This window comes from Haematobia irritans, chromosome 4, assembly GCF_050003625.1.
Source record: "Haematobia irritans isolate KBUSLIRL chromosome 4, ASM5000362v1, whole genome shotgun sequence".
Taxonomy (NCBI): domain Eukaryota; kingdom Metazoa; phylum Arthropoda; class Insecta; order Diptera; family Muscidae; genus Haematobia; species Haematobia irritans.
Genome location: NC_134400.1, coordinates 224,903,894 through 225,126,635, shown reverse-complemented (window position 1 = coordinate 225,126,635; position 222,742 = coordinate 224,903,894). Strand labels below are relative to the sequence as shown.

Below are 222,742 nucleotides of genomic sequence, written 5' to 3'. Positions count from 1 at the left end.
AAATGACTATAATTTTCCTAAACTTCTAATACATATATATCGAGCGATAAATCAAAAATAAACTTTTTCGAAGTTTCCTTAAAATTGCTTCAGATTTAAACGTTTCCCATATTTTTTTACTAACATTGTGTTCCACCCTAGTGCATTAGCCGACTTAAATTTTGAGTCTATAGATTTTGTAGAAGTCTATCAAATTCTTCCAGATCGAGTGATATGTAAATGTATGTATTTGGGACAAACCTTTATATATAGCCCCCAACACATTTGACGGATGTGATATGGTATCGAAAATTTAGATCTACAAAGTGGTGCAGGGTATAATATAGTCGGCCCCGCCCGACTTTAGACTTTCCTTACTGGTTTTAAATGAAAAACTTTTTTTTAAATTAACAATGATAAATTTTGTGCAATAAATGAAATTAAGAGTTGGAAATATCTTGGATTAAGTGAGAAAATGTAATTTACATTTTCTCACTTAATCCAAGATATTTCCAACTCTTAATTTCTTTTTATTTGCATTTTAATGTGTCGAACCATACGCGTAAACGACAAGTAGGCCGTCAATGGTTTGATGTTCTCAGCAGCCAATTTCCCGTCTTCCACTTAGGAAGGAATATTGTCTTTGGTCCATAAGCAATCATGAACGTTTACTTAGCAACCAACACTTCTACTTGTTGTAGTTAAACTTGCTGTTTTATGTTACATATCTTTACATGCTTTCCGTTACTTATCTTCGCCGCCATTTTTATCTTTATTTATCTTTTCCTCTATTCTCTCTCGCTCTCTCTCTTTTTCTCTCTTTCTCTGACGTTTCTAAATGTATATATGTTTATATGCAATTTCTAAATGAATACATGCTTGCATCCAAAAACATTATATTTGAGAAAATGTAATGTACCAAACATGATATGTTCTAACATATTAACATATATGTCCCAAATATTTTATAATAGTTTATGAACATTATATACTTGCTCTTGTCATTGAGCTTAACATGGAATCGGGCAGCACTCAGTGATAAGAGAGAAGTTCACCAATGTGGTATCACAATGGACTGAATAGTCTAAGTGAGCCTGATACATCAGGCTGCCACCTAACCTAACCTAACCTATATACTTGCTCTTAAAAGTAATGTGCTAAAAATTCGTGCTCCGGACATATAATTTTTACACTCAAACACCGTCGTTTTCATCCGTGAAAACCCTCAAAAAATACATTTTGCTTCAAGCTTATATATTTTCAGGATTGGTCCAAACAAAATATTGTTTGTATTGTTCAAACATATTATGTTTCACCGTAGAGCATACACTGGTAGAAAAAAAATTTAATGAATCTTCTTTGTTTGGATATATTTTTAAGGCGTCAATTGGTTACTTCCATTATTTTACTTGCAGCATACTCTCTAGGTCTCTCTTTCTATTTCCAAATTAATATATGTTTGCATCCAAGCATATAATATTTACAAACATTTTATGTCCCAATCATATTAACATATATGTCTCAAACATGTTATGCTAGTTTATGAACATTGTATGCTTGCACTTAAAAATATTGTGTTACAAAATTTGAGTTTCAAACATATAATTTTTACACCCAAACATATGAAAAACTGTCTTTTTCGTCCGTGTAGAGCAAGATGTTATATTTGAACGGCGAACATGTCGCAATCATGTTATTTTTTTCGAATATTATGTATCTGATTTCGAAAACTATTTTATATTTATGTTGCTCTTGAAACATGTTTGGGATTGTCATATTCCTTCTCTAGGTGTATCAGAGGAATTGTGTTCCATTTCGGTATTCTAAGAGGATACCTCAATAAACCCATTTGGTGCGCATTAGAATCTTTCTGGTTTGTGTCTTTGTTAATTACAATTGAAAATTTATCTTGAGTTTTATTACATTGCTTTTGAAATACACTTTAGATATATACCTCACTCCCAATTACTCTCGCCAAGAAAGTTCATTGACTTTGGGATACCAATAAAATAAAACCAAAAAACAAACAAAATTAATCAATTAATTTGTATTGGATGTTCTATGAAGCGAAGTAATTTTTTAATTGAATTCATTACTGTTTTTCCCATAGTTTTAATTTAGCGTAACCGAAAACTTCAATAGCCCTCATAATTCTGGGTATTGTATTGTGCCATGCGATCGACCAAACGGCTGTTCAATAAATGACAAAAAAGAAGTTAATGCCCCATTATGAAATTACACAACAAATGAATTTTCTTTTCCTAGAGAATCCCATTAATCAACATTGGCCAAGAGCATAGAGAAAAAGATAGAGGACATTATCGCATCAGTGTGACAAAAACAGGGAAAACAATGAGGGTTAAGGCATTAGCTGACTGCTATGGGTACAGTTTTTTCAATACATAGGGGATGTGTCATTTATTTCAAACTGATAACACTGAAATTAACTTGAATTAGTCTTTTTAATGTTTTTATGTGATTTTTTTTTCAAATTTCAAATTTGAGAGGATATGACCAAAATATTATGCCCCTGGAAAAATATCAACGAAAATTTCTACAGCCGATTGAACAAGTTGATTTTATTTAAATTCTTCCCAATGAGAGAAAATTTTATTGTTGTTGTTTTTTTATTTCAGCTTAAAACCATACATTGACTAAACTACAAGAGTAGCTTAACCAACAGAGGAAAAGAATGTTTGTCAAATTTATTTGGGCAAAGCCCTATAGACTGCAAGATGGTTGGATGGACGCACGTTTCGGAATTACCACATTCCTCATCAGCATCCTCTACTTGCAGCAAAACTATCAACCAATTATCAGAATAAATTCAGGCAGTTTATTAAACCCAACAAAAACCACACTTGAACCCTCCGAAAAAAGTTTTTACATTGATAGCCGGCTTATGCCGAAATAAACTCGAAACAAACATATCTCTTTTCCTATGCCACTGTCAAATCATCGATTTGAATTCACATGGCTGGGTTTATTTTGAGCGTGCCTCCTCTTCTTTTTCCATTTGTTTTGTTTTGTTATTGTTGGTTTTGTTCTTTAAGCATTGTTGTTGTTTTTTTATTTCAGCTTAAAACCATACATTGACTAAACTACAAGAGTAGCTTAACCAACAGAGGAAAAGAATGTTTGTCAAATTTATTTGGGCAAAGCCCTATAGACTGCAAGATGGTTGGATGGACGCACGTTTCGGAATTACCACATTCCTCATCAGCATCCTCTACTTGCAGCAAAACTATCAACCAATTATCAGAATAAATTCAGGCAGTTTATTAAACCCAACAAAAACCACACTTGAACCCTCCGAAACAAAACAAATGGAAAAAGAAGAGGAGGCACGCTCAAAATAAACCCAGCCATGTGAATTCAAATCGATGATTTGACAGTGGCATAGGAAAAGAGATATGTTTGTTTCGAGTTTATTTCGGCATAAGCCGGCTATCAATGTAAAAACTTTTTTCGGAGGGTTCAAGTGTGGTTTTTGTTGGGTTTAATAAACTGCCTGAATTTATTCTGATAATTGGTTGATAGTTTTGCTGCAAGTAGAGGATGCTGATGAGGAATGTGGTAATTCCGAAACGTGCGTCCATCCAACCATCTTGCAGTCTATAGGGCTTTGCCCAAATAAATTTGACAAACATTCTTTTCCTCTGTTGGTTAAGCTACTCTTGTAGTTTAGTCAATGTATGGTTTTAAGCTGAAATAAAAAAACAACAACAATGCTTGAAGAACAAAACCAACAATAACAAAACAAAACAAATAGAAAATTTTATTTTAAATATTTTTTTTCTTATTTTGATTACTAAATACGAGAAAAAGACTTACACAAATAAAGTAAATATAAAAATAAATAAACCCAAAAATTATTTTATCACAATTTCAAACTATTCGGTCCATTGCGATACCACATTATTTTTGCAACAAGTATATACGGCCGTAAGTTCGGCCAGGCAGAAGCTTATGCACTCTCCACCATGGATTGTGTAGAAACTTCTTCTGAACACTGCCATCCACAATCGAATTAAATACTTGGGTTGCGGTAACGTTGCCGATGGCAAGGTATCTTAAAAACTCCTCGTATTCTAAATTGTAAGTAAGTCCATACGTACACTGAAAAAACAGTGAACCCACGAGGAAGAAAAATTTTGGTTAATTTTAGAAAATTTCGATTATTTTTAGAAAATTTTAACTAAACAGTATTACAAACGTTGACATCACGCCGACTTCACAAAAATAAGTAAATATTTTTCGACATAATCAAGAAAATTTATTAGACGTAATTAATTTTTTCAAAGAAAATGTTGTTTGAAGGAAAAAATTGTAGTTCAAAATTGTAAGAATGTCTTTAGTGACATTCGAAGTTCAAGATAGGCGAATTTTTGGTAAAATTTACAAATTTTAAGAAATTCTGAACTATTTTGTGGGAGACACTAATTTAGTTAATCTTTATGCTTTATTTGTGTATAATTTATTCCTCTATTTTAGTTAATTTAACTAATGTACACAAAAAAATATTAAAGACATGGAATCTTTCTTAAAAAGTAATAATTCCATGAACTAAACGAGAGTTAAATCTGCTTTAGTGAAATATAGGGTTCACTTTTTTTGAGTGTAGTATATATTAAATTAACAAAATTTTCTATTGAAATAACATTTTAACAAAATTTTCTATAGAACTAAAATGTTGACAAAATTTTCTATAGAAATAAAATGTTGACAAAATTTTCTATAGAAATAAAATTTTGCCAAAATTTTCTATAGAAATAAAGTTTTGACAAAATTTTCTATTGAAATAAAATTTTAACAAAATTTTCTATAGAAATGAAATTTTAACTAAATTTTCTATAGAAATAAAATTTTGACAAAATTTTGTGTAGTAATAAAATTTTAACAAAATTTTCTATAGAAATAAAATTTTGGTAGATTATTTTTGGCTCGAGTGGCAACCATGATTATGAACCGAATAAAATTTTAACAAAATTTTCTATAGAAATAAAATTTTGACAAAATTTTCTATAGAAATAAAATTTTGAAAAAATATTCTATAGAAATAAAATTTTGGTAGATTATTTTTGGCTCGAGTGGCAACATGGTTATGAACTGATATGGACCAATTTTTGTGTGATTGGGGATCGCCTATATATAACTATAGACCGATATGGAGCAATTTTGGTATGGTTGTTAGCGGCCATATACTAACACCACGTTCCAAATTTGAACCGGATCGGATGAATTTTGCTCCTCCAAGAGGCTCCGGAGGTCAAATCTGGAGAACGGTTTATATGGGGGCTATATATAATTATGGACCGATATGGACCAATTTTTGCATGGTTGTTAGAGACCATATTCTAACACCATGTTCCAAATTTCAACCGAATCGGATGAAATTTGCTTCTATTAGAGGCTCCGCAAGCCAAATCTGGGGATCGGTTTATATGGGGGCTATATATAATTATGAACCGATGTGGACCAATTTTTGCACGGATGTCAGAGATCATATACCACCACGTTCCACATTTGAACCGGATCGGATAAATTTTGCTTCTCCAAGAGGCTCCGGAGGTCAAATCTGGAGAACGGTTTATATGGGGGCTATATATAATTATGGACCGATATGGACCAATTCTGGCACGATTGTTAGAAACCATATACTAACACCATGTTCTAAATTTCAAGCGGATCGGATGAAATTTGCTTCTCTTAGAGGCTCCGCAAGCCAAATATGGGGATCGGTCTATATGGGGGCTATATATAATTATAAACCGATGTGGACCAATTTTTGCATGGTTGTTAGATACCATATACCAACACCATGTACCGGATCGGATGAAATTTGCTTCTCTTAGAGGCTCCGCAAGCCAAATCTGGGGATCGGTTTATATGGGGGCTATATATAATAATGAACCGATGTGGACCAGATCATATACTAACACCACGTTCCACATTTGAATCGGATCGGATAAATTTTGCTCCTCCAAGAGGCTCCGCAAGCCAAATCTGAGGGTCCGTTCATATGGGGGCTATACGTAAAAGTGGACCGATATGGCCCATTTGCAATACCATCCGACCTACATCAATAACAACAACTTGTTTCAAGTCGATAGCTTGTTTCGTTCGGAAGTTAGCGTGATTTCAACAGACGGACGGACGGACATGCTTAGATCGACTCAGAATTTCACCACGACCCAGAATATATATAATTTATGGGGTCATAGAGCAATATTTCGATGTGTTACAAACGGAATGACAAAGTTAATATGGTGGAGGGTATAATAAAAAATACCCAAAGACAAAATTCTTTCACCCGTAACGAAATTTTAGAAAAACGAAATTTCTTTTTCTTATAAAGTATTTTCTTTAAGTGCAAATAAATTCAAAATTAAGGAAAGGGATTCAACGATTATCTCTAATCTTGTTTTTTTGCTTTTAAAGAAAATTTGTTAGCGTCAAAAGAAAAATTTGTCTAAAATTTCGTTCCACAGAATAGAAAACTCTTTTTTCCAAAACGTAATAAACTTGTTTTAACCATTTATTGTTGGGCTGGATTCCTCTTTAATTTTATATCCATTTTCATGGACATTCAGTCACATGAATGTTGGACTTGTTTCCCATTATCCTTGCAAGCAGGATGCGATTCCTTCATTGTTTACGAATAAATACAATTCGGCGAATCCTTCATTATGTCGCTGTAATCACCGTAATAACATCGATAATATTGCAATAATGATGATAAATATTGCAATGAGAATTTGTAAAGTCCAGCTACGAGTGTTTCCAAGAAAGAACATGGTACCACGCAAAAGGGAGCTTAATCCACCAACCAGACTCCAGGCGGAGAAACAAGCGCTAAATTAAATGAACAAACATAAAGGAAATAAGGATAATAAAAAACAACAACTACATTATGCCCATTGATTGCAGCATAAAGGAACTTGCAATTGGAAGTGAATGAATGAAAATGGAGATCACAAATGAAAAGGGGTGCTGCTTGGCGAGGGGTGGCGGGTTAACTACGTAAGATCTTGTAAATTGCCTTTCCAACAAATAACCAGTAACTAACAAAGAAACATTGCTGCCAAAGGGTCAGGACGAGATAAAGGCGTTACAAAAGGATACAATAATCCAGACAAGTATTCACTACACTGGATATCTCTCTCTCTCACACACACAGAGACTCGAGGATACGAGTGTATCAACGGAAGAAAGTTCCTCCCCATTATAATGAAGATTGGTTAAATTTTTGTATTCTGTTGGTTGTATTTTATGGTTAATATTATCAACAAAGGATGAAGCGTTTTCCCCCTATGCCAAATTAAATGAATTCCGCTGGAAACTTTATTATGAAAGTGGAAGGGAAATGAAGTGGTTATGGATCTTTGTTAGAGTTTATTAAAGACTTCTTTTGCTCAAGTAGAAAAAAATGACTTTCGTATCGTAAAGAAATGTCATCTGTGGATTTATGACAAAAATATTGTCATTAGTGCAATTTACAATACGGTTCTTAACAGGTTGGCTGATAAGTCCCCGGTCTGACACATAGATGGCATCGCTAGTATTAAATGCATATTATTTTTATATAGTACCAACCTTCAAATGATTCGTGTCAAAATTTGACGTCTGTAAGTCATTTAGTTTGTGAGATAGAGCGTCTTTTGTGAAGCAGCTTTTGTTATTGTGAAAAAAATGGAAAAAAGGAATTTCGTGTTTTGATAAAATACTGTTTTCTGAAGGGGAAAAATATGGTGGAAGCAAAAACTTGGCTTGATAATGAGTTTCCGGACTCTGCCCCAGGGAAATCAACAATAATTTATTGGTATGCAAAATTGTGGTTACCGACGAAAACATCAAAAAATCCACAAAATGAATTTGAATGACCGTAAAATAAAGTTGATCGAGATAGCAGAGGCCTTAAAGATATCAAAGGAACGTGTTGGTCATATTATTCATCAATATTTGGATATGCGGAAGCTCTGGGTGCCGCGCGAGCTCACACTTGACCAAAAACAACAACGTGTTCATGATTCTGAGCGATGTTTGCGGCTGTTCACTCGTTTTTCCGTCGATATGTGACAATGGATGGCTCCATCACTACACTCCTGAGTCCAATCGACAGTCGGCTGAGTGGACAGCGACCGGTGAACCGTCTCCGAAGCGCGGAAAGACTCAAAAGTCCGCTGGCAAAGTAATGGCCTCTGTTTTTTGGGATGCGCATGGGATAATTTTTATCGATTATCTTGAGAAGCGAAAAACCATCAACAGTGACTACTATATGGCGTTATTGGAGCGTTTGAAGTTCGAAATCGAGGCAAAACGGCCCCATATGAAGAAGAAAAAAGTGTTGTTCCACCAAGACAACGCATCGTGCCACAAGTCATTGAGAACGATGGCAAAAATTCATGAATTGGGCTTCGAATTGCTTCCCCACCCACCGTATTCTCCAGATCTGGCCCCCAGCGACTTTTTCTTGTTCTCCGACCTCAAAAGAATGCTCGCAGGGAAAAAGTTGGCTGCAATGAAGGGGCGAAACTGAGAACTACTTTGAGGCAAAACCGAAGGAGTACTACCAAAATGGTATAAAAAAATTGGAAGGTCGTTATAATCGTTGTATCGCTCTTTAAGGGAACTATGTTGAATAATAAAAACGAATTTTGACAAAAAAATGTGTTTTTCTGTGTTAGACAGGGGACTTATCAGCCAACCTGTTATATTAATTTTTTATTAAAAACGTTAGTACTTAACTGATTTACGGCCATTTTCATGTAGCTCCGTTAGGCTTTAACTGCCAGTTAACAGAAATTAAATTCCAAATATCTTCTCTCCAGTTAATTTTAACTGGAAAATTTTCGTCAGTTAAGTTCCTAACTGGCATATGGAATATATATGCAAGATGACAGCTTCTTCCATAATACAGTTTAAAAGTTGGTTAGTTAACGGAACACTAACGGAGCTTTATGAAAATAGGGGTTAGTATTTTAGTTTGATTGAAAAAATTATTGTATCAAATAATTTTTTAATTACAAATTAAAAAAATCCATAGTTTTTTAACTGACCGAGGTTAATTAAAAAGTTAATTGTATCAATTGATTTTTTTATTTTAAAAAGCTTAGAGCTGTTTAATTGGAAACATTTTGAAGATATTTTTTTGTGTGTATATGAAATAGTTCATATAACTAAACTAAATTTTCCTTCTGCAGAATGTCAAGGTTTTGTTTTGGTGAATGATGATATATTATGAAAAATTCTCTTTGTGTTATGTTCTATTGGGGAACGACACATCTTAGGCAGTTCAGGATAGCTTTGTCCCATCTGGGATACATTAACCACTCCATTTTGGACTCTTATATTTACACGTATCACTCCATTCCCATCTTACTTGTTGGTTGTCCTGTTTGCATTTAACCTGTGAAATATTTTTAATAGAGATTTTTTTTTCGCCAAAATACGTTGCCCCGCAAAATGGTTGTATAAAAGGATAGGTCAGGTAAATGAATGATGATGAAGGCTTACCTATTTCAAGTTTGAGTGTCCTTTTGTCTGTCATTTACAAGTTAATTAATGGAATGTGTAAATACTTCGGTGGATGAAAGCACATTGGGCGATTTAGTTGTGCAAATATAATGGATGGATTTTTAAAGTCGTACTAGTACAGAAAAAATTATTTGTATACGATCATTGGCAAAGGTACCTAATATGGTGCTTAAATTTTAGGACACCAAATTTGCGCAACATAAAGGACAATTTTCTTTAAAAAAATAAAATTTTATTAAAAGAGGGCACTTTAGGGCAATTTAGGGCACGAATTCTTGAAATGTATGTCCCTCAAGTCGTATGTCTTTGAAGTAAAAAAATAATTGTTGATTTAAAGAAGGAATCTTTAAAGTAAGGAAATGAAGTTGATAGATTCCGGACGGCAATTAATGACTAGTGATTTAATGATTATTTTGAAGACATAGTAGAAGAAGTGAAATAAATTATTGAGATGAATTTGGGTGATACAATATATGATCTACGTACACTTCGTTCTGTCAATAAGCGTTTTAGATTTGGGAATGTTGGAATTCAAGATGTAATTGAGGCGGTACGAAATATTTCTGTTACAAAAAGTCCTGGTTATGACAATATATCTCCAAAATTCGTAAAGGAGAATTGGGAAATTCTCCGATCCCGAAAGAAACTAACGCTATATCAGTGGATAAATATAGACCTATATCAGTTTTATCAAACGTCGACAAGATATTTGAAAGAATTATATATGATAAGCTACTTAAATATTTTGAGGAAAATGACTTTCTATACAAATTTCAATTTGGGTTTAGAAGAGGGTTTGGGGCTCAAGATGCAGTTGTCAATGTTGTTAAATTTATCTGTAGTTCTTTGGACAAACTCCATTATAACCGAGTTTGCGGAATATTTTTCGATTTTACAAAAGCGTTTGATCTTGTGGATCACAATATTCTTTTAGAAAAATTAAATATTATGGGATAATGGATGATGAGTTATTACAATTTAAGAGTTACATGACCAATAGAAGGCAATACGTTCGCATCAATGGCTCTAAGAGTAGTTTGAGAGATTTTAAATTTGGGGTTCCTCAGGGCAGTGGCCTCCGGCCACTTCTGTTTATGATTTACCTAAATGATTTAGGAAATTTGCAATTAGATGGGAAACTTGTAATGTTTGCCGATGATGTTGTCTTATTCTATCAAAGAAGCTATTGTTCTATTGTATTGGAGAGGGAAGCGGCGCTCGTTTTTGAGTTTGCTAGGCTGAACAGGTTGAAAATTAACCCCCAGAAAACAAGGTTTAGCCACCGTGGTGCAATGGTTAGCATGCCCGCCTTGCATACACAAGGTCGTGGGTTCGATTCCTGCCTCGACCGAACACCAAAAAGTTGTTCAGCGGTGGATTATCCCACCTCAGTAATGCTGGTGACATTTCTGAGGGTTTCAAAGCTTCTCTAAGTGGTTTCACTGCAATGTGGAACGCCGTTCGGACTCGGCTATAAAAAGGAGGTCCCTTGTCATTGAGCTTAACATGGAATCGGGCAGCACTCAGTGATAAGAGATAAGTTCACCAATGTGATATCACAATGGACTGAATAGTCTAAGTGAGCCTGATACATCGGGCTGCCACCTAACCTAACCTAACCTAAGGCTTATTAGGTTTAAGCTTAAGCGGTCGGAATTTTGTTCAAGTGTGGGAAGAGACTGAGCTGTAAAACTAAATTATTGATATATCAATCACTTATTCAATCACACTTGAATTATATGGCAATTTGCTATGAATGCAACGGAAATGGTGCAGTATTAAAATCTTTGCAACGAATGCAAAATAAGGCATTAAAACTAGTGTATAATCTTCCTCCGACGTATCCTTCGATCGCTTCGATAGTGAAGTATGTAAAACTATTTTGCCAATACGCGGTACATATGACAATCAAGTTTTAACGTTTGTTTTTAAAAATTTGTATAGAATTGGACATCATAATATAAATTATGTTCAAAACCAATCTCACTTTGACACAAGAAACCAAGGAAATCTGAGGATTCCTAGATGTAGATTTGAAAAGTGCAAGCAACGTATTGATTACATTGGAGGAATAAAGTTTAATAGCTTGTCCCCCCGAAGTCAAAGATATTCGAAGAATTTCAATTTTAAAAAAAAAGATGCAAGTCGTATTTATGTGAAAATATTGAAACGCTTCTTTTATAGTTTGTTTTTCTCTTTTACTTTTGGATTTATATTTGAAATCTCATTATATGGTAAATATTCAACTAGAAATGTATTTTTTAAGACATAAGTATAATTTTGCCAGCTCTACCTCTACAATGCCTATAGTTGGCGCTGAGGCCATTACTTCTTGTGAATTTATTAAAATTATGAATAAAATATTCATTATAAATATAAAAAAATTTAATTGAGATATTATATATTTGGAAAAAAATATATATTTGTATAGGCAAAGACTTATTATAAGGTTTTGGCATCTTTGTTTTATTGTTTTGTTTTGGAATAAAGATAACATAACTGTTATAATTTGGATTTATAATCAGACTGACTGACTTTAAGTCGGAATTGGGATGGAATCAATACCAAAATCCTTAAGGAAAGATCAAAATCTTTGGTAAATCTCCCTGGTATTGCCAATGTGATGATTCCTTCATTCGATAGGTATTAGTTGTGATTAATTATTTCTTTTTGGGTATGCCCAATGATAAAAGACAACGAGCCTACTGTGACATTTATTTTGCGATTTCTAATTCCGCCAGTGTACCGTTTGTTTTCTTATTTTAACTCTCATTGAGAAGACAGGTAGACATTCTATCATTAAGAAGAAACCCCAGAAAAGGCTCAATGTTCCAACACAACACGAAAGGTCAAACATGGCCATCGCCTTGTTTATGACTTCAATTAAAAGGGACATATATTTTGGTTGGGGATTTAGGGAATTTTGCAACGCTAGGTGAATGGGTATTCGTTACGTGAGGATTAAATAATGATTTCATTTGCGTTACTTTAACGTGTGGTTGTCAACGTGCGATTAGGGTGCACACTCTTTGTCATAGCAGTTAATTGTCCATGGTCATGAACGACCTTAAGGATAAGGAACAATAAAGCAGACAAAAATGATTCCGTATTGTATTATTGGTTGTGCCCACGGAGACGATTATTTAATGAGTTCTTAACTATATAGGGTGTTTTTTTTTTCATTTTGTTTTGTATGTAAAAAAGATTTGACTTCCTAAGGATCTACGAGACATACTATTTATCAGATTTGTCCACGAAATAAATACACCTAGAGAAGGAATATGATCACCTCAAACATGTTTTAAGAGCAAAATGTTATTTTTGGGTGGTGACCATGTAACATGGTTTTCGCAACCATGTTATTTTCTCGGAAATCGTGTATCTGATTTCAGCAAGCAGGTTATATTTGACGAGAAAATAACATTTTAGTGGCAATCATGTTACATGGTTACCATACAAAAATAACAGTTTGCTCTTGAAACATGTTTTAGGTGATCATATTCCTTCTCTATGTGTAGCTTCAATTGGATCTTAGTTCCTCAATGCGATGGATTATAAATAGTTACGAAGGTTTTGTGTTTGATATAGCCCTCGTATAACCTAACCCTTGGACTTCTTGAAGTGTCACATCTTTTTGCAGTTTTAAGTCTGAGTTTATTTTAGACATATTTATTGAGGTTATTTCAGATGAGCTAATTGTATAATAGTATAAATTGTTTCATTATTGTTATGATATTTCTATTAAATAATGAAACAATTCATACTATTAGTGAATAATTTCATTGCCACAATGAATATTGTCCAATGTCACGATTATACTTTATTAAGCATCCAGAAATAAAATTTTCTATCTGATTCCCCTAAAATGAGGAATTTTGATCTATTTTAAACCCATAACACAAATGGAAGATATAGTTTGTATGGGTAATTTTTTTTTGGTACAGTAAAGGGTTAGGTTAGGTGGCAGCCCAATGTATCAGGCCCACTTAGACTATTCAGTCCATTGTGATACCACATTGGTGAACTTCTCTCTTATCACTGAGTGCTGCCCGATTCCATGTTAAGCTCAATGACAAGGGACCTCCTTTTTATAGCCGAGTCCGAACGGCGTTCCACATTGCAGTGAAACCACTTAGAGAAGCTTTGAAACCCTCAGAAATGTCACCAACATTACTGAGGTGGGATAATCCACCGCTGAAAAACTTTTTGGTGTTTGGTCGAAGCAGGAATCGAACCCACCACCTTGTGTATGCAAGGCGGGCATGCTAACCATTGCACCACGGTGGATGTTGATTTTTTTTTTTGTAGTTTTTTGTACTTTTTGATTAAACAAAGTACCACAATATTGAGACACTTTAGCGCATTTACATTTAGTACATTTACAACCATCTTTAAGTTCACTTTGTCTCAAAATCAGGGACTTGACAAACATAATTAAAGGGTGATATGGTCAAAATTTGGTCAAGGGAAAACACGGGTAAATCGGTGAAGTCGTTTATTTAAAAAATCAAATTAAATTTCTTTTTCAAGTTCAATTAGTATAAAATTCAGGAAAAATATTCAGTTAGGCCTTCGCTTTTCCAAATCCGAATTGCCGGGCCTCACGCTTGACACCTGCCATCAGATTTTGTACAGCCACCTTGTCCACCTTCTTCGCCGCAGAAAGCCAGTTTGCCCTGAACTGCTGCTCGTCCTTAGCAGTTTTTTTGGTCTTCTTTAGGTTCCGGTTGACAATAGCCCAGTATTTCTAAATTGGGCGGAGCTCTGGCGTGTTGGGAGGGTTCTTGTCCTTGGGAACCACTTGCACGTTGTTGGCGGCGTACCACTCCATGGCCTTTTTACCGTAATGGCAAGATGCCAAATCCGGCCAAAACAGTACGGAACAACCGTGTTTCTTCAGGAAAGACAGCAGACGTAAATTTCTTGGTTGACAGTCCCGGAAGCTATGAAAATGCTGATTTTCAAGCCACAGGTACAGATGGCTTGCCAAACCAGATATTTCTTTGCGAACTTTGACAGTTTTATGTGCTTGAAAATATCTGCTACCTTTCCCCTTCCTTTTGCCGTATAAAACTCCTGTCCCGGAAGCTGCTTGTAGTCGGCTTTGACGTAGGTTTCGTCGTCCATTACCACGCAGTCAAACTTCGTCAGCATCGTCGTGTACAGCCTCCGGGATGGACGCTTTGGCCGTCGTATTTTGTTTATCATCGCGATTTGGAGTCACTACCTTCTTGTAAGTCGATAGTCCGGCTCGTTTTTTGGCTCGATGCACGGTTGTAGACGATACACCCAGCTTATTTGCGGCATCTCGGAGAGAGAGGTTAGGGTTTCGCTAGAAACTACCGGCAACTCTCTTTGTCGTCTCAGCGGTTTCCGGTTTTTGATTTCCCCCCGATCAAGACTTCCTGGCTGTCGACAAACGTTCCCCAAACACTTTAATTACATTTGTAACGGTTGATTTGGCAACTTTTAGCGATTTTGCCAGCTTTGCGTGCGAGTAGCTCGGATTTTCGCGATGTGCGAGCAAAATTTTGATACGCTGCTCTTCTTGCTTGGACGGCATTTTGACAACTGAAGAGTGAATTCCAGAATCAAAATAGGAGCAACATTCTACACACACACCTTCAAAATGAGGGGTTCAGGTTTTTTAAATGCAAAATGGAAAGAAATACGTCAAGTTTATATTTACCATATTTTGACCGTATCACCCTTTAAGTTAACTTCAAGTCAAACGAGCTAAAGTTACTGGTCCCCGATGATCGGTTGCCACAATTGGTAGGATTCAACCAAAAATGGTAGATTTTTTACAGTTTGGTAGATTGGTAGAATCCTTGATGTTTTGGTAGATTTTACAAAAAGTAGAGAAACTTCACAAATTTTCTATAGAAATACAATTTTTCCAAAAATTTTCCTAGGAATAAAATTTTGATAAAATTTTCTATAGAAATAGTATTTTGACCAAATGTTCTATAAAAATAAAATTTTGATAAAATTTCCTGTATGAAAGAAAATTTCCTATAGAAATGAAATATTCACAAATTTTTATATTAAAATAAAATGTTGACAAAGTTTTCTATAAAGTCAATATTAACCCTCTATCACTCATGAACTCCGATTTGTATGATTTTTTGTATTGGAGATGATAACAAAAAAAAAATAAAATACACGTATTTTTTAATTTTCATTTATTTTTATTATTTGAAGAGAAACTCCCACAAATTGGGTGTGTTGCCAAACATTAGTTGCCACCAAACACAAAAAAAACGTAAAAATTGTTCAAAAACAATATATAGAATAATTATGTTTTTTTTTTATAACCTGGCTAATTAAAAAAGTAAGTACTTAATTATATTTTAACTTTTTTCACATTTTACGAAATAATTGTATATAAAGTATGCAAAAAATTTCTTAAAAACTATGAAATAGTTCCATAAAAAGTACGAAACAATTTCGTAAAAAGAACGAAAGGGTTTCTTAACAAGTACAACTTTGTTTCATTAAAGGTACGTAACAATTTCATAAAAAGTACGAGACATTCCATAAAAAGAACGAAATTGTTTCATAAAAAGTACGAAACAATTTCATAAAAAGTACGAAACAATATCATAAAAAGAACGAAATTTCTTCATAAAAAGTACGAAACTATTTCATAAATAGTACGAAACTTTTTCATAAAAAGTACGAAACTTTTTCATAAAATGTACTAAACTTTTTCATAAAAAGTACGAAACTTTTTCATAAAAAGTACGAAACAATTTCATAAAAAGAACGAAATTGTTTCATAAAAAGTACGAAACTTTTCGCTATTAGAAGTGATTATAAAACAATAAATAAAATTCTAAAATAAAATAATAAATCATTTCTTTTGAAGAAACATTTTTTTCATAATAAACATAAACAATTTTCCTAAAATTTTATAGATTTTTTTTGCCTTGGGTGGCAACAGTGCTTGGCTCTTTTTCATAAAAAAGTGAGAAAAAAATCATGCTCTGTTAAATTAAGAGCATGATTTTTTTCTCACTTTAAGGACTTTGTTTCCCCAAAGGTAATAAAATATCATCTTTTAACTAGAAAAAATAATTTTTCAAAGTGTATGTAGTATCATTTGAACAACGCTACTCATCATCCCTGGTACAGTAGAATACTCCGCATAGTTTGAATTATAAGGATGGATGACAATTTTGCGTTTTCGTAAATTTTAACAGAGTGGTAATCTATAGATGATTCATGTGTGATAAATATTCTTATTGATGGTGTAAAAAACATGGGTACGCCTTTTCCCGAAATATACACCAAAAAACATCCATCACCCAATCATTGAATGCAGTAATGCAAGGGGAACATTTTGAAGATCTCAGTTTTCCTTTGCCATTAAGAAATTCGTAGAATTTTAACAATGGGTGACTGATTCTTTAAAACCCACTCCCCTCACACACAATATAGAGGAATACCATGATTCTAGTACGTCATTATCGAAGAAATCACCACCATTATATCTTAGAATTTGTTTTTATGGCTGATGTATTGCTCAAAGATTTTACTCAATAAATCGAAATTATTTCTTTTGTTTTCACTTCGAATCACTCCTGGATGAAAACTCAAGGCTAGTGTTCATTATCCCCTTCCAACCGTCTTAAATCAAGGATCTTTTAAATCGAATCAGTCACCTAAATGTAAGCATTTGTATGGGTTAAAATGTTGTCATCCATCGAAAAGGGGAAATTTGTTCCCTGCAAGAAACTATTTCTTCTTTTGTTCGAACACAGAAAATCGAATAAAATTCAATACCATAATCAAATTTAAGTAAATAAAATGAAATTCCAATCCATAGTCTCTGGATTCGGATTTATTGTTTAAAAACAATAAAAAACCATGTAGTTTTATATATTCCACAACTACTCCATGGCCAATGGCCAAACATCTCGCCCCTTTTGTCCCAAATGTCGTGAGGCTGCTGGGAAGAAAAACTAATAAATTTTCCAAAATTAGATGAACAAAAATGAAAACAATCGATTTTCCCTTGCCGCTGAGCCTGATGCTTTCACAGAGAAGGTTCTTTCGCCCGATAAGAAATTTTTAGTGGATGTTGTAAAAACAAATGTTGAGATTGGGCGATTGCACGATGCGAAAGAGAAAGGCTATGTCCATTCAGCACCGTGGCCTTTAATTTGGTAAACATGCGTATAATCACGAAAACTACCCGCATTTATAGCCCTGGGAGCAATGATGATAGTGTCTGCTAAAGTAGCTAAAGCTGTAAAATTAATTGAGATTTAATAGTGGTCGGCATTTATTGAGCTGTAAAGTATTCGAGGAATTAAGGAGAAATGAATTTTATCATGGGTAGGAACAAATTTAGAATTCGAAATCCGTTTCGTTTAACCTTCACACAGTAAGTCCAATAAAAGTGAATCACCTAGAGTCCGTGATACCAAAAAGAAACCCGATTCAAACATGCAGCCACCGTGGTGCAATGGTTATCGTTTTATTATATTTTATATACTCTAAGTAGTCAGAGTTTGATATTGGACTCGAATCACCACCAGGCCAGATTTGAATGAAATCCACTCCACAATGGTTGACAAATTTTTCGTAAGCTGAAGATATCCGTAGAACGGATGCAACCAATGTTGAAGAATGAGCTTGCTCCAAATCCATTTAAGTTCAAGACCAACGGTCAACGATAGACCAAAAACTTTAGACTGGAAAAGGCTACAGAGTTGGTTCGATTGCACGACCCACCCAGAGAAGGAAAATGATCACCTCAACCATGTTTCGAGAGCAACATTTTATTTTTGGATGGAGAACATGTAACATGTTTGCGGCAACCATGTTATTTTCTCAAAAAGCATATGTCCAACCATGTATATGTTTGCCGAGAAAACAACATTTTGCGACAAAAATGTTCAATGGTCACCGTCCAAAAATAACATTTTGCTCTTAAAACATGTCTGAGGTGATCATATTCCTTCTCTGCGTGCAGTTGCTAGTTACACACAAAGACAATTTCATTAAAATTGAGCCAAATACAATTGATATAACGAGATATTTTCATTGATACAATGAAAATATTAGTTAATAGCACGAAACGTTACGCTGATTAACAGAAAATTCGTCATAATAACGTTGTATTAACGAATTTGTTTCATTGACTCACATTTAATGACACATATAACTAAACTTTTCCGAATTTGGTTTCCTTCGATGAGGAGCCATCCCAAAGTAAGACGTTTGTGAACAAATATTCCGACAAGACTCACCAGGGGTCAACCAAGAATGACTAGAAAAGGAGGTTCCTCGCTTCATTTCTACGGCACAAGGGTCACAAAAATCTCCCGATCTTAATGCGGGCATAGTGGGAAGTAAAAGGTACGAAAATGTCCACCAAGAGTGGACCAAAATACCGCAAAGCCACTTTGGAGCTTTTTCGGTCGTTTGAAGGTCATAGTTCGTATCTAAGAAAGCCAAAGAGAAACAATAAAAATATATAGGGCTTACATTTTTGCATTACATATCAGGCACCCTATAGAAATTTATGTGGATTTGATGAAGCAAATACTTCCCCAAGAAGATCGGTACAAATGGTACGGCTCCCGAAGATAAATTTACAATTTGCACATATCTAGATTAGATCAGTTTCTGAATCCATAAGAACCATTTTTGTATAGGTTCTGGAGGAATTTTAAATTTCTCATCCGAGTGTTCAATAAAGTCGTGTAGTTTAGTTTAGGTTAGATAAAGGGTATCCCGTTAGTAATGCCACAAGTGGTGAACTTCTTCAATGAGTACTGCCCGATTCAAGGTTAAGCTCAAAGCCAAGGTTAGGTTAGGTTAGGTGGCAGCCCGATGTATCAGGCACACTTAGACTATTCAGTCCATTGTGATACCACATTGGTGAACTTCTCTCTTATCACTGAGTGCTGCCCGATTCCATGTTAAGCTCAATGACAATGGACCTACCTTTTATAGCCGAGTCCGAACGGCGTTCCACATTGCAGTGAAACCACTTAGAGAAGCTTTGAAACCCTCAGAAATGTCACCAGCATAACTGAGGTGGGATAATCCACCGCTGAAAAACTTTTTGGTGTTCGGTCGTAGCAGGGATCGAACCCACGACCTTGTGTATGATAGGCGGGCATGCTAACCATTGCACCACGGTGGCTCCCTCAAAGCCAAGGCACCTCCTTTTTATAGCCGAGCCCGACGGGCGTTTTACATTGCGGTGAAACCACTTGAAGAAGCGTTGAATCACTCATTACTGAGATGAAATAATCCACCGCTGAAAATTCTTTTGGCGAAGCTGGGATTGATCATATCATTGGCATATTGAATTTTCGGATTAAAAATAAAATTTCTCCAACTTTAGGATAAGTATTCTTTTACGATTTTGCACCTTTAATGTTTGATTTTTTTAAGTTGACATAACATAACCTTGAAGTATTTGTTATAATTTGGACATATAATTTCGGTTGGGAGAAACATTTTTTTGTTGCGTGTACGTATTTTATCTTTAAATCTTATAACTCACTTATATAAGACACTTATAAGTATCTAATATACAATGCTACAATATTAAGATTTCATTTCCAAAAAGTTTCACAACCTTATTCCTTCGGCTCCATGTGATTTGTCATTAGGACAAAATTGGGAAATCCTTTGGAGCATCAGTATGCAGTAATAACTCTTAGTTTGCCATCTTCGAATCGAATGTAATTTCATCCAAATTACTTGCCAAGTTTTCAGACTGATATTTTCTCCACATATATGGGCTCCATGAAATGTGCAATAAAGCAATGATTTATGGAACTTTTCTTTACTGCCACAGCACGCATGGAGTAAAGGAAACCAAAGATATGCTTAATGAAATGAAAAGGAAATGTGTTCCAAATAAAAGCGATGTTGAAAAACAAAATCATCCTACAACGATGATTCAAACAAAAAAAAAACGAAACACAACCAAGCCAACACAAATGTGGAAGAAATGTCTGAGCGGCAAAAGCGGAAAGCCAAAGGAATGCCACCATCATTCCTTTTTGAAAATTAACAACACGGAACTGCATATTTCCACTGCTAAGTAAAGTACTCGTATTTGAATTTCCTCAAAGCTTTTACTCACAGAATAGGCTCCATGTGAAAATCAATTACGTGGAAACGCTGTAATATTTGATTATGCCACCATACTTTAGCAAGGTAAACTCTCAAAACCAACAACTCCACTCTCATTAAGCACAGAAAGCAATATCCTACTACACTCGCACACACACACACACACCAGCTAACCGCTTACGAAGCCATGGAAATAAGGGCTAGTCATAATGTATAAAACCATAGATTGGAATGTGCGGTTTTCGCAAAGGACTTCATGGAATAATCAAAGGATATGAGGGATTAAATTTATAATCGGTCAAATACCAAGAGGAAGAGGAAGGGGTGAAGGAGGAGGATTTTAAGATGAACCTAAACTACAATCAAAGTTGACGTGGTCTTCATATGGCATCAATAGCCACTAAGTACTGTTTGCAATGCTCTGGCTTTGTGTTTGCCATTAGGATGTCACTTTATAACTATGGTCCTTTTTCTCTTGATGTCTGGCATTCGACTTCATTAGCTCCGATGGGCTGTTTACCTATCCCACAGGATATATTGAACAGGACCACTATTGACCATTGTTTGGATTCCTTGTGGTCGTTTATCCTTTCGATGACTCCTTTACTTGATCGGTGTCCAGTGAACGATTAACGCCTGAAATGAATATCTTTGACATTTACTATTTCCGCTTGCCAAGTTCATGTTGACTGACTAGCCCATCAATGACAGTAAAGTGCCACAACATGTATCCGTCGCCAATAGACCAACATGTATCCGTCGCCCATTAGCCATCATCAAACTGGCACTAGATCGAATGACGCCTGTAGATGCCGGGCGGCCTACTTTCTCGTGTGCCACCGTCTATTTGGCAAATGGTGGAAATGGCTAGGCGGAAAGGGTGGGGGAGGGCAAGAGGATAAATATAATTTTGTTCGTTATCATGTAAATGCTGAAATTGCAAAGACCTTGCGCTGTTTATTGAACTTTGGATGTAATACGAATTAGGGTGACCAGATTTTATAAGGAATGATATAGAATATTTGGCGAGTGCCACAGCACGCAGAGAAGCAATATAATCACCACCGAGAGCAAAATGCTATTTTTGGATTAAGAACCCTTATCATTGAGAAGAAATTAGAATCTGATGGATGATGGACGGATAGTTTTGTCATTCCATTGTTTCTTATATTTATGATGGGCTTGGTATCAAGATAAAGGTTTGCAATCACAAACTAAAAGTCGTCTTTCAGATTTTTTGACTTTTACAAAATGTTGAAAAGTTCGGTCTTTCAATTTTTGAAAAATTTGGAAAAATCGATTTTTAACTTTTCGACATATTTTACACATCCAAATATATCCAATTTAAAATATTTTTTTTAAATTAAATAATATCCTGTATACACTGAAAAAAAAGCATGCCCGGTTCCAAAGACTTAGTCTTTACACTAACGATTTTGGTATTGATTCCGAGCCAAAGAAGCGGAGAATTGAAGTAAGGATACTCTTAAGACAGAATTGTCTTTTAAATTTAAGTTTTGCGTACTTGATTCTAGGCAGCAAATTTTAATTTATTGTTTTTTTCTGTTTTTTTTTCTTCATGTGCAATTAGTCCTTTAAAAACATGTTAAAAACGACAACTTAAATTTTCAAATTCAGATTCGACTTCAAGTAGAAATCATGCTATGTCACAAGTAAAAATCTTCTATAAAATAAAGTGTTGAAAATTCTCGTTAAAACTTCACTAGTCAATTTTGTTCAACACCAAAATGTTCAGATCGATTTTTCACTGAGATATTGAAAATCTATTTCGGCGCTTATTTAAAATCGATTTTGAAGATCCCAAAAAGTCTCAAAGTGAAACTTAAAGAAAAGTTGCCAACATTTCTACACTAAAAGAAGAGATTTCTTTTCCGAGAAACGAAGTTCTAGACAAGCGAATATTTCTTTTGACTCTAAAAAATCTCCTTTAATGCACCGTTCAGACTATAAGATTATCCGGACGAAATTTCTGTGTTTGTAAAGAATCTTACAGTGTGGCCAAACGCTACGAATTGTCGGCGATAACAAAAATATCGACAAATGTGTTATCGATTACATAAACAAGCTGCAGTACCGATTATGTTTTCGAACATAACTTATAGTGTGGCCAATATCTGGGATATGTCTCGAAAATTTGGACACCCCCATGTTCTGATATCCGGAAATGCAAAACGAAAGAATTTATTTTTTTAACGAAAAAAAATAGAGATACTCTCGGACACCAATACAATTTTAATTTGAACTTCTCATTAAAAAGAACTTATTTAAGGAAATAGGATTCATACACGGATGAAAAAGACTGTTTTTCATATGTTTGGCTATAAACATTATATGTTTGGAACACAAATTTTGAAACACAATATTTTTGAGTGCAAGCATATAATGTTCATAAACTAGCATAACATGTTTGGGACATATATGTTAATATGTTAGAACATATTATGTTTGGGACATAAAATGTTTGTAAATATAATATGCTTGGATGCAAACATATATTAATTTAGAAATAGCCTATAAACATATATGTGTTTAGTAGCTTGGAGCGCTATTTAACAGGGAGCGATATTGAATTAAGTTGGTGGTTGTTGCTTGTTATTACAAAATTAACATTTTATTTTTCCTTGGGCAATTGATCAGCTACTTCTTTGATCCTTACAAACTGTGTGGTCCGCTGTTCGAATCCCCGTCCGGCAAAAGGTAAAATTAAAATAAAAAAAAATCATAAAATTGAATAATTTCTTCTACAATGTTTGTATTACAGAAAAAGGTGCTAAGAACTAAAAAATCTCGTGGAAGTGAGAAAGATGTCGGGGAATATACAATTGGGCAGAAACAAAATTTTGAGCATTCAGGTCGAAAACCTATGTTGTTAGCACCTATATTACCTGTTTATTTTCATAATTCATTATGATTGTAAATATATAAATAAATAAATAAAATTTTGAGCACAATATTGTTTGGGAGAATTTTTTTTAAGCATATAATATTTTTGGGTGCAAAATGCTTCCAAACATATTATATGTTCACATAATAACATATTGTTTTTTGGAAGACAACATTATTGAATTTGGATGCAAAAATACAAAATGTTTGGAACTTAGACTACCCAAACATATATTGTTTAGACCAATATGCTTTCAAACATATTATATATTGGAAGAGATCAAACATATAAATGTTTGGGCAATACCCAAAAATGTATATGCTTGAAGCAAAATATATTTGGGAGTATATGTTACAGAAGCGATTTTTTGTGAGCGTGTAGGGAAAGGGGAATTTCGTTTCGGCGGATAGTGGTCTTTCTTTGAGTGTAATTGGAGGGGAGCATTCAAAGCGTGAGGGAAAACAGTTAAAAGTCTCAAGGTGAAATTTAAATATGTTGAAAAGCCGTCTCTTGCATATCATATTGAAGTCGATTAATCGATCGATCGGTTTGGTATGCTGAGAACCATTGTTCAACTTGAAATAAGACTTTCCTTTCCGAGGAACGAAATTCTAGACAAGCGAACATTTCTTTTGACTTTAAAAAGAAATAAAAAAATTTAACAACAACAGTCGTTAAATCGTTCATCATAAAGGGGAAGGGAAATTTCATTGCGACGGATAGTGGTTTTTCTTGGAGTGTAATTGAATGGGAGCATCCTAATTGTACTTTCCGTCTTGCCTTCACCGCCAATATGGTCACCTCTATTCTAGTAGCTCAATAAAACGATAACAAACATCAATTGATGGAGAATGGTGGATGCTAGTTACAATGTCTGTGGCTATGGGAGGATTGGATATGGTGGGGTGATGGTAAGTTTACTATTCTGCCGATTTTTGGTAATCCTCAATGGCTGCATTTACAATGCCACATACGACTCTGGGCCCATTGTTCCTTATGTATACTCATGTGGTTGTAGTTCATAAAAGAATGTAAATTCCTTGAAGTGTAATCCTTATGACGACGCTACTACTCTTCACATATCCTTCGTAGCCCAATAAATGTTAGCATTTTTCGTTGAACAAACAGTCTTAAAGGATCTGTAAACATTGATTTTGAATAGCTGAACATCGGTGGCAGTGGTATTCCAGCGGAGGGGGGGGGTTGAAGCGATTGCCTTCAGAGTTCGAAGAGGGTAAAACCAATTAAATGGCCTTTGTTGTGGTTATTCCATAACGTTATCATGTGAAAATCGTTCCCCTACTCTGGCCAAGCGAATGTAAGGTTTCCGAAGGGTAGTTGCGAGTTTCAGCAATTGTTGCGAATTTTAAGGGTTCCACAAATATTGCTAACTCTTGCAGTAGCAATGGTGGTTGATCCTCCTACTCCCGAATTTATGGTCCAAATTACTGGCAATAACTTGGATTATTGGGGCGATGCATGTGTGTGTGTGGGGGGGGGGGTGTTATTTCGAGTGGGTGGCATACATTTGATTAATGGTCCACCAAGTGGGGTTTGTTATTCTGGCACGCGTTCGAAAACAATGCATACTCCTTCAAGGGATGGCCATTCATAATTGCTCCTTTTTTGTATTTTGGGAATTTTGCCAATAGAGCAAAAAGGAAAGGGGAATGACTAACGAAATCAGGTCACAGACCATTTATGGATGAGTGGAGGGCGCAGTATCTTTTGGAATTTAAACAAATTGAGACACAAAGGACTTTCCCGGGCACCAAATGGAGTTTATTTCCTCCTCGCATTGGTGAATGAAATAATTTCCATACCCAAAATTACAAAATTGCACACCCAATTTGAGATGATAGGTCTCGGTATACATGCGGATTTTTTGTCTCACGTCCATAAGGCGATCTGCTATTCGTGTATAGGTGAATAACTCTATAACAATGCTAGCTCATCAAATAATGCTGCTTAGACAGCCGGACGAGACGCATTCTTTGAGCAATTCCAAGCAATTGAATTGAATAGCACAGCACACATTTGTCCAGCGGATGCCTTATGAATGATTTGCTATATTCCACCGAGTATTCCATGTGTGGATGGTGATATGAATTGTAGATCTTGGATACAAGACGAGAAGATCGACACCGTCCCCCAACCACCCCAATGGAATGCAAAACAACGCATTAGGCACGAAAGCCTCCATAGGCTTTGAATTTTCCAACCCCAAGAAAATGCAAACGTCTTCTTTAACTCAATAGGTTAACGAGACAGCCGGCGACTTATGTCCATGATGATGAAGATGGGCCTGATCATTTTATGCTGACGTTGGACAATCAAACTCAACTGCAGCCAAGCCAAGCCAAGATCTTGCAATGAAGATTAACAACTCGAGAAAGCCTTCGTTCCTTTTTAGATTCGCATGAGTTTAGATAAACAAACTAACAACGACAACGCCAACAACAGCAACAACATTAATAAATAAATAAAAATAAGTGAATGAATATAAATAACACAATTGCCTTTAAAAAGTTAAATGCATCATCAGATCTCTATCGACTTAGAAAATTGCACACTGAACAAAATTGAACTCAATTAAACATTATAAAGTCATTAGGTTGATATCACACAGTAAAAAAATCCATTGTTTAACTGATGCTGAATTTATTATATTTTTATTGCAAAAAAAAATATATATTTGGTTTTAGTTTAATGTTTTTTTTTTACCCAAGTACGTGAACTATGCAATCGTCGATTTAGAGAAGAAAACACTCGTAGAGGACAAGTCTCTTTGGGTTTTAAAGGGGAATATGAAGGTTAGGTTAGGTTAGGTTATGTGGCAGCCCGATGTATCAGGCTCACATAGACTATTCAGTCCATTGTGATACCACAGTGGTGAACTTCTCTCTTATCACTGAGTGCTGCCCGATTCTATGTTAAGCTCAATGACAAGCGACCTCCTTTTTATAGCCTTTTAGACAATACATTTTTTTCCACCAAACATTACGAACATATTTCATAAAAAGTACGAAACTATTTCAAAAGTATGAAACGTTTTCATAGAAATTATGAAACTGTTTCATTAAAAGTATAAACGTTTTTTATAAAAAGTACGAACATTTTTCATGAAAAGTACGAATATTTTTCATAAAATGTACGAAGGATTCACATACAACTATAAAGAACAAATTTCGTTAAAATAACGTACCATTTCGTTCTTTCAATGAAAAGAATCTTTGGTTGTAAAACAATCACAAATTTCGTACTTTTAACGAAATTTTTCGTTCTTTTTACGAAGAATATTCTTTCCATGTAGGTACACCGGATATTTGAATTAAAAAAATCTTGGCAATAAAATTATATTTTCGTTTCAAAATTACGTGTTTTTATGGAAGCCGGTTGAATCGATTATGCCGGTTATTTGTTTCAAAAAACGACTTTCAAAAGCCCGACTTTCTAGTGAATGAATGAATGTGTAAAATTAAATCGTTTAGTTAAAACATTAAAATAGGAAAGTCGAAAAGTCGATTTTCTAAATTTTGAAAAAGGACACTGCTATAAAAAGGAGGTTACTTGCCTCGGAGGTAAACGTGGAATCGGGCAACACTCAATGATAAAAGAGAAGTTCAGCACTTGTGGTATTACAATGGAGTGAATAGTCTAACCTGACCTAATCATCTTTGTAAATATATTTAATTCCATGAAGGAAATTTCTCTTTCTTATAGTTGAGTATAATTTTGCGCATATGGCCATCATGACTATTCTGGAAGTCCAATTTTCGACCGCCTTTAAGGGCGTAAAGGGTGATACGGTCAAAATTTGGTCAGGGGAAAACGCGTGTAAATCAAATTAAATTTCTTTTTCAAGTTCAATTAGTATAAAATTCAGGAAAAATATTCAGTTAGGCTTTCGCTTTTCCAAATCCGAATTGCCGGGCCTCACGCTTGACACCTGCCATCAGATTTTGTACAGCCACCTTGTCCACCTTCTTCACCGCAGAAAGCCAGTTTGCCTTGAACTGCTGCTCGTCCTTAGCAGTTTTTTGGTCTTCTTTAGGTTCCGCTTGACAATAGCCCAGTATATCTCAATTGGGCGGAGCTCTGGCGTGTTGGGAGGGTTCTTGGGAACCACCTGCACGTTGTTGGCGGCGTACCACTCCATGGCCTTTTTACCGTAATGGCAAGATGCCAAATCCGGCCAAAACAGTACGGAACTACCGTGTTTCTTCAGGAAAGGCAGCAGACGTTTATTCAAACACTCTTTCACGTAAATTTCTTGGTTGACAGTCCCGGAAGCTATGAAAATGCTGCTTTTCAAGCCACAGGTACAGATGGCTTGCCAAACCAGCCCAATAAACACAGGATGAGCGTTTTTCAAATGCAACAACTTTTCAGTTTGAGGGTAAATATAATTTTCAACATAAATTCAACTTGACTTGAAATAGCTCATCTTCAATACATCTTCAAATTGTTTGCGAATTACTTCCAATTTGCCAAAATGTTGACGAAATCTTTGAAAAGGTGTTGAAGATAATATGAGAAAACTTTGACTAAACACTACCCTAAAATGCAACGAAAAAACCATGTGGTTTTCAATACTTATTTGTGCAACGAAGTTCGTGGTCAATTGCAAGAAATTAAAAAAATGGAAAATTTTAGACAAATAACCAAATAGTTAAAAATAGGTAAGTGAAAATAGACCAGTAAGGAAAGTCTAAAGTCGGGCGGGGCCGACTATATTATACCCTGCACCACTTTGTAGATCTAAATTTTCGATACCATACCACAGCCGTCAAATGTGTTGGGTGCTATATATAAAGGTTTGTCCCAAATACATACATTTAAATATCACTCGATCTGGAAGAATTTGATAGGCTTCTACAAAATCTATAGACTCAAAATTTAAGGCTAATGCACTAGGGTGGAACACAATGTTAGTAAAAAAATATGGGAAACGTTTAAATCTGAAGCAATTTTAAGGAAATTTCGAAAAAGTTTATTTATGATTTATCGCTCGATATATATGTATTAGAAGTTTAGGAAAATTAGAGTAATTTTTACAACTTTTCGACTAAGCAGTGGCGATTTTACAAGGAAAATGTTGGTATTTTGACCATTTTTGTCGAAATCAGAAAAACATATATATGGGAGCTATATCTAAATCTGAACCGATTTCAACCAAATTTGGCACGCATAGTAACAACGCTAATTCTACTCCCTGTGCAAAATTTCAACTAAATCGGAGTTAAAAATTGGCCTCTGTGGTCATATTAGTGTAAATCGGGCGAAAGCTTTATATGGGAGATATATCCAAATCTGAACCGATTTCAAGCAAATTTGGCACGCATAGTTACAACGCTAATTCTACTCCCTATGCAAAATTTCAACTAAATCGGAGCAATAAATTGGCCTCTGTGGGCAAATGAGTGTAAATCGGGCGAAAGTTATATATGGGAGCTATATCTAAATCTGAACCGATTTTGCTGATATTTGGCAAGTTTTTCGAGACTCATAAAATATTCGGATGTACGGAATTTGAGGAAGATCGGTTGATATACACGCCAATTATGACCAGATCGGTGAAAAATATATATGGCAGCTATATCTAAATCTGAACCGATTTTTTCCAAAATCAATAGGGATCGTCTTTGAGCCGAAACAGGACCCTATACCAAATTTTAGGACAATCGGACTAAAACTGCGAGCTGTACTTTGCACACAAAAATACATCAACAGACAGACAGACAGACGGACATCGCTAAATCGACGAATTTAATTCTAAGCCGATCCGTATACTAAAAGGTTGGTCTATGATTACTCCTTCTTAGCGTTACATACAAATGCACAAACTTATTATACCCTGTACCACAGTAGTGGTGAAGGGTATAAAAATGAAATAAAACTTTAAAGAGGTCACCAAATGTATATCTCTTTGCAGAAAACTAAAATTATGGATTCTACGTTCTTGAAAACATTAAAAAGCTGACCGATGAAAAAATGGTGGACAATTAACTGGAACTGCTTCAAATAGTTTATAATAATTGGTACGTCAATATGAAAAATTAAATCAATACTTTAGAGAAGTCACTAAATTTAAATCTCTTTGCAGAAAACTAAAATCTTTGGATGCTACATTCTTGCAAACATTAAAGAGCTGACCAATGAAAAATGAGTGGCTTATCGACAAGAAAAAGTTTGCAGAAACATTACAAGTGCAACCAATTAAAATTGTTAAAAACACCAAATTGGTGCAATCAACAACTTCTGGATGAAAATGTGCATCACATCGTCAGTTTAATTCATATGCTATTATCAGTTTAAAATGGATATTTTGTGAATTCCTTCTGCTGGAAATCAATTGTAAGACGCGGTCCAGTACGTTCCTAATTTCAAATAGCCCGCATGTTAATAAATTTTAATGCTGTTTTATGACACCAAAAGGAAGGAGACCGAATTATCAATGCAAAAGTGTTTACTAATAATGTTTAAGATATTTAAAGTTTTTTTTATTCTTATTTGTTGATATGTTTTATGATTATTATTTATCAATTGGTATTGTAGTGTATTATGTAGTGTAGTGTATTATTATATATTTTATTTTGATGAAAATGAATAAATTATACAAAATTCATAGAATTTTGGCTTTGACTTTCAATTTGAAGTGGGGATATCATTCATACAAATTTAGGTTGAAAAGTATTTGCAACGATGTTAATTTTGAATTTGACTCGCATCGAAAATTGTTTGACAAATTATTAAGTAGCGATGCATTCCAATTTGGGGATAACACTTGAGATATTATTGCTAATGTGTTGAATTTCAATGTTGAGGGTAATGTCTGTTTTTTGTTGAGAACGCGATTTTCTCAACAATTTTTCAACTTGAATATTACCCTAATCCTTTGAAAAAATGTTTGAAAAATTGTTGAAATTTAGCATTTTTCAAATGTTTGTGTTTATTGGGAGATATTTCTTTGCCAACTTTGACAGTTTTATGTGCTTGAAAATATCTGCTACCTTTCCCCTTCCTTTAGCCGTATAAAACTCCTGTCCCGGAAGCTGCTTGTAGTCGTCTATGACCACGCAGTCAAACTTCGTCAGCATCGTCGTGTACAGCCTCCGGGATCGCGCTTTGGCCGTCGTATTTTGTTTATCATCGCGATTTGGAGTCACTACCTTCTTGTAAGTCGATAGTCCGGCTCGTTTTTTGGCTCGATGCACGGTTGTAGACGATACACCCAGCTTATTTGCGGCATCTCGGAGAGAGGTTAGGGTTTCGCTTGAAACTACCGGCAACTCTCTTTGTCGTCTCTGCGGCTTCCGGTTTTCGATTTCCCCCCGATCCAGACTTCCTGGCTGTCGACAAACGTTCCCTACACTGAAAAAACAGTGAACCCACCAGGAAAGATAACTTTCGATTAATTTTAGAAAATTTGGAACTTTTTTAGAAAATTTTAACTAAACGGTATTACAAGCGCTGGCATCACTCCGATATGGCAAAAATAAGTAAGTATTTTTCGACCAATTCAAGAAAATTTATTAGACATAACTAAATTTTTTCAGTAGTTAAAGAAAATTTTGTAGTTTTAAGAGAAATCTTGGAGTTCAAAATTGCAAGAATGTCTTTAGTGACATACGAAGTTCATGATGGACACATTTTTGGTAAAATTTACAAATTTAAAGAAATAATGAACTATTTTGTAAGAAATACGAAATTAGGAAATCTTTATGCTTTATTAATGTATAACTTTTTCCCATTTTTTAGTTCATTTAACTAACATACGCAAAAAATTATTTGACTAAAATAAACTTTTTCCAAACATAATGATTCTATGAACTAATATAAAGTTAATATGGCTTTAGTGAAATAGAGAGTTCACTTTTTTTTGAGTGTAAACACTTTAATTACATTTGTAACGGTTGATTTGGCAACTTTTAGCGATTTTGCCAGCTTTGTGTGCGAGTAGCTCTGATTTTCTCGATGCGCGAGCAAAATTTTGATACGCTGCTCTTCTTGCTTGGACGGTATTTTGACAACTGAAGAGTGAATTCCAAAATCAAAATAGGAGCAACATTCTACACACACACACATTCAAAATGAGGGGTGTTCAGGTTTTTTAAATGCAAAATTGAAAGAAATACGCCAAGTTTATATTGACCAAATTTTGACCGTATCACCCTTTATGACACGTTAAATATTGTTTTCCAAAGAGTCAATCATTGCTGTTTTATCCACGTAATCCAATGACTTCAGGTATCACATGAACGCGGAGACCAATTAACTGGTCCATTTCTCGAAATAATGTTGTCATTGAAATGTTCTTTCAATAAGTCCATGTTTCGCCTGCAGTATAACAAGTTGAAACCACATTTCGTTTTTATCCATATCATGAAGTTTTGGAAACAAAAATGCATGGCTCATGATTCTGTATCGATTTCACGGTAACAGGTCATCCTTCCTCATTTTTAAAGAAAAAAAGGATGTTACTTGTCATTGAAATTAAGATGATGTGATTTGGAAGCGTTGTTCTAGAGTTAAACTATTCACGATGATTTGCCAAACAATACTGAGTAGATACGTCACTTTAAACTGCCAAAACAGCTGTCAGGCAACAAATTGATTCGTATTAAAAAAAAACACCCTTTATTAAAGCTAGAGATAAAATATCTCTTGCATCTATTTCTTACAGTGTTTGGATGGGCCTCGTTCTATCCAGCGATCTTACGACGCATTCGAAAATATGCGAGTAAATGATCTCAGTCCAATGGACAACGTTCATTGACCTCTCAGTGTTATGCATTCATTCAATTGATGTAAAAATTGGATGCTTTGTAAAAACTGCCCACAACAATTTTCAGAAGCAGCAACATCACTTTAAGATCTACAACAATTATCGTCTTGGTCTGTGGCCAAGTATGTTTACGCTTATTGTATGGTCTATCTTGAACCGCTTAAGTGATTTACACTGCCAGTAGATTCATGGCACAATAGGAATACGGAGTGCTAACTTGTGTGCTTCATCTCAAGGGGCATACCAAGTCAAATATATTCGGAGAAAGGGGGGTATACATTTTTAAAATTTTTATCCCTCCTCCTTCGAGCTGTAATACCAATCATATCGAAATATTTCGTGGTCTAAAACTACATCATTGAACTGCATAGTGAATCCTGGTTGTACAACTTTCCTTTTTCCTTGATCCTGCAATCGCCATGGCACATAAAGGAATGCGTGACAAATGAAAGTTATGTCAATTTAACTGTACAGTGTAAGAAATGTCTATGGATTGAATGATACATGTGAGTGCCTTTCATCCATAGATTGTCACCGCCTTATTTTGGGTGACCCATTCAAACTCCCACATTATCTCAATACAAAAGATGATGTTTATGGGTGATTGTAACATAAATTATGCGACCGACAAATCAACTAAGAAATGGATCATCCCATCCGTATCACATCCTCCGTCGAGAATTTTTTCACTGAACAATAGCAGCATCCAAGAGTCGCCTACTTAGGAATTTCAATTGCTTTAGAATATTCATATGTGTGGTTTCTAGACAATGGAATGATGGTATGAATGCATAGAATGAATGATGGTTAATTGTTAGTTTCCCGTATAGAATTTTTCAAGGGAGATTTCTTTAGATCTTCCCCAGTCGTAAGCTGATCCATAGAATTGATCCATGTTTTACCGATATGTGAAGCTGATGCAAATTCAATTTGAATTCATTGTACTCTAATTAGGAATTCCGTTAGAATAGGGGCCCAATCCAAGGGACCAAGTGATTGTTTATTTTTGCCGTTGCTGGGAGGTGACAGAGAGATGTACTCTGAGCTCTTTACACCTCCACTAAAATGTTCAGAATTGCAAGATCTTTTAAAGCTTATAACTTTTATTCAGTGTGAGGACTTAAAATCTAGTAAAATGTCGATTTTAAGTGTAATATATATTAAATGTTGTGATGTAAATAGTGTACTAATACAAGTAATTAATGGGCTTATGTATTAGTACTTACTACTGTTTGTTTACGATGTGGTCCAAAACGTAAGGAATTCTCATATCCTCATCAGTTCCCTCATGCGACAAACTACTCGCTTATTACTAGACAATAATGCTAAAATCGATCTGTAAATATTGAGCTACATAAACCACCGTGGTGCAATGGTTAGCATGCCCGCTTTGCACACACAAGGTCGTGGGTTCGATTCCTGCTTCGACCGAACACCAAAAAGTTTTTCAGCGGTGGATTATCCCACCTCAGAAATGCTGGTGACATTTCTGAGGGTTTCAAAACTTCTCTAAGTGGTTTCACTGCAATGTGGAACGCCGTTCGGACTCGGCATTAAAAAGGAGTTCCCTTCACCCAGAAAAAAGGGGCTCTAATGCCAACTGAACTTTATTTTAGTTCATGAAGATTAGTTGATTTTAGTTAAATTTGTCACAATACGAGTAAATGTTCCTTAGTTGAATAATTTTTTGCTAACTTTAATGACATGAACTAAAAACAAGAAAAAAAGTTGTATACAAATATAGTGCACAATTTTACTAAAAAATAAAATAGTTCATATTTTCCTAAAATGGCAGAAGTTTGCTTAAATTGAGTTCATAAGTCTCTCAAATGAGTAAATTTTACTAAAATTGTACCTGTCATGAACTTCGTATAGCGCTAAAGACATTTTAACAATTTTTAAATCCAATTTTTTCTTTCAACATATGAAATTTTCTTAAACAAGAGAAAAATAATAATTATTTTTAATAAAATTTCTTCAATTTGACAAAAAGTATTAACTTATTTGTAACATGTTGCAATTAGAAAACAATTTTAGTTAAAATTTTCTAAAATAAACCTACATTTTCTTCCACGCTGGGTTCACTTTTTTTTGGGTGTTGTCATTGGACTTAACATTGAATCGGGCAGCACTCAGTGATAAGAGAGAAGTTCACCAATGTGGTATCACAATGGACTGAATAGTCTAAGTGAGCCTGATACATCGGGCTGCCACCTAACTTATCCTACACTGGTAGAAAAAGTTTCGTTATATTAACGAAATGTGCCATTAAAAGTGAGCCAATGAAACAAATTCGTTAATACAACGAAATTTTTCGTTATTATAACGAATTTTCTGTTAATTAACGTAACGTTTCGTACTATTAACGAATATTTTCGTTGTATTAATGAAAATGTTTCATTATATCAATGAAAGATTTTCGTTGGCTCAATTTTAATGAAATTTTCTTTGTGTGTACATAAACCAAATTATCAGTAAATTACAGATATAGGAAAATCATATTGTTTATAATAAAAAATTTTCTTATAAGCGTAAAAAAAATTCTTATTAGAATATATTTCACAAAAAATGCGATTATAGAAAGAAAATTAAAGAGACCCGCTTTGCACTTCTAAAAAGTGTTGCCTTTGAAAAGGTTTACATACTCCTGAATTTTTTAGCTTTTAACTAAACATGATTCTTGTTGTTGTTTATAAACCACACAAAAAAATCCTGAAAATTAATTACTAAAACTAAAGCATATAAAGGGTTTTTTTATGAGACTAGTTTTTTGAATTATGAATCACTCTGATGTCTGACAACTGTTTTGACAGTTTAAAGTGACGTCTCTACTCAGTATTGTTTGGCAAATCTCCGTGAATGGGTTAATTCCAGAACAAGGCTATGAAATCATATCATCATAAGCGCTGTGAATTTAGTAATTGTTCGCTTAATCCATTAGACGAAGATCCGGTTTTTTACCGCAAAATCTTTTTGTTGCGTTGGATGGATGTGTCAAGAAGTAAAATTGCCAAATTTGGAGCAAAGATTATTGAAGTACTACCAATTCATCGCGATAAATGTACTGTTTGGTGCGGTCATTGGGCTAATGAAATAGTCCGTCCTTATTTCTTTAAAAATGAGGAAGGACGACACGTTACCGTGAATGGAAATCGATGCAGATTCATGATCAATGAACTTTTGTTGCGAAAACTGGAAGATGTAAACGAAGTGTGGGATGGAGTCACTTGTCATACTTCGGGCGAAGCAATGGACTTATTGAAAGAAAATTTCAACAACATTATTTCGAGAAATGTACCGATGGATTGGCTTCCGCGTTCGTGAGATTTGACGCCACCCGCTTATTTTTTATGGGGATACCTGAAGTCATTGGTTTACGTGGATAATCCAACAAAGATTGACGTTTGGGAAACCAATATTTAACGTGTTATTGTTGAAATCCGCCCTCAAATGCTTGAAAAGGTGGTCGAAAATTGGACCTCCAGAATTACCTTTGTGTTTTTTGCCATTTCATAATTTTGAATGTATTTTATTTAAATTTAATATATATTTTATTATGTATTATTTAACCGTATGTAAACTTGTGTAAGTCTGCGAATATTTCAGTGCTTGTCGAATTATTCCTTTATCAGTTTTTCGTTAAAAAAAGTTTTTCTTTTAAGAGCCGTTTTTCCGTATTTGTTTACTTCTAAATTTACACATGTTGAGAACACTGTACATACTTTAATTTCGATGTCATTCAGTTGTTAGGATGGGAAAACGCAACTATGCAGCATTGTTTGTCAGCGTTTTTCAACACTGACAATTTTTAAAGCGAATCTCGCATAAAAACAAAGAATGGTAATAACAAAAGGGAAACGAGCAAAAACACATTCAGTGTTATCGATAATAGTTCGTAATACTGAGCATCGTACACGCACACACCCTGCCGCTCTCATTCAATTCACATGCACACCCATTGAGATACACACAACGAAGATTGAACGATGGCAATCCCAAACAATTGAAGCACTGTGTTCAGTGTTGCCAGTATTGGGGATTTTTCCCCAAATCGGGGATATTTTTTCGTCGATGGGGACAACATTTTTGAGTTGGGGACTTGGGGATTTGGTGGGGAATTTCCACAAATTTGGGGATTTTTGTGGGGAATTTTCGATATTTGTTCAGTAGAGTAATTATCACAGTAAGAACTATGGTTTATATGAAATTCTTTACATGCTTAAAGGCTTAAAGAAGTACAGAGATTCTCAAAAAATAAAAAAAACTTTCCTCCTCTTTATTCCACGGAATTTATTTGGGTGGCCCAAGAGCTTCTTTACAATTTACTCTTTTTCCTAAGAAATTTTTTACTATTGTGAAATTATTTCGTAAGGACTCATATGCGTACATCACTGATTTTGAACATGTATCCCATATCCCGCACATACAGAGTAGAGTTCATATCGGGACAGCAACGCATTTTGATCGATAAGTCAATTTTATTTCTTGACTATATGTTGACCGAACTCCCATTTTTATTTCTCGAGCGAGGATTTGCATAAGATGACTCGATGACTCTTTATACCAATGAGCACCCGTTTCCTGGTTTTGTGTTTTGAAATCTTCATTCAATTGCACATTTTTATTTTATTTATTTTAATTAAAAAACTTGTCAAAAATTTCTTGGGGATTTTTATGGGGAATTTTAAATTAAATTGGGGATTTTTGGGGATAAAAGCGATCCATTTTGGGGACAAGAGCTCGGAAAATACTGGCAACACTGACTGTGTTGCTTTTTACCTTAATTTCGGAGAAGACAAAAACTTAACGAACGAACGACTTGGCTGAGTTTATGTTCCACACAATGCTCTGGCGCTCTCACCAATGCTCGCCTCTGAAATACGACTTACAACACTTATCAATCTTCTCCCAGCGCGAGTGGACGTGGAGATTTTAGTACCGGATCGTTGTGGCTGTTGTAGCCGTTGTGTGTGTGTTTTTTTATTGTAGCAAAAAATTCCATAATAATACATACAACCATAAAACAAATCAATTTGCAAACTTGGAAAAAAGTGTAGTGATTTGCATGGAAGTTGGATATATGCAAAGTGAAATGTGTGAATGTATCGCAGCGTTGTTTTATGAAAAGTAATAAAAAACGAATAAATCTAAGGAAATTCGAAGTACAAAGTTTAGAGAGAGTTGACAAGATAGAAAAAAAAGGCGCAGTCTATTGTCGTTTTCGTATCCCTTGTCGTCGAACTGGGTGTAAACGCAAAGAATCAAAAATCCGAAAAAACAAGAAATATCGGTTCGCTATCCTGTGTAGCAGCCCAAGTGTGTTCTTCGTGTTTGTTTTGTGAATTTTTCTAATCCAGACAGTGGGAATACTGGAATACTGTTGATAATCAAATAAATATTTTTTTTATTAAAACAAATATTTAAGAAGAAAAAATACTAATACCTAAAAAAAATAGAAAAAAACAAGAGCCGATTGTTAGTGTATGTGTTCGCCTAGCATGTGTGTAAATAACCGAAACGAATAAATCAGCGACAAAAGAAAACGACAGAAAACCTCCGTGAACCAACAACGATGGGCAAATTGTGTTAGTGAGGAAACCATACAAAATATTTGCAAAAATACAAAAGAAAAATATCAAATGCCCTTAAAACAAAAAAGAAAGCAATACAAAAGCCCATGAAAACAAATGAAAAATACTGATTTATAACAAACCAAAATTAACACGGAAAAAGAAACAAGTGAAAGTTTTTGTTCTTTTTAAGGAAATTCTTCAATCAACTAACCAACTAAGTGAAAAATTAACCATCATCGCCTTCATATATCTCCGTTCATTAGATCTATGTGCCAAAAGGATTAACGAAAAATTCCCGAATTCCACAGCAAAAATTTTTAACAAAGGTAGGTTTCCATTGTCGTTCATTTTAGGCTCCAGATTTTTTATTTGGGTCCTATACCTCTGTTTTTTTCCTATGCTATCGTTTTCGATGGTGTTATCGACTATGTTGACCTTTGTCTCGTTTGTTGCAATTTTTGTTGCTGTTGTTTTCGGCCTTATTCGGGTTTTGTTAGTTGTTGCCTTTCGTTTGTTCATAATTTCTGATTTATAGTTTGGTGTGTATGTGTGTGTCTGTGTTTTGTTTCAATTGCTAGAGCAAAGGGCGCTCCTTTTTTCCTTTGGTCCTTTTTAATATTGTCTTTCGTTTTTTTCCCTTTTTTGTTTTCACACTAGTTTATCTGCGTCCCCGTTTTTTGCTCTTCATTCTAAATGAATTTATCTGGAATTGTAGATTTATCTACACCCATGTAACTGGCCAACAACACGGACTGTTGTGGTTTGTTGTTGTTTTTTGTGCTATTCTCTTTTTGCGGTTTATGTCATAACGTTCGTGTTGTTGGAATTCGTGGGCCAACACGAATGTGTGACTTTACCAGTGTTGCTGATGTTTGTACAAAAAGTAGGCGAAACAAGCGTTTCTTTGTTAGCTAAACGGCACACAGCAAAAAAAGCGTCGCTAAAAAAGTAGTAAAAAAATAGGACGGATGTCCACCATTTCAACATCCATTGCACTGAATTTGCATCACTTTTTAAGATTTGATCTGAATTAAGTATTTTGGATGAAAACTAATAATATTTTGCATTTAAAAATAATTTAATTATGTTTTATGATTTGTTATGCATTCTAACGCTGGTCTGAAAAGTTTACCATCAAATATTTTCAAAAATTCGCAATATTTCTAGAATGGATTTAGCATTCTTTACAAAAAAAATGGTTTAATTTGTAAATTTTTTTTAATTTCTTACCCTGTTTTTAACCTATTTGAATCGAAAAAAGTTGAAATTGCCCATTAAAAATATGAAAAAACAAAACTTCCTGTATAGTTAAAATAAATACCATCTTTGGGAGGAAGTTCTTTTAAAGTTGTGCCTTTACAAGAACCAGTGTTGGGCAAAATTTATTCTAAATAACGAATAAATTCCATATAGTTTTTATTTGGAATAACAAATAATTTTTTTATTCGTTTATTTGTGAAAACAAATAACTTCAATTTATTTGTTATCTTTTTATTTGTTATTCGAAACTTTCAAATAAAATTTCAAATAATAATCATAATAATAAGGTATGTGAAAAAAAAAAATTTTCTCATTACCTCCTTCGCTTGAGAACGCAAACGCATCTTTACCATGTCGCTTCTTAAGGTGAGATATGAAGTTTGATGTTGAATTTTTCTCTCCTTTTATCTTAACAAAATCAGGCTCACATTTCACGCATACAACACTGATATTCTTTACTCCGTCTTCTAAAATTCTGTAGAATTTTCCATCAAATATGAAAAAAACCAGATTCACTTGAATCACTATTTTTGGATGTTGTACCTTCCGGTTCCATTTCCAGTTATAAAGACAATTATCGCTCCTCAAAAAAAAAAAAAAGATTTTTTTATCAGAAGAATTCAATAAATTCAATTTATTTTTTTCGATTCAAAAAAATTATTATTTGTATGACAAATAACAACCAACGAATGACGAATAATTATTTGTGACACAAATAAACAGATAACAGTTGAAATTTGATTTCAAAAAATTTCAAATGAAAAATAACGAATAAAAAATTATTTGTTATTTGTTATTTGAATAAAAATTTATGAATAACGCCCAACACTGACAAGAACTTCCAAATTTTTTGATGGACAGTTAATAGAAATAATCCCAGAGCAAAGCCATTTTCGTATCTCACACTAAAACGAAAGGAATTTCTTTGATATCAAGCGAAATTTCATACGATTTTTTTATGGTTGGATTTAAATAATTATTTTTAAGTTAATACCTTTTTTTTATAATTTTCTGTTCTGTTTTTTACAATGTTTTTAAAAAGGTTATTTCTAGACAATAGAATTCAAATTTTTAAAATCGTAGTAATCGTATTCAAAGATTATTTCTTGAGACCAGGAGGACGATTTGATTCATTTCAAATACATTTGATTCTACGCTAGTCTTAAATACGCTACGATAGTTTTAATATATTTATTTATTGTTTCCTACTTAAATAATTTTTACCAGCAATATTATTATTATTTTTAGTCTTAAGTCATAATGTTTATATAACTTTGTATTCTATATTTTGGAGTAGTTTTTATTGTAATTTAACCTATATCGGCCAATGGCTTCAAATTACAAAATAAAAAAATACTAATATCCTAGGATAATAAATAACCTCCAACGCATATCCTCTGAAGCAATGGAAAGAACTTCCCTCCTTTGATAACCCCATATATATAAAAACCATTGAAGATAATCCTAACTTGCATTACATATTGATAAAAAATTCGGAATTCAAATCAGTTTTCATTGAAGCTCTTCTTTTGGTATCACAAAAATATGTGATAAGCCTTCTGTATCCCTCCAACCCCTAATTGAAATTGTTGAGTTCCAAAACAAAAAACCATCAATGCATTTTTATTCAGTTTTTCGTTTTTAAATGGAATATAAAATGGGAGGTTTCTTTGAAGCTTTTCTTTTTCAAAACCTTTGTCCATTTATACATGTCCATGTATATAGCGTATGTTAGCCAAGACAAAAATCTGTTATGTCGGACAATGACTTTGATGAAGGTAATCTCTCCATCCATCTTCTGTGAAATTGATTTTAAACGAAAAAAGTTTGTCGGCCTACAAGCCGCATACCATATATCAAAGGGCATTTGCCTTTGATTGAAAGAAAAAAAACGTAGGGAATATTTTTCCAAAAATCAAACAAAAGATTGAAAAACCCAAAAAAATCTTAACCAAAGAAAAGAATTTCAAAAATTCCAGATTACATTTTAATAATGGGGTCGTGGACGAAACGAATGTTTCCCGAAGAAAGTCTTGCTCTATGATTGCCTTGTCGACAATATCGCAAATGGAAAATCTCCTATGATGAGTGACATGAGTGACCCTTTTCCATTTTCCTACTTTTGAAATTTATGATTATTTTTCCAACAAATGAACTGAATGCATCACAAATTAAATAAACAAAACCTCTACAAAAAAACAAACGGTAACAATTTCTCTAAATTGTAAATAAAATTAAATTTACAACACATGCCAGAAACCTCCAGGGAATGACAGACGGGCAGGCAGGCAGGCAGGCACACAGATATAGACAGATTTGTAACGATAACGACATTGTATTCTGGTTATTTTCATTTTATTTTACACCAACCAACAGAATCACAGATAAGAGTGATAATTTCCAAATATTTACACAAAATTTCAATAATTACAAGTGCAGGGTCACTATCAATGGGGACTGCCTGGGTAGAAAGCATCATCACATTATGTGGGGATTTGGTATAGACTTGGATGGTCTTGATGGTTTTCCGAAAGGGCATACAAACAATAAAAACTAAACAATTAAAACGTAAAAAAAAGAAAACAAAATAATATAACCACATCCCAAAAACAAAGAGACAAAACACAACCATAGGCCTTCTAATAGACCCCTATGGCAACAGGAGGGAGTAGGAGATATCATTCAAAATTTTGTTGTTTATTTATTTGAGGGAACCTTAATTTCATGGTTGTCGGTTGGTTGTCTTTTACTCCAGAAATTTAGTGGGCCTTTTTTTAATCGCAAACCATTTTTTTTGAGAAATTCAATATTTATGAAAACAACAACAAAATGAGATTGAAATCCTCAAAAAAGTCGGTGCAATGAAAAATTTTATTTGTAAACATTTCCCAATTATTTGTTGTGTTGACTGTGTTATTTCTTCACAAATGTTGATTAGCTGTGTTCGGTTTTTTTTTTGTTTGATTACTGAAAGAAGGACGTCCCCTGCCTACAGGCCATGAATCACACATTGGCAAATATTTGTTTATAATTTTGTCGCTAATTGAATATTTCATTATGATAAGAATGCATGAGAGGTTTAAGGTCTGAGGGGTTATCAGAAGTCTTCTTTTTTTTTCTATTTTAAAAATTTTGAAAATATTTGGTAGAATGTTTTCACGTTGTTGGGCAAAAGATGAACACTAAACTGAATCCAATATGAATTAAAACTTTTGAGCGAATTTAAGTACAGTATCAATCCCTGCTGTCGGCTTGAAACTTGGCACAAGTATTTTTTATTAATGTAGGTTTGATGGGTCATATCCACACGCTCACAAAAAATCGCTTCTGTAACATATACTCCCAAACATATTTTGCTTCAAGCATATACATTTTTGGGTATTGCCCAAACATTTATATGTTTGATCTCTTCCAATATATAATATGTTTGAAAGCATATTAGTCTAAACAATATATGTTTGGGTAGTCTAAGTTTCAAACATTTTGTATTTGTGCATCCAAATTCAATAATGTTGTCTTCCAAAAAACAATATGTTATTATGTGAACATATAATATGTTTGGAAGCATTTTGCACACAAAAATATTATATGCTTAAAAAATTCTCCCAAACAATATTGTGCTCAAAATTTTATTTATTTATTTATATATTTACAATCATAACGAATTATGAAAATAAACAGGTAATATAGGTGCTAACAACATAGGTTTTCGACCTGAATGCTCAAAATTTTGTTTCTGCCCAATTGTATATTCCCCAACATCTTTCTCACTTCCACGAGATTTTTTAGTTCTTAGCACCTTTTTCTGTAATACAAACATTGTAGAAAAAATTATTCAATTGTATGATTTTTTTTATTTTAATTTTACCTTTTGCCGGACGGGGATTCGGGATAATTCAATATCGCTCCCTGTTAAATAGCGCTCCAAGCTACTGAACACATATATGTTTATAGGCTATTTCTAAATTAATATATGTTTGCATCCAAACATTTTATATTTACAAACATTTTATGTCCCAAACATAATATGTTCTAACATATTAACATATATGTCCCAAACATGTTATGCTAGTTTATGAACATTATATGCTTGCACTCAAAAATATTGTGTTTAAAAATTTGTGTTCCAAACATATAATGTTTATAGCCAAACATATGAAAAACAGCCTTTTTCATCCGTGCATATAGCCCATCAAACCTATATATATAGATTTGACTTTCGGAGCCTCTTGGAGGAGAAATTAAATCCGACCTAATTGAAAATTGGTATATGAAATTTGGTGTGCGATGTCAGTTTATGTCCCCATAATTATATATAGGCTCTATATTAATACTGATGTAATCTGTTTGTTTTATCAAGACTCCACATGGACTAACTTACAATTTAGAACGTGATTTTAAGAAGTTTTAAGATATCTTGCCATCGGCAACTGTTAGCACCACCCAAGTAATTCGATTGTGGATGACATTCCGCAATCCATGGCGGAGGGTAAACAAGATTCGGCTTTTTATTCTTGTTACTAAATATTTTCATTTGTGGATGGAAAAATGATGGCTCGTTTTTATTTATTCCTTGGCCCTATTCAAACGACAGGTTGCCTAACTGCCCGTCCGTCTGTCCATTCGCGCTTTGTCTGTCTGTCTACACTTGTTCGTTTGCCTAACACTCATTTAATTATGTTGAAATGCATTTTTCCGTTGATTTCGTTTACATTACAACTTGTCATTGTCTATTGTTATTTCTTGAGGATTTCGTAAAGCTCCTACAATTCAAGAAAAACCGAAAATAAAAAATAAACCTAACCAAAATACAAACTCAATGAACAGCCAGCCACCAAAAAATAGAAGAAACAAAAACTGAAAATAACAAAACAAATAAAACGAAAACTTAACAAACTACCAACCAAAATAAGTACCAAACGACCGCCAGAGTGATTGGAGCCATCCATTTAGCTGCCGTTTTTCCTCAACTACCAATTTTTGTTTTTAGCGGTTTGTTATTGTGGCTGTTTATTGTTTTTGTGTGATTTGAGTCTTGTTTTCTCGAACTCTTGTAATACCAAAAAACAAAAAAAAAAAAAACAAAAAAAGATACGAACCAGCAATTCAACGAATGCGGAGCACCGGGGTAGTACCTTCTCTGTCAGTAGTAGTAACTCAAGTCATTGAACTTTTTCAAGAACGTCATACATTTTGACGTTATTATGTATGTTGGCCCCAATTATGGTTGATGGCAATGGCTTAAGGTGTTGCTTCTGTTCTTCTTTGCGTTTCTTATTGAAATCCTACTTGAAACTACAGTTGATGGTGTCACCATGTCCATCGTTGTGGGCGCCATCCTAATTTGGAATAAAAATCACAATATCAATGGGAACGGTGAAATTCGGTGAAGGGCCTAAGATAACGAGGATCATTAATAACATTGTTGGAAAGTCTCATTAAGCCTACACACAAGAAAAACATTTCTGATTCAATCACGAAATTAATTGATCCAATTAATTTTTAATTGAAATGTCTTCAATCACAGAAATGATAGTATCAATTAAAAAAATTAATTGATCCAATTAAAAAATTAATTGATACTATTAGTTTTTGTGATTGAGTTTTGTTTCAATTAAAAAATTTGTTGAATCAATTAAATTTTAATTGGAAAAATTTTCGTGAAATTTTTTTCTGTGTAATGAGAAAAAAGTGGGAAAACATCCTGAAATTAGAATAAATGGTGTGTATTTTTGTACAAATTAATCAGGGAATTGACATTCGTATCGACGCCACCTATTGGCGAATAGAAGAGAGACATACCCTCAGAAAAAAGTCAATGAATATTTCTATAGCCGATTTAATTTGATTATAGTTCGTGGAAATTTTGCCTATTTTAATGACACGAACTTGAAATGAGAAAACATATTTTATACAAAGAAAGTACACAGAAAAAATTCACGAAAATTTTTCCAATTAAAGTCTTAATTGAGTTACAAAAAATATTCAATTAAAAATGTAATTAACAAAAATCAATCACAAATATCAATAGTATCAATTATTTTTCTAATTGGATCAATTAATTGCGTGATTGTGAGTACACTAGTTTAATTTTTTCTAAATTCGAAATTATCACAAACTAATTTATATTTTTCTAAAGTGAATGAACATACTTACTTTGTATTCATAAGTTTTATAAAATGTCAAAATATTCCTTATATTATGTCTGTCTTTAAATTCGTATACCGCTTAAGGCAATTTAAGAGTTTATAACGCAAATTTTTGTCCTTCGAAACGACAGCTCAAAATGTATTCATTTAAAAAGGTCTTCAATTTGACAAAATTGATTGTAGCATATATATATAATATATAAATATATAAAATAAATATATAAATTATGAATCGTTACAATGCGCCTTATACGTGAGTAATGTGTTCACTATCCAACATAATGGCCTCTAGCCAAGGGTATACTCAATCAACTCAAACAAAATCAATATTAAAATTGAGCTGCTAGCCCCAACAGAGCTCTGTTAAGACTTATCACATCGAAACACGGTAAATTTCGAATAAAGTTACAAAGTAGAAATAATTCAAAAATTAACTTTATGTTTACCGACATTTCAATGATTTTCGTTCTATGTTTTTTATGTTATTTCGAAATTAGCCAAGTAAATAATAATATTTTTAACCACTGGTCATATTTTGATTGTTGTGCCAGTTTTTTTTTTGTAGAAATTCTCTTTGCTTTGACACCATTCGTTTTATTTTCGTATGGTGTTTTCGTCAAGTCAGCTATAAAATCACAAGAACGCTATGACAAGCTTTTATACTTGCCACATGATGCCTTACCATAATAAAACTGTAAAAAAGTTAATCCGGAAATATTTTTGCACATGGGGGTGATTTATACCCATATAACAACTATACCCTCCCATATGGGTCGATAATAAAAGCAATGAGAGAATTGATAGCAACACCTTGCTCTGAGCAAAACAAACGGCATTGCCAAAAACTCAATGTGTCCATTGCAAGACCAATGTCTGTCTGTCTATTTTCTTGCATGAGGATGAATTGACATGTGATTGTATTACCTCTAATATGAATGTATGCTTGCCATGTGTATGGGGTCTTGTGTGTCTGTGTTTTTGTTTGTTTTTTATTTACTTTAAAAGTGAAAGTCTTACTCGCCAATAACTCATACTCAACCTCAACATGGATGTAGTGAAGTGAGTGTAAATTGTACGTGTTGTTTACTTTAAAACGAGTACCAAAAACTCACTCAGCCGTGAATGGTAATAGAAATAAAAAAATGCCAGTAGGCAGGGGAAAACATTCGCGTAGAGCCATTTCCCTGCAATGCACTACGCATTTCTTTTAATTTTTCGCCACTATATTAAGATTGAAAGTCGATTGTAGCTTAAAAAAGACGAGGAAAAATGAGGAAAATAGCAAACATTTAACCGCTCACCACACACACACACACAACATCAACCAACTTTAAAATGCCATGCATCCGTCCCTACATTGAACGCATATGTTGATAAATTAATCTTTCGCAAAAGCTAGTAAGAGGTGAAATGGGGGGTTTGTGGGCTACGATACTAACACATGTAAATACCTCTGGCATGAATTCTCTACGTAGACGATGATAACAGACAGACAGCATCGAGTCAAATGTTAATGTCCTCTCAATCAAAACAAAAGAAATTCCCTGGCTGTTTCCAATGGGCGGCAATTTTTTTCTTCTATTTAATAGAAAATTCTATAGTTGCCAATATAATTTTCCAAGATGCATAATCATTATAATAAAGGGTGATTTGTTAAGAGCTTGATAACTTTTTTTTAAAAAAAAACGCATAAAATTTGCAAAATCTCATCGGTTCTTTATTTGAAACGTTAGATTGGTCCATGACATTTACTTTTTGAAGATAATTTCATTTAAATGTTGACCGCGGCTGCGTCTTAGGTGGTCCATTCGGAAAGTCCAATTTTGGGCAACTTTTTCGAGCATTTCGGCCGGAATAGCCCGAATTTCTTCGGAAATGTTGTCTTCCAAAGCTGGAATAGTTGCTGGCTTATTTCTGTAGACTTTAGACTTGACGTAGCCCCACAAAAAATAGTCTAAAGGCGTCAAATCGCATGATCTTGGTGGCCAATTTACCGGTCCATTTCTTGAGATGAATTGTTCTCCGAAGTTTTCCCTCAAAATGGCCATAGAATCGCGAGCTGTGTGGCATGTAGCGCCATCTTGTTGAAACCACATGTCAACCAAGTTCAGTTCTTCCATTTTTGGCAACAAAAAGTTTGTTAGCATCGAACGATAGCGATCGCCATTCACCGTAACGTTGCGTCCAACAGCATCTTTGAAAAAATACGGTCCAATGATTCCACCAGCGTACAAACCACACCAAACAGTGCATTTTTCGGGATGCATGGGCAGTTCTTGAACGGCTTCTGGTTGCTCTTCACTCCAAATGCGGCACTTTTGCTTATTTACGTAGCCATTCAACCAGAAATGAGCCTCATCGCTGAACAAAATTTGTCGATGAACACATTTCGAACCGAACACTGATTTTGGTATTAAAATTCAATGATTTGCAAGCGTTGCTCGTTAGTAAGTCTATTCATGATGAAATGTCAAAGCATACTGAGCATCTTTCTCTTTGACACCATGTCTGAAATCCCACGTGATCTGTCAAATACTAATGCATGAAAATCCTAACCTCAAAAGAATCACCCTTTACAATATAGTTTTTCATTGCATTAATGAAACGATTTCAGTTGTTCAACAAAATGAAAAAAGATTGTGAAAAAGGAAGTTAAGGGAATTTTACTACACATCTTTCCAAGAGCATCATATTGTGATAATCGCGATTTTTAAAAGATTAAGGCGTTGTTGTCAATTCGAATTGTTCCCCTGATGCCAATCCGTCTAAAATTGATGCCTTTTATGAGAATTAACTTACCTCTTGATTAAACCTAAAAGCAAAGACAAAACATGATAATTTACTACTCGATATTAAACTCTTCTGGCGCATCCAGAGCTGATCACCCTCGTATAGCTTCCAAATAAAATAAGTTACAATTTTATACAAAAACTTCTTATGGCAATATGTTTTTCCAATCGATGTTATATGTATATATTTTACAAACATGTATGAATGAGTTTATCTGAATCAATTTTTCATTTAAGCACCCCTTCATTGTTATCGAAGGCCATGGTGAGGCATGCCAATCTTTGCATCCCTAACTACTTGGTGATGTAGGTTATAATTATTGAAGATGTAATTATTTTTTTTTTTCAAATCTTTTTTAACTTTATTTAATATTATACTCCCAAAATAATGTAAAAATAAAACTCCCACAAATGGCATTTAGTCAGGTAATTTTGTTGTTGCCCTAATACCCGCATAGAATCTATTCTGGCCTCTGAAAAAATTACGATTTTAGCGGCTAAAATCGAACCTAATACCCACCTTTACATGAATATATATTTGCAGAACTTCCATTTCATTTGATAGCATTATGTTCTTCTTCCTCCTCTTAACATTGAATATATAATTTATGAAAAATTAATTTCAGTTCCTGCTTCCCTCTACTAAATTGTCTACACCAAAAACCAGCCTCAAACACTTTGGCTTGTCGAATAGCAGAGCAACCACAAAGGCCAATAAAAAATGAAAGTTTTTCTTATCTTTGAGAATTTCGTTATTATAGAGGCAGACAAAAACCTCTATATCAAAAAGCACCAAAAACCATCGTCTAAAACAAAAAAAATACAGAACAATTCTTAATGTAAAAATTATGTTAATTTGAAAGAACGAAAACAAAAAAGCGAAATGAATACTAAAAGTAACTTTTGGAATTTTAATAAGCTTTGGGAATAAACATACTAATTAAGAATTAATTAAAAGTAAAAAAATATATAGAAGGTTTTGCAACTGGTTGTGAGTAATGTGGATTTGAAAAAAAAAAAAAAAAACAAATAATATTGAAATATGGATTTGGGAATTTATTGAGTGGAAAGACCGTTTACATGCATTAAAGAAACTGCATTTTCCAAAAAAAAAAACGAATTAGTTTTAATTTTAATCCAATATTAATATTTTTTATTAATATTTCATATATTTTGTCAAAGTGTGGGATTGAAATGATGTGAGGGAATTATAGGAAAAATGAAGCTTTATGATTCCCCATAGCATGCAATTAAATAAGAATTAACCTTACCGAAGACTAATTTAGAAATACTAACAATTTCAATATTTTAAGGAACTTTTGTTTGTTTCATCTCTTGCGGAACATAATTCGTGGCCATTTCATTGGCTTGTATTACTCTGTATCAATGTTAATTGTTTTCCTCCGATGGTTTCAAGTGCAAGTGTACTTGAATTCCATCAAGTATTCCGATAAAATTTTCGATGTTCCGTTCTGTTGTTTATTTTGATCTATGATGTATTTAGCTCTGTTTGTTTTTCTTTTTTTTTTGTTTCCCTAGTCTTGGTGTGGCATTTTTCTAAAATATTTCATTTTTTTATTGAGTTATGCATCATTGTTCTTCAATACTACTTGAAGATGTTATTTTCCCATTCTATTTCTTTTCCTTATTTTTGTTGCTGTTCTTGTTTTGCTTTTGTTAATATTAGATTAGTGTTTAGCAATGAATTTGAGTACATATCCATATGATGGAATATTGACTACCACTTGGAAACAATCAGGAAAGCGTATCACTTCAAGTGTTTCTCTTGGGTGTTGACGAATTTCACAAATTCTATAGAAATATAAACAATTTGCAAAATTTGAAATACAAATACTCGATATGTTTTCTTCATTCGACTGAGGGGAACATTATTATTGTTAAAACTGTCCTTGATTTTTATAGATCATATTAATATTCGATTGACAAATTATATTGATACGGCCAATGTTGAAAGTCATGAAGAATTTAATTTTTCCAAAAATTTATAACATTGATTTGCAAAGTTTTACAAAAATGTCGAAATCTCCACTGCATGAGATGGAAATGAAATATTCTATTTCACTGGTTCAAACAATATAGGTTTAAATTATTCATTCAATGTCGATATGTCAATAAAAGTTAGTACATAGAACATTTAAAGAATTTTAAAATAGAATTTATTTTCTAAATATTGAAAAGGTGGACTCTCCAAATTTATATGAAAAAATTTTCATTTTTATTTTTTGGGGAGAAAATTTAAATTTGTCCTAAAAAACATGTTAATAAGGGCTAAGCAGAAATTTGGGTTTTAATATAAAACCAATTCCCTTTTTCGCCACAAATAATACTGACGTAATTGAAATTAAAACAAAAAAATTATATATTATTTTCTATCTATACTAAAGGCTGTGGAAAGGTTCATTCGCCCGAACCGAAACATGTACAGTCCAGGCGTGTATAGATTTGTATCTGGCGTTTTCTTTTCAATGGCTCTATTAACCATGTTCCTTAATCTATATCTGTCCATAAAGCTCGAAGAATAATTGTATAATTAGATATTATTTTTTTATATGTATTTATTATTGTATCGAACAAATATAATAAGGTGATATCTTATATATGTCTAAGTTTTGTTTTCTCTCTGCTATACACTTCCCAGGCTTATTGACCATCCAAGTTTGCTGTTTGTGGCTTGATTTTCTCTTCAATACACATATTTTTCTATTGTTAAAAATATTAGACAACGGAAATAAATAACTGAAAAAAGAATTCTTAAGTAAAGAAAAATTCGAGAAAACAAAAACATAACAACGACAAATGATAAAGACAAAAATACTGTGTAAACATGTCGATAATGTTGCTTGGCTTCGATAATAATAATGATGGTGACGATGATGAGGTTGAAAATAACAATAATAACATATTTAACTTTCAGCAAACAAAATTTAACGACAATAATACGAGAAAAAAAATCCGTATAGAAAAATAGACATGTACGTAACAACGAAGTAGAGATGTGCAAGTGAGTACAATCATACGCAAAGTGCAAGATTGTTTACCCCCCAAATTTAGGGGGATTTTTAGGGGTAAAATTTATTTGGGGGGATTTTTGGGGGTAAAAAATTATTTCAGACCTTATAAAGTGGAGCAATTCTCAAGCAAATTCGGAACAATTCTAGCATGAGTTATAAGAAAAAAGATGCGGAAAGTCAACAAGAAGATCCTAAATACAAACAAGTATCCGTTATCTTTTTTAAACTCTTCTGTTGAAAGGGCATTTTTAATATTTGACAAAATTAAAAACAATCGTATTTTAACTTAGCAGCTGAAAGCTTTTTAAGAGTAAGCCCGCTTTTTAAATTGATATACATATTGTATTATTACATCCATAGAAAAAATAATTTCCTCAGGGATGAAATTTTAAACAAACGAAAAACTCTTTTGTTTTAAAGTATTTTCTTAAGGCCGGTACTATGTTCATTCTTGCGAAAAATTTTTATGGAAACCATTATTTCGCACATAGAAAGCGGCGTTTTTTTAGGTAGCTTGGAGCGCTATTTTACAGGGAGCGATATTGGATTAAGTTGGTGGTTGTTGCTTGTTTTTACAAAATAACATTCTATTTTCCCTTGGGCAATTGATCTGCTATTCCTTTGATCCTTTGTATAGTTTCGGAACAAAAATATGGTCCGTGTTTGATTTATAAACCCGCACAAATAGTTTTTAATAAATAAATTATTTCTTAATTCACATTGCAAATGGCGCCGTGCTATAAACGTCAGTTTTTCAACACGAAAAAACAAAGTATCACAAATGGAAAAAATTTCGCAAATTTTTCGCATTTTTTGGTTTTGTATGGAGTTTCAACGCGAAAACCGAACAGAGTACCGGCCTTTAAATAGCAAATTTTATTTTTTATTTACTGCAAACGAAAAAAAATTTTAGCATTAAAAGAGAACTTAGTTTTTCTAAAATTTCGTTTCTCAGGAAAGAAGTCTTCTTTCAGGATATATATTTGTGTTAAATTTAATTTTTAAAGTGTATAACTACAGGATTTTTTTTCACGTAATTTTGGGACCACTTTTTGTACTTTTATATTCTGAAATTTTTTGGGGGTTTTTGAAAAAAGCTTAGACCAATTTAGGGGTTTTTTTTCTTAAGATTTGGGGGGAAGAATCAAAAATCACCTGGCAACACTGCCCACAACATTAATGATAAATTCACTCTCTCTCTGTCTTTTTCCCTTAGAACAGTCTCAAGAACCCACAAAGCAAAGTCAAACTCATGATACAAATCGGAACTAAGAAACCAAAATCTCACGGAGTGGAGTAGCAATCCGAAACTTTGCAGTATTCTAATCCCTTTGGACTTGTACACTACCATTGAGAGATGGTTCATTAACCAAGCAAAATGTTTTCTTTATTACTATAAAATGAACGTATATATATATATATATATATATATATATATATTATATGCATATATTTCTATTTCTTAGTTCTCTTTGTGACGCGATAATAGGAAGATTTAAAAAAAATAAATTGTTACAATTAAATTTTAATTGAAATTTCTTCTGTGATTAACCCCCATTTCCATGAAGCTCCGGTAGTGCTCCGTTAACTAACGAGCTTTTAAACCGTATTATGGACATAGCTGTCATCTTGTCTATATATTCCATATGCCAGTTAGGAACTTAACTACTGAAAATTTTTCAGTTAAAGTTAACCGGAGAGAAGATATTTGCAATTTACTTTCTGTTGACTGGCAGTTAAAGCTTAACGGAGCTACATGAAAATGGCCGTAAAAGACTTATTTTGTTGTTGTTAATCTTTGAATTGAACATTTTTGTCAATTTATTCAGGATGTTTATTGTAACATATTTTCTGTATACGAGTCCTATGTGATCCACGACTTATGGATGAATCACGAACATTTGGAGTGTCACCTGCACACTCCTATCACTAAAGAAAACATCAAGCAAGCAAACAGGCCAACCGTATTTGTTGTAATAACAATAAATGAAACGGAAATCAAATTAACTAAAGAAACTGTAAAGAAATCTGAAGTCAGTAATGTAAACGGAATCAGCATCCGTCGCCGTTACTGCTAATGTTGCCTCACTTCATTGGTAAACAATGGAAACAATTGTTTAAGCGGCTTATTGGAGAAGAATAACAAGTACACAGGTACACAACCAGAGAGAGAGAGGGAGAGATCATTTCGAGGAAGGCTAACTTAATACCTTACCGTGATTACGTGGTAGACTTAGTTTAGGTTGTTATGCTTGGCTGCTAATTGTTGATTTATGAATGGTGAGGAGAAGGTCTTTACACTAAATGGAAGATAAATAACCAATTTCATTAAACATTTATGGCATATCTGAAAATAATTTCCAAACAAAACGAACAACATAGTATATGACACGCATTTCTATTAGGTGTTTAAATAATTTAAATATATTTTGCAGATATTTTATAAACATAAATTCCATGAAAAACTCACGTACTTACAAACTCCACACCTGAACTATTTTTTTTAGATATTTTGGTTAAATAGACATTATGGCACGCATTTTGATTAGGTAGGTGATTGTGTGTATCATTTAAATCACCTATAGGTGAGTAAACTCTTTCTTGGCTTTGTCTTAATATTATGCAATTTCTAAAAATGTTTGCAATCACTTGATATTCATAAAAAAAACAAAATCTTCGAAAACATTCCTTTTGCCTTTGGAACATTTCTTGATGGCAATGTCAAATCCATTCACTTTTTTTCAACACTCCAAAATCGTCTCTAAACCAGATGGCTTAAAAGAATCTTAAGAAAACCGGAAATTAAGTTGGAATTTAAATTTGTTTTGGTTTTATTTTGGCTTTAATCCACCAAAATGACCAAACAATCACAGGGGAGAGGGGATCCATACGAGTTTTTCAACAACCGTAACAATGATCGAAGATAATCAAAGACAAATGTGTGTGTGTGTGTTTGTGAGACAGGTTTGTATTGATATCACATACCATCAATGAGCGAAAAGAGAAGAGAACGAAAAAGAGCGAGAGGCAGAGAAATATCTAAACTCCAATGAAGCATTTCCTCTATATTAAATTTAATTATATATCTTTTTCGAGGAGATTGTTGAATGGTCAAGATTTCGTCTCATTGTAAGTTTCATTGAAATTTTTATGAAAAGCCAAGGAAACGAAACTAAAGACGAAACAGGTTGTTTTTTGTGTGTTTCTTATGATTTGCAGTGAGAATACCGCGCAGCACCTTGATCTCTTCCATACATTGCATTCTACATACCAGCTAATTGGTTGTCATCATCCAAGCACAGTGGATCAAGGCTTAAAAAATGCATAGAATATGCTATGCATGTCCAATGCTAGAAAACGATGATTTAAAAATAGAATATTCGCGGCAAGCATTTAATAATTTCGTTGGGTTCATGTCATGACCAAGGCATAGTAAACCAAGTCATGGCAAAAGTACAGTGGACCAAAGCGAAGAACAATTAGAAGAAAGCAACCAATCTCAACTTATTGATATGAGCCTTAAATTGTCTTTTTTAAATTATTTTTCATTCAAACTAACTCCTGCTTCCCATTCGTACCGTACAACCAAGCCATGATGGATTAAAAGAAAACACAAAACAGATTTACCCAGAATAAATGATAATCTATAATCAATATATCATCGGTCTGATTCACAGAATTCAAATTAAATTTGTAATTTCTTTAATTATAAAAGTCTGAAATTCTTGCGATTAGTTGCTAATTTATGACAAAATAAATAAATTGATTTATTTTACAGCAATGCATTCACAATAATGTGTGTCTATTGTGACAAGAAAATATTTTTAGTTCTGGATTGAAAAATGGAATCAAATTAAAACAAAAGACTCAGTCATGGGATAGTTAGAGCTGATGTGTTTACTTTTTATAATAAAAAAAATGCCTGAAACAAATCCAATGACAGTTTTCCGGTTAACGACCACTGTGCATGGTCATTATATTCATTTTTTTCTTAGCCAAACATGACGTTTTTGTTTGTTTCATTATGATCTTGTGTTTGTGTTTCTATACATATTCTATATTTTTGTATATCGATGCTATTTTTATAAAACAGCATCATGATCAAGGTGGACAAAAAAATATTCTACATAATATTGATTTGAACTCAGGGACAAAGGCATGAAGGGGATAATCCCTCAATTAAGCGATGAAACGATGTTTCAATTATATGCAAACAAATAAATTAAAGACAAATTTCTTCGACATACAGAATTTTTTACTTCAAGTACGGATATGGTCCCACTAGGCAAATATTTTTCCAGGATCATTCCCATTTTTTGGAAAATAATCCTATCACTAAAAATATGTGCTGGTTTGATAGGAATGACAAATTCTTTTTTGATATCTGTCAAATATTTGCCTAGTGTGACCATACCTACACCTTGTTCTTAAAATGCTTAGCATAGAAGGATCATTTTTCTGATACAATGTGTTTTCCTTGACCAAAAGTCCATAAACTTTTCAATTATGATGTATTGTCCTTTTATGGTAGTTAGGCGAAAGTGAGGGAGCCGATGAATAATAAGCAAAAGGCATTGCAGCATTTGAAAAATGTTTTAAAATGTTTTTAAAGAACTTGCTTCTAAAATGAATTCTTAGGGAAATTCTATGCAGCTTTGGCACGAAACCAATATCAAATCTTTAGTATAAAGAAAAAATCTTTGGGAGAAGGCAAGCTTTTTGTCAATGTAGGTCTGCAAATTACAAATGCCGACCACATTAAAAAAAAAAAATGAAAAGTGAGAAATCATTGAAGTACATACTAACGTGGTATAGATGTTCAACCCACTTCATTTTTTGATTTTTTTTTAAATTTTAAAATTGTACTATGGTTATTATTTGTACCATATTTGATATTCCACCAACATTTCAAAAGTGTAGCATGCTTAATCTTTTGAATTTCATTGTCCCTCCTCTCAGTTTTCGCATTTTTTTTTTGTTTTGCCAAAACGTGATTTTCATTTCATTTGAAAATATCTCGCAAGCAAATTAGAAAAACAACTTAACTAGATAATCATCATCGAACGAAAGAAAACAAAAACACACGCATATTTTCATTATAGGATGTCATGAGATATTAATAATTTTATATTCATTTAAGAAAAATTATTTGAAAAAGTGACTTTTGTTGTCTGTAAATTTTCTAATGATAAATTTCCTAACAAATTTGAATATACAAAAAGTATCTTTAGTCCAAAATGCCAAAAGACTATGACGGGTCCAGTCTCATTCAAAATTTCGGAAAGATTTTCAAGAAAAATCCCCGTGAAGTGACACGAAATCCTTATTTGAATTTCTTACGCGATTTCAAATGGAATCATCAGCATTATAACTTGCAAGAAATTTGCCATTATGGCTCCATGGCTTGGAGAAAACTGAAACGGTCAGAGAAGAAGAAGTTTTTACAAAAGGTACGTGGCCCATATTTATGATTCCAATCAATCACTTATTTTTCTCCCCCCCCCCCCCCCCCTTCCCCCCCTTTTCCCCAGAATGTTTTAAAAGGATACATTTTCAATGGGCTACCATCCCGTATATCTCCTGTTAGACTGCCGACTAGAAATCTTCCTGTTCATATGCCACCAAAAAGAAGCATTTCCACATTGAGAAGACAAAGAAATCATGATGATGAAAATGAAAACGATATCTGAATGGGGTTTTTTATGTGGGAAATTTAAAACAAATTCTTGGATTTTATTGAATTTAATAAAAGAAAATGTCTTGATATCTTCTGAGAATTTGTGCATTTTCCCTTCCTTGGAAATGTGTTGATGGGCTTTTTTTTAGGCTTAGTCCACATAATGAAATGCAAAGGGAAGGAAGCCGATGGTTAATTAACATGGCATGGCATTAAAGTAACAATGCGGCGGGCGATTAGGTGCTTGGATTGTATTGTCTTAACTTGCATGAATGTGCAAATGTCGAAATGTGAAATAATTCCAAGCACCAAATTTAGCTTTTGCTGATGTGACGTTGATGTTCCGGTTGGTTTCTTGAGGCAACATAGTCGTCGTCATGGCGGTTTTTGCCAGTATAAGCAGGAAAGTCTAGCGGCATGTAAATTTACAATTTTGTTTAAGTTGGCATTTTTTGCCTGGCTTTTTGTTTCTCCCTGGCCACAAAATTCAAACTCAAGGAAAACGCAAATTCAAAATAATTTTCCTCAAATTGAACCATATCCGTTTCATCTTTGTAATGTGGCTAATATAGCATTACTGTGGACTATTATGCTGTTTTGTGTTTTGTGCAGAAGGTTTGAACAAGATGGAGAATAATAAAACAGGTATACAAATTACTTTATTATGCACAACAAAAAATCTCCAAAAGTTTTGAGATAAATCCCAATTCTTTTCCCCTGGTCCAGGCATATAATGCAATAGGGTCGTTTCGATAAATGAGGGTAGTATGCGAATTATACGAACTCAATCATTCTATCATTTACCAATTCACTCATATTAAAGTGAGTGTCTCTTTGCATCAGTGGATGAGGCTAAGTACTTATCGAATCACCTTCGTATCATAACAATGAAACAATTTGTGATGTCATACATAATCATGTTTATTGCGAGCACTTTTTTTTGGGAAGATAGATTAAATCCTCCAAAAATTAAATGATTGCAAACATACGATATGGTTATAATTTATAACTATTTGAAATTTTAGTTGCTATTCCAATGGACAGTATTTCAAGACTCTCGTACGGAATGAAATCCATTCTTCTAGCTATCTGCCGAATGTTTTACGGCAATTCATGGAAAATCATTGTGAATCATGTAATGCCCTGATGAATTGCCACGATTTTTCCTCTTAATCTCCAACTCAACATGATGCAAATTGTAAATGCAATTAAAAAATATATTTATTTTGTTCAGTAATAAAAAATGTAAAACTGCATAATATCAACACAGATTTTTTTTATTCCCATTCATGTGAAAAATAACAAAAAACAGAAAAACGGACGGAAATTGTAATATATCATTTAATAGTAAGCAAAATATGGGTGGGGGTGCATTCTCCATTTTTTTATATTAAAAAAAAGCAAAAAACAGAAAACGGTCATTGTTCTGGGGGTAGAAATTATGGTTCTCCTCATATCAACAGTAGTTCATGTAAATGTAAAATAATAGGGGACTGAAGTGTGAGATGTGGGACAATCACACTTCATTTTATAGCATGAAAATGAATAAATATGTAAAAATAACCTGATGAGTATTCCGGGTGGATGGAGAGAACTACGAAAAAAAAAAAACGCACACAAACTCTGAACTTTGTTCTACAAAAGCTCTACAGATGAATGAATCCACAGCAAGCACAAAAAAAAACAGAATTGATGCAGATTACAAGTAAATACAATAACAACAACAAAGAAATAGAATAAACAGAAAAAAACATAAACTCTTGGAAGAATTATTTTCATATTTAAATACGAAATTATCATAATTATGTGTTTTTCATTTCTATATATAGCCCGACTATGGGGAAGGGGTGGGTGGGTGAGATTGTAGTTTTATTTGTGAATAGTTTTGCAATTCATTCCTTTGTTTACAGTGGATAACCTCTTATCTGTCAGTGACTAAGAAAGTCTCTCTCCCTCTCTCTCATTACACATGCAAATATTTATAATAATCTCAACATTATAGGAGAACAATTTAATGGAGTAACGACCGAAGTCTCTCATATTTTGATCAGTACTCAATCTTCTGTTTTATCGACTCCGTAACTCATAACAAAACATTGAAAAAACGACACTAAAAATTCATACGGTCAAGAAATGTGTTAACCCTCTAATGCCCAAGCCCGCCTTTAGGCGGTCTTCATTTAATAAGGAAGCTTTTGGTAAAACACACATTAAGACAGCAAAAATGGGTAAAATAAAAAGAAAATTTAGTTAAAACTGTGCAAGAGGCTATGCAGCATATACTGAATTTTACCGTATAAATGTGTCTTGTTTAGTTTTCTTGCTTTCGTGTCGTTAACATTGAAAATTTAATCAGCTGGCAAAAAAATTGGGGCATTAGAGGGTTAAGACCTAGGAACTCACATAATTTTTTTACTAATGATTTTCGTATTGATTCAGAGTCAACCAAGCGGTCAATGAAGTAAGGATACATTTATGACCTAATTCTCTTTTTAAATTTGAGTTTTGCGTAATTCATTCTAGGAAAAACAAATTTAATACATTCTTCTTTTCTGCTTGTTTCCTCATGTGCTATCAAAATTCTTTTTTAAAACTATATCAGAGAAATGCGACTTCTATGATACACAAAGTCCGCATTCGTATTTCAAATCTCTGGACTCAACACAATACATTTTTCAGTGTACACAGAAAGAAGAATTTTCTTTTCTGCGGAACGAAATTTTAGACAAGCAAAGTTTTCTTTTGACGCTAAAAATTTTTCTTTTAAAACAAATAAAAAATATCGGAGGCAATCGTTGAATCGCTTATCACAAATTCGGGCTTATTTTCTCTAGAAGAATATACATTATAAGAAAGGGGAATTTCGTTTGTCTAAAATTTCGTTCCAGAGGAAAGTATTTTTTCTTTGGGTGTATGTTCTGGACTCTCTCTGTTCATGTCCATGAAAATAATGTTAATATTACTTCCCTACAGAATTTAGCTCTGTTAATAAAAGCTGATCTTTAAAAGAGCATTCTTAAGTACATAACAGAAGAGAAAGTCAAGTTAAGTAAATGGGAAATTAAAATACAATAATGCAAAACCTATAGAGGGGGCCCAAATACTAGGGGTCGATAAGCTGAACTTAATTTTATATGTGATTCTAGTAGATTCATTGCCAGAATTCGTGATACTGTAAAGTTTGGTATATTGGGTATATTGCCCGATACTGCTATGTTTGGTGGGAAAGCGATGTTAACATACTGAACATACCTTTGTTAACATTAATAGAGCTCCTTTAACGGAGGAAAACTCAAGTTAAATAAAGTGCAATTTAAAATACAAAAAGCACATATCCCAAAAGTTTGTTCAACAAAACCTCTCAAACTGGGACACTCTGAAAATTGGACACCTCTCAAAATCTGGACAATTTTCGCAATACGTTATCACATTAAAAATAACCTCTCATAAGTGGATATCTCTCAAATATGGACAGCATTTAGCGACCATGAGTGTCCACTTCTGAGAAGTTTATATGGAATATATCGTCCCTCTCTGTTAAAGCATTGTTAATGTAAACATAGTTATGTCCAGTAGGAAGGCGATGTTAACGTTTCTCAGACATTAGTCAAATGGGTTCAATGTCTGCAATGTTTCACAGCCACCGCAGTTCTGTTTGTTCGACTTTATGCATGCTTGGATTTCGTTTTTTTTTGTGTTCTACAAAACGGAACTGACGAAGAAGTCTTCTGAATATATCGGTTACAATTTTATTTTTCTTATTTCACATAAAAATTTACATAAATTCCTCAATTAAGCTCATTCCCCATATTTTTTTTTTTAAGGTAAATCCAATTTGTGCCTTTTTCTTTATTGCCTTGACAAAATTTTTGTTTTATTTGAAAATATCCATAGATATTACTCTTCAAAATGCTTTCGTTGCGTTTTACGGTTATTTCTTTAGGTTATTGCTGTTGTTTGGTACATTGTTTCCTTTTTCTGGAGGTTGTGGGGGGGAGGGGGGTCATTTTACGTGCCAAAGCATAAAATTTTAGTGTCAAACATTTTAGCAAGAAGGTGTGAACATCTGTTATGCTATGGCATCGCTGATTTAAGTATATGTGTGTCCAGATTTTCATCTTTTTTTACATCTTGAATGTTTTTGTTTGTTTTTTTTTTTTAAGAAATCAAGCATAACGTTACAATTCTTTTTTTTTAAATTGTTGTTACGCGTCTAGACTTTTTGCTTATTTTCAGTAACTCATTCCATTTCTCAGTGGGTTACAAGAACGCATTGTAAAAGACATTTCCGCTGCTTTCTTTTGTTTTGTTTTTTTTTTAATACTGTTTTTGATTCATTGCTTGATGAAAGGCTTAAACTACAAATATTTATGATGTATTTAAAAAAAAAATACATGTATGTCACGATGTAAATAATCTTGGGACTTCCTAAAATAGGACAAATTTGGAACAACAATACAGACAAATAAAATTTTTGTGCTGCAAAGGCAAAAACTTTAATTTTTATTTTAATACAAATATAATTTATTTATATTTTCCATAGTAAAAGTGCATTAACAAAGTGTCCGTGTATGATGTATGATGAAAAAATAAGTCCAACGAATTATACAGTCGAAATTCCCTATAAAGAATCTTGACGGAACCAGAAAATTACTTCATTATACCGAAATTATATCAGAATACAAGAAAATGGAAAGGAAAACCAGTGTTTTTGAAATTTGTTCATTATAGAGAGAGAGTTTCATTGTATAGAAGTTGACTGTATAAAAAATTCGTAGCCCTAAGTATTGAGTAGCCAGCACAGTTTGCGATAAAACAGATGTGCTAAAGATTTCTTTTGATTAATTTTTAGTTGTTGTTGTAAAAAAAATAATTATTAATTTTACTTCTCTATTTTCAGGTTAGTAAATCAACTCTGTTGCCATGTTTTGTGGGTAAGACTTGAATATTTTATAAAATATTTTTTCTTTTGCGTATGTTTTTTTTAATGATGAAAATATCGTATAGAGATTTCACTCAACTTTGCTCAAATGCCATACTTTTATTTTAATTACATAAATATTTAACAATCAACATTTAACCATTGAACACAAGGAGAGGAGATTTTGTAATGTTTACGTGTTTTTATTTTTTTTTTATTTTTTTTTGTATTTTAACTCCCTCTACTGCATCATCATTATCATGATGTTCATCAGCAGCAGTCATTAGATGAGTGCAGTATGGCCGTTGATCTCTTGTTTGTTGGCGTTTTGTTTAATGTAAATTCCATGTTTCAGTAAAATTTTATTGAAAAATAAAAAGCCATTAAAAAGTGAAGGGTTTCGACAAAGTTGTACTTGAGCCAAACATCATCTGGCTCTAATACATCTCAAAGAAAAAAAAACTGATTGCTAAATAGTATTGGAAATGCAAGTTCAAACTATGTAAATACAGGGTAGTTGAAGCGAAGTCTTACAAATTAAAACGGTCATATTAGATTGGCGTGGAAATATTTTTGTGAAAAACATTTTGATGTAGAGAGAGAGAGTTCGGAAAAAGTGGTTTATTTATTTCTGGAATGCTTTCGAACAGGGGAATCAATTGCATTTACAGTTATCTTCGCCAAAAAGAAAGCTATTCAAATTGTTCCAACTAAAAAATGATTTCTGAGATGCTTTCGAATATGACAACTACACTCAAAAAAAGTTTACTTGGATCCAAAGATATTGACCTTCCCTTAACGATTTTGGCATTGATTCCGAGTCAAAGATGCGTCTTCTTTAAAATAAAGAAATTTTTAGCCACCTAACTGGCTTTAAATCTAGGACCAACAAAAAATCTCATTTATCAATTTTTCATTACCTTAGGTTAGGTTAGGTTAAAGTGGCAGCCCGATTAAGATTCAGGCTCACTTAGACTATTCAGTCCATTGTGATACCACATTAACTAAAAGTACCTATTACATATGGGCACTTCTAGTTTTTAACCGCTGAACCTTCTTGATTATTTTTCTTTGTAGAACCAACCAGATTGTTCCAAAAACATTAGCAGACTGCTTAAGTTAACGTTTTCCAGATCCGCCAGTAATCTGAAGTTATATGCTCCTAAAAGTTGCTTGCGCTTTACACAAAATGCAGGACACTCACACAAGAGGTGTTTAATTGATTCTTTTTCCTCCGCATCATGACAGCTCATACAATAGTCATTATACTTCGCGCCAATAGTTTTTGCAAAATCGCCTATCAGGCAGCGACCCGTTATAGCAGATATCAGGAGTGATATCTGACGTCTCGAGAACATTAGCATATCTAGTGTGCGGTTTAAGTTGAAATGGGGCCATATTTGCTTGGTGTCGTTACAACCCTTGCAATTCTCCCATCGAACATTTGCCATCCTAACAGCCTTCTCACGCAGCATGAGCTTGCAGGTAGCTAGGGGCATACCAACAAATTCCAGTTCCCCTGGAATATGTAAGGTAGTCCCTAGCCTTGCCAACTCATCCGCTTCGCAGTTCCCCGGTATGTTCCTATGGCCAGGCACCCATATTAGGTGAATATTGTACTGCTCAGCCATCTCATTGAGAGATTTGCGGCAGTCGATGGCCGTTTTCGAGTTGAGGAACACAGAGTCCAAGGATTTTATTGCAGGTTGACTGTCTGAGTATATATTAATGCCAATATTTGTTGGAACATTACTTCTCAGCCAATTCGCCACCTCTCTTATTGCTAATATTTCAGCCTGAAAAACACTACAGTGATTAGGTAATCTTTTCGCTATTCGAATTTCCAGATCTTTAGAATATACTCCGAACCCCACTTGTCCATTCAATTTGGAGCCATCAGTATAGAAATCTATATATCTTTTATTCCCCGGGGTCTGTGTACACCACGCCTCACTGTTGGGAATTAGAGTTTCAAACTTTTTGAAAAGTGGTTTTGCCAGGGTATAATCCACTACGTTAGGCACATCTGGCATTATTTTGAGGACCGAACTATGACCGTACATTTTTTCCGACCACAGCGATAGCTCGCGCAACCGCACAGCCGTTGTTGCAGCTGACTGTTTGGCCAAAATGTCTAAAGGCAATAGATGTAGCATGACATTAAGGGAGTCTGTTCCTGTCTTACTAAATGCGCCTGAGATACATAAGCTCGCCATACGCTGAACTTTATCTAAACAAGTCGGTTTCTGAAGTGCCGGCCACCAGACTACAACACCATATAGCATTATAGGTCTAACTACTGCAGTGTATAGCCAATGCACAATTTTTGGTTTTAGTCCCCACTTTTTCCCTATTGCCTTTTTGCACGAGTACAAAGCTACCGTGGCTTTTCTCGCCCTCTCTTCAATATTAAGCCTAAAATTCAGCTTCCTGTCCAAAATAACGCCAAGGTATTTTGCACACTCACCAAAGGGAATTTCAGTACCCCCTAAGGAAATGGGCCTAACCGTGGGAGTTTTACGATCTTTGCAGTACATGACTAGTTCTGTCTTTGCTGGATTTACACCAAGACCATTATCTTTCGCCCATTTCTCAGTCATCCGGAGAGCTCTCTGTATAATATCTCTGATTGTGGATGGGAATTTTCCCCTGACTGCTAGCGCCACATCATCTGCGTATGCCACCACTTTTATCCTTTCTTTTTCTAGGGAAACCAGAAGGTTGTATATAGCAACATTCCAAAGAAGAGGTGATAGAACTCCTCCTTGGGGAGTGCCTCTGTTCACATACCTTTGTATGTTTGCTTGCCCTAGTGTGGCTGAAATACGTCTCTTTATTAGAAGTTCGTCTAACAGCCTAAGTATACCTGGATCAACATTCAGAGTTGTCAGTCCATTTAATATCGAGCTCGGATGGACATTATTGAACGCCCCTTCGATGTCTAGAAACGCCACGATTGTGTATTCTTTGACAGATAGTGAGCTTTCAATAAAGCTGACTTGTTCATGCAATGCGGTCTCAGTAGACCTGCCCTTCGAGTATGCATGCTGTCGTTTCGAGAGCAAACTTGAATCCACGCTAGTTCTAAGATACATGTCTATCATCCTCTCCAGGGTCTTAAGTAGGAATGAGGATAAGCTGATTGGTCGGAAATCCTTCGCACTCGAGTGAGAGGCTTTTCCTGCTTTAGGTATGAAGACGACTTTTGTTTCCCTCCACTTTTCTGGAATATATGCTAAGTTTACACATCGTTTATATATCACCGTCAACCATTTTATTCTAGATTCCGACACAATTTCCTCGATAGGAAATGATCGCTGAGCCTCTGTTACACCGCCGGAACATGGTTCAACCGTCTGATTTCCAGGGAAGTGTGTGTCCAAAAGTACCTCCAACGTCTCCTCACTGGACGTTGTCCAATTTCCCTCCGATGTTTTAATGAAACCTGGAGCGGTGTTAGTGGATGCTAGTACCTTCCGTAGTCTGGAAGCCTCTGACGTATTCTCAATACTGCTACAGTAATCATCCCAAGAGTTTTGTTGAGACCTTCTCAGTTCTCGTTTATATTCTCTCAGATTCATCTTGTAAGTGTCCCAATCCTCCGGAGCTCTTGTGGACTTTGCTTTGTTAAAGAGCTTCCTGCAGGATTTCCTCATATTACTTAACTCCGTAGTCCACCATGGCGGCCGATTTTTTCCCCTTGGCTTTCCTCTAGGGCAAGCAGCTTTCAGTGAAATGTTGAAGGCCTTAGTAATCCGCTCCACTGCGTGTTCGATATCTTGCACAGTGCTCATATTTGTCTCCGGCATTTCCGGCATCATCGAATTGAACGATTCCCTATACCTATTCCAATCAGCTTTCCTAACATTTGGCGGAAATATGGTCTTTGAAGTACGAACAGCCAATCTGAAACTGATGTAGCGATGATCTGAGAAGCTATGTTCCCTCAAAACTTGCCACTCAGATATCTTATCATTCAGTTCCGGAGAGGTCAACGTGACGTCCAAAACCTCTTGTCTGTTCCTGGTGACGAAGGTTGGTGCATCTCCCTTATTGCAAACTACCAGGTTAGTACGCAAAATAAACTCTATTAGCGACTCTCCCCTTGCATTAGTATCACTACTTCCCCAAATACTATGATGTGCATTTGCATCGCATCCCATAATGAGTTTTGTCTTTGTTTTTAGTGACTCCTCAACTAAGGTCTTAACGGCGCAGGGTGGCATATCCCTATCATGTCCCATGTAGACCGAAGATACCCAATATTTGCATGTGGATATCTCTAGACTGGCTACGACAGTGTCTGCATTGCTCAATGAAGGAAGCAGAAACAAGTTTAGTTCGTTTTTAGCAATTATACATGCTCGATTTATATCGTTACCGGTATTATGCAAAAGTTTGAAACCCGGAGTGCTTAATTCACAGATCTTGTTCTTATATATGTATGGTTCTTGAATAAGAACTATATCTATGTCTCCTTTCATCAGGAGAACTTTTAAGGCAGCACAAGCGGCCTTACAATGGTGAAGATTTATCTGGAGGAACCGTAGAACCATCCAAATTTTCAACCACCGTCACATCAGCCGCTTCAATTGAGTCATCAAGGGCTTCCTCTTCACAGATCTCGGTGACTCTCGCAACAATCCGCGGTTCAGTTTTGGTGAGGCTTGAGCCTGTAGAAACTTCCCGCATATGATTTTCGCCATAGTCTGCAGGTTTTATGTCTCCTTCGGCTTCGCTAGGAGATTTTTCCACTGCTGACTCTACCGGAGGCTTGTCCGTTTCGGAATCCTTTGGCTGATCGCTTTTGTATACCTTCATATGGATATCATGAAAGCCATAACTTACGCGTCCTTGGGTCTGGGCTAGATGTGGCAGCGACTCTATGTTTAATATAAACACCGCATGTCGTCTTGGTCCATCCACCTCATCCAAACGACCAACCTTCCAATCGGCGGTTGGAAGATCTGGGTTACATTCTTTTAGTCTCTCTAGTATTGACTCAGGATCAGGAGGGTTTGCCGGTATCCATGCATGTGCTCTAGGTTTAGCCGGTATGTCTTTTTTATCGACTAACTCCAAAGCGGCTCCTTCCCAAACTTCACCAATTAGCATCAATGAAGCTTTAAAGCAATCCATAGACCTCTGGTCTGCAAAAGCTATTAACTTATATCGTCCTTGATACCATCCAGCATCTTGCCGTCGAGGACTTGGTCCGGGAAACTTTTTTCGCACCTCTGAGTAGACACCAGACATCGCGTTCTCAATTTCCCCCCATTTTTGCCTTGGAATCATACCGTCCAATGCTCCTTTATTAATAATAGCCATCACAAGGCTGTCTTTTGCAACTGAGGCAAACGATCTTTGATCCCGTTTAGAGGATGGCAGCTCATCCGGTGATCGTTCCCTTTTTCCAGCTTCAAGAATTCCTTGAGCCCAATTTAAGGAATCGCTTTGCTTAGCCGACAACGTGCTTGGGTCGACTGATCCTAATTTCTTTAGGATAAACAAAGCATTTCTTCGTTCCTTGAATCTCTTTCGAGAGGGATTGCCTCCTTTTGATGTCGTCACCTTAGAAAAGGTTCGACTTGCCAAAGTGTCACCGCCAGTCGACCCGTCTACAGGTCGACTAATTGGGCCTGACTCTTGGTCGATGCCCAAATTTATAACTTCAGTCGTTACCCGTCCACTGGGCCCTGAAGTTAGCAACCCAGTGGATGACTTTGAATTTCGCTGCATGGTGGTTTATTATTTCCACCACACGTGAAATTCGTAATAAGTACTTATTACGATGAAATACTCCGCTATTAAAAAACACGTCCGTTCAGTTCGACGGTTGAAGACCATATCATTACCTTCTTAATAAGGTACTCGCTTATAAACAAATGCCAGTTTAAAAATCAAAATTATAAAATTATATAATTATAAAAATCTTTAAACCAAAGACGCTAAATCCTTAAAATAAGTCTTAGCCTATATTTGAAGCGTTTTTATCTGAAATCTAAAGTTTCAATATTTCAGTTAATTTAAGGACAAGTTATTTAAATCGAAAATGTATTTCTTTACTTTAAGGAAAATTAGGCTTAGTTGGAAGACATACGACTTTAACGGAGGAGCGCAAATTCACAAAATTTGTGTCCTAAATTTAATGAAAAAAAATTTTAAAGCAAAAATTATAAACTTTAATTTAATTAAGTTGTCATTATTTTATAGAAATTTGTCCTTAATATTTCGCATCCTAAAATTTAAGTTGCATAATCTTTAATATCACGTAAATATTTTTTTCAGTGTACTTGCATTTCTAGTACTATTCAAGACCTTTGGTTTCGTACCAATAAAATTTTACTCATGTTAGTACACAGTCATATCAGTCACATCATTCATAATATGAAAGTGTTCCTAATGGTATGAACGATTGCTTTATTTCCTAGAAAACATGAATTCATACATACTATTTATGAAACTGTTGCGGGGGCTCAATTTTAATGACTAATAACAAAATGCCATAATTCCTAATTTCGATAATGTTCTTAACATTATGGCAAATATTAGTTGTAGCTTAGATTAATTATGGCAAAAACAATGATCATTATGATCCGTCACTCCATATTCGTTTTTGTGGAAACCTACTTCAGTGATTCTAAAATATTTACAATCAATTAGAGCATATACAGCATTAGTTGCCGTTTGTTTTTTTTTCAAACTGCTGCAATAGAACATTACTATGTCGCCCATATATTTCAGTTTGCAAATATGCATGAAGGCGTCTATTTTGACAGTTGATGGATTCAAAAGTAGATCATTTCAATGGGAATGTGAAAAAAAAAAAACAACAAAGTGTTGGTAAAATTTAGAAAAGGGAGTTTTTTTAACCTGATATAAGAAATATTCTTTTGTATATACACTGAAAGAAGTGTTGGCTTTTCGGAGAAATGAAATTTTTGGAAAAACGAAGTTTTCATTTGACACTAAACAATTTTCTTTGAAGCCAAATAAAACCGATTAGAGACCATTGTTGCAATGGTTGTCATAATTTCGGCTTTATTATCTCTTAAAGAAAATACTTTATAACGAAGGCGAATTTCGTTTGTCTAAAATTTCTTTCCGGAAGATATCAATAAAGGCTGATTGTTTGTTCAAATTATTTTCATACGAGCTTAGTGGACGACATTAACCTTAAAGAGTTGATGTTATTAAATTATGGACAAGAAAATGCCAGATACCAATCTACACAAGCCTGGCTATACATGTTTCATCGCTGGCTAGTTCGAATTTTCGTAGCCTTCAGAATAGGCTACGAAAATTCGAATTGTTATTCCCAAATACTCGAATTATTATTCCCAAATTGACCATTTTTCTACCACCACTGTCTTCACGTTAATAATAAGAAGAGGAAACCTGACGAATTAAGTCACAGCTAACAATCTCAATGGGTGGCCATATCCTTAGCTTAAACCAATTTTAAAATTAATGCATTTAAATTGTATATCATTATATTTATATAATTTAACTATAAATATTTAAATATAAGATATTTAATATATTAAGTACGATGTATTAAATTAAATCAAACTACATCAATATAAATGAAATTATATAATTGCGATTCAATTAATTCGTTAATTGAATTAAAACCCCCTTATTTGTTGTTTTTTTTTTACTATTTTTAATTATTTTATTATGCGAAGCAACATCATATTGCCCCCTTGCAGTTGTGAGATAAGAAAGTTATTATTTCCTATTTTGTTGTCTACCTAACGGCTTAAAGCTCATTTCGTTCATTTGAGTGTCTGTGTGTGTATTTTTTTTTTTTGTATCCGAAAATTAGAGATTGGAAAATGACACCAAAGAGATATCTATGAACCCATTAACAATGATACCGAAAAAATGCCACAGATACAAAAACAAAAACAAGCACAAATTTCCTCTCTACAAAAAATAGCTTCTCATAAAGTGACCTCATGAGGGCGATTTCACTTAATCACCACACATAAAACAAGAGCTCTCAACAATGGAATAAGCTTCAGTGGCTGCTGCATCTGAAGTTTGAGTTGTGCTGTGGCTGTAGCAGCTTCACAAGTCACAAATCAAAAATATTTAATGTCTTGGAACGCCACTGGAAGATGTATCGCTTTCCGGTGATGCTCTATCTAACATAGCTTCATATGCCTGATAACTGCTGCATGGTTGGTGGATGGGTGATTTCGAACAAATGATTTTACTGTTCAGCTGCTGCACAAATATTCTGGGCCCCCTTACAGCCCTCTACACCCTACACTCTCCCCATTATCTCCCCAAAGAGCCCACTCTATTCATTTAATTATCTCAATTCTGCTGCTGTGTATTTCTATTTCTCACATTCTTCATATTTTCAAGTCATTCACGAGCATCGAACATGAACAGCGACAAGACAAACAAACTTCACAGACAAAAAAAAAAAACGAACATCTGTGTGGATGCTTGCCAGTTTTCATGGGGGGATCTCCAAATTCATTTTTTCTTTGGTTGTAGTTTTAAACAATTAACCCGGAATGTTTGAGTGTTTTGGTGGGAGGGTGAGGAGTGAGAAGGGCAGGGTAAAATATTTCTGTCAATTAAATGTATGTATGAGCAGTGTTGTATGCATTTCTTAATGCATTCCATTGGTTTTTTTTTTGGTTTATTAAAAAAAGTAAAACTTACAAAAGATTTATCTGTCTTTGAAATGGGAGCCCTGCCGTGAAAGGTCTCCAAGATGACTGACAGTCCTGAAATTCTTTTATTTTCCCTTTCCATCTTTGTAATTGTTTTACTTTACACAATTCCATGTTGTTGTTTAAAAGCCTCGGGGTTATTATGCTTCTTCATCTATTTTTTTTTATAGTCATTAAATTGTTTTGAGCTTAATTTTATTGTTTATTGGACTGTGAATGCATGCTGCCCGTGGCTCATTTTGTTGTGATCTCCAAATGTTGTGTAAATTTATTTATTAATTAAATTATGACATTTATTGGTGGTTAGAAGCATTGTTATAGTAACAAACCTTGTTGTTGTGATCTCTCTCTTACACAACCCAGCAAAAAAGGCGTCGCCAAAAAAGTAATGAAAATGTTCTTTTTGGATCCGGAAGTGGCGCAGAAGCGATGAATTTAACAAGGAATTGTCATTGGACGGAAGTCATCCATTTGAACAGCCGTTGTACTGAATTTGCATCACTTCTGAAGATGTGATCCGAATTCAATGTTTTGGATGTAAATTAAAAAATTCTGTGATATTTTGTCAAATAAATAATTTTTATAATTTTTTATAATTTTTAATGGATTTTAATGCTTGCCGGAAACGTTTGACCTCAAATATTTTCAAAAATTCACAATCGAATTACTTAAGTTGCGGTAACGCTTGCCGACGGCAAGGTATCTTAAAACCTCCTAACACCGTCTTCTAAATTGTATGTAAGTCCATATATATTAAATCAAAAAAGATCGATCAAATACGTATATAATTCAGTTTGACAAAATTTTCTATAGACATAAAATTTTGACGAAATTTTCTATAGAAATAAAATTTTAACAAAATTTAAAAAAAAATTATAGAAATAAAATTTTGACAAAATTTTCTTTAGAAATACAATTTTGACAAAATTTTCTACAGAAATAAAATTTAAACAAAATTTTATATAGAAATAAAATTTGAACAAAACTTTTTATAGAAATAAAATTTTGACAAAATATTCTACACCCTCAAAAAAAATCGCTTCTTTAACATATGTTCCAAACATATTTTGCAGGAAGCACATATATTATTGCATACTGCCGAAACATTAATATGTTTGTTTTATGTGAACATATTATATGTTTGGAAGCATTTTGAGCCAAAAATATTATATGCTTGGAAGAATTTTTCCCAAACACGATTGTGCTCATTCCCTAACATACTCGTAATTTTCACTTCCACGATTTTTTTTTAGTTATTGGCACCTTTCTCTGTAATACAAATAATGTTGAAGAAATTATTCACTTTTATAAATTTTTTAAATTTTACCTTTCGCCTGCACGGAGAATCGAACCGAGGACCATACAGTTTGTAAGCCAACACACTATCCACTGGGCTACGTAGCTGTTATAGTCACCAGTAGATAATTATCGTTTTAAGTTATATTTATATAGCATAGTTTGCAGCGCCCACGAGCCTATGCAAACATAACATTATTTAACAGAAACATACATTTGTTTGCCACGTGGAGCAGTGGTTAGCATGTCTGCCTTGCATGCAAAGGGTCGTGGGTTCAATCCCTGCTCCGACCGAACATTTTTTTTTTTGTTTTTTTTTTTTTTTTTTTTTTAATTTACACATTTATATTTATACTATATTATTTTTTTTTAAATGAAACTTCGAAATGTGCGTTATTAAAGATTTATAGTCAGTAACAGTGCTTGATATAAACGAAATTGACTGATTTTTGGATAAAATATTATTTTTTATTGCAAAAATAACAATCTTGTAATAAAAAACTGTTTTTGTACAAAACTTTAAAATTTGGAAGGAATTCAAAAACTAACAAAAGAAGAACGTGGAGTCGAGTATAAACATACATACATAATTTTATAATATAAACATAAATTTATTTAGGAGTGAACAGTTTTTTACTAGCATTTAACACCATCGCTCTAAAATTCCTTTCATTTTTCTTTAATAATTCATTTTAAAGAAAATAAACTTTTTAAATTGTTTTAGCTGTAAAACTCGAACTTAATGCCCGCTTTTATATTTGATGGTGTCCGTCAACTCCTCGTGGACTACTTTTTAATAAAGAGGAACTAAAGTTTGTTTTTTTACATTTTACTGTGTAATTTTTCACTATTTCCTCCTTATTTCATTTTACTGTCCCAACTCTAAAAAGAGTATAGTGCCCTTTCGTTATTTTTATGAAGACCCCTGATTTCTTTTAACGAACCAAGAAAAAAATTGTGCCCATAATGCCAAAATGATAAACAAAACACATGTCCACACATACATAAAATGCTGCTCTCAAGGCGAAAACATAAGCTGTTTGTTTTTCAAATGTCTATTCTCTTGGTTCAGAATGTATATTCTCTTTATTCAAATTAAATAATATTTAGACTTAAACATATCAAATTTTTGGCCTTATCATAAAACAGTTTTCCGAAACAACATACAAGCGGTTTCACAGAAATTGTTCTCTTTTGACTCTTTTGCTGTGTTATATTGATATCTTTCGTCAACTCTCCCGGTTTCCATCTCTATTTCTCTCTATACTCTCTCTGTCGCTTTGAATAAAATATCACAACATATGTATGTTTAGTCGAAATTTGTAAATTTATATATGTTTGTATTCACACATATGATTTTTATGAAACATTCATGCCCCAAACATAATATATTCTAACATATTAACATAGATGTCCCAAACATTTAGTGTTAGTTCAGGAACATTACATGTTCGCACTTAAATATATTGTGGTTTAAAATCGTGCCCGAAACACATTTTGTTTATATCGGAACATATGAAAAACATATTTTTCTAACAGTGTATAGAAATAAAATTTTGACAAAATTTTCTATAGAAATAAAATTTTGAAAAAATTTTCTATAGAAATAAAATTTTGATAGATTTAATTTTGATAAATTTAAACAATATTTTATATATAAATAAAATTTGAACAACATTTTTTATAGAAATAAAATGTTGACAAAATATTCTATAGAAATACAATTTTGACAAAATTTTCTATAGAAATAAAATTGTGAAAAAATTTTCTATAGAAATAAAATTTTGATAGATTATTTTTGGCTCGAGTGGCAACCATGATTATGAACCGATATGGACCAATTTTTGTGTGATTGTAGATCGGCTATATATAACTATAGACCGATATGGACCAATTTGGGTATGGTTGTTAGCGGCCATATACTAACACCACGTTCCAAATTTGAACCCGATCGGATGAATTTTGCTCCTTCAAGAGACTCCGAAGGTCAAATCTGGGGATCGGTTTATATGGGGGCTATATATAATTATTATGTGGACCAATTTTTGCATGGTTGTTAGAAACCATATACCAACACCATGTACCAAATTTCAGCCGGATCGGATGAAATTTGCTTCTCTTTGAGGCTCCGCAAGCCAAATCTGGGGATCGGTTTATATGGGGGCTATATATAATTATGGACCGGTGTGGACCAATTTTTGCATGGTTGTTAGAGACCATATACCAACACCATGTACCAAATTTCAGCAAGATCGGATGAAATTTGCTTCTCCTTGAGGCTTCGCAAGCCAAATCTGGGGATCGGTTTATATGGGGGCTATATATAATTATAGACCGATGTGAACCAATTTTTTGCATGGTTGTTAGAGAACGTATACCAACACCATGTACCAAATTTCAGCCGGATCGGATGAAATGTGCCTCTGTTAGAGGCTCCACAAGCCAAATCTGAGGGTCCCTTTATATGGGGGCTATACGTAAAAGTGGACCGATATGGCCTATTTGCAATACCATCCGACCTACATCAATAACAACTACTGGTGCCAAGTTTCAAGTCGATAGCTTGTTTCGTTCGGAAGTTAGGGTGATTTCAACAGACGGACGGACGGACGGACATGCTTAGATCGACTCAGAATTTCACCACGACCCAGAATATATATACTTTATGGGGTCTTAGAGCAATATTTCGATGTGTTACAAACGGAATGACAAAGTTAATATACCCCCATCCTATGGTGGAGGGTATAAAAAGTTAAAATTGCCCATTAAAAGTATGAAAAAAAAAACCAAGTTATAAAAAATTGAATTAAAAGAACTTCCTGGGTAGTTAAAATAAAGAACATCATTGGGAGTGCATCTTCTGGAAGTGCTTTTAAAGTTATGCCTTTGGAAGAACTTCTAAATTTTTTTGCTGGGAATGAAAGTGTCAATTAATATTATTAAATGTTTATACAGTCGAACTTCTCCTTAATCTTCTTCGGATAAGAAAATTTATTAATTATATTGAAACTATACAGTATTATAGATTGGGATACAATTTTGAATCCAGGTAAAATGGGTGCAGTTTGCAGCAGGCGAAAAAAGCTGATTAAGCCACGTATTAAAAAAAGCGAATAGACTTCCATGTTTTGTTCTTATGTTCATTTTTTATATTAATGTTATAAGTTCTTCCAGTCAACATTAATTTATATACTTCATCCATTGGGTGACACTTTATTGATTTGAAAGATTGTGCTGCAATAAATTATAAACCGTAAAAGATTACAGATTTCGTGCCTGTTATGATATTTCTGATTGGGAAAAAATGATTAATACCGGACTTACAAGGTTTTATCTTCGTATCTACTTAGATATGATTACACAAACCAATGATTACCACATGGATATCTCGTGATTCTAAAAATTTAATTGAATCAATATTGCTTGCTTTCATTATATATTGGAAAATTCCTTAGAATGTTTTCAGTTTAATGTCAGAATATTGACCTTGTCAAATTTGGAATGAGAGATTAGATTAAATAAGTTATCTAAAAAGGGAATAGGGGTTCCCAATTCACAAAGAAACAATGATGATGTTTGTAATTTATATAGAGTAATAGGTTTAAAGATTTCTCGTATTTCTATTTTCATGGATGTTTTATTTCGTTACTATGAAAATTCATGTCTTATACAAGTAATAATACCCAAAATTTATTCACTTTGGCATCCCTATTTTCAATTAAGCAACTTTATGGCTTTCAATTGAATTAACATTAACATGCATTATGTTTTCACACTGAATTCTTTTCCAATTAAATATTCTTCATGAGTATTCTCAAGCGAACAGTTAAATATATGGCACCGTTTTGTTTTTTATGTTGTTTCCGGAGGCCTGAGTTGCATACAAAATACCAAGCCAAAACAAACAGAGAACACTCGAATGGAGAACAAAATAACACAAGTATCTCATGTCTTACTCGAAGAACCTTCTCTCTTACATCTCACCACTCACACATTATTTGTAGGGCACACTCGCCGTGACTCAAGGTATTTTGTTGTCATAAAATGCATCATTTATTATTGTTGTTATTGTCCCAGTTGTGTTGGTGTCAGTGTTGCCTTGCCTTGGACATTGTAATTATTTGTGTTGTTAATTTGATTATCACTGTGGCTGCGGTGTAGAATCCAATCCAATGGCTAGAAGATTGATGTATAGACTGTCGGATGTCAACCATAATATTCTTAATCTTATGCCATTTTTGTCTAATTTAATGCTTCCTATTGTGTGATTTCTAGGGAATATGTCTGTGTTGCATTAATTTGCAAAGTATTTTTTCCCCATCCAGATTAATGATGGAGCTTCAATTACTTAGGTTTTTTTTTGTATTCTTCTCACGATTTTGTGTTTTCGTTTATAACTAACAAAAAAACAAATAATTTTCATTTAATTGTCTAATTAAAATTGTATGATGTTGGTGTCCAACCTTGTATGTAACGCAACTATCAGATCCCCCACAATACGTCACCATCAGCTTCAGGTGATTGTTTTTTTGTTTTTCCAATGATAGAGAGTCATGGGTAAAGACGTTCACGATGGTGATGAAAGCTTCTGATGGGGTAGATGATAAATATGATTAAATTAATTCATTTTTAGTAGACATTTTCTCTTTCTTATCTCTTGATGATGATGATGATGTCGTCGGGAGCACATTAATAGCAACAACACTCGCCACTACAATTTTAATCATAGCAACCGAATGGTGATCCCAAAAATGTGCGAAACAGTCGACTAAAATATCGAAAATAGGCAAGATGGCAAAAGGAAATGAAATTGTCGCTATATGCAAAGAACACTCTAGCGACCGGTTCGCTAGATTTATGTTTATGTTAATGTTTTTGTACTCAACTACGATATTACTTGAGCCAATTAATTTTTAATTGAAATATCTTCAATCGCAGAAATGGTAGAAGCAATCACACACGTCAATTAAAAAATTAATTGATCTAATTAAAAAACTTATTTGATACAATTAATTTTCTTTTGATAGATTTTAATTTTGATTAAAAAAGTTTTTGAATCAATCAAATTTTTATTGATTTTTTAATCCAATTAAAAATTTCATTGAATAAATATTGGTGATGTATTATTTTCTGTGTTAGATAACGAATTTTATCTTATCAATCTATGCAAATGCAATTTCTCTGGTTTTATGGTAATTAACCATAATATTCCATTCATAATCCTCACATCCCAATGTGCCGTCTTAAAAATAATGAAATTCTTTATGTCATCATTCCGTTTTATTACATTCATATTGCTGTTGTTGTGTTTTTTTTTTTTTTTGCTTTTATGGCCTGCCTTCTATTTGTTCGCTGGAGAATTAGCCTTATTTTCTGTTGAAATTCTTTTTGATTTTATTTGTTTTTTTTTTGTGTTGACAATGACACAACCGCCTTACGATGATGACAATGAATGCGGTTTAATTATTTTTATGTGTTCCAAAATAAAAGTTCAAGTTCATACAAAAAAGCAAAAAACAAAAAAGTGTCCACAATCGTACATGAACCTCCTCCATACCTCAATGCGATGAAATTTCAATGTCACATTGTAGCATGAATACCTCGCCGTCGTCGTGTGTAACCAAAATTGTTTAAAATGAATTTTGTAACTATTACAAAGTCGCCTCCTCTATGAACTTGAAATATGACCCCGATAAGAACCACCCTCTCCATTCAATGAATTTTTGAAAATGAATTCGATTAAATGATTAAGCCTACCACAATGACCTGGATATCATTTGGGATTGATTACAACGATAGCAGGGTGATGAAACGGAAACTGTCACAGCACGCACCTTGGTCTTAGATCATTGGCCCTAACTAGGGTGTTGTGCCAATTGGCAGCACAGCTGACAATGGAGGTGATGTCTATGACGTATGTGTAAAGTCGTTGAACCCGAGAACCAATTACGTTGGCACTCATAGGGCTTGTTTTTGCTCTATGGACAGAATGCTTTTTAAATATTCAAATTTTCTTGATGATTGAAAGCATTATTAAATTGCTTAAAAATGTATAAAAATAAACCAAAATGATAAGAAAAGTTTTTCCAACTAAAATTTGAATTAGTAGAGGAAGCCTAGCATTAGCAGAACTGATGCAAATTAAATACCATCGATGTCTAAAAGAATGACTTTCTGACCCGATTTTGCACAAAAAGAATTTTGTTTTTGGATTTTGTGGCTACATTTTTTTGCGGGATAATTAATTCAATAGTTCATTAATAGTTAGTAAGTCATTACATAATACAATCGGGTATACTTGGAAGTAATGACGACCTACCTAATATATGTATTCATTCACCAGGCTTTTATAAGTTCTAGATTTTATGAAAATTGTCAGCGAAGTTCGGTGAATAGTGACAGTAACTTAAGTGGTGATTTACCGAAATATCGAGAGTTAAATTGTAAGCCTGGACAAATATATTATGCGAGAAATTAACAATACAGTTGCTATTGATGCTGCAAGCATACGGCAGTGCAGGAGGTATGCCACTAGTTTTTCGGTAAAAGAATTAGAGAAAGACGACGACGAAATCTATAAATAAAATTTTAGTTAGTGTTTGCAACTGAGCTATCAATAAATTCTGCAAGAAATGATTACCTCCTACAAGAAAGACATTGCCCAAGATATTACCTATCATATGTCTTAACCCTTGGACTACCCATGCCCACAACAAAGGACATTCGCAAACGACACCAAACTCTAACTCTACACTTAGTTTCGATTTATTTCTCGATGTTATTTTAAAGTACGAGCCTGTAATCTAAATATGCTATAAATATTTTCCCACCAATATGGTGGGCACTGAAATGCATTTTTATAAACTTTAACAATCGACGAAAAATACGCCAGCTTGACAAAAGTGTCCTACCATACGTCTCTAGAAAAATGGATATGCATAAAACCCGAGTTCAAGAAGCAAGTTTGTTCTGAAATTAACTCCATAGATTTTTAACAAATTTTTATCTACCCGTTATTACGAGTTAAAAAAGAAAAATTTAAGGTTTTAACTTAGGGTCTAATTCGGTGTTCAAAGGGTTAAAATTCGTTTATATTTTTTTCAGTATTAATAATAGCTGTGTTCACATCAATTGCCATTAATATTTAATATTTCGCCACAAAACAAACAATGAAAATAAATTTTTATATTTATTTAATGATTCTAATTAACAAGCAAAAAACAGAAATAAGTAAAAATGTTCGTAGTGCACGTTTCGATACAATTGAGCCATAAATAATAAGAAATTGTGAAAGAAGAGAGAGAAAAAGTGATAACTTAAACTGGAAATGCCAGTATGTACTGGCAACCATATCGTCATGACAAATTGCTGTTATTTAAATAATAATAATAAAAATAATGAATCTAATTAACAACTGCCATTATTGATTGTGTATTTTTGGTCTATCCAAACATACATTGAGTACTAATAATAATATTTTTAATAACATTGGGGTGATTATTTAAAAAACGTGCTGGAGTTTTTTTAATATATTTTTTTACAATTACAATTTTAGCAATCAAAAATGTAAAATATATTAATTGATCTTATCATTACATTTGAGTTTCCCGGGAAATCAAATTTAAACCTTAATTTACAGTAATTTTCTCATTATGATTACCTTTCATTTTTATTTTATTTGATTCTTTTCTATTTAATAAGTCTATTGATTACGTTATACATTTTGATATGATATGTGATATATTGTGTGTGTGTTTTTGCACTGAACAAAATAATCCTTGATTTAAAGCTTTTTTGAACTCAAAAGGGAACGTGTGTACTATAATTTGAATTTTTTAATTCAAATCCGTATCACGATATATTTGAAAAAGATAATCCGCAAGTGTATAAATTAGAGGTCTGCACAATTCCATTTGTAAATGAAGAGTACACGTGTACTTGCTACATGTGTACATGTGTACATCTATTTGATAGAGTCGCAAAACTACTGGTACACATTTTGATGAACAACAAAAGCCACGGGTAACTTCTTGTTGCTACTCTGATGTCTTCACTACCAACAAACACATATTCCTCTTTCTCTCTCATTGAAGTGTACTCAGAGTGATCACGTCGAGTATGTTGCGAGAACAAAACTTCATAGAGTACTCCATGTACCACGTGCAGTTTCAGAAATACAAAAAAAAAAACAGTTACTCTCCATAATATATGTTTTCGGTTTGTTATAAAGAACGGCAAACGTTAAGGTAAGTGTGTGACATACATAAATATATGAAATATGTGACATACATACATATCTATGATTAATAATAATGGAAAGTTTTGCTTCGCACGTAACTGAGAAATACTTGTGGTACCACGTAAAGTGAAGAGAATCCATGTTGTACTTTTTCTCAAGTACTTACATTTTTATTGTTCCTTTTTTTCGGAACACATATTTTTTTGGATAAGTACTTGGTGGTATTTGACAAGCAAGTGTTCTCTTCACTTCATTACTTGCGCTCTGAGAGAAAGACAGTGTATGTACTATATTCGACAGCGAAGTATCGAATATAGTACATAGTATAAATGGACATACTATATCTTCTAATTTTAAGCTTTAACACGCAGAGAAGAGATAAGAGCTGCTCAAACATGTTTCAAAAGCAAAATGTTATTTTTGTCCGGCATGTCTTTCGCAAAAATGTTGTTTTCTCGCCAAACATGTACATGGTTGCTGAATTAAGGTACATAATTTCCGAGAAAATAATATGGTTGCTACAAAAATGTTACACGTTTGCCGTCCAAAAATAATATTTTGCTCTTGAAATATTTTTGAGGTGATCATATTCCTTCTCTGGGTGGAAAGCCTTGACTTAAAGTCGAATACATTAATTGAAAAAGAAAATCATTTATTAATAGAATTCTTCTTATTTGCCATAATCGATATAAACTTCATCAATTATACCAAAAAACTAGGATAAGTTTTTTGAAAACAAATCAACATTTAATTGTTTTTTTTTGTTCAGTGTAGAATTCAATTTTGTATCGTTTATTGACTTTTTGCGTGTGCTAGATTTTTGTTTTGTTATTGTTTTTGTTTTCTTTCTTTGTTTTTTTTTTTTTTGAAAGTATGATAGACTATTTTTAAAGTGACCATTTACTTTTATTTAGCATTGGCGTCTCGTTAGCTTTTTTTTCGCTGCCAAACATTAGATAATCGAAGGTTATCGGGTTCCGATTTAATGACAACATAGAAAAAAACAAAACCAAAAACAAATTGCGGAGGCTAAAAATGAAATGAAAACCACTGAACTCAGCTGGTGAATAGAATTTTTAATTAAATTGTATTTTTGGTAGTTGTAACACAATAACCACCACCCGGTACCATGGTGTGGCTTACATCGCCAAATCATGTCACGTGCATGTCTTTGGGATGATGGAGAAGATTGATTGTTCTTCTTTTGTGAATGGAAGTGAACTTTTAAGGTCATCATCAATCCGAGTTAGGCGGGGGTAGGAGGCAACAAACCTGAATCTATCAAACATTGTTCCTGTGACTGTTTCCTCAGAATTTTCGCACGAATTCTTATGAAATTAATGTGTCAGTGGTTAAACTGATGAAAAACCATTTCAATTTAATATGCGACCGGAATATGTTTTCAATTTTAATTGAATAGCAAACATTTGGAAAATATTGTCAATAATGTTGCTTGTTGGGGTGTGCTCGACAATTTATACATGTTTTTGGCAATTATATAAACCATATGTAATATTATTTTGATATTCTCAAAATCTAGAGCAAACCAGTAAGGAAAGTCTAAAGTCGGGCGGGGCCGACTATATTATACCCTGCACCACTTTGTAGATCTAAATTTTCGATACCATATCACATCCGTCAAATGTGTTGGGGGCTATGTATAAAGGTTTTAAATATCACTCGATCTGGACAGAATTTGATGACTTTTACAAAATCTATAGACTCAAAATTTAAGTCGGCTAATGGACTAGGGTGGAACACAATGTTAGTAAAAAATAAATATGGGAAACGTTTAAATCTGAAGCAATTTTAAGGAATCTTCGAAAAAGTTTATTTATGATTTATCGCTCGATATATATGTATTAGCAGTTTAGGAAAATTAGAGTCATTTTTACAACTTTTCGACTAAGCAGTGGCGATTTTACAAGGAAAATGTTGGTATTTTGACCATTTTTGTCGAAATCAGAAAAACATATATATGGGAGCTATATCTAAATCTGAACCGATTTGAACCAAATTTGGCACGCATAGCTACAATGCTAATTCTACTCCCTGTGCAAAATTTCAACTAAATCGGAGTTAAAAATTGGCCTCTGTGGTCATATGAGTGTAAATCGGGCGAAAGCTTTATATGGGAGATATATCCAAATCTGAACCGATTTCAAGCAAATTTGGCACGCATAGTTACAACGCTAATTCTACTCCCTATGCAAAATTTCAACTAAATCGGAGCAAAAAATTGGCCTCTGTGGGCAAATGAGTGTAAATCGGGCGAAAGCTATATATGGGAGCTATATCTAAATCTGAACCGATTTTGCTGATATTTTGCAAGTTTTTCGAGACTCATAAAATATTCGGATGTACGGAATTTGAGGAAGATCGGTTGATATACACTCCAATTATGACCAGATCGGTGAAAAATATATATGGCAGCTATATCTAAATCTGAACCGATTTTTTCCAAAATCAATAGGGATCGTCTTTGAGCCGAAACCGGACCCTATACCAAATTTTAGGACAATCGGACTAAAACTGCGAGCTGTACTTTGCACACAAAAATACATCAACAGACAGACAGACAGACAGACAGACGGACAGACAGACGGACAGACAGACGGACAGACAGACAGACGGACATCGCTAAATCAACTCAGAATTTAATTCTAAGCCGATCCGTATACTAAAAGGTTGGTCTATGATTACTCCTTCTTGGCGTTACATACAAATGCACAAACTTATTATACCCTGTACCACAGTAGTGGTGAAGGGTATAAAAATAAAAGGAAGGTATCATATTATTAAAATAAAACTAAAAAGTGGAAAAAAATTCTATAATTTTTTTCAGTGTTTTGAACACAACGACATCTTGTTTTTAAAATACAAATTTTATTTTTTTTTTAACATAGAAGACTAATTTTTCTGTTTTCCTTGGTCACAAGTCAATTTACTTTACCCTAGAGATATATAAATCGGCTTTAACATGGATATCTTCACATAAAAAATTCTATTGGCAACACTGCTTTCTTGTCTCTCTGTCTCGTTGTCATATTTCCTTCAACTACAAGTCTCTAATATACCAAAGGAGATGAGTTTCGCTTATATCAAACATTAATCTCACATTGCATTTTTTGTGTCTCTAAGACTTCAAACTGCAATAAAGAACCATTTACCCTAAATGCTAATAAATGATCCTTGCGGACTCCACTGTATGGCCATGTAAATTAAAAAAAAATTTGTAAAATTTTGTCAATGAAATTTCATTGTATGAATCACAGATCAAAGAGATCTATTATCATCATATCATACATAAAAATCTCAATTCTTATGAATTCCAAATTTACCGTTACTTTTGGTCTCCTGATGTTTTGAGGAATCTTTCTCTCGCTTCATATGCTTCTTCTTATGGTTAATATTAGAGGTCTGCATCGAATAACTTTTTACTACATGTATGCAATTCGCTGTCGAAGATAGTACATACACTGTCTTTCTCTCAGAGCTAAAGTAGTGAAGTGAAGAGAACACTTGCTTGTCAAATACCACCAAGTACTTATCCGAAACAATATGTGTTCCGAAAAAAAGGAACAATAAAAATTTAAGTACTTGATATATATTTTTTTTATATATTTTTTTATATATTTTTTTCATATATTTTTGTATGTCACACACTTACCTTAACGTTTGCCGTTCTTTATAACAAACCGAAAACTGAAATTATGGAGAGTAACTGTTTTTTTGTATTTCTGAAACTGCACGTGGTACATGGAGTACTCTATGAAGTTTTGTTCTCGCAACATACTCCACGTGATCACTCTGAGTACACTTCAATAAGAGAGAAAGAGGAATATGTGTTTGTTGGTAGTGAAGACATCAGAGTAGCAACAAGAAGTTACCCGTGGCTTTTGGTGTTCATCAAAATGTGTACCAATAGTTTTGCGACTCTCTCAAATAGATGTACTCATGTAGCAAGTACAAGTGTACTCTGCATTTACAAATGGAATTGTGCAGACCTCTAGTTAATATGAACAACAGATTCGGCTACAGAGCTGTTGTTATTTGCCATTGCCAGTCACACGCAACGCATTTTTTGGGGGGTTAAGCCTCTCCCGAACGAAGAATGAAAAAGAGTTGCACATAGATTTAAGAGTTTTGTTGTGGGAGATACGGGAGTTTAAAGCAATAAATATGGATAGTTTTTCTCTCTTCTCGATAAGTGATTTTAGTTTTTAAAGATGCGTTCTTCTTCTAAGAATCTCCAAACGGAGAGAATTGTAAGAAATGATTCTTCAAACAAATTAGTAGTTCCACTTTCATTGCAATATTTATGTTCCACTTTCATTGCAATATTTTGGAGCCTTTCATGAAATTAGGCCAATTTTAAACCCCTCCGTTTTGCAACTCTGAATATTATAACAAAACAAAATAAAACACAATTCCTCAAACAATAGCATTATATTTGACCTTCAGCGCTCTCATAATCAAAATATTTATTCACTTTTTCATCTATAAATGGTGGCCGTTAACTTTTCGTACAATGTAAACCAAACACTTGGTGGATATTTGCATAATTTTACATAACTTCTCCATATGATGACAGTTACTTTCCCACATTCGAAGAGTCTGTTTTGGTAAATATGATTTTATTTTTATCTCTCTGTTTTCATTCATTTGAAAAATGTGTGAACGAACACTCGATTATTTTTGGATATCGTTGTCTTATCATCATCATCATAATTATGATCTTCTCCAATATCGCAATTTAGTTGTCAATGAACGGGGGGAGTGTAGATGAACAGTTTTGCTCAACAGGTAAAGCTTGAGTCACAAAACAAAAGTGAACAAGTATATACGGCCGTAAGTTCGGCCAGGCCGAATCTTATGTACCCTCCACCATGGATTGCGTAGGAACTTCTACTAAAGGCTGTCATCCACAATCGAATTACTTGGGTTGCGATAACACTTGCCGATGGCAAGGTTTCGTAAAACTTTTTAACACTGTCTTCTAAATTGTAAGTTAGTCCATAAGGGGTATATATTAAACAAAAAAAAAAGGCCGATTAAATACGTATATAATTCAGTTTGACAAAATTTTCTATAGAAATAAAATTTTGACAAAATTTTCTATAGAAATAAAAACTTGACAAAATTTTCTATAGAAATAAAATGTTGACAAAATTTTCTATGGAAGTAAAATGTTGACAAAATTTTCTATAGCAATAAAATTTTGACAAAATTTTCTACAGAAATAATTTTTTTACAAAATTTTCTATAGAAATAAAATTTTGACAAAATTTTCTATGGAAATAAAATGTTGACAAACATTGCTATAGAAATAAACTTTTTACAAAACTTTCTATAGAAATGAAATTTTGACAAAACTTTCTATAGTAATAAAATTTGACAATTTTTACATGGCTGTTAGAGGCCATATACTAACGAAGTGTACCAAATTTCAACCGCATCGGATGACTTTTGCTCCTCCAAGAGGCTCCGGAGGTCAAATCTGGGGATCGGTTTATATGGGAGCTATATATAATTATGGACCGATATGGACCAATTTTTGCATGGTTGTTAGAGACCATATACTAACACCACGTACTAAATTTCAATTGGATCGGATGACTTTTGCTCCTCCAAGAGGCTCCGGAGGTCAAATCTGGGGATCGGTTTATATGGGAGCTATATATAATTATGGACCGATATGGACCAATTTTTGCATGCTTGTTAGAGACCGTATACTAACATCAGGTACCCAATTTCAAACGGATCGGATGAAGTTTGCCCCTCCAAGAGGCTCCGGAGGTCAAATCTGGGGATCGGTTTATATGGGAGCTATATATAATTATGGACCGATATGGACCAGTTTTTGCATGGTTGTTAGAGACCATATACTAAAACAACGTACCAAATTTCAATCGGGTAGGATGAAGGTTGCTCCTCCAAGAGGCTCCGGAGGTCAAATCTGGGGATCGGTTTATATGTGAGCTATATATATTTATGGACCGATATGGGCCAATTTTTGCATGGTTGTTAGAGACCGTATACTAACATCAGGTACCAAATTTCAAACGGATCGGATGAATTTTGCCCCTCCAAGAGGCTCCGGAGGTCAAATCTGGGGATCGGTTTATATGGGGGCTATATATAATTATGGACCGATATGGACCAATTTTTGCATGGTTGTTAGAGACCGTATACTTAGACCACGTACCAAATTTCAACTGGATCGGATGAATTTTGCTGCTCCGGAAGGCTCCGCAAGCCAAATTTGGGGATCGGTTTATATGGGGGCTATACGTAAGCGTGGGCCGATATGGCCCATTTTCAATACCATCCGACCTACATCAATAACAACTACTTGTGCCAAGTTTCAAGTCGATAGCTAGTTTCGTTCGGAAGTTAGCGTGATTTCCACAGGCGGACGGACAGCCGGACAGACGGACAGACGGACGGACGGACGGACATGCTTAGATCGACTCAGAATTTCACCACGACCCAGAATATATATACTTTATGGGGTCTTAGAGCAATATTTCGATGTGTTACAAACCGAATGACAAAGTTAATATACCCCCATCCTATGGTGGAGGGTATAAACATGTAAATATTTGAAATAAATTCTGCATTTCTGTGAATGCCAACGTCAAGATATACAAAAACCCGTCATCATCAGACAAGCTTAACGTCCGCAAGTTTGTATGACATCATAACCTGTGGGCATAACCAGATCGAAATGGAAACAGTAACGCACCGCAATAGATACCCTGGCTATCGCGAAAAGAGCAAAAAATAGAATGACCAACCAAACAGCAGCGACGAAAATTCAAATTCCAATCTTATAGACAGCAACTGTCTCTAAGTGAACTAAAGCAATGAAAGACAAACGGTTTGGCATTGAGAGATATTTCTTTCGACTGGAGGCAATAGCAACAAACAAACAGAAGTGCCAAGAACAGAATTAAGCGATACCACAAGAAGATATTCGAAACCATAGCTTTGGTATTAGGAGTAAGTTGCATCGGAAACAAGAAATCTATCTAAGGGAGAAAAACCATTTAATGGTCATTAGGAACATTCAGTTTTACTTTAAAATCTAGCTGAGTTTTCAAATCTCTCCGTTTAGCACATGCCAGTCTCTTCAAGTTGTTATCTTATCTAAAAAATTTGCTTTATATTAACGGGATTAATATGTTCAGGACAAGGAATTTTTCCCATATCACTGACATGTAAATTAAACCTTCGATATAAATAACACGAGGGCTATGATAAACTACAAGTAAATAAACAATGGTTAGGTTAGGTTAGGTGGCAGCCCGATGTATCAGGCTCACTTAGACTATTCAGTCCATTGTGATACCACATTGGTGAACTTCTCTCTTATCACTGAGTGCTGCCCGATTCCATGTTAAGCTCAATGACAAGGGACCTCCTTTTTATAGCCGAGTCCGAACGGCGTTCCACATTGCAGTGAAACCACTTAGAGAAGCTTTGAAATCCTCAGAAATGTCACCAGCATTACTGAGGTGGGATAATCCACCGCTGAAAAACTTTTTGGTGTTCGGTCGAAGCAGGAATCGAACCCTCGACCTTGTGTATGCAAGGCGGGCATGCTAACCATTGAGCCACCGTGGTGCTGGTGACATTTCTGAGGGTTTCAAAACTTCTCTAAGTGGTTTCACTGCAATGTGGAACGCCGTTCGGAGTCGGCTATAAAAAGGAGGTCCCTTGTCATTGAGCTTAACATGGAATCGGGCAGCACTCAGTGATAAGAGAGAAGTTCACCAATGTGGTATCACAATGGACTGAATAGTCTAAGTGAGCCTGATACATCGGGCTGCCACCTAACCTAACCTAGTAGTTCTTATGTTTGTCTTAGTTTACATTTCCAGGAATTTTTCCATATTAATTATAAGTATTTTCCATATTATTTAGTCTTAATACCAACATGTTTTTTTTCTAACCTTGGGGGTTTTGGGACTGTCGGATTTCAAAGTTTACCGGTGCTCTGCTTTCGGTTTTGTTCCGATGTCGGCCATAAAAGGTAGGTCTTTGATAAGAGAGAAGTTTACCACACTGAATACTATAAGTGAGCCTAAATTTCTGTTTGGATTCTATTTCATTGGATATGATTATAAAGAGTAATACTCGAAGGAAGCCTGGAGACCCAGGAATCGAATTTATTACTTTCTTAGTCGAAAGGAATCCGCCCGATATCTCGTCATAATTTAGGTTTCCATCATTTTTCTTTTTTTTTTTTTGGTTATGCCATTTTGAAAGTAAGTCATATGCCCGGTTAGACAAAAATATTCGTTGGTATCTTTTGGCACAGAAACAATTTCAATTCGCATTAGCATTCGTAAGTGGAACTCGCCTTAAACCGCATACAAAACATGTCGCATGCTTTCAGTAACCGATTCAACACTCCTGGTTGCATTGCGCGTGTTTTGTGCTCCATTTTAACCGCAATTATCTGTAATTTATAGCAATTTTATAAAAAAATACAAAATAAAAACAGATATGGTTTAGGATGGGGACTAAGCCAGAATTGTTGCTGTTTTTATTATCAATTCAACTTGAGATGGGGTTGTTTGCTAATTTTTGTTTTTTTTCTTCTATTTATTTTCAGGTAAGCAATTCAAATGGAGGCTATTCAAAATTGTACACTGTTTACTAAGGTTTTTGGATCGGAAATAACGTAAGCTGTATGTTTTTATTTTCGAATAAAAAGATAAAAGATTTGATGGGATATCACAAACAAAACTTCGTTCATTATTAAAAAATTTCAAAATTATATGATTACTACAAAATAGTGTATGATCTTTGAAATCATATAAAAATCTCCATAACTAGCGAAACATATTTTGTTTTATCAGTATTGGGGATTATTTTAGTACACGCAGAGAAGGAATATGATAACCTTAAACATGTTTTAAGAGCAAAATGTTATTTTTGTATGGTGACCATGTAACATGTTTGTCACTGAAATGTTATTTTCTCGTCAAATATAACATGCTTGCCGAAATCAGATACATGATTTCCGAGAAAATAACATGGTTGCGAAAACCATGTTACATGGTCACCACCCAAAAATAACATTTTGCTCTTAAAACATGTTTAAGGTGATCATATTCCTTCTCTGCGTGTATTTATTGAAACATGGTTTACTTTGACAAAATTTGCTCTTTGCCATCATTATATGGTTACAATAACCATTAAATGGTTATGCACTCAAAACAGGCGACAGTAAAGCCAATTTAACCTTATTTGATGGAAATTACTGTTGTTGAACGTTCCCCAATATGAGAAACTTTCTTTCATTTAAAAAATTTCGTGTCCATTTATTAAATGGACTAAAAATGAGGAAAAATGATACGCAAAGGAAGCATAAAGATTTACTAAATTCGTATTTCCCACAAAATATTTCATAATTTCCTAATAATTCTACCTCCAATTGTTACTTTCAAAATACGAAATTTTCTTTAACTAGTGTAAAGTGTATGTTTAATGAATTTTCTCGAAAATTATTTACTTATTCTTTCTTAACCCTTATACTACGTTGGGTCATCAAATGACCCCAACGTAGTATAAGGGTTAATGCGACGTTTGTAAATTTTTCTAAAATTAACCTAACTTTTCTTTCCTGATTGCTTTTCTGTCCGATTTATTTCCTCACAGTTTCCATGCTCACCACAATTTATGAAAGTTAAATTCTCTAATTTAGTTTTTGGTTTTGGCTTCCGAGTTCATCTTTTGTCTAGATTTGATTTCACAAAAAAAAAATCAAATTTCCGCTCTGTACCATAATCAAGAATTTATTTTTGCCAACTATCAATGCAATTCCACAAGGACGATTTCCAATATCCATTGGTAAACGCCGAACGAACAACAACCACAATCAGAACTAAGCTGCTGCGTACCCAGTGGTGGTTCGTTATGAGTTTTCCCTTGTAACCACAAATGCTGTAATTGGTATTCTAATTTTATCGGGGATAGTTTTACCTAAGACACAAAACCAAAAATAAAAAAAAAAAAATAATAAAAATACTCGATTATAGTAAAGAAAATCTCTTGAGATTTTCGCAATTTGCATTAATAGTTAAGAGGAACACCAGCAGGATTTCTTGGTTTAGGTGAGGTAGCGGTTGAGACGTAAGATGCTACTGCGCTACTGTGTAGCTGTAGATATCATCCAAATTCCCAGTTCTAAATGAAACCGCAACACTAGCAAGTTTCCATTCAGCGTAATCGTTAATGTCAATGGATAGTTCTCGGCACAGCTTTAGTTCTTACACTGAAAAAAAATATATATATATTGCCTTTTGAAATAATTTTAGTTATTTTTTCAATAATTTCTATAATATAATCAATATCATTTTTGTCTTCATTTAGGTTTAGCTTTGTTCGCATATACACTAAAAAAAAGTGAACCCGATTTAACTCTCTTTTATTTCATAGAATTATTGCAGTTTAAGAAAGTTTCCATGATTTTAATATTAGTTTGCGTACGTTAGTTAAATTAACTAAAACAGAGGAAAAAATTATACACAAATGAAGCATGAACGATTAACTAAAATCGTGTCTCCCACAAAATAGTTCAGAATTTCATACCAATACCAATAATGCGCCCATCATGAACTTCGTATGGCACTAAAGACATTCTTGCAATTTTGAACTCCAATTTTTTTCCTACAAACTATAAAATTTTCTTTAACAAGTGAAAAAAATTAATTATGTCTAATAAATTTTCTTGAATTTGTCGAAAAATATTTACTTATTTTTGTGATATGGGCGTGATGTCAGCGTTTCTAATACTGTTTAGTTAAAATTTTCTAAAAATAATCGAAATTTTCTAAAATTAACCAAAATTTTTCTTCCTGGTCTTCTTCTTCACTGTTTTTTTAGTATATAAGATATTAATTTGATCATTTGTTTTTTTAAGTTTTCCATGTTTGAGAGATTTAACTGCCTATACAGTTTTCTTCGGTGTAATTAATGAGACAAAAGCAACAAAACCAAAATAAGAAAGGAGAATAATAAAAAATTTAATGGCCAGGAGGTAGCTTTCAGGTAGTGCAGATGAAAATATTCAATACTAGAGAAATATGAAAAACAAACGTAAGAGATGCGCCCCAAAACCACCACAACATCTCAGGTTGTTTCAACCACAAAAATGAAATGTATCCACTGCCACGAAACAAAATAAGTAAAAAATCTACGATTGCTTGAGTTTGCATGTTAATCCGTATGTGCGTTCAAAATGCTCCAGGTATTCTCAAAGTGCATGCTATAGAGAGTTGCGCCAAGGGGCAGCTACAGGAATATGGAAATGTAAACCACAAATATATAGCTTTTTTGCGTAATACCCAAGAAAACCACCAGGTAACAATAAAATGTTATAGAATAATTCAGTCATTAGTTAGGCAATAACTGCAATAAAAATTCGTACAGCTATTGGTGTTAAGGTAGCGAGACTTTGTTATATCCAGCAAAAACTCTCATTACCAAATAATCTTGAAGATAAATTATTTCTATATTGGTAAGCAATTACATTTATATGGATCAGTGCATCTATCTCAAGAGCATGACCTATAAGGAATGCAGTTCTCTGCAGCATTTCCAGGAGGTCTTATATATTTCTATAAAAAGGAGGTTTTCTTTTGTATAAAGGTTTATTATAATTTTTTAAAATTTGATAATATTCGCCTAATTCTAAATTCTGCGTCCATCCTCAGTCCATGTGCAAAATGGAAATTTTGTTGATTGGAGAAAAATGTAATCTACAAAAAAAAAAATCTGATTCAATTACGAATTTAATTTATCCAATTAAATTTGTATATATTTAATGATAGTATCAATTAGAGTTCTGCATCGAATAACTGTTCACTACATGTATGCAATTCGCTGTCGAATATAGTACATACACTGTCTTTCTCTCAGAGCGCAAGTAGTGAAGTGAAGAGAACACTTGTTTGTCAAATACCACCAAGTACTTATCCGAAACAATATGTGTTCCGAAAAAAAAGGAACAATAAATATGTAAGTACTTGAGAAAAAGTACAACATGGATTCTCTTCACTTCACGTGGTACCACAAGTATTTTCTCATGTCATTTATGTATGTCACACACTTACCTTAACGTTTGCCGTTCTTTAACTGTTTTTTTTTGCACGTGGTACATGGAGTACTCTATGAAGTTTTGTTCTCGCAACATACTCGACGTGATCACTCTGAGTACACTTCAATAAGAGAGAAAGAGGAATATGTGTTTGTTGGTAGTGAAGACATCAGAGTAGCAACAAGAAGTTACTCGTGGCTTTTGGTGTTCATCAAAATGTGTACCAATAGTTTTGCGACTCTCTCAAATAGATGTACTCATGTAGCAAGTACAAGTGTACTCTGCATTTACAAATGGAATTGTGCAGACCTCTAGTATCAATCACTGTTTTAATTGGGCAAACAACAAATACTTGACTTAAAAAATAATTGATTTCAATTACTGACTTTGTGTTTTAATTTGATTAAAAAAATAGATTGATTGAAAAAAATCCATTCAATTTCAATTATTAATTGACTTAGTCTTCCGTGTTTGTTTGAAAAGTTAATTGTATCAATTAAAAAAATTTCAATTATTGACTTAATTAACTTAATGTTTCTGTCTTGATTAAAAAATTAATTGTATCAATTGATTTAGTAATTGACAATTTTTTTCAACTTCAATCAACTTTTTAATTGGAAATATTTTTGTGATACTAAAATTCAAAATTTTCGTTTTTGTATATTTCATTTTCATTTAGGTTTTGTTCATTTTATTGATGGTCTTAGATACCATAATTTTTTGAATGTATATCCCTTGTGTATGTGATAACACCGGAAGCGATACCAGCGTGATGAGGTCCCGTGGGACCTACAATACAAAAAACGATGGTAGAGAGGTTATCTCAACGATATTTTTCGATTATGTATTGTAGGTGGAGGATTCTATGACACACAAAATGCATATATAGATATAGGTTTGTAAATATAGAGTTTTCTTCAATTTTTAATAGAATACAGATAATGTTTAAATTTTTGATAAGTATTCTAGAGGCCCTGATGTTTGTCACAAGCGTGGTACCTATAAGTGTCCTTATACGTACCAAGCAACAATATATTGTTTTGGTAGTTGAATGTTCTGTACAAACTGGATTTTTGAAGGAAAAACAATACGATTCTTTTAATGGCGTTCGTTTTGTTCGCAGTATTATGTGCATAGTGGTTGCTTCCAACTTGGTCCAGATTGAGGCACATCTTGCCAAATTCCAGGAGCCGATGGGTCTGGAATATGTATAGAAATATAAAAACCTAGATCGACTACGATTTCTATGAAGTTCAAATAACTTTTTTTGCACTTGTAGTTTCACTATAGTGAATATATCCACGGAAGACATAAAATTATGTACTACCAAGCAACGAAACCAATAGAAACTTCAAAAATGACAAATTCTTCTAAATAACGGTATTTTCTGAAAGGATGTTAGTATTATTAATTGTTCCAAATACAAAAATCGCAATATCTTCACCGCTGCATTTTAAACTTATCGAAAATCACTATTGTAATTCGTACTAGGTCCCATTGGACCTCATCACGCAGAATCGCACTAACCGTTTTAAAATACCTCTAAAAACCAATTTAATGATTCAATCACATAAAAATTTAAAGTTTTCAACTTAGAACACTTTAATATACAAGAAGTCATGAACAATCACGCTGTAGATCATATAAAAGATAAAGTTATGTATGAATAAAAATCAAAAAGGTCCAGCGGGACCTCATCACGCACAGAAGGGATATTTCAAAATTTTATTTATGCAATATATTTTAAATAAATCAATAAAATCGACCTTTCACTTGTTGCAATAGTTTCAGATTGAAACTCAATTAATATCGAAATAAATTCTATTGGAATTTTTGCTAGACGTTATTCTCTTTTGCATCCACATTGGACAAGTACTTTGCTAAATTGATTACACGTATCTTGTTCTTCGTTTAGTTTTCACCCACCATTCAATGCATATAAAGTTGAAATATGCAAATCTCTTCTCCATAAGCTCTTCTCTGTAAGCCAATGTAAACATGTGTGTTAGTATGTATTGTAAGCAGAAAGAGAGAGATATGACAGAAAAACATGCATTGTATTTTGCTGTTCTGATTTTGTTCTAACAAGAACCACAACAGCGAGGTTAATTACTTGACAAAATTGTTTTACAACAAATGCAAAAATCTTGTTGTATTAAAACAAATCACAAGCGGGCATTCGGGGTTGCAAAAGTAGTAATGATCAAATATCAAACAAATACTCATTTGAAATTTCTATGAGAAAAACGACCACTTTGTATAATCAAGAATCTGTCTGTTACAGTTTTCTGTTAACATTTACACACACACGCACATACAAATTTTATCGATTGGTAGGCCAATGAAATAAAATTCTGTGGGAAGAAGAACCGACTTCATCTGTCATTTCACATGCACTCAAAGTTCATCGTTTTCTTTTTCTTGATAACAACTGGAGGGAATGTTATGTAAATGATTTTCATTTCATTTAAATTCTAAAAACTTTTCCCAATGTAAATACTCTGGGTATTCGTTCAAGCGAATTTCCAAACAAAATGGCCTCAAGGCCCGATCATTGCATTCTACAGCACCTACACCTGTTTAAATTTTCTTCATTTCGTTTTTTTTTTAGCAAACAGGAAGAAAGTAACTTTTGTTTGGAGAATAAAAATAACTTTTGCCCATTTCTATGGGTCCAGGTGGGCAACGGCAGACCATGGATACTTTCCATAGACTGTGGGGGATGGTATGAATGACTGCTATTAAATACGTATTTGTCGTAGTAATGCCTAAAGGTAATTTCGTTTCATATTTATCTTCCTACAGAACTTGGTCTCTCTGTAATAAGAAGAACAAAATTTGTATGTATGACTTTTTGAAATTGAAAAGAAAACTCAACTTTAGGAAAAGTTTAAATGCAAAAGGAAATGTCATAGTCAGGTATTCTAGGCTCAATGGTTCTCAGTATTTCAAATTCATACAAATTAAAATGTAGCCAAATATATTAATAAGGAATATATTTGCACTAAAGAATGAATTTGTTCGTTCAACTTCATCGACTTTTGTAATATGTTCTCATTCAAGAGCCCATGGTGCGAAAACTCTGCAGTTTCCAGCATTGAAACCCAACACCCAGAGAAGGAATATGATCACTTCCCAAAGAAAAATGGATAATTTCCTCCCGTTATTTTGTCTAAATCTTTACAAAATAAAAAATCTTTCAAAATAAAACGAGAATTGGTCACCACTCATGGATATGCGGAACTTGCAATCTGGACTAATAGTCTGATTTTTTTTTTGAAAATGTGAAATTTTCATTTTCGATTTTCTGCATTTAAAATTATGCAAATAAAAGTGTTCAACAAAACACACATATTTATACTTATTCTTACTTTTCGTACACACAGAGAAAATTTCATTAAAATTGAGCCAACGAAAATTTTTCATTGATACAACGAAACATTTTCGTTAAGACAATGAAAATGTTCGTTACTACTACGAAAAGTTTCGTTGACTAACAGAAAATTCATTATAATAACGAAAAATTTCGTTGTATTAATGAATTTGTTTCATTGGCTCAATTTTAATGACACATTTCATTAATATAACGAAACTTTTTCTACCAGTGTATGACCCAAGGGTATTCGTGATATTTCTCTGGAAAATATGTACCACCCACAAACTGTAAAAGAAAAACACACTATTATTTCTTCCCATATTGAAACTCATACTGAAACATTTTTGTATTCTCTCTCTCTATAATGGGATGTGAACTTTGCCCAACAGTTGTTGCTTGCTTGCCCCTGGTTGATTGGCAAACGTGGAGGAGCCCAGGCGCACACGACCAAACACTCGAACACTAATTTCCGTCTGGCTTGCACATTAAATAAATATAATGTGACATTAAATGAAATTAACTCCCGACGGATAGGGACACATTTCCATTCACTCAAACACACACACACGCATGTGGACCCATGGAAAAAAAAACTCAATCGAAAACTCAGGGCAAAAAAGAATGGATGGCCCAGACATTGTAATACCGTACAGTAGAGTATTGGCATATGTTGTTAGGGTGTAGGTGGAATTTAAGAATAACAGTGATACAGTGTGAGAGGAAGATAGAGAGTTCAGGGTGTATTACTAGCAAAATAACAACAAACAACAAGCATCATTATATTCATTATTGCTGTTTGTATTATGTAAAGTATGAGAGTACAAACTCATTAAGATAATGTATCTTCATCCATATGGCAGCGACAATGGCTGTTGAAGCATTGGCAATAACAGTCAAGGGAGAAGGCTATAGCACCCACTTACACCCGCACACATCTACAAATGCAGTCAACACTACGCGGAACCTGAAGAGAAACACATGTTTTAATAAAGAAACAATTCGAAAGAAAGTTAAAATTAGCAATGTATGTTAAAGTCTAAGAAACATTGAAATTGTAAGTCATGGTTAAATGTGGGCGTTGTTGTTCTATAGTGAAGTTCGTTACAGCTACAGTCTTGTATACCTGCATTACTCTAGCAAAGATGCAAAGATGCAAAGATGGTGTGGTGGGTTGGGGGTGTCTACAAAACGAGTTGTAGTGCATGCAAAATAAAAAATCTCTCCCCCCACTCTTATTTCTATTTTAGCAAATACCGCACTGGCATTCTTTTCTTGTATTCAGCACCAACTACACACTGTAATGGGAGTGTGGAAACAGAGTTGATAACTGCTTCGAAATTAATTTCCTCTTGCCAGTATGAACGAAACAAGAAACTTTGTTTTTTATTATGGCATCTTTGGCTTAATAAATTTTTATCTTTATAAATTGCAACAAAATAAAGATGAAAAAACTATGCATGTCTGGAATGTTGGAAATAAATTGTTATTGATATCAATTCGCCAATATACCATAAGCTTTTCGTTTAGACATTTGATTACATTTAAATAAATGCACAGAAACCATTTTGTTTGTCTTCTATCACGAAATTATAGATCCAATTAATATTTCATTGAAATTTCTTCAATCACAGAAATTAAAATTTCAATCACCCACATTAATAAAGAAATTAATTGATACAATCAATTATGGTGGTTATGAATAAAAAACTTATTTCACTCAATTAAATTTTTAATTGAAAATTTGTTAAAGTTCAGACGAACGGGAAAATAAGAAAATCCGAAACTGAAGCCCTTTTCAGCTTTCTCTATCGTATTTTTAATTATTTGATAACAGCAAATAAGCGCTAGATTTATATGAAAAATCATCGTATTGTTATTGCAATCAATAGATGGTTTATATTTTAAACAATATTTTTTTTGCAATATCCAATCGTGTGATAATGTTGTTACTACCATTATCACATCCCAATTAAGTTTTTTTTACCAAGAATGGCAAGTTCTATTACTTTCAAATTAGTTTATAACAATCATTCTGCATACCCTTACTACAAAGGGAATTCTTAGAAATTAAATTTCTCTGAAGCTTTTGTTCTGCTTGGACATTTTGTGAAATAAGTTTCGCACAAATATCCATTTAAAGTTCCCATAGATCTCAAATGGCTACTTCCCCATTCGTGTAGCCACTTTAGTTTATTACCAAACAATTTAATGGAAGACGATTTAAAAATTTGTGTGGTTATTGTAACCATAAAATGTCTTTCTTCTACGCCCATTTAATAGGCCGATGGATAGACATTCGGCAATTTCGTTTAATCATTAATTTTTTGTGTTGGTAAAGTCCTTGCATTAAAGACCTCCCTTCTAGTCTTGCATGCTATAGACTTAACACATTTTCATATCTTGGGCATTACATACAAATTGTAAATTTGAAAATTATTCTGAAATTAAAGTCGCCGTAGAGCAAGAGACAACAAAAAATGATACCGTCAACAAGATTCATGATGACATCGACGTCAACCATGACTTTTCTCCTTGTCAACGCTAGGACTAAGTAAAATTAACTGGACTTATGCTGTTAGATTTAAATTTCCTTTCGCATTTCTTCTAAGATAAAGAGCGTAACAATCTTACAAGGATACTAAGTTGAATTTATATGCTTATGACAGTTAACGAGGCACATATAAAATAAAAGAAAACTGGCAAGGAAGAGAGAGAATTACTGGAAATACCCCTCTCGCTTTATTTAACCATTTAGCCTCTATCGTCCGCTGTTCTAACACGCATCTCTTTCGTGGTCGATTCAATTCTTGGCCATAATTTATACGCCATAATCCTTGAGATTTCCCCTTAGAATCCCTTGACAGTTGAGCTATCCATGTACATTATGACTGGGTAGTGGCCCCATTTCCTATTTTTGTTAAACCAATAGCGTGGTAGAAACATGGCCACAAGTATAAGCGCCAACATCCACATTAAATTTCATGAAGCCACCATCTTCAACAACTGAGAAAATCCAGAAGCGAAGCCGAGCTAGGACAAACAGTCACCATAACCAAGGCAAACAATAAAAAGATTAAATTACAAAGTTGACAATGCCATTTATTTTCATAGTTTACAGATTTTCGGACCATTTTTCTTTTTTGGTGTTTGCCAAAAGGGGTTTACTTCATACTAAATTAGGTGACCATTCGTAGGAGAAATCTTGAGTCCAGTGGCTTTTAGGATAATATTAAGCCATGTAGAAAAATCGAAATTATATTTTTCAAAGATTCCCAAGAAAGTAACCACGAACGGCTTTTGCTAAATCGAATTAGGGAAATATCGTAAGTGCGAGGCATGCAACATTTTCCCTTTAATTTTGACTCTAAAGCATCAGCGTACTTGTATATAAGAAAATGTGAAACAATTGAACAAAAAATAAAAATTACACTTTTTTCTCTATATTACAAAAAAAAAGAAAAAAAAAAAAAAACAAGAAAATATAAATGGTCACCTTATACATGGTCGACGAAAATCTCTTCTTTAAATATATTCACATATATTTTTGGAAAATTATTTTGTGAAATAGTGTCCCCATAAATATTCGAAGGGTCTACAATTATTTAAACTTATTATTTTCTGCTTGAGTTCATACACTACAGAGCTAGAGATAATGGTGAAAAAAGGGGACCTGTACCCTTTTTGCTTGACTTGCAATGAACTTTGTGGTAGAGTAGTCAAAGATTGCACTGATGCACATCATGATAATAAATTTGCTTGACCTCTGTTAAAAAAACACAGAAAAAAGAAAAACAAATCCCTCATGTCTGTCTAAGGCAATGGTAGTGTTTGAGAGACAGGGAGAACGGAAAAAATCACAGAATATATTTCACTTTTTTAACGTACAAAAGGGTGCGACGGAATGCATTGGAGTATAGAGAAAGAATACAAGTGAATAATACAGTAAAAGTCTGCACGAATGTATTAGTGTATTTTTATTCCACGAATGCATTACTCATAAGCTTTGCTCTGTGCCTGGCACTCTGCAATACCCCCTTTGCAAATTGAAAATACCCAATCATTTTACATCAAACATCTCTTCACAAAACAACAACAAATCCTAGACTTAAGTTTTCATCTTGCTTGGCTTAGCTATGCTCTCTAACGCTCTTCAGTTTCTTACTCCCACCACGTACTTTATGTAGATTAGATCAATATGGCAAATACCTGAGAGCAATGTAAGTTAGCAAATGGTGCATTTTTACAAAGAGTTTGACATGAGAAAATGCTTCCATCAACATATTTTGGTTTTGGAAATATTTGTCGTAATGACATTAAAACAGCCATACAATATGGAATTCACGAGCTCAAACCCAAGATATTTAAATTCGACAAAATTTTGCAAAAAAAACGCCAATTCGAATGCGTTTGCCAGAACCAGGCCTCCTCTATTCTTCGTTTCAAAGTTAACTCTATATCTCTTTTCTGTTAAGTACAGCACTCTGTTAAATTGTATAGACATTTAACAGTTTTATATATGCTGAGTACGAAATAAATGTTTTAATGAACTTCACCTACTAGGGTTCATAATAATGCTAATATAGTATCAAAAAGAATTCCCATGATATTTCTATATTTCTAATTAACAAATTCAAACGTTTTTGACTACATTACACTTTCCATACTTTCCGCATGATTTACAATTAAACTTAAATTGGATTGAGACAATCAAATATCGTTGGATCTCTTCACGTTTCAATTTTCATGGCATAACTTTTCTCTTTAAGGTCAAAACCTGTGATACCAATTAAGGCAATAGAGAGGACAGAAGGCATGTTCAGATTATCTGTTCATTAGTCGACATTACCAAAAGACCCAATCCGCAACTATCATCAATAACAACAGTAAAAGTCCCATCGCCATCTACCTTAAGGGGAAAGAGTACAACAAACATCCTGGCTATTGCCTCCTACTGCAAAAACAAAAACCAAGTAAAAATGCTTGTTTGAAGATGAAAATATGTGAGAATGTAGTATATCCAACACAAAAAAAAAAAGCAAGAGATCATCAAAAGTAAATTTTCCATTAGGAAAACAAATCGTAAATAAAGCTAGCTTCTTGACAATACCATCTATTCGCTAATGAAGAATATTTGGGAACATCCCACAACCATTAGTTAGTGGGTTTTTATTTTTTGTTGGAACTTTTGACTCGCGTAGGTGTCGAAAAATAGAAGTCAGCAAGTTGATGTGAGAACTTCTCAACTTAGGAAAAATCTACACAATTTAACCATTTAGCCAAAGATGGTGGTTAGATACAACCACCGTTGGCTCTATGTTCTTACTTTTGTACAAGCAAACCATCATCAGCAATTTCATGGGGGGTTTGATTACTGAGTATTTTCCACATAATAGTTTTGATTAATCAACCATAACAAGAAATATTTCCAAATTAAATGGGTAAACAAATCCAAATCTCTAAGAGGAAGAAGGAGGACCATTATCGATCTAGTCATACAATTTATGAGAGGAGATTGCTTTTAATTTTGAGTTAGGCGTGCAATGTCTTGCTTTAAGCCAAACACAACAGCTGCATTTTCAAGTGGTATGGATTCTATTGAAACTTTTGCATATTTTTTTTTCTTTCGATACAGTTGGTACTGAATGGATTGAATAAAATGAAGCAAAGTCTTATTAGAGCGTCGTGTATCTTCAAAACAATATTTAGGATATTGCATTGAAAGAGGTCTACCTGTATTGTCAAAGATTAAACATAGCATTGTAGTTAACAACAATAATCATAAGTGCAGCAAAGTAATAATCATAGGTGTGTTTTTCCACAAAAGTAATTTGCACGTGCAGATATTTTCTTTGAACTCGGAATGGGAAACTGAATTGCAATAGGTGATAAAAGTAAACATTGTACGGGGGAAAAAAGCGCTTACAAATGTTGCAAATTAAAAATTAATTTTCCCATCAAGTCATTTGTATGTAGCGGATGTTGGTAAACAAAAACTTAAAGAAAAAAAATTTGTCGGGGTTTTAAAGATTTTCCCCCATATGCAAAAAAGTTAAAGAAAACTTCAAGCCTACTTTTACCATATAAATTCCTTCGATAAACTGTCAATAAATTATTTTACATATGGGCATTTGCTTTTACATAAAGCACTTGGAAGACATGCAATGTAATGTTTTGCATTAATTTGAATTTTTAGTCACGCGTAATTTTACTATTTAAAAATTTTCATTTCTATCAAAACAGAACTAGGGTTTCGTCATTGGTTTACATAAAATCTAACTATGCTATGAATGAGTGTCTTCAAGAATTCAATATTTGAAGTATATAATTTAGATTTCTCCCTCAGTGAAACTGAATTTAAGCTTATTTTAGAAACAATTTATTACTAAGTAATAGTCTGTAAGGATTTATATACATAGACTTAATAAATAAAAATCTGAAGCTACAGAAAAACAAAATTATTTTCTCGTTAAATCCTTATAAGTGGCCTGAACGAAACGTCATTTCCGTTTGCATGCTGGGTGGATGTGAAATTGAAGCAGATCATATAATATGTGAATTAATATAAGATCGTCATTCGGGCTCATCTCCTGGCTTATTTTTTATCTTAGGGAGTTTTCGATTCGCAAAAAATATGTTGCCTTGGTGTTACACTACCTTTCCCTAATTGACATTTCGCCCAAATGATAGTGTAATTCTAAAATTATTGTTAATTTATAATATTGTGAGGTACAAAGGATCCAAAATCTATGACAGTGTCCTTGATATGTTGCAATCAATTTCGAGAATGTTTCACATTTTTTCCCAATCGAAATCGCCATTAACCTTTCCGCACACACAGAAGGTATATGATCACCTCAAACATGTTTGAAGATTTTCATCTTATTTTTGTTGTTTTCTCTCTAAACATAAACATACTTGCCAAAACATGGTTGCGACAAACATGCTTCATGTTAGTTATCCAAAAATAATAAAATACTCCTGAAATATATTTGTTGAACTCGATATTAGCTAACAAAAGTACAATTTCCTTGCAAATAATTGTCTTTAGACTACATATATTTGCCACTGAGTTGGTTGTTCTTTTCTGTAATTTGAAATCTTGTTAAAAAACCAATTCTCAAAAGTCTTCTCCATCATGCAGGGGCAAAACTTATTCAGGTAATTGAAAATGAATTCTGTGCAATAATGCAGCATTGTTAGGTTAGATTTTTGCCATCTTCTCTTTCTTCAAATGTATTCTCATAGACGATTTGTAGGATACTTTTCCTCCATACTCTATGCCAACTTTTGTTGAGTTTTTTTTTTACTCAAGTGTTTCTTTGAAAAATATTTTGCGAAACTTTTATCCAAGAAAACTTTAAAGTACCTGGTTAGGGAATGAAGTTAATAATAGTACAATAAAGTGACTGTAACAACAATAAATGTGGCAGAATAACAACATTGAAAACTAATCTGGTGGAAGTGATAAAAAGTCATTGTTTCGCTAAGACATCTTTGATTTTTTTTTGTACAACCAACAAAAGAAATGTTGAAGAAAATTGTAAAAATATTTGACCCTTGATGTCAATTGTTTTGAAAGAAAAATTACTTTTCATTGTTGCGAAGATTTGATGGTTTGAACGAGATGGACATTAATAATTGTGTTCAAAAGGCCTATTTTCTTTTATCAATGAGCTTCTTATAATGAATGAATTGTCATATCAAGTTTTGATAAATCATTAGCAGTCGTTTGATATAATCAAATTCATTATTTATTACAACAAAAACTTGGCGAATTTGCTATTATTACTTTTATTAAACAGTCAATGACAGGGTTGCATATTTTTGTACTTTTTCCAGATTTATCCAGATTACTTTACCTTACCACCTTATTTTAAGTTAGCGGCATGAAGTCAGTTGATTTAACATTGAGTATTGCCACATACTTCTCCTTATCGTTAGTACTCTGTACTCAGGATACAAACAAGCAAACTAACCAATACAAACATGTGAATTTGCCATAGAGAATTACAGGGCTGTAGAGAAAAAATTGAGTGTGTTTTAATACTCTTAGTGTAGAAAACAGCCATATTGTTGTTGTTGGCTCTGCACTCTTTTTTTAAGCCGTATTTTTGGGGCTTAATTGAGACGATATTTCGTATAGATCTAGCCGAGCTAGATCATGTAGAAAATATACCAGCTAAAGGTAAATATATATGACGATGATTAATCAAATCGTGTCAACTTAGGTATTGAAAAGATCCAGGAAATCAATGCGAAACATTTTATATTTCTAAATTCATTGATAAAAGTACCCTGAAAACAGAGACTTTCTTGTTTTTTTTTTCATCATCTCGAAATAGTTTAATAATTTATCTATGGCAGCAATCACTATCTAATTATGATATTTGTATCCAGAATAACTGTGTTTACGAATATCGCAAATGGGGTAGCAGTTCCTTGCCCAATTCTATCAATTTGTCCATGGCGAGGTGAAACGCTCTTTACCTTTTTTCTTTTGTCACGTGGATCTTATTTTTTTTTTCAAATCAGCATCGAATTGGTCCATTAAAACTCTTGATAGACTTAGCCGTCGATGTGGAGATAATCTTGTAACTCCCAAAACACTGGGGCCGTCACATTTCAGAACATTTTGTGTACCATAGAGTACGCTCATGATCGATCCGTATTTACCTGTCTTGTTCTGGATAGATCTGTTTTGTATTTTCTTCGATCACGACTTTTCTATACTTAATAAATGTCTGCTACTGTTTCCTATAAACTCGTTGGAAGGGGTTTTATTTCACATAGTCTTAATTTCGTGGAGCTCCTGCTGTTCTATTTGGACGAAACTACTTGCATATGTAGCAGCTGAGTCAATAATACTAACTGACAAAAAACATAGATCATTTTTTTTAAGATTTCAGATAAGGTAATTCTTTTCTGTTTAATCTCTTAAAGTGAAAAAAAAATCGTTCTGGCAGTGGATAAGTTACCAGGAATAAACAAGGACACACCCAGGCATAGCATATGTATCTATTATATGGATTAAATTCCTAGCCATCACTGAATTCCAGTTGTCGTCTCTAATTCGTCATCAATCAAACTAAGAGAGACAACAACAGACAGAAACCCATACAAAAAAAAAAAAAAACATTGGTTGCATGCAACTGTGTCTACAAAGTGAATTTCAGGATACGACCATAACCACTACCACTTACTTGCATGTGTCGCACTCATGTTATATAGCTGTGGTGTCTTTCCCTACACAAACAAAATCTCCCCTTTCTGCATTTATTCAGTGGACCCAAAAGAAAACAACAATAACAACAGCAAAACAAAATACTCACCCCCATAAATTTACTTCTCCCCATTCTTTACTACTACGATATGAGAGCCACCGGTTGTTGTTCCCATAGACTATAGACTTTAGATAGATGATCCACTATTCTCTTTAAAAAAAATGTGTCAGTTCCAAAAATTAATTTTCTGACATTTCGTTTTGATTTTTTCGTAAAGAGTCAGTCCGAAACATTAATTTTCGTGCATTTGCTTTTGTGTTGTTCGTAAAGAGCAATGCTGCTCAAAATTAAATTTCGTATTTTCGCGATTTTGGTCACAATTTTTTGTTCAAATATGAACTTTTAATATATTAATTTATTTATAAATCCTCTGTTGCATCATACACGTTCTAATTTTGTGTAAAATTGGCAAACTACAAAAAGGAAAACGAAAGAGATTGTAAGCGTGCTCTTATTTTTCTCGTTTATTCTTAATCTTCGGAACTGTCGAAAATAGTTTGACACTCATGGCTCATCTATCTAAAGTCTATAGTCTATGGTTGTTCCCTTCTCTTGTGACAGAAACTGCAAAGGAAAACAAAAACAAGAATACAACAGAAAACGAAACGAAGTTTAAACAAAGAACTCAGCTTTCCCATTTTGTTGTTGTTGTTGTTTTGCTTTGATTTTTTTTTTGGTTCTCGTTTGGGGTCTGTCACTTTTGACGGCAGCTGATATAAACACAACGGAGGCGGTAGGCTAAAAGTCAACAACTTTGAAAAAAAAAGAAAAAGGGATGCCAATGGGGAAATTTGAAAATATGAAAACTTTTAAAAAATTGTATATTTAAAAATTACAATTATTTAGTAGTTTATAAAATTAACAAAAAAAAATATTTCCCCGAAAATTTTCTAATTCTAACATTTATTGGACATTCCCATCTCTAGAAAATCTTTGTTTACTGGATGATGTTGCTCTTCCCCCTCTTGTTGTGGTTATGAGTGATATACGCTTGGTTGGTTTGTTCTGATGCACCATCGCCGTCATCAGCATCAATCTCTGTGTTAGTATAAATTACAAAATATCAAAAAACAAAGACCAATGTGTATACATCTCGACTTATTTTGTTTTATTTTTAAAATAGCATAGCCATTCATACCAATAAGCTCTGACTTTGTCCACCAGTACCACCCATAGAAAAAATATTAAAAACAAAACGTTACTGTAGGAAGAAAACAATGATAGTAATGTGATAACTACAAAAGGCGTACATGGAGAGCAAAACAATAACACAAATATTGTAATGGACTAATGATCACGAAAATACCCTATCAAGAGCAGTAAATTTAATATTTAATTTTTAATATATAATATATAATAGTTTTGCGATAAACATGTCCGGTATAACTACGAAGATCAAAAACAAAACGACATAACGTGTCCGTCAAGGCCGTATTCAGGGGGGGGGATGAGGGGGATCAAACCCCCCCCGAAATGAATGAATATTTTTATATAAAAAAATATATATGTATTTTTAGCTGCATAAAAAAATCTTATCGAAGATGTTGAAGAAAAGCTGGAGGTTTTATTTTGAAAAACGCTTACCTATGAAACTTGTACAAATCATAGAATACTTGTTGAAAAGCCCGTCAAAAGACGGTCGAAAAAAACAAATTGTTTTTGTTCTCGCACCACAAATTTCATTTTTGCAATAAAGAGATATTTCCAAACGTGCATATTCTTTTAAAAATTTTGGTCACTTTGCCAGTTACTCAGGGATGGAAAATACAATTTTTAAGAAAGTACAGAAAAGGTATTTTTTGAGCGGAAAGGTACTTTTTACTAAATTTCAACAAAAATTTCACTGGAAGATTATTGTCAAGAGACTGAATTTTAAAGAAAATAAAATTTTGACAAAATTTTCTATATAAATAAAATTTTGCAAAAATTTTCTATAGAAATAAAATTTTGCAAAAAAATTCTATAGAAAAAAATTTTGCAAAATTTTTTCTATAGAAATACAATTTTGCAAAAATTTCCTATAGAAATAAAATTTTTACAAAATTTTCAATTGAAATAAAATTTTCACATATAGAAATAAAAATTTGACAACATTTTCTACCGAAATAAAAAGTCGATAATATAGAATCGCATTCTTTTTTCGACTAAAATACTCTTGAAGTTCAATAAAATCCTGTTTTTTACTATGTCTTTTACAAAATCGAGATTTTCTTCCCACATGAACATGTCTGTTTTGCCACATTTGTAAAAGACATTAGCAAATAAGGTTGATAAAGACTTTCTCAAAATATTAAAATATTTTGTCAAAGCTATTGTACCATAAATCTGAGATCGACTCAAAAATGTCTACACAAAAGGTAACGGACGGACAGACGAACAGACGGACATGGTTATATCGACTCAGGGACCCACCCTGATCATTATTGCCAAAGACACCATGTGTCTATCTCGTCTCCTTCTGGGTGTTACAAACATATGCACTAACTTATAATACCCTGTTCCATAGTGTGGCGCAGGGTATAAATACGGGAAGCATTTAAATCTGAAGCAATTTTAAGGAAACTTCGCAAAAGTTTATTTATGATTTATCGCTCGATATATATGTATTAAAATTTTAGGAAAATTACAGTCATTTTTACAACTTTTCAACTAAGCAGTGGCGATTTTACAAGGGAAATGTTGGTATTTTGACCTTTTTTGTCGAAATCAGAAAAACATATATAAAAGAGCTATATCTAAATCTGATCCGATTTCAACCAAATTGAGCACGCATACCTACAATGCTAATTCTACTCCCTATGCAAAATTGCAACTAAATCAGAGTATAAAATTGGTCTCTGTGGTCATATGAGTGTAAATCGGGCGAAAACTATATATGGGAGCTATATATAAATCTGAACCGATTTCAATCAAATTTGGCACGCATAGCTACAATGCTAGTTCTGCTCCCTGTGCAAAATTTCAACCAAATTGGGCCAAAACTCTAGCTATTAGAACCATATTAGTCCATATCGGGCGAAAGATATATATGGGAGCTATATCTAAATATGAACCGATTTCAATTCAATTTTGCACACTTAACTGCACTACTAATTTTACTCCTAGTGCAAAATTTCAAACAGATTGGGCAAAAACTCTGGCTTCTAGGACCATATTAGTCCATATCGGACGAAAGATATATATGGGAGCTATATCTAAATCTGAATCGATATCAATCAAATTTGGCACGCATAGCTACAATGCTAATTCTGCTCCCTGTGCAAAATTTCAACCAAAGTGGACCAAAACTCTGGCATTTAGGACCATATTAGTCCATATCGGGCGAAAGATATATATGGGAGCTATATCTAAATCTGAACCGATTTCAATCAAATTTTACACACTTGACTATACTACTAATTGTACTCCTAGAGCAAAATTTCAACAAATTTCGGCCGAAAATCTGGCTTCTGGGGCGATATAAGTCCATATCGGACGAAAGACATATATGGGAGCTATATCTAAATCTGAACCGATTTCAATCACACTTGACTATACGACTAAGTGTTATGTTTGTACAAAATTTCAAGAAAATCGGTATAAAACTCTGGCTGCTGGGTCCATATTAGTGCATATCGGGCGAAAGATATATATGGGAGCTATATCTAAATCTGAACCGATTTCTTCCAAAATCAATAGGGATCTATTCTGACCCAAATTAGGAACATGTGCCAAATTTGAAGGCGATTGAACTTAAATTGCGACCTAGACTTTGATCACAAAAATGTGTTCACAGACAGACGGACGGACAGACGGACATGGTTATATCGACTCAGGGACCCACTCTGAGCATTATTGCCAAAGACACCATGTGTCTATCTCGTCTCCTTCTGGGTGTTACAAACATATGCACTAACTTATAATACCCTGTTCCACAGTGTGGCGCAGGGTATAAATATTGTATACATACCTATGCATAAATAAAATTTTCTACACATGAGATTATATGAATATTTTTTTTTAAGTTGAACCCCCCCCGAATTAAAATCCTGGCTACGGCCTTGGTGTCCGTGAAATTAGTTCCCAAAGAGGAAAAAACAATAGCCCAAAAATATGAAATAGCGCCCTAATGAAATAAAACCCCAACTCTATAAATAGGGATTATAAGCACTTTTTTTGGGGGTATTATTTCATATTTATGGCTAATATTTTTTAATTACATTTAAGTTTCGATTTATTTGATTATATATAAACATTGGATAAATTTTCCTGATAGAAAAGAAATAATGCTTAGAAGTTATGGGTAGGCGAGTCCATAATAGTCATATACAGCGATATTACATGTGCGACGATTACAACCTTTTCAACAATCCAGAACCGAAAAAAATCATTTAGACCATCTCTTCTTTCATGTTGATCTTTATTGGACCAATAGTCCAAGTAAAGGCTTTTTATTTTCCATTGCAAATTATTGTGGTTTATATGATATGCTTCCTTGGATTTTAACCTATGGATGATTCCTTTATCCAACCGTGCATCTGCTGCTGCTGCTGGAACTTCAGTTTTCTTTTTTTTCTCCATGTATATAAATAAGTGCAAAATTAATGCATTTTCTTGGCGATTCGGTGGTAATCATCAGATAGTTTTGTTTGACTTGAATTATGCCTTTCAGTGGGGATTACTGGACAGAGTTGGTTGAAGTGTAAGTAGTTGAACATGACGTTATAATTACTACCAACCATTGGAGCTTCATCATTCGACAGTCAATTTGATGTTATTGTCCTTTGGTCTGTTGGCGTTGAATATGAATTGCTATAAAAAATACTCATCCTGCATACTACATTTCCAGGTATGACACATACTTTATGGTAACCAAAGGGGCACTTTTTCGAGACTCTTGTCAAGTGTTTGCGGGCAACAAACACCCATCCATCTGTATGATGGTGTTGTTGCTACAATTTGTTGCATGCTTCGTTGATTTGCATGAATAATTAATGATGTTCGAATAGGGTGACCAGATGTTATTTATAAAATATAGTTTTGTTTAAAGATCAGCACTCTTCTCATCGAATTTGGTAAGAGTGAGAATTTTCCTTTTATTATTGACTTCTTAAAAAAAATTTTTTTTTTTTGCTCTGGTCACCCCGCCCATTGCATATAGAACAGCCAAAAACAGAACCAACATAACCATGGTCCTTATGGTTTTTTTTGTGTTCCCTCTCAAAACACTCATAGGCCAAAGTCCCCTTTCCGAAAACGAAGCTCTACCAGTTTTACATGAACAATAGTTTGGAAATAAAACGAAATTCATGAATATATGGTTCACATCCTGTTGTTGCTTGTCGCTGTTGATTTTGATAGACAATCCCAACACCCCGTAGCCCTTGTAATTCGTTCGTTTGATTGCCAATGTTTATGGTGTGAAAATCCAGAGTTAATATATCTTCGGGTTCTGGTGATTTGTGTGACGGATAATATTACTGCCATCCACTCACACTCACACACATTAACACTCTCTCGAATCTCACTCCATGAGATAAAGAGATATGGTGTATGTAGTTTATGTTCGTACTCCTGCTTCAGCTGTAATGTAGAACAATTACAACATTGTTTCATATTTGCTATTGTTGTTGTTATTGTTGCTGTAGATTTTTTTACAATGATTACAAAAATCATTCACATAAACATAATGAAATGGAATCTTAAAAAAGAAACGACGGAAATATGCGTCATACTAAACATCCGTCCATCAGGAGAATCCATTATTTTGTGTTGGTCCGGGGGAAGGGGGGGATGGTCATACTCTACCCCAATGGACAATTGCATTATGTGTGTTTACTGCTAGCATACACAAAAAAAATTGAATTCAAAACTCCCTATGGCTGTGCTACCATAAGGAAAGCCTCAGCATTGCAATGACTAAAAACTGGCGAATAAAAAGCCAAGCAGCAACATCTACCATAAAATACTGCAATTCCATTTTCCCCCCTCTCTCTTCACCTTTAATGATGTTGGTATGTTCAACATTAAAAGTAGTAAACAAAAATCTTTATGGCAAATATTCCTTGAGAATAAAATGATTTCCGAATCGGGAATTCTTATACGAGTAAATGCAATATTCTGTTGTTCTTAAAAATTCTTCCCTTTTATGTCGATACCGATGTTTACATCGAGTTTTTTTATGGTGAAAAAATAGAGTAATGGACGTCCATAAGGGATTTCTTCACACGTCAACTTTTAAAGCAAATTTAATTTTTGTTTTTCGCTGGTAGGAAATGGAATTGGACAGGAGACAATGAAATGGCAACATAAAGAAAAAATAAAAATGGGTCTGCGACGATACTGGCCACAATTTGGATTTTCAATCCTATATCTCAGCAACATTGTATGAGTAATAAGAGAGATTTTCTTTATCCTCATACCATTGTCATTACAATGAGTTGAAAGGTCTCGCAGGTCACACAGCATGGGACATCTCTAAGACTAGGCTAAAATATTTAAAGGTTGTTAATGGTTTTCTACTTGTTTAAATTAGCGGACGATGTTCTACATTTTTGTAATTTATTTGCTACTTTGTGTTACAAATGAAAAATTTATTAGTCAATAATTTTGCACACGAGGTAATTTCCAAATAGACGAAATTGACGCAAAAGTGACTGCAAAGTTTTCAATAGGAAAACAAAAGCCTATATAAATTGATTATAACATAGAGTATAAATTGGCAGCTATCAATGGAGCAACAAATTCGAATTTGTTTGTAAATAATGGATACTGTTTGGTTTTAAATCCATTCCATGCAAGAGGCCAAAATCCATATCTAATTGATTTATCGTCAGCACAAACTGGCACTGGAGAGATTAATCCAATAAACATTGCATTTGAAAATCAAATTTAACCTGTTCGAGGGTATCGGAGATGACTTACAAATGAATCATTTGTTGTTGCCAAGTACTTTAATCATATCGTGACTTCAGTCCATATATTTTTATTAGTCTCTTAAAATCCATGAACCAAACTTATTATCGACTTTCTTTATTTTAAATTTATTTGAATTCCTCGAATAAAGCCTATATCACGTTATATGCTCTGCTCTTATAGTCACTTATCCTGTATGTTATATCCCATTTATTGTCTAATATATTTGTAAGTCCGTTAGTTTCTCTTGCCCATAACTACTGATTACTATTAGTCTATCGTGTGTATACTTACTCATCGTATTTCCTCACTTATATTAAACTATTATTCTTAAATAAAGTCTAGTTCAAGTAATTATTTATCTCACCAATTTCCTAATATTCATTGCATTATATTTGCCCTATCAGGTAAAATCTTTATTATCGATCTTTCTTATTCACATATAATTTATCATAAGGCTCCGTATTCCAATTTGTGTGTCGATAAGTATGTATTTTATCTGCCACTCTCTGTCATGTCTTCACTTATATTTAACCTTTTTATGTCATTGTGTATATTCGGCATGATTATTTACATTCATATGATCCTGTCATCGGTATCACAAAACCTACTTAACATATGGCAATTTCACTCTAAATCAATTTCCGTAATCATACTTCACGATTCAGTAAACTACTGAATTATGCTAGTCTTATCGAGTATGATATAATTATTGACTCTCATCATTCATCTGTTAATTTTTATTGCCCATATTTCAGGTCACTATCCATCTCAATAATCCTTTCTCATCTCTGTAATATTCCAATCGAGTAAGCCTTGTTATCGACATTTATTTACATAATCCAATAATTTCCTTACATCTCTGCATTATTCTAGTCTTATCGAGTAAAGGTCTCATTATCAACATTCCTCATCTAAATAATTTATTCTACTCGATTAAGTCCCTTATTGGCGACCTTTCTTATGAAATTAATCTAGTCAAATAATTCATACCTTGATGTGCGATCATCTGAAACGCCTCCATATTGATCCCGTATCTATTTATTATCGTTCCTACTACTTTATCGATAATTTCTTCTAGAAGTATCCTATGTTTCTAGAAGAATCCTATGATTCGATAAATATTCGCATAGACCCTAATTATCGATATCACTATTCTGGTAATTTGAAAAGTAACGCCAAACGATATCACGAACCGCCAACTACCTTCTTCATTCTCCTCGAGTTCAACAACCAGAAGGCAAAGGCAGGCACACGCAAGACCATCCTAAGATGTCCAACCCCTCCAAGGCTGATAAAAATTCCAGTAATTATGCCAGATTGGATGATCTCGGCCCAGATTATGGGGACGAACCTATTACTTTGGCCACGGTGTCTCCGTCTCCAGCTCAGTCCCAAATGAAAGTGGAAAATCTAACTTTCATCCAGGATGCGTTGGCCAACTCACAGCACCACCATCACCTGTCTCCTCCATACATAATATTAGGGACATAATATCACTCAATCGCAATCACTCCAGTAAGGACTCAGAAAATTCACACCCTATCCAGACATCTTTTCCCGTGAGCATCCATCACGGTCGTCGTACTACTCCTCCACCACAGATCTCGCTTCTGTTTTGTGATTCACCAGTCAATTACAACCGTCGGCATTACAACACAACTTCATCCCTTCGATGTCACCGCTATCGTCCACGTAGGTTGTTGACCCTTCGTCGTCTCTTCTGTCGGTCGCATAGCACGAATCCAATTGCCCGTTCTCGGACATCGTCAAGCCACCATGTATTATCCTTACATGCGTCATGGTACAGTCGAGCCCATCTGGAACATTCCTTGGGGGCCGAATGTACCCTATCAATGGTTACCATATACCGTCCTGGAAGTGACGTTCCACATAGTGTTACCTATCGTAACCCATTCAAAAGTAATTTCCTCTCTTGTATCAAACTTAATTATCACAAACTATTATGATTCACCATCTCATATTCATCTTCATTTTTCTCTTCCTATTTCTTATGATTTTATTCCCATCACACAAATAAATGAACTAAATTCTTTTTTTTTTGTCCCACAATTAAATGAATTATACCATAGCCTAATTTGACTTCAAATATTTGTATCGTATGTACTACATTTATCTTAAATATACATGAAGCATATATCTTTTTCAATAAATACCACAATTATAAAAACATTAATTGTGTATTATTCAACATACAGGACAATTATATGCAACCAAGTATTAAATAAATTATTTATAAATATATAAAATATCGGATTATATATATGCATTTGAGTACAAAGCGCTATATATATTTTTTATATATAGGTATATACATATTCCCCTACACCTGAATATTTATTTACTTATAATTTGCCTAAACTGGTAGGAATACAAGTCTTAACTTATGATGTATACCCAAATCGTGGTGAATAACTCTATAACGACCAAGGGAGCCACCATGCATGCCCGCCTTGCATACACAAGGTCGTGGGTTCGATTCTTGCTTCGACCGAACACCAAAAAGTTTTTCAGCAGTGGATTATCCCATCTCAGTAATGCTGGTGACATTTCAGAGGGTTTCAAAGCTTCTCTAAGTGGTTTCACTGGAATGTGGAACGCCGTTCGGACTCGGCTATAAAAAGGAGGTCTCTTGTCATTGAGCTTAACATGGAATCGGGCAGCACTCAGTGATACGAGAGAAGTTCACCAATGTGGTATCACAATGGACTGAATAGTGAAAGTGAGCCTGATACATCGGGCTGCCACCTAAACTAACCTATCTTAAGGACTAGCAACATTGCCGTCCTTGTTACGGTCATCCGCCTATAGCCACCTAGCCGAACTGTAGCAGACACTTCCTGTTACTACAAGTACTTGGCATGCGTGGTTCCTACCAAACACAATCTATTATAACCTAACACCCCCTCGACCAATGACTAGCAACTTTGCCGTCCTTGTCGTGGTCAATCGCCTACAACCACTCAACCAAACTGTAGCCGACACATCCGGTCACCACAACTACTTGACATGTGTGGGTCCTATTTACCCTATCAATCACCCCATCATTTTTATTACCCAAATTAGTGAATAGAATTGTCCCCATACTTGGGGAAAACTCTTATATCTACCTCAAAAATATTGCCGTGTAGGCCCCTAATTGGCTTGCCTATAGCGCTCTCGATCCACGCCAACGGGTTTCATCAGTAGGCTTAAACACCCTTTAAAAATGAGAAAATAAAACTAAAACCTAACAAAAAAAAAGTAATAATAGGTACGTAATAGGTACCTATTACCAACAAATAAAATTAACTAAATATATAAATAATTAATATATAAATCACACAGACTTGCTGCAGAGCCACCTCACGTATGTTAGCCAACAGCCATTGTATATAACAACATCAAATGTTAGCAACTACACACAGAGTACCCTCGCTCCTTCCTATAGCAAATTGGCCGGAATGCCGGATATGATATACATGTCATAAATGATGGACTCGGTAGGACTCCCAAGCAGTTATATCGTGGAATCCCGAGACCACCTCACTCAGATATGTGTCCTAAAAAAATAGGCATTGGATTCGAATCCAGGACTCGACACAATCATTTTGTGGAATCCCTAGACTCCGTCGTCCGTGTGCCAATTTGTCAGGAATATGCCCAACCACTTTATCAGTCTGAGACACCCACACCGCCCAATGTCCGTTTGCAATTGTTTCATAAGAGAATTCTTAATAAAAAAACACAATAACATAAATATCTTAAACAATTATCAGCAGCAGTGGCAGTCAGAGTGTAAAAGCTCGACCAAATTAAACATAAAACCCTGATCCCCTAACCCACAAATGTCCATCTGACAGCAGCGACGGTATGATTTGTACGCCCAGTATTTCATTTAATTATATCTCTATTTCTCTCGATTTTTTTGTTGTTGGTATTGTTGCTAACAAAAACATTTCATAACAAAATAAAATAAAAAAAATCAACAAAAACCACACTGTAAACGATTTGTTGCTGTGGTGTTTGTTTTTCCTCTTTTTTTTTGTTGTTGTTTTATTTTAATTAATTAAAATTTTTGTTGTTATTGCTGTTCGTGATTACCAACGCAAAACAATTTGTTCTTGTTGTTGTTGTTGCGTACTGAGAATTACTTCATAGCAATTGAAATATTGGACATAATTAACTTGGAAATTGTGGCAGCTGGCGAATAACATACGCACCAATCCGCATTCAAAAATTAAAAATTGTATTTTTCTCAAGGTGTGATTTACGAGGGTAACATGAATAATTTTAACAAATTTTAAATAAGATAATCTTCTAATTTTTTCGGGATATACTTGAAAATAAACTAAAAAAGATTATTAAAATTTTATCCCTGGGCTAGATTTCTTTTATTTTGCTGAAATGCTAAAAGAAAATTATTATATTTTGTGAAATTCGTTACAATAATAGAAATTTTTATTATAGATTGATTTGTTTCGTTTCTTCATGAATAGCTCGGAATCGTGGGTTCGATTCCTCCTTCGACCGAACACCAAAAAGTTTTTCAGCTGTGGATGACATTTCTGAGGGTTTCAAAGCTTCTCTGGTTTCACTGGAATGTGGAACGCCGTTCGGACTCGGCTATAAAAAGGAGGTCCCTTGACATTGAGCTTAACATGGAATCAGGCAGCACTCAGTGATAAGAGAGAAGTTCACCAATGTGGTATCACAATGGACTGAATATTCTAAGTGAGCCTGATACATCGGGCTGCCACCTAACCTAACCTATGAATAACTCGTTACGATAAGGAAATATGAGCTACATTACATTAATGAAATTTATGACGTGAAAATGGCGCTCTCTTTTACTTGTTTTTTGAGTAAAAGTAGTCGACATTTTAATTTTTTCGGTTTTCTTATTTTTAACCAAATTTTGTACTCAGAGAAGATTTTTGAGATTTCTTTCATTTACTACTGGTAATACGAGTAATGTTAAGGAAAATGATTTTTGCTGCAAAATTCTCTCGGCAACTCTCTTGAGAGGGATTTAATTCCAATGAAAGACATTTATTAACAGATAATCTCTCGGTAACTCAATTATAAGCCCACCTCCACAAGAATCTCCCAAATTAATCTAACCACCCCTTATTCTTCACACCGTTGAGAGTCGGCCACATTACCTTCAATTGAATGAGTATGGAATTACATAAATTCTACTCACACACACACACATATTCACATTCATGCCTAAATCTTTGCATAATGTTCAATGCGTATGTGACGCGCTCACTATAGTTCACTAATTTTCATTCATAAATTCCAATTATCCACGATACCAGAGAAACACTCACTGACTGGTTGACCAAGTCTATTTTTTTGCAGTTTTTCGTATTTTTTTTTTTTCACCGCCAAAAGGTCGAACAAAGTGTTCGTGGTCTTTATGGTATGGCAAAGAGCAAATATTATTTGTCCGTCCGTCGGTATTTGTTGGTTTGGATTTCGTTTTTGCCAAAGGTAGTTTGTGCTTTTTTCTTTTGGATCTTTCGGTGTTTATTTTTGTTTATTGGACCTTCCACATCAATCTGGTGCAGTTCATTGGGTTTTCTATACCAAACGACTATGGCATTATGACCATTTTGAACGTAATGCGTTTGCTGGTTTGGTTCAGCAGCGTATTTTGCTTACCGAGATTTGAGATTGTACAGCGTTTGACTCTCCATTTATTATTTATTTGACCCCAATTGCTGCGTGCCACTGTGGCCAGCAGCACCGACCTCGGCTGGGTTGGGGAGGGGAGGGGTACCAATAAGACTTGAGACTATGTAATTAGACCTTCAGTTGTTGAAGTAAACCGAACTAAACTGGGTAAAAAGCGAATCATAAAAAGTAGTCGTAGAATTGATGCTGAAAGCAGAGAACATAAATGAATGGCTTGGTGGGTTGGCTTGAGAATTTTTTTGCTGTTTTGTTGTCCGTTGAAAACACCAATTATCAATGGGTTGAAAAATAAATCCATGACTACGTTCCTTCATCTTTCTTTTGCTCTACATCCTCCAAAGATTAAAAAACGGAATGGATGATGAAGATCTAGAAAAAAAAAACATCAAAACTAAACTCCCAGAACATTTGTTTCTTTAGTTTTAATTTTAATTATAGCCTTTGGTTTAAAACAAGGTATATGACGACTTTAAAAAATGTAGGTTTATTTTTTTTAAATAATTTTTCATTTTATTGTATTGTTAATGGGAAAATATGTTTTTGCCTCTGGAACTATTATTACAGATTCTTAACAAATTTATTATTCTGGTTAAAAACAAACAAATGGCCCAAAATTTAATGTTGAAGAATAGATCGGAATTATTAATCAAAGGCATACTTTTTTTATGACATTTATTAGAAAGAAAAAGATCGAATAAAATACATGAGACATTGTTGTTAGCACACTACCCTGGAATACAATACCAAAAATGTTTTCTAATCTTGGTATAAACTATCATTAATGTTGTCAACATTTCTCAGTATTTCAATCTTCAAAAACTTTTTCATAAGTGGTGACTAACATTGAGAGGCCCAATGTTAGGACATGGCCATATCAACATTAACTTGTCACATATTGTCACGCTTGTAACCGAGATATAAATTTATTATTGTGATTATTATGTATTTCGATCTAGAAAAATCCCAAACATTACATAAAAATATAAATTCGTTGACAGCCTTAACAAAGAGATATAACATGTTATATTCTCACTGCAATAACTGTTCGCTGTTGTACTCATTGCTTTTGTGTGTTTTTGGATTTTGGCATTTTGTTAGTGATATATGCGTCTCTCGTGATAAATTACACTCAGACCACACACATTAATGTTAAGAAATCAGAGATGTTAGCATTAAACACAGTGGCTTTGTACAATTTGTTCCTGAACTTGCTTGCAAATAAACAAGAAGAAAAGTGAAAACCAAGTATGTTTCAATTTAAAAGCCACACTTATTAAATAATCTTTCAGGTGAATTCAGCAATGCTTTTACAATTAGATTTGGATTTGTTACTGTGTAAGTGTAATAGTAGGATGAAGAAATTGTAGTTATATGAGAAGAAATAGTTCAAAATGTATGTTATTTCCATTAAAAGTTAACATATAAGACCCAAGGTGTTTCAGAGAGAGAGAGACAGAGAGATCTCCACTCTATGGAAATTACTTCTAGTCCGTTATGAAACACGTATACACAGAAAAAAATATCACCAAAATATTTCCAATTAAAAAGTTAATTGAAGTTGGAAATGTTTTCAATTAATAAATTAATTGATACAATTAACTTTTTAATCATGATAGAAACGTTAATTAAGTCAATTGTACAAAATTTTAAAATTTTTAATTAAAAAATTAATTGATACAATAATTTTTTTTAACAAATTCGGAAGACTAATACAGTTAAAAAAAGTGCTGATTTTTTTAAATTTTTAATTAAAAATGTATTTCAAACAATCATTTGTTAATCCAAATAAAAACTCTAAGCCAGTTCATAAAGTAATTAAAAATAGCTACCTTTTTTAATCAATAAATTAATTGAGTTTTGCAGTCAACATCAACAATTAAATTTTTAATTGAATCAATTAAAAAATTAATTGAAATTTGCTGAAAAAATCTATTAATTTTTAATCAAGAATTTTTTCTATGCCCAATTAAAACTGTGATTGATACTATCATTTTCGTGATTGAAGACATTTCAATTAAAAAATTAATTGGATCAATTAATTTGGTGATTGAATCAGAAAAAAAAATTTTTGTGTGTAGCTAGACTTTTGTAGATTAATATCTGGCATTTTCTTTTAATACAGCAATTCCTTCATTTTCTTTGTCTGAGCTAGATCGTATATAATTGTGCACAAAGACAGGAAATCCTGGTGTTTATTGGTTCGTGTTTTAAACTTAAGACTGGCATTCTTACTTAGTCCAAGGATTGAAATTTAAAATCTTTATAAGATTAATAAATTAAAGTGATTTCTCTTCTTATACTACTAATTTATTATTTTACTTATAAATACTAATAAATTCTCTTCTTTTTTTTACAGGTAAATATAAACGATCTATATTACTAAGGAAAATCCTAAAGTACGTCATTAAGGTATTGTACACAAACGATATATAAACCTCTCAGAAGTTACCCACGGTCCCTATGGGTAAATGAATTTAAGCAATGATAGCTTCCTGTCCGGTAAATAATAATTGTTGCATTTTCTTTGTTTTCCATATGCTGATTGTGCTGCGTCTTAACATTCCTCTATGGCATTATCCCATAACATTCTTACCCCATCGTTTAGTATCGATTTTCAAAAACAAAATGTATTCTTATCGTGAACTAATGATACTGTTATGCTTGGATAGCATTCAAATAATTATTCTGACTTTCTCCGTTGCCTTTTTCCATTACGAGTCAAATGTTGAATGCAACACCCAATGGTTTTCTTTGATCAGCCAGCCACATATCTTGAAGGGTCTTTACTTAAGACACTTTACCAAAATTTCCATTGAAATTTAGCACCCTCCTAATTTTTTCAGATGGCAGTTCAGTTCAACACCATTCACTCGCCCATGGTATCCGGTGCAAGTCAAAGGACCAAAGAAATATCCCATTAGTTTTATTTCTTTGCTTGTCACATGGTGTAGTTAAAAATCTATTAGAAATAATTTCTAAGTGATGTAAGACATGCGTTTTTCCATCCATCTTCATTCATAGCCATTATAAAGAATTTTCCCATAACCATTCCTCTCGAGCGTGTTTTTTGTTTTTGGAAAAGAAATATTGGATAGTTGGTCTGTTGCTGCCTGCCTACCTATTTCAGAATTAAGGCTTTTGTAAAATTTAATTTCATTTAATTTAATTAGTTAATATTTGTTGCTGCTGTTTACCGTTGTCAGTATTGGTGGTTGTTTTGTGTTGCTTCAATCGATGGTCGGAGGGTAGTGCGCCCTCAACAAATTTCCCTAACACATGTCCACATACATATTTCCTTTTTTGTGCAATAACCAAAAAAAAAACATCGAAGAAAACTGTAAGAAAGCAAAAAAAAAAAACAAAAACAAACATAAAAATATGAATTTTATGCTTTCTCAACTTGGCTCCAACGACGTCAAAGATATCCCAATAGGCAGGCATACTTTTTCCACGTCATTAAATTCCTCCGTTGTGTTTTTTTTTTGTTTATGCCAAAGAAAATGGAAATTATTTAGCAGTCATTATTCCATAAAAAAACCAAACGAGTGCCTCCTTGTTTATGCTAAAGAGCCCAGACCCCGGCCTTACTTTCCCCCTTTTTGTTGCTACAATGATTTGGAAAATATTTTCGCTTAATTTTTATGAAAAACACATTCCATTCCATTTATTATAGCAAAAGAAAGCGTTTAGGCCTCCTCAACCAATAAATTAGCTCTTAAAACTATGGATGTTTTGGCACTATTAGTCATGGTTCTTTATTTAGATACGTGTCCAATTGGATCTATCAGGAGGCAATTAATACAATTACTCATATCTTTAGACTTTTGTTAGGCCAAACATTGAAACTTTAGATGGCAAAAGATCAGTTCATAGCGGAAGGAGAGTAGAGTCTTAATTATTTTTTCTCTATGTGTAAATATCCCTTGATATGGAGTAGGGTCTTAATTATTTTTTCTCTATGTGTAAATATCCCTTGATATGGAGATTGTGTAGGGACCTATCACAATTTCCTATCTATGGGACTACACCCAGTTAAGGTAGACTTACATACCATGCGTTCAATGCGTCCGATGATTGAAGAGTTGAAATTTCTCTTTGAAATCAAAAGCTCGAATAGTCTGCCGCAAACAGAAAAAAATCAACCCTTCCATCAACGCACGGATTGACGCATGGTGTGTAATTCAACCCTAAGGGAGATACTGGGTGTGCAGATGCATAACTCCCACCCGTCCTGACACGTACAAGGGTTAATTGGCAACAAGTGATTACCATCTGATACTGTCCCTGATGAACAGCTTTGCTGGTGAAAAACTATCTTCAAAGCCATGTGAAAATTTGCTGTCTAAAATGGCAACAAGTTATGTAAAAAAAAACAACTGTGCCTATCTCAACTAATTCGGATTATTCATGTATATTTCATGTAAAAATAATGGATTTATTTTTACGAACATTTGTCCTGTGTTTGTTATATATATTTTTTTTTTACCTGCATACGTTGCTCTTTATTTTTTTACTGACTTAATATTTTCTTGTCTTATTAGTTTGTGCTAATTCAATTTTAATTGTTTTTCGAGTCATTTACCCAAATGACCTAATGACTAGCGAAGCACACGTGTGACGTATACTTTGTTTCATGTGTCACACATTGTCTATGGGCTTGTTTTAGCAGATAATTATCGAAAATAAATATTTAAAGTAGTAAAAATAACGACAACGACAAAATCACCCTTGTGACTATCTCTCAGCGGCCAATGAATGAATCTACGAACGGTCATAGTCAGCCCACAACATAGAATATGGGTCAAGGACATTTGATTTGCTTTCCATGTTCCACGAAAGATAGTCAATCCTACATTCACCTCGGAAATATGAAGCGTTTTTTCTCCGCTCTACTGTTCACCATAGAACTAAATAGAAAGCCGTGAAACCTCGAAAGAGAAATGCCTCATCGCCACTTTATTTGGCCTATGATGGGAGACGTATGGTAGGTCTCATTCATGCAATGCTCTAGGAAAGTAGGACATTTCGTAAAAACGGTTCTTCTAGTCATCGTTGTGACCATATTTGTGTCATTGGACAAAACAAAAGGTTCATTGTCCTATCTCTTCATTTGTAAAGGTTGGCAGGAAGATGATGGGGGGAGGCGAAGACGGCAGCTCTTTACCTTGAAATATGAATACAAGTGGCTAGGTGGGAACCTAACCAACCAAACTCATTTGGCCGTATTTAGATTTTAGGTCATAAATCATAGTTTGTTTAGGTTTGTGGGTTTCTTTGATTTAGGAGTGTTTTGGTTACTGCTTATCTTTCTACTGCTTTGTATTAGAAAGGAGTGAATAAAGAAATATATGGATATTTACTCAGGATACAATACACATAGAGTTAATAAACACATTTTCGTAGTTTTTTTTTTTTCACAAAGAACCTTCCACACTCCGTTTTTTTTGTATGTGGGTAGAGTTTATCATTTCACAGATGTTCAGTTTTGTGGGTTGTTGGCGATCGTCTTTCTTGAATAGTGCCTTCAGATGATCTTCCTCGAAATTTGCAGGTCGTCCGCTTCGAAACGTGTCTTCCAGGTCAAGGTTACAATTTTTTTTTAGCAAGGGTCAGTAATCAATATTTTTTAATATAGCAGAATTAGTCGAACTAAAATCAATAATTTCAAAAAATTTCAAGCTAATAGCATTTTCACAAATTTCCGAGCAATTCAACATCAAAAACAAATTGGCATCACTGATGTGTGTCAGTTCTCCCAGTGAAACTCCGTTGTTCTTATATGTGTGTGTGCAGTGCACAGAACAGGGATGGAAAATGCAGTACTATAGTACCGTAGTACCCCCTTTTTTTGTGGGTACAGTTTTGAACCGATATTAGTCTTTATGCTACAATAATTTTGACAAAATATTTTAATATTTTTATAAATTCACACACTTAATTGTTAAGTGTGTAAATATAACCATAGCGATAGGCGGTAGGCGAACACTTATTTACGTGTATTTCTTATGGGAAGCCCAAAATCCGCGATAGAATACCGTGACGGCTAGCGGCGTGTCGCTAAATTAAAACTTATTCTAACTCCTTGGCGAAAACTGGTATAGTGTTGCCATCGCTTATCAATTTTTTTAACTCACCACTAGGAATTGCTGTTGCCTGGATACGTGTAGATTATTTTTTCTTGAAATAACTCAACAAATAACAAGCCATTGTTTAATATTGTCAAAGCATGCTGTATTGACAACAAAAACGCTAGGAAATGTGAAAAAGGGAATTAATCGCCGTCAAGCTTATTGTATTTGCCGTTGCGGCAAAAATGTTTCGCCTACCGCCTATCGCTATGGTTATATTTACACACTAAAGCTCTTCTGCAGTATATACAAATTTGGCATAACTGTTCATGCGGGAAGACAATCTTGATTTTGCAAAATCCAAAACACAATTTTCTTGAATTTCAAGAATATTTTGGCCCGGAAATGCATGTGATTCTATATTACGAAGTTATCGATCGGTAATCATTGTAAGCGGATTTAGAACAACAAAAGTAATTTAAATGTGAGGAGTTGATAAACAAACTATGATTTCGTTTTTTATGTCAAAACTTGTGAACAATGTTAACGTTGGAATGCCTCCTTAAGAGGAGCTCTTGACAATAATGTTCCAATGGAATTTTTATTGGGATACTGAAATAAAAAAGTATGGAATAATCCTTGAGACCAAAAGTTCAAACAAAATTATATTTCACTAGAAATATCAGGAAAGTTAAACAACGTAATTCATCGTTTAAATAAATTATTAATATTTTTTTTTAATTTTTAAAGTGTTAAGTGCTAGTAAAAGATGATGCTGTTAACAATTTTCTCAGAATGCCAGCCTCATTAGAAAGGAATTTTACGAACTCATGGCCGTAGAATGAAACCCGAAATTTAGTGAAAATCTATTTTCTATGCCTGGTACACAGAGAATACAGATTGGTTGGGACGATCGAATTTATTGCCAACCTCCTTTTGGTAGTTGCAGCTACTATCACTTGGCAGTTGTGTCTCCCATATAATTCGGTTATGACATAAAGAGTTGATTTTGTCAACCAAAAAAATCTGCTGTCACCTTCATCATTCGATTGTTGTGATCAACCCTCGAAGTACATATAACCGAATTATAAAAAAATTAGTCCCGCTATCTAAATAATGTTACCCATATCAAATGTTTTAATGAGATAAGTTCAGTTTTTTATTGAGTATTTTATTATTATTTCATTTTGTTATAGCTCCAAATATGTTAGTTTGAAGGGGGAAATATGACAATAATATACATATTTTACCCATGAGACTAAACAAGACTTGACTTGATATTTTACACAGAGAGTAGATTTCACATTCTCCATATCCAAATCGGCTCAGATTTAGATAAAGCCTCCATATATATGTTCTTCCGATTTGAAGAAATATGGCCAGAATACCAACACTTTACACACAATTTGCTTTACCCAGATTGTAGTTATGTAGTCTATACAGCGCAATTGCATACTTTCCACATAATCGGTTAAAGTGAAGTTAAGCCTTGGGCTTCTGATTTGGCCAAATATGTCCAAAAACCCACGATTCATGAAATATCTTGGCGAGATCTAACGAATGGTGCAGAGTATAATATTGTCAGGTCTCAACTAGTCCGCAATTTTAACTCCTACAAACATTCGGATCAAACAGGTTCCAAGCTGAATCACAATCTCCAAATTTACATGCTAGAAATGGGGTACATGGAGTTATTTTGAATTATCTAAAAAAAAATATATCGAGTACAAACCATTGTCCACAGGAAACATCCTCTCCTTAGATAAGATGTTGCGATCCCATCCATGGTGAAGATATGAGAAGAATCGACATTTTTGACCCATTTTGTTGCTTCGATTTAAAAGTTTGAAATAAAATACATTTTTCTACTTCAAATAATTTATATTAACGCAAATGACATTTAAAAATTTCAAACACCATTCGGCTGTGAATGCTATACGAAAATGTTGGCAACTAAATGATAGTTAAAAAATTTCCTTACGGTTGGTCGTATCAACTAATTTGAGTCAAAATTTTTCAAAGGAGGTAGATTTGGTTGCTACAACCATTTATTTTGTAACATGACAGTCTCACCAAATAGTTACGAACAAATACGTGTAAATACAGAAAATTGGTATGAACAACCTATATTTATTTCTAAATGTAGAATGTTCATTACTACAACGGAATTCCAACCACACTCTTCTCTGTGTGTACAGTGTACCAGTGTTTCCTTTAAAATTTCTTCTCATACCTTAGTACCATCAACTCGATGATAGAGACGCCTAAAAATATGCAAAGAAATTTTTTCCGTATTAGTTAAACAAGCGGGGCTCTTCCATGAACTGTTACTTTCAAAGATTGATTTTCGATGGAATGGAGTTATAATGATTGTTGGGTGTAATTAAATCTAAATTGAAAACATATATGTAGATCTAATGTAATTCGTATTTTTCTCTTTACTTAAAAGGGACATGTTCGATTTAGAAACCATAAAATCATGGTATTCTGTCAAATAAGGTGTAAATTGTTAATTGACAATATATCAATAGCAATTGTATTTACTTAAAGAAACATTTTTACTCGAAAAATAAAATAAAAAAAAACTAAAAAAATCTCATACAATCTTAGATCATCAAAAACGAACAGACTAATGGCCGGACACACAATGCACAATGTTCAGAGTCAAGTTCATGGCAAATAGTCGTAAAATGAATGATTTCAATAAATGTACGAAATGAATGAACAAAAAATCAATTTAAAAATAATTTAGAGATGAGCAACTCAGCGTTTACACCATGAAAAATGCCAGAACGATCATGTGTGCTGAAGAAATACGGAAATATGAGGTCAAAATGGGGACATTGACTATGACTTCTGATAATATCAATTGTCACCTAAATGATTACTGTCTATCTTGTCTACACTGAGAAAATAAAGTGAAATAATAACGCATTGCAAAAATATAATCATATTGACAGAAAAAATAAAGAAAATTAAAAGCAATTTTAAATTAATCTAAAATTCAATTCAATTTATGGTGGGGCTTTAAACAATTAATTTAAACTTGCCTCATTAATTTCTGCTCGCTTTTCTTGTAGTGAATAGCCTCAATTTATGAAATTTATTACACTATCTAAATGGCTTTAAGAAATAATTATGGAAGGGTTTCGTTAAATACAAAAAATGATTAAAGTTTGCTAATCAACAGGCAAAGTTGCAAAATAGGTGCGTGTCTCAATGCGATTTAAATAAGAGATTTCCTGCAAAGATTACTTTTAGCTAATTCTAAAACAACAACAACAAACGGAAATTATCTACAAATAGGTAAGAGAGCTATTTGAGTCATTTAAGCTCCATACCTACACGTGCTTAAGATAACATGCCTCTCATTCTCTATCAGTTTTTCTACTCATGATAAATCGTGAGAGGGTGTAAAGAATTTTCTGCACCTAATCTCAGTGGCATGTAAACGCAAAATTAACTGAGCGTGTGGCCTATACCATCCACTAGGTAGTATCACACTCGGCATGCTGGGAAATTTTCTATCTCCCCACAATGGATTGAGAACCGCATCATGGTTGTAGAAGAATGTTGGGTAGGTAACAAAGACAAAAAAAGAACGAAACATTTAACCCATAACCTGAAATGTGCAAAAAGTTAATTTGATATTGTTTCCATTTTCCAACACACCCTCTTGGCCCTTCATCCCCTTTAGCTAAAGCTTGCGTGTGTGACCGCATTTTTTTAGCTCCCGTTAGAATTTTGATTGAGATTTCATTTGAGTGTCTATTGTTCAGATACTTGCACAGACAGTGTTCTTGCTCTCAAGATACTGAAATGCAAGTAAATTTCTGCCCTGACTACCCTCACAAGGTTGTGTTTTTTTTTCATTAAAAAGCGAAACACTTGATGTTCAATTTTGTTGTTGTTTTTATTTTTATTTTTTATTGATGTTCAAGTGTCGACTGAAATCAATTGGCTTTGTTTTTGTATTATCAGTAGATGGGTACTGGAGTACTTGTCATTCGCTATAACAAAACATTGAATAAAACATGGCTAATATTGCTGTTATCGTCAGTGGTGAATTTTTGTTTTGCACTTAAATTAATTGAATATGAAACTCATGTAGCAGGCGGTAGAAGGGCGGAGCAGATGGAAGACTAACTACTCTTAGTTACTATGAAAATGTATTGGGCTTTGACCCAGCTGTAAATGGGAATAGGAATTGCCATGACAGGGAAAAATAGAATTTATATTGTTGTTAATTTTTTTATTATTATTTCTTCGTCTTCTTCGTTTTCGTTAGTAAAAGTAGCGCGTGTGTAATAAAATCTGTGTTAATTACAGCCACAGCAAAGCAATCCTCTGTGTCATAGTTTAGAATGTTTCGAGCAGTCACACCCCTTCTTTTATGACCTTCTTTCTAGAGATGGCCGATGGTTACTTTTTTTTTTTTTTTAAGATCAAATCCATGCCAAATCTTAAAGGAACTTAGTGACACGTTTTCTCTAAGAAAAATTTAATTGGCCATTATTCTTGGCAAACTTTAAACGTAATTCATAAAAGAAGAAAAGTAAGTATAATTCTAATGACTGTAAATGTGAATGTACCTTTTCTCACTTAATTGGAATCTATAAACATACTTTTGCGATTATGATGGAGATTTTTGAAAATATGTATTAAAAAACAATTAGCTGCGATTACTCCTGTACATAAATCAGGCGCTAAAGATGATATATCAAATTACAGACCAATTTCTAAATTGTGCAATATTAGTAAGATATTTGAACACATAGTGTTTGAAAAACTGTATTTTGTTGCGAGATCTGCAATATCACCATACCAAAATGGTTTCATCCGTGGTCGCTCTACCGTGACGAATTTGGCGGTCTTTAGTAATTATTGCATATCTAGTTTCGAACTTGGGTTACAAGTTGATACTATTTACACAGACTTTTCGAAAGCTATTGATAAGGTATCTCTCCATGTGCTACTTGGGAAATTATTTTCTTTAGGATTTCATTCTAAATTCCTTGATTGGATCAGATCATACTTGATAGATAGGAGTTACTTTGTTTGCATTGATGACCACTGCTCATATATCTATAAATCTACTTCTGGGGTCCCACAGGGGAGTATCTTGGGACCTTTATTTTTTGCTTTGTTTATTAATGATATTCATTACTGTGTTAAGTTTTCGAATGTTTTATTGTATGCAGATGATTTGAAGATTTTCTTGCGTATAAATTCAATATCTGACATTCGTCGTCTTCAAGAAGACTTATTACCTATTGCTCGTTGGTGTTCTTCAAATTTCTTAGAGATGAATATTGATAAATGCTGCTCAATTTCATATTTTAAAAGCAGATACCCTGTTTATTTTGATTACAGCGTATGTGGCCATAAGTTGAAACGAGTAAATGAAGTTAAGTATCTGGGGGTTATATTTGACTCGAAATTTACTTTTGTTAGCCATATTAATGCAATCATTCCAAAAGCGTACTCATTATTAGCGTTTATAAAGAGAAATTGCAAGAATTTTTCAGATCCGTATTCTATTAAACTAATTTATTCGTCGGTAGTTAGATCTAACCTTGAATATTGTTCGTTTATTTGGAACCCTTTCTATGAGGTTCATTCTAATAGAATAGAAGGAATTCAGAGGAGATTTTTACGCTTTGCATTGCGTAACATTGCCTTTTCTAATCCTGCTCCAACTTACATTGAGAGATGTCGTCTGATCCATTTGAAAACTCTTAAAAATAGGAGGGCTTATCTATCGCAGATTTTTCTTTATAAGATTATTTGTGGTATGGTTGATTGTCCTTATCTATTAGAATTAATCACTTTTAATGTACCTTGTAGAGTACTGCGTAATATAAGTATTTTTTCTACACATATACACAGAACTAATTATTCGGCTAATGAACCAATTTGTCGTGCGTTAATGGAATTCAATAATATCTCCAAAAATGATCTTGATTTTTGCTTATCATTATCTAAATTTAGAGAAATTTTGGATTTAATATATTTCTAGTATTAAGTTTATTTTTGTTTGTCTGTAAGGAAATTTATATCCATAGACATGAATAAATAAATAAATAAATAAATAAATTTTGTGTCTATGCTGAGCTTGAGATCAAGATTTGTGCAAAATAGTACGAGATCATTAAACCTTTAAAAAGGTCAATGTCAATTGTCCCCTAGATATGAGTCAAAGACATTTGTCATTCAATAACTAACGATAAAGGTCATGTAATCCCGACCACCTTTCAATAAAGAATTGGGTGAAATCTTATCGCCAACTTTACTTCGTTTCATTTTTACACATATATCAGATAGGGGCCGTGTAATTCAGACCACCTTTCAATAAAGAATTGGGTGAAATCTTATCGTCAACATTACTTCCTTCCATTTTTCTTTATCAGTCTACCAGAATCAGCAAAATTTTCAAGGACAATGAAAAGAAAAACAAAACTAAAGCGATAACCAAGGCATTTAAACGAGCATATAATCAAAACAAAACAAGCACAAAAACAAAGGCAATAAAATTGTCAGCAAATTATTTAATATTAAATTAGGCGCCCCATAGACTTTATATGGCGGCTACTAGAACGACAACAACCTTTACAAGACAAATTCGAAAACAACAGATGTCGATGTCGAGTAATGAGTCAGTGCCTTTTGCAAATATGATTTAGACCAAACAAAAAAACAAAAATGTTCCCACCGAAATGTCCTCCTCGCCCGCAATGCCACCGTCGTCATCAACTCGTATTCGCTGATTCGTTGATGACCATAATCTCGTTGATGGCAGGTGGGTACTTGCCCCACAGTTATTCCGCATTTGGTATGACACCACAGAGGCTAAGACATAAGATTTTCACCGAATATGGTTTCAGTACTAAACGAGCACACTCAGTGTCGTCATAGTTCCTTGGATAGACAACGAGAAATGTGGGCTTAACGATATGTCAATGTTTAGCTCATAATGAAGCCAAGTGATATTTTTAGATTTTAATTCCCCCAAAAAGAAAAAAAAAGTCAGTTGGGCCCCTCTGATTTGCCAAGTGACTGGTAGTTGTCATGAAAGCAAGTAACTTGGCGCCATCATCAACGTCCCAACGAAACTTTCCAAAGGCAAATGATGCTAATGTCAGATGATATTGCCAAGTGAATTTTCCTTTTAAAGGAAAACTCGAAACGAAATCAGCTATAGTAGTGAGCTTCTATTCTATTATTGTAGTTGACATATTCGTGTGTTAGGGATTATGACAAAGATGTTGTCGCATGAATGAGCAAGTCAGTAATATGTAAATGTAATCAATTAAATTACCAGAGATTTGCGAAATTTTTATTCTTAGCAATTGCTTTTTTTTTGCTGGTGCGTAATACTTAAATGAATTGAGATTCATTTTGCTATATAGTGATTTTACCATATAAAGTTCTAATGACATGGAAGGGATTAACATTAACTACTTAAGCTTAACTAAGGAATATATAAAACAAGTAAGGAAAGTCTAAAGTCGGGCGGGGCCGACTATATTATACCCTGCACCACTTTGTAGATCTAAATTTTCGATACCATATCACATCCGTCAAATGTGTTGGGGCTATATATAAAGGTTTGTCCCAAATACATACATTTAAATATCACTCGATCTGGACAGAATTTGATAGACTTCTACAAATCTATAGAGTCAAAATTTAAGTCGGCTAATGCACTAGGGTGGAACACAATATTAGTAAAAAAATATGTGAAACATTTAAATCTGAAGCAATTTGAAGGAAACTTCGCAAAAGTTTATTTATGATTTATCGCTCGATATATATGTATTAGAAGTTTAGGAAAATTAGAGTCATTTTTACAACTTTTGGACTAAGCAGTGGCGACTTTACACGGAAACTGTTGGTATTTTGAAATTTTTTGTCGAAATCAGAAAAACATATATATGGGAGCTATGTCTAAATCTGATCCGATTTCAACCAAATTTGACACGCATAGCTACAATGCTAATTCTACTCCCTATGCAAAATTTCAATCGGAGCAAAAAATTGGCCTCTGTGGGCAAATGAGTGTAAATCGGGCGAAAGCTATATGTGGGAGGTATATCCAAATCTGAACCGATTTCAACCAAATTTGGCACGCATAGCTACAATGCTAATTCTACTCCCTGTGCAAAATTTCAACTAAATCGGAGCAAAAAATTGGCCTCTGTGGGCAAATGAGTGTAAATCGGGCGAAAGCTATATATGGGAGCTATATCTAAATCTGAACCGATTTGGCTGATATTTTGCAAGTTTTGCGAGACTCATAAAATATTCGGATGTACGGAATTTGAGGAAGATCGGTTGATATACACGCCAATTATGACCAGATCGGTGAAAAATATATATGGCAGCTATATCTAAATCTGAACCGATTTTTTCCAAAATCAATAGGGATCGTCTTTGAGCCGAAACAGGACCCTATACCAAATTTTAGGACAATCGGACTAAAACTGCGAGCTGTACTTTGCACACAAAAATACATCAACATACAGACAGACAGACGGACAGACAGACGGACATCGCTAAATCGACTCAGAATTTAATTCTAAGACGATCGGTATACTAAACGATGGGTCCCAGACTTTCCCTGCTTGGCGTTACATACAAATGCACAAACTTATTATACCCTGTACCACAGTAGTGGTGAAGGGTATAAATATGAAAAAAGTATCTTGGATAAAGTACCCAGCAAAAAAGCGTCGCCACAAAAGTAATGAAAATGTTCTTTTTGGATCCGGAAGTGGTGCAAAATTGACGCAGAAGCGATGAATTTAACATCCCAGTAAAAAAAAGCGTCGCCAGAAAAGTAATGAAAATGTCCTTTTTGGATCCGGAAGTGGTGCAAAATTGACGCAGAAGCGATGAATTTAACATGGGCTTGTCATAGGAGGGAAGTCCTCCATTTCAACAGCCGTTGCACTGAATTTGCATTACTTCTTTAGGTTTGATCCGAATTGAATGTTTTGGATGTAAATTAAAAAATTCTGTGATATTTTGTCAAATAAATAATTTTTATATTTTTTTATAATTTTTAATGGATTCTAACACTTGTCGGAAACGTTTGACCTCAAATATTTTCAAAAATTCTCAATTTTTTCAGATTGGATTTAGCATTTTTTCGACAAAATTTAAATGATTTGTACCATTTTATGAATTCTTACTCTGATTTTAACCTATTTGAAACAAAAAAAAGTTAAAATTACCCATTAAAAGTATGAAAAAACAAGTTATAAAAAATTGAATTAAAAGAACTTCCTGGGTTGTTAAAATAAAGAACATCATTGGGAGTGCATCTTCTAGAAGTGCTTCTAAAGTTGTGCCTTTGAAAGAACTTCCAAATTTTTTTGCTGCGTAGAAAAATAGTAAATAGGGATACTAAAGTCGAAGCCCACTTTTTGACTAATCGAATTTTTTGTAAAAAAAAAGACAAAATCGTTCGACCAAACGAATTTTGATTTATTAAAACTAGTCAAATTGACTTATCGACTTTTGACGATTAATCGATCATCAACGAAAAAGGTCGAAATATTGAGTTGCAATTGAAGGAAGAATGGAATTAAGCTCTTTTTATGCAGAAAATTAATCAAAAAGTCCGCTTTTCTATAACCGCAAAAGTAGAGTTTTTCAAATTTGAAAAAATCGAAAAGTGGGGTTTTAAAATTTTCAATAGAGTCAGTAAGTCGATTTGTTATAATCTAGGTTAGGTTAGGTTAGGTGGCAGCCCGAAGTATCAGGCTCACTTAGACTATTCAGTCCATTGTGATACCACATTGGTGAACTTCTCTCTTATCACTGAGTGCTGCCCGATTCGATGTTAAGCTCAATGACAAGGGACCTCCTTTTTATAGCCGAGTCCGAACGGCGTTCCACATTGCAGTGAAACCACTTAGAGAAGCTTTGAAACCCTCAGAAATGTCACCAGTATTACTGAGGTGGGATAATCCACCGCTGAAAAACTGTTATAATCTAATTATACAATTATTTTTCGAGCTTTATGGACAGTGGGAGAAAAGATGATTCAATTTGTAAGAGGAAATTTCCCAAATGTTTTCTCCATAAGGAGTTAGCATAAAGGGCCCAAAATTGAGTTATCTCTCCCAGCCAGATCTATACTAAAGGCTATGGAAAGGTTCATTCGCCCGAACCGAAACATTGTACAGTCCAGGCGTGTATAGATTTGTATCTGGCGTTTTCTTTTCAATGGCTCTATTAACCATGTTCCTTAATCTATATCTGTCCATAAAGCTCGAAATATAATTGTATAATTAGATATAATGTATTTGGACGACAATTGCCTGTTTCGGTATCAGGCTAACATGAAATATAATTTGTTATAATTTTACAAAAGTTAAATAGTCATCATTTTGTTGTCTTTAAAAGCGATTTTTTTGAATTTTTTGACAATCGAGTTTTCCAAATTTCAATAGAGTCCAAAAATTGTTTTTTTTCCAAATTTTGAAAAAATAAAAAAAAAAAATGTTAACAGTCGAATTTATTAAATCGACTTTTTTTTAAAATCGAATCATATCAACTTTTATGATGGTGGTCGAAAGCGACTAAAACCAATTTTTTTGGAAAATCGAGTTAAATTGACCTATAATGTTGGTCGAATTCGACTAATCGAATTTTTATAGTGACCAAAATCTACTAATCGAACATCGCGTATAGAAAATCCCAACATCAAATGTCGACTTTCCAATAATCGTAAAAATCGATTCGAATCGATAAAGTGGATGTTACATTTAAACACGATCGATGCTGGTTGCAGACTGATTTTATTCAACAACTACAATTACAATGTAGGTGTCTTACATTCTATAGTCCATAATATATGAGATCAGTAAAAGAGAATAATACATGTGGTAATTAATCGTATACATATTCTCATACATATCAATGGAAAAGACACCTTTTTTATTCTCACTACAATCCCTAATAGTATGAGGAACCTCATTTATAGTCACGTTGTTAATATTGTACTTTTTTATACTACATGTGCCACATTTGTTACTTTTTTTTCGTAACGATTTCTTTGGTTTATATATCCATTTTTTAATTCATTATTTATACCTTGCTTTTTAACGTTTGGATGTTTTCATTATAACAAAAATTTCTCTCTCTCTCCCTCTCTTTACAGCTCTGCACTCATTTCGAAAAAATGGAAATAATCATAGACTCCAATTAATATACTCCTTGATGATTACTCATGATTACTCTCATTTGAGAGCTAGCAAAATGTCTTGATTACGAGAAGAAACCGAAGAGGGTCTTAGAGCAGAAGCATAAAAAATAAACAAAGTAAAAATGTTGAACTTTTTGCGACTTAGATTAGAACGTAAGGTTGTGATTTTTCATAATAATGGCATAAGATTTCATCTCTCCTCAGCATAAATCTGTCCCACATTCTCTCTGTTCTCATCAGTCGTAATTCTACATAAATTAAAAAAAGAAAAACTATCGTAATATTGCGAAGTCAAGGAGAGTCTGAAAAAACGAATCGTGAGAGAAGAAAACAAAACAAAAATACTCATTGCCATTTTATTTGTTCTGCACTCTTCACTTTTTTGTCTTGCGCATTTCTTAAGTAGAGCTATAATCCTATTCTCAACATGAATTCCGTTATATCTGCATTTAAAACAAAAAAGAACTCGTCTAGCCAAAATCCATTGGTCACACAAAATGGTATCAATGCTCCCAATGAGAAACACAATAACCTAAGCATGATCACCAACGGTAGTCTGAGCTCTTCGTCATCAAAGAAGAAGGCGGCCATCAATGCCCAAGACAATAGCTATCAGTATCTGAGGCATATACGGGAGATCGATACGGCCACCAAGCTGTTATCACCAGTGGTCATGCCAGATGATTTGCTAGAGACCGATATGTTGAACTTTAGACCGGCCTCTGTGACACCTGTACCCGTATCGCCGGCTGCAACCGGTGTCGATGTTGTGGATCATGTTCCTCTACAAATGCTGAGATTAACGCCGCCCATTGAACCAGCGAATGCCACAGACTGTAATATGAACGGTGGTAAGACGTTGCCCGATATGTCCTCAGCTCCCATGGAAAATGGTAACGAAAGCGTGGAGGAACATTGTGCAAACGCGGTGTCCAACGGACAGCATAGTTTAGCTAGTAGTCCTACACATCATTTGATTGAGGCTGAAGATGATGAGTCGGAACATTCGATGGCGAATTGTACCAGTACCACCAGTAGCAGTTCTAGTGATCAGAGTAACAGTACAGTTGTTCACAGTCCAATAGCACCAACAGCCGCTGCAACAGCGGCGACGGCCACATCTTCCGCCTCAACTTCCAATACAACAACACAGCTGCAATCAACACATCCAAGTCCTGCCAAAAGTCTGAATTTGAGTCTGAGTAGTAATACATCACTGTCACTGTCATCATCGATTTCGGTATCTTCCAATTCCACCAATTCTTTGGCACTTTTAAATTCTGGTCCAAGTTCGTGTTCATCATCTGCCACCGGTTGTGATCTATCAGGCAACGATTATTCGCAACCCTCATCGCCCACCATGGTCACTAGGAATGCGGCAGTGAACTCTGAGTACGTGCCGGCCTTTCTTAAATCCAGCAACGTTACATTGCCCATCATAATGCCGAATAGCAACAGTAGTCTAGCTTCTTTGCCACCCAATCAACAGGTGGTGGTGACGGCTAATTCGGCGACTACAACGCCCAAACATACGCGCTACTCAAAGCCACGTCTGAGTTTGAGTCGTTTCATAAATCACTCAATGCCTTCGGTACATGGTAGACCCAATTTGAGTATAGCTGGCGGTGCAGCGGGGAGCTGTGCCGGTCTGAATGGTGGTCAAGCAGGTGTGAATGGGGCAACTCCCCCGAAGAGGGCTTCAACGCATCAGCGAAATCTAAGCTTGGATTTTAGGTAAGTAACGAAATCATTTACAAAGATTAAAATATATATTTTTTGATATTAGATTACAGCATTGAACTATGTATTAGGCGAGATCAGTTGGTAGTCAAGGTCTCCAACTAGCCTTAGTCATTGAATTAGAGACCGAAGCCTCGGTGTCGGAACTATAGACTGAAATATCAGTGGACCGAACATGCGGTATTGGAAATTCGTTTGATGTGTAGACCAAAGTATAGCTTTGGTACTGCGGAGCGAAGCATCAGAGCTTAAACCAAGTCTCAATGTTTCGATGTCGTGATCGAAGTTGAGGTATGGAACTGCGGCCCGATATTTCAATATTTCAATCAAAAGCCTCCGTGATTGAACCGTTGACTGTAATCTCTGCGATTGAACTACAGGCCAAAGTTTGAGCGCTTGAACTGCAGACCAAAGTTTCAATGTTATCGATAGAGCAATGTTTGATTTGCAACGCAAAGTCTGAGTATTTGAACTCCTGATACAATCCCAGTGTTTCAATTTTAATCGAGTTTAAAATATGGATCGACGTCCCGACATTTTAACTGCAGTCCGATTTCTCGGTATTTGAACGACCAGGACAATTTTTTTTATTGAATGTATACCCATATGCTTTCCATTCTTTGTAAACACTATTAAAAGAGGAGCCTATCAATCTATGGCTACGATATGTAGGAGAGGGTAATTGTTAAAATCTTTTAGTAAAAACTTAGTAGAGTTCAAGCACAATCATCATTACCCCAAGATTGCACCCACACAAGCCTCTGAAATGCAATTTCCGCTTATTTTTCCCTCCCTAAAAAGTTATAGATGTTGCGATGAGAAAAAGGGTTATTTTATCAAGCCGAAAGTTTAGAACTTTTGTGATATATTTGCATAAACTTTTTTGTGAATGTATAATATTTTTTTTTTTTTTGAATATTGAATGGAATACTCCAGGGTTCTGATCCTCTAGGAGATATGACAGTGTTGTAAAGAAAAAACAAAGTTTTCAAATGAATGCAAAATAAAGGAGTCATGGTATAGATTTTAATATTACTTAAAAAAACTTATTAAAATTGATGTGTACAGTAACATTCGAAATAATTTAATTGTGTGGAAAACTTCTTGAACGGAAATACACCAAAAAAAAGTGAACTGTTTTATAGGAAGAATGAACTACATCGCACGAAAATTGAACTAAATTTTACTTCACATTTTGAGATTTCTCAAACGGTTTGTTAAAACCAGGAAATTTTAATTCTCTGTTGTACTTTTTAATTGCAGTTCACGAAATTACATCCTCTCATAGAAGAAAAAATAAACTAAAAGTAAAGAAGAAATCATTGGCGCCAAAACATGACCATTTTAACCATACAGTAGTTCATTCTTAATATTTGTGGGAATCGTACGAAAATTTACTTTTGCTTTAGTTCATATTGAACTTATATGTACGGTCATTGAACTTTATACCCACAAAGTAAGATTTCATTAAGTTGTGGAAAATTTCGATAAAAATAATAAAATTTAACTACCAGCAAATAAATTTGTTCCAATGAAAATAAGTTAAATTTAGCGTTAGTTTAACTACGGATTTTTTTTTCTATGTACACAGCTTTTAAGGGAAAACATGGTTCCGACAAACGTGTTGCATGTTCCCCGTCCAAAAATATAATTATGCTCTTGAACGTGTCCTAGTCCTTTTCGTTCCCTATTAGTAGAAATCTCGATTTTACGCATAAAATGGGAGAATTTTACACTGCGAACTAGATCTATTCGCAAAAGCAAATACCAATTTATTTACCCGATACATTCACATCTATGGATTTTTATCCGACGATTTTCGTATTCGGCACCATACTGCCTTCATATTTGCGATTCGTTGTTGTTGTGCTAATTTTCATTTCAATTCGAGTGCGATGTAGCAGAGACAAGAGCACGTGTGAACTTACATTCATTCATGTCATGCCCGTAACACTTAAACTATCATGGATCCACCGTATCCACCCCCGCCCATTGTTCATTGGAATGTTACTGCAAGCATTATGTGTGTATGTGTTGGTGTACAGTGTTTTTCAAGTAAATTAACTCTTTTTTTTTTATTTAAATTAAACATTACATTGGCCATCACCTAGATTGCTTCCTAAAATGAAGATAAAACACAGAGCCTCTCTCTGAGTGAGTGCACATATTGCACAAAAGATTTAACACAAACCCTCGCTTTATATCTACTCGCCATTATCCCATAGTAATGTGTGAGAATGACAGTGTTGCCATTGTTTAGGGTTTTCTAGGGAATTTAATTGTCTATTACAGCAGATTGGTAGAATGAGTGGATGTGGACTGTAATTGAAATCAAAAAGGGGCATTTATACATTTTTCGAGATTCTATATTTATTAAAAATTTACATATCCTTACAAAAAGCAAAGAATTCACTGAAAGAATAGTTTTCTGCTTTTTGTTTTAAAAACTTATTAAATAAATGAGATAGTCAGGGGACCCAATATAATTTCTTGTACATTTATACTAATAACTTACTATGATGATTAATCTCATAAATAAAGCAACAGAGATATACATTTCAACATTGGTGGTAAAAATATTCGTTATATTAACGAAATATGTCATTAAAATTTAGCCAATAAGTATGCAAGTTGTTCTAAATAGCAAGCGGGAGAATAATATTGATATAAAAAGTCCCTGTAGGGTGTTTGTGGACATTTTTGATTAGTTTTATTTCTTAGATGAATGATAAATAATATACCAAGTTTAAGGAAAAACCCCATCCAGAAAGGGAAAAAAGAAACAAAACTACACACATAGAAAATTTCATTAAAATTGAGCCAACGAAATTTTTTCATTGATATAACGAAAATTTTTCATTAATACAATGAAATAAATCGTTAATAGCAGGAAACGTTACGTTGATTAACAGAAAATTCGTTATAATAACGAAAAATTTCATTGTATTGACGAATTTGTTTCATTGGCTCATTTTTAATGAAACATTTCGTTAATATAACGAAACTTTTTCTATCAGTGTAATGTGTATTCCAAATTTTCAAGTTTGATAGTTGAAGGGAAAGTAACAAGAAACCTCTGAGAACCAAGGTAGCTTAATGTACTAAGTTCGGAACCATTATTTATATATAATAAAATATTGCATTTAAAATCGTAAATTTAATTCAGTCATAAAATGTCTGAAGTTTGTCCAAGAACAAATTCGTAGATAAGACGAATTCTTTCATTTTTATAACGGATTTTCTATTACACAGTGGAACGTTTCATACTATTAACGAAAACTTCCATTTCCTAAAATAATACATTTCATTACATCAATAAAAATTGTCGTTGGTTCAATTTTTAGTAAAAATTTTTTTTTGGGTTATTTTTGTCATAAATTCGAGATTACTTAGAGTGTATGAACAACGCTTTCAGTTGCTGAATACATTGTCAACACTGGCAACGGCCTTGCAAGCAGCGTTGCCACAATGAATTTTTATTTTGGACCAACAATTTTCCAAAAATTGGACCGAATTTCGTACCAGTGGACCATTTTTTTAAATTAACTTAATATAATTTAAAAGTTTTTCCCAAATTTTTACTTCGATAGAAAATTTAGTCAAATTTTTATTTCTATTCAAAATTTTTAGTTCTATTTATTTCTATAGAAAAATTGTTGTCAAAATTTTATTTCTATAGAAAATTTCGTCAAAATTTTATTTCTATAGAAAAATTGCTGTCAAAATTTTATTTCTATAGAAAAATTGTTATCAAAATTTTATTTTTATAGAAAATTTTGACAAAATTTTATTTCTATAGAAAATTTTGTTTAAATTTTATTTCTATAGAAAACTTTGCCAAAATTTTATTTCTATAGAAAATTTTGTCTAAATTTTATTTCTGTAGAAAATTTTATCCCAATTTTATTTTTTATTTCTATAGAAGATTTTGTCAAAATTCCATTTCTATAGAAAATTAAGCCAAAATTTTATTTTCATAGAAAATTTAGCCAAAATTTTATTTCTATAAAAAATTTTATCGCAAAAGTTTATTTCTATATAAAATTTTTACAAAATTTTTGCATAATTTTGTATCTATACAAAATTTTTTAAAGTTCATTTTTTGCTATAAATTTTATTTCTATAGAGACTTTTGTTCAAATTTTATTTCTATAGAAATTTTTGTCAAAATTTTATTTCTACAGAAAATTTTGTCAATATTTTATTCCTACAGAAAATTTGGTCAAAATTTTGAAAACTTTACCGATTTGACGAAATGGACCAAAATCAACTAAATTCCATTTAGTCCGACCATCGGACCAAATTTCAAATTTAATATTTTTTTGGACCAATTTTGGACCAAAATGGCAACCCTGCTTGCAAGTGAGAACATTTACAACTACCCAGCGGTGGAAATCGCTCTTCATAAGGCCTTTTAAAAGGCATTTATTTGCAGACACAAGGCATTGACTTCCCATTACACATTCATTGATTTTTTACACAGGGTGTCATAGCCGACTAAGGGCTCCGACTTCAACTTACAGCATAAGGCCTAATATAAGGTCATTATTTTAAGGCCTTTTAGGAATTGCCTCAAATAAGTTCTTTATAATGTGTGATAAAATAAGGCCTTTTAAAAAAATAGAGGCCTCTTAATAGGAGTTTAAAATAATGCCAATTTAATGCCTTTTTATGAAGGCTGTTTAAAAGGCCTTGTTTACATACCTTATAAAATAAATCACCTTCTTCATAGAAACTGATTTCGTATTGGACGTCTGATTTCCACATAAATAAATAAGTAAAATTATTATAAAATTATTATTATAATGTAATTCAATATAGTATAATATTCATCAAAAAAAAGAAAAAAAAAAAAACACCGCGACTTGCTCCAACGAAATCACAAACCCGAATGAAGAAACACGTGTTGCTTTAAATTGTGCAAAATTATTTTAATTCTTAACTTTCGGTTACTTATAAACTTACGGCATAAGGGCTTATCAAAGCTCTCTTAGATTAAAGAAGTGCGCATATGAAAACATGACTTGTTTTTTTAAAGCAGTTATATTGTTTGTGACTCGTTTTCGAAAAACTTATAAATTGGCTTACGGCATAAGGGCTTTTCAAAGGTCTCGTAAATTAAAGAGCTTGCTATTAGAATATGAGTTGATTTTTAAAAATCGTTTTATTTGGCCTCGTTGCAAGAACACATTGCAATTCACAATACCAAACAAGGCCTATTAGGAGTTTTTAAAATATGTCTTTAAAAGCATGTTTTTGCAATTAATGATGAATGAGTATCAACTTTTTTTGTAAGACCTAATCGTATGATTATTGCCTCTAAAATAAGGGCTCCGTGAATGCTTTAAATCGAAAGTGCTCTCGATATACGCCGCTGGGTATGTGCCAGTGAACCACTCTTCGAATTCTACATCTGTGAGATAGGCTTTATTTAAGACTTTTAAGTAATGTAGCAGTTGTTTTTGGTGCACTCTCCATGAGGGTGTGTGTGTGTGTGCGTGAATGTTTACCATAAAAGTTTCAGCATCTCATGGATGTTGAAATTTGACATGACACCGTAATTCAAGGTTTACTATTTTGGAATGTGAATAAATGCTGCGGCAATTGGTAAAGTTTAGGGGTATGAGTGTAGAGCAGTACATAAATTTGCATCCATAAATGCATTCAGTTTCATAGGGTCAAGCTAAGTTATGGTTAAAAATTAATAATATTACATACATTGTTCCCCATTGTTCCCATAAGTGACAAAAGGCGGATCTTCGTTAACATCAAAGATTGGGCTGCACAATTAAATGTTCATATCCACGATCCATATTTCCGAGTGACCGAGTCCTAACGGCGTAGCTTCCAAATATCTAGAAACACAATGTTGGTATCCATTCAAGTGAAGTGAAGAAACAAAAATATTGAAGACTTGTTTAAAAGTATCTAGAGGATGCTTATTTGTCACTTAAATCTATAATACATACTAAGCACATGAATGACCAAAACTCCAATTGTTATTGTTAGATTCCTCATTAGATTACACAAAAAAAAAATTTCACGAAAAATTTTCCAATTAAAATTTTAATTGAGTTTTAAAAAATATTCAATTAAAAATTTAATTGATTCAACAAATTTTTTAATTGAAACGAAAATCAATCACAAAAATGATAGTATCAATTAACGTTTTAATTGACCTTCAATTAATTTTTTAATTGATACTATCATTTCTGTGATTGAAGACATTTCAATTAAAAATTAATTGGATCAATTAATTAATTAATTTTTTGTGTGTAGGTTGAGTAGTGGAACATATAGATATTATTTTTTACAAGTAGACCCGATAATTTTCAACGAGAATTGATTTATTTGCTTTACTTCAATTTGGTTCATTTTAAAGAAAAGCGAACAAAAAAAAAAAAACACAAAATATGTTGAAATGTTTGTTTAAATTGGTTGAAAGGGAAATGACAGTGCTATGCCAAGTATGTCAATTGGGAATTCCTATCAGTTGGGGTCTTCGTTACAATTTGTCGCCTCACTACTTGGCAACATTTTGGGGGCATAGGCAAATGTATAAAAATATGTGTTTAGATTAGAGTTCAGCCACGATAAACAATAAAATTTCAAAGAACCGCTGTAATTTTTCTCCTGGTTTTTGTTTTTCACCCAAAAATTACATCAGATTGATGAATGAATAATGGCATGTATATCAGGAAGTTTATGATATTTCAAATAGGCACATTTATTTCTGAAGATCTTTAGCACCTTCCTTATGATCCATATAAAACACGAACCACATGAAATACTTACAAGGGGAAGAAATTGGGTCATAAGAAAAAAAAAACCAAGAAAAACCGGTGGCTTCCTTCATCATAGTAACCAAGACAACAGCCTTCCTATTATTTAGCTGGAAAAATATGGTCTTAAATTTCACACAAATCCATTTGAAATTCTTATGCAAAAGTGTATATTTTTTAATAAAGAAGCTAGCTTACAATAAAATGGAATAAAAGAACAATGAATTTTATTTTGTTTTGTTATGTTCCTGCCCACAAATATGCAGCAAGAAATAAATTTCTATGGTATTTTAGAAAGGCTTCTGGCTAGGGAATGAATACCAATAGCAACAATAGGAAAGTCCCAACAACGCGAGCGTGATGTTACAACAATGTGGTATCCGTGACCCAGGTGACTATAATTTTTCGATGATATTATTCCAAACGGTTTCTTTTTTATTCTGGAAATTTTATATACAAAATTAGGAATTCTTTCGGTTTAGTACCTAATTGCACTAATTTTCCAAAAATTCTCCATACTAAATATGCAAATATTATAATATTTTCTTAAGGCCATTTTCCACATGTGAGGTTGCTTCAATGGAATCCTTCTCTTGATTTTTGTAATCTTCAACTAGGTCAAAGAGTTATTTCCTTTGTGCACCAACACCACCACCACATTATCCGAAGGAGAATGAAATACAGAGTTGAAAGACTTGAGACTTTTATAAAGTCATATGAACAGGATGAGAAAATAAGCCATATATTGAAAATAGAATTGTTGGACTTTGCATACTACATAAGGGAAGCCATCAAAAGGACAGAAGATTAATGGAAATGCATTCAAAGAAAATAGAAACATCTGTGAAGGAATTGGATACCATATTAAAAAAAAAATCAATACATGACTCAAAGCCATCGATACAAAGTTAGATGTTTTTCCATTACAGTGGTCCTTCCTTCTTTGCTGACAAACGCCAATGACATCAACAAACGATGACCGCGTATACAAGTCCTTGGCGTGTTACTCTAGTAATGGCCAACAAAATGTAATGCTTGTGTCATTGAATTTCCTTTGACGCCCAAGAGCTTTTAGTATTCGTCGTTTTTTTTTTTTTTTTTTTTTTTTTTTAATTTTTAAAAAGCCCAACGATGGCAATAAAGTACACGCGAAATATACTCAGCATTGAGCTGTTTATGAATTTGCAATGTACTCGTACATAGGCTTTCGCTAATAATATCCGCCGTTGTCATAGAAGGGCGCCTAGACCACCTCTATCCCATTGTAATCATGTCGTGTGATTGTCGTCACCATCAACACATTTTGTGTTAATTAAAAGCGAATGGAGTACTTGGTGGAAAAATTGCACAAAACACAGAAACACAAAGGGAAATGGGAAATGGAAAATGGCACCACCAGAAACAAACGCTTCAAACGCCTCATCACACTTACCATAAATTAATTTGCTATTCACTATTCATACAAGCAGCACTAGGAAAACAAAAAACCGGAATGCTCTAAAGCCTATGGGGTCTGAGAGCCAAGGCGGGGCGGGATGGCACAACACAAATTCCAAAAACAAGAATACCAAAGCAAAAACTTTCATAAAAGTGAATGAAGTACAATATCCCATAAACTTTCCCTACCATCCTTTTTGGAACGAGCTCTGCAAATAAAATGAAGAATAAATCATACAGGTGTTGCCAACTATACAAGTTTCCACACAAAATTACATTTTAAACAAATGTCTTTTGTGAGTGAACAAATAAACTACGAATGTCTCTTTTTATCGTCCAAAGAAAAACTTCAAACTTTGTATGTCTAAAATTTCGTACCTCATAAAAAGCAAACCTTTTCCATGGTGGAAGGTATATAAGATTCGGTCTGGCCCAACTTTCGGCCATATGTAGTTACTCTTATAAATATTGTCATTCTCCTCAATTATAAATGGCAACCCTATTAATTATTGTCCATTAGTATTACATATTTCATTCGACATGTCAGAGAAGGCCTTCCAACTTTGAATAAAATTGTAGACTGTCGTTAGGGTCAAACCAATGTGTTTTTGTTGTTTTTTTTTTTCATATAAAGTAATTACTTACATTAGTAAACATTGTCTTTTAGGGGAGGAGGTTTCCATTTATATTAAGGTAGAAAAAGAGGACATACATAGAGGAGCCCATCATTCACTAATCCATTGTGAAATGGATTGATCATGTTTTGTGGCCACTTTATTGACGCCTGTCTAAAAAGTTTGATTTTCGCTCATTTCCTTTACAATGACAGGTAAATGTTCAATCATATCCGTGTCTCTCTGATTGCAGGAAAAATTACATTAATATTCGTGTTTTTGGTTTTTGTAATTCCAGCTAAAGATTCGAAGGTTGTTTCAGGCATTTATATTGAAATATGTGCGTGTTTTTGGTTAGAATCTGGGAAAAAAAACGTTTCCTAAAATCTAGGAAATTTGTATATGAAAATTGGAAGGAGAAGGTAGAATAATGTGGAAAACTCGAAATTATTCAAAAACATACTTAACTTTAGCCAAGATGACCTGGCTAAAGTTAAGTATGTATTTGAATTGAGATGGAAAAATATTCTTTGAAAAAGGCTTTGTAATGTTGGTAATTTCTTAACTGCTAATTTATAAAAATAACATAGTGTTAGGTTAGGTTATGTGGCAGCCCTATGTATCAGGCTCACTTAGACTATTCAGTCCATGGTGATACCACAGTGGTGAACTTCTCTCTTATCACTGAGTGCTGCCCGATTCCATGTTAAGCTCAATGACAAGGGACCTCCTTTTTATAGCCGAGTCCGAACGGCGTTCCACATTCCAGTGAAACCACTTAGAGAAGCTTTGAAACCCTCAGAAATGTCACCAGCATTACTGAGGTGGGATAATCCACTGCTGAAAAACTTTTTGGTGTTCGGTCGTAGCAGGAATCGAACCCACGACCTTGTGTATGCAAGGCGGGCATGCTAACCATTGCACCACGGTGGCACATAGTGTTCGTTTGAGAATAATTGATCATTTGTGTATTTGCATGAGATATTGATAATATTTGCAATATTTCAAAGGCAAATATGGAGAATTTTATAACTACCATATATTCTTCTTATCGAAAGGAATATATTTCCATAAGCCTTAAAAATTTCTATCCAAGCGTGATAACTCGATAAAACTGAGAGAGGTCTAGCGTTGTCCTGATGGAAAACGAAGCCCACATCTGACCATTTTATTTTGACGGCTTTCTTTAATCTCATTAGTTCTAGACTGTAAATTGTGGACATGGTTGGAGCAGCTCATAGTAGATGATTCCTTTCCAATCAAACCAAACATTCAGCTAAACCTTTCGATGCGGCAACTTGGTGGGCTTCACCATGCTTGTACCATGGTATTTTGCGCATATTACTATCGTCTACATCAGAGAACGGCTGCGATCTACCGCTACCGACCAGTGTATTTAGTAAACTCCAACAATTGCAATCTTAAAACACCAATTGGTAAAAAAAAATTCAACCACCAATATCCAATGCAACCGACGACTGTCGGTGTTTGTTAGTATGAGTGTTGGTCTCTCGAAAACACCATAGTGAAGCAATCACACAAATTGGTTACCCATATCTCAGCAGTTTGGTATTCTCTTATTTGGTACTCTCTCAATTCTCTTGAGCTAATGCCAACTGCTAGTAATTGTTGTTGTTGAGTGCAATCACACTTAAGTGCCAACCTCGTTTTTTGTTTACCGAGCGTTGTTACGATGTCGATTGGTTTAAGATTGCAAGACACTGCATACGAACATTGTTATATACTAGTGGTGTTTTTATTCTCGCATTTGTATCAATGTTAAAGATCGCATGGTAATTGGTGTCTTACTCACTGCCACCGACATTTTGTGGGTAAGATTGCAATACGAAAAAAAACCATCGGTTGCAGATCTCTGGTCTACATTTCATTTACACTGACCATACGCTACAGAAATGGTCATATGCGACTTTGTTTCTGCAAAGAATCGCAAATGTTTATTCGGCCCATTTTAAATTTTCATAGATAATGTGACATCCAAACGTCGAGCTTCTTTTTGTAACCAGGCTTTTTAAAAAGGCTCAAAACCATGTTATGGTGAATATATTTAATTTTTTGACTATATCATGTCAAATCCCTGGTCGATAGAACCATCGAAATTTCCAGGACTGGACCGAACGAATCATTGTTGAGCAACACGAACTGATACAGCATTGTCTACTACAAATTTCGTAGTAGACAATGCTGTCTACTACTTTTTCCATAAAAAAATGCTCAAAATATAAACATTTTCTTCATTATTTTCCTCTACCTTGTTTCATCTTTTCTGAGTTAAATGGTCAAAAATGTCACATCCAATATCATGTCACTGAGATAAACATAACATTTTATTATACTCAAAATGCTCATAGGCAAAGAGATCAAATTTCTCTCACTCTCTCTCCATTATTTTTTATTTGTCTTTTCTACCGTGATGGTGGGCAGTAAAAACCATGGTACAGGGATGATTCTGTACTAGAGGTCTGCACAATTCCATTTCTAAATGCAGAGTACACGTGTACTTGCTAAATGAGTACATCTATTTGAGAGAGTCGCAAAACAATTGGTACACATTTTAATGAACACCAAAAGCCACGAGTAACTTCTTGTTGCTACTCTGATGCCTTCACTACCAACAAACACATATTCCTCTTTCTCTCTCATTGAAGTGTACTCAGAGTGATCACGTCGAGTATGTTGCGAGAACAAAACTTCATAGAGTACTCCATGTACCACGTGCAATTTCAGAAATACAAGAAAACAGTTACTCTCCATAATATATGTTTTCGGATTGATATAAAGAACGGCAAACGTTAAGGTATACATAAATATATAAAATATGTGACATACATACATATCTATGATTAATAATAATGGAAAGTTTTGCTTCGCACATAACTGAGAAATACTTGTGGCACCACGTGAAGTGAAGAGAATCCATGTTGTACTTTTTCTCAAGTACTTACATTTTTATTGTTCCTTTTTCTCGGAACACATTTTGTTTCGGATAAGTACTTGGTGGTATTTGACAAGCAAGTGTTCTCTTCACTACTTGCGCTCTGAGAGAAAGACAGTGTATGTACTATATTCGACAGCGAATTGCATACATGTAGTGAAAAGTTATTCGATGCAGACCTCTATTCTGTACCATATTTAGCATTCTTGAAATTGTATACTATGGTTAAGTACATTTTTTGTAATTTAGGTAATCTATATTTTAAGTTTTTGAATTTAATTATTTTCTATAATTCAGGTATTTTATTTTGCTATGTAATACGTTTTTTTTGGCCCTAGGGCTTTTGTATTACTTCGTGGATTAATAAAAAAAAAATAATAAATAAAATAAATAAATCATCTTCAAAAAGATATGTTTTAAGCAAAAAAGTACATTTGGTGAGGGGTCTTCTTTTTGATTTTGATCCATAATGTTAAAGTGGTTAGCATGTCCGTTTGCTATAGAGTTTGTCATGGTCTTATAAGGGTATTTTCATAAGCAATGTAATGTTGCAAATTGCTCAAGTGGCCGTCAATGTGGCCCCCGAGTATAACGTGTGAAAAATATTGAGACTTTTTGATTCATTCCATTGTACGATTGACCTTAATAATACCAAAGTCTTGAGGAAATTAAATGGAACTATGGGCATTCAAGGCTAGGTCGACTCTAACAATATGTGAATTAGGATCTGTGCTATTCAGAATCATACGTATTTAGCATAAGTGGTTTTAGGCGTCTATAAGTAACATTTTATATTCGATTTCAGAGAAATGGCCCCAATTGACTGTAAGGATAAACTGATTTTCACTACACGCAAAAAAATAATTCTTTCCTCCCAAACGTAATTTTAGACAAACAAAGTTCGTTTCTCATTTGCTTTTCGTTGAAAGGAAGTGTATTTGGAAGAAAAGTATATACTTTTTGTGATAAACGTTTATTCTTTACCAAGATGTAAAAACAATTTCAGAAAGACTAACTAAAAAAAAAAATTTTTTTTCTGGCTAATTGCATTTTCCCTCATATCTTTCTCACTTCCACCAAGTTTTTTAGTTCTTAGCACCTTTTCCTGTAATACAAACATTGTAGAAGAAATTATACGATTTTATAAATGTTTAAATTGTTTTTTTTTTTACCTTTCGCCTGGTCGGATAATCGAACCGCGGACCATGCAATTTGTAAGCCAACACACTATCCACTGAGATATGTAGCCGTTATTGTCATCAATAGACAATTACCCATATAAGTTATATTTATATAGTATAGCTTGCGGCGCCCACGAGCCGATTAAAGAAAGTTTATTTAACAGAAAAATACATTTAGTTAGGCACCGTGGAGCAGTGGTTGCTACGTCCGACTTGCATGCCGTGGGTTCGATCCCTGCTTCAAATAAAGCTTTTTTTTTTACATATATTCCAGATATGGTCGGAAGATTCCGAAAAAATGTTCAACATTACATTCTACTATATTAAATTTTTCTATGAACTGTAAAATGTGTCTTATTAAAGACCTAAAGTCAGAAAAGAACAGTGTTTGATATAAACGAAATGGACTGTGTTGTTGGTTCAAAAATAACTTTTTTTATTGAAAAAATAAAAATTTTGTAACAAACGAATTTTTTTGGTGATAAAAGTTTAAAATTTTCGAAGCAATTCAAAAAACTCTAACAAAAGAAAAACGTTTTCGGTACACGTTTTCCAAACGTTTTTTTTTCTTTGCGTGTACCATACAAAAATGACTAGGCAATTTTTTATAGCCGATTTAACTTTATTTTAGTTCATAACATTTTGTTAATTTTAGTTCAAATTTGCTAAATGTGAGAACTTTCTTATTATTTTTTGCTTACTTTAATGAAGTGAACTGAAAATGAGAAAAAAAGTTTTATACACATTAGATACACAATTTTTCTAAATATGAAAATAGTTCATAGTTTCCTAGAATGAGTGAAGTTTGCTTAAATTGAGGTCATAAGTTTCTCAAATAAGTACATTTTTCATAAATTGTGTCTGCATTAAACTTCATATAACGCTAAAGACATTTTAACGATTTTTAATTCAAATGTTTTCTTCCAAAATATGAAATTGTATTAAACAACAGAAAAAAAATATTATTTTTAATAAATAATAATACATATTAACTTATTTGTATCATGTTGCCATTATTAAAATATTTTAGTTAAAAATTTCAAATATAAACCTACATTTCCTTTCATGGTGGGTTCACCTTTTTCTGGGTGTAGCGTTAATAGTTTAAATTATGAAATTAAAGATTTTTCAGTGTCATCTTTTTCAACGATGAGTCTTCCAAACTTTATCACTCCATTTATTTACAAGTTATTGTAATTATGTTTATATGCTAGGCATTCCCCATAAAATGTAATGAAAAGCTTCTCATATATCCCATAAATCTAATTTAATGGTTGATTATTAATTTGTAACTTTGATTTCCATTTGGCTGTTAATAATCATCCTTAGATGATTTGTTAACATAATTAGCAAAAATGCACTCTATCAAAATCTTTTCAAATGTCTCCATAAGGGTCAATTGCCTTAGTAGTCGATAGGGCTTTGCCACTAAGTTCTATCGATTAATCCTGGTCTATACGAAGTTGACGATGAAACTTTTGAGGATGCTCCATTAAAGTTAATCGGATTTCCTTTTTGCCAGCCATCCTTTATGACATGGACAAACAATTTAAGCATGTTTACAAATTAAGCTGATTGATTTACCACCCACAGTCCTCATTTGGTTTGCCAGATTGGTGTTGTCTGGGTATTAAATGATTTCTTGGATGGTCCCATACCACTAACGCCCTCTAGTTTTGCGGACGAGTGCCGGCAAGCGGAAATAAATTATAGAACCATTAAAAGGCATTTGTTTAAAATAATACGGCCTTCTTTCACAAAACGGACTTGTCTACCATAGCAAAACCTGATAAATTAATTTTGGCTTTTTGCCAATACCAAAAATGTGCCCTTCGCATCGTATTTGGTGTCTGTGCTTCACAACAGGCACAATTTGTGACCAGTAGGTAAGGTCAACCAACAAAAACCATAAGAGAAGGTCCAATGCTACAGACCTGGCTGGGTATTGAGACAAAATGTAATTTGTAATATGATTAAGACGAGAAGCCACTGCCAGGACAGAAGTATGGTCACAAGCAAGGACCAAACCCAGACTACACAACAGAAATAAGTGCTTAATTGTTAATAGATGCCTCCCCCGCTCCTTGTCATCACAATATTCCCTTTGGAAGACTTCCACCATAGAAGGATCAATGTTAAGGTGAAGAAAAAAAATCTTGCATTTTTTTCTTGCTTTTAGGGTAGACAAAAAATATTCACATTGAACACGCAAGGTTTCCACCTTCTTTGGCAGCACGCAAACTTCTCCACGCAAGGGACTTTATAGGGGACGCAAAACAATAAAAACAAGGAAACTAGGTGAGGCCCTGGAAACATATTTGATTCAGTCTGGCGAGTGTATTTCGGTTTGGAAGGAAAAAATATTCGTGTCAAGCTTTTAAAAAATGCCTACTTTATCATTTGCAGATGCATGGAAATAAGGCAAAGTGGTCCGTAGACTGAAGAAGCAACCTAACGCTTCATATCCATTCCTACCATAAGCTATGCCTGGTCCGATAAATTGTCAGCTATTGCATGCAGACTGTCGCGGCCGACACCAGACCAATCACTCAGCCACCATACCATACCATACGACGCACGCACGACGGAAGAGCTAGCTAGCGGGCATTTATTTATGAATATGGTCTCAAAGTCCCTATGTAAAAGGAACTTTGGCGTCAAACAGTTTGGCGTCCAATAACAATCGTCAATATTAACATAAAACAACAGAGGCAATTTGTGAAATGCAATTGCAAATAGTAAAAAGGGTAGCTGAGACTTTAGGGAATTCATTGACTAGATTGGTTATTGTATAGTAACCTACACCGGAAAAAATGTTACCCATGTAATAATTAAACCAAAAATCAGTCAAACAAAATTGGAGCGAGAGATAAATAATATAAAAAGATAAATAATAAACTAATAATTTGATGAAATGAAATATTAATATATTTGAATTGAATTTGTTGTAAAATACTTCATTATTAAATAAATCCTCAGAATCCAAGTTCACTTCAGAATGGAGTTTATACACTTCAGTGAATTGATATGGACACATCAGGAAGTAGGATAATAGTGTTTTGAACACATTATCAAAAACAATATAATTTCGCTTATGTGTGCAATCGATTTTAATATTTGGAGTATACGTAGACAAGTTGTATGGTCGAAGACACTTGTGTATCTAGGGTGCATTTGTACACTTTAATGAACTGATACGACAATTCCGCAATATAGAATTATATTGTTTGGAATCATTCTTCTAATATGTCTTAGAGTCAATTATGTGTGCAACCAATTTGAGTATTTAATAATGCACACACAAAATTTATTTTTTCTGATTCAACTAATTAATTTTTTAATTAAAATGTCTTCAATCACGAAAATGATAGTATCAATTTTAATTTGGCATATAACATATTTGATTATAAAATTAAAGTAAATTTCGGTTAATTTTTTTTATTTGATTCAATTCAATATTTATGATGATGTTGATTGCAAAACTCAATTAAATTTTTAATTAAAAAATGCCGCTATTTTCAATTACTTTCTTAATTGACTTATTGTTTTTAGTTTGAGTAAAAAATAAATTTTTGATATAAGTTTTTATATAAAAATTAAAAAAAAAAATCCATCACTTTTTATACCCTGCACCAGACTGCACCGAAATAATTTTTATCGTAAAAATTTCATTAAAAGTACGAAATTTGTCATTGTTTTACAACCAAACAAACTTTTCAATAAAAGTACGAAATTTTTCGTTCTTTTTACGAAGAATATTCTTCCAAATTTTTCGTAGTTTGTAAGAAATAACTTCGTACTTTTTATGAAAAAGTTTCATACTTTTTATGAAACAATTTCGTTCCTTTTATGAAATTGTTTCGTACTTTTTATGAAATTGTTCATACTTTTTATGAAATTGTTACGTATTTTTAATGAAACAGTATCGTACTTTTTATGAAACACTTTCGTAATTTTTTTGAAAAATGTTCGAACTTTTAGAAAAAAATTGCAAAGTCCAAAGTGCATGTGGTTGTAGTAGTTTGAAAAATGTCATCACTATTTTATATCTTAAATTTTTGAATAATTTTCAGTTTGGTTGCCTCATTCTTATTCATAACATCCTATCACCCAAATGAGAAGTAGCATAGACCATAGAAAAAAATAAGTAAAGGAATACACTCAAGCACATTATCAAAGACAATTTTATGTCGCAATCGGAAATTTTACAACTTCAATGAAAGTTCTTCGTTATTTCAAAGAAAATGTTTCGTAATTTTAACGCAGAATGTTTCGTAAAATATTCATAAATTCGTAAAAAAAAATCTTTACAAAAGTCATGAAATTTGAAGAAAGTTTAGTTAAAAGTACGAACTTTTTACGAAGAAAAGTTAATGTAGAATATTTCGTAGACGTTTCGTAGTTTCGTAAAATGATCTTCGTAAAATTGACGAAAATGTATGAAAATTTCGTTGTTTTAATGAAGAATTCACCAACAATAGTTAATGAAGAATTCTTCGTAAAATTAACGAAGAGAATTCTTTCGGAGTGTGGACCAGGGTATTATAAGTTAGTGCATATGTTTGCAACACCCAGAAGGAGATGAGATGGTGTCTTTGGTAATATTGCTCAGTATCGGTCCCAGAGTCGATATAGCCATGTCTGTCTGCCCGTCCGTCCGTCTGTCTGTGAACACATTTTTGTAATCAAAGTCCAATCGCCTTCAAATTTGGCAATCTGGAACCCTATTGATTTTGGAAGAAATCGGTTCAGATTTAGATATAGCTCTCATATATATCTTTCGCCGGATTTAAACTAAGATGACCACAGAGGCCAAAGTTGTACTCTGCTTCACGTGAAACTTTGCACAAGGAGGAGAATTGACATAGTTACTATGCATGTCAAATTGGATTGAAATCGGTTCAGATTTAGATATAGCTTCCATATATATGTTTTTCCGATTTGGGCTAAAAGACCCACATTTTCCTTGAAAAATCGTCATTGCTATGTCGAAAACATGTAAAAATGACTCCAATTTTCCTTTATATATCTATCGACCGATAAATCATAAATACACTTATCGATTTATCGACCGATAAATCATAAATACACTTTTGCGAAGTTGCCTCAAAATTTGTTCAGATTTAAATGTTTTCCATATTTTTTTACTAACATTGTGTTCCACCCCGACATAAATTTTAAATCTATTTTGTAGAAATCTAGCAAATTTTGTCCAGATCGAGTCAGATTTAAATGTATGTATTTGGTACAAAAACCTCTATATTATACGCTTCACCACTTTGTAGACCACAATTTGTGTTACTCCTTGATGAAGGTTTATATTGCCATATACAAATATTTATATATTAACCGTGTTTTTGTACTTCTACAAAATCTCTAGAATTAAAATTTAAATCGGCTAATGCCCTGGGACAAAACACAATGTTACTAAAAAAAATATGGGAAACATTTAAATCAGAACCAATTTTGAGGCAACTTCGCAAAAGTGTATTTATGATTATCGGTCGATATATGTGTGTATTAGAGTAATAGGAAAATTTGAGTCATTTTTACAAGTTTTCGGCTTAGCAGTAGCGATTTTATAAGGAAAATGTGGGTATTTTGACCATTTTTGCCTAAATCGGAAAAACATATATATGGAAGCTATATCGAAATCTGATCCGATTTCAATCAAATTGCACATGCATAGTTACTATGTTAATTCTACTCCCTGTGCAAACTTTGACCTTCACGGTCATATGACGGAAAATCGGGCGAAAGATATATATTGGAGCTATATCAAAATCTGAACCGATTTCAACCAAAATTAGCATGCATATTCAGAACCTCAATTCTACTCCCTGTGCGAAGTTTCAAGTAGATCGGGGTAAAACTTTGGCCTCTGTGGGTACATGAGTCTAAATCGGTCGAACGGTATATTCGGGAGCTATATCTAAATCTGAACCGATTTCAACAAAATTTAGCAAGCGTAGTTAGAATGTTAATTCTACTCCCTCCCTCTGCAAAATTTCACGTAAATCAGAGTAAAGCTTTTGCCTCTGTGGTCATATTAGTCCAAATCGAGCGAATGATATAGTATATGGGAGCTATATCTAAATCTGAACCGATTTCTATTAAAAATTTACCAAACTTGACTACACTACTAATTGTATTCCTAGTTCACCAATGTGGTATCACACACCCAGAAAAAAGTGACCCCTTCTTTAAGTTAAAATGAACTCATTGTGAAGAAAGTTGAACTTCGTATAGCGCCAAAGACATTTTTATTTGTTTGAACGATGTGATTTTCGTAGAAATTAGGAATAATAATTTTCCTATATTTATATACCACTATACTACAGAATGAAAAAATTTAACTAATTTGAATTCATATATGGAATGATTTTATTGAAATTTTTTCATTCATTTCGACAAATCTTACACATTTGTGGTAAAACTTTTACTTCATAATTAGAACTGCTTACCTTCGTTTTTAAATACAATTTTATTTATTTCTATAAGCAATTTTATCTTCAATAAAAGACATGTTTTATTAATATATTGAATATATTTATTAAGAATCAACAGCATCGAATCTCTTTGAAATATTAGTTTATTATTCCACTATTTCCAATTTCCGTGTGATATTATCAACTGTAAAACGCACTTTTTCTTCTTCTTCTTCTTGTACTTTTCACTTTTAATAAGTTGCTGCCTAACGATTTTGTCCTCCTTTTACAATTTCAATACCTACAAATATAAAACATTTTTGTTGCAAAAGGTTAGCGTCACTGAATATTACCTGATAATTGAAGATTCCAAAATGAAGACAAATGAAAGGGTTGTTATTCTGCTGGTGTTTTCTTTCTTTATACACTATCACGAACATTGATAGATTTATTTAAAAAAACGAAAATTTTTCTCACTAATTTAAAATAACAAATATTTTATATATTTTATTTGTTATTTATTATATTATTTTACCATATTATTTTTTAACAATCTCTCCGTATACCAAAACAACGCGATTCCAACTAAAAAAACAACCGACGCGCAAATATATCGATTACACCCACGCGCAAACACATCGATTACGATGACAGGTATCGATTACAGGTAGACAATAGAAATTTAGGAAAATTTCCTATATTCTAACAAGTGTGTTTCCTTAAGTTTTGAAAGGATTGCATACTTCTTAGTACGAATGAACTAAAATATTTTTCTATGCCAAGTGTTGTTCGTATGTATGAAAAACTTTCTATTATAAAGGAAGTCGCAATTATCATTTTATAAGAAATTTTACTAATTTTGAGGAAACTTGGTTTTAGTTCGGTTTTTGTTTATTTTTACGAATGCTTTGTTATCGGTGAATAAAATTTTCTTTTTCAGTAGTAAATTCTTATCCCCAACGAAGAAAATAGTATGAGTAAAATTCCATGCCTTATTCTAGTTAATGAACTAATCCTAACTGCTTACAGTTTAGGATTTTTTTACTGAAACGAGTAAATTTTATTATTTTGCACAAATATTTACCTTAATGGAAATAAAATGGATAAACTATATTGATGAAAATTTTTTCCTTTAGTTTCGAAGGCACTTTTTTCTGGGTGCAATGGACTGAATAGTCTAAGTGAGCCTGATACATCGGGCTGCCACCTAACCTAACCTAACCTAATGCAACATTTCAAGCAAATTAGGGTAAAACTCTGGCTTCTGGGGCCATATAATCGGGCGAAAGATATATATGGGAGCTATATCTAAATCGGAATCAATTTAAACCAAATTTGGCACACTTAACGATACTACTAGACACACTCCTTGTGAACCGATTTGGCTGATATTTTGCATATTTTACGGGCGCCGCAAACCATTTGGCTCTGTGCCAAATTACATATACAGACAGACAGACGGACATCGCTATCGACTCAGAATTTAATGCTAAGACGATCGGTATACTAAACGATGGGTCTCAGACTTTTCCTTCTTGGCGTTACATACAAATGCACAAACTTATTATACCCTGTACCACAGTAGTGGTGAAGGGTATAAAAAGTGACTTAAAAAGTGACACAATTTTCCATAAAGAAAATTCAGCAATTAAAAGCATTTATATCATTGTGTTATAAAGCGTATTAAAATAACCTTTTTTTAATTTAGATCTTAACTAGTTTAATATTAATGTTAGCCTGTTTATCACTATAGGATATTTTTCATGTATACTTTTAGTGGGTGAAAGTATAAACTGATAATATTATGGTAAAAAAAATACTCACAAATAAAATATTCGACTCATGAACTCGTTTATTTGTTAAGAATATATTTGCGATCGAAATGTGTGAAATATACTACAGTGTAAATGAATGTAATTAAAAGGTGGCACAGTATGACAAAAAAGTGTCACAAAATAATAAAAAAAGGTATCACATTTATTGGCAAAACAAAAAGGTATCACCGCTTGAAAAAAATTGTCAAATTTGCCACTAAAGTGGCCCAACGGTAAAACTGATGTTTGGGCTTTCGTTTAATTATACCCTGCGCCACACTGTGGAACAGGGTATTATAAGTTAGTGCATATGTTTGTAACACCCAGAAGGAGACGAGATAGACACATGGTGTCTTTGGCAATAATGCTCAGGGTGGGTCCCTGAGTCGATATAACCATGTCCGTCTGTCCGTCCGTCTGTCTGTGAACACATTTTTGTGATCAAAGTCTAGGTCGCAATTTAAGTCCAATCGCCTTCAAATTTGGCACATGTTCCTAATTTGGGTCAGAATAGAACCCTATTGATTTTGGAAGAAATCGGTTCAGATTTAGATATAGCTCCCATATATATCTTTCGCCCGATATGCACTAATATGGACCCAGCAGCCAGACTTGTATACCGATTTGCTTGAAATTTTGTACAAACATAACACTTAGTCGTATAGCCAAGTGTACAAAATTTGATTGAAATCGGTTCAGATTTAGATATAGCTCCCATATATATCATTCGCCCGATATGGACTTATATGGCCCCAGAAGCCAGATTTATAGGCGAACTTAGTTGAAATTTTGCACTAGGAGTACAATTAGTAGTATAGTCAAGTGTGCAAAATTTGATTGAAATCGGTTCAGATTTAGATATAGCTCCCATATATATCTTTCGCCCGATATGGACTAATATGGTCCTAAAAGCCAGAGTTTTGGCCCAATTTGGTTGAAATTTTGCACAGGGAGTACATTTAGCATTGTAGCTATGCGTGCCAAATTTGGTTGAAATCGAGTCAGATTTAGATATAGCTCCCATATATATCTTTCGCCCGATATGCACTTATATGGACCCAGAAGCCAGAGTTTTATCCCGATTAGCTTGAAATTTTGCACAAGGAGTACAATTGGTAGTATAGTCATGTGTGCCAAATTTGATTGAAATCGGTTCAGATTTAGATATAGCTACCATATATATGTTTTTCTGATTTCGACAAAAATGGTCAAAATACCAACATTTTCCTTGTTAAATCGCCACTGCTTAGTCGAAAAGTTGTAAAATGACTCTAATTTTCCTAAACTTCTAATACATATATATCGAGCGATAAATCATAAATAAACTTTTGCAAAGTTTCCTTAAAATTGCTTCAGATTTAAATGTTTCCCATATTTTTTTTACTAAAATTGTGTTCCACCCTAGTGCATTAGCCAACTTAAATTTTGAGTCTATAGATTTTGTAAAAGTCTATCAAATTCTGTCCAAATCGAGTGATATTTAAATGTATGTATTTGGGACAAACCTTTATATATAGCACCCAACACATTTGGCGGATGTGATATGGTATCAAAAATTTAGATCTACAAAGTGGTGCAGGGTGTAATATAGTCGGCCCCGCCCGACTTTATACTTTCCTTACTTGTTTTTTCCTATTTTTTGCTGTTGAAGCTAACATGGGATATGAGTGTCTGCTAAACTATGCTAATGAAAAATGAAGAATGTTTCCTATTTCATTTTATGTTTTATTATGGATTTTTCCTGTTAGCTTAAAAAAAAACTTTCCTGTTGATGAAATTGAGGAGTAAATTCTAAAAAAAATTAAACTTGATAACTAATGAAATCAGAGATGTATGTATACAAACAAACAATAAGTGACATCACCAAAATGCATCCATGTGTATACAGAATTTATAGATACCTGAGTAACCCAGATGTGTATAAGATGTGACTTTCAGTAATATCACTGAGATAAACAAAATATATAAATGAACATAATTTAATTTTATTTATTTACTTCAAATTAACGAAAAGTTGTAACTTATATGTGTCATAATGCAATTAGTAAAAAACTTTGTTAAACATTTCTAAAATAATCCTGCGCTTTCTTTCAAGGTAGGTATACTATCCTGAAATTGTTCGTTTCCCCACAGGGAATGTATCTATCGAAAACCGAAGGTTACTCATCTTAAAATTTTCCTTCATACAATTTTTATCATTCAATTTTGAGCATCCGTGGTACATATATCTAAAAGCATTTCAGTTTGACCTAATTGTATTTAAATAAAATGGCATTTCCGTATTTGTGTAACAACACTAAACTTAAAATGTCAAAACGTAGAGAGGCAGAGATGCCTAGGAACGTTCATATAAATCATTGATTTCTGCGAATGAATCCAAATAAGTCCAATTCAATCAAAGGACAATTTAAAATATAAAATTGTTTTATAGGAAGTACGAACTACCTTTTGGGAAAATTGAACTAAATTATACTCAACATTTTGATATTTCATTGGCCCCAAATCATGACCATTTTAACCACAAAGTAGTTCATTCTTACTAATTTAGAGAATCGTACGAAAAAATTCTTTTGTGTTAGTTCATATTGAACTAATGTGTACGGTCATTGAACTTTATATCCACGATTAGTTCCTAAAATTAAAACGAACATTTTATTGAGATATGGAAAATTTCGAAAGGAAAAAATAAAATTTAAATACAAACAAATATAAGTTAAATTCCGCGTACTTAAATTAAACTACATACTTTTTTCAGTGTACTTAATTTAGGTTTTAGGGCTAATTTCCATGAGGTCCATATTCAGAGCGGTATTAAGTAGCCACCGTGATGCAATGGTTAGGATACCCGGCTTGCATACAAAAGGCCATGGATTCAATTCCAAACACCAATAACTTTTTCAGCGGCCTCTCATTCGTTCTCTATAAAGCTCAGTGACATATCTGAGAGTTTTAAATCTTTTATAAGTGGTTTTACCGTAATGTGAAACACCGTTCGAACTCGCCTATAAAAATGGGATTCCTTGTCATTGAGCTAAACATAGAATACGGCAGCATTCGTTTTGACAAAAGGGAAGTGGTACGCAATTCACTGAACACTCTAAGTGAGCCTAAAATATCGGGCAGTCACTATACTTAATCTAACATGTGAGGGAATCAACCACGTGGTACAAACTTTATGTACAGCAATGAAAAAAAATATTTGTATTTCCATTGGGAAATGGTCAATATGCTCATCAACACAATATTTTTAGTCGTATTGTGACTCTGAATTTTTCAGCTTCTACAAAATGAATTAAACTATACAACTACAATTGTGGTTAAATTACAAAATCATTCTGTTGCGGTTTTAGGAGTATTTCGCCGAAGATATCAAATATATACTCTTGCTCATTCATGCACACATTCGAACAGCATGATTATATTACGTTTTATGTTTATTTTATATTAAATTAGTTAAATAAATTATATACCACATATACATTTTTTGTTTATAATTATCAATATGTGTTTTGCAAATTTTAACGGATAGACAATAAATCGACCTTACCGCAAAAATGCCAGAAAATACATTTGTGTTTGTATCGTAGTCATATGGATAATATAAAAATTAAAATAACAACAACAACAAAGGAAATTACAACAATTTCACTTAGTGAAATTAATTATCTTTGTACTTAAATAAACACACAAGCAGACAGATATTTTTAATATCTCTAAAAATTGAGGTGGTCAGTGGCCACCAGATGCCAACTAGATAAGTAGTCGACTACCGATTGTCACGAGAAAGCTCACAAGATAGAGAATTCTCTGACTACAAGTAATGTATAAACGTAGTTATACTTAATTTAGGCTACTTACCAGTAATGCAAAGATGAACCACTTTACGAAAAACATCGACTAATTATTTTTGCTTCCGAACTAGAACCAGAATATTTTTATGTAAGGCTTTTTAATGTTATTTTTTTTTTTTTTTTTTTGTTAATTAAGAAATTTAAAAAATTAAATAAAACGTAAAAAATCAATAGATTAATGATTGACTTTAGCTAAGTAGGTTGGGAGCCACCGTGGTGCAATGGTTAGCATGCCCGCCTTGCATACACAAGGTCGTGGGTTCGATTCCTGCTACGACCGAACACCAAAAAGTTTTTCGGCGGTGGATTATCCCACCTCAGTAATGCTGGTGATATTTCTGGGGTTTCAAAGCTTCTCTAAGTGGTTTCACTGCAATGTGGAACGCCGTTCGGACTCGGCTATAAAAAGGAGGTCCCTTGTCATTGAGCTTAACATGGAATCGGGCAGCACTCAGTGATAAGAGAGAAGTTCACCACTGTGGTATCACAATGGACTGAATAGTCTAAGTGAGCCTGATACATCGGGCTGCCACATAACCTAACCTAACCTAACCTAACCTAGCTAAGTAGGTTCGTCGTCGGTTCTGTGGATCTAGAAATAGAGGTGTCTATATAGCACAAAGATCTGAGCTAGTTCTTTGGCAATTTACTAGTAGTTCATAAGGGAGTCAATGTGGTTTCCTCTAATGACAAGCCCACATTATATTCTTCAGCTTTTGCCTTAAAAGTATTCTTCAGGGGGGAGCTTGTTTGGAATGAGCATTTCTACAGTTTCGCAACTAGTCTCATCTCCTTCTCAGAGGGATTGTTGAAAACATTTCATTCGCATTTCAATAAAAATAAACATTTAATGTGATAAATAGATGAACTCATGCTTGTATTTGTCTGCAATTAAATATGAAATTAATGTGCCAATGCTTAGGTTGAATTCATTGGATTTTTTTATATAGTTTCGTTTCGTTTTGATTTTAGTTTCATTTAATTAAAAATATTTTTTACTTATATATTTAATATTTTTTTATTTATTTATTTATTTATTTTGATTTAATTTACTTCATATTGTATAATTATTTTAAAGCTTATTTAATTCAATTTACCTTACTATCAAACATTTAAGTTAAAACATCTCGTAAATTTTAATTGATTGTATGAAAAGGCTTGGTATAGTGTAATCTATAGTCGACTCCATACAATGTTGGTTTTTTTCTTATTTGTATTTTTTGCTTATGTCATTTCCCTTTGTCTGACCCCCTTACATTATGGTGTTTCCCCCGATATTTATATCTCTACCTGTATGCCTAAGCCAACCTATAGGAATTTCACTTTGTGTGGGTGTGTATGTGTGCATGGAGGATACTTGTCTTACATTTCAAGTGCATACCGACCAGCACATTGGTGACACAACATGACGATGATGATGATATTGAGAAATACAGTGAATAGTAGAATTACCACTGAGTGGGAAAAATATTATCCTTGAACTATTTCGCCTAGTTCAACATTGTCAACGTCCTCGTTGACGTTGTCGTCGTCGTAGTCATCACCATCGTTGACATCGTCTTCTTTGAATTCTTTTCTATTGTAGAAGTTTTATTATGAATGAGATTTGCTTATAGCATTGTTAGGTTTGTAATCAAATTGTAAAGAAGATGCCATTATATCGTGCTTATGATTATGTACAGATAGATACCGGTACTACTTGTTTATTATGTTGCAATGTACTCTTATATAAACCAAAAGAAAAGTTTTTTTTTTATTATGGATCCAAATAAGATATACAATGGAAATCATATGTCTCACAATGTGGAGTGTTATGCGTTATAATTAAGGATTCTCTGTGGAAAAGGAATTAAATTGCATTGCATTCACGCACAGGAAGGCATATGATCAGCTCACAGACAAAGTGTTATTTTTGAATGGGAAACATGGAACACTTTTGTTTTCTCGACAAACACAACATGGTTGTTGGAATCCGACACATAATGTCGGAAAAAATAACATGGTTGTGACAAACATTTTACATATTCACCGGCCAAAAATAACATTTTGCTCTAGGAGGTGATCATATTTCTTCTCTGGATGTTACATTAATATATTACTAACTCCAGTTCAGATTAATTAAATTCTAATTTAGTTAAAATATTTTTTTTTTTTTAAATTCAATATTTTAGTATTATACAATTATTTTCGTGAGTAGAAATATTTCTTGTCTTTAAAATACGAATGAGAGTTTTAATTAGCATAGAAGATTAATTTCTATGAATCTTTAGATAGAAACTTCATTATACAGAATACAAGAAAATGGGAATGAAAAGACCGTGTTTTTGAAATTTGTTCATTATAGAGAGAACTTCATTGTATACACCCAAAGAAAAAATACTTTCCTCAGGGACGAAATTTTAGACAAACGAAATTTCCTTTATTATAAAGCACTTTAGTATAGAGGAGATAAACTGGAATTTATGATAAATGATTCAACGATTGTCTGTAAAGTAATTTATTTGTTTTTAAAGAATTTTTTAGCGGCAAAAGTAAACTTTGCTTGTTTGAAATTTCGTTCCTAAAGGTCAGTACTATGTTCATTCTTGCGAAAAAAAAAACGTTATCGAAACTATAGAATCTGGTGTTTATTCAGGTAACAGGGAGCGCTATTTAACAGGAGATAAACTGGAATTTATGATAAATGATTCAACGATTGTCTGTAAAGTAATTTATTTGTTTTTAAAGAATTTTTTAGCGGCAAAAGTAAACTTTACTTGTCTGAAATTTCGTTCCTAAAGGTCAGTACTATGTTCATTCTTGCGAAAAGCTTTATCGAAACCATAGAAACTGCTGTTTATTTAGGTAACAGGGAGCGCTATTTAACAGGGAGCGATATTGAATTAAGTTGGTGGTTGCTGCTTGCTATTACAAAATTAACATTTTATTTTTCCTTGGGCAATTGATCTGCTACTCCTTTGATCCTTTGTATATTTTTGGGGAAAAAATATGATCCGTGTTTGCGTTATAAAGCCACACAAATAGTTGTAATAAATAAATTATTTCTTAACTAACATTGCAAATGGCGCCATGCTATAGACGTCAGTTTTTCAACTCGAAAAAAAAACAAAGTACCACAAATGGAAAAAATTTCGCTGGTCTTTCGCATTTTTTGGTTTTGTATGGAGTTTCAACTCGAAAACCGAACAGAGTACCGACCTTAAGAAAAGAAGTAGAAGTTCACTTTAGAGAAGTTCGAATGTACAAAGTTTTTCTTTGATCAATAAAATTGTGAATGCAGATTTTTAGTTTTTGGTTAAAACAGAGATAGATAGATAACAGAGGGAAAAACTAATAAATTAAAATTTGTGTCCTTAGTAAAATTCTTCGTTTCTTTGGCTCGGAATTAATACAAAAATCATTGGTGGAAACACAAAGTCTTTGGAACTTGGCAAGCTTTTATTCAGTGTAGTAAATTGCCCATCCTTTAACAAATATCTCCAACGACTTTAATTAAAAACATTTTAGTGCATTTAACTCTTTTTTTTTTTTTATTCGAAAAAAAAAAACGAAGCAAATGCTCTGCTGTGCTCGTATTCCCCCTATCAACTTCAAAACCTAAAAGACCACAAAACTGTGAAGTATTTTAACATTTTCGCGCTTTAAATTGGAATCTCATACTCCAACAACATTCGCCATGGTTCATACACAGAATACTCACTCTCCCGCTCCCCATTGCTCTAACATTCCCGTCCACTCCCTCTCTTAAATGCCTTACCCAATTTTTTGTTTATGAAATAATAATCCTCTAAATTGCCGTAGGAAAATTCCTCCTTGCTGTAGAGAAATTACAAAGTGGGATGGAGGGGGGAATTTCATGAAGCACGAAGCATGAAGGATATTTGTAATACAAAGAGCCACAATTTTTCAATTAATTGTTACATTATTTTGCATATTTGTTGTTTTCCAACTTCCATCAACTTCCATTAGCAACTCCCATTGAAGCTATCAACAACCAAGTATGAATAGCAATGATGACAACGATGATGCTGTTGATGAAGCTGGCTGGGGTGGCCGCGTTGATGGGGAGTCCTGTTAAAACGACCCTTCCCTTACTTTTTCCACTCATCCATCCATCCATCAGTCATATAATCCTGTAAATTCTCATTCACATTTGCCTCTTAACCAACCACACCCAGTTTGGCTTGACAGAATAACTACATCAATATGGAGTTTTCTTTATGGGCTTGCCTCACAACCGGGGAGAAATGAACTCAACGGCCAACATATTCCGTTCAACAAAACATTCCATTGTTGGTTTGCTAGTGGTATTTTTTTTTTATTTTTGGGGAAATGTTAAATGGATTTTAACACCTCGGCCCATTGTACACCGAGCAGACATACGCCATTCCACCTTTCCACTGTCGTGATATTCAAACACCTTTCCCATGGTTGGTGTTTGTTTTGAGGGGTAGCAAGGGCTCCATTGCTGAGATTTCAGTGAATGGTATCACGTAACACGCGTGTATCATCATGGTCGCATCTTTCACTTCGTGGTAGAGAAGTTGTGTGGTGGGTGGTTGGTTGGTTGGCAATCCGATTGCTTGTTGCTCAGACTGTTTTGTGTCTACAACACATTCGAGTTTCTGCTACCATCACTACCGCCGATTCGATGATAGTGTTTATGGGTGGCACGGGTGAACATATCTGTGTTGCTACCTATCCAACCACACCTTGAGGTAGGTAGTACATCTTTGGCATGGGCACAGTGCTTCAAAGTGAAAACAAATAATGCAAAGAATTATTAGGAATACAATTTCCTCAAATTTAAGACGAAATACACATGTATGTGCCGTTTATATTATACTTTTATTTGGAAAAATTTTTGGGGATTTTACAAAAAACATGGCAACTCTGATTTGATTTGACAATCTAGAAGAAGACGCAGCCTGGTTCTCTGAGAGAGAGAGAGAGAAAACAAAACTGCGTCTTCTTCTAGATTGTCTGTGTCCTGATGAATTCAATTAATTCAAGCCAGCGTTAATGAAAAACTGCTTACAAAATGTGTTTGTCATAGATATTTTTTTTTGTATAGGACGTTTTTTTAAGAGCTATAGGAAAATTAAAAAAACTCAAAATTCAGAAAAATATATGAAGTCTATATTTGAATCGATAGTACTGTACTGTTTGAAGACTATTTGATGCAAATATTGACCGCAACTGCGCATCAAATGGTCCATCCGCCTAGTGCAATTTTGGCGTACTCTTTGTAACATTTCGGCCAGTATCTCACGAATAAATGCTTCAATGTTGTCTTCCAATGCGTCAAAAATAGACAATTCTACTTATTTACGTAACCAACTGAGCTTCGTTGCTGAACACAAATAATAGCTAAAAACTCAATGGACATTGGTTTAGTATAGGACCTATTTGAAATACCTAATGAAACCAAAGATAATATAATTAACACATTGGACATTATCAATTTCAAGCCACTGTTCTTGAATATCCCTCATATTTCTTTAATGCAAGTTCTTAGCTGGTATCACAAGGTATTTTAAAAAGTAACAAATTTGTTAAGAAGCTTATTTTGATTTTCTTTCTTGTTATTTACAATACTCCTTCTTTTTGGTTCCCTGTCTCTCTCTTATTCAGGGTCTTATAGTATTTTTCCACTACCTTTTTTTTTGCTCATTGACAATCGAAACATTTTTTATTGGATGTCAAATTTCTTGGGAACACAAGGAGCAAAACAACATCTGGAACTTTTTTGTTGTCGTCTTGTAAGAAGATACCAACACAACATGAACGATACTTCCTTTTGTTTAAAATTACCCCATTCCCCCTCCTCATCCCTTGGCTTTATTACAAACACTTATTTATTTGTCTTGGGTAAATACTTGTGTCCGGAATACAAAGGAGACTATGGAGAATTCCATGGTATTCTTCAGGAGTGAAACATTCAAGTTTAATGCCATTGTATCCTGAATTGAATTATTTGGAAAATTAATTAGAGGACATCGACAACATTGAATTTTGTATTTACAAAGAAAATTAATGTAAATATAAAATAAAAAAATATATAAACAAATAAATAGCCTTTTTGGGGTGAACTTATTTTTCTTTAGTATATATTTTATTCAATTTGCATTATCTCAAAATTAGTCAAAGAGGAGAAATTTTTGGATTTAGTTTAGATTTAGTTATGCAGTAACTATTTTCTTTAGTTATCCATTTTCTTGGCAACATTTAAACGAAAGTTAACTTAAATTTATATAATAATTCCCTGAGTTATTTTTAGTCAATTCTTTTGCTCAAGATCGTTCAAATAAAGTTGAGTTTGCATAACTTTCTAGCTTGCATGGGGATTAATGCATAATCCCCATTGCAAATACCTCAGAGATGTGTATTCACACAGACACACCTTAGTGTTAAATACCGTATTTTTATATTCTCTCTACATAACGGCTTATACATACGACCGAACAACTCAGTCAACAACGCAGAGAGTAAGTACAACAAGTACACACCAGTGTTTGATGTTTATACAGAAAATCTGTTGATGAGCAGTTACTTGGAGTTGTAGTTGCAATAGTATATTTGACTCTGAACTTTGCAGGTTTCAGGTTCGAACAATTTCAAGGGAAACAAATAAATTTTGTAGACACGGGATACATACCCAGTGTTGAAAAAAGAACGTAACACTTTTTTAAACACCCAGTGTTGAAAAGAGAACGTAACACTTTTTTAAACATGGCCTTCTAATGCGTATTTCTTGAGGTGTCATTTCTACCGTTATAGGCTCTACACATTACGCTCAAAATTCACATTTTCGAGATTTAAAATCTCTGTTTTATAAAGCAAATGACAGTTAAAATCTAGTAAAAGTTGATTTGTCGCGACTAACAAAACCAATAGCTTATTGTCGGCAAACATTTATCTCTTTTCTTTTTTCCGAGCGTTTTTTATATCAATATAGTATGATTTTTTAATATTAAACACTGAAGTTGAATAAAAACATATAATATCTTATTTATTGACTTATTTGAATATAAAAGAATACCCACGTGACCAGGCAGCAACTATACCTTTCTTTGAGTTTAACAAGTTTCCACCAAGGAATTAGCATAGATTTTAATTTGGCCATCACGGTATTCCGTCCGTGGTTACGCTTACACATTAATTTATCTTTTTCTGCTTTCGAAACTTTTCCCCTCTAGAAATCCTAGCATGACTTTAAATTGCCACTTTTTCCCACTGGGTTGCTCCGAATCGACATGAATGTTAGCATTTATAAAATTTGTGGTAACTGCGTTTGTTCATTGCGATGCTTTACTCGCATATACATACTTATATTTGGGTGTATCTACAGTAAATGCATCTTGCTATCCTACCCAATACAATATCGCCTTTTCCCTTTCTGGGTCTTTGAACCAACTGCAGTTTTTCCCATGGGGAAGGGGGATAATAAATTGCATTACTAACCACACAGAGATAGAGCGAGAACACATTAAATATAATTACCAGAAAATCAAGTAATTCTCAATAATTTTTTTTTCTATTAAAACGATTAAACATTATTTGTACATTTAAGATTTAACGATTGAATTTTATTATCAATTATTTTTTCTGTGTACTAAAGTAACGTTTTTGTTTTTGCTTTTTTTTTCTTAAAAGAATTGCACCATTATTCAACATTTTTAAAATTTCCATACTCTAGATACATAACTGGATAATGGCAACACTACCCTGATATACAAATTTAAGTTTGATCTTATGTGGGTTTGTTTGTTTATTGCATTGTGCACTTGTATGTAGACCAAAGAACAAAGTGCATTTTTGAAATGTATTCTATGGTATGATATGTCGTCTCTTCACTCACACATACATACAAACCCACAGGTATTTTTGCTTGTCAGGCTTATGTTGAATGGATATGAAAATGCCATTGAACTTTGATTTGGATATTTTGTTGTTGCAGTTGTTGTTCTTGTTATACTGCATGGCTGTATGTTTAAACTTTAAACGAAATTTGCTCGAACGGAGTGGGGTTTGTTGTGAATGGAAGTTGGAGAAGTCAAGTACGTGCACTGTTAGAAAAATATGTTTTTCATATGTTTCGATATAAACAAAATGTGTTTCGGGCACAATTTTTAAACACAATATATTTACGTGCGAACATGTAATGTTTCCAAACTAACACTAAATGTTTGGAACACATATGTTAACATGTTAGAATATATTATGTTTGGGGCATACATGTCTCATAAAAATTATATGTGTGAATGTAAACATATATAATTTTACAAATTTCGAGTAAACATATATATGTTGTTTTATTTTATTCAGAGAGCGACAAATAGAGATAGAAACCGGGAGGGTTTCAAATTAACACAGCGAGAGAATCAAAAGAGAGCAATTTCTGTGAAACCGCTTATATGTTGTTTCGGAAACTGCTTTATGATAAGGCCAAAAATGTTATATGCTTAAGTCTAAATATTATTTAATTTGAATATTAGAATGAGTATTCGGAATAAAGAGAATAGATATTCAGAACCAAGAGAATAGACATTTGAAAAAAAAAAACAGCATGTGTTTTCGGCTTGAAAGCAGCATTTTACGTGTGTGTGGACATGTGTTTTGTTTATCATTTTGCCGTTATGGGTACACTATTTTTCTTGGTTCGTTAAAAGAAACCGGAACGTACGAGGAGTAAGTCAAAATATTCAGGCAAAGGAAATTACAAAAAAAAAAAAAAAAACGGTGGAAAATATACACAAATTACAAGGGGATATTCATAAAAATAACGAAAGGGCATTATACTCTTTTTAGAGTTGGGACAGTAAAATGAAAAAAGGAGGAAATAGTGAAAAATTAAAAAGTAAAATGTATAAGAACAAAGTTTAGTTCCTCTTTATTAATAAGTAGTCCAAGAGGAGTTGACGGACACCTTCAAATATAAAAGCGGGCATTAAGTTCGAGTTTTGCAGCTAAAACATTTGAAAAAGTTTATTTTCTTTAGAATGAATTATTAAAGAAAAGTAAAAGGCAAAACAAGGTCATTTTAGAGCGATAATACCAACTTAATACCGGCCTTAAAGTTAAAAATTAAATTAAGTACAAAACATGATAAGTATTAAATGCATTTAAAATGGTGTTAAATGCTAGTAAAAAACTGTTCACGCCTAAATAAATTTTCGACTCGTTCTTCTTTTGTTAGAGTTTTTGAATTCTTTCCAAAATTTCAAACTTTTATACTAAAAACAGTTTTTTATTAATCTCAAATCCAAAATCTTAGTCCATTTCGTTTATATCAATCACTGTTTCTGACTGTAAATCTTTAATAACCCACATTTCATTATAAAAATTTAATATAGTATAAATATAAATGTGTAAATTAAAAAAAGCAATTGGTGTTTGGTCGGAGCAGGGATTGAACCCACGACCCTTTGCATGTACGGCAGACATGCTAACCACTGCTCCACGTTGCCAACACATGTGTGTTTCTGTTAAATAATGTTATGTTTGCATGGGCTCGTGGGCGCTGCAAACTATGCTATATAAATGTAACTTATAACGATAATTGTCTACTGGTGACTATAACAGCTACGTAGCTCAGTGGTAGTTTGTTGGCTTACAAACTGTATGGTCCTCGTTTCGATTCTCCGTCCAGGCGAAAGGTAAAATTTTAAAAAAAAAATAATAAAATTGAATAATTTCTTCAACATTATTTGTATTACAGAAAAAGATGCCAAGAACTAAAAAATTTCGTGGATGTGAAAATTATGTTAGGGAATGAGCACAATCTTCTTTGGGGAAAATTCTTCTAAGCATATAATATTTTTGGGCTCAAAATGCTTCCAAACATATAATATGTTCACATTAAACAAATATATTAATGTTTCGGCAGTATCCAATAATATATATGCTTCCTGCAAAATATGTTTGGAACATATGTTAGAGAGGCGATTTTTTTTGAGGGTGTGTAGACCCCACCAAAAGTACTTAAAACTTTTAATTGCAATTAGAATAAGAAGAATACACTGAACAAAAGTATTTCGAAACAAGTAGTAAAGGTCAGCATAAGCTGTTTCGTAATATTTTTTATTTTATTGTGCTCATGATTCACAAAAACCTGCCATTGTATAGATTTCCAATTTATTATTGTGATCTATTTCACAGCCCTGCGGTTTCTTGTATGTTCTGCTTGAGATAAAGATTTGTACGAAAAAATCTGAACCCCTCAATGGTATGGGGTTCTGTTTTTGTTAAACCCATAAAGCTATTGTTTGTTTGCTGACATGGATATGTATGTCGAATAGAGGTGTGCACGTGACACGAAATTGTCGCTGAAGACAACGGCGTGAGTGTGCGCGAGCGTGATGTCACGAAAATAATTTCGTGAGTGTGCGTGAGTAACGAATTTCTGAAAAATACACCCACGAAAATAATCCCGCCCTCTGTCATAAACACTTACGAGGTGAATTAATTTACAATTTTAGTGACGCCTGAAATGTTAAGAGTATAATAACGCTCTCGGTTTTAATCATGCTCATGTTTTCAGGCAAGCCCCTAAAATTATTCGTGATTATTTTTGTGCGTGAGCAAAAATGTTCTTTTCGTGAGTGTGCGTGAGTCCTACTAAACAATATCGTGCGTGAGTAAAATATTACTCGTGTGCACGCCTCTAATGTCGAATGTCTTCTGTATCATTTCGATTAATCTCCAGTGCTGATACATTTTTACTGCTGAGATGTATAGAAAACAGGATCAAAAATTAGGATGATATAATTTCGTTATGTACTGTGGCTACACCATTGCCTGAAATCACTTGCATTCATTACACTAGAATAAAATGGAAGTTTCCAAAATAATTCACATGGAAGACAAATGTAGATGTTTGTGAATTTTCCACTGGCACATAAAACAAAAAAATCAAGTTTTCGGTTGCTATTTAGAGCGGACCCCTCCCAGCTGATTGTAAAAATCATGAACCTGTTCCATGACGGCGTCACTATAAACGCCTTTCGCTAGTTTACGTTTTAAGTGCCAATAAAAACACTTTGCCATGAATGGCTTTGAAAGAAAAAGTGAATTTTAGTGCCACCAGCCACCAATACCACCGCTGCAGCTCTAGATCCAGTCATAGACAGGCATTTGCAATTTTAATAAAATTTCAAATAGAGAAAAAAAACTGGCCCCAACCAAAAAAAGGAAAACAGTCCCCAGCATTATCGTTGAACTAAAAACGGTAAAATTGGGTTCGCCTTTAAGAGTTAATCGGGCTAAAATCGCTTTGTGCAGCTGGCTATATGGCTTGAAGCTGAATAATGAAAACAGTGGCCAAAACAGACATACAAACTAACCATCCAAAAGCTGGAACCCAGCTGGATATTTTAAACATGGCCAAAAAAAAATTAAAAGAGCATTCACTAATGCAGGGATTTTGCACATAAAAATAAAGAAAACAATGTGCATAAGCAACCTTCTGGGCAACGTTAGCACGAAGTAGAAGTGTCTCCCTGGTTTTTGAAAGGCAGGTGGCTTATGGAGTGGAAAGTACTTTTTGTTGTTGGTCATTTTCAAATTGCATGGCCACCAGAGTTTCAGGCAACATTGTCCTCTGAAAGACAATTGCCAGCTGTATTTGGTCCATAACAAGCTGCACATTATCCATATCCAATGGAAGCCCATCAGTGGAAGTATGTCTGGTCATTTTGCTTGCATTACAGCCATAAATTGCAATATAAAAATATATCACAATGTACTCTGGTTTTTCTTAATTAGATTGCGATTTGTTGTAGATGATTGTGATTGGCGATTTTATGAGATTACGGGGTCGAAAAGAAAGGTGATTTTATATTTCGTTTCACTCCAATCTCCAGAGTAGAGTGTTTCTTTTTGTTTTTTTACTAAAAACATTGTTTTGTAATCGCATTTGTGACACTAAAGAGGGGTTATATATACACTGAAAAAATATTGTTTTAATTATAAAGACATTAAGTATTTTTCATTCGAGATATATGGAAAAATGAATGACTAGCAAATAAATACACTGGTAGAAAAAGTTTCGTTATATTAATGAAATGTGTCATTAAAATTGAGCCAATGAAACAAACTCATTGATATAACGAAATTTTTCGTTATTATATCGAATTTTCTGTTAGTCAACGAAACGTTTCGTACTATTAACGAACATTTTCATTGTCTTAATAAAACGTTTCGTTATATCAATGAAAAGTTTTCGTTGGCTCAATTTTAATGAAATTTTCTTTGTGTGTATAACATTTTATCCCCCAGTATAGATCTATACTGAAGGCTATGGAAGTGCCTCCTACATTCGTATCTGGCATTTTCTTTGCAAAGACTTAATCTCATTTGTTCGAAAAACACGACTTTTATTTTAATTATAATAGTATAAAGATTAAATTTAATAAAAATGTAGTTTTATTTGAAATACAATGAGCCTAGATAAATATAATTTTAATTCTTTTATATATTTTTTTAATGATTCATTTGTTTTGGTCTCATTTTAGGTAAGCATTATTACTGCAAACATCCCTTAAAGATTCAACGGGTAAGTTAGCCATTGGTCATGCATGACCAAGTGAAAAAGTTCTTCCTATCTTATTAAAGTCATTCTAGATATGGAATAATTTTCACTTCACAAGAAGGTCTTTTGAGATGATACATATAAAAAGCCTTTATTTTACGCAATTTCAAGAAAAGTGATTAATTTTATTTTATTAAGTTTTTCCTTATTTTATTTTTTTTTTATGAAATCCGAAATACCGACTTAGCATGTCGGTAGTGAAAATGTTCTTTTTGGATCCGGAAGTGGTGCAAAATTGGCACAGAAGCGATGAATTTAATATTGGCTTGTCATAGGACGGTTGTCCACCATTTCAACAGCCGTTGCACTGAATATGCATCACTTCTTTAGATGTGATCCGAATTCAGTGTTTTGGATGTGAATCAAACAATTTTGTGATATTTTGAAAAATAATTAATTTTCATAATTTTTTATAATTTTTAATGCATTCTGATGCTTGTCTGAAACCCTTGATCTCAAATATTTTCAAAATTTCGGAATTTTTCTAGAATGAATTTAGAAATTTTTTCAACAAAATTTAAATAATTTGTATCATTTTATTAATCCTTACTCTGTTTTTAACATATTTGAAACAAAAAAAGTTAAAATTGCCCTTTAAAAACATGAAAAAAGCGAATTAGAAAAAATTGAATTAAAAGAACTTCCTGAGTAGTTAAAATAAAGAACATCTTTGGAAGAACATTTCTGGAAGTGCTTTTGAAGTTGTGCCTTTAGAAGTACTTTCTAATTTTTTTGCTGGGATCACATTTGAAGAACCAATGTGAAATCAATTCAGCGGATTACTTCCGCCTTTTGACAAGTCCATGTAAAATTCTTTACTCTAAGCCAATTTTGCAACACTTTAGGATCGAAAAATAACATTTCCATTGCTTTTATGGCTACACTTTTTGGGGATAAAGTCTTTCGGTTTTTCTAATAAACTTCAACATTTGGTACCCAAAAAAAGGAGTCTCTTTTTTTTAGAGCCAGCCTTTTTTAAATGATTTAAAACGTCTAATGATGATAGGTCGACTAGAACAGGATGCATTTTTTGCATCAAAATTCCCAGAACGGTAGCGAGCGAACCATTGTTATTCTAGTAGAACTCATACAACGTCTTCTCCGTAAATTGTACAAACCCCATTGATGGTTTAAGTCGTATTGCTCCCTTTTTGTACAGAAATTTCGAAATCTCACATATCCAACACCATATGGCGTAATACAATGTAATTCGTTGGTAGTCTAAGAGACAATCTACACCAATGACATCTATTGACAAAATACGAAAATACTTTTTCGACTACCCAATATTTACCAATGCAACGTATTACAAGCTTATTAAAATGAAGTCTTCACCTATTACAAGTCGAAATCAACAAATGACTATGTTAACTCACTATGGCCATCATTTTGGGAATTTGTTAAATGGGAAAAATTATTGTCATTGGCTTCCCAATCTACACAGTAATTAAAAAATTCCACAAGAGACGTGTATGCTAGGCCATTTGAATTTTTCTGATAACCTTTGCCCATTACAATGGCCAGTATAGTGTAAAGTGTTGTATTTCAATTGTGACTATGGTAGATGTGTGACTAGATTGTTAGCGATAGACTTAGTGACTGAACCAGCTGGATGGATGAGTGGAAACAAATTGAAGGCAAAGTCATTAACCCTAAAAACGAAAAACAATTTGATGTAGTATGCAAAATATTTCGAATTAAATTCAAGATAATCCATATGCCAGTACCTAATAGAGGTGGTAATGGGCGAAGCAACAGAGATTTTGTTGCCAGTGTTAAAACAAATGTTTATGACAAGACTCGTTAGATTCATATTGTGTCTTGAAAATTCCAAATTATTATCCAAAGCTTGGTATATAAGGCCAAGACATATTGCACATAATTGTGGTGCAAGCAGTTACATTTGATATGGTTTTAACCAGAGTTGGTCTGTCGTTAACTATAACGTATTTGACATACATTTGCTACAACAATTTGCTGTGTTTCCCAAATTTGAAAACGCTTTGCATACAAACGTTTTTCAAATTAGCTTTTATTTTGAAAAATTTTAAAATTACTTTTGAACATAATTTTTAAACATGTCTCAATAACGAAATTAAATGACCCGATTAATTTTATTGAAAACTACTTCCATCACACAAAAAAATAATCATATCAATCACCACTGTTTTGATTAAAAAATTAATCGAAAACCATCTCAACCTCTTTCAGCCCAGATAGTAGAATGGAACTGTAGGAATCTCAATCAGACATATTCAAATAAATTTAAAACTCAACTATTTCTAAAATGCTTTTGCAAATAATATCAAAATATATCCATTAATTTAAGTGGGAGATTGAGAAGTTGTACAAGTCTGCAATAACTACATATGTCATAAGAAGAATTACATTCACATTACACTTCCAAAATCCATTTTAACTATAACGTATTTGACATACATTTGCTACAACAATTTGCTGTGTTTCCCAAATTTGAAAACGCCTTGCATACAGACGTTTTTCAAATCAGCTTTTATTTTGAAAACTTTTAAAATTACTTTTGAACATAATTTTTAAACATGTCTCAATAACGAAGTTAAATGACCCGATTAATTTTATTGAAAACTACTTCCATCACACAAAAATAATAATATCAATCACCACTGTTTTGATTAAAAAATTAATCGAAAACCATCTCAACCTCTTTCAGCCCAGATAGTAGAATGGAACTGTAGGAATCTCAATCAGACATATTCAAATAAATTTAAAACCCAACTATGTCTAAAATGCTTTTGTAAATAATATCAAAATATATCCATTAATTTAAGCGGGAGATTGAGAAGTTGTACAAGTCTGCAATAGCTACATATGCCATAAGAAGAATTACATTCACATTACACTTCCAAAATCCATTTTAACTAGATTTCAACTGTCATCTGTCTTATCAATAAGGGATTTCAAATCCACTTTTAATAGGTTTCGAGCCTAATGTGTATGAGGCATTACGTGTTATTTAAGTGTCATCTGTTTTATATTTTAACCGCAAATATTGCCTGTCTCTGAAAATAGAAAAAAAAACTAGTTAAGTCAATTGCCGTTTTATTGGGAATCAATTACACGAATATTACCACAATGATGAGATTGCTATATTTTGTAATGCGGAAATAATAAAATGTTTACAGGTCTTAATCAAATATGTGCAACAGTAAACAAATAGAGACAGAGTTATTTATTTTATTGCTTAATAATTTTATTATTTTGCCAAATGGCTGGATATGTAAACATATTGAAAATCCTCTTTAATTTAAAATATTTGTTTTTTTTTTTTTTTTGAATTATTTCACTAAATATAAATTATTTGGGCTAAATTTAAATTGGTCTCTACTCTATTTACTCGTATGCTCGCTCTTAAGATTGACAGTAATTGTTGGCTTAGGATATATTGTCCGTGTATCTCAACAATGTCACTTATTACGAATTATTTACAACTTGAGAACATGTGGTTAGGCTATACGGTAGAGATGTGCGCGTGACAGGAAATTCTCGTGATTCCAAAGCAACTCTCGTAAATGTGCCTGAATGGGACTAAAATAAATATTTCGTGCGTGAGCGTGCGTGAGAAATAAAATCGGTTCGTGAATGTGCGTGAATAAAATGTTTGCAAAATCACGCTCACGAAAATAATCAAGATTTAATTCACACTCGTATGTTAACTGAAATCAATTTGGCTCTCGAACTATATTCTATTTTTTAATTTTGTTACCTTCGCTGATTTCCGTTTGGAAAATATCGTGTCTCGTGAATTTGTCGTGAATCTCGTGAATTTGTCGTGAATCGTGCGTGAATGTGAGTCTTTAAAAGTAATTCGTGCGTGAGCGTGCGTGAGTACTGGTTTTCATTTCGTGAATGTGCATAAGTGGGATTGGCTACCACACGTATCGTACGTGAGCGTGCGTGAATAAATATTTTGCTTCGTGAATGTGCGTTAGTGTGAGTGAAATTTCAGTCACAAGCACACCTCTACTATACGGTTTCAAGTATAAACAAACAACTCTTATGAGAGTAAAGAGTATTATACAAAACATAAATCACGCTCAGTGGTGCCAACTGTTTTGGGCTGAAAATCGTCAATTTTAAAAATATTTTTCGTCAAAATCGTCAATTCATCCCAAAGAATTCGTCAAAAAATCGTCACTCATAAAACAGTTGAAAAAAAAAAGATTTAGGAACAAAATAAAAGTTTTATTCAAACATCTGAGGCATCCATATATTGTATACACGATAAAGCTGTTATTAAAAAAAGGGGTTTTATTCATTTTAGTTACATGAATAATGCCGTTTAAATCTCTAATTAAGTCATATAGTTTCCAGTTTTTTAAGCGACGATTAATTGAAATAAATTTTTAATTAATTTAAATTAATATATCTGACTGTGACCACATGTACTACATTGTTTAACAAAATTTTCTTGACAGAAAAATTTCCTATTCTCCAAGCGAATTTAAATCCTTACTACTTGCTCATGTATAATTTTTATTATTGTTACTATTATCGGTAATGAATAAATAAATAAAGTGAATTTAACTAAACTGGCTTCATAGCAATCAGAATTATTTTGCTTTAAATAGTTTTTAGACAAAAGAATACCTTGCAATGTTTAAGTTTCAAAGGAATTCCGAATTTTAGGTTTATTTATATTGATTGCATTGAAATTTCTTTCTACATTGGAGACGGCTGGGAGCAAGCTACATATAAATTGTCATATTATTGAGATCCAAAATAACTTGTCTACATTACAACTTATAAAAATCGTCAACTTATATCTACATCACTTTGAAAAATCGTCAAATCGACATAAAACCCCTTAAAAGGAAACACTTGAGTCATGCATTTTAAAAAATCGTCATATCATAACTAAGTTGTTTAAAATCGTCGCCAAATCGTCAGAGGCCAAATTTACCATCAAAAATCGTCAAAATGACGAAAAATCGTCAGAGTTGGCACCGCTGATCACGCTCCGAATACATTTGCTCTCATTATCAAAACTAAGTCTCTCGCTCCATATCTTACTCTCCAATAAACAGTTTAGGGAACCTATTATTGCTAATATTACTTTTTATATATTATTCAATTTTATTATTTTTACTGAATATGAGTAATAATAAAAATTATTAATAGCATAATCTATTAATTCGATAAATATTCTCTTGTCCTCAGTAAAAATCATAAAAAGTCGATTAGTTCAATTTAAAATTACATACTTTTCCTCAATTTGTTAAACTACTCTTTTTAGTTTAGTAAACATATGGTTTTAAGCTGAAAGCAAAACAATATTAAAGTTTATAAAAATTTTAATGATTATCGGCTTTTATATACAACAATAGAGACTACATGTACTGATTATTTACAATTGTAACAAATTACTTATCATCTTCATGTGTTATCGAATATTAATAAATAAAAATGTAGACACTGTCTTCTTCGATTAACGATCTTCTTGTTTTCTATAAAAATTATCAAAAGAGAATAATTTCCATAACTCGAAAAAATAACGATGAGAACAAAATTTTCTGGAATTGTAAAATTTATTTCTATTAATTGATATTATTGCTATTGCTTTCTATTGTCATTGTCTGTCTGTCTGTCATTGCTACCGTTGTTCATTAAACACAATTATGTATGTTATTGCATATTTTTCTCTTGTGTTTTTTGTTTTTTTTTTTCTGTAAAACCAATTGCTGTTTGTTTATATAATACCCGGGATTTTTCATCCACAAATACTTCTTGTTTTGAATTGGGCAATTCCATAACAGTGAAGTGAGTTACCAGTCGAAGAGTTTTATTGGGATTGGGACTTGTTTTGCCCGTTTGTTGGAGTGTTAGACAATCATGTCAAACATCAGCATCGTCATCAAATCTATGGTTGTGGACAAGCCTTAACATTAAATGGTATCATTTTGATTTGTTAGCCACAATTTGTCAAATGGAGCCAATAGGCTCCAAATCATCATAAACCGTTGCCGCCAAAGCAACTCATAGACTTGATTGCAACTTTTTCCGGTGTTGTTCACCAAAATATGCGAAATGCGGAACAGTTTAATTTTTTCTTGCCTGTCTGTGCAGTAAATTTGTTTACAAATGGCTTTCATGGAGAGGGTTGGTGGAATATCAGTTTTTTATTGTCTTTTGTCTTGTTCAACACGTTATTGGACAGTTGAAGAGATTATATACCAAACAGAATACATGGGCTATGAAATCAAAATCACTTTACTGGACATATTTTGGTTAAATGCATTCCGATTTTTTTTTTTTCAAAATCATCAGTTTAGTATTTCCCAAAACAATTTGTTTCCGTTATTGATGATGATGACGATGAACTTAGAGTAAAAGTTGTTTATTGTCTAATTGCTTCAATAAAAATTTTGTAAATGATATCTGAAATGTAGGGCTTGTTCCATATCTCATATGCATTAAGCTTCCTTCCATTCGCAGTTCACATGTAAGAAAGGCGATTTTTGTTTTTCTATTTCGAATAACAAGGCACTTCATATTTTGCTGACAAATAGGAGTCGAAAGTTTACAATTTGCGTTAACAAGAAAAAGGACATTATACAATATGTGTCAACACAAAAAAAAAATAAGTAAAAAATTGCTACCGTTTGAATGAAGTCGCAGGCTCAAAATTTACAAATACTCAGTTTTGAAAATCAATTAATGCAAAAATGAGTATTTTCAAAGTTTTGGCTTTCGAATGCATTCTCGAGGAATGAATTTATTTATTCGATTTACAGAAACATGACATCAAATTCGAGTGCCTGCTTTTGCTTTGAATGGGTTTTCGGGCGATTACTTAGTCATCGCCGACAATTCGTATAGATTGGACACACTGTAAGATTCCGACTGGAAAAACTTATAGTCTGGACGGCGCATAAATGAAAAAAGATCGCTAAACTTGTAAATACACTATCAAGGAGTTTTTTTATTTAAAATGTATTGGTGTGGATTTTAACCGAAAACAAGCCAATTTTTTATTAAAATATCTTTTCATACACCTTTTTCTTCTATTTTTACTCGATGATAATTGTTTTTTGATCAGCTGATACGAAATTTAACTTGATTTCTTAATCTTACGATACGCTTACGGTATGCTAACTTTGGCCATTCGTATGTGCTATCGTATATCAAAAACAAACAGCTGACACGAAATGGTTTTAATTAATAAGAAAGCATAAAACTAATTGTAAGTAGAGCTTATTATACACGTCATAGAACAATGTAAAAACTATGCAATTTTGTCCCTAGGATTTTCAATAAAACACTACTAATGATGTTGGAAAGAACCAACGAAACGTTGAGTAAAATATGAAATAAATTAGTTTTATTTAATTCATACACAAACTAACTGACCAAACAGCCCAGTTTGAACAACTATAATAGAATAAATTATAATAGAATAAAATTAAAAACGTACTGTCAAAAATATATAAGTTCTTCTTGATTCTATTATTTTTTTTTATCAAATACCCTTTACTAACTACTAAACATGGATTGTGAAATTGTATTGTAGTGAAAATTCCTCTAAATATGGTAGGTTATTTTCTTCTTGCCTTTTACACCAACAATAATGATTGCCGCAGTGTGCATGCATCTACAACATTTTTGACATCTGTCAAACTATGTGATTAAATTATGAACTTTCCAAGTTGCAAAGTGTCATTGCTGTTTTCATGTAAACAGCACATACCCGACATTTTTTATGCTTGTTTTGGGGGTTTTAGGCTAACTATGTTTTATTCACCTACGAACACACACACGAACAAATGTATATCATAATATATGTGTGAATTGAATTGCATGCTCTCTGCTGGTGTGTGAAAAATATTAAGCTGGAGCGAATTTGTATCACTTGAAAAATCTTTGAAAATCATTTGAAAACCTCTACCCACACGAAATATACACCTAGAGAAGGAATATGATCACCTCAAATATGTTTTAAGACCAAAATGTTATTTTTTGGACGGTTAACATATTTGTCGCAGTAATTTTATGTTGTAGAAAATTATGTATGGAATTTCGGCAATCATGTATATGATTGCCGTGAAAACAAAATTTTTGCGATAAAAATGTTCCATCTGTACTGTCTAAAAATAACATTATGCTTTTGATAATTAAAATAGCATTTTCTTACAAAATCCAGATTTCAAAATTCTAGAAGGAGATTTTGAGCATAGTGTGAACGTAGAATTTGCTTAGATATCTTTGACAAAAACCTAATACCAGCAATACGTCAAAATTAATTAACCCGATGACCGGTGCAGGACTAGCCCCTGGTGTGTAAGGACATCTCCCAGTTCTAGTCAAAACAAGTGAAAGAGATCGGTCACTATAAAATGGGAGTCATGTTTTTCATCTATATCAAATTTCCTGAGACAGGAAAACTATTCTTTCTGTGTTGTAGCGAATATTTTCCCATCATTGATCAAATACTTTTTCTATTACTTTTATCTTTTGTTATCTCGGTTTACGATTCATGCTAATATTGTATAGGTCTTTTGTTTGCATTTTTTTAGCGGTGACTTTTGTTCGTTGTGTGTTTTCAACCATCAAATTGAAGAGTGCGAATATTGACACATATCAAACTAAATGTCGCTGTCGCCGTTTGACGACGATGTCATCGAACGTGTTCAGAAAGAGCAACCAACCAGTCAGTCATTGTAATGTTCAGGCACTTCATTTGTTTGATATTTTCCATGAATTTGTGTATGTGTGTGTGTGGGGGCTTTTTCGTTTTCTTTTTTTGCAAATTTAAAAACATCACACATAACCATCTTGCAATTTGCAACCCCCCACCTCTTCTCGTGTATTGTTATGTATATCCATAGACTGTGCCAATATCAGCTACAATGACCACATTGTTATCGATTATGGCCGAGTACACGTGTACCGTAATAATCGAAAGTAGTATGGTGAGTCCAAGACGTAATTAACCCAAGTACCATTTAGTCTCGTCCTCAGAGAAGGGTTGTTGGCATATTGTTTTGTATATTATTCGAGAAAAAAACATTTGGAAATTTTTAGATGTGTTTATCTAAATTATTTTACTCGCTTGTAATGCCAATACAATTTACAAACATTGGCTTTACATGTCATGCATACAGCACTAGCAAATCTCAGCAAGATTGGCTTGTGCAATTTTACTATAACAAACCCTGAGGTCTAGAGAATTCCCTTAACGCGATAGTTTGTTTTTCTCAAAAACACTGTATAGTACATTCGTATTTTGCATACACCACCACCCCATTTACAGTATGGTAGATAAATGGTAGGCTCCATCCATACACGTATGAGACTATATGGACATGATGGAATTTCAATGATTGCCATAAACAACAAAACTAATTGAATAAATAAAATCGCTCGTTCGTATTCTCCTCCTTCTTGAATTTGCCATTGTTGACAGTTATTGTGCAAATTTTTGTCACAAAATATTACTTGTCTTGTTGTTGGCGTTGTCATTTATTTACCACCTTGGAAAAACAAACAACAAAACTTGACTTCAAATCAAATTCTTGGTTCAATGAACAGGTGAATGGGGTAACATTTGTTCGAATCAATTTTGTTCGCATTATCGTAATGACGCTTGTGTGATAAATAATCAATTAGTATTGTGGTGGAAAATTATGGAAAAAATTCGTTTTAACAAAGTTTGTTTGGAAGAAAAGTATACAATTTTTGTAATAAATATTAGCGTATTGTACAAGATGTCAAAACAAAAAAATAAAGACTAATTAAAAAACAAAATTTTTTAATTGAAATTTTTACATCCACATCTCACCACTTTCTTTCTTCTGTAATACAAATATTATAGATTCCGTTATATATTTATTTTAATTTTAAGTTTGTACCAAATGTTCTATAAGCAAACATAAATATCGCTATAGTCATTAACTCACAAGCAATGTATAAAGTCGAGCAATTCAATTCATAGACGAGATTGTAGGGCACATACAAGAATATTCAAAGAAACTTCACTGAAAGAAAACAAACCATTTTAGTTGCAAACGTCAGATCCTCCCCTTCTTACAAAGGATGTACCATATACAACTTTTGGGTAGTACACAAACGGATATAACCTATTTTTACATATACAGTGAAACCTCTGAAAGGTGGACACCCACGGTCCCCAAAATGTTGTCCACCTTTGAGGGGTGTCCAGGTATTATTAATTATAGTTTGTTAAACGTCCCCAGACAACTGTCCATGTTTGGAAGGTGTCCGGTTTTTAAAGTATCCAAGTTTGAGAGGTTTCTCTGTATTCCAAAAATGTTCACAATATTTCGGGAAGATGTGCGCACTCAAAAAGGTTAACTCACCTGGAAGGAAATTTTGGAAAATTTTAACTGATCGGTGTTGCAAAAGCCGATATCACAAAAACAAGAAAATATTTTTCGAAAAGAAACTTTATTAGACATAATTAATTTTTGGTAGTTTGAAGGTAAAATTCGGAGTTCAAAATTGCCAACATGTCTTTCAAGTTGGGAGCATGGGAGAATGGGTCAAATTTAAAAATTTTAAGAAATGTCATTTATTTTTGGGTGAAATACAAATTTATTAAATCTTTACACTTCATTCGTCTCTATTTTTTGTTTATTTAAGTAACTTACACAAAAAATGATTAAATTCAAGGAAACTTTCTCATATTGGAGAAATTTTAAATAGTAACAAAATAATTTTCATAATCAAAATAAGAGTTAAATTGCATTTAGTGCTCTGGATAGTTAACATTTTTTGGAGTGCAACATTTTTCAGAAAAGAGTGTTTAATATAAACAAACTGTTGTTAATTTTTTCCAATTTTGTTTAACTTTCAATAAGCATACAAAAATTTTCCAAGAATCGATTTAAGCTCTGCATTCTTAAAGCGTCCATCCAGCTATGCAATCATTATCAACAGCCAACATAACAAATGTCAAGTATAAACTAGAACTTGAAGAGACACGTTTTAGTCACGAATATCTTGTTTTCAATAAATAAAAAGTTTTTTTCTTGGACTTGACCCCAAACTATTGACAATTTCCATCAATTACAGACTTTTACTTATCAACTTCAACCAATTACCGCCATAAAAACTTAATTCAGTAAAATTTCCTTCGTACAACCTACCTAATATTGACACCCCCTCTATACACCTGGTCTGAAAAGTTGAGCAGGGAAGCAAAAACTTTTCTTTACAAATTATCTATATCCTAGAGTCTGTATCAGTCATCCAGACCTCTATGTTATCCCTAAAAGGGAAAGTACTAAGATACCATCTATGCCTGATTTCTAAGAAGAAGGAGGAAAACTTTTAATTTCTTCCATTCATGCTTTTTTACTTTGGCATACCTCTCGATTTCCCATTCCTATTTTGAGGGGCCGTAACTTAATCCCAAGTTCTTGCAAAAAACACTTTGTTTCAATTCTATAGGGTTTCATTTTGGGTTACTCACGTGAAATGATGTTAGCACGTCCTCATAAGAAAAAACTACATGGACGGTATTTTTAAATGTCTTTTTGTCACCACCAAAACTTTGAAAAATAAAATATGAAGATGGGAAAGGAAGCTCCACCAGCTGGAAGGAAAACTGTTTCCTTTTTTTTGCAGAGGTAAGAAGAAAAATTTTAAAAAATTATAGAGATAACAATGTCAGCAAAAAGACTACAAATATGATGAAGACCGATGATGAAAAAAGTTCTTCTTGGAAGTATACAAATTTCCAGGCATACCATTTCGCTACCAAGTCGATCTCGTATACAGGCTCCCATGTAACTCAAACCAATACGCCATCTGTCTATAGAGATATTTTCCTTCCTTAACTGGAGATAGATTAAGACCATCCTACCCCAAAGCTAAAAACCGAATAAAAAATCACCCATTGACATGTTGATGATGGCGAGAGAAAAGAAGACGAAAATGCTGAATGCTTGCTCTCTTCATGTTTAAGTAATCCCTGAACATGAGGCAACGTCAGGTGGTTCGGGTTGGGAGTTTGTGGTGTACGTATGCCTTATCTAAATCAGTGACATAGACGACGTCGATATTCAATCTGTTACTGTTTTATGGACAAGCTGAAGAGGAGGATGGGAATAGTAGGTTTTAAGAAATGGATAAATAATCAAGTTTAACGTTTTTTTTTTTGGTAACTTCTTCTACTTCTTGTTAAAACAGAGACCATTGTTCTCTCTGTTTTTTAAAAGAGAATTAATGTCAAGACTGTAGGTAGATTGGATCTCTGTTGCTTCGTCGAACCGCCCCGTATCCACACAGCTTCTGCTGTTGTCATACTGAGTGCCACATATTCTGCCTCGGATGATGAAGTTGCGACAGTTTGCTGTTTCTTGCTGCACCAGGCGACTGTACAACCAAACACTTTGAATATATATCCACTCACAGATTTTCTGTCCACTATTTCTGATGCCCAATCTGCATCTGCGTACCCAATTATGGGCTCAGATTCACAATTTTTCAATATAAGCTTGGTGGTTACAGTACCTTTAAAATATCTTGCAATTCTCTTTAAATGTTGCCAATGTACATCTGACGGATTTTCTTAAAACCTTCCAAGATAGCCAACTTGATAGCAAATATCTGGCCTTGAACATAACATAATGTACATTAGACTTCCCAAAAGTTCCCTGAATGGCTGTTTCGTAATTTCTTCATTTTCAAAGTATTGCAAATGAAGCCCCTTTTCCATTGGTGTTTTAACTGGATTGCAATCTTGAAGACCAAACTTATCCAATACTTTTCTAATACTGCTTTCTTGGGATATAGCTAAGCAACCATTTTCGTATACAAATTTTATACCCAGGAAATACTTAAGTGGTCCACAATCTGACATTTCAAATTTTTCGGTTAGTTGTTCTTTGAGCTTTTTGATACTTTCTAGTTTACTTCCAACTATAAGAAGATCATCTACATACAATATTAAATAACCATCAGGTATTGCCATGTATATATTTTCATTTAAATTTCCGTACAGAAAAGCAGTTTTCACGTCTAACTGATGAAAGAAATATCCATAATGTATTCCCACAGCAAGAACGATTCGAAGAGTAGTTAATTTTGCGACAGGCGCATAAGTTTCGTTATAATCTAATCCGTACTTCTGAAGGTAGCCTCGTACGACTAGCCTAGCTTTATAAAGGGTGATTTGTTAAGAGCTTGATAACTTTTTTTAAAAAAAAACGCATAAAATTTGCAAAATCTCATCGGTTCTTTATTTGAAACAGTAGATTGGTCCATGACATTTACTTTTTGAAGATAATTTAATTTAAATGTTGACCGCGGCTGCGTCTTAGGTGGTCCATTCGGAAAGTCCAATTTTGGGCAACTTTTTCGAGCATTTCGGCCGGAATAGCCCGAATTTCTTCGGAAATGTTGTCTTCCAAAGCTGGAATAGTTGCTGGCTTATTTCTGTAGACTTTAGACTTGACGTAGCCCCACAAAAAATAGTCTAAAGGCGTCAAATCGCATGATCTTGGTGGCCAACTTACCGGTCCATTTCTTGAGATGAATTGTTCTCCGAAGTTTTCCCTCAAAATGGCCATAGAATCGCGAGCTGTGTGGCATGTAGCGCCATCTTGTTGAAACCACATGTCAACCAAGTTCAGTTCTTCCATTTTTGGCAACAAAAAGTTTGTTAGCATCGAACGATAGCGATCGCCATTCACCGTAACGTTGCGTCCAACAGCATCTTTGAAAAAATACGGTCCAATGATTCCACCAGCGTACAAACCACACCAAACAGTGCATTTTTCGGGATGCATGGGCAGTTCTTGAACGGCTTCTGGTTGCTCTTCACTCCAAATGCGGCAATTTTGCTTATTTACGTAGCCATTCAACCAGAAATGAGCCTCATCGCTGAACAAAATTTGTCGATAAAAAAGCGGATTTTCTGCCAACTTTTCTAGGGCCCATTCACTGAAAATTCGACGTTGTGGCTCGTTAGTAAGTCTATTCATGATGAAATGTCAAAGCATACTGAGCATCTTTCTCTTTGACACCATATCTGAAATCCCACGTGATCTGTCAAATACTAATGCATGAAAATCCTAACCTCAAAAGAATCACCCTTTATTTAGTTGGGTTTCCATTTTCATCTTCCTTTATTCGGAAGACCCATTTCGACGTTAGCAACTTTGAGTTAGGAGGGATAGACACGATTTTCCAAACTTTATTATCCTTCATAGATTTAAGCTCGTCATCCACTGCAATTTTCCATTTGTCTCCGTCGTTTCTTTTAAAAATACCTTCATAGTTTTCTGGGACATTATTTTGTATTTTTTCTGCATTGAAGCCTGTTATATAATCAAACAGCTTTATTGGCAAACGAGATATTCTACCACTATTTCTTGTTGTGTTTTCCTGCTCAACTTCAATAGAATCCTCATCTGATAGGATGTCTTCTAAATTTTCAGATAATTGACTCTCGATAACACTTGCTTCTTGTATGCATTCATTTTCCAAATTTGTGGACGAATCAACAGGAGATATTTCACATTCGGTCACAGCATCATATTTAGAAATCGCTTAAAATTTAAGAAAGGATACTAAAGGAGTGTAATAGGCCATACACATTAGGCTCAAAATCTACTAAAAGTAGATTTGAAATCCCTCTTTTATAAGGCAAATGACATTTCAAATCTGGGTAAAGAGGATTTTGGAAGTGTAATGTGAATGAGGTATATAAGTTCGATATAATCATTTTTCTTTAATCGGAAAATACCGATCCATGATAGTTTGTTCGTCTTCGATTGTATTTCAATTTTTCTTTGAAGTAATATGTTTGCCTTCCAAAAATTATAGACAATGAAATTTGGTATAATCGCTTTGATTTTCGCTCCATCTAAAACTTTTCCGAGTTTTGAATATATGAAATTTCCCAACATTTCTTCACCACATCCCATTTCTATATCATGTCTGCCCTGAAAATAACATTTCTATTGATTTCCTTAGTCACTTCAAAATTTATTACTTTTTGTCCTTGGCATTTTATTGTTGTTTTTTTTCTCTATTTATACGTCATTGGAGTTTTTATTTCGTTTAGGAGTTCCTGTGTTTTTGTTTGTATCCTTCAATGGAGAGAACAAAGTCTGAGTGTAATACATGCGGCAAGTTCGTTGAACGTGTCATTTGGTGTATGGAAATAATAGTGAAGGAGTTGCTGTTGGGCGTTTTTGTTGCGTCGACAAAACTCTCGGAAAAAGCCAAGTAACTGCTAACATTTTTGTATTCTGATGGAATTATTTAGAAATTCTCAAATCTGCTATTCATACCCTACAAAACTAGTAGAAGTAGTATTTCGAGAATTCTAATTGAAAACTTATTGACTTACATATATGTGGTATTGGACATCGTAGTTGCTCCTCTCATCATCATAACAATGTTGTTTTTTCAATCTCAATTATTTTGATCTACTGAACACATAGTATGATTTTCCTCGGCGTCATTATATTACGTTTTATGAAAATAGTGATAGTACACGCCGTTGTAGTTTTTCTTTATTCTACTTTTGCTCCATGCCATTTTGGCATCCGGTCTTTAATATCTATGTCTGCTGGCTGCTCTAGGAAGTTTTATTCTTCGATTTTTTTGTATGCCGTAGTCAGGCTATTACCTTGAGAAGAGTGTTCTTTTTGTGTGTTTGCCATTAGAATTCCCCATTTTGTGCGATTTGTGTACACTTTGCGGTTGGCAAGTCTCATAGTTAGTTGTGTGCTTAGCAGGAATATTCAAAAGATGTTGGTAGTTTATTTAATGGATCTTTAAGAAGCTGAAAAATTGTGGATGAATGTAAAGGCAGGACAATGCTTTCAAATGGGGAATATCGTTGCACCAACTCTTGAATGAGAAAAGAAATAAGAAATGCACTACGTTAGTAGTGACCAAACTCTTAAAAAATCACTCTTAGGATTTTCTTTAAAGGCAATGTGTAAATAGGGGTTTTCTCCGCGAACGGTATCCCGCGAATTCTTGGTAATTTTTCTTCACTTAGTATAGGAATATATAAAATAATTTAATTTTCTTGGAGGGTATAAAGTAAAATAAGTTAATAGTTACCAAGTCCGAAATACACAGCCGCGAGTTCTACGCAAGATTTGAAAAGTCTCGAAATTTTTAATGAAATTTTTATATGTTATGAACATGATAAAGCGATTTTGAAACCCATATTTGAAGTAGAGACTCTTTGAGAGACACTGAAAAGTTCGATCCTTCTGACTCATGTACCAAAGTTTAAGTGATTCGAATCATTCCATTGAAAGATTTCGTACGGAACATTTAATTAAAGCACAACTTTCATTTTATTTAAATACATTTTAAGTTAAATAGAATTTATTTTAATTATTTAACTTAATTTAAACATACAGGATAGAATTAAATCATTGTATTACACTTACACTCGCCCGAGATTTTTAGTTTTTTAAAAATCACTTCAATATGATGAGAATATTTAATCATGTTATTACTCTCTTCTCTCTAATAATGTTCTTAATCTCTCTAACTCACACTCACTCACCCATGCAACAATTGCAACTGAGAATAAACTCATTATTGACCATATGCTAATGTGGACAAATACATGTGGGTGGTAACCATGATTGACACAATTGGTAGAATTCTATCAAATATGGTAGATTTCGATGAATTACAAAATTTGAACTGAAATGCTGGATTTAGATGTTATGGAAATCATAGATAGTACCGGCCTTATGATACTTTGCCCATTTCCAAACGAAAACTGAAAGACAAATATTTAGGAGAGCCAAAATAGAAGAATTTTGTCCAATGAATAAAAAACAAAATCTGTTTTTATTAGAACCCTTAACATCATACTTTCAGTTTTATTCATTAGTGTTAATTTAAACGTTTATAAATATTCATACGTCTTAAGTATTAGATAATAATATTCACTAGTTTCTCTTATGGTGGTATTTCTGTCAAATCATTATTGTAGGGTTTGTTTAAGTCTTCTGACTGTGTCATAACTGTGTTTGTTTTGTGTGCTCTTTACCGCGTTTTTTATCTTTTAATGGTCTTTACGAAGACCCTTGCACGTACCAACGATACCTACATCGTTTGAGCCCAAGCAAAATCGTTACAAATACCATATAAATAAACACCTCAAGCATACGTTGCAGAGTCTGACAATTACGATTGACTGGAACGAGGAAAGCACAACAAAAAATTGTATCATTAATTTTGCAGTCAGCACCTAATCAAATGAAAGACTACATAACAAGATAAGGTAAAGAAGACATAAGGCAATGTAAAATGTTTGTGTTGCATTACATTTGCGTTGGTTGCATTGGTTTATCAGCAATCCATTAACGTAATCGATTCCTGAGAATGGTGGTCAAACACCAATAGGTTTGATCATTTTTTTTTTTTTGTATATACGAATAATATCACTAGGGGTCTCCATTACCCCTGGACTACCGATGACCACTTAGGAGGACATTCGAAAACGGCACCGAACTCTATTTCCCCAGTTAGTTTCGATTTATTTCTCGATGTTATTTTAAAGGAGCACTAAAATGCATTTTTATGAACTTCTTTAACAATAAACGAAAAATAGGATATTTTCCATTTTTCTACAATTTTCTACATTTTTCTATACAAAAACCTGATAGCTGATATTTTTGGGTTCTTTTTGTATTTTTTCTCACATTTCTAAAGTTGTTATAGACTGAATAGCGCTTATTTTCGTAAGGCCATTTGGTCACAATTCAAGAATCAAGTTTTTAGAACAAACTCATATAACTCTAGAAGTAATTGAGGTAGGTCCTCAAAATTACAATTTTTGTTCTACGAAAAGCTTTTTAAGATTAGGTTTATTTCGGTAGTGAAAGAGTTAATTGCAAGTTTAATTGTTTGGATTTTCTTCCGTTTGTGGAAATGTTGATCATTTTGAGGCATAGAGGTTTAATTCTAATATGAAACATTTTGTGACATTTGTAATGAGAATCCTCGAAACCGGAAAATTATTTTTGGTTATCATGCACATATTAAACACAGTGGAATGAGTATGTCCAAAAATAATTTAATTTATAAAATGCAATATAAAGAAACTTTTTACATTGCTGTAGGGCTGTATATGTTTTCTAACAATAGATAAGAAAATATTTGTATATCCCTTACCATAGAAATACGATAAGTGATACATCCCTTGTCCTAAGTACTAGAATATCTTTTATCTCTCTCCCTTGAAGCAGGCTTAGTTATCCATCTTAAACATTTGTGACCATTCCATTATTGCTGTGTTTTCTTCCTTTAAATATAAAAACAAACAATAACAAAAATAATGTCCATTTTATCCAAGAAGAAGAAGGAAACAGTCAGAGTCAGTAGGATTTTATGGTATCCATTAATATGTATTTGTGTGTCCACTTGGCATTTTCACAAAAAATGTATATCTTCCACTCAAATACTAGTTCAGAGCCAAGGTCTATCAAGGAAACATAACGTACACATGACTTTAAGGCAAAATCTAATAATTGTTTATATAAACAGACAAAAAAAGCGGAAGTAACAACAATGGATGGCATGCCAAATAACAACACAAAGACCTAATAAATTTTCATAAATTGTTATCAATGGAAGTTAATCAAATGTTTACCAACTCAGATTGAATATTTACGTTGAGAAAAATGTGAGCAATGTTAATACGGAAGATTACAAGAGAAAAACGAAAATACAAACAGATACTATCCATATTTGCCATAGATATTAGCAATCTGCAATTAAATTTTTAAACTCTATGACCAGTAAATATAAAATGGTTGTCAATTGACACAAATCTCTCAATGAGATGTCTGAGTATTTGTAAACACAATCCAATTTATCTTCGTCTACCTTTGCCAAAAAAAAAAAATTATACAATTGACCTTCTATACTATTTTCCGTTTCTATACCAACCAAATTGTACTCTGAGAGAATTTTGAAAATTTCTCTAATTTACTATTTTTGCTATAATATGGAAAAATTTTGACTAATTTGAATCAGATAAATACAGAGATTTATTTTGTAAAATAACTCGTGTTCTCTCATCCAATTCGATAACCCGGTCATCTAAGTGAAAACGACACATTTTTCTTCAGAAATAAATCAATCTGATATACACAAATGCTTATTTATGATAATTTAGTCTAAACCATTTTCGTTTTTTTTTTTGTAATTTAGGGTCACATATCGGGTCAGGTCATAAACACACATATTTGAAATCATATTTAGCGTATGTCAGTGTTTATTGTACATTCGTCGTTTTGTGCAGCGAAGCAAGCAAATGCTCTAGAATTGTCTTTTGCATACCCACTATGGGGTATGGGGAGGAGGTTGGTGTCTTGATTTTAATATAACTTTGCTCTCAATTTAATGCATTTATGCAAAGAAAAGAAAATTACCCAGCAATAACCGAGATACATAGATAATAGCAACAGCAACAACGTCAACTCAAACTACTTTAGACATGTGGAACGACAAAATAATACAACAGCGGCATGTTGCTCAAGAAAACTAGTTAGCGTTATTATTCCTTTTCAATCGTCTTTTACATCGTCCGGCTCTTCCCTCTTTATCTCCTCTATCCTAGTCTTTTCATTGCAGACCAAACCAAACAATTTCAATCTCTTACCAGATTGTTTGGAATCATTGCAGTTTCTAGATTCGCTTGTTGTTCTATTGTCTGTTTGCCTGGTTGGGATGCATTTATCTTCAGACACATATAGATATACATTACAAAAAATTATACTTTGCAATTTAATAGTTTAAGGCAAAAAAAGCAATATGTACATATAAATTTGTGTAAAATATTGAAAACAATGTTGTGGATACATGAAGAAATAACAAACGACATTATGGCGAGGTTAATTGATCCGGTTCCAATCAACTGGGCACCCTCACCAAAGCAAGAGTCTTAAAAACTCCACAAGACCAATCAAAACAAGTGTATAATACATATCAATATCTTTAATACAAGTATAATTGTAGACGTTTTCATTTTTAGGAAACTATGCATTTTCAAAAAGTAAAACTATCAAATTTTCACTTTTTTTAACTTTAAGAAAAAATCACTTAAATAGCTGGATTTTGGCAATCTAAAATTACCAAAAAAATTGCTTTAGACTTTAAGGATTATCATAAAGTCGACCTTCACCTACGCACGCGACTTATGTGAACTACAAATCTTTTAGGCTACAATATTTCCGAAATTATTGCAAACACCCTTAGTCCAAACATTTAATTGCACTTTTTTGTTTATTCAGACAACATATTTTAGCCTTCAATCACAACCAAAACACATATGTGGATTGCCATTAACAGGTGAAATAGTTGAATACCTTGCTTCCAAATGTTAATTGTAACTCTACTGGGTCTCCTTGAAGATTGTTGATCAACCAACAGTTATAGGCTGCATGAATACGAACGCCATACAAAAAACATTGAGTTGATCAAAAGTAATTTTTAAAGTAATAAGAATTCTTACACCAACAACAATAACTTTTCTATTAGGAAGGCTGTTGCTCCAGGCTCACTTAGATATTCAGTTCGTTGTGAGACCACAGATAGTCCACTTATCTCAACTAACAAGTGCCACTACCAACATTTGATATAATTTTAGAATGTACGATAATGTTTAGTACTAAGTTCGTTTCTGCGAAAAACGTATATCAGCATGTATCGCCGTGAATAGGGTCCCAAACACAGGGACGATAGCTTATTTGTGCGAAATAATATGCATGATCTTTGAACAAGGCTTAAATAGATTTATTAGTACTAATATCAAAAATGTCTGTCTGTCTAAAATCTGCTGAAAAGGAAAGCGTAAGCATTGAATCCAATTTAGCGCCCAACTGCAAGAATTTGTTGTTTTTTTTTATTCAAACAATAACGCTCATGTTGTAAATAATGAGCATTATTATTTCCCAAACCCGAAATTTCAATCGCTTGGTCTACCAGTGATTTGGTCTATCTAGAAATACCAAATCATAGATTTGTTTTATGTGTGAATTATTGAGTTCTATATGAGTTTCCCCCAAAAAATACCTGGAGACGCCTAATTAATACAAATTTTGTTTTGATTACATTCTTCTTTTTGTACATTCTTCTTCAAAATGTATTTTGGTGCATATTTTCTCTTAAACGTAGGTATCAATGCTCTTCTATTTCAAAAAGCTTTTCTTCGGACAAGACAACAAAAAGAGAAAGAGAGATAAAGTGCTCTTAGGAATGTACTATCCATCAATCTGCTGTAGTAGGTTTAGCAAAAATATGATAAGGCATTCTTGGTTTAGTTTTACTTTGTTATTTACTCCTCTTGGGTGCGGTATATTTAGTACATATTATTAGAATTTTTATAGCTTCATTGGATTATTGTACATTTATTTGGTGTGGTGTCTAGTGAACAACAATGTATGAAAAAAAATCAATACGGGGAAAATATTCTATATAAATAAATGAATTTGAATATAAAAAAGCAAACCGAATATTGTTTAATAAATTAGAGTGAAATGTATTGCAATATACATTTTTTAATGAATATTCTAAAATGTGGTACGTGTTCTAAAGCTCCTTTGTTTATGAAAAAATATTTCTAAAACATTATTATACTACTACATACAAAACAAATAAAAAATAATATATTTAAATATCGTATGGTAACAGAAAACCCATTTCCATCGATTTAAAATAGCCTCCAATTGAAAATATTTCATATATATAATAATACAATTAATTTTTTTTTGCTGTGTGTTGCTGTAGTGTCATAATGTTGCCATATGACACCAAATCAATGGGTCATTTTTCCGATTTGCTTCAGTTTCAATAGCACATTGCATATGTTTGCATATTTTTGTACCCCCATTATAGTTTCTCAAGTGTCATCGTTATTTTATTTATTTTATTATACACTATTTATTAATTTGCTTTTCGTTTAAACATTTCCCCTTCCGTTCCGCTATGCGTCACTAATTTTGGAAAAAGAGAGTTTCTGTAAATTGATGTATGTGTGTGTGTGTCTCGGGGTTTTAATTTACTTTGCGTAAACATTCAAGTGTTTATTTACATACACAAAGCTCACTCTCTAAAAATCTGAGCTTTTAGCCAAGAGAAAATAATAACAATACAAGCTCTCTTCAAATAAGGAGCATGCGCTATGGTTTTGTTGATGTGTCATACACACATATAGTATCTGCATTTCCTTTAATGTTGTGCGTAAAATTGTCCAAAGGACTAGGTCAATTAAATTTGTATAGTTTTTTTTTTTTTTCATCAACAAATGAACTGGCCAAAGAAATCCACCTTCTATCCACCCTTTATGTATGGATGGCTTGTTTTGAATTATTGATTTTTATTTTTGTTCGAGTTACCCTCACATATTACAATATTAAAGAATAGAATACTCAAGCCACGTTGCATTCGTGGAATTATAACAGTTTGAATATGCGAACTGGTGTACGGTATATGTGAATACATCTTACAAACGTATGAAATATTTAAAAAAATATGAAGTATACGTCCATAGTACCAATGAATGTCATAAACACTACACAACAAATTTTTGCTTTTTTGAAAATTTCATTTTTAAATAAAAGAGAGATATTTCGAAATGTCAATATCGGAACCAAAGGAAATCGATTCTCGAAATGAAATAGATTCGTTCAATATGGAAAAGGAAGAATTAGTTCCACTTTGTCTCAGAGTTTACCTTAATAGACTTGGTTTCTATTTCAGTCCTAGATGAACAACAAGAAGGTCTTCACCGATAGTTTGTCTCCTCTATTTAATGTCGAAAGTTTTAAAGTGTCTCCAAGAGGTATCACACATAATGTAATATGCTACTTCAAATTTCTCGGTGTAAGATTTTGTGTATGGTGTTAGGACAGTTTTTAGAGATGGTTAGGCATCAATTTTAGATGCATTAACAAAAAAAGGGAAATCATATATAGTCATCACATCATCATGCTAAAAGCACTCGCAGAAGATGTCTAAATTTGACCCTCCTTAGAAGTTGATTAAAGTATTCTTTTCTATAGCACTGAAACGTCTGTGGGAACTATGCGAAACATCGTTGCACTGGTGTTCTATCTAAAACATCTCATCAGTACAATTTTGAATAGGATGAATTTTAATAAACTGACGTTGCCTCAACCCAGGATAATTATGTAAATGAATGCATTGAAAATGCAATGTGTTTCTTTAAACAGCTGATGACAGGGTTGCCAAATTTTGTGGTTTCTTTGGCCCGCCACAAATGGGTCTAACAAATATCATATGCTGTTTTTACACTCAAAAAAAAGTGAACTCTCTATTCCACTGAAGACGATTTAACTTTATTTTAGTTCACGAAATTATTATGTTTGGAGAAAGTTTCCTTTACTCTAATAATATTTTGCGTATTTTAGTTAAATTAACTAAAAAACGGGGAAATTATACACAAATTATGCATAAAGATTTACTAAATTCGTATTTCTCACAAAATAGTTCATTATTTCTTTAAATTAATAAATTTTTCTAAAAAATGCGTCCATCATGAACTTCGTATGTCAATAAAGACATTCTTGCAATTTTGAACTCCAATTTTTTCCTTCAAACTACAAAATTTTCTTTAACAAGTGAAAAAGGTCAATTATGTCTAATAAATTTTCTTGAATTTGTCGAAAAATATTTACTTATTTTTGTGATATTGGCGTGATGTCAGCGTTTGTAATACTGTTTAGTTAAAATTTTCTAAAAATATTCAACATTTTCTAAAATTAACCAAAAGTTTTTCAATTTTTCTCAACTCATATACACAGCCAGAAAAAAGTGACCCCTTCTTAAAGTTAAAATGAACTCATTGTGAAGAAAGTTGAACTTCGTATAGCGCCAAAGAGATTTTTATTTGTTTGAACGATGTGATTTTCGTAGAAATTAGGTAGAATGCATTCCATATATTAGTTAACATTTTCCTATATTTATGTACCACTATACTACAGAATGAAAAAATTTAAATGAATTGAATTCATATATGGATTGATTTTATTGAACTTTTTTTCATTCATTTGAACAAATCTTACATATTTGTGGTAAACCTTTTAAATTCAAAATTAGAATTGCTTACCTTCGTTTTTAAATACAAATATTAGTTTATTATTCCACTATTTTTTCAATTTCCATGTAATATATAACCGCATTTTTCTTCTTCTTGTACCATTCACTTTTAATAAGTTGCTGCCTAACGATTTTGCCCTCCTTTTACAATTTCAATACCTACAAATATAAAAAATCATAAACCAATTTTTTCACAAGAGGTTAGCGTCACTGAATATTACCTGATAATTGAAGACGAATTAAGGGGTTGTTATTCTTCTGGTATTTACTCACTAATTTAAAATAGCAAATATTTTATATATTTTATTGGTTATTTATTATATTATTTTACTAAATTATTTTTTAACTATCTCTCCGTATATCATAACAACACGATTCCAACTAAAAAAAAAAAAACAATCCACGCACAAACACATCGATGACAGGTATCGATTACAGGCAGTTTTGAAAGGATTGAATACTTCTTAGTACGAATAAACTGAAATATTTTTCTATGCCAAGTGTTATTCGTATGTATGATAAGCTTTCTATAATAAAGGAAGTCCGAATTATCATTTTATGGGAATTAACTAAATTAGAGGAAACTTGGGTTTGGGTTTTGTTTATTTTTACGAATGCTTTGTTATCAGTGAATAAAATTTTCTTTTTCAGTAGTAAATTCTTATACCCAGCGAAGAAAACAGTATTAGTAAAATTCCATGCCTTATTCTAGTTGATGAACTATTCCTATCTGCTTTAAGTTTAGGATTTTTTTACTGAAACAAGTAAATTTAATTAGTTCACACAAAAATTCACCTTAATGGAAATAAAATGGCTAAACTAAATTGATGAACATTCTTTCCTTTAGTTTAGAAGACACTTTTTTCTGGGTGCATCGTCACAGAATAAATAGTACGCGATAACTGAATTCTCCAAATATTTTTTAGATCGTTATTTATTATTTTCGTTTCATGTATTTAGCAGCCACATCTCACAACTTGTTGTATTATTTTAATTTTGTTTTTTTTTTTTCTCTTGTTTGTTATTATTTGGCCGATTCGTATTATTCTGTTATACATTCTCTCATAAAGGCCCCCTAAATATCTTGCTCTCTCCGTTAATTTTATCTGCTCTTTTTTATGTGTTTCGCATTTGGCGAATAAAGCACTATCTACCCATCCCTCCTCGTTTCTTCTTCTCACAAAAATTCTTCATGGGCATTCGATAGCTGTATTAGTCAGCTGCCTGCAAACAAAACTTATGTGTTCTGGAGCTCTTCCACTCATCTGATATTGTAGGCATGAGTGGAGTATAACGAAACGAGCAGAACAAAAATTCTGTGGAGAAAACAAGTACCCAGTTTTCAGTGTTGTTTTGTTTCATCTTCTTTAATTTGCAATTTTATGTGGCATTTAAATATCGAAAAATTAAACAGTAACAAGTTCATTGCAATCGATCGAGGGATCGTAAATTTGCAAAATATTTGTGACGACGTATCTGGCTACAATATATTTTGTGAGTGGAGAAAAAGGAGAACAACGCGAAAGCAAAACCTTGTCCATTGGACAAACAGTATCATCCGTCGTTCGTATTAAAGTGGATAACAATAAACAGCTGATTATACTATTTTTTTTTTTTTGTTCTTGCCTTTCGCTTTATTGTGCGATGTACGTTGATGATGAATAGCAAAATTTTTTTACCACAATAGAAATTAAATAGAGCTATTATTGTAGAATCATTTTATGGAAATTTTATTCTACATTGATAATTGGTAGTGCATGTAATTCCCATATTTATCCGTGCTAGTTTTATTGTTTATCCCGATTTCTAATTAATATAGAGAATTGATTTACCCCGAAAGCATCGCTAATATCAGTTATTTCTCCTTTATCCAATTACAGATCTATGGGAATACTATTACCACCAGTCTCTCAAGTGACTAATACCCGCATTAATTTAACCCAACATCATCGTAATCGCAGCTTGGACAGTGCTTTGCAGAGAATACCTGAGGTAATTCCATAAATATCAAAAATAACAATAATAATTTCCTAGATTCCGTAGAATGGATAGGCTTATTTACACAGAAAAATTAGTACTTATTTAAATTGAACTAAATTATACTCCATATTTTGAGATTTCCACAAAGCGTTGTTAAAACCAAGAAAATTTAATGTACTGGTGTAGTTTTTATGTACAACTCACGAAACTACATCCTCTCATAGAAGAAAAAATGAACTAAAAGTAAAGAAGAAAATCATTGGCGCCAAATCATGACCATTTTAACCATACTTTAGTTCAGTCTTACTATTTTTTGGGAATCGTATGAAAATTTTCTTTTGCTTTAGTTCATATTGAACATACACAGTCTCACATAAGTTTACATACGGTTAAAGAATTTATATTTTCATTAAATAATCAAATTTTAAAAAATATGCATATATATCCTTTCGTTTTAGTAAATTAATTTGAAAATCAAAGTAATTGTTAATTTTCAAGAAGATTTTATTGATATGGATTATAAACAACAACAAGAAACATGTTTAGTTAGTAGGTAAAAAACGCAGGGGTATGTAAACTTATGTGAGACTGTGTATATGTACGGTCATTCAACGTTTAGTTCAAAAAATGTTTGAGACATACTTAGAGAAAGGAAAAATTCATTGGGCTGTGGAAAATTTCGATAAAATAATAATACAATTTAACTGTCAACAAATATTTCTTTCCAATTAAAATAAGTTCAATTTAGCGTTAGTTGAACTACGGACATTTTTTTCGGTGTATTATCCTTTTATTACAGGCAGCTGTTTCCGACTTCCACATCTTCATTCCCTTTATGACTGTTTATTCTAATTGTTAGACAATTTTGGTGAAGTTGATCACCAATTATTGATCGCGATAAATAGTAAGGCCATTAAAATTAGTTAGCTATCCTAATTAGACCAAAATATGTGTAAAGAAATTTACACATATTTTGGAGCCTTACAGCTTTGAAAGGAATTCAGTCGATTTAGCCTCTTAGCAGCCAATGGATGTTTGCTATCTTCTTCGATTGGTTTCCTCGCGTTCAATCAAATTGTTTAATATTTATTTTAATATAAATGAGGGCGTTTATTTTAATATAAATGATAAATTCCATAAAATGTGCATACACATCTAAATGGTTACTTACAAAGAGAATATTCTAACTAATTAGCGAAACTAGTGTCTAAAAATGAAAATCCGAAATTCTATTCAAACAACCTTCAACTTCACTTCACAATATTTGTTATTGTTCAAATTGTTATCTATGATTATTTACTGAATACGTATTTTAAAGCACATCAATATCGACGTACTATGTACAGATAGTAGGTATGAACGCAGAGATACTTTTCAGTAATATCTTGTTTTGCTAATTATCTTACGTTTTATATAGTATCGTTGTTTATACCATTTCCAATTTTCTTTTTTTTAATTTAAACTTAACTGCCCCTCAGTGTGGCCTGGTATTTAATTTTTATAGCCGCGTCTGAACATGCATCCCTTAACCAGAACTATTGAATTTGTTTTAGGCAGAACATTTGAGGGATACATGAACAAAATATAGATGATATTTTGCCACGCAGGAATGCCTTGCGTCAATATTGTATAAGATCAGTTAAAGGGTGATACGGTCAAAATTTGGTCAAGGGAAAACGCGTGTAAATCGGTGAAATCGTTTATTTAAAAAATCAAATTACATTTCTATTTCAAGTTCAATTAGTATTGCCGGGCCTCACGCTTGACACCTGCCATCAGATTTTGTACAGCCACCTTGTCCACCTTCTTCGCCGCAGAAAGCCAGTTTGCCTTGAACTGCTGCTCGTCCTTAGCAGTTTTTTTTTGTCTTCTTTAGGTTCCGCTTGACAATAGCCCAGTATTTCTCAATTGGGCGGAGCTCTGGCGTGTTGGGAGGGTTCTTGTCCTTGGGAACCACCTGCACGTTGTTGGCGGCGTACCACTCCATGGCCTTTTTACCGTAATGGCAAGATGCCAAATCCGGCCAAAACAGTACGGAACAACCGTGTTTCTTCAGGAAAGGCAGCAGACGTTTATTCAAATACTCTTTCACGTAAATTTCTTGGTTCACAGTCCAGGAAGCTATGAAAATGCTGCTTTTCAAGCCACAGACAGATGGCTTGCCAAACCAGATATTTCTTTGCGAACTTTGACAGTTTTATGTGCTTGAAAATATCTGCTACCTTTCCCCTTCCTTTTGCCGTATAAAACTCCTGTCCCGGAAGCTGCTTGTAGTCGGCTTTGACGTAGGTTTCGTCGTCCATTACCAAGCAGTCAAACTTCGTCAGCATCGTCGTGTACAGCCTCCGGGATCGCGCTTTGGCCGTCGTATTTTGCTTATCATCGCGATTTGGAGTCACTACCTTCTTGTAAGTCGATAGTCCGGCTAGTTTTTTTGGCTCGATGCACGGTTGTAGACGATACACCCAGCTTATTTGCGGCATCTCGGAGAGAGAGGTTAGGGTTTCGCTTGAAACTACCGGCAACTCTCTTTGTCGTCTCAGCGGCTTCCGGTTTTCGATTACCCCCGATCCAGACTTCCTGGCTGTCGACAAACGTTCCCCAAACACTTTAATTACATTTGTAACGGTTGATTTGGCAACTTTTAGCGATTTTGCCAGCTTTGCGTGCAAGTAGCTCGGATTTTCGCGATGCGCGAGCAAAATTTTGATACGCTGCTCTTCTTGCTTGGACGGCATTTTGACAACTGAAGAGTGAATTCCAAAATCAAAATAGGAGCAACATTCTACACACACACACCTTCAAAATGAGGGGTGTTCAGGTTTTTTAAATGCAAAATTGAAAGAAATACGTCAAGTTTATATTGACCAAATTTTGACCGTATCACCCTTTATTACAATAGCGTTCGTCTCTTACCTATACAAAATGTCATGAAGATCGGTAAATAACAGATGCACAGAAAAAAGTAAACTATTTATTTATTTACTAAATTTGGGAACCGTACGAAATTTTTCTTTTCAATTAGTTCGTATTGAACATATGTGTACGGTCATTGAACTTTATACCCACGTTTAGTTCATAAAATGTTTGAGACATACTTAAGAAAAGGAAAATCGAAAAAATAATAAAATTTCTCCATACACAAATAATTTTTTGCAATAAAATTAAGTTTAATTTAGCGTAAGCCATCGTGGTGCAATGGTTAGCATGCCCGCCTTGCATACACAAGGTCGTGGGTTCGAACCCAGCTTCGACCAAACACCAAAAAGTTTTTCAGCGGTGTTTTATCCCACCTCAGTAATGCTGGTGACATTTCTGAGTGTTTCAAAGCTTATCTAAATGGTTTCGCTGCCGTTCGGACTCGGCTATAAAAAGGAGGTCCCTTGTCATTGAGCTTAACATATAATCGGGCACTATACCCAACCTAACCTAGCATAAGTTTTACTACGGTTTTTTTTTCAGAGTGATCAGCCCAGGTCAGATCGGTTCTGCAGGTAATTTTCATTCGATCAATATACATAATTTGTGAGTTATGGGAGCAAATTGTCTACAAGGCACATCCTCATGCAAATTTAATTTGATGTGTATCATCATTGGGTACACAAAATGCAACCATAGATCTGTATCCGATATAGTATTAGAAATTTATAAAAAAAAGTTGAAAATCGACTTTTGTATTCCTAATATCCAAATAAATACAGACGGAGTTCAGATTTTCTTTTTGATTAGTCTACTTATGTTCATGGTGCTCATGCATCATAACTACAAATATTGACTAGAATTTCATTGGGGGGATTGAATTGATGTAAATATTCGATTCTTACATGTTGTCCAGTTTCTCTCTCGTTCTCTTCTTTTTCTTAACTGAATTTTCTCTTTTTTTCGTTTAAATTTCAAAGGTTGAAGTCTCTTCGCCCAATGCCGAGAGTGAAAATACATTTTGCACACCATCCATACTCGGGTCAACAATGTGCTCGAAAATTGTAACAACAGCGGCTAGTGTGACTGCGGCATTAACCACCACCCAAACACCCGCACTGACGTCATCAACACCGAACGCAGCATCAGCGTCGTCGACATCGGCTGGCTGTGCTGGTTTAGCCAACACTATGGAAATCGTTTCTACAACCGAGCCCACAAGTACGATGGCAACACAGGCAAGTCTAGCTGCAGCCGCAGCTTCATCACCAGGAGCAGTGATAATTGGAGTGCCACCAGGAGAAGCAGGAGTAGTAACATCACAACACAATAATATAAATAACAGTGTCATAGGTATGTACCTCTATGTATATGCATGCATGTTTTGTATGTACTTGCAAGAATGTCTTTGAAGTTCGTGGTGTTTTTCACTAGACAATTTTATATGTGCTCCAGATTCATATGACAATTGATTATCATTCTCTAATAAACGGATTTTGTTTTCTTCCTTTACATTGTTCCATCTCCATTGAATGTATAGTGGAACCATATTGTTCATCTGCAACTCGTCTGCGACCTAAATCATCGGACTCCGCTACATCATCATCATCAGCAACAACAGTACAACGGGCTGCATCATCAGCATCGACCGCATCCTCGACGGCTTCATCATCAACCAACTCGTCATTCGCAAGCAGTTCGCACAATGTTTTAGCCGTAATCAATGGACCTAGTGCAAATGGTGGTAAAAAGCGTGAAGACCTTACCAGCTTGGGTTCGGATGATTCGGGTATGTTGTAAATAAATGCTCTACACAAAATATCTGCCATTTACTAAATACTCAAAAAAATATCTTTTTGACAGGAATAATTTGTGGCTCTGATTCGGATCAAATTTCCTTGAATCGTATACGACATTCACATGAATCATTAGATTCTGGTGAAATGGACAACGAAGAGGAATGCATTGATATGTTAGAGACGAACTCAATGGACGAAGAATACAATATGCTACAATCGGATTTATGTTTCTATCAGTCGCCCGAAACAGATTGTCGAACATTACGACCATCAAAGAAGAATAAGGCAAAACGAAAATCGGCAGAACAAACGACCGACAATTGCACTCCAGAGGGATCCGGAGTGGTTGAGACAACGTCTGCTATCAATTCGAGCGACGCTGATGCGTTAAGTGAACGTCAACGTTATAGGGACATGAATATGTCTCAGGCCGCTATAACATTGGAAAAATGTCAAGGGCCAACGGATACAGCTGCAGATTCAAATGATGTGGTCGATTGCCCAACTCCAACGGTGTCTCAAAATTCCACTAGCACTTCCGTTAAAACACCTTCCACTCCCATAGAAACATCAAAGAATGATGTGTTGTTTAAGAACTTCTTCGGTGCCACAAAAAATGCAATATTCCGTACAGCTCAAAGCATAATCGAAAACCACGAAAAGAAGAACGCTTCGAAGCAAAGTCAAAAATCTTCGGATGACCCTGCCAGTGCGGCTGCTTCTAATGCGACAGATCAAATCAAGTCGCCCACTGACATTTCGAAAAAGAAAGAATTTTTCGGTTTACTTTCAACAAATGCCAGCAAGAAGGCTGCTCTTGCAGCTGCAGCTGTCAACAATTCCGCCACAAATTCTCCAGCTACCACTCCACTAGCACAGGCAATTGCCGGAGACCAAGTGCCCCCAGCAATAGGTGGGGAGAAATCGTTAAGTGAGAAGGATAATGCTTCCGTAGAATGCGTAGAGAAGACATTAAGTCTACAAGTACCTAATGCCGCAACCGCCTTGTCCACCGCCTCCACTTCCAACTCTTCGATAACTAAATCATCTTCCATATCATCATTGAACAAGCTCAAAGTACCCGGTGTGGTGAAATGTTTTATCAAAGAGCGTCCTAATAATTTGCAGGAAGCAAATCAACAAAAGACTGAAAAAGGTCCCAGTGGACTGTTGAGATTTTTTGAATCACCAGTTTTCAACATCCACTTTGCAATCCACTATCTCTTTTACTCGAAGGAACCTGGCGTCTTAAGTTTTATTGGAAACAAAATTTTCAGTTTTCCCGACCAAGAGGTGGACCTATACATACCGCAACTGATCGTCATGTATATACAAATGGACGAATTAGCTGAAGTATTAGACCCCTATTTGACCATCAGATGCCGAAAATCAGTAGACTTCTCTCTAAAGTGCCTTTGGCTTTTAGAGGCCTATAACTATCAACATATTGATACAATGGGCTCCAGAAAATCCCAACTGGCTTTAATGAAGGAGATCTATTCGAAAAAGGAGCGAAAGCAACATACTAAAACCGACGTAAATGATCAAGCGGCCGCCTCTGGTGGTGTGGTGGTATCACCAGTAATAAAGAAAACCCATCATAGATCCCAATCCGATGCCACAGTACTACTCACAGACTCGCGCCGAAATACATCGAGCTTGAGCATAGCGAATCGTCTCTATCAACAACCACCATATACGACACAAACCTTGCCCCCTACACCCGCCAAATTGTGCTTGGGAGATCTGACTTCCGGCAGAGCCTTCGATAATGGTTGTACTTGCTTCGAAACAGTAAGAGGGCAAGTAAACGATCTTCTGGGTCAGAAGACTGTGTGTTCCTGCAATGCCCCCAAAACAGCGCCTCAAAAAGAGTTTATGAAAGCTCTAATGAATGTGGGCAAAAATCTTACAAATCTGCCCTCCAAGGCGGAGAAAACATCGGCATTGCGAATGTTTTTGAATTTAATAAATAAAAACTTACCTGCCCGCGTCTGGTTACCTTTGTATTCTGACATTCCACACCATGTAGTGCGCATAACTGAGGAGAAGACTGCTGTTCTAAACTCAAAGGATAAAACTCCCTACATTATCTATGTGGAAGTAGTAGAAGTGCCTGACATCTACTCCTCTTCGCTAATACCTAAGATGATGCCATCACTGAGGCATACGAAATCCGAAGAACACCTGGAGGTGGGAGCGGGATCATGCCAACATCATCATAATAATCAACAACATGTCACATGTAGCCGTACATCCAGTTGTAGTAGCCATAACTCGAGTTGTCGACGTAAAAAGGAAAAGTTGTTATCGGAATCGTCGAGCGACAATAATGCCACCGAACATCAGCAGCACCAGCACAATCAATGCGGAGGAAATAATAACCTGTTGTCACCACCTCAACTGAATGAAGATGATGTCTGGTCGCAGGAAGACGATGAGATCACAGCACAATATCTTCACATGCGTAAAATGCGTGCGAATTCTGAAAGAGATGCCATATCGCAAATGTCCTTGGATTCATGTGATTCAAGAGACCAAGGTAACAAACTCACACACAGATATTACCCAGAATTATTTAACACTTTTCATTCACCTACAGGCATGCCAGTTTTGTTTAATATCGGAGATGTCCGTACCCGCCATTGCAATAATCTTAGCTGCGAAAATACCAAATCCTTCAACAATGATCCTGAGGATCCATCTGCAGCGGCGCTTAAGGTAGTCAAAATATTCACTACAAATGTTGTCAAATGGCCATATATTTAACGGGTTTGTTTTACAGGAACCGTGGGATGAAAAGGAAAAACAAATTCGCGAATCCTCTCCATATGGTCACTTATCAAACTGGCGTTTACTTTCGGCCATTGTAAAATGTGGTGATGATTTGAGGCAAGAACTGATGGCAACCCAATTACTACAGGTACGTGTAACAAAGAGGCATTCAAACTCGAATCTATTGCTTACGATCCTTCTTTTATGCTCTTTAGATGTTCAAAATAATTTGGCAAGAGGAACATGTAGATCTCTGGGTGCGTCCATACAAAATCGTTTGCTTGTCCAATGACAGTGGTCTAATTGAGCCCATTCTCAATACCGTTTCGCTGCATCAAATCAAAAAGAATTCAAACAAGTCATTGAGGGATTATTTCATAGATGAATATGGACCATCAGACAGTGACGCCTTCCGTTTGGCTCAAAAGAACTTTGTTCAAAGTTGTGCGGCATATTGCATAATATCGTATTTATTGCAAGTCAAAGATAGGTATGTATGGTGGGGATCTATGCCACAAGCAAGATTACAAAAATGATGTGGATTCGTTTTGTTTGCAGGCATAATGGCAATATTCTGTTACATTCCGATGGTCATATAATTCACATTGATTTTGGTTTTATTCTAAGCATATCACCCAAAAACTTAGGTAAGTTTTAATCGCGTAATGCAAAGCCATACAATAGTATTCATTGTATCCCTTCTTTCCCCCATTTCCCATGTAGGTTTTGAACAATCGCCTTTCAAATTAACTCCAGAATTCGTTGACGTCATGGGCGGTACGAATACTGAGCATTGGTGCGAATTCAATCGTTTATTATTGGTGGGCATGATGACCGCCCGTAAGCATATGGATCGTATTATAAACTTTGTTGAAATCATGCGAAGCAGTAAGTATATCTATGTTTAGTACAATATAGCATATGTACATAAAGACTGACCGAAACATCCTCCTGCAATTCCATTTAATGGCGATTTCTATTGGGTAAAAAGATGCAACATTCTCGAAATTGATTGCAAAATATGAGGGATACTCTCATAGCTTTTGGATCCCGTATTCCCCACAATATTACTAATTAACAATAACTTTGGAATGACGCTAACATTTGGGCGAAAATACATTGAGGGAAAAAGTAGTGCAACACCAAGGCAACATATTTTTTGCGAAACGAAAACGCCCTTAGGGTATGTTGCCTTGGTGTTACACTACTTTTTCCCTCATTGTATTTGCGCCCAAATGGTAGTGTCATTCCAAAGTTATTATTAATTCATAACATTTTGGGGGACACAGGAACCAAAATTTATGACAGTGTCCTTCATATGTGGCAATCAATTTCGAGAATGTTGCACCTTTTGTCCCAATCGAAATCGGCATAAGATTTAATATAAATGGATTTAAAAAAAACTTGTTCAGTTTTGTTTTCGCTATCGAATTCCAAGAATAATTTTACATTCTCGTTTACTTGCAATTACATAGCATTTTGTAATTTTGAACGATTACCTCGTTCAATTGAATTTTTCCCAAAAATTGCGAATTTTCGTTGTGAATACAAGCGGTATAACCTAACTTACCACACGCTGTGAACTTCTCTCTTTTCAATGAGCGCTGTCCGATTCTTTGTTTAACTCAGTGGGAACGACCTCTATGTAAAGCCTTAAAGCACTCCGAAATGTCACAAGGGACATCCTTTTTATAGCCGGGCCCTACTTAGAGAAGCTTTGAAATACTCTGAAAAGTCACCAGCATTACTGAGAGGGGATAATACATCGCTGAAAACCTGGTTTGGTGTTTGGTCGAAACTGGTATTGAACGGGCATGCTAACCATTGCAACATTGCCATTGGCTCCCAATATCTCATAATACACCCAAAGAAATTTGTTAATAGGCACATCAGAAAGATCTATTATGAGAAAGGGAGAAGCTGACACTACTGAAAAATTAAACATTGTCTGGTATTTCGATTGCTCTAGAACATGTTTTAGTTTGGCTTAAAGAAATCAAAAAGGACAATTAGGAACCAGCGAATCGCATTTGGAAGTTATTAAGGATATTACAAGGCAGGGATATGCAGAAATCAAATTGTCAGGGCCCTTGATTTTCAGTGTATATATTTACATTTGGTTTTACTTTATTTATAATTTCATATACAAAAATGTCTCAATTTTATTTAATTATATTTTGTATTTTTCTGCCATTGTAGATGCTCAGTTGCCTTGCTTCAAAAACGGTTGCTCTGGCACCGTACAGAATCTCCGTAAACGATTCCACATGAATTTAACCGAACAGGAAATGGAACGCAAAGTTGAACAATTAGTTCAAGACTCATTAAAGAGTCTCTCCACCAAGTTATACGATGGCTACCAATATTATACCAATGGCATATTGTGAGAAAGGTTTTTCATGAAAATCTAAATGCAGGCAAAGACCGATCGACACAGCAGATGTTTATCTTTTCGAACTTCGGCTGTATTCTTCGACACGATTTAAGTTTGTGTTTATGTAAATATAGATTAGCGCTAATATACTAAAATAACTTATACACATAAAATTAACAAATCCATGTTAAAAAAATAAATAAAAAAACGAAATATTGCATATATGATTTTTTTTGCTCTGTAATGTGAAGAGGAAATATATTAATTAAATTAATTAGCATATGTTAATTATTACAAACAAAAAACCCAACTAGTTTATAATTTATTACATTTTTTATTACATGAGAAAACAAAAACCATACTAAAATAGTAAGACAACTCCAAACAAAACATACGTTGCAATGTCAGACCCTGTAAGAAATCCTGTAACATACATCTATGATTTTCTATCTATCAAGCGTATAGAGTAGCATTATTATATATGTATATTTTTTTACAAATAAAAAAAATGAAAATAGTATACATTTTTACTTTTATTAAATTGCAACATTTTGTCTCTTTTTCTTTCGTTTGTTCTTTGTTTCTTAAGGTGTAATATAGAATTTTCTAATGCTATCTAAAAAAAAAATCAACAAAAATCAAAATACATATATAAAACATATGCAAATAATGATTACTAACTATACCATATATTACATGTGTCCAAACAGAGATAGATCATTTACAATACAATTAATAAAAGTAAACAAAATGAGCGAGCAAGCAAACTTGAATGGTACCATACATGAATGATATTTTTATTGCCTTTAAATGTACGTGTCCGTTTTCAATATATCTATACCTTTATATATATATGAATATAAATGTGTGTTCTTTTGTTAACATTTAAAATGTATGTATCTTAAATATACCAGAAAATTCGAAAGAAAAAATAAGCAAAACAACTTTTTTTATTATATCCACAACTAATTATTGTTATATGCAAGTTATCGATATTCACATCACCCCTTCCTAACTCAAAAACCAAATGCAAATCGTAAATCTGCACTACACTCTTCTATATTATAGAAGTTTATTAGCTAAAAAAATAAAAACATTTAATGGATAAATATAAATATTTATAAATAAATATATTATTACAATTTTATTAATTAATCAAGCTTAACACTTAAAGTGTTCCAACAATTTTTTTTTTTTTTTGTATGTATAAAACAAAAGATTATTACAAAATATTCTATGGAAATAGAAAGTACCCCCAGCATATACGAGAAAAATATTCTAATTTAGTATTTTACATTTACATACAGCCTAAATACATGAAATGGTATAATAATAATTATTATTAGTTTAAATATTGTAAAAATGAAGCAAGAAACTCTCCTGAACATAAAACTATGGCAAATTGGATTATATGGATGAAAAAGTAAAATTTTTATGTGTAAGACTTAAATTAAAAACGCAAAACTAAAACAAAATAGAATTCATTCATTCAATATTCAACAATAAGAGAAATACATCCCATAATTTAATCTTAATATACTTTAGTAATTAATATCTATATAGTATACATACATATGCATACATCATCCATCATTCGACAACAAACAACAAGAATAATCAAGAATTTTTTTATTTGCTTATATGATAAATTAAAACCTACCAGAAAAATATAAGTAAAATGTTAAATCAAAAGAGAACACAAATGTGTTTTATTGTTTTATATATTTTTTTTATTTGTGGAAATGGGAGTAAATTTTCTTTTTTTGCTTATATACCCAGAACATCTCATCAGTGCAAGTCGCGCCGATGTTGCCAGATTTTATTTAGATAAAGGGACGCTTCATCGATTCACAATAGCAATTTATTGTGACTAATTTGTCGAAAAACATGAAATTCAAAGTGGTACAGTGTCATAAATAATCGCAGCAGTAAATATTTATTACTAATTGAAGCATTTCATACATTAAAAATGCAAGATTTAACTTCTTTTCTGTGATTGTTTTTAAACAGCTGGGGGCTAATCACGGCATTCGATATCGAATTCATAATCGTATCGAAAAAATTGTCGATACGATTAAAAGTTTGGATCACAGCATTCGATCGAAATTTGATGCAATTTCTCAGGCGTTGCCAACAGCAAAAAACGAAGCAGAGCAAAATGAAATGACAAAACTAAGTTAGTGTCACAAAATAGAATGTAGAAAAAAAAACATGTTTTTGGAGGTTTCAAAGTAAAAAGTAAATTGTATTGCATTATATCTTATGGACCCATATCTCTTTTTACATTCCTCCGAATTCCTTCCTAATTGGAGGATGAGATGAATATAAAATAATTCGGCGACAAATAAGGAATAAAAGTGCACATTAGGGCTGTTTTCTTTTTGCACTGGATACAACATTTGTATGGGCTATCCAGAACATCGTTGCACTGGTGTTCTATCCAGAACATCTCATCAGTGCAAGTGGCGCCGATCATGCCAGATTGTGTTTTGATAAAGTGACGCTTCATCGATTTACAATAGCACTTTATTGTGACTAATTTATCGAAAAACATGAAATTCAAAGTGGTATAGTGTCACAAATAATCGCAGCAGTAAATATTTATTACTAATTGGAGCATTTCATACATTAAAAATGCAAGATTTCACTTCTTTTCTGTGATTGTTTTTGAACAGCTGATGACAGTGTTGCATATTTTTGGAGATGTCCTGGATAAACGAGTACTCTGTTTTCTTTTAGTCCTTCACGGCTTAGGGTATCCAGTGCTAAAAAAAAACAGCCCTATTGTTAGTGGTGTAAGTACATGGGTTTGAAATGGTGTGCACTGTTAGAAAGTCACCTTTTGTAGGCTCAATGGACGATTTCGGCTGACGAAGGAGGCGTTCAAATGGAAAATAATTTTTGGTGGCATGTCAACGTCAATTTTATCACTTTGCAATTGTCTGCCGTCTTAAAACTTTTTGCGAGTGGGAGCCTTCATAATTCACTATTCTTACAAGGTGGTCCAGAAGCGTTATGTTGTCACGGAATGGTACGGTATTTGGTCGATCACAATCTCTTGGATATCGATCTAGCATGTGCGCTTTATATATGGTTCTTTGCCAAGCTAGAATGCTCGCTGCGAACTCGACTATGACCATTTTTTGTTTAACTTTTATTGGAGTTGCATTGGTCCTACATATTAAAAATATGTTCATTATATGTAAATTTACTACAAACTAGCAACAATTCGAACTAAAACTAATATATTTACTATTCCTATATGGCGAAAAAAACAAGTGAAAAATGTTTTACGATTGCAATTTACCAATCGAAAAAATTGTCGATCAAAAAAACTCGATATCGACTCCCGTGATCCGAAAAATTTAGATTTCGATCAAAAGTTCTCGACATCGAATGCCGTGATTAGCCCCCTGATGTGACAGTGTTGCATATTTTTGGAGATGTCCTGGATAGACGAGTACTCTGTTTTCATTTAGTCATACACGGCTTAGCATATCCAGTGCTAAAGGAAAACATTCCTTATATTGAGTTTTAATTCTGGTTGTAATGTGTTTAGTTTTATTTCATTGTACCTCATAATTCACAATAATATGAATTGGCAAAATTCGACATGGCAATACTGGCGAGATTTTTACAGATAAACACAGTAGAACGGTTCGAAACGTTTCAGAACGTTTCATCAAATATCAAATAAAATGCTTATAAACTTTCATATATATTGAAAGCTTCAAAAGTGAAATATATTTGGATAAAATACAGGTATGTTTTCTTTATTGTATTTTACCCACATTTTTTAAAGTCTTAAGGGGGAATTACATACCATGCGTTAATGCGTCCGTTGATTGAAGAGTTGAACTTCCTCTCGGTTAGAGTGCTTCAAATAGAAAAAATCAACCTTATCAACGCACGGATTAACGCATGATATGTAATTCAACCTTTAGTTGTACTTGCAATTTCGGTCTCCACGGGCGAAACACGAATTTAGAACCGGCGTTTAAACATAATCCACTTTTTACCATTTGAAATGTCGCTTTTGTTAGTAGAAAGATACTATGTTGCAATGCATGTCCACCTTGCATATAAAGGACGATGGATTCAGTTCAAATTTCTACCAATCACCACAAACTTTTCCAGCGGCGGTTATCGCCATTTAATATTGCTGGTGACATTTCTGAGTGTCTAAGCGGTGTCACCGTAATGTCAAACGTCATTCGTACTCGCCTATAAAAATAAGGTCCCCCGTCCTTGAGCTAAACATAGACATAGTTCATCAACAACGGGCTGCCACTATACCTAACCTAACTTTTGAATATAAGTAGAGCGATTTCAAATCACCAAAAATAGTGACTAGTGTGAATATAGGTGTTAACATCAACAATAGGTTGCCGATTGGCGAAATACATTGCTTTTCATGCTAACATTGCAAGTCAATTAAATTTTTTGAAAATATAAACAGTGATTACGAAGACCCACGGAGTGAGGATAAAATAAGGATTATAACCACAAATTGGAAATTCATACTACAACAACAGCAATGAATAAGTTGGCGGCTACAAAGTACTTCTGATTAGTTTTCTAAGCGCGTCGCTTAGTTTATCCAACAATTCGTAGGTGATCGGACATTGAGCTAATCGAGCGTCTGTAAATATAATCTTGGTTACACATTGGGATCCTATAGTTTCCCAGCGACAATATACACACTTTAGCGATAGGACGTTTCAAAGTTTTTCCAAAAAAATCAAAGTCAAATTTTTGTCATATACCTATTCGAATAATCGACTTTAGATTTTTTCACAAAAGAGTTAAATTCAGTTTTGATGTGGGTTTGATAAGGACCAATATTGGCATTTTAAGATAAAATGAAAATTGAAAGGGAAATGTGAAGTAGATCGTTTTATGTCAAGAACTCATCAAAAAGTTGAAACTCGGGACGTAGGAGAGTCGACACGTATATAGCAGCAAATGTCCCAACATTATAGAAAACTTTAGTAAAATTCGGCCTTTTGATTATCGTTACAATCTCTAATATAAATAGCCAAATTCTTGTATTACATCATTGCCTTAATTGTAATATTTTTTTAAAATATTTTTTTTTTTATTTAGTAAGCTTCGGTAACACAGAGATTTTAAAGTTTACTACCTTCAAGCAATAGTATGCTAGAAATGAACTATTTTGAGTAATATAATTTTTTTTAAATATATCAAACTTTCACTCAAATTTCGTTCAAAAGATGGTCACTCCGCTAATCACATCAAGAATTATAATGAAAATGTTTCAGAGATTATAATTTATAATGTAAAAAATGAACTCTTCTTAAATTAAGAGAAATATAGTAAACAAAATTCGGGTTTCGATATAGTTGGAAGGTAACCATATACAATATTTATAGTAAATCTTCATCTGCGTAAATCTCATAAACTAGCAACAGTCTGGTGATAGTTCCATTTTAAACTCAAGATCCTCTGAATGTTCAATTATTTCTGCAGCAGCAATACGACATTCTTTTTCATTTTGCATCTCTTGCATGGCATTCGATTTCATGGTGCGGTTTGCCACTCGCCAATTAGCAAATGGATCATCCTGGACATCATCTGCACAATGATGATTTTTTTGCTTACGATGGGCGTTTAGTGCAGCCCCACATATAAAGGATTCTGAGCATACATTGCAACGGTAAGGACGGTCTCCTGTGTGCCGACGAATATGGATTTTCAAGTCATTCGATTGAGTAAAGCTACGACCACACTCGGGACATTGATAGGGTCGTGTTCCCGTGTGTATTCTCATATGGCGAGCCAGTTTGTTAGCGCGTGAAAAAGATTTTGAACACACACTGCATTCATGGGGCTTTTCGCCTGTATGACGTCTTTGATGGATATTGAGATCCTGCCGCCTTGGGAAAGCTTTATCACAGCTGTCACACTTGTATGGTTTATGACCAGTATGGCGACGGATATGAATAATCAAGCTGGCTTGGGTAAATGTTTCACCACAGTACGGGCAAGTTCCTTTTTTATAGTTCTTTGTCTTAGCAAGTTCCTTGTCTTCGGCCGAAAGAGATTCAGCCTCTTTGGAATGACAGGAGATCAAATGGCGTACGTAGTTATTACGTCGCTTGAAACTCTGTGGGCAGTGTTCACATGTTATTTTGTCTCCATCGGTGGACATTTTATTTTCCGTTGTTCTTGAAGATACCGTGGGGGTATGAGCATTTTTAAAATGCTTTTCTAATGTTTCCATTTTAGCAAAGGTACGATCACAGTTGGAGCACTTGAAATTGCCACAAGTTTGCATTCGCTTTGATAGACGCGAGCCAATAGCTTTCGGCGATGTACTTTCTACATAAGAAGTGTCGTCCTCTTTCCTGAAATATGGAAATTAAAATTAGTTGTTACAAGGAGTCAACTAGTAGTGGTCGCACATTATTACATTGGCTCCCATGCTGGTGTAGAATTATCAGATATGGGGTCTTGTTCTATGACGTTTTCATGTTTATGTGTTTTGTCCTCTGTATATTCCTCCAGATATTCGTCATCGAGTACTTCGATTTCCTGTACATCTGTAAGGGGTTCAATGTCAGAATCTGTGGAAATAAAACCCATAATCAATTTCAGCTTTTTATTTAACATATTCAGTTTTCTCTTACCCACGACATTTATTTGTTGATTTGTGTCTATGTCACTATATTCTCCTTTATCATCGACCACAATATCTGCCACTATTATATTCTTCAGGTGGACTTCCAATTCTTGCTCAGATTTTTCCACTGTGCAAATGAATTCGAATGCAGTCAAAAGTTTTTCTGTGCACTCGTGACATATGTTAGTGGGCTTGGTATCGCTCTCGGAAATATTTACATTTGTAACCTTTTTGAAGAGCGTAGCCAGTTTCATATATTCCTCATACTCTACTTCATCGAAAAATGAATTGAATTCCGAATTACTTTGCAAACAAACGCGACAAGCAAAAGTTAATGATAACTCTTCCATTCTGGAACCACAATTTACAATAGAAGTGCACTAACATTCAAAGATTCCAATCAGCTGTATTCTATATTGTTGTTCGTTCAAAGAGAATCGTGTAGAACGGAGATACGTTTTTTCATTGAGAGAGCAAATATTGGGAATGCAGATGGCGCTGAAAGGCACACAGTGTTACCAGTCTCAATTTTCTTGTTCACCTTTAAAGTAATACCTATTACTTTTATCGCAATAGAAGCAGGATTTGCCGAAAAAAGGCGCGAAACACGCACGGACGAAATTCATTGAAGAGATAAATTATTTACAGATATTCGTTTTTTGATCGATATTTGAACTCAGGAAAACCAAGATGGTATGGCCCGAGGTGGAATACGTTGATCCTGACAACGGGAAATATCCCCTACCTAGGATACGTCAATATGTCCATAATAGAACTGAATACATTGTCATACTGCAGCCGCACGGAAGAGAAAATCGCCTCCCAATTATGGCCACGGCTAAGCGACTTCATGACAAATTTCAAGATATTGAGACTTATTTCGTTTCCAATAAAAAGATCAAAATAACTAGCAATCGTCGCGAGACGATAAACGCAATTTCCGCTGATACTTCGCTACGTAAGGACTACATGATATATATTCCTCAGGAGTTGTGTGAGATGAAATCAGTGGTTCAGATACCTTCTGATCCCGTTTACACCGAGGAATACATATTCAGGAACCTGCAAATAATGCATAAGGCCGAATATGGGATATTTAATCGCGAGTCGAGGATTATGGAGGTCAAGAGGTTCACTGCCCCCGACCCGACAGATCCAGATAATCGAACGGACATTGATCTGGTGATGATCTCATTTTCTGGAGACCGTTTACCATCACATGTGGTAATAGATCAAGTCATATTCCCGGTGAAACCTTTTATTGAGAGGACAATACAGTGTAAAAAGTGTTGGCGTTTTGGTCACTCCCAAAACTCTTGCAACCGCAACAAACAACTATGCCCTCGATGCGGTTCACCTCACGAGGATATATGTGAAACACCGCCCAAATGTGTTAATTGCGGCAACCCTCACGATGCTAGATCCCACTACTGTGAAAGATATATTGAACTGCGAAAAAGGGCCAAGGCCCAGGCTCAGGAGAAGACTCCTAAGATACGCGATACTCCAACTGCACCGAAGATGAATAATGATGGTGGCGAGACTTTTGAACTACGAGACGAGGAATTTCCAATGCTTTCCGATGTCCGCCCAAGGGCGAAGAAGAGGAAGAATACAGAACTACATTCGATGGTGGCTGTTATGCCCCATCCTACGCCGGATCCACCTGTGAACTCAGCTATCTCACCTGGACCGGTTGACTCCCAAACTCTACCGGACATACGAAACCACGAAAGCCAAAATGAAAACGGCAAAGCAACTTCGCAAGAAGAGAACCCAAAGAACGTGACAATACCCGATAACGACTACAGTACTATCAATACCAGTGCCACAGAACGGTCGAGTGGACTGGATTGCAGCAAACCCAGCAACAACAAACCTAGTTCAGTCATAACTATACCCCTGGAGAAATTTGAGCAGTTTCAAGAAGCTAAAATGAATTATCTACCGGTCGATAGTGATGAAGATAATTCAAATTAACCTTACAAGCATTAAGAACAAAAAAAGCCAACTGACTCAATTTCTCCAGGACTCAAATATAGACATGGCATGTATATCTGAAACATTTTTAGACCCAACTGATAGATTATTTATTACCGGCTACGACGTTATACGCAAGGATAGAAACTCGCGCGGGGGCGGAGTTGCCATCCTAGTGAGAGGAACCTATTCATTTACAAACTATGACATCCTGATTGCCAATCGAGATCTGGAGATAGTTGCGATACGATTGGATACCATCCACGGAGAGATTTTCGTTGTCTCCCTATACTTTCCTCCATTAGTGAATTACACGTCATCTGATTTACAAGAGATCATAACGAAGCTGCCAATGGACTCGAAATTCATTATGTGCGGTGATTTTAATGGTCATCACCAGATCTGGGGATGCCATAGAAACGATAGGAAAGGCCAACAGATAATTAATTTTATCGAGGACAACCACCTATGCCTCCTGAACGATGGATCCAGAACCTTTTTTGGGTGCTCAAATCCATCTGCAATAGATCTTACCATATGCAGCCCGCCGATATCTTTATTGGCGACATGGAGGACACTAAACGAGACATTTGGCAGTGGCCACTGTGCAATCGAAATTGAAATACAACTACGAATGAAAATGAGAACTAAAACATATGGAGTTCCCAAGAATATTCCAGCTAAAAAACTGAACCAGACAGTCTCTGACATCATAGAGGAGGCCGAAATATTATCTCCCGAAGACCATAAATTTGACACACTTTCAAAACTTTTTTATGAAAAATTCAAGACCGAGAGAAAAGGAAAAATCTACCCGGACAATTCATGGTGGAACGAGAGGTGCAAGAGAATAAAAGCGGAACAAATGAAGTGTTTATCCCAATTTAAAAAACGTCCTACAGGTGCAAATTTTGAGAGATTAAATGTCAAAAGAAATGAATATTTCTATGTTATAAGAGAAGAAAAACGCAAAGCTTGGAGAAGAACGTGTGAGAACATCAATTGGGATACTACTCCCACAGAACTCTGGAACGCCATAAAGAAATTTCGTGGCATGTACAGCCCCAGAACTCATTCGATGTCTCCTGTGTGCTTGGAAGGCTTCTGCGAGATAATATCTGGCCCCATGGGCCCGGTTAATGGACCTAGAAATATTTCAGAGGCAGATAATGACATAACATTCACTATACAGGAGCTAGATGCGGCAATCTCAGAAGCAAAAGACACATCAGCTGGTCATGACGGTTTGAGACATGGCCACATGAAGAATTTTGACAACGATATAAGATCCAGATTACTAACTATGTACAACGAAGTGCTTTTAAGTGGTAATATACCAAAATCATGGATGGAATATAAGGTCGTTCCTATACATAAAAAAGGCAAAGATCCAGATGACCCAAACTCATTCCGCTCAATTGCAATGATATCGTGCACTCGTAAAATATTTGAGAGAATGATTTTCAGAAGAATTGACCACGAACTGGAGTCTCAGAGTAAGCTAAGTAACCTCCAGGCTGGTTTCCGCAAGGGCCGAAGCACTCGCGACAATGTCGTAGCGTTGTGGTCTGCTGCACAACTGGCCAGGACGGAAGGCAAGTATATGGTTTCGGTCTTTCTTGATATAAAAAGTGCCTTTGAGAACGTTGACATTGAGATTCTGACGGAGAGATATAGGCTCCTCAATGTTAAGGAACATTACATTAACATCATTTACAACATGTTCCGCTATAAGGAACTTATAATCGAAACTGATGGGGTAAGTAAAAGAAGAATATCACACAGCGGAACACCTCAGGGCTCCGTACTGAGCCCCTTGAGCTTCAATGTGTACGTGAACACACTTTTTGAGAACTTAAACGTCAATGTATTGGGATATGCTGATGATTTAGTAATTTTTGATTCCGGTTACAATCTGGAACAAGTGAGACAAAGGATTCAAGATGCGCTCAATTCTATCGTTCAACGTCTAAGCGAACTCAGGCTTGCACTATCGGCTCAAAAGACCAAAGCTATGCTATTTGCCCCACGGGATTCGAGACGCCACACCCCACAACCGAATGTTTATATAGAGAATACTCTAGTGGAATTTACAGACAACTTTAATTTTCTCGGATACATCATTAACTGTCGCCTAGACCCAGAACCACACATTAAACATATAGTGAATAGCTCATTCCAATTCATGAACATCTTAAGGGCACTATGTGGGATATCATGGGGTTCCAACCCATATCTCATCATTTTACTATATTTGGGTGTTATTAGGCCAAGAATAGAATACATGGCCCCTCTTCTGGCAGACTGCCCGGGGTATAAAATAATCAGAATCGAACGCATTCAATATAAGGCATTGCGAATCGCCCTCGGAGCCATGATTTCGACCCACACATTAGCACTAGAACAGGAGGCGAATGTAATGCCGCTGAAAGAACGATTAACATACCTGACCGAAAAATACATCAACAATCTCGTAGCTAACACACATTTGCCTGCCAGCAAATTTATACAGGAATTTAATTCAAAATTTACCACAAGGCCGAAATTATTTTCTCTATACGACGCAAAGCTTAATGAGAACATCGCCAGAATTGGGAAACATTTGCGATATACCCTTCCTTACGGGGCCGTCATAAGTGGCGCAAAAGTCACATATTTGAAGGCTAGAAAATCACAACATGATACTGACACCATAAGACGAAAATTTGAAGGACTCATCAGAAACAAATTTCCGACGCACACCAGAATATACACGGATGGATCGAAGACTGCGGACAAGACCAGTTGCGCCGTTTGGATGCCATCAATGGATCTAGAGGCATCGTTTTCATTAGACACCCGTTGTCCCATTTTTTCAGCCGAGTCCAGAGCTATACTTGAAGCTCTTCTACTTATTGGAACGTGCGACCCCGGTGAGTTCTTGATTATCTCAGACAGTCAATCCGTGTTAATGGCTATACAGGACATGAAGGGGAAGAAATTTCACCCGTACATTCTTGAAATAAAGAATGAGATATACGGGCTTGAAATATCAGGTTTCTCGATTAACTTTCTTTGGATACCAAGCCACTGTGGTATCGAAGGGAATGAACATGTAGACTCACTAGCAGTCGATCATGACGATACCCTAACTCACCCAGAAATACATCATCAGGACCTGTCGAATTTGGACAAACGTATGGCAATAGATTCCTGGCAACAAAGATGGGACACGAGCCCATTTGGTCGTCGTTTATATTCGTTCAACCCCAGGGTCAATCAAACGCCATGGTTCAAACATGCAAAACTGATCCGCAGAGTAATCACGATGACATGCAGAATTCGATTTGGACACAACCAAGCAAGGACACACCTATTCAGGCTAGACCTAGTGGAGTCAGACCGCTGCTCATGCGGTGATATCCACACCATAGACCATCTGACTTTCCATTGTACCGGTGTGAACCCTCACACCCGAAGAGCGCTCCTTACCGGATTAGAGTCATTAGGAATCTACACGCATGATATAGACTCAGTGCTGAGAACAGAAAACATGAAGGCACTGAGAATACTCAATGAATTTTACAGAAAGGCTGGGATTGTGGTGTAAAAATAAACAAAATATTTTGTTTATACACCACAATCCATTATATCAAAACCACGACAACAAGGGAGATATTTATATCAACAATCCACCCAACTATATCTCGTTTATAATAATCCCCGGAAGGTGGCAACATAGACTACGTGTCTCATGCCACTTTGTTTATCTCCATACCGGAGACGACGCATTATCATATGTGTCGAGGAAGAAGAAGAAAGCAATAGAAGCATAAATTATTTTTATTTGAATATAAATCCGCAGGTTTCTTATGTATATTTGTATCAACCAAATCCAATTTAATAATTTAACGAAGTTTTGTTCAAAATAAGTACCATGCTATAAATAAATATATACATCTAGAAGTCATTAATCCTTTCGACACCGAATTTTTATAGATATCGCAAACAAAAGTTTTTATACTCTTAATCATGTTTAAGTCATTTAAGAAGCGTCTAGCCAAAATTTCGGGTCGCCACGCCCATTCGTTTGGGCGGTAGAGAATGTTGCCTGTGGGTAACTTTGGGCAATTGTGGCAATAAAATGGTTTGTTTTGTAATTATAGACGTATTACGTTTTCTTGGATTTTTTAACATTTT

At 33.7% G+C, this 222,742-nt stretch overlaps 3 protein-coding genes across 5 annotated transcripts; 2 read left to right on the top strand and 1 right to left on the bottom strand.

Moving 5' to 3' along the window:
* The first annotated feature begins 37,217 nt into the window (after positions 1-37,217).
* fwd (phosphatidylinositol 4-kinase beta fwd) lies at positions 37,218-210,460 on the top strand. 3 transcript variants are annotated; one of them, XM_075303689.1, is made up of 12 exons: positions 37,218-38,214; positions 134,549-136,327; positions 199,974-200,085; positions 203,973-204,345; positions 204,533-204,781; positions 204,856-207,333; positions 207,394-207,512; positions 207,577-207,714; positions 207,782-208,056; positions 208,125-208,213; positions 208,290-208,454; positions 209,766-210,460. In XM_075303689.1, the coding sequence occupies exons 2-12, from the start codon at positions 135,021-135,023 to the stop codon at positions 209,951-209,953; spliced, it is 5,493 nt and encodes a 1,830-aa protein (XP_075159804.1). In that variant the 5' UTR covers positions 37,218-38,214; positions 134,549-135,020; the 3' UTR covers positions 209,954-210,460. The 3 variants fall into 3 exon arrangements, with proteins under 3 accessions (XP_075159804.1, XP_075159805.1, XP_075159806.1); XM_075303690.1 differs by lacking the exons at positions 37,218-38,214; positions 134,549-136,327 and adding an exon at positions 195,387-195,555; XM_075303691.1 differs by lacking the exons at positions 37,218-38,214; positions 134,549-136,327 and adding an exon at positions 199,413-199,587.
* On the top strand, positions 56,238-56,895 carry LOC142232968 (uncharacterized). The gene is made up of 2 exons (XM_075303702.1): positions 56,238-56,568; positions 56,650-56,895. The coding sequence occupies exons 1-2, from the start codon at positions 56,356-56,358 to the stop codon at positions 56,806-56,808; spliced, it is 372 nt and encodes a 123-aa protein (XP_075159817.1). The 5' UTR covers positions 56,238-56,355; the 3' UTR covers positions 56,809-56,895.
* A 4,556-nt stretch (positions 210,461-215,016) lies between the features above and the next one.
* Positions 215,017-216,994, bottom strand: LOC142232966 (uncharacterized). The gene is made up of 3 exons (XM_075303698.1): positions 216,591-216,994; positions 216,374-216,527; positions 215,017-216,308 (listed from the first exon to the last, which is right to left on the bottom strand). Exons 1-3 carry the CDS (start codon positions 216,931-216,933, stop codon positions 215,363-215,365), a joined length of 1,443 nt encoding a protein of 480 aa, XP_075159813.1. The 5' UTR covers positions 216,934-216,994; the 3' UTR covers positions 215,017-215,362.
* Between the last annotated feature and the right edge of the window lie 5,748 nt (positions 216,995-222,742).

Coding starts and splice junctions, on each gene's coding strand:
- LOC142232968 (XM_075303702.1), top strand. CDS start 56,356: ATGCCAAAAGACTATGACGGGTCCAGTCTCATTCAAAATTTCGGAAAG. Junction 56,569..56,649: donor AGAAGAAGTTTTTACAAAAG/GTACGTGGCCCA, acceptor CCTTTTCCCCAG/AATGTTTTAAAAGGATACAT.
- fwd (XM_075303689.1), top strand. CDS start 135,021: ATGAATTCCGTTATATCTGCATTTAAAACAAAAAAGAACTCGTCTAGC. Junction 136,328..199,973: donor AATCTAAGCTTGGATTTTAG/GTAAGTAACGAA, acceptor ATCCAATTACAG/ATCTATGGGAATACTATTAC. Junction 208,214..208,289: donor CATATCACCCAAAAACTTAG/GTAAGTTTTAAT, acceptor TTTCCCATGTAG/GTTTTGAACAATCGCCTTTC.
- LOC142232966 (XM_075303698.1), bottom strand. CDS start 216,933: ATGGAAGAGTTATCATTAACTTTTGCTTGTCGCGTTTGTTTGCAAAGT. Junction 216,528..216,590: donor TCAACAAATAAATGTCGTGG/GTAAGAGAAAAC, acceptor TTATTTCCACAG/ATTCTGACATTGAACCCCTT. Junction 216,309..216,373: donor ACACCAGCATGGGAGCCAAT/GTAATAATGTGC, acceptor TCCATATTTCAG/GAAAGAGGACGACACTTCTT.